The following is a 288,358-nucleotide window of genomic DNA, read 5'->3' on the forward strand; positions in this document are numbered from 1 at the left end:
TATTGATCGTCTGGATGATAGAATTATACATGCTACTTAAATCAATTTTTCTCCCCTTCCTACATTCTCAGCAACATATATAATTGAGTTTGTGTAAATGAAGTGGGCATATAATGAGACTCCATTGCGTTTTGCTCTAGACCTCAAGAAAGATAATTAGGATGAAATTAAGTTTTTGATAATCAACAGCATATGGGTGTTAGTTAATTCTATAAAATCAATGTATTGAAAAGGATCCTGGATGACAGAAACTAGACTTCGTTAAGTTATAGCAAGGTTGCCGTGGAGAGCTACTGCCATAATCATGTGACTATTAAGAGATTGGAAGGTCTGACCCTCATTGTGACCCTGGGAGACATTTTGCCCAGGTTCTTGAGGAAAAGAGAGTTGATATAAATAACACAAAATAAAACTGGTAACCCCTGAAATCACACACATAATATTTGTTATAGATAATAAAACACTAAAAGATTACATCTTAAAGGTGACATTGAAAGCTGCAAAAATTGACCGAGGATAAAAAAAAAATTTAAAAACTATCAACTCAAATAAATTTGACAAAATAAAATAAAATGCAGCAAACTTGTTTTATCAAAACAATATGAATCGATAAATACGATCTATATGCTCAATGGAATATTACTCAGTTTTAAAGAAGAGTGAAATTATGGCATTTGCCAGTAAATGGTTGGAGGTGGAGAATATCATGCTCAGCGAAATAAGCCAATCCCACAAACCAAAGGCCAAATGTTTTCTCTAATATGCAGATGCTAATTCACAATAAGGCGGGGAGCACTAGGGAAGAATAGTGTTACCTTAGATTAGGAAGAGGGAAGTGATGGGGGGGGGGTTGTGGGGATAGGAAACTTAATAGAATGAAACAGACATTATTACTGTATGTATATATGCAACTGCATGACCAATATGATTCTGCAACATGTACACTCAGAAAAATGAGAAATTATATCCCATCTATATATGACATATTAAAATGCATAAATGCATTCTACTGTCATATGTAACTAATTAAAACAAGTAAAAAATAAAAAAAAACAATATGATGCAAAATTCAAGTACTGTTTAATTAAAGTAGGAAACTGGGACAGTGGAAATAAGAGCTAAGAGCTGTACTCACAATAAAAGTTGATAAATTAACAAAAAATCAATATGGCAATACTGATGGCAAAATTTGGAACAAGTGAAATATTTATTGTGAAATTTATACAAAAAAAACTTAATTCTGAAAGTTTTTCTGGGTAGAAAAGAGACTGTATTGCTAAAAAAAAAAAATTGACTAAATGCAAAGATTTCCCAAGTTCTACTAACAATCAAGTATGCATACCAATTTTTCAAACATTAAATGGCTCTTTACAAAACAGTTATTTAAATCTATGCTTCCAAACAATGAAAAGAAGTCAAAAGAGGAAGATGCATGGGATCCAAGACATAGAATACTTAAGCCAACTACACAATAAAGCATTCCAGGGTGAATGCCCGTCGACAGAATGAAACAGTTGTCCAGGTTAGAATGAGAATTCAGACAACTCTGAGAAAAATGCTTCAGGTATAAAGAAAATTCTGTGCAACAAGGAATATGATGGAGAAACTGGTTTTTCAACTTTAAAAAGAAAAGTGATTAGAAATTCCATTAAAAATTTTTTTATAAAGCCCATGGTTTATACAGGAAGTCAAATAAATGATTTGAACAGCTGACAGAATATAAGAATAGGAAAAAAGAGAGTTCATTCAACCTTGATGCTTGGGACCTTTTCCTTTATGCAGCAGGTGCTATCAGAATCTATCTTCTTTACTATGGGTCAAAATAAAACTTTAGGTCTTGGAGAATATTAGCTGCAAAAATGTTATATAATAAAGTTTATCTATTAATTTTTCATTTAAACAATCATTCCAGGGATAAAGTTGAATTAATTGTAATTATAGCATAGAATGCAAATGTTATGAATGTTATCCTCTGACCTGTAGTTGGAAATAAAAAGTAGAAAGAAGCTCGAGGCCACCAGTTGCCTCAACTCAAACACTTGGAGGGTCAGGGCATTCTATGACAAGTCAATCTATTGAGGAACACAAACATATCTACCCCTTAAAATTATATAGGTAATCCAGTGCAAACCCACATTTAAAATATAAGTAACAAAAACTGAAAGAATCTTGATTCTAGAGCTGAATATGGCAGAATCTCCTTAAATGTCCACTGCATTTGCACAAGGGGAAGGCAGAGGGATTGCTGTCGGTAAGCTGAATCCCTCTTTCCCCCCAGGAATACTTCAGTCATTTCTATTCAAGCATGATAAATCAAGAAATGGCCCTATAAATGAATTTAGAGTTAGAATGACAATGACCAGAAGAATTAAAAACTAAAATGGTTAAAAGTGAGACTGGGTATAGAGATGAAAGGGGAAACATTTCATTTTTCACAGTATAATATTTTATATTATGTCCTTCTCAACATTTTCCCCTTCTGAGCTCTTTGAATTAGGAGCATGTCTTATTTTTATTGAATTGTAAAAGGATTGCAAAGATTCTTTCAGGGACTCAAAACTGTCTTCTCATTCAAAACAGAGAGTCAAATAGCAGATATAATCACCATGTTTAAATCCCCTTGATTCATAAAGGAAACAAGAATAACCTCAATTTGCAGTCCTAACCAGGAGGCCAACAACATGAACTATAACTCATCACGGGGACATCCCAGAGACTGAGAAACCCTGAGGAGGGTTTACCAGACCTTCATGAGGTAATGGGGCTAGACTTAAGGGAGACCCAAAGGGCTCTGCTCTAGCTTCTCTGAGGACCAGCCCCTGCCCAGCAGTCTCACAGACCCATTGCCCCAGAACAGACAGAAAACACTCACCTAGAAAAGGGCTTCAGTTCCCTAATATCTCAGTTCCTGAGATATTCCCTCCAGTTAAGACTTGGATGCTCCAGCTTTGCCTCAAATCCATAAGCTTCATAGAAGACTTTATTGTTCATTTATTTCTATGCTGGGTGCTGAGGATGCAGAGTGAATTAAAATGTCATCCCTCAAGGTTCTTACAGTCCTGTGAGAAACCAGGTGAGTAAATGATAGAGGACAAAATCCCAGGCTGCACGTGGCTGGGCCAGGGGGTAAGCACTGGGTGCTGTGGGAGCCCAGGGGAAGGTGTGGCTATGAAGAGCCGGAAGTCATTTGGCTGGAGGAGTAAGGAGGGTGTCTGAGACAATGGGAAACACAGCACAAGGGCACTGAGGGTTTGGGGTTCTTATTGATGAGTTTTATAGAAGTCACAAAAACCTCTTTGTGCTGGACGTCTTTGGTCACCTGCAGCTCACTCTCCAGTCTTCTCTGCCTCACTCAGTGCCCATGAGCTCACCCATGTGGAGTCCATCAGTGGGGTCCCTTGTATTCTGGCTTCTGATTGGGTTGACCAGTGTCTGGCACCCGCAGAAGAGTGAGGTCAGCCATTTCTCCCTCCTGTCTCTCCTGTGAGGTGTCCAACCACAGGGCTCTCTCCCCAGTCCTGCAGCACCTTCCTCCTCTAGCCTCTTCTGCTGCGGGATGGTGTGGCTCCCCACTCACCAGCCCCCAGACTGCACGTCACCTGTTTCTATCACTGAGATCTGCCCACACCTTTTTACAGAGTCCCTTTAATAAAATATTCTCAAAATGCTCCATTTGAATGTGTCATCTGTTTCCTGCCAAGGCCCTAGCTAATAGAGCCATCCATTAAATACAATTTAGAAAACCAAAAAGGAAATGATCACCCACAAGCCACAGCCACCTGATACATGCAAGTTTTGACATTTTGGTGTATTTCTTTTGAGTAGCCTTCTCGTGTGTGTACTTTATACTGCAGTCAGTGTTACATGTATATAAATTTTAGATGGCGATCTTCTTTCTCACTTAACCCTATATAACAAATATTTTCACAATGATAGCTGCCCCTCAGTGGCATCTAACTTATCCCAGGTAAAATTTCAGGTGTGTTAATATACATTATCTCATTTGATCCTTAAAACAATCTCACGAGATAAATATTATCCTTGGGGGTCTCTGAAAGAAATGTTCTTTTGGAAATAAGTTGTGGCCTCCTCTTAAAGATCTGGGATTTTAACCTTGTACCTCCCTTCCTAGACTAGTGGATTGCTCTAATTTCTTCTCTAAGCAACATATACTCTGACACTCATGCTTTACTCTAACCATAGGGAAGTCACTGGGGAAGTCACAAAAGGTTCATAACTGCTCACTCGGAACATTTCAGCATGGCTCTGGTCCGTATGATCAGGAGTATCAAAGATCTACATTGAGGAGCTGGGGTTGTGGCTTAGCGGTAAAGTGCTCGCCTAGCACATGCAAGGCCCTGGGTTCAATCCTCAGCACCACATATAAATAAATAAAATAAAGGTATTGTGTCCAATTACAACTAAAAAATGAATATTAAAAAAAAAAGATCTAGGGGGCTGGAGTTGTGGCTCAGTGGTAGAGCATTTGCCTCTCACGCACAAGGCACTGGGGTTCAATCCTCGGCACCACATAAAAGTAAACAAATAAGATAAAGATATTGTGTCCATCTACAACTAAATATATATATATATATTTTAAAAATCTACATTGAGATTTATGGGAACTATAAGCCAAAAATTATGTCATATGCTTTAAGTGGATTATTTCTTATAATTTCCCAAGAAACATACAAGATGGGCATTATTACATCATCCCAATTTTACAAAAGAAGACATCAGAGTTTAGAGACATTGAGAGACTTGCCTATGATCATACAAGTGTCAGAGAATCTCAAGCCCGAGCAATCGCTTGCTAGTCCTCACATTCTGAGCCACCATGCAATTCTACCTCTTGCCTCATTCTTCATACTTAAAACCAAGACATGAGCCAGGCACGGTGGTGCATGCCTATAATCCCAGCTGCTTGGGGGGCTGAGGCAGGAGGATCACAAGTTCAAAGCCAGCCTCAGCAATTTAGTGAGGCCCTAAGCAACTCAGTGAGACCCTGTCTGTAAATAGAATACAAAAAAAAGGGGGGGGGGCTAGGGATGTGGCTCAGTGGTTGAGTGCCCCTGAGTTCAATCCCCAGTACAAATAAAAAGCAAGCAAACAAACAATAACAAAAAACCCCAAGTCCTCAGCTATCCCCAAGGAAGCCAGAAGAAGAGAATCAGGAAGAGAAAGCCAAATAGCCCCAGCAGGACTGAGCTGGGTCTACGGCACCTTTACTGAGTGTGACATGCCTCCCAATACATCAGCCTCGCTGCCACCTTCCCATTCACACATCAGTCCCATAGGCACTCCATTGGCCCCACCAAGACACCCCTACTCTCCACCCAAGGCAGATAGCCTAATGATAAATGTGCCCTGGAGAGTGCCTGCTCACTCCTCACTTTGGGTGGTGGCCTGAGTAAGTTCTTAGCTTGTATGACATCACAACCTTCTTCATTAATGTGGGTTACCAAGAAATAACCTCTTTCCTCCATCGTAGATCCCATAAGAACATCAGAAAGCAAATAAATATGAACAGACCTTTGTACTGTTGATCTCAAACCAAAGCCAATCCCAGAATTAGCTTTCTAGCTCTCCAGTAAAGAAGTCATGCACATCTATTTCTGATGAATTAGCCACAGGGAATTCAGAAATATTTGGAGGATTGGCACCATCGCCTCAGATGAAGACAAGACTTAAGCACACCTTTTCTAGAAAAGTCCAATTGCTAACACAAATTCCAGGGTAGGAGCACATACCTGGCAGCCAGATATCTCTTACCCTGTGCCCCAGGCCATCTCAGGACAACTACCTGATTGGACCGTGCCACCTGAGCCTCATACCTGGTCCCACTGCCTCTGATTGGGGTAAGAAAGAGTTACAAAAGCCCTTTTCTTTGCCAAGTTCCAAAGTGGCAGGTTCCCGGCTTGAGAGAACAAAAGAGGAGCTTGCCCCTAGCCTGGAGGACTTACCTGACGTGTTGGTAGGGCGCCTCCAAACAGCAGCCCCAGGATTCCTCTCCAGGCCTTCCACAGAGCAAAGCTCTCCCGGAGTTGGAGCTCTGCTGCTGGCAGTCGACTAGAGTTCTGGGAGAGGCAGCTCCAAAGCTGGGTGGAGAGTGTAGAGGAAGGCAAACGGGAAGAGAGCCAAAGTGATTCTAAAGAATCGTGTAGGAAACCCTGTAACCGGAGAAGTGGCTGAGAGCGTTCTTACATTTATACTTTGGAAGCATCTGCCTTTAATCAGTGCTTAATCTAACTCTGTAGAAAGCATCATTAATAAAGAAACAGGTTGTTATTTTTTCTTTGGCTTCATACAAGTGGGTGAGGGAATACAGAAAATTCTATCGGAAAAGCCATGGTGTGTGTCTGCCTTTGGCTTATCCTGCAGGCCCCCTAACCTGGTGGACTGGGGCCTTGCCCTCAGGACCTACTAAGTTCCGTGCAACCGGAAATTGTTTGCAAGGCACCCATTGAGCATCTCCTCCTTCAACACTGGTGTCCAGACCTGGGAAAATTGCATGCTTAATTTTGGATACCAAGAAGACCCCTTGGCCACCAAAACAACTCTGCACCAAACCCAAACTCTTCCATGTAAGCTGCTGGGTATTTGTTATTATTGTTGTTGTTTTGATTACTAGGGAAAAAATTTTTTTTTAAATCTGCCTGGGAAGTGTCACACCAGAAACTTTTTTCAACCATTCGCATCTTCATGAGACTAGCTGACAACCAATTGACATAAGGGATACAGGATGATGTTTACCAGGAGGCAGGAGGTAGAAGTAAGTGCCAGAAGGAGTGTGGGAAAGACATCACAGGCAAACTTCAGTCCCACCAAAGAGGGGTTTTGAAGATTAATTTCAGCTCTACCACCAAGAAGTTTAAAAGTTGTGAGATATTGGACAAATCACTTGATTTCCCTGAACCTTTCTTTTCTTCATGTAAAAATGGAATGATTCTTTCAAAATTTCTTACAGTTAAGGAGAAAAGGGAATAATCATTGTAAAAATACTTGGCACACACTAAATAAAAATGCCTGTTGGTTTTTAAGAGGGAAAATGCCTGGTTTCTTTTCTTTTAACCCAACACCCAGATTCTATACAGAGGAACGAAGACTACAGGCATGGGATTGGCCCATGGCCAAGCACAGTGTATGTGGCTTGGCTTTTTAAAGTAGGGATCAGAATTCTGAGTCCTTGTCTGGTTTCAGGATAATTCTCAGAATGAGAGAAGACCAAAAAAACAAAACAAAAAACCGAGAGAAGTACTTAAAGTTAATAAGCACTTTTTTACATGAATAAAAACATGTGTGCATTTGAAAACACAGGAGGTCTCCAAATCCATTATCTTAAAAGGCTCTGGCATTTTTTAATATCAACTCTTTGCACTTATTATTTTTCTAAGCTATTAAGTTATAGTCAGTCTTCCTGAGCTTTCAGGGAATCTTTCTAGCTCCCTCTTCAAGGTAAATGCAAATGATTTCAAGTGTAAGAACTTAAGTGACAAAGAGTAATACACAAATACAGGCCACCAGAGCAGTAGGAGATTTGCATTTGGGACTTTTCCCCAGACCTCTTTGGTTCCTGGGAAATGCAAACACTCATTTGACAAATCAAGCAGAGCACCTGTGCTTAATCTACACAGTTGTCAACACACTTTCTAAAAAGTGTTCAGCATTCATGGATGAATCTTGATTGAGTCATTTATAAATACAATGGCAGTTTTCTAATTTTTACCTTCTACATGTATTAGTTGGCATTTTACTGTCTGGAAGTACTTTCCCTTTTTTTGATGCATCTACTAATGTATTTGTTTTCACCTGAACTCCTGGATTCCTCTATAATCTGATGCTAGCATTTATTTTGTAGAAGGTAAGAGTTAGAAAACTGCAATTGTATTTATAAATTATTCAATCAAGAATCACCCGTGAATGCTGAAATAAGTGGTTTAAAGTCAAAGGAGGAATGGGATTAATTCACAAGGTCTCAATATATCTCCCCACAAAATATTTATTAATTGCACAGGATAAGAGAGAAACTTTACAGTTTCTACCTTAAACAAATTATCAAAGTTAATTTCACAAGTAATAAGATCAACTGACATCATGGATGCAAAACAACAATGACAAGATATCACTTCTAAACTCACGCTGCCAAAAACACATTATTAGACTTTAACAATGAAGAAGCATCAGCCAAACTTAAATTAAGGGACATTGTACAAAACACCTGGCTTAGTCTCTTCAAAAATAGTAAGTGTGTGAAAGTACTGAGAAAATGTTCTAGGTGGAAGGAGCTTTAAAAAACATGATGAGAAAATGTCATGAATAATCCTGCATTGGATTATTTTGATCTGAAGGATAATACTGAGACCACTAATATGACCTGCATGGAATCTGTGAATTTGATGACTATACTGTACCCTAAGTGGATCATGACACTGAGGTGAGGGTTGTCCTTGTTTGTGGATAATATGCCCTAAAGCATTCAGGATAGTGAGTCTCACATTTCTAACTTACAAATATTTCAGTGATAAAAAGAGAAAGATAAAATTTATGGGGGAAAAAAAAAAGTGTTCAGGATGCTCTCACATCCACATCCCCAGAGCCACATAGCACATTCCCTCCTTTGGGTGCCAGCAGGCAGCAAGGTTCTGCCAGTGTCATTCCGGCCACCTGATAAGTTGGCCAGCTTCAGCATCTGCACCCAGGTAAGACACATCAGATTTAATAGCACCCTTGCCTCCCATCCATTTATTTGACAAAGATGACATAGATTCTCCCCCCTTGCAGAATACCTAGGTCCTGAAAAATACAAACCCTGCTTCCATGAGGAGCATGCAGTCTCTGTATGAGAATAAAAACTGAGCCATAAAACAAGCCAGAGACCATCAAGGGGTCTTGCAAGCAAGTACAAACACAGGACTTTTCACAGCAGGAACAGGAAGCAACTCCTTCCGAGAAGGCTTCCAGAAAGAGGTAGAATTTCAGCTGAGGCTTACAGGATGAATAAGAACTCAATTGCAGAGAAGTTAGGGATGGATTTTCCAGGAAAGGCAGGAGCAAGGACGCACAGGCCTGGAAGCTCAGGGCATGTGTAGACAATTTCAAGTGACTCTTTAAGAATGGATATTGGCTTGGGGAAGCCAATAAGAAGTAACTAATCTGAAGCAATGCTTTCCACGGCCTTGAGTCAAACAATAGACATGAATGGAACCAATATAGTCTTAAGCTTTTTTTTTAATTTATGCATAAGCACCGAGTCTTCTGTTTCCCTTATGTGCACCACTGCTAGGATCTCACTGCCAATGAACCATCCATGTCAACAAGTAGATGTACGCCACAGCAAAAGGGTGGGTGGCCAGAGTGAGCAGAGCATTTGGGGGAACCTCTGAGTGAACAAGCCAAGGAGAGCAGGCTTTGACTGATTCTGTGGACAACTTTCTAAAAAGTGCAGAATTTATTTCCCAGAAAGCATTTGCCTTTAGGGTTCTAAAAGAGACTTCTAGATAGATCTTTCCAAGGCTAAGGGTGTAGCTTAGAGGTGGAACACTTGCCTGGCATGCTGGAGGCCCTAGTCCCTAGCACTACAAAGAAAACAAAAAGGTTAGTCTACATAGATTTTTCTAGAACTGTCCTCGTTGAGGACAGAGTTCCATAGTCTTGCTCGTTACTATACCTCCAAGCTTAGAACAGTGCACATTACCTCACAAGTGCTTCATAATTGTTTGTGAATGGATAAAAGACCTGCTAACTTCCTCCTCCCTGAGACCCACCCCTGGGTCTTCAGTCCTATAGGTCTGGTCCTGGGAGAGAGGCCCTACCTGCTCCTCCTTTGTGGGGTCTTGCCCTTCACTCCCATCTTTCATATCCTGCCAGCTTTCCCCTTGTCTGACTCCTTCTCATCTCTCATCTGGACTGTTCCTACAGCCTTACAAATGGACAAGCCTGCTTCAGCCCCTCTCCAGTCCACACAGTGGCCAATCTGCCCCAGCCACATCATGCTTTTTTCTGCCCCCTGCCCTGCACATGCCCAGTGCCTGCTCTGAGCACTGCAAAAGCTTCAGTGTTCTCTTCTTGCATTTTTCTCACTGTTTTTCCCAATCCCTTAATCTCTCAATCCCTGGCTACTTCTTTTGAAGTCTTTCTTGATCATGCAATGAATCTTCAATATTCTAATTGCACAGTGCATGGTCTATTTTTTACAATCAGTTCCATACCATTTCAAAATTATCTGAGATACTATCTTTGAATTTTGGTTTGAGTTCCCCCAAAAGTATTAGATGAGCACTTTAGTGCCCTTTATTTGGAAGGGGATTCCAGAAATGGGAGTGGAGAAGCAAGGAAAAGAAGTCTAAGAAGGAGGAGAAGACAATAAAGGCATGTACTTGAGATGATCATGCATGTGGCCAATTGCGGATCAGCCTCTCTGCGTCCTTCTGGGGAACTATGTAGAATATACTTGAGTGTCAGGAGACTGGAGCATTTACATCCCCTATTATCAGGGGTGTCATGGTACTCAGCTTCCAAGGTTGTCCCCAAGTCTTATCTCTTGACAGTCTTGTTCTTGGGTAGTCCTATCTCAAACTGAACAGAGCTGACATGTATAACTAACAGGATGTTGGATGATCGTTTCCGAAATGATCATCCAAAATTTCTGTAGAAGGCATCACCGATTCTATCTGGCTCTCTTGGATTACCCTCCATAGAGGGACTAACCACCAGGCTGTAAGAAAACTCCTTCAGCCCCGTAGAGTTCCCACATTTGGAGGAACTAAGGCTCCTTGCCCACAGCCAGCAACCAACTTATCAGTCATGTTAGTATGTCATCCTGGAAGCAGATTTTCTGATCTCAGGGGTTATCGTCCCTCCTACTTCCAAATCTCTGGACTATGATTGCTCATGGGCTAAAAGAGCTTTGGAGAAAACACTGAGTTAAAAAAGACAAGAGAAACAAGGCAGACCCTTGAGGTGGGATGCTATTAGGATGCAAAGAAACTGTTCACCATAGCTTTAGCAGAAACTTCCTGGAAGGTAGTTTCTTGTATATTCTTTTCCCTCCAGAGGGCTTGTTAATGATCTGTGTATACATGTAGGTGCTTAGCAAAGGTATCAACCTCAAGTTCACGAGAGCTCTTGCAACATGACAGTAAAAATTACTTCATCTTCCAACTTCTGCTGTTCATTGTCCTTGGGCCTATTCTTCACATTTAATTCACTCTGCTTCCAATTGCACATATGTATATTTGAAGATTCTTTTGGTTTCAAGTAACAGAATCCTAACCCTGGCTAACATAAGCATAATAGACCCCACCTTGACAAGACACAGGGGTGTCCTACAAAATCCAAGAGAAGAGAATCCTCTCTGACCCTTATAAACTAAAACCAAAGAATATCTGCAGGAAGTGCAGGAGGTCCTGTCTCTCCTAGTGTGGCCTGGCTTTTTAAAGTAGGGATCAGAATTCTAAGTCCTTGTCTGGTTTCTGTAGAAGGCATCACTGATTCTATCTTGCTCTCTTGGATTATCCTCTATAGAGGGAGCTAACCACCAGGCTGTAAGAAAATTCCTTCAGCCCTGTAGAGTTCCCACGTTTGGAGGAACTAAGGCTTCTTGCCCACAGCCAGCACCAACTTATCAGTCATGTTAGTAAATCATCCTGGAAGCAGATTTTCTGATCTCAGGGGTTAACGTCCCTCCTATTTCCAAATAGGAGGAAACAGATTCTGTTGCTATTCTATGGCTTTATTGTTCTCCTTTCTCACTATATATTGCTTTTCTCTGTTCTTAGTAGATCTAATAGAAAAATGAACGTTCTCAACCATCATGTTTACATGTAAACTTCTTTTACTTCCAGATACCAAATACCTGGAGAAGGGACTGAGTGGGCCTACCTGGCTTGGGGCTCTGGCTCTGAACCAGTGAACAGAGGTCAGGGAGATGGGGGTCAGGCAGCTGTCACTGCCCACCTGTGGATGGATCAGCAAGAAGTCATTCCTGAAGAATTCCCAAATGAGAATAGCATCAACATCATCACGTTTGAAGAATTAGATGAGTTGATGCATCTAAACTTCCCTTTCTGCCCTGCGCCTGCCCTATGCCTGCTCTGAGTACTGCAAAAGCTTCGGTGTTCTCTTCTTGCATTTTCCTCATTGTTTTTCCCAATCCCTTAATCTCTCAATCCCTGGCTACCTCTTTTGAAACCTTTCTGGATCATGCAACCTTTCTGAGCAATGTACAACTTTACTATTTGGGGGGAACCAGAATAGCGTAGAGGCGAAACATACACACACGTGACTTAGGAGGAAAACAACTTGGCCTTCAATCCCACCTTGTTCAGCCACATCTGCTATGTCCTCTCTTTTTAAAAATTCCTGAGCCTCAGTTTTTTTCATCCAGAAAATGGCACTGATAACATGCAATGTACAAAGTATTCATGAGATTTAAATGATCTGGGGATCACCCTTTGTAAACTGTAAAGTCAGAAAATTATCTGTGGTTGGGGTAAGAGCTAGTAATGTTCACATATGTGGCCACCCACCAGCTACCATGTCCCTATCCTGTGCACAGATACAAATATACATTCTCTATGCCCACCACAACCCCTATCATGTTTAAGCTCCTGTACACTGTAATTGCAAGGAATTACTGACTTATCTGTGCAGGAGGAAGCAGGGAAGAGGTGGTTGGAGGAAAAGGAGGAAGAACAAGGCAGACAGGCATGCCGCCAGCCCCAGGCTGGGGATAGGTGGCCAAGTCTATATAGAAGCCCAGTAAAGGGACTGGCTGGGAGTCAAAAAGGATATAATTAACTTAGGAATCACAATAAACTTGTTGCCACGCTTAATAGGTTTCAAATATTTTCTCAATTTACCCTGGCTTAGTTCTTCTTGGTTGGCTGTTATGGGGAGGAAAGACAGAGTCTTAAAGGGGCAGCACCACCAAGTCTGTAAAAGGGAGGGACAAACAGGTCTAACCTTTGAAAGAGAACTCTGTGGTTGCCATAACATCTGGTATCTGCATGGCCACTCCTTAGGGAACACACAGAGCCAGGGAGCCATAGTGACAGGAAGAAACATGCCTGAGTGAACTGTGAGGCTAACATCTGACCCTGTGGGACCAGGGGCTGCAGGCCAGTGTCCCCTACAGAGTGGAGAAAGGTTTGCTTCATGATGCCCCACTTGATCCTTTCAACTTTCTTTCTCGATTTTCCCCTTAACTAGATAGAAAGTGGATGTTGGCACTCCTGGCGCAAATTCTAGAAATGAACCTGATGCTCCACGATGTGCGTAGGGGAGAGAAAATGGCTAATAAGTGAGGTTCAAGTTCAGAAGCAGAATGATTGGGCATCCCAGTGGGATGAAGCCCTTTCTCACCCAGGCTTGGGTTAATTGCTTCATGCCAAAGTCTGATATTGACAAGACTCAATTCTCTCTCCTCTAAAATTAAGAACACAAAATCTCCCACAAATGCCATGGAAAATGCTTCAACCCAAACCTCCAGGTATACTTGACCCTGCAGCCATCTGACACTATTTAAAGAATGTTTCCTTTCATCAGAGCACGGATGACAGCTGCCTCTCTCTCTGCTGTCACCTGTACTCACTCCTGCTGCCCCTCTTCCAGCCCTCCTAAAGAGCCTGCTCTCATAAAAAGCATTCTGAAGCAACCTGGATCTCACCAATGTCTCTGTGGGGGAGAGAAGGAGGGAGTTCCTACTGTACAATTTAGAACAAAAAAAGGGATGGCCTTCCCTAATCCCACAGGGCCTTCATTTCTTTCTATTTGTCTCAATTTCCCATCATATTTTCTCTCAGGAATGAAGCACATTTCTTTCAGCATCTGAGGTATAACAATTTCAAAGATGCCCCTCTCTATTTTTTTGCATGTATACCCTTGGGGTCTTACCCTCCATCTCAAACAATTTGTCTGAGTATTGCTTTCAAACAAATAAAATGCTTTCTCCAAGAGAAATTTCATTAAATAAGTGTACCTCCAGCTCATTAAGTCACCATGATTTGGAATTAAAGGTGACATTGTTTTATTTAGTTTGCTCTTGATTTTATATTTTGTTTTAGAAGTTAAAAATAGATACTGGAAATCATAGTTAATTTTTTTTTAATGAGGCCTGGTTTTAAAAACATTTTGCTCAGAAACCTGGAGGCAAACTGTGTGTCTTGCTCGTAGAGGCCTAGAGAACGAGTCCATGGCTCTCCCTCTGTAACCTCTCCCTCCTCAGCCTTCTCTCTGGTATTCTTTGTGATTTGTGCTCTGGGCAGTCCAGCCTGACCAGTCCAAGGAGCATCCTGGCCCCTCGGAAGGCCGGCGAGGCCCTTTCCCCCCTACAACACCCAGCATGGTGTCGTCTGAAAAGAGGGCAATAATGGACTATGGTCATCCCCCCAACATGGAGGCTTCAAAGCACCCACAGAGCCCTGGGATGTTGCTCAAGAGAAGCAGGCTATGTGGGTGCTCCCTCAGCCCCTCCAAAGGCCCAGGCTTCCTGCCCTCCCAATCTCAGAGCTTATCCTCTACCATCAGGGAACACGACAGGTCCTAAGATAGGGCAGAGCTGTTACTGGGGTCTCTGAGTTCACAGGATCTCATAAACCCATGACTCAAAGCTATAGCCCCTGCTGCCATGTCTTATTATTACCACCCCAGTCCCAGTTCAGAAACCCAAGTGTATGATGAGGGTCCTGAGAACACAGATAAGTGTTCACACACACACACATTTACACACATATGCACAACCCAGAAAAATAAAGACATGAAAGAAACAGACCCAGAAAATCTAAAACTTCACTGTGGCCACTATGTAGCTTCTTTTGGAAGGTCAGGTTTCCCCATTCACTAGAAACTAAGGTATTAAGAAAGAGAGGCTCACAGGTCAAGAGTCCCAAAGAGGAGATAAAATAGCAAACAGGCAGGGAAAGTGCTGTCCTCACTGGGAACTGGCTCACCTCCCTGTCCTCACCTCACCTGTCCTCATGCTAGATGCTCATTCTCAACCCACACCTGTGCTCCTGCCAGGCCCTTCCCAAATTCACACAAGCATTCGGCACTGGTACAAGTCCTCTTCTTCCAAGAGCTCTTCTCACAACAGGGTCTGACCGCTTTCGGGTCCCAAGCCTGCACTACATCATGTATATTGACAAATACAGTCCCCTTCCTTCCTCCCTGCCTGAGTCTTGTTGGGTGAGCCTCATGCCTCCAGTTGGTTGAAAGCCAATCCAGGGAAAAGACTGTATCCTCTTCCCTGTATCTCTCAACAACCAGCCTGGAGTTCATGCTTATAAATTATCGTCCAGTTCCTTATTAAATGGGACAAAAGATGCTAGGTGGGAGATGGCTCAGCTGCTTCCAGAAAGACACTGTGCCTTAAAGCTCAAGCAGACAGAGAGGGAGAGAGGGAGAGAGGGAGAGGAATCACTCACTAAAAGCTTATGGAATACACAGAAGAGCTGTGCATCAGAACAAAAACTCATTTAAAAGGGCAAAGGAAACACTAGATGGCTGTTAATGGTGAACTGAATATGATAAATTATTACTTAAATCACTTGGTTTCGCTCTTGGTTGTTATGCACAGTTAATTGGAGAGAAGAAAAAAAGCTGCTTCAGAGCTGCTGGGTGGGAGGTGAGAGCTTCCTGATCCTCCTTGCAGACTCGGTCTTGCAGCTTCTCCAGGACCACGGGGCCACCATGAAGGGCTGACAAGCATTGGGCCATTTTTCACTCTCCAACCTCCTGTAATGGCCAGGTCTCATTTACCAACACTCTGCTCCTGTAGTAGAGGACCATCAAGCCATTAGTAAGTTGGTGGCCTAAAGGAGAGGGAATCAAGAAGGTCAGGTGCACGGCTGGAGGTCACTTAAATTATGAGCTAGCCTCTGACCACCATCCACACCTGACCTGGGCTCCACTCTGATGTCTCTTACCCTAAAAATAAATAAATAAATAAATATTGGGTGGCCTCAATAGCAGATTCAAACTCTGTTCAAAAACTTGAATTGTGACTCTTGCTTTCTATATGTATGTATACTGAGGTTTCACTAAATTATGTAAAGCACCCAGTGGGGCAGGGGTCAAAAGAGATGTGCAGAAATGAGGACAATTTCTGCCTTCACTCACTTAGGAAGACAGATACAATCATATTGAACTCATTGTGGGCTGCATAGCAAAAAAAAAAAAAAAAATCTTTCTAACACTTAATTTAAGACATAGAATCTGTTAGTGGGGAATTTTATTATTAGTCCTGTGGCCAAAAGGATGGAGAGGCAGGCAGAGTGAGCATCACAGCATCAGCAACAGAGAAATTTAGAAGCACAAGGAGATGTGTTACAGAGAAGGATCTCACACACAGTATCTTCATCACAGTTAATTAACGAGGCTTGGAGAGTTTTAGCAACAACATCTAAGGCAACACATTAAAATGTTGAGATCACGCATCTACATGATAGTTTAACAAATACTATCAATAGGTGATTTTATAATTACAGAAATGGAAAAAGAAGATTATAAGATGAAACACGGGAGCAAGCTTGAAGACCACTTTTCCTAAGCACTCACTGAATTTATATTTTCCTAAGCACACACTAAATTTGTATTTAAACTCATATTTAAAGATTATTCTTAACTTTCTGTGTAATGGTTGCTATATTTTTTTGAATAAACCTTTTGACTACATGTTTTCTCAGGAGAAAAAACGTTTTTCACAAATCTGCTAATTAGAGACTCACAGTCTCTCCTTGCAATCAGAAAACAACACCAACGCCATATGTATATGATGTTGGTATACACACACACACATACATATATATAATTATTATGCACATATAACAAAATCAAAGTGCTAACAAAGAAAGGAATATGTGATAATGGTTTTATATTAAGAAACTGTGGTGCTTAAAGAAGAACCTGAAATGACATTTCCGTCAGTACAGAGAATTAGATACATTGAACAATTTTTGTAACCAAAACAACTAAAGAATGGATAAAATATTAAAAGAGAAAAATTTAAAACACTTAAAAAGCTCTGATGATTCCAAAGTTAAATAGAAACAGAAACCCTTAGATGGGAGAGAGCGTTGGAAAAAGCTTTTACCTGACAGACCTCTGCTAGGCCCTGGAGACCTTATGCTTCTGCTTGGATGACTGCAGAGGGGGAAGGGGAGGGCAAAAATCCCAGGACCCATCTAAAGAGGGGTGTGTAAGAGGAGTCCAGTGGTAAGCACCAAAGGGCTGCACCCAGAATGTAAGGTAAATGAGCAATAAAATCTGCCTCTAGAAGGCAACACACATCCTTTCTGGAGGAATTCACCTGATCCAGACCTCAAGCCATTCTCACATATAAGATTTTAATAAAAATTAGCAGCTCGCAATCAAAACCACAAGGTACACAAGGAAGTAAATTATCATGAGTAAGAACCAGTCAAAGCAATTGACAACACAATGACTATAGGTTCTGTAATTATCATACAGAAAATTTAAAAAAATAATAGAAAAGTTTAAAAATATGCATGTACAATAGACCATAAAGAATGCTCTCAGCAAACTTTTAAATGAAAAAATATGCGATTTTTAGAAATAAAAATTTAGTAATTGCTACCAGACATGTAACACAAGTTAAATGATAGATTAGACATATATGAAGAGAAAAATTAATACTGTAGAAGGTAAATATAAGAAAATTAAAATATAGCACAGATATACAAATTGATGCAAAATATGTAAGAGTGGTTAAGAAACATGAAGAATAAATTAGGAAGGTCTAATGGAAGCCTAATGGAATTTTCAAAAGGAAATAATAGAATAAAAAATGCAATATTTTATAATAATGTAAATTTCCAGAATTTTTAAAGAAACACCTATCTTCAAATCTAAGAAGTTCAATAAATCCAAAGCAAGATGAATGTTTAAGAAATTAATAACTATTTGCATAAGAGTGCAATTTCAGAACGTCAAAGGCAACTAGATTCTGAAAGCCACCATAGATAAAACATATCATGCTCTAAAGAATGACAGTTTAATTGATGGCTGACATCTCAATAGCAATAAAGGAATCCAGAGAATAATAGATTAAATGTCTAATGTATTGAGAGAGAGAGGGAAAAAAACCAAACTGTCAACCTAACATTCTGCACTGAGAAAACTATCTTTCAAGAACAACAGTAAAATATAGACAATTTCAGACAATAATCAAGAAAAGTTTAATCACCAACAGATCTTCACTAAAGAACATTCTAAAATAAATACTTCAAGCAGAAGAAAAATTTTCCATCTGGAAAGTCTGAGAGACATGGAGGGAAGATGAGTAAAAATAGAAGTTAATATGTAGATAGAGCTAAGCAAACATGGACTCTAAAGTTCATAGTAATACTAACAATAAGAATATCTTATCTGAGGGTGAGAAGGCAGGCTGGAAATAAAATAGTGGATAAAAGAGGCTAATAATTAAAGCATCCACAGATACTTGCATTGTGTGATACAGCAGGCAGATTAAGATGTTGATTGACTTCAGACTAGTATAAGCACTCTAAAGTAACTTGCTAAAAAAAAAAGACATAGTGTATAACTCTTTCCCAACCAAGAGGGAAATTATAATAAGAAAAAGAAAATAATACAGAAGATTGTTAAACATTATGCAAAATGAAATAAACCAATTACCAAAAGACAGATACTGTACATATCCACTTTTATAAGATAACTAGAAGAGTCAAACTCAATGGAAATAGAAAGTAGAATGGAGGTTGCCAGGGGCCACTAGGAGGGCGAATTGGGAGCTGCTTAATGGGTACAGAATTTCAGTTTTAGAAGACGAAAAATTTCTGGAGATTGGTCTTCCAACCACGTGCATGAACATAACACTCATAAAGGTAAATAGACTGAACTCTAGTTACAATGTTATCCTATAGGATTTAAAATAAAAATCCAGGCTCTGAGGGTGTAGTTCAGTGATAAAATGCTTGCCTAACATGCATGAGGCTCTGGATTTGATCTCCAGCACAACAAAAAAATAAATAAATAAAAATCCAATTATGTACTTGCTATAAGACACAATTAAAATACAATAAAATAGAAATGTTGAAAGTCAACGAGCAGAAATACATATATTGTCACAAAGTTTCCATATTTGTGAGGATTTCATCTCAGTTTTCACACACTGGAAACATCCCACAAGACACTTCTCAATGTGGCAGACTTAACTAAAGATTTGGGGAGGCAGGGGCCTGTCACCACAGAAATACAAACCATTTCAAATCCAAAATTGCACTCGGTGGCTCCTTCCTTCTTCCTTCCCCTACTCTCTCACTTGCATCCACCAGCTCTAATTCTTCCTGCTTCTAGGCCTAGCAATGTGGCTTTCTCCAGTCCCTCTACCCAAAACCCATCCCATGCCCAAACCCACACATGCATTCAGAATAATCAACAGGCCTTTTAATTAATGAAAGCCTTCCTCCCCGGAAGATAGTGATTTATTATTACACGTGGAACTAGATGTAGCCAGGAAACTATTTTAATATCTAATACTGCTCAGTGAGTGGATGATTTGAAAGCAGCGGTTTCTAACAACAGTTAGAATCAAACCTCCAGCAAACTTCTCTACAGACCCTCTTAATTAGACCTCCTATGTGGATTTGGATCCACATGCATCTTTCTTAAACAGAAGAGAAAACATAAAGGAAATGACTGCTGCTGAATATGTTGTGATCACTCCAAAAAAAAGTAGGTTTCCACTCCACTCTTAATTTGCACCAACCTCATCCAGCTCTCATAATTCTTCTCTGGTTACTTGCCTCCTGTCTGTCCTCCCTGTCCATCCACCCTGCACTCACCACTTCTGAGACCCAGGCTGCTCAGAAGACTTGGAGGTCCCCCATTAGCATGAAATAAGAATTACATAAACTCAATGTTATGTTTGGATATGAGGTGTTCCCCCAAGAGATCCTGTTAATGCAGGAATATTCCAAGGTGAAATGATTAGATTGTGAGGGTTGTAACCTAAGCAGCCCACCTTGGTTTATGGACTGACTGGGTGGTGACTATAGGCAAGGTAGACCACGGCTGGAGGAGGTGGTCACTGGGGGCATGCCCTGGAAGGTTGCATCTTCCCTGTGGCCCCATCCCCTCTGGCTCTCACTCTCTGCTTCCTGACATGAGGGGAGCAACTTTTCTCTACTGCCACCCACATTGGATTATCTCCATTACTCCCAAGAATGCTGATGAATTCCCACTTCTGCATTCTGCTCACTCTGTAACTTCTAGGTGGAATGCATGTTTTTTTCTTGATATTTCAATTAATAGACCATGTTTTTTGTTGCTGTTGTTGTTTTGTTTTATTTTGTTTTTATACTAGGGATTGAATCCAGGGGCATTTAGCCACTGAGCCATATCTCCAGTCCTTTTTTTATTTTTTGTTTAGAGAAAGAGTATCACTAAATTGCTTAGGGTCTCTCTAAGTTGCTAAGGCTGACTCTGACTCAAGGCAATCTTCCTGACTCAGCCTCCTAAGCTTCTGGGATTACAGGCATGGGCCACCACACTCAGCTAGATAGGCCATTTTTAGTGGCATAACTCAAGTTTACTTCCTCTACGGATTTTCCTCTTCTTGCCACAAACCATATTATGTCTGCCTCATGTCTCACAAGGAATATTTCAATAGTCGAACCACCCTTAGCTTCTCCCCACCAATATCACCATCTTCAATGCTTCCAGAAAATTCTTTCCCCTTAGAAAAGCAAGCATTCATTAATTGCCCATCATGTACCAAGCACAATTAGAACCTTCTACCATATTTCATTGCACATCACAACCCACATATTACCATCCCCATCATCCAGACAAGGAAACTGATACTCAGTGTGAAGACCACAGAAGTAGGTGGTGGTGCAGGGGCCAGGATTTCAAACCAGATCTGCCTCCTCTCATACCCACTCTATAGTCATCCACTATAGTCATCTTTCCACGGTGTTCAGAATTTTTTCCAGTTCTGCCTACCACCTTCGTATTAACTCACTATTTTTATTTATATAAAGTCCATTTTCATTTCAAATATAATTGTTTAAAAATCTATCACTACTACCCATTAAAAACTAAGTACTTGCCAGAAGTGTAATACTAAAAAATAATTCAGTGAATATAACATGATGTGATTCAATTTTAAATATAATAAGCAAAGATGAAAACAAACATCCTAACATGATTCACAAGCTTAGTGTGGTGTGGTCCTAGCCTCTTCAGCTTTATCCCCTCTACTCTTGCCTTGTCCTTTCTGATCTAGCCCACATAGCTTTCTTTTCTTGCTGTCTTTGCTGAAGCCACAGGGTATTTGCACATGTCATTCTCTCACCTAAAACCCTTTTCCCCATCACCTTTGCTAACTTAACTCCTTTCTACTCTTTGAACAACAATGTGAAGAGTCCCTTTCTTGCAAAAATCTTCACAGGTCCTCTGGCTGGGCAAATCCTTCCATTCCTCAGACCTCAGGGCACTATGGGTCTCTCTTTCATTGCCCTTATCCCAGAATCAGTTTTATATTTGTTTATGAGGTTCTGCAAGACTTATGACCATTCCTGATTTTGTTCACCATTGAACAAAATTTCCATAATTGAGCCGGCTGCCTTCATAGTGTTTGCTGAATGGATGAGTAAATGAGCAATTCCCAGATTTTTGAGATATAAAGCAGTGAAGACCTGCAATCCTTGAGGGTAGCTTTCCCCTTCCCTACCATAAGTTTTCTTTAGCAGGGCCAGAACTGGACGTTGTTCTCTGGTTTTGAGGGTCTGAGCTTTCTGACCCGTCTGAATCCTCTGCGACTGCCAATTCCATGGTCCATTCCCTGCAGACCTGGGCTATCTCATCCACACGAGATTGTAACCAACAGAGACTTCCACATGGAAAAACTGATTACACAACTAATGAAGTTTAAAATGGACTTCCATGAATTTTTTAAATTTCACCCTTCAAAAAAAAAAAAAAAAACAACACAAGAAATCTGGTCACTGCTCTGCCAAGTCTGAATAGCGTTTCCTCCAAAATCTCTCCAGACTTTTTTCCTCCATTCTCCACTGCCAATATTTAATTCTCAGTCTTGTCCTCTGGCATCCAGACCATCATCACAGACCCCTCCAGGCTTTGTCTACTTTGCTCAGTTCTGTACACAGTGAAAAATTCATAGAGAGCAGGTTGTCTCTTAGCAGGAGAAAAAATAGATTTCCTAGCTCCCTACAAACTTACATCAAAAATTTCTAGCCAATATTTAAGGTCCTTATCAGTGCAGGCTCTAGCTTACCCACTCAGCCTCTTGACTCAAAAGGGAGAAAGAGGCTCCCTGTTCCGTGGTCACACTGAGATTCAACCCAGGCTTACAGCTCCTCTGCATCACACCCACACCAGTCCTGGCCCCTGGTGACCGACAAGGCAGGAGTATTTGGGTGACACAGCAAATGTCCCCATACTTGACAAATACTCAGCGGAGCAGAGATCACTTGCCCCTCAGTGCACAAAAACAATGCTAGGGTGCGGGGAGACATCATTTTAGGCATGACTCTGTGAATGCAAATGAAAGGATCTCTTTCTCCTTTCTTTGAGAAAATAAAAATGCCAACTCACCTTGAAAGAATAGAATCATATACTTTACACAGATTCTGGCAGGAGGGGGAGGTGAGACATGGAAAACTGCACTCAGAGAGAAGAATGGAAGAAACAAGGGGCAATCACTCGCAGAGGCAAAGTGGTTTTAAAAACAGCTCTCCAGGAAGGGAAGTTAATGGGTGAGCAATTCAACAGAAGACCCAGAACCTCAGCAGGCAACTGTGAGCCAGTGATCTCGGTCATTAACGGGGAGTTTGAAGCCACAGCTCCTACACAGTGTCACAGCAGGAGCCCGGGCCCGTCACAGAACCTGTGTGAGTCTGTAATACAGACTGCAAATTGAACACCACTGAAGAGGGAGGAGGGAAAAGAGAGATATGTGAAAAGGTGTTGTAAACGTAGCCAGGCTCTAAGTGCATCTGAGCCTGAAAGTGAGATTTGGACACTGAAATCACCTGTCCTGTCAGGGAGGAGCTCATAAATGGGACAGGTTAGACTCAGAATCTTGTTCCCAGCTTGGGTGATTCAGAAACATTTCATTTAACAAAATCACTTTTAACAAACTGCTATCCAGGACAGCCTCTTCCCAGCATCAGGATACCAAGGAAATCAAATTCAAAACCATTTAGTAGGGGTGTAAGCTGAGTCCAAGGGACCCATCAGATAGTCATAGACATATTATTCTTTTAACCAAAACTTACACAGACCCTAAAAACTTCCAATGCGAGGAAGAAGTGGGCTAAACACGGGGATACTGGCCTTACCCCAGACACAGGACCTCACTCCGTTGGCAGTGGCTGAACCAACCCCGAAACTGGTTTTTGAAACCCTCTACACCTCCACTCTTCTGCCTGCACCCGTCACTAGTAGGTCACAGTTTCCTAGGTGATAGCTTATTTTACTTGGTTCTGGGTTTTCTTCCTAATCTCCCTAATTCAAAAAAAATGCTAATCTGATCACCATGTGTTTATGGGCCCTCTCTGAACTGCACTTCTCATATATTATGGAAATTCTTATTATCCAGGAATGTCACTTCCTGACCAGATGGACGAATTCAGTGTAACTGTCTCCCTTTGTATCTTAATTATGCTTCCAAGAAGTAGCTCAGAAGGCTGGAAAATACCACTCCTTTGTATTTGTTTTCATACTCTAGCAATATGTGCATACCCATGTTTATAGCAGCACAATTCACAATAGCCAAACTATAGAAAGAAAGTAGGTGTCCGTCAATGGATGAATGTATAAAAGAAATGTGATACATACGCACAATGGAGTTTCATTCAACCATAAGGAAAAATAAAATTATGTCATTTGCAGAAAAATGGATGGAACTTAAGAACATTATGTTGACCAAAGTAAGCCAAAACTCAGAAGGTCAAAGGTCATATGTTTTCTCTCCTATGTAGAAACTAAAGAGGAAAAAGAAAGGAAAAAAAGGTGTGGAGGGGATATATCTCATGAAAATTGAAGCAAGATGAATAGAGTAGAGAAAAGGGGCTGGGGGAGGGGAGAGGAGAAGGAAAGGGGAAATATTGAAGGACAATGTTGACCAAATTATGTTGTTCTATTGTATGTATTTATGAATAAGCAACAACAAATCCCACCTTTATGTAGAACTGTAATGCACCAATTTAAAATACACAGAAAAAAAGAAGGCTAGCTAAAGGCTTAAATTTGGCTCCAATATGAATATAACTGGGAAGGACTAAAAAAGTAGCCACATTGAAAACTGTGGCAGGCCAGTGCCTCCTGACCCACCCTAGGATGGTGGCTTTAGGGATCCATTTCCAGTTTAGTTTTTTTATACTCTTAGTTCATGGTCTCAGAAAAGGGCAGCAGGTAATATGATTTATGGCGAATGTTTGAGATAAAGTGCCACAGTGGTCACCCCAAGGCAAAACACAAGGCTAGCAATAGAGTCATCCACAGGGAGAATTCTAGATCAAAAAACACAGCAGAGCCAGGTGTGGTGGCATACACCTGTAATCCCAGCAGCTCAGGAAGCTGAGGCAGGAGGATTGTGAGTTCAAAGCCAGCCTCAGCAATGGCGAGGCACTTAGCGACTCAGTGAGACCCTGTCTCTAAATAAAATACAAAATAGGGCTGGGGATGTGGCTCAGTGGTTGAGCGCCCCTGAGTTCAATCCCCAGTACCCCCCCAAAAAAAAAAAAAAAAAAAAAAAACAGCAAAAGGAAGGGGATCCATTCACCTTTTCTAACTTTCCAATGGTACAATGAATCTCACAGGGAATAAAAGGGTGAGATAGCATTAACTTAGAAACAGGAGGAGAATAAGCAAAAGACAGAAGAACCAGCTGAGGCCAAGACTAGATCCTGATTGGAGCTGTGAGGGTCAAAGAGTCACTAAGGAGGAACTGGTAGCCCCGCTGCCTACTCTGTGGGACCACATCGGGACCACCACATGGTGCAGAATTCCGGGAGCTTTTAACGGTTGTACAGAGCCTTTGTTTCTGCAGAGCAAGAGGAAATTAGCTTCATTCCCAACAAAGTGCACAAGACTTCCTGACCCAGGGAGGCACCATTTTTCCTTAATGGTTTAATGGGCCCTGGGTAAACAGTAGGCCAGTCCCTGACTTGAGTGGAAAAGTCTGAAATTTATATAATCCAGGCCTGCAGAGCTAATAAGACAGGGAGTGAGAGCTTCTATAAAGCTGCTACTTCCATCTGAACCTAAAGGGAGATGAAAGAACCTTGTAGATTTTTCCACTGGGCTAAGTTTAAGAAAAGGTTTCATTCATTAAAGGAAGAAAATGTCTCCAAAAGAAATTCTTATAAATAGTGGGCTGGGGTAGAGCGCTTGCATAGCACGTGTGAGGCACTGGGTTTGATTCTCAGCACCACATCAAAAAATAAATAAGTAAAGAAAATAAAGTTATTGTGTCCATCTATAACTAAAAATATGTTTTAAAAAAAAACATACTGGACTGAGGTTGTGGCTCAGTGGTAGAGCACTTGTCTAGCATGCATGAGGCACTGGGTTCGATTCTCAGCACCAAATAAAAAATAAAATAAAGGTATTGTGTCCACTTACAACTAAAAAAGAAAAAGAAAAAAAAGATACAGTGGCAAAACATATGTAATTAGCTAAGATGTGTCATGCTACACAGTGACAGCAATGATGGCTTGGGAGTAGGGTAGGTCAGAAGGAAATCAAGAAGAAAGAGCCCTGGACCCAGGGCCAGGAGCCTGGGTAATGGTATGACCTCTACCACCAAATGTGATCTTAGGGTAATTCCTTCTGGATCTGGGTTTCCACATCTGTGAAGGGTTGTAATAGTAAAAACCAGCAAATGTTAAGAATTTCCTCCATATGTCAGTCACATAGTCAGGCACTTGATATGAGTTACTCCATTAACCTACCACAACAACCTCATGAAGTAGAAGAAAAAGAAATTCTGACTTCTCTTGGAAAATCAGAAAATTGGACTATGTTGGACATCAGTCCCACATGGCAGCAATAAGCCAGAACTGAAGGAAGCAGGCTGTTTTAGTTGACGCCATTAGCCACAGACCTCACCACACTTATTATCACTTATTTTGTGATTCCTGAGTGGTTCTTGCAGCATGTGAGTTTGTGGTCCCTACATTAGATGGTCTCAGTGGTTTCTTCTCCACCCAATGTTCTTTGCTCTGTGTCACCCTGGCCAAAGTGATCGGGCCAGATGTGATCTCAGGCAAAGAATGCTTGAATCCGGATGCCCCCAGTAAAGGACTCCCAAGGAATCAGGGGCCTTGGAGCTGGGGAATGGTGCTTACTGTGCCCTGTGAAATGGACTATTAGTAGACACCAGGCCTCCTGCAGCCTGTCCTCCCTTGCATCAAGAACTTGAATCTCACTTGAAATGGGAAAGGAAGTGATGGAGAAGGGAGCAAGGAAATTCTAAAGCCCTCAGTACAAACAAAATCCTCCTATTCTAGAAGCAAGACCAGGGGTGACCCAAAGGCAAATTATTTAACCTGTCTGTGCCTCAGTTTTCTCATCTATAAGTTAATAATAGCCCCTGCCTCATAGAGGGGTTGTGAGAGGCAAAGCAAGAATCTCTTTGGGTTCTAGTGACTATCAAGTTTCTGGTTCTAGTCCTTTGGCCATCGTGACAGTCCTGTGGGTTCCTGAAAGATCTCTTTTTAAAAAAGCAAAACCCATAAAACCTTTTTCCGCTTAAGCTAGCATGTGTGGTTTTCACCCACCAGGAAGTTAGAAACAGAAGTTACTTAGAGATAAACTTATACATTATAAACCCTCAGTTCTGTGTGCTTTCTGAAACGTTCTATTTCTAAATGGGCCTCTGGTGAAGATAATGATCAGTTCATTGATTTGTTCCCAGGAGGACAGGGTAAAGTGAAGTCCTGCTGATCACACTTCGGATTCTTTTTAGTCCCATTGCTTTGGAAAAGTTTCTACCCCATCATCCATCTCTAGCTCTCCTCCCACACATTCTCCAAGCTGGGATGACTCATTCTTCAATGGAGAACCCTCCAACAAGGCAGATGCCCTCTTCATTCAAAGATCAGCATGTTCAGAGGGGACTGTATCTGCATCTTCCTGGCTGTTCAACGTTGCTTTCCATCAAATGAACTCCCAGCCTTCCCATAGTTGCTATTTTAGCTTAAATAGGAAAAAGTTGGATTTTGTTGCTTGAAACTCAAGAACTCCAGTATGGAACTTCTGTGGTGATGGCAAGGTGGTAGATGATTTTTAAAAGGGGGGGCATTTATATTGGGCTTTCAAAAACGGCCTTTCTGAGGAGGTGAAATTGGTGATGAGTTTTCAGTAAAGGTAGGGAATCTGGGGGATGGAGCATTCAAAGAAAGTAGTGACAAATGCAAAGACCTTGAGTTGGGAACATAGTCAAGAAGTATCAGGAGGCCAGTGTGGCTAGAGGTGAGCAAATAAGAAAGAGAGTGGAAGGGCATGAAAGTAGTTGGGCAAGAGCCAGGCAGTGTAGAGTCTCCAGGCGACAGTGGGAGGTATGAGTTTTATAATGTGGCATGAGCCACCAGAGGGCTTTAACATAGGCATGACATTGTCTTATTTAAAAAAAAAAAATATTTTCCTGGCTGGCTGTTTTAAGAACCAACTGTTAGGAACAAGTATAGAAATAGAAAGGTCAGTGAGGATGCTATGCCAGCTGTCCCGGTGACCATGGCTTGTGTGTTAGTTATGACAACAGAAGATGGGAGAAGACAGATTTGTAATAGGGTTTGAAGGAAAAGCTGCCTTAAAAAAAGATCAAGGTTGAGTCTTGGATGTTGGACTAAATGACTGAGTAAGTGGTTTTGCCATTTTCCGGCATGGTAAAAGCTGGGAGAGAGAGATTTGTCAATTAACAGTCTGTGTGTCATCTGTTGTTAGATGAGAAATGACCTCAGAACAGTGGTGTAAAATCACAATAGGTGCTTATTGGCTTTCAGCTTTCTGGGGCCAGAAATTCCAGAACGGCTTAACTGGGTGCTTCTGGCTTGTGGTCTCTCATGAGGTTGCCGTCAAAATGATGACTGGATCTTGGTTGGGACCAGAGAATCTACTCTGCATGTGGCTCACTCCTGTGGCCAAGCTGTGCTGGCCATGGGTGGAAAACTACAAGTTCAATCAATCTAGACCTTTCCACAATTAGTTTAAGTATCCTACAAGTAATGTAAGACACTCAACTGGAATCTGCCTTACTCTAGTACAAGTGATATTAGAAATAATGCAGCCGACAGCTTGGGTTCCCTTCTCCAGTTAGACTCTGTCACACTGAGACAGCATGGGCCTTGGCTCCTCTAAAGAATTCTCATCCTCCTCCAACTAGTGACTTTGGCCTACTTGAGACCACTTTGTGTAAGCAAATCTCTCCCCTGGGGTGGAGCTTTGGGTTTCCGGCCAACACCCTCACATCTGTCACTCAAATGTCACTCCCCCACCCTGGCCAACTCCTCCATGGTAGATGAACAATTTGGTGGAGGGTGAGAATAGGGAGCTAGGAAGATGGGAGAGGTAGAGATCATTGGTATTGAAATATTTGTCATGGGAAAAATCAGATCCTTGATTTCCTGCCTTTATGATTAAAAGCAAAAAAAAAAAATGCAGCCAGGCATGGAGGCACACACCTGTAATCCCAGCAACTTGGGGGAAGGAGGCTGAGGCAGTAGCATCGTGAGTTCAAAGCCAGCCTCAGCAACTTAGCGAGGCCCTAAGCAACCCAGAGAGACCCTGTCTCTAATTAAATGTAAAAAAAGGGTTGGGGGATTCTAGGGTTGTGGCTCAGTGGTAGAGCGCTCACTTTGCATGTGTGAGGCCCTGAGTTTGATCCTCAGCACCACATAAAAAAATTAATTAATTAATAAAATAAAGGTATTGTGTCCAACTACAACTAAAAAATAAATATTTTTAAAAGGGGGGTTCTGGGGATGTGGCTCAATGGTTAATTGCCCCTGGGTTAAATTCTTGGTACCAAAAAAAGAAGAAAAAAAAAATAATGCAAAGGCCACAAGGTCACAGTGTCTTTTATGACCTAGCTCTGGAAGTCACACTTCTTTATGGCTACAAAGTCCTGTTGTTTACACAAGTCAGCCCTATTCCCTGTGGGAGGGGATTGCACAGGGACATGGATACTAGGAGGTGAGAATCACTAGAGGTGATTTAGGCTAGGGTTTCAACTCCAGTTCCATATTTAACCTCTCTGGACTTCAATTCCTCCTCTCTAAAATGGAAGTTAGGGAGTCATTTCCACTTCATGAAGCTGTGGGAAGATTCCAGGAAAGCAAAGGTATGAACATGCTCTGAGAACTTTACAACATACCATAAGGATGGTTGTGAAGGCCCCCTACCCTCTGTTCCCTGTGCCCCTCCCTTTGTCTTGGCACCTGGTAGACACACCCTGACTCTGTCCAAATAATTCTCCCAGCCCAAGCCATTAGCTCTCCAGAGCCTCACACAACTGCCTCCTCCTCCCCAGTTTGCACCTTTCCAATAAAAGCATTGCCTCTTGATTACAGGAGAATTCTCCACCCTAATTGACTTCCAGGCATTAAAGTTTTACTGAGATGATCTCAGAAGCTCCCTGGGGAGCAGGGAAAGTGCTGAGCATCACCGCCCTCAGGGCCTTGGTGCTTGTGAGAGTTTCCAAATCTGTTGGCTCTAAATTTCGGCAGAGCACCTTCTGGGGAGAGCATAAGGAGCAGCTTGAAGCAAGGGAAACACTCAATCTCCCTCCCAACCTAGGCACTGGAGGGGTGGAGCTGGCTCCCTGGCCTCTGCAACCGGGGCAGAGCAGGACAGAGGCATAGAAGCCCTCACACTTGCATTCTGGTTCCAAATCAGTCCACATAAAGCCTCTGTGGGCCACAAAGGAGTAAAAAGCACAGTGTCTGCCCTCAAGGGGTCAGCAATGCTTTCCTCTAAGGGAAACAACTGCTCAAAGGGGGAAACAGACCAAGGCAGAGCCTGAGCACCAGGATTATTTCAGAGGCAGCACACCTGGATTATTCCAGAGGCGGCTAGGGACCATCCTCATAGTAGCTCAGAAGGCTGTGCTTCAGGCCCAGGATGCCAAGGCTCACCTCTTCCCTTGAGCTTCCCTAACTTTCCACTCAATGCCTTGTGTTTGCAGAGATCACAAGAAGACCTAGACACGTATTTTTTGACACCATGACATATATATATATGGTTGTGGGTTTTTTTTTTTTTTTTTTGGAGGTGCTGAGGAGTGAACCCAGGGCTTTGTGTGTGTTTGGCAAGCATTCTACCACTGAGCTATACTCCTGCAATATATTTTGCAATTTTTAAAAATTACTTGAGGGTCTGGGGATATAGCTCAGTTACTAGAGTGCTTGCCTAGCATATACAAGATCCTGAGTTCAGTCCCTAGCACCACCAAAAATATTTTAAAAAATAAAAAATTAGTTGAGGTTTATAAAAAATGGACAAAATTTATACAAAAAACTGAATTGTGGATATCTTTCCATAAAACTGGAAGGCCTAGCAGTCCCAGGCCCGCATTTTCACCCAGCAACTTGGAGGCTGAGTCTAGGCTACCCCTTTCAACAGGACACGTGTCCTCAGTTTGCCTCTATCTTTACCACAATGTATATTCTCACAACACTAAGGTCAAATGTCATTTCTGTTGCACCTGCTCTACTGTCTGTTATGTAACAGTTGTGCTTCCTGGTTGTGTCACCTGCTGGTCCTGGTAAATAGTTGAATTTGCAGTCTATGGTTTAGATTCTAAATAATTTTTATTTGTTTCATAATTCTGTTCTCCCCAGGATCCTTGGGTGCAAGAACAAAGTCCAACATATCCTTTGCAAACCACACATCCTCTAATGGTGAAGCTTTTCATTGAAGGCCTGATGAATTTTTATCTTTCATGATTAAGTTACAGAGCAAAGACCAGGACTTCACTCTATCCAGAACTGGCTGTGGCCACATCTGTGCAGCTCAATACTCAATCCTCCCCAAGAATGCTCTGTGCTTTTATGCCTCAGAACATGATAAACAACAAGCTTCTCTCCTCTAGGCCTATAGTTACCCTAAATGTAATTGCAGATTTCTGTTATCTGCCTTTACAAACAACCTATATTCCTTTGGCTGATCTATTTTCCCCCGATTGACAGTCAACTTTCCATTATGTCTCTCTCCTGCTCATGAATATTATATAAATGACTCATGTATCATTGAAAGAAGGAATCCCTTTACCCTCTTCCTAATTTATTTTTTAATTGGTGCTAGAGATGGAACCCAGGGCTTTGCTCACTTACTCTACCACTGAGGACCCTTGTTAGTCTCTCCATGTGAAAATGAAACAAGGTTGACATATTGGACACCTCATAGGAAGGGTGGTCTCCACTCAGTCATTTAAAAACAACTTGTACAGAAATTAACTAACAGCAGCTACACTTACTTGTGAGCCAAGGTCAGTGCGGGGTAAGCTGGGGTAGGATGCATCTTTAACAACTGAAGATGAGGTTTAGATTGCAGTTAAGACCCATTCTAAGGCGAGGGTAGGCAGTAATGGATATCAGATGGTACAATATAAAGAGGGCACATTATGCCAAGATACAACTCTTGAGACACTGACAGTTAAATTAGTAAGATTCCACAGGTTGGGAGGAAACCCATTTGAAAAGGAACAGGAGTTCATTGCAGCCTCATTGATAATACTGCAATGGTCTGGATTATGATTCCAACTCAAAATTCATAAATCAAAGCCTGTGGTAGTCAATTGTATGTGTCAATTTGACTCCTCCATGAGATGCTCAGTGTTAAGGTTTGAATAGGAGATGTCCCCTGAAAAAACTCATGTGTTAATGCAGGTGTGTTCAGAGGTGAAATGATTACATTGAGATCTGTGACCTCATCCGTGAATTAATCCATTAAATGGAGCACTACTGTGAATGGACTACTGGGTGGTAACTATAGACAGATGGGGCGTGGCCTGAGGAAGTAGGTCACTGGGGGCATGCTCTTGGGGATTATATCTTGTTTCAGATTCCTCACTCTCTCTCTGCTTCTAAGCTGCCTTGAGTTGAGCGGTTTTCCTCTGCCACAGTTCTCCACCACTATGTTCTGCCTCACCTCGGATCCAGAGCGATGGAGTTAACCAACCATGACTGAGACCTCTGAAACCATGAGCTCAAAGTAAGTTTTTCCTCCTTTAAGTTGCTCTTGCCAGGTCTTTTGGTCACAAGGATGAAAAGCTGGCTAAGAAACCCAGGTTAAGCATTATTCTGGGATATGTCTGCGAACGGGTTTCTGGATGAGATTAGTATTTGGGTTTATAGATTGTCATCCCCCATGTGGGTGAGCATCATATAATCCATCCACAGCCCGAATAGAACAAGAAGGCAGAAGAAACAGAAATCTACCCCTTTTTCGTCTCACTTGCCTGCTTGAGTGTGTCTGGTTCTCAGGCCTTTAAACTCCTACTAGAACAATACCAGCAGGTTTTCTGGGTCTCCAGGTGCAGACCAAAGATCATGGGATGTCTCGGCCTCCATGATCATGTGAGCCAATTCCCCATAATGAATAAATCTTATTGGTTCTCTTTCTCTGGAGAACAGTGATTAATACAAAGCCCCAGTTCTCCTCTGTGACCATACATATAGGGCCAGTGAGGACATGATAAAGGTTAGATAAGGTTGTAAGGGAGGACTTCTAATCTGATACGGCTGGTGCCCTTACAAGAAGAGGAAAAGACACCAGTGTGCACACGCTCTCTCTCTTCTATCCTCCTCCCTGCTTCCAAAGTGAGGCTGCAATGAGAAGACAGTCACCTACAAGAAAAACCTCATCTCACCAGGAATTGAAATGGTTGGCACCTCGATTTTGGACTTCCCAATCTCCAGAACTATGAGAAATAAATTTCTGTTGCTTAAATCATCCAAACTGTGGTAACTTTGTTATAGCAGCCTGAACTGAGTACTACTTTTATATGTAATAAAGAGTAGATGGACAAATGGGATTTGTCCATAGAGAAAATATAATCAAAAAGCAGATTCTAAGGCTGGGATGTAGCTCAGTGGTAGAGTTCTTGCCAAGCATGTGGAAGGCCTGGGTTCAATCCCTAGCACTGAGAGAAAAAGAAAATAAGTAGAATCTAGCATAAAGCATTATCCATGGCAAGAGGTGCCTAGAAGATAGGGCATTTCAACCTACTTAGAAAATCTGTAGTAGCAAGGTGAGTGCATCTTGCTGTCAAGTTCCATAGCATCACCCATCAGTTATCTACTTTAGGCCCTTAACAGAGATCCCAGGTTTCAAGATTAGGTGGCTTCCAGGAAACACTCTCCTGAGGAGGCAACTAGGAAATTGCCATAAGGACCTGTTCTCTTGGCAGTTTTCTTGCTCATTATAAATGCATAAATGAACATCAGCCCAATGTAGGCTTGGAAGTTGAAACTTTATTCTCAAAAACAATTGAAGCACTCAGAAGAAAATTTCCCCAGAATCCCACGACCGCGTGGACCCACCTAAAAGCATCAACATCCATAATCATGGCCTGTGGCATATTACAAAGATGTTCACTAATTCTTCCCCTATCTGAATCCATATCCCATTGCAAGGTAACTTTGTAACTTCTCCCATAAAGAAATAGAATCTGTTACCTCATCCTTGAAACTTACCTTGACCATATGACTTGTTTTGGCTCCTACAACATTGTACTATTGATACAAAGAGAGGCTTGAAAAATATTTGTACATTGGCTCTTGCCTTCTCCTATTGTACTTGGAATCCTGAGACCACTATATGGAACAAGCTTGAGCTAGTCTCCCAGAGGACAAGAGGTCCCATGGATAAAAACTGAGGCAGCCCAGCTGATAGCCAGACAACCACCAGGTTTACCTGTGACATAGATAGTATGAGATCAACCAAATTCCAGCCTACCCAACAGTTGATCACAGCAAGCCCAGGAAAAATCAGCCAATTCAGACAAGAACCAGCTGGACTGCTAAACCACCATGTTTTGAGATACTATGTTATATTTATATAGCAAAAGCTAACCCTTATGCCTTCTTTGAACTCTCCATGGTCCTGCCTAAAGCCACTTCTACACATCTCACTCCCTATCCTAAATCTAGAGACAGTTTCATAATTGCTCTCTTCTCTCTTTTGCATCATAAATATTTCTTTGCCCAGGTGGATGGTTCAAGTGCCATCAATTCCCACCTCAGTTATTGCAATGTCCTCCTAACTGATCCTCCTGCATCCACCCATATTCCCAATGATCTATTCTCAACACGATCACCCAGTGACCCCTCAATAAAGTCAAGTCAAACCCTTCCTGGGCTCTCCATTTCATTCAACGTCCTCACAATGACCTACAAAGCCTTGCTCTGCTTTGCCCCCACTACATCAGACTTCACCTCTGATCACTCTTACCTGCACCCAGCCACACTGACCCCCTGATGTTCCTGGCACAAACCAGGCATGCTCTGACCTAGGGCCTTGTTGCTGCCCAGTCCCTCTGCTGGAACACTCTTCCCCAAATGTCACCATGACCAGCTTCCTCATCTTCTTCAAGTCTTTGCTCAATTGTTACCTACTCCACCATGTTTACTCCAATCACCCTATATAAAATTACAACACACAAAAAAGATCCTAACCCCCATAATGTGCTTTATTTTTATTATTCTTTTGTTTCCAAAGCATCTAGCTTCTTTTAACATCCTGTAAAACTTATTAGATATGAGACTTATTTCCTCCCCCCACTACAATATTAAAGGCAGACATCTTTGGTTCATTGACAATCCCAAGTGCCCAGATCAGTGCCTAGTGCAAAAATGAGGCACTTAGTAAATGTTTGTTGAATGAATAAATTAGTGCTTGGATAGTAGGGATGAACTACTTTATGTCCATCTCCAATTTCCCATCTCCAAAGATTCAGAAAGAAGTGAAAAGGAGGCTTCCTCTGACTGCAACATCACCTAGTATTGTATTTATCATGAACACTAATCAATGTCTGTTAAGATACACATTTATGAACTAAGGCTTTTAATTCAAACTATCCTCACTTGGGACAATGAAGGTGTGTGCTGATACAAAAGAACCCAATTTACAAAATAAATACCTTAAACATCTAACAATAGAGAGGAATAGATTTCCATAATCTCCTTCCAAATAAGAAGGGATTCTTTGGTTTAGCAACCCTCTCTCCTAAAGGGGCTCTGCTTTTTAAATTTCTCCTATGTTTAATTCCTCAAAAGAGCTGAATTAGTGCATCTAAAGCCACGTTTATAATTTCTGCTAACTGAACATACAACCTCTCTAAGGTACTTTCATGCCTCATAGACCCTAAAAGCTCTTAAAGAGTAGAATTAAGGAGCTGCTTAGACAGAGCCTATTTGAGAATAATAGGTGCTTGGAAAAGGTCGCTTACAGTGAATCCACTTAAATAGGAAGCAACATTTTATAAGTAATGGTAGTGAGGTGAATCAAGGTTTTATCTTAAAAAGCACTGAAAATTATGATAGTTCATTTTATTTGTATTTAACTCCATTTTCATTATAATTACAATTATGGACTAATTCTTAGGACTGGAAAATACATCAAAACTTGGTTTTGATGTGCTTTTTACTTTAAGGAAAAAAAGGTGTAAGAGAGTAAAACATGGCATTCATCGCCTCTCATTTGACCTTCACAGCAAGATTTTAAAGAAGGCAAATTTTGCAAAATGGTCCTTAAAATCAGCAAGATTTAAAAGAAGGCAAATTTTGCAAATTTTGCAAAAAGGTCTTTCTCCCCAGGACCTCTCCTAGCCCTTTGAATTCCCAATCATCCCCTTTTGAAGTCTCCATTCTGTCATTATCTTTGCTAATTTTCTCTTCTTCAGATGTAACCAGACAAACTCTGCCAGACCCTCATTTCTTGGAGGCTTCCTAATAATTATTGCAGCACTCCTGCCACATCACTTTCATTGTCTTGGTTAAATCCTGCAACTGTTGAAATAGGGCAATTTTACTTTGCAGTTGGTTGACATAGTAATCGCAGTGAAAGCATCTGATATTAACGTTGGGTAGGAGTACATGCCAGTGGTAAGCCATAGGGAGGTGCAGCGGGGACCAGTTTTATAAGGATCTGTTTGTTAGTGAACATTTTAGAGTGACCTTTGCTTCTCAACTTGCAATTACAGGTACTCCAGTAGTAAATACCAGGATAATGAGGTTCCCTTGCACTCGAAAACAAGAATTAGCATCGCAAGGTCTGAGTAAAAGGAATTGACGGAAGGTGGTCAGCCGTAACATATGTGATGCTGGCTGAGAGTGACCAAGGTCCCCTCAGTTCCTGAGTCCCAGATCCTGCAGGTTTAAACCCTAAAGCTGTGGTCAAAATTTAAAGCTAGATTACTGAAAAGATAAAGTAACACAAAAATCTGCTTTGTGGCTACTGCCACCTATTGAATGTAAGCTTAACTTACCATGTTATTGTTATCACTGTAACTCACTCTAGGGAGCAGTGCATTGCATGAGGTCTGGGAGATGAATAGGTTAGCTTAGCCCTAAGTAGGTCAGGGCTTCAAATCCCTTCCTCCACATTGTGCTCTATTGACAGGTCCTGGGTTTGGGTCTGATCTGGTTTGAACTGGGTGGAGTCTGACTCTGCACATCCTTGAAGCAGTGCACACTGATTGGGAAATTCTCTCTTGGAATATGGCTTGTTCTTTCCTATCTGATTTTGCACATGTTCTTTCCACGGCTGGCCCACTCTTCCTCTTTTCTTCCACTTGGCAAACTGGTCTCTTTCAGAATCAAGTTCAAATGTCCCTTCTGGAAGAATGTCCTCAACTCTCCCAAAGTTGTCCTCCACTTTTCTCTCTAGGATTTCAGATCAACTTTTTAAAAAATATTTTATTAGTTGTTGGATGGACCTTTATTTATTTATTTATATCGGTGCTGAGAATCAAACCCAGAGCCTCAAACATGCTAGGCAAATGCTCTGCCACTGAGCCACAACCCCAGCCCTCAGATCAAATTTTACTTAGTTCTGTCACAACACTGGCCAAACACATCTTAGTTATTCAATAGGCCATTTCATCCTCTAGACTAATGCTGTTTAGGTACAACTGCCATGATTTCATTTTATTACTATGTGTTCCACTACCTAGGACATTGAAGATGCTCACAAAACACTTATTACATGAGTGAATTAATACCATGATCGTGCCCAAGAGCCCTTGGTTTCATTGAATTTACACCAAACTCCGGAAGTCAGTTTTTGTTTTTTTTAATGAGGTAAAATCCACACAACATAAAGTTCACCATTTTGACTGCTTCAAATGTACAAATCAATATTTTATAATTACGTATTTTATTTTATTCAATTGAATCGTTTTTATTGAATAGGTTTTGAATATATTTGATTCAATTTTCTGAATAATATCTTGATATATTCAAAATATTGTGCAACCATCACCACTACATAATTCCAAAACATTTTCATCACTACAAAAAGAAACCACATACTTGAAGCAATTGATCGTCTTTCTCCCCAACCCTTGCTCTTGGCAACCACTAAACTACTTTCTGTCTCTATGGATATGCTTATTTTAGATGTTTCCTATAAATTGAATTATACATTATGTAGCCTTTTGCACCTGGCTTCTTTCACTTAGCATAATGTTTTCAAGGTTTATCTATGTTGCAGCATGTATCAGTTCTTTGTTTTTTGTATGTTTAAATAATATTCCATTTTAAAAATATTAGTACATTTTGTTTATCCATGTATCAGTGTACATTTGAGTTGTTTCTTCTTTCTGGCTAAAATTAATAATACTTCTATGAACATGTGTACAAGTGAACATATGTTTTCTTCTTTTAGACACAGCCTAGAAATGAAACAGATGTGTTGCTATGTTTAACTTTTGGAAGAACCACCAAGCTGTTTTCTACAGTGGCCACACCATTTCACATTCCCACCAACAAGGTTTGACAGTTTAAGTATCTCCATGCCTTTAGAAACAATTGTTATTTTCTTCTTTCAATGTTTTTTTTCTCGTTGTCAATGAACCTTTTTTTTATGGTGCGATTTTAGTAGATGTGTAGTGTTATCTCGTTTTGGTTTTGATTTGCATTTCTTTTTTCTTTTTAATGTTTTTTTTAGTTGTAAATAGACACAATACCTTTATTTTATTTGTTTGTTTTTATGTGGTGCCAGGGATCAAACCCAGTGTCTCACCACTGAGCCACAAACCCAGCCCCTGATTTGCATTTCTTTAAGAACTAATGATGTGAGCATCTTTTCCTGTGCTTACTGGCCATTTGTATGCTTTCTTTGGAGAAATATCTTTGAGGTTGTTTACAATTTTGTTGTTCAGTTGTAAGAGTTTTATTTTTCCCCCTATATTCTGGCTAATAGGACTTTATCAGATCCTATAATTTACAAATATTTTCTCCCATTCTGTGAGTTGTCTTTTCACTTTCTTGATAGTGTCTTTCTGGGTCTGGGAAGTTCGAGGGATATAATTCAGGAACACTTCATCACTGAGCTATATCCCTAGAAGTTTTGGGTTTTTATTTTTTAGACAGGGTCTTGCTACAATGCCCAGGCTGGTCTTGAATTTGCAATCCTCCTGCCTCAGCTCCCAAGTCTCTAAAATTACATGTGTGCATCACATCTAGCTTGACAGTGTCTTTTTTTTTTTTTTTTTTTTTTTTAGTTTTCGGCGGACACAACATCTTTGTTTGTATGTGGTGCTGAGGATCGAACCCGGGCCGCACGCATGCCAGGCAAGCGCGCTATCACTTGAGCCACATCCCCAGCCCCTTGACAGTGTTTTTTGATGAACAAAATTTATTCATTTTGATGAAGTCTAATTTATCTATTTCTTCTTCCATTCCTTGTGCTTTTTGGAATCCCGTTGCCAAAATCAAGGTCATAAAGATTTGCACTCAGTAGAGGGGGTAGAGAGAGAAGAGGGGAGGGAAGGGGAGGGGAGGGGGGATAGTAGAGGATAGGAAAGGCAGCAGAATACAACAGACACTAGTATGGCAATATGTAAATCAATGGATGTGTAACTGATGTGATTCTGCAATCTGTATACGGGGTTAAAATGGGAGTTCATAACCCACTTGAATCAAAGTGTGAAATATGATATATCAAGAACTATGTAATGTTTTGAACAACCAACAATAAAAATTTAAAAAAAAAAAAAAGATTTGCACTCATGTTTCCCTCAAAGAATTTTATAGTTTCACTTCTTATATGTGGGGTTATGATCCATTTTTTACCCATTTTGACTTAATTTTTTTATATTTATAAAAATGTGTTAATAAACAAAATGTGCGGGCTGGGGATATAACTCAGTTGGTAAAGTGCTTGCCTCGAATGCACAAGGTCCTGGGTTCAATCCCCAACACCACAAAAAAAAAAAAAAAACAAACACACAGATACACATGCACAAAATATGAGTTAGGTGTCCATCTTCCTTCTTTTGCATGTGGCTATCCACTTGTTCTAGCACTATTTGTTGAAAAGATTATTCTGTTCCCCATTGGATAATCTTGGCATTCTTGTTAAAAATCAATTGACCAGTTTTGTGGGACTGAGCCCTTAACCTAATGAATCTGCATTAACTCTATGTAGTTAATGTCAGAATTTAATGAAATTGGAAGACACCCAGTTGGTATCCCCAGAGAACAGGAGAATTGCCCACACAGTTGGTATCAGAAGTGTTCTGAATGAAGAAACAAGATTTTCTGTTAAGGAAAAGCAAGTTTCTTGAAGGTAAAGTAATAGGATCAGGAATCACAGTGGCTTTTGACTTTTTAACAACAACATAGAAAGCCAAATCACAATGAAGCAATGCATCCAAAATAACGAAGAAAAACTTTTTCCAAATTATTATTATGAATTCAGCCAAACTCTCCATCAGCTATGTGAATAAAGACATGCAAAGTCTAGAAAAATGTATTCCTGTCTATCATTTCACAGAAAGCTATAGCAGGATCTAGTCCATCAGAACAAGAAAGAGTCTTGGATTATAAGAAGCATACTATTTATTACAGGAGAGAAATTACGAGAATCTAGTGAATAGTAAATAGTAATGAAGGGAGATCCCAGGATTCACTATCGAGCATCAAACGTAGAGCTAAAGCAGGTGAGACTGAGGCAGTCAGAAGGATCTTCAATCAATTTCTTTTTAAAAGATTAAATTATTAAAACACCCAGTGCCTCAAAATGTATTTAGACCAATAATTCTCTAAGTAAGATTCAATGACCCTAAGGGTCCCTGAGACCCTATTAGGGAATTCTCAAGGTCAAAATTACATACTTAATACTAGATATTGTTTTCCTTTTAAAATCTTATTCTCTTACAAGAAAATGGTGGAATTTTCAAGAGGCTAAATGGCAAGTGATACAACAGATTGAACACTGAAGCAGATATGAGAAGCTAGCTGTCTTCTAATAAGCTCAACATACAAACACTTGAAAATGTATATAAAATTTTTTCTTACTAAATTTGTTTTATTTCAGAAAATAAAGTTATGCTTTATTGTAAACTGTTATTTATGTTAGCATGTGTATTAGCTCTTCGTTGCGGTGGTCAAAATACCTGACAAAAACCACTTAGAGGAAGAAAAGTTCATTTTAGGCTCACAGTTTCAGAAGTCTCAGTCCATGTTCTCCTACCAACTCCATTGCCCCGTGCCCAAGGTGAAGTTGAACATTATGGTGGAACTACATGTTGGAGGAAAGCTGCTCAGCTCGTGGCAGTCAAGAAACTGTGAGAGAAAAAGGCACCATGGACAGATACAATCCAAATGCACACTCCCAGGGACCTACTAACTACAGCCATGCCCCACCTGCCTATAGTTACCACCTGGTGGTCCATTGAACTGTCAATGAATCAATCCAGCAAGTGGATTAATCCATTGATTGGGTCAGAGTTTTCATCACTGCCTAAAATTTCCACCTCTGAACTTTGCTGCATGAGGGATCATGCTTCAACACAGGAGCTCTTTGGGAATCATTCCAGATCCAAACCATAATAGCATGAAATAGGTTCAGTATTTCTAATGTACTAATAGATAATTTTTTAAAATTCCTCAGTTTTAAATACTAATTGGGTAAACGAAGTAGATATGACTCACATACTCAAGAGTACTGTGGAATGCTCCAGAATATTAAGAGTGTAAAGTAGCCTTGAGACCCAAAAGTTTCAGAACTGCTGACTTAGACAACTAGTGAGGATTGGGTTGAACCAGTGTTGAGCAAACTGAAACAAATAGACAACTTAATTAAGAACTCCAAAGGAAATATACAGTTGAGCAGAAAAAGAAAAATAAACATAGAATATTTTACGGTTCTGCTGAGAAAAGCCATCTTAATGTAAATGGATATTGTCTAATCAAAAATATGACAGAAACCAGGCACAGTTGCACACGCCTATAATCCCAGCGGCTAGGGAGGATGAGGTGGGAGGCCAAGGTAGGAGGATCATAACTTCAAAGCCAGCCTCAGCAACTTAGTGAGCCCCTGAGCAACTTAGCAAGAACTTGTTTCAAAATAAAAAATAAAAAGGGATGGGGATGTGGCTCAGTGGTTAAGTGCCCCTGGGTTCAATCCCCAGTGCCCTACCCCCCCAAAAAAAAAATATACAAGAGATTGGAGACAGGACCAGGAATTAAAGAGAGCAAAATTCTTATCTTCTGGGGCTGGGATTGTAGCTCAGTGGAAGAGCGCTTGCCTAGCATGCGTGAGGCACTGGGTTCGGTTCTCAGCACCACATAAAAATAAAATAAAGATACTGTGTCCACCTACAACTAAAAAATAAATATTTTTCAAAAAGCTAAAAATAGAAAAAAATTAATACAAATGAAATTTGGGGCATTCTTTCTTGACCTCCACTAGGAAAACTTCTGCATTAACCAAAAGCTTCCTTGGATAAGATCCTGGGGCCCTGGACACATCACAGAGCCTGAGCGGCCATCTGTACATTGTGAACTTGTAAAGGGATGAATGAATGAAGAGGAACCAATAAAGAGGGTTTCCCCAAGCACAGGCTTTCAAACTATTTTTAGCCCCATCACAGAGGCATGATCTAACTTGTTTAGGATTGATACGTACATGGCCAAGTTATTTCTGTATTCTGCACATCTCTTGTTCCCCCCTGTGGAAAAGAGGAATATCTGGGAAATGGAGTAGATTCGTTTATAAGAGGTAGCTCCTTGATTTTTTGATTCAGAGACCATCCTCATAGTAAATCTCGGATTTTAGATTTTGGTTTGAGAAATGGAAGATGATAATCCATGTTTATCATCTGGGAGAGGGAACACAGGAGAACCACCAGGGTGGGATTGTTGTGGTGGGGGGAGAGTTGAAGGAAAAAAAAAAAAAAAAAACCACTGTTCATCTGAGAATCACTCATCTTGTTTATGGAAAAATGTGAAGATAGAGTCAAGAAGGTGATTTGTGGTCCCAGCTCTGCTACTTGTCCCCCTAACCATGTACTTTATCTCAATTTCCTGTTAGATGAAAGACTGTACTTGATAGTCACTAAGATTATAATTTAAGTCTAAAAGTTATTGTAATGTTCTACCAACAATATCTGAATAGCAAAGGCAGGTTAGACTGACCTAGACAAGGAAACCCTTTTATCCTTAAAATAGAAATAAAAAAAAACATTTTAGAGAGAAAAACCAATATTTAACTTGAGATTTGAAATTTGCAAATTAAATAATATGGAATTCTGTTGGCTGAATAAATTGGTATACTGGATCCATTTCATCATATGCAAACACCATGGTGTTTTTATTTAAGCTCCTTGCCAACAGCTTCCCTGCTCCATAAATTCCACTTGAGATGTTGTTTTCTCTTCCTGGTCTCTATGTAGGTAGCAGTGCTTAAGTAATAAGCAATGATGCTCGTCTCTCACTTTTTCTTAGATTCATTTCTATAGTTTCTACTGCAATTATGTTGCTTTACTGAGGATGGCTAAAAATGTACCTGCAGCTAGAACTTGTAAAGGCAAGATAAATGCTTGATTAGCTGCAATTAAGGGTTCCTGAAAATAAATACCAGGTGACAGTTCGCACTATTCATCAGAGAGCATTAACAGAGGTGAAAGGGGGCATACTTTTTTCTTTAAAAAAAAAAAAAAGCTAATGAAAAAAAGTCATCAATAATGCTACCATTTAGAGATAACTACCTTTAGTAGATTGCCTCATTAATAGTGTCTTGCAATCCTTTCTCTTGGCAGATTTAACAAATGAAGTAAGTGTCCAGAGACACATTTCAAAAGCTCAGCACACAAGTTTTCACATACATAAAATTTGTATTGCCATTAACTGAAGCTATGGAGGAGACCCAGCCCCTGAACTACAGCAGAGACCCAGTTCCTGCTGGAGATGGTGCCAGGACAGGGAGGAAGAGGAAGAAATTCCCTGGCTTCTTTCTTCTTTTATTCTCAGGTCACCCAGTAGTGCCTCCTATTGGCAAAACTCAGCCAGAAGCCAGCTAACATGAGAGCCTGGGTAAACCAAGAAAAGCAACCTGTAGTGGGCAAGCTCCAGACAACCAGAGCAGGAAGGAGAGACACAGACAGTTAGTTACAGGACCAGCACAGTCTGCCCCTTTGCTACTCAGCATTCATTCTTATCCTTCTACCCATACGTAACTCTTATAAAACAACCTGAAGCTTCTGCCTTTATTTGTACAACAAATAAAAATGTTCTCATCCTCTTCCCATCAAAGAAAAGCACAAAAACCCATCTTTCATATTATCCACATCAAATCTAGGATCTCTAAAAGATATGTAACCCATTAGGTCTGGTTTTATCTCCTGTACCCGGTTGTCACTGAATTAAAGTTGAGCACCACCGAAACTCTTTATGCAAAGCCACAAGGAAAGGGGGATAAAGCTAGGAATCACAGATTAAAATATGTTGAACAGCCTCATTCCTCAACCTTGAATCTGATCACAAAGCTATAGATAATTCTTACCACATCTTTCTTCTACTGTCTATTCTGTTACACTTGCCTTCAAGAAGAGCCTTGGCAGATTGCGATTTTTTTTTTTTTTTTACCCAGTGAGGTGTCCCAAATCCATTCTTAATGCATTTCATTCCTTCATCATCCTGATACTGGGGAAGGTGCTGTTTTCCTCTTCTCACACTGTGTACTCTTTCTTATTGAGCACGGAAGTATTAAAAGATACCCAGTGACTCCCTAATTCAAGATATGGTCTTCTCTGTCCTCTCTGAGGAGGAACGCCTCCACTTTCATGGAACCATTGCTGGTTGTCCTGATGGAAGCTTTTTACTCTTGTTAATTAAGACTTCTAGGCCAGAGGACCCAAGGTTACGAAACCAAGAACTCTTGCAAGTGGGTTTATTACTTGTGAGAAAGAGCTCTTCCTACTTCTACCCCTTGGTTCTCAGCCCATAGGTTCTTGCCACAAGCGAAAATACAACATATATTAATTGTTGGTTCAAACCACATCCTGTAAGATAATATCCCAACTTGGTAAGATGTTGTCTCCCAGCTGGTGCCATAACTGGGTCTTCATCCCACCATTTTATCTCACCAATTTCTTCTTTATAACGGGAAACATAGTAAGATGAGTTGAATTCCTTGTTGCACTTATTTACAGTACAATGAGTCCTTTATTTGGAAGCTTTATTGTGGGGGATACCTTGATGGCAACAAGGAACACCATAAGTTAATGGATAATGCTGGCTGAAGCAAGATGGGCAGAGGAAACTAATCCATATTCAGAAAGAAAGTCCAGTGAATATGAATAATAAAGACAGTAGAATGAGTCAGACATAACTCTCCTATATTCATATATAAATACTGACCAGTGAAATTCCACATCACGTACAACTACAAGAATGGGATCCTAATTAGAATAAGTTACACTCCGTGTATGTAGAATATATCAAAATACACTCTACAGTCATGTATATTAAAAAAGAACAAACAAGGGAGGAGGAAGCCCGGCACAGGCCAAGCCAAACCGGAGGAGGAAGACTGGCCCCGCCCCCTGTGCTAGTCCGGAGGAAGCCCATCAACCCTTAAAACCCATCAAAGGGGGAGTGGCTACCAGCACAGTTCTGCGGCTGATCCAGGTACCCGGTTTCCAACTCCCCCACCCTTAGCTGCGATAACTCAAAATATTTCCCACAAGCTTTTGGGGGTTGTAGCTATCAACGCAAAACAACAACTGTACAGGCATCTGGTTTCTACCTCAGAGACTAGAGTAGGGAAGATACAGGTGGAAGCTCATTTCCTTTCACACTGGCTATACCCACCACCGTGAATACAGAGGCTCAAGCTAGGAATAGACAACGGCACCTACTGGAAGCAAGGAAAACAGTGTTCTGAGAGACTTTTTTTTTTCTCTTTCTTTCTCTTTTCTTCTCTCTCTTCCACAACTTCAACATATGTGAAACCAAGAACTGTGCATGAACAACCGAATTACCAAAGTAATATAATATAGAGGAATTGCATATACCCCACCTTCCACCCATTTTTTTTCTTTATTTCTATCTTACTTTCCTTTTCCTTCTCTCTTATTTCTCTTTTCTTCCTTGTTTTTTTTTCTTTTTTTTTTCATTGATATTCTCTCTATCCCACTTTCAATCTCCTAACTTTTGCTATCTATACATAGGGTAACTATCTAAATACAGATAGGAGGTTGAGTCTATACATTCTTCCATAAATTACCAGTCTATTGGTTAGAGTTCTCCAAAGGTGATAAGTTAGTTTAACCTCATACCCTCACTCCTTTCCCTCTAAGTATAACATCCTTCGTCTGAAATTAAGTTTTCTATATGCCACCAGATATGGTATGCCTTTTATGAAACTAATGAATATATTCTTAAGTAATAATTAAAACCAATATCTATAGACTTAGAATCTAACTATAAATGTATTAATAATGAAAACTTGTGCTTAGATGATGTACTGTTGATATTGGGAACTGTTAACATTGTCTTTCTCCACAAAAGAGGGATTTTGTAGCTATACAAGAACAATACAAATATATAAGGGGAAAAACATTAACACAACAGTTTCACAAAGCTAGAAAGAATCATGAGCAGTATGAAAAGACAAGGAAAGAAAGGACCACAAACAATAGAGGTCAATTCAACATTAGATGAGGTAATATCTGCAGCTGATGGAATGTCAGACAAAGAGTTCAGGATATACATGCTTCAGATGATCTGGAGTCTCAAGGAAGACATTATACTGCAAATTCAGACAATGAAAGATCACTTTGACAATGAATTACATAAACAAATCCAAGAAGCAAAAGATCAACTCTATAGGGAGATAGAGGATATAATAAACAAACAAACAGAAATCCTGGAAATGCAGGAAACAATAAACCAAATCAAAAACTCAAATGAGAGTATTACCAGCACAGTAGAACACTTAGAAGATAGAACTTCAGACAACGAAGACAAAGTTTTTCAACTTGAAAAGAATATAGACAGCTCAGCAAGAATGTTAAGAAATCATGAGCAGAACATCCAAGAATTATGGGATAACATAAAGAAACCAAACCTAAGAGTTATTGGGATACAAGAGGGTATAGAGGTCCAAACTAAGGGAATGAGCAATCTATTCAATGAAATAATACTAGAAAACTTCCCAGACTTAAAGAATGAAAAAGAAATCCAAATACTAGAAGCCTACAGGACACCGAATGTACAAAATCATAAGAGATCCACACCAAGACACATAATAATGAAGATGCCCAACATACAGAATAAGGAGAGAATCTTAAAAGCCACAAGAGAGAGGAAGCAGATTACATTTAGGGGTAAACCAATCAGGATAACTGCTGATCTTTCAACACAAACTCTGAAAGCTAGAAGATCCCGGAACAACATATTTCAAACGCTGAAATAAAAAGGGTTCCAACCAAGAATCATGTATCCAGCGAAATTAAGCTTCAGGATTGAAGATAAAATAAAAATCTTCCACGATAAACAAAAGTTAAAAGAATTTGCAGCTAGAAAACCAGCTCTTCAAAACATCCTTGGCAAAACATTACAGGAAGAGGAAATGAAAAATAACAATGAAAACCAACAGCGGGAGGTAGGACACTAAAGGAAAAACTAATCATAGAGGAAAAACAAATCATGTTAAGTAACATACATAATCAAATATGGCTGGAAATACAAACCATATCTCAATAGTAACCCTAAATGTTAATGGCTTAAATGCACCAATCAAAAGGCATAGGCTAGTAGAATGGATTAAAAAAAAAGATCCAACAATATGCTGCCTACAGGAGACTCATCTGATAGGAAAAGACATAAACAGACTGAAGGTGAAAGGTTGGGAAAAATCATATCACTCATACGGACCCCGGAAGCAAGCAGGGGTGTTCATACTTGTATCAAATAAAATAGACTTCAAGCCAAAGTTAATCAAAAGGGATAAACAAGGACACTACATACTGCTCAAGGGAACCATACACCAACAAAACTTGACGATCATTAATATATATGCCCCAAACAATGGTGCAGCTATGTTCATCAAACAAACTTTTCTCAAGTTCAAGAGTCAAATAGACCACAACACAATAATCGTGGGAGATTTTAACACACCTCTCTCACCACTGGACAGATCTTCCAAACAAAAGTTGAATAAAGAAATCATAGAGCTCAATAATACAATTAATAATTTAGACTTAATTGATATATACAGAATATACCACCCAACATCAAGCGGATACACTTTCTTCTCAGCAGCACATGGATCCTTCTCAAAAATAGACCATATATTATATCACAGGGCAAATCTTAGCAATTATAAAGGAGTAGAGATAATACCATGCATCTTATCTGATCATAAAGGAATGAAATTGGAAATCAATAATAAAATGAGAAAGGAAAAATCCTACATCACATGGAGATTAAACAATATGCTACTGAATGAACAAAGGGTTACAGAAGACATCAAAGAGGAAATTTAAAAATTCTTAGAGGTAAATGAAAACTCAGACACAACATATTGAAATCTCTGGGACACTATGAAAGCAGTACTAAGAGGAAAATTCATTTCATGGAGTTCATTCCTTAAAAGAAGGAAAAGCCAACAAATAAATGACCTCACACTACACCTCGAAGCCTTGGAAAAAGAAGAACAAATCAGCAGCAAATACAGTAGAAGGCAAGAAATAATTAAAATTAGAGCTGAAATCAATGAAATCGAAACAAAAGAAACAATCGAAAAACTTGACAAAACTAAAAGTTGGTTCTTACCCACTTGAATCAAAGTGTGGAATATGATATGTCAAGAAATTTGTAATGTTTTGAACAACCAACAATAAAAAATTTAAAAAAATAATAATAGAATAAAAAATAAAAGTTGGTTCTTTGAAAAAATAAATAAGATTGATAGACCACTAGCCACGCTAACAAAGAGAAGAAGAGAGAGAACCCAAATTACTAGCTTACGGGATGAAAAAGGCAACATCACAACAGACAATTCAGAAATACAGAAGATAATTAGAAATTATTTTGAGACCCTATACTCTAATAAAATAGAAGATAGTGAAGGCATCGATAAATTCCTTAAGACATATGAACTACCCAGATTGAGTCAGGATGATATAAACAACCTAAACAGACCAATATCAAGTGAGGAAATAGAAGAAGCCGTCAAAAGACTACCAACCAAGAAAAGCCCAGGACCGGATGGATATACAGCAGAGTTTTACAAGAACTTTAAACAATACTCTACAATCTATTTCAGGAGATAGAAAAAGAGGGAGAACTTCCAAATTCATTCTATGAGGCCAATATCACCCTGATTCCCAAACCAGATAAAGACACCTCAGAAAGAAAACTACAGACCAATATCCCTAATGAATTTAGATGCAAAAATCCTCAATAAAATTCTGGCAAATGGCATACAAAAACATGCAATAGTAACAAAAACAGCATGGTACTGGTACCAAAACAGGCAGGTGGACCAATGGTACAGAATAGAGGACACAGAAACCAATCCACAAAAGTACAACTTTCTTATATTCGATAAAGGGGCTAAAAGCATGCAATGGAGGAAGGATAGCATCTTCAACAAATGGTGCTGGGAAAACTGGAAATCCATATACAACAAAATGAAACTGAATCCCCTCCTCTCGCCATGCACAAAAGTTAACTCAAAATGGATCAAGGAGCTTGATATCAAATCAGAGACTCTGCGCCTGATAGAAGAAATGTTGGCTCCGATCTACATATTGTGGGGTCGGGCTCCAAATTCCTTAATAGGACACCCATAGCACAAGAGTTAAAAACAAAAATCAACAAATGGGACTTACTCAAACTAAAAAGTTTTTTCTCAGCAAGAGAAACAATAAGAGAGGTAAATAGGGAGCCTACATCCTGGGAACAAATTTTTACTCCTCACACTTCAGATAGAGCCCTAATATCCAGAGTATACAAAGAACTCAAAAAATTAGACAATAAGAAAACAAACAACCCAATCAACAAATGGGCCAAGGACCTGAACAGACACTTCTCAGAGGAGGATATACAATCAATCAACAAGTACATGAAAAAATGCTCACCATCTCTAGCTGTCAGAGAAATGCAAATCAAAACCACCCTAAGATACCATCTCACTCCAGTAAGATTGGCAGCCATTCTGAAGTCAAACAACAACAAGTGCTGGCGAGGATGTGGGGAAAAGGGTACACTTGTACATTGCTGGTGGGACTGCAAATTGGTGTGGCCAATTTGGAAAGCAGTATGGAGATTCCTGGGAAAGCTGGGAATGGAACCACCATTTGACCCAGCTATTGCCCTTCTTGGACTATTCCCTAAAGACCTTAAAAGAGCGTACTACAGGGATACTGCCACATCGATGTTCATAGCAGCACAATTCACAATAGCTAGACTGTGGAACCAACCCAGATGCCCTTCAATAGATGAATGGATAAAAAAAAATGTGGCATTTATACACCATGGAGTATTATGCAGCACTAAAAAATGACAAAAATCATGGAATTTGCAGGGAAATGGATGGCACTAGAGCAGATTATGCTAAGTGAAGCTAGCCAATCCCTAAAAAACAAATGCCAAATGTCTTCTTTGATATAATGAGAGCAACTAAGAACAGAGCAGGGAGGAAAAGCAGGAGGAAAAGATTAACATTTAACAGAGACATGAGGTGGGAGGGAAAGGGAGAGAAAAGGGAAATTGCATGGAAATGGAAGGAGACCCTCATTGTTATACAAAATTACATATAAGAGGCTGTGAGGGGAATGGGAAAAAAAACAAGGAAAGAAATGAATTACAGTAGATTGGGTAGAGAGAAAACATGGGAGGGGAGGGGAGGGGGTATAGTAGAGGATAGGAAAGGTAGCAGAATACAACAGTTACTAATATGGCATTATGTAAAAATGTGGATGTGTAACCGATGTGATTCTGCAATCTATATACGGGGTAAAAATGGGAGTTCATAACCCACTTGAATCTAATGTATGAAATATGATATGTCAAGAGCTTTGTAATGTTTTGAACAACCAATAAAAAAAATAGAAGGAAATTAAGAAAAAAAAGAGCGTACTACAGGGATACTGCTACATCGATGTTCATAGCAGCACAATTCACAATAGCTAGACTGTGGAACCAACTTAGATGCCCTTCAATAGATGAATGGATTAAAAAATGTGGCATTTATACACAATGGAGTATTACTCAGCACTAAAAAATGACAAAATCATAGAATTTGCAGGGAAATGGATGGCATTAGAGCAGATTATGCTAAGTGAAGCTAGCCAATCCCTAAAAAACAAATGCCAAATGTCTTCTTTGATATAAAGAACAGAGTAGGGAGGAAGAGCATGAGAAGAAGATTAACATTAAACAGGGATGAGAGATGGGAGGGAAAGGGAGAGAGAAGGGAAATTGCATGGAAATGGAAGGAGACTCTCATGGTTATACAAAATTACATACAAGAGGAAGTGAGGGGAAAGGGAAAAAAAACAAGGGGGAGAAATGAATTACAGTAGATGGGGTAGAGAGAGAAGATGGGAGGGGAGGGGAGGGGGGATAGTAGAGGATAGGAAAGGCAGCAGAATACAACAGACACTAGTATGGCAATATGTAAAAACATGGATGTCTAACCGATGTGATTCTGCAATCTGTATACGGGGTAAAAATGGGAGTTCATAACCCACTTGAATCAAATGTATGAAATATGATATGTCAAGAGATTTGTAATGTTTTGAACAACCAATAAAAAAATGGAAAAAATAAAGAACAAACAAAACTTTAAAAAAGAAAAAAAGCCAGTGAGGACTTGACAGAATAACTTTAACACAATTGACCTACCACCAAATGGCTGGCTGGTTCCCCAAGGGAATGATGACCTAAGAGTGGCTCAGCACTGGCCTTTGCTGTTGGGCTATTGTGCACTCAACAGCTGCAGTAGTCAGTCCTAGTGTGGGAAAGTCCATGTAGCTAAACTCAAGCCTGTCCACATTCATGGTGAACATTATATACGTGAAGCCATTGAGAAAGTAACAGGGTAGATGAGAAAAAGGAGACAGACGCACACCCACAGGATAGCACATTATTTGCCTGATTATTATGAGGCTCCACTAACTTGGACTCCTTCTGGTGAAGATTTACTTTGGACATACATGTCCTTGTTATGGGTTGGATATGAGTTATTTCCCAGAAGTTCATGTTAGATAATGCAGGAATGATCAGAGGTGAAATTTTAGATTATGAGAGCTGTAACCTTATCAGTGGATTAATCCATTTGATGAGTTAATTATTTGAAGACTACTGCACTGGGCTGTAACTGTGCACAGGAAGTGGAAGAAGTTTATGGGGGGCGGGGGGCATGCCCTTGTCCCTGGCCTCTTGCTCTCTGAAAGGAAATGAAAGACAACACAAAAAAGAAAAAGAAACAGAGATAGAAAAGCTCAATGGATCAGCAACGCTTTATTAAGCAGCAGAGGGGCACATTTTCAAGAGGAAAAAATGGGGACTGGCTGCAAAGAGGGTCTGAGCTGTATAAGGTTAGCAGGGCCGCATCATGAGAGGAGTTTGTCAGTTTCTTTTTGACAGCCTTACTTTTGGTGGGCAGGGGAATTTTGGCCGGAAGAGAAATTGCAAAAGGTCAGAGTGCTTAGTTTCCTTTTTCCCTGAGGGATTTTAAGTTTCCACCTCCTTTACTCTCTACTTTCTGACTTCCATGAGCTGAGCATCTTTCCTCTGCTTGTGCCCTTCTGCCATAATGTTCTGCCACCTTGGGCCCAGAGCAATGGAGTTGGTCGACCATGGATGGAGACCTCTGAAACTGTGAGCTCAAAATAAACTTTTCCTCCCCTAAGTAGTTCTTGGATATTATGGTCACAGTAATGCAAAGCTGACTAACATGGTCCTGATACTCTGCAACCCTCTTAGGTTCAATATACACATTTGTTTGTTGTTTGTTTGTTTTTGGTACTGGGGATTGAACCCAGGGGCTTTATCATGGAGCTGCATCCCTAGTCCTTTTCATTTTTTATTTTGAGTCAGGATCTAACTAAGTGGCTTGGGGCCTAGCTAGGCTGCTGAGACTGGCTCAGGCTCCCATCGTCCTCCTCAGAGTTGCTGGGACTACAGGTATATGCCACAGTGCCCAGCTCAAGGTTTACTTTTAAAGCACTCTCAGGAGAAATTGGTAAAGGAGTGAGGGAAACAGGGTAGAGAAGAGAAAGGAGCTAAGCAAGAATGTGGTTTCAGGTAAAATCTAGCTTCATCCAGCTCCCACTGGGAGCTCTAAAGTGTTCTTTGTGATGCAGAACCTGTCCCTGTTGAGTCAAGGGCCTTTGTGTCCCCATTATAATCAGTCATTGGCCATGGGCTACCAGGGTAGGGAAAGCGGCATAATTCTCAGGTACCTGTAAGCAAAACAGCATCCGTTGTTCAGGGATAATCCCCTGGAGTAAGTCACAAGTCTGAGGCATTGCCTGGAGCACAGGAATCAGCTCAGAGACATATACAGACAGAAGCTTCAGAAAGGATCTCATTTCTGGTCATCTTTACTCTTTGTGTAAATCCAGATTCTGTCTGATATCATTTTCCTTCCGCCTGAAGAGCACCCTTTTCTATTCCTTGTAGTGTGCATTGTATGATGAATTCTCTTCAGACTTTGTTAAGTCTGAAATGTCATTATTTTTGCCATCCTTTTTGAAAGGTACTTTTCCTGTGTATAAAATTCTAGGTTCACAGTATTTTTTTTTTCTTTCAGTTCTTTAAAGATGTTGTTCCACTAATGCTGTGGACTGAATGTCTATGTTCCCACATCCAAATTTATATGTTGAATTCCTAACACCCAATGTGATGGTATTCAGAAGTGGGACTTTGGGGGGGAGGGGGTGACTAGACCATGAGGGCAGAGCCCTCCTACATGGGATTAGTGATTTTAAAATTACAAGAGAGGTAATCCCAGTGATTTGGGAAGCTGAGGCAGGAGGATTACAAATTCAAAGCCAGCCTCAGCAATTTAGTGAGGCCCTGAGCAACTCAGTGAGACCCTGTCTCAAAATAAAAAGGTCTGGGATGTGGCTTGGTGGTAAAGCCCCTGGGTTCACTCCTTCATACCGAAACTGAGAGAGAGAGAGAGAGAGAGAGAGAGAGAGAGAGAGAGAGAGGGAGAAGGGAGGGGGAGGGGAGAGGGAGGGGGAAGGGAGGAGAGGAGAGGGAGAGAGAGCATGCTGAGCGCTTGCTGCTTCTCTCTCTGCTAAGTATGGGTACAAGGAGAATATGGCCATTTGCAAACCAGAAAGCAGGTTCTTATCAGACACCACATCTTCCTGGGTTTTGAACTTCCCAACCTCCAGAACTATGAGAACTGAATTGTCATTAAAGATTATAGGGAAGCCTACCCCACAGGGGTTAATAGTTTGAAATCTTAAGTAAGAAAGTTGAGCTTTATATCCCTGTTCTGTCTTTTCCTAGCTATAGGATCTTGGACAGTGTATTTAACCTCAGTTCAATTTCTTCATCTGTAAAACTGAGATAATAAACACCTTCCTCAGATGGTTGCCCTGAGAGTTTAATGAAGATGATATATGTAAAGCCTTCAGCATAGAGTAAACATGCAACAAATTTTAGTTAGATTTTTTTTTCTATTTGAGGGAAATCATGAGATTTCTCTATGGTCAACTTTTGCTTTTCAATTAGCATTTGAAAGAAAGAAAAGGATATTCTCAGTAAGTGAAAAGTTTGGCCAGGCATGCTGGCAAACCACCTGTAATCCCAGCAACTCCAGAGGCTGAGGCAGGAGAATGGCAAGTTAGAGGTCAGCCTTGGCAGTTTAGTGAGACCTTTTTTCCAAATAAAATTTTAGAAGGGCTGATGGTATAGCTCAGTGGTAGAGTAACCCTGGGTTAAATCCCCAATACCTCAAAATAAATAAATAGGTGCAAGTTTCAGTGTTGCAGCAGGTGCTACATGCTGTGCTTTGGATCTTAAATGTCCCCAAAGACCCACGTGTTAAAAGCTTGGTTGCCACTCCTAGGAGATGGTAGAACCTTTAGGAGGTGGGGCTTGATAGAAGTTAGGTCATTGGGGGTGTGCCCTTGAAGGGGACATTGGGACCCCCAGTACTTCCTCCCTCCCTCCTTGTGCTTCCCAGCCATAATGAGATAAACAGCTTCCTCTGCTGCTCACATCTCTTCCTTCCCAGACCTGAAGGAAATGGGAGCAAGCAACCCTCAACAGAAACCTTCAAAGTCCATGAAGTTTTCATGAAACTGTGAGCCAAATAAATCTTTCCTCATTTTAAGCTGGTTTTCTTGGGTATCTTATCACAGTGACAGAAACCTGACTTGCACACTTTTGATCCCAAACTCCACGTCCCTGTGACCCACTGGCACGTCTTCTGTAGCCTCTGTGCATCTTTCTGTTTCTCTGCCTGAAAGCGCCCTGAGGAGCGACCAGTAGTGTTTGGGATTCAAGACCATCAGAAATAATTCTCAACCAGTGAGGCAGGAAATAAAGGTTACATAACCCAGCTTGGCTATCTCTTAAGAAATCAACTCTAAGGTGCATTCTGCAGGTTGCTCAGAAAATCCCCTGGGAGGACTGAGTTTCAGTCACACCCAGGAGGAATCCCCTCTGTGCATCCCAGACGGGCTTTTCCCTCTTCCTGTCTTATTCCTGTTGCTCTTCCTCTTGAGCTTCCTGACATTCCCTCCTAAATAAACCACCATGATCTCATCTCAGAATCCGCTTTCTGGAGAAACACAAACGAACACATATATAAGTGTATTAGATTACTCTAGTAATTATATTGTTCACATCCTCTAAGCCATGGTTCTCAAATCTCATTTCATATTATAATCAGCTGGAGAAGAATACATCACATTTCCTGGAAATTGTGAAATTTAAAAAAAAAAAAAACCCTCCAGATTTAATAGAGAGAAACTATTCAAAAGGATTATTGTAAGGGGTGTGGAGAGGGACAACTGAAATAGTGAGAATAGGGCTATGACAACAGGAAGAACCCTCTGACCATAAGATCTGCTAAAAGATGAACTTAGGCTCCCTTTGGAATGCAACAAGATAAGTGGAGATTTAAGGCCACAGAGCAGGGTGAGGGTCAGTGACCAGGAGAAAACATCTGGGATAAGGGAGATTCTAAACTGCCCCAGAAGGACTTTTATTAAGGCTTCCAGTGTGATAAGATATTGAAGGTGGGGATGAGGAACTTGATCAGATATCCAGGGTGGTCAGATACCAAGGGTGTGGCGAAACTGACTTGGTAGGATTCTTGCTAAAAAGGAAACAAAGCAACAGAGAATGAGCAGGTCAAAGACAGAGTCCAAGGTGAGGGCCATGTAGACTTACAAGAGCCTGAATACAGTTAGGTCAAGGAGAGAGTTTTTCACACCCAGATACCCCTCTAATCTCCAGAAGTAAGACAGCTGATTTTTCTAGACAATACTCGAGAACTGGCATCCCAAATCTAGATTGCCCAATATCATCTACTGCCATGAACGTCACTTCTGGGGGTGGTCCAAGCCACGAGGACAGAAATGAAGAACAGAAGCCCTGGCCCTAGCAACACCTCTCCACAGGAAGATGGGAAGATGGGGAACATTGACAATCTCTGTCTTGCTTACCCTGGCCTGGGCTCAATTAGGTCTATTCCTCAATCAATGCTTGCAACATGGCAGCAACCAAAAGGGAACCCATCTGGCAGGACAGAATCTCCTTTAACTTTATTAACCACCAGGTTTGCCAAAGGATTGTTATTTGGTCTTTTGGGGCCATTTGCTTTCCAAAGTTGACACCAACTTTTCAAAAAAATCCCTGTTTTTTGCCCAGGGGTTAGTGCACTTGAGATTCAGAACATGTCTTCTTTCATAAAGTTTTTGGAAGAAAATTGAGCTTTAAAGGGTGGACGGGAAAGAGAAAACAGCACTGGCAATCTGCTGCAGACTGTTTTCATCAGCTTTTTCACCACTGTGACTTAAGGACCTGACCAGAAAAACTGTAGAGGAGGAAAAGTTTATTTGAGGGCTCATAGTTTCAGAGGTCTCAGTCCGTAATAGGCTGGTTCCATTCCTTGGGGGTCAAGATGAGGCAGGACTTCATGGCAGAAGAGTGTAGCAGAGGGAAGCAGCTCACATAACATCAGGAAACAGAGAGAGAGAGAGAGAGAGAGAGGTCTCCACTTGCCAGATATATTATGTACCCCAAAGCCATGCCCCCAATGCCCACCTCTTCCAGCCACACTCTACTGCTTCAGTTAGGGATTAATTACTCAGTTAATCGCTATCAGGGAATTAATTCAAGGATTGTGTTAAGATTCTCACAACCTACTCATTTCTCCTCTGAACCTTCTTGCACCATCTCACCCATGAGCTTTTGGAAGACACCTCACATCCAAACCATAACACAGACCCATATCTCAGGCATATATATTTGGGGGTGGGGGGATTGGTCTCTTAAAATTTAGTCCTGATGGGCACTGTGGCATATGCTTGTAATCCCAGTGGCTCAGGAGGCTGAGGCAGGAGGATCGTGAGTTCAAAGCCTGCCTCAGCAAAAGCTAGACACTAAGCAACTCAGTGAGACCCTGTCTCTAAATAAAACACAAAATAGGGCTGGGAGTGTGGCTCAGTGGTCAAGTGCCCCTGAGTTCAATCCCTGGTACCCCCTCTCCCAAGAAAATTTAGTCCCTTGAAACTACTCTGAAATATCTCATTAAAAACAAAACAATTCAACTTGAATCCCTGAAATATCTCATTAAAAACAAAACAACTCAACCCCAACCAGGGCTCCCCTACTGCCAGCAGCGGCTTCAGATCCTACTAAGGTTGGAAAAGTAAGGACATAGAGCAGTTTTTCCTTGTCTGGTGGCTTTGCACCCTCTGGAGCTGGCGGGTGAATGAACCTAGCATTTATCTTCTAGGTTTTTCTTGGGTTCTTTTGGAAGTGCCATGTCTCTGTAATTCTTCTGAAGAACATGATGCTTTCTGCTCCTTGGCCCAATTGCATCCCTCTCAGCTCTAGGTCATGATGTTGCATCAAAACAGTCTGATAATTGAGGATCCTTCACCCTCCCAGGAGGTTCTCTTGAATGGCACTTAATACAGATCCAGTCTGGATCTTTCCCCCATGTGCTTCATATCCATCTGGTCTACAGAAGAGCTTCACCAAACCCTTATTTGTCCCCCCTAAAAAAAAAAAACAAAAAACTGTAGGAGTACAGTCTGTTCCCAGTACTTTCACGGTTCCACCACCAAAGCAATTATTGTGGTTAGGCATTTCCCACCCTCTAGATTTGCAATCCACCCAACTGTTCATTTATTCAGCTCTCAGAATGGTCTCACTAAAAACCTTCCTCATTATGTTTGGATAAGAGGACAAAATCCCTTCGAGGGAGAAGAGATGGGGGCTCATGGCACAAATTATTTCCAGAGAAATCATTTTATCTTTCAACCCACGCTTTGATGTTGTTAATGTTCCTGAGTCTGCTAGATGAGCTGGAATCAGTCCTCAGGAATATTCCCTTTTTTGATCTGTCCATGGGATCTTCTTATACTTATTTATTTCTTACACTTATTTGGGATTGTGTATTAATCCTATTTCTACCTCAGATCAAACTAAGACAGGAAAAGCTCCCTTTCATGCAACTCCTTTAACCACATATTTATGTATGCATCTCTGTGGATCTCTTAGTAACTTCTTTAATTTGTCCTAGTTATTTACTTTAACAGTATGTCAATAGAATAGTCTTTCCCTGTTTGTTTGTTTTGCAGTGCTGGGGTTTGAACCCAGGGCCTCAAGCATATTAGACAAACGTTCTAGCACTGAGCTATTTTCCCAGTCCTGTGGATTTTTTTTTTTTTTTTTTTTTTGGTGGGGAGTGGGGGTTACTGAGAATTGAATCCAGGAGCACTTTACTATAGAGTTACATCCCCAGACCTTTTTATTTTTTTATTTTGAGACAGGGTCTTACTAAGTTGCTCAGGCTCTTGCCAAATTGCTGAGGCTAACCTGGAACTTGTGATCCTCCCTTCTCAACTTCCCAATGTGCTGGGATTACAGGTGTATGCCACCACACCCAGATTCCTGTGTTTTTAAGTCAACTCTAAGTACACCTGTAAGATGAATTTCTAGAAAAGGAACTGCTCAGTCACTCTACAAAGAGTTTACATTAATTTACCATCCTACTTAGTATATAAAATGATTTTTCCATATCATCTGAGCATAGAACTTTACTAAATTTTCAGATCTTTTCCAATCTGTAGATGAAAATTATATTCATTTAAGCACATTTTCTTTGTTATGAACGAAGTTAAGCATAATTTTGTATAATTCAAGCTTTTTATCTTCTTTTCTAGTAAGATGCCTGTTCATGATTTAGCTTAATTTTTCAATTATGTTTTCTGGTATTTTTCATATGAGCTTGCAAGCACTTTTTGTATTATGAAGGAAAATGGCCCTTTGTCGTGTCTGTTGCAAACATATTTTCCCCTAGTGGGAAGGGGCAACCAGGAAGAGGGGGTTCAAGAAGAGACAGTGCAGTACAACTCAGTGGGTTCAGCGTGTAGCTGCCTTTAGAACCACAACTCACATCTCCTCCTGCCTTCCAGATGTGATTGAGTCCTTACCTTCTCATTCATAGCAACTCACCAATGAAGATCTAATTGAAGTGCAGGAAAAAGGGTGCATTGGACAGTCACCATGGAAACTGCCCCTCCCACCGCATTTATCATTCAAAGGCTTCTGCGGGCATTCATGTACAACAAATTAGCGAAGAAAGATTTCCAGACTCCTTTGAAGGTGTTTAAAGACATAAAGAATGCCTGTGGTTTCTAGCGGGAGATGACTAGGAAAAGAATTGTCTTCAGTTCCAGTTTCTGTGGCAGAATAATCTGTTGAGACATTATAGTGTATTTTGTTTTTGCTGTAATTTTCCTTCCTTCCCCCATCTTCTGCTAATGATTGCCAGTTCACAGTGCTTGCTAGTCACAGAAGTGACTATATTGCTGGGCATAAAGTGGAATCTTCTCAAAGATCATCGCCCCTCTCATTTTTTAGTGAAAGCTCAAGTTTACTGAAAAAATAAAATAAAAATTAAGCTACAAATCTGGGTGGGATGGGGAAGCAGGAAACCAATTCTTTAGAGGTCAGATAGATCAGTGAAAGCTGGAAAGTTTCCGTAAAGGAGTCAAGACCTGTGGCTACCACTGAAAGAATTCATGTTAAAAACTGATCAGTAGTAGCTGGTGCTCTTAGGAATTCAGGGCCTGAGACACTGGGATTTCTAGCACTAATAAATAACTTCACTTCCAATGGAAGAAAAGGCTAGTGGCCTGTCACTTCCAAGAGACCATATTTCAGAGACACTGGTATCTCTGCCTTAACCACTGTGGCCTAAGGATTGTCAGTGCCTTCTGATATATGATCCTGGAATCAATGAGTGACTGTATAGAAGGTTAGGATGACTAGGGGAACATTGACAATTTTCCATCATTTTCATTAGCTAGAAATTCAAGATATATTTAATTGTAATCATCTAATATGACATTTAATTTTATTCATCAAAGTTTGTGAAGTAAAATTCATACCCACTGCACTTTTTTTGAAACAGGTATTTTACGAAGCCTCAGTCAGTTGAACTAAAAATCCCACCACAAAAAAAAAAGGGTACATTTGTGACATATTTTTTTATATTGTTCTTATTTTGTTCACGTAATAAACATGATTGTCCCTCAGTATCTGTGGGGGATTAGTTCCAGGACTCCCTCAGATAACAAAATCTTTGGATGTTCCAGTCCTTTATATAAAATGGCGTAGCAGGGGGCTTGGGTAGTGGCTCAGTGGTAGAGCCTAGGATGTGTGAGGCACTGGGTTCTATTCTCAGCACAGCATACATAAATAAATAAAATAAAGGTCCATTGAAAACTAAAAACCATTTATAAACAAATAAATAAGATAAAATGGCATAGTATCTGCTTATAATCTATGCACAACCTTTCATATACTTTAAATCATCTCTGTTACTCATACCTAATAAACTGTGATATGTAAATAGTAGTTATACTGAAGTTGTGCAAGAAATACTGACCAAAAAGAGTCTGTATATATTTAGTACAGGTGCAATTTTTTAAAAATATTTTTGATCTGAGATTGGCTGATTCCACTGATGTGTAACCCATTGATACAGATGGCTATACTTAAAAATGCAAGAATTTCACTTATTTTGTGATAAATAAGTGTCGTAAATCTGACTTGTCACATTAAAGCCTATGCATTCCAAAATCAGGGGTGGCCTGAATGGTTCTGTACTGCCCTCCAGTGGGAAAACTAGACAGAAGCATTTCTAGAATGGAAAATGGACTGGTTTGTTTCTAATGTTGGCATGTAAAAAATAGAGATAAAAGAACTGAAGGCTATTTTCCTCCCAGTGTGTTCAGAAATAAGTGTACTGTTGAATGATGAGTCATTCGGCACCATGACTTCTTATTACTTGGAAAGGAAATTTTATGAAATACTATTTAAAACAGATTTTTCTGACAAGTCAAAAAAAGACATCCAACTTTTGACATAAACATCTTCAGCATTCTGAGTCTCTACATTTCCTTCTACAATCTTGCTTTTCTTCTACATAATTATTTAATGATGATCTTATAGTCTGTGTCATAATACCACATTTATTACCAGAAGATCATTAAAAATCTATAAGGAAATTATGCAGATTATCAATCTTTCCAAGAATCTGATTGATATCCATGATAAGCTTACATTAAAAGGTTTACTTGGTTCTTATTTACTATCTAAATAAGTATTTAAATGCTGTTTTCTATAAAATTTAATTTTAGAGCTGGGATTGTAGCTCAGCCGTAGAGCACTGGCCTAGCACGTGTGAGACACTGGGTCTGATTTTCACAACCACATATAAAAAAAATAAATTAAAGGTCCATTGACAACTAAAAAAAAAATTTTTTTAAATAAAAATATAGGGCTGGAGATATAGCTCAGTTGGTAGGGTGCCCGCACAAGGCCCTGAGTTCAATCCCCAGCACCACCACCACACACACACACACACACACACACACACACAAATATATATGTATATTTTATAATAAATGCATATTTAAAATAAATATATATTAAAATATAATGTATATTAAAATCCAATTTTAAAATATCCAAATTAACATATTACCAGCAGACAGTTGTGATTACAAATTAAGGCGCTACATGATTTCATGTTTTTAAACAAATTTCAAAATATATTAATTCTCTTTAAAAAATAAAAGCAAACAAAATTATGAAAATATTCATGTTTCCTCTTTGGTGAACCAAAAGATAAGCCTATAGTATGGTACTTAAATATAGCGGACTTTTCCACTTTGTTCAACAAATCAATAGGTACTAAAATATCAAAATTGTCTATGAAAAAAGGCTTTTCCACTTCATGAATCTTCTTCCAGGCTCTAAAAGCAAGAGAGGTAAAACATAATAGGAAGTTTAGCCTGATGCAGTGGCACATGCATGTAATCCCAGTGGCTAAGGAAGCTGGGGCAGGAAGATTGCAAGTTTGAGGCCAGCCTCAGCTAAAATTTATTCAGGCCCTGAGCAACTTAGTGAGAACCTGACTCAAAGTTAAAAATAAAAAAAGAGCTGGGAATATGGCTCAGTGGTTAAACACCCCTGGGTTCAATTGCCCTTGAACACAACCACTACAAGAAGGAGATGCCTGCTGAAGATCTGGAAAGTGAATGTCTCTCAAATTAACTAACAGATCCTAACAAGCTATCAGGGTGCACTGGGGCCTCCTACCGGAGCACACCTGGAATGTAAAGCTGGAAGTTCCTTTAACCCCCCCCACCCCCCAATCTGGCAAGTCACAGCCTTTGGGACAGGAGTTTGTTTCCTGTGTTTCTCCTTTTATAGTAAAGCAATAAACCTTTTTCCTTTTTCTCAAAACCATGTCCTCATTATTAAATTGGTATCGATTGGCAATGGGGACAGGGACCGAGCTTTTGGTTACACCAGGAGGAAGAAGGGGGTCATAGCTGGTATCCTGGCATCCCAAGAAGTGAGGGTGTTTTGCCTTTTTATAGGTCCTAGGTTTCCTTTGTTCTCCTGCTCTCTTCCCCTTATCTCTCTCCTTCCTGTATAAATGAGTAGGCCCAGAAGATGCTCAGTGGGATGGCCAAAAGGTGAGAAGCAGATGGGCTGGAGGGGCCAAGTTGGAGTGCTCTGGGCAGGAATGGGGCATGACTAACAACTTCCAGTAGGGAGGGACAATCCCTGAGGCAGGTTACCTTAGCAACAGGTTGGAGCAGGGGCAGGTTATCTCGATAGGGTGGAAGAAGGGTTCTGAAGGTATTAATATTCAGATCCTCCATTCTCTGGATCTGACCTTGCCCATCTGCCTAATTCTGGTTTCAATAGAGTCTATCCTAGTAAATTACAACACTTTGGTCATATTTCAAAATAATACCTAAAATATAGCAAACATTTCCTGCATACCAGATACAGCACACACTATCTCACTTAACTTCCTAAGACCCATGTGAGACAGGTACCATTTTTATTCTCATTTTACAGGTAAAGAAACTGAAGAGTTCATTAACTTGCCTAAGAAATATGGACTCTGGTGCAAGATTTAACAATGACATGGTTTATTTGAAAGGAAAAGCCTTCTAGAATTCCTACTTATTTTTTAAATTTTCTATTTAATATGCACGTGGGTTGTTTTTTTTCCCCCCCCCCAAAGATGTCAAAACTTTACATTTTGCTCAGAAATCCCTAAGTTTCTGAGCTACCATGTGTTCCTGTTTTGTAAGAAAAGCATTGTTATTTCTGTCTTACAGAAATCAACTTAGTGAGTTGGGGTGTCAGAGAAATGATGTGATTTACCAAGGGCAAAGGCTGACCTAGGACTTCAACCCTTTGCACGTTTTTTGTTTTTGTGTTGCTGGGATTGAACCCAGGGCCTTATGCATGCAAGGAAAGCACTCTACCAATTGAGCCGTATCCCCAACCTTTTCATGTGAACAACTTCAGGTATGGGAGGTTGACTGGAGAGTATTCTAAAGATCATGGCTCATTACCACCACAGGACACTGACAAGGAGCCAGAAATTTTATTTTACAACAGATATGCAAATGAGAACAGGAATCAGCATCAAAGATGTCACGCTTTTCATGTTGCCTAGGAGTTCTGGCGTAGGCCTCAAAAGCTGAAGAAGTGTTACCCATTCTTTCGGTGCTGTCCCTCAGCCCACTGGGGCCTCTGGGAGAGGAACTAGAAAAATGGCGCAAAGCAAGGCCAGGTTTAGGCACACCCACATGAAGCCAGTTTAGAACTGCTCCCTCTGCTCTAACGAGTGGCTCTACCTCCATCTGCATATTCCCGCTCTACCGTTTTGTTCTCAGGCGCATCTAGAGCACCAAAGGGCCATAGGCCACACCAACGCCCAGTACCCGGGAAGCCTACCACTAGCACACCTTCGGCCCCACCAACCGCCCTTGGCCAAAGGGAAAGGGGTGGGACATCCGCCCGGTCCGAGCCTCTTCCGGAAGTTACGTAGGAGTGTCAACATGCAAGATGGCGGCTCATCACCGGCAGAACACGGCCGGGCGGAGGAAAGTGCAGGTATGGGAGCCCGGCTCCTCGGCCTTCTGAACGCGGCCAGCCGGTCCGGACCCACCTCCAGCGGGCAGATACCCCACGCCGCGGCCAGCTGGGGTGGTGGCTTGGGATGAGCGGGGCGGGACGCGGCCCGCGACGAGGGGTGGGGCCGTGGCGCTAACGGCTAAAGGAAGGGGAGGGGGGCTGCCGTTTGGCCGCGAGGCCAGTTCCCAGATCCTCGCTGCAAGGGTTCTGAGCCCGGGATTGCTGGTGTCGTCTGCCCTATAGGAGTGTGTGTGCGGGGTCGGGAGGTGCTAGTTCCCCGCCCACCTGCCTGCCGGTCCCCTGCTTTTCTCCGAAGCGTCTGCTTTCGCGGGCAGGTCCCCTGGAGGAGGTCCCCTGGCGCTTCTCGGCAGGTGGGCGGCAGAGGAATTAGAGTTACCCGGTCAGTGCGGGGGCGTGGCGAGGTAGCGGATGGCCTTGCGGGGTTTCTGCGGAGGATTCCGCACGTGGGAGCTTTCCCCAGGGGTGAGGTGGGAACGCCGTGCGAGTCTGCTAGTGCTCTTGAGGAAATTACAACATTCGTTGTTTTGGAATTGAATTTCTTACTTAGCATCTTCCTGTCAGTATGCATCCTCGAATCGTTTTTTCTTGTTTCTATAATTTATTAGTGAAGAGTGCGCATTGTGTCCTCACGAATTCACTTTTGTTTGAACTATGTTTAGGAGTTTTTGTTACCTTGCATTTTCAGCAATACAGGCAGTAAAAGCCCTGTTACAGATGAATGCCTGTAGGTATATTGTATATAATGGCGATAAGGTGCATTTATGTACTAAACACTTATAGGGCACTTAGATTGGCCCCAAAGAGGGAAAAGAATTGAGAGGGTATAGGAATCAGTAGCACCCAAGCTTTCTGTATAAAACAGAGCAGTATGTGTTGTTCTACAAGTTGAAATCAGTGAGTCTTTAGTAGATAGTGAGGACTAAAGGATCCTTCAATAAAATAATCCGAGCAAAATGTTATAGGCCATAAAGTCTTCTGAATAGGTGATGTGTCTTATTGATCCTATTGCTTAGTACAGTGTCCTAAGCACTCAGATTTTGTTTGGGTGAAATTAACAATCGAATATAGCTTACCCTGTTAGTTGAATTTTATGTGCATTAATGACAGGATTTAAGTAATCCAACATCCAAGCCAAGTGGTGAAATTGTCTCATCCCAACTACAATGTAACTCAAAATTGTAGTTTGATAGTATTCAGAGCCTAGGGGAGTATGCTCTGAGAAAGAAGGATAATCAGGTCTATCAGTTTCTTGCGTTGAGATTTGCAAAAAGACAACTGTAATAGAGCAGCATGGGGAAGATGAAAAGTAACTGCAGCAGGTGTGGAAAAACAGTGTTTTAATAACCTGAATGTGAGCCAGTGCATGTATAATGAGGGCGGTGACAATTCTACTCTTCACTGATCAGAGTGTTCATCGCTTTGTTCTTAAGTAGCAACAGCAATTAAATTGGTGAAGTGACTTGAAACCATTTCCTATCAAGAGCATTTAAAGAGCTAAGATTAGCCTACTTAAAAGATTCAGGGAGCTTTCAGAATTTGTCCCCAAAGTATAAAAGCAGTGTTAGAAGCCACAGAGATTGATTTCATCTCAAACTTCATTTTGCATGGAAGTGTTTTTTGAACTAGTGCATGTTCATTGCAATAAAAACCCACAAACAGTTCAAAAGTATAAATTGTAGTTGGCCTCCACTCATCAAAGAAAGCTACTGTGGGCTGTGTAATCTATAATCTTAGACCAGTTTCTGAACCTGTGCCCTATTGACTTTTTAGGCTGGCTCTTTCTTTTTTGTATAGGGGTAAGGGGAGCTGTTCTATTCACTGTAAGTTGTTTAGTATCACCTCTGGCTTCTACCCACTAGATGTAGCAGCACCTCACCAGTTATGGCAGTCAGAAATGTCTCATTTTCGAACATCCCTTTGCAGACAAAATTGCTGCTAATTGAGAATCACTGTCTATTACCTCTTCCTGTTTATGTACCTGGCTTTTGTGGTTTTTTACTATAAATGGACCCATAGTGTTTACTGCTATCTTGCTTTGTCAAGATTTTAAATAAACATTTCCTTTGACCCACAATTTCTTATTTAAAAATTCTTTTATTCTACATTAGTACATATGTTTAATCTGTCTGTAATTAGGCAAGAGTGTGTATTGTAGAACATTGTCATTGTGAAAAACAAAACTAAATATCCATCATTGGAAGCTAAATGTCTGCAGTTGTCAAATTATGACATGAATATAGAGAATTGATTTGCAATTGTTAAAAAGATCAGCCAGAGCTATATAATTAAAATATGTCCAGAAGTCAAATGAGCAAGTCAACATAGTATGATCCCATTTCCACAAAGGAAATAATGGCATTTTTAGAATCAGGAAGGTTATCAACAGTGATTATTTCTTTGGGGTTAGCCTATGTTATTATGAATAAGACAGGACATGGGATAGCTTTTATTTTATGCATCTTTACGTATTTTTCAACTTAAGAGATCTTTGTTTTGTGAAAAGTATATGGGTACTTGGAAATGTAAATTTATTTTGCCCCTTCGCTATCTGTGTCTTGGACCAAGAGAGAGTAGCCCAGAACTCCATTGTTGAGTTACAGGCCAAAAAGAACCCTTGAGACTTATAGTATTGCTAAAGAATCAGTGGAGAGGAATCCAAACATACTGCTTATTAATTATAGACAAAATTAAAAATGAGTACATGCCCTGCCATCTTCAACTGCTAAAGAAATTGAAGGTATTTGAGAGGAGGGATGGAAATGTGATTGCTAGAAACATGATCAATCAAATATGTGAATTCAGATATCTGATGGAAGATACCAAAAGCAGGTCTCCCTCTAGTGCCTTACTGTTATGGTTTTCCAGCAATCCAGTCTGTTGATTAGCCCTCTTTGTCTCCATTTTTCCTCCTATTATGGCCTCTTCCTTCACTTGCTTCAGAATTCTTGGGGAAAAAATTAGACTGGATCACTAATATTCCTGAGTTAGGAGCAACAACCATACCCTAGCACTCCAAGATGATTCAAGAATATGAGTACTTAGCCTTTTGTAACAGAAGGATTCTTTTGGTTGGAAATGACTCCAAATCTATCTTAACTGAGCTCACATAATAAAGGATATGTATTAAGAGGTAGTGCTAGTTTCATGCAAACCCTGATCCAGTAGGCCAACTGTGACTGTACCCTAAGAAGTGATGTAAAGTCGTCACCATTGGGCTCTATGCAAGTTTTCCTCTCCTATTCTCAAACTCTTTAGCTTTAGCCCTTCCCTCTTGTGGCATGGTGGGTGCAACCATTTCAGATCTCACGTCCTTTCACATTATCCAGTATAACAAGAGTCTCTTAGATAGACCCTATACAAGATCTTTCAGGATTTGCTTGCTTTGAGGGAAATACTGGAGGCAGAAGTGTGTAATGGATAAGTGTGTAATGGATAAGCAGTGAACAAATGTCTGTTCCATCAGTATTTGTTTAGAGCTCAGTGTGGCCTTCACTCCTCATTCTCAGTCCCAGCTCTGGGCTGGTTGTTTAGTCTTGGAGACTTTTTTTTCAAGGAAGTAGAATGATGCCAAATCCTGGCTTTTCGAGGAGAAGCCCTTCCAAATATCTAAAGTGAAATGCTTTTTTGGCACTGGGAATTGTAAAAGGGGGGGGGGGGTACTTTACCACTGAGCTACATCCCCAGGCCTTTATGTTTTGAGATAGAGGTTCACTAAGTTATTAAGGCTGGCCTGGAATTTGTGATCCTCCTGCCTCAGCCTTCCTAGTCACTGGGATTACAGGTGTGTGCCACCTCACTGGACTGAAGTTGAATTACTTTTTATTTAGGATGGTTAATAAAAATTTGATAGTGATATGACGCCTTAGAACAGGAATCCACAAACTTTCTGAAAGGATCCAGATGGTAAATGATTTGTTTTCGTTATTTTGGTACTAGGGGTTGAACCCTAGGGTGCTTTACAACTGAACTACATTCCCCCATCCCCCCCACCCCTGTCCCTGCGTTTTATTTGTTAATTTGAGACTGGGTCTTACTTAGTAGTTAGGGCCTCACTAAGTTGCTGAGGCTGGCCTTGAACTTGCAATCTTTCTGCCTCAGGCTCCAAAATCACTGGCAGAAAGTAAATGTTTTAGGCCTTGCAGGCTAATCATATTTTAACGAGTCAACTCTATGTCATAAATGTTCAACTATGCCATTATAATTTGAAACCAGCGTAGATGGTACCAAAATGAATAGGCATAGCTGTGTTCCAATAAGGCTAGTTTACAAAAATAGGACTTGGGCTGGGTTTGTCCAACAGGCAGGTTTTACCTAACCCCTGGTTTAGAAGAAATCATGTTAGAAGGTGTCCTATTATATTTGCAAGATTACTTTTTTAAATACTTTTAAAAAATCAACTGAAATATAGGTACAAGCAGAAGGTCATGGCCCATAAGATTGGACAGGAAAAACACATATGGGAATTATTTATATTTGGCCAGTTTTTCTTGGAATGGGCTAAATAAACCTGATAGCCAGAAGTAGCCTTAAATGAGAGCTGTGCAATTCCATTAATAAGACATTGTAAGAACAGGCAAAACTAGTCTGTGATGAAAATAGATCTAGATTGCCTGGGAATGGAGTATGCAGATTGGGAAGAAAATGAAGGAACTTTTTTTCGTGATAATGTTGTATGTGTCTTTGAAAGGGCTTATATAGGTGTGTTCATTTGTCATAACTATCTATGGCACATTTCACTCTGTGTAATTTTACCTTAAAAATGATAAGCAATGCTGGGCGTGGTGGCACACACCTGTAATCCCAGCAGCTGGGGAGACTGAAGCAGTAGGATTTCGAGTTCAAGGCCAGTCTCAGCAAAAGCAAGGCACAGGGCAACTCAGTCAGACCCTGTCTCTAAATAATCGGCTGGGGATGTGGCTTAGTGGTCAAGTGCCCCTTAACCGCCCTCAAAAAATGATTTGCATGTGCTAGAGTCTTAAGTGTTGTTGATGATGTACAGCTTATTTTCAAAGCCATCAAAAATATGATGAATCAAATGGATGAATGTGTTAAAACAAATGTAGACTGTTAATTGAAGAATATGTGTGGTGGATATATATGCTAAATTTAATTGTGTGATTCTTTCTATTTTTGTGTTTTAAATTTTTCACAATAAAATACTGGAAGGAAGTTGGCTTTAAAGATTTGAAAATGGTTAGATAGTGATTAGCAGTGGAAGAGGGGGAAATGAAATTTTTATTTATGGTGGGGAGAAAAGGCCTTGCTTGAGAAGCCAACTTTTCAGTAAGGGTCTGAAGGAAAGGAGAAAAGTGAGAGAATGATATAGCAACACCACCTTCTGGGAGAAAAGCATTCCAGTGAGATTATCAAATGCAAAAGTCCTGAGGTGAATGCTGGCCTGTTTCTGATCAGTAGAGACACGTTGTGGTTGGCCTGGGGCAAGTGAAACAAGAGAAGCAGAAAATGAAATTCCGAGAGGTGGTTGGAGGTCAGATCTTGTAGGGCCCTACACTTTGCAGTGAGCCCTGAGTGAGATGAGAAGCAGTTGTTGGATTTTGAGCAAATGAATAATGTGATATATGGTAATGCCCGCCTCCCATATCTGCAGTTCATTTTCCACTGTTAGCTGTGCTAAAGTGCAGTCTGAAAATACTAAATGGAAAATACCAGGAATAAACAATTGTAAGTTTTTAATTATCTGCTATTTCAGGTAGCATGATGAAATCTCATGCCAGCCCAGCCACCCAAGAGGTGGCTTTGTTCAAGGTATTCATGCCATTAGTAACTACCCATTAGTCATTTGTTAGTCATCTAGGTTATCAGTATCTTGGTCATCAAATCTCCTCTCATGTTATTGTAATACTTATGTTCAAATAACCCTTATTTTGTGTTAGTTAAATAATCCATTATTTTATAATGACCCCAGAGGACCAGAGTAGTGATGCTGCATAGTGCTTCCTTTAAGTGAAAAATTGAAAGTACAACCTTATAGATACATATAGGGAAAAACAACATGGTATGTATAGGATTTAATACCACTTGTGGTTTTAGGTATCCACTGGTGGTCTTGGAATGTATCTGCCATGGATAAAGGGGACTACTGTAATGTGTTTTAATAGGCTTAGCAGGACTTTTTAAAAATCCAGATGCCATGAGATAGTGATTCCAGCCAGTGATGAGAAGGAATTGAACTCTGGATAAGTCTCAAAGGTAGAGCTAGCAAGTCTTGCTGACAGGTTTTGAGATAAAAGAGAAGTGAGGATGACATCAAGGTGTTTTGAACTTGAGCAACTTGTTGGAGTAATCATGAACTGAGATGGAGGAGACTTCAGGAATGGTAGTTTGGAGAGAACTCTCAGGAACTTGATTTGGGGCAAATTCCAATTAAGGTATCATTAGAGATCCAAGTGAAGTAAAGTACACCCTAGAGGAGCCTAGGGGAATCACCCAGAGCATCTCATTTCCGAGCCTGAAATGGTTTTAAGTCTCTCCCTTTTTAAAAATGAACTTTTTTGTTTATTCCATAGTATATGAAGCGTGTTTGTTTTTGTATTGTTTAGTTGCTATGGTAGAAAGAATGGGCTCCTAATCCCTGGAATTTATACATACGTTAGTTACATGATCAAAAGGACTTTGCATGTGTAATAAGGTTCCAAACCTTAAAATAGAAGGATTATCCTGTGAGCCCTTAAAAGCAGAGGACTTCCTCCAGCTGGAGGCAGAAGGCAGTGAGATGTGGCATAAGATAGCTTTGAGGTGTGAGTTGGATTCCACCCTCCACCGTGAGAGGGCCACGTGGAAAGGATGAGAAGGAATGCGGACAATTGCTAGGAGCAAAGATGAACAGATCCTTAAATGACAGCAAGGAAACAAAACAGGGACCTTAGGCCTGCAGTCCTAAGGAACTGATTTCAACCAACCAGGATGAGCTTGGAAGCAGGCTCTTTACTAGAGCCTCTAGTCAAAAGCATAGATTGCTGGCCCTGATCAGTTTGGGCCTCTGAGACCCTTGACAGAGGACCCACTTATGCTCAGCCTTTTTTGACCCTCAGAACTGAAATAATAAATGGGTATGTGTAAAGTCACTGCATTTGTGGTGATTTGTTACAATAATGATAGAAAATCAGTCTGATTACCTCTAAGTAAAATGGTGAGGAAAGAGATATGTTTTTTCTCATGACTGTTTCTACCCTCTGGCAGGTTGCCAATAACTCTAGGGTATTTAAGTTTGAGATGCTTAGACAGATCACATGAAGTTCAATGGATCACCCATCTGATTTCTTTGTTTTAGGTCCTAGATAATTGTTGAAGAAATTAGTCAAAGAGTGCTTACCCAGGCTGGGGTAGTAGCTCAGTGGTAGAGTACTTGCCTAGCATGGGTGAGGCACTGGATTCAATCCTCAGCACCACATAAAAAGCAAATAAATAAAAAATAAAGGTTAAAAAAATTTGCTTACTGAGCCAGATACAAATATTTACATTTTTGTAACTTAACTGGATACTTGTTACCTGGGGGCTAATCAATTATTTTTTTCCCTGTCAGTCCCTTTAACTGGTTCTTCCAAATGTATATTTCCTACTGATGACCTGGCTTCCCATCCCATTGCAAAGCTCACTTAGTACACTTCCCCATTTTTTTAAGTAAATCATGATGGTTGGATATAAGTTCTTATCTCTGCTTTAAGCTGTGCCCTTGGGGCAGGGGTGGGGCAGTGCCTCCCAGCTATCAATATTTGTTTATTTGCTACTTTGTTTAAAGTATTAAAGTGCACTATTAAAATGTACTCTTTTTAAAAAGAAATTAGAGTTTTATAGTTACATGTGATAGTTGGGTTCATCCCAACAAACTCATACATGCATGGAAATTGATTTCAGTTAATGACCCCCCACACACTTTTTCTTCCTGTCCTCCCTCTCATCTCCCATTCTTCTGCTCTACTAGACTTCTTTTGCTTGTCTATTAATTTATATTCAATTGCTAACCTACACTCTTGACTTTGTCTAAATGAAGCTTTTCTATGACCTTGTTCACCAAGTTATTGTTTCTCAGACCGATTCTACTTTTGTTTTATTTATTTACTTACTTACTTACTTACTTACTTATTTATTTATTGCTTTCATCCCTTCTGCTTGCAAAAGCTTGCCTGTATCTGGGGAGAAAAATTTCACTTGACTTGCTGTCATTTCTAGTTCGATCTTTCCCTCATTAGAACACACTGTAGGGCTGGGGATGTGGCTCAAGCGGTAGCGCGCTTGCCTGGCATGCGTGCGGCCCGGGTTCGATCCTCAGCACCACATACAAACAAAGATTTTGTGTCCGCCGAAAACTAAAAAATAAATATTAAAATTCTCTCTCTTAAAAAAAAAAAAAGAATTGTTTAAAAAAAAAAAAAAAGAACACACTGTATTCTCAGCTTTTAAAATAGTGCCTGACAACTAGGGAGCACTTAATCAATATTAGTTGAAAAAATTAAATTATGTTTTTCCTCTTTCTATATCCAGACTTTTTAAATGAGTTTTTAATGTGAAATGTCTTGGAATATATCAGTGTATATAATTTGTCTTCATTCTTTAATAACCACATGAGGTAATTTATATAACTATTTCCTTATCAGATATATTGTTTCTATTTTTACCATACTACATTAAAAATAGTAGTTATAAAATGATAGAGAAAGTCTTATAAAAGTAAATAAAGGACAAAGATAGATAATATAGAATGCATAAAAGATGGAGGATCAGTTTGAAAGTTTTAGCATACAACTGATGGGATTTCAAGAAAGAACAAAGAAAGCAGACCGGACATGAAGTACTACAAGCTTCCACGTTGAAAGGGCTTTCTAATTACATAGCAAAATTAGTGATAAAAAGACTAAATGAAGAAATATAACAGGAATAAAAGGGAAGAGCCTAAAAGTTTAGGGAGAGGGTATCCAGAAGAGCCTGAAAATGAGGTCATATTAAAGTTGAATGAAACAAAATGGCATTGAATTCATTGGCAGTAGTGGATGCTAGAGGAAGTTAGAGCAACATCTTCAAAATCTGAGGGAATGTTTTGTTTTGTTGGCAATGCTAAGGATTAAATCCAGGACCTCACACAGGGTAGGAGAGCATTCTACCACTGAGCTACAGCCCCAGTTCTTTTTATCTTATTTGTTTGTTTTTCAAGAATAAAATGTTTTATTACATAAAAAATTTTGTTTTATCATCTAAACAGAAACATTCTCAAATTATAATGGAGAACTCTTAAACCAACAAAAATATAAATGTCTTCATTTTAAGAGGCAATGATATTAACAAGATCTTTTTTTCTTAATTTTTAAATTTGTTTTAATTAGTTATATATGACAGTAGAATGCATTTATGCACTTTGAAATATCATACATAGATGGGATATAATTTCTCATTTTTCTAAGTGTACATGTTGTTTTATTTTGAGACAGAATCTCAGGTTGCCCAGGCTGACCTCAAACTTGGATCCTCCTGCCATAGCTTCCCAAACAGCTGTTCTTATAGGCCTGAGCCACTGTGCCTGACCTTTCATGTTATTTTCGTAAGATCCTAAGGAAGTACTTCAGCAAAACTGGGGAATGAACAAGATAAATCAAAATTCTGGAAATTGTGACTATACCCCAGAAAAGCAGTATAAGAAAGCAGCAAAGGTGGCACATACTGTGCCAGCAACCCGCAGGGTAACCACCCCAGAGTACATTGAGGAGACGGAGGACTGAGGGAGCCTTATGAGAACAAAGGGGTAGGTGAGTTCCATGGTGCAGCAGTTGAAGAAAATCGAATTTAAAGTAGAAGAAAACATTGAAGGAGGAAAATAAAGAACTTTAGGGAAAACAAAAGGATCTTTGAGGAAGGAAGTTATTCATAATGTAGTACTTGGTTATAACTGACAGCCTGATGAAGTTACAACAATGTAGTACTGATTATTCAACCAATAATAATGTATCTATATAAGAAGAATAGACAAGAAATATCAAAGGTGGTTTTATATCCTAATCTATAATAAAATGAGTAAACTGGGAATGTCTAAAATGAATGTGCTGGAGTTGTAGCATAATATTTAGGGAAATGCTGTAACCCTCTAGTAGAAACAACCAAGAGTTAAAATTGGTTCCATTTAGGGATGAAGACTGGGTACTCTCAGGCAGTAGAGAGATTATTTTTCATTGCAATGTTTTGATAGTGTTTGACTTTCTAAATACAGGCAAGAATTACTTTGATAATAGATTATAAATTTTTAAAATAAAGTAATGTGTGTCCATTATAAAACATTTAAGCCACATAAATAGTCATGACTGAGTGGGGGAAAAAATCACCATAATCCTATCACTCAGGAATAACTGCTAGTATTTATTTCAAAATATATTATGTGTTTAATATTTTGAAACACTTTTACAATAATGATTATTATACACGATGTGTTGAATCATGCATAATTCACTTAAAATATACTATCTTCCTGTGTCAGTCTAGATCTTATCAACATTTTAAACAATTGAATAACACTATTTTATAGGTATGTGTGCCAAAATTTTTTCAACTAGGATACTTCTAATTTGTTTACATTTTTAATAACACTCCCATTGTAGATACATGAAGATGTCATCCCAGACTTTGCTTTGCTAAGAATTACTCTCCACCTGAAATGACAGCCCCAATAATTATGTTATCCTCCAACCCTTGCCTACTGGTTCAGTCAGATAATCTCCTAGAAATCAGAAAATTAAGATTCATATATACTACATAGTCTCAGTTAAAGGAAATGTGCTCCAGACAAGAGGGCTTCGTGTTCCAGAGAAAGAGAGTCAGAGGGACTGAATTTGACATGGTGTGCAGAGAAGGATTAAGAGGCAGAACTTGACATTGAAGTCACCTTGGTTCCTAGTGGCTTTCCAACAGATTTCCAGTATATTTGCCTATTGTATGCCAGGCACAGTGGAGATAGAGTGGTAGGAGGAGCAAGGCAGACAAGGTCCTTGCCACTCACAGCTTATTCTAATATAGGAAGAGATAATAAAAAGATAAATAACCGGAGTGTGCTAAAAACTGTGAAATAAGTAGGATATTGGTGTCAAGGGAAATGAGATCAGGGAAGGCTTTTCAGAGGTGATCTAAGACAGAAAGGGTGAAGGCAAGCCAGAGGAGATAAAAACTGGGTATCCCAGTGGGGTTGGAAAGTTGAGGAATCTTCAGTAAATGAGAAGGTCCTGAGGAGGATGAGTTCAGAGCTGATGTGTTTGAGGAACATAAAAGAGTTTAGGGTCACTAATGTGAAAGAAACTGAGAGGTTAGTCTGAGGTGAGTATAAGGGATGCAGGGTTAGAACCAAAGCATTGAAGGAGTTTGGACTTTAAATCTGTGGAAAATTGTTAAAAGGTTTCAACAGAGAAGTGCTACGATTTTATTTTAAAAATGCCTCCAGTGATGGCTGTATTTTCTGCCTTTCAGTTCTGTTAGATATCCTTGTATTCTTATGTTAAATTTTCTAAAAAATGAGAAAATAATGACTTACATTTGTGTCTTTTTGTTGTTGTTGATGTTAAATTATCAAGAATTTGAGTAGATTTCAGTTGCAGTTGCTTGTTTCCAAAAGACCAAGTTAAGAAAATATCTTAGTAATTATTTGGGTATGCAATCTTAGCCCTTCCGAAGGATGAATTCCATTTTGTTTATCCATTTGTCAATTAATGGTCACTTGGGTTGTTTTCACTTTTTGGCCATTGTGAATACTGCTTTAAACATTCTTATACTTACAAAAGGTTTGACTTGTATTTAGTCAAATAATTAACATCTTTTCATGTTGGAAGAGCCTTCTATATCTACAGACTATGTAAATATTCACCTGCCTTTAAAATTACTTGAATGACTATGTTATTAAATTTCAACTTTTTGTTTAATATAAAAAAATGTATTTTAGTGAAAATGGTAAATTCAAAAAAATGAATTTTTGGTTTAAGATATGGAAAAGGAATACATAATTTTCCCCCAAAAGACTCATGCACTCTTAAAATAAATTGTTAAATTAATTATGTCCTCCTTGATTTGAAACACTATGTTTATATCAAAATAGAAAATTTATGATAGAAAATTATTCCAAATTTTTTTATTCATTTATCCTGTTATATATTCCAATTATGGTACACTATTGTAATTCCAGTAGCTTTATAATACCTTTTAAGATCTTTAAAGTAAGAACTGGTGTTGTGGCTCAGTGTTAGAGCACTTCTAGAAAGAATTTAATACTATTCTAACCAACGTTGGGTTAAATTTACAAATTTAGGCATGAATTGCCAATTTTGAATCTTTCTGTTCTGTAGTATTACATGTTTTCTCTATTTGATTTTTCTCTTTTGTACCATTTCCTATCAGTTATGTGTTTTCTTGTAAAATGTATTTCTAGGGGGCTGGGGTTGTGGCTGAGCAGTAGAGCGCTTGCCTCGCACATGCGAGACCCTGGGTTCGATACTCAGCACCACATAAAAAATAAATAAGTGAAATAAAGGTATTGTGTCCAACTATGACTAAAAAATAAATATTTTTTAAAAAATGTATTTATAGGTATTTATCTTGTTGCTTTTATAATTAGGTCTCTCCCTCCCCCTGCCTTTGTATTTTGAAATAGTTATCTTATTACATTGGAAGAGTTTTGCTTTGGACTACCAGTCAGTGTATTGACTTTTTCTTAGTTATAATTCTTTTGGGTTGATTCTCACATGTTTTCCCAAGAAATAGAGGTCATCAAGGGAAAATGAAGTAGAAAAAAGTATCCTGAAGGAAAAGTTGAGTTTATTATAGGAACTCAGAACTTGAGATGGCATTCTGCTTGTCAAATTATGAAAGGCTTTTTTGAGGAAGCATGTCATTTAAAGAGAAACCCGAAGACTGTAATAGGAGATAGCCTGACAAGTAGGAGGGAGAACTTCCAAATGGGGCCAGCATGTGCAGTAGTCTGGAGGCCTTGTGTGCACAAGGACCTAGAACAAAAATGAGAGCAGGAAAGGCGAACAAGGCTCTTGAGGCTATGGTAAGGATTTACATCAAATCACGAGTTCAGCAGTAAGCAGCTGGATGGTTTTTGAACTGAGATGGGTTGCATTCCAATTTACATTTCCAAAAGATTACCCTATCTGCTTTGTGAAAATGAATTAAAGGCAAAGGAGTAGAAGGAGAGTCCAATTAGGAAGCAGTAGTTTAGGGCAAACTTAATCATCTTGGTCTAGGTTAACTTCTCTTTTTAGCCCTTTAATCTTTGGAGTAAAATAAAAATAAAAATTTTATTGGCTTGAAAAAAAGTTTTATTATTAATTGACTACTTGTAGACTACATCTTTTTATTGCATGGCTTATAACATCATAAAAAGCATCTGTTGATGTATTTATCAGGTTTCCTATGTTATTCGGGATGAAGTAGAGAAGTACAATCGGAATGGAGTCAATGCCCTACAGTTGGATCCAGCACTAAATAGACTTTTCACAGCTGGGCGAGACTCCATCATAAGAATATGGAGTGTCAATCAGCACAAGGTAAGGCAAAGATTAAGTTTACATTTAAAAATCTATAAATTTGTAAATTTTGGTTGCTTTTCCCTGTCTTATGTGATGCCTTTTTCAGTTTCTGATTTAATCTCTAAGCACTGAGTTTTTTAGTATACTCTATATTAAGACATTGAAACCAGAATTCTGTAAGCCTCTGAGAAAAATTACCCCCACAAGAATTTCACAAGTGTTTTAGCTAAGGCAAGGACTCCATAAACCAGGTTTTCTTTAAGAGCTCTTTACCACAAAGGACCAGTGATATTGACTGATAGGGAGTGATTACTTTCAGCGGTTTTTCTGCTTTAGAATATGACCCCCAAAAGTCTCCTTGCAACCATACTTTTTAAAAAAATTAAAAAGAAAGGATTAGGTATGCTTTCACATTATTTATAAGCAATTTTGAACAAATATTTGATTTTCTTCATTTGAAGTGAACAGGGTTCCCACAAAACCTGCAGCGCCCTATTACATTATATAAGGTTGGTATGAAACTATGAGGACAGCATAGTTTAAAACTCCTTCAGGAGTTTTAAAGTCTGCTTTCTTAAACAGGGAACAGAATTTAAATATATGGAAAAATAAATCCCACATCAAACAGGATGGAACTCTTTTGGTATTTTATTTAAATATCCGTATTGTGAATGACATACAAAAGAAGATCAAGGAAGGAAAAGGAACATTTCCTGAGTTCTTAACTATGTGCCAGACACTCTTGGCACTTATATCTACCATGATTTTAATTCTCACAGCAATCTCTCATGTCAGCTCTTAGGATTCATCTTTATAGGTGAGAAAACAGTGTCAGAAAAAGCCATGGTTAAATGGCTAGTAAGTGGCAGAGAATGAGAACCCAGCCTTACTTCAAAACCCTGATTCTAGACCTCGTATTTTTAAAAGTCTGTATCTTTCGCAAGCTCTACAAGTCTGATATTCAGTGTTGAAAAAGATCTACTACTTAGTAGAGTTGCTAGATGAGGTCTCTCTAAATGGACTTCAGTCCAGCAGGCTCTGAATTCTTTAGCCAGTGGAAGCAGTGGTGACCCTGTGTCAAAAGTCAGAAAACTATTTATGTTTAGCTTTTAAATGCACTTATATTTAAATTGAGATGTCTCCTTTCTGGGAATTCACAGTATTTCAAACAAAGTAAGGAAAACTAATGTGGAATAATCTGGAAATCCTCTTGACTTGCCCTCAAACATCTTTTTCTAGTCATCCTTTTATGACATTTTTTCATATATGAAGAGAGTGGGGTTTTTGTTGTTGTTGTTTTGTTTTGGTTTTGCCCATGAAATGTCTCAAAGTTGCCTGTTTTGGGTATAGGATGTAACTAAATACTGGTCTTTAGAAGTCCTCTCCTGGTAATTAAACCAGATGAGGGGAACAAGAGAGTCTCCAGTTACTGAACTGGAATGGTGACATGAACTTGCTCAGTCTTTCTTCTGTGAAGGACTGTAGAAAACATTTAAAACTCAAAAGATAAAAACAGCAGGAGGAGAAAGCAGAAAGCAGAAGTGTTTGTCTCCCGTTGCCAGAAGACCAGACTCCTCACCATGCTCCTCACACTCATTCTGTCCCTGCTGACTGCTGTGAGCCTTCACCACCAGAGTTAAGATTTCCCCAGCCTGCAGAAGCAAACCCCTTCCTGCAACACTTTGCATCACGCACAGTGCCTAGCCCAGAGCATGGCCTTCACCATCATAAGGCATAACAATTAAGTATTTATGCTGGAAATGTACCTTTTGTTACTGGTTAATGTCCTAAAACAAAAGTGTTTTCATCTGTTTCTGAAAGCATCGCCTGTTTGTAAAATTTTATTCTGAATTCAGTTGTCAGTTTGAAGACCTTAGAGCAGTGTTACATTAATTGAAAAATCTGAACAGATCTAGAATTTTTAATTATTTCATTCTCTAATATAAACTCTTACAATTTTTCTTTTAATTCAGCAAGATCCATATATAGCATCTATGGAACACCATACTGATTGGGTAAACGACATTGTACTCTGTTGTAATGGGAAAACATGTAAGTATTTCTTTGGATTATTGAGCTTTCAAAAGTTTTTAATTCAATTTGATATATTTTTATATAAACTATTTTATTAAAGTCTAAAATACATACAAAAAAGTATACATACCTTGAGATTACAACTTAATATAATTCAAGAAACAGAAAATTGCCAGGAAGCCTGTTTGTGTCACCCTTTCAGTCATTGTGTCTTGCCCCAAGGTAAACTCTCTCCTGTCTTCTGAACACCATACATTAGTATTACTTGCATCTGAGCTGTATAGCAGTAGATTCATACAATACACACGTTTTTTTTTTTCCCTTTTAGTCTTTTTGATACTTCTTTTGGTTTTTATTTTGGTAGGATCCATTTCTTGGTTTTGCAGTCTGAGAGAAATTTTTCTCTGTCGAATTAGTTGGGTGTTCACCTGGAACATTAGGAAAGTTTGCCCTATTAAAAATTTGGATGTGTATGTAACAATATCTAATAGGTTCTAGAGAGATCTTTGAAGAGTATATGAGTGTGAACATTAGTTTGAAATAATGTTACTTTGTTTTAAGATAAGTTTTAAAGTTATTATAAATCATACTACTAAGGGTTTTGCTAATTCTTTGGCTCTTCTAGTAATATCTGCGTCTTCTGACACGACAGTAAAAGTATGGAACGCACATAAGGGATTTTGCATGTCAACATTAAGAACGCATAAGGTAAAACAGCTAACAGTTCTCAGTATCTTCAGTGTAATATTGAAATCTTAGCACTTTGGCTCATTTTTTAATTGATCTACAGAGTAGATCATAGTATGTCTGTTCTGTTACAGGATTATGTAAAGGCATTAGCATATGCCAAGGATAAGGAACTGGTAGCATCAGCTGGGTTGGACAGACAAATATTCCTTTGGGATGTGAATACTCTAACAGCATTGACTGCCTCAAATAACACTGTCACAAGTAAGGTGTTTGAAAAAAATTTCTTTGAAAGTGATCTGAGTTGACATAAATAAAGAATGGTTTATAAAACATCTTTGATAGGTTTGCATCGAGACAGTGGTTCATATTTTGAGAGTGCTTCTACCTACAGCGTTCTAGCCCCCAAGAGTATGATTGAGCAACAAGGAGATAGTTCCTCACTGCAATCTAAACATGGTAACTTCTCCAGGTGTAACCTGGTTATTTTTTGTACATGTGCATGTCTTAGCTCCCTAGCTAAAGTATAAGTCCCTGCGGGGTAGAAAAATCTGTCTTATCACTACTTTGTATCCCACAGGATTGCCTGGCTTAGACCCACAGGTATTTTTGAAGGAGATGGTGATTTCCTGACAAAATAGTCAGTTTTCTGATTTAAAAGTATTACCATATATTAAGAGCTTTTGAGTTAATGGCCAAAATGGAAAGTACAGGGGGAAAGAAACAGAAAAAAAAAAAAAATGTTTCCAGTGCCAGTCGAGAAGACCAAGTAGCCCTAAAGAATCTAGCCTATTTCAAAAGAGCCCAGGGAGGATAGGATTGTTTTAGAGGTAATTCAGAGATATTCACAACAGTTTAATAGTGCCGCAATTTAATCAAATAATAGATCTCAGGCTGTCACCTTAGACTTATGCAAATCTGGATTTGAAATTCAACATCACACTTGACCCAACCTCCTAGAGTCCTCTAGGGCAGATGTCAGAGGGGACTTGTAGGAGCACATTTTTAACATAGCTTGGACTGGAAGAACTATGTTCAAGACATGGACTTGGACTATCCGGAACTCCATATTACAGGTCCAACTTGTCATGAATCAGTGGAGTGCTCACAGTGACTTAGCCAAAATTGTTCTAATGTAACCTAGTATGTGCCAAGAAGGGCAAGTTGGGAGATTGGTACATATAATTCCTTGAATATCGTTTTACCAACCAGGAAATATATAAACTCTATGTTTCTCTTATTACCCTTGATTTTTTTCATCTGTATACCTTCTGTGATTGAGCAGCTAGTCCCTGCTGGGGGCTGTCCTGTCATTGGGCTTTGTCCGTATGTGAGGCCTTCCTCAAAGAGACACTAAAGAGGAGGGAACAAAGCAATAGAAAGAAGATTGTTACTAGGTCAGAGACTAGGCTTAGTGGATACAGCTTCTGCTATTGTTGATATGTCTTGCTTAGAACTCTATAGAGATGATATCACAAGTTTTTTTAAGATTATAGAAATAATACTAACACTAGTTAACATTTATTGAATACTTACAAGTAGGCATTTTTCTAAACACTTCACATGTACTAACTCCATTACTGATCACTTCTCAGTATGTTTATTTATTGAAGGATTATGATCATACTGTATAGATAATTTTATATGCAGCTGTTTTCACTTTGGTATTATTGAGTTCTGGATCAAAGGGCATTTAACATGATTCTTGCCATTAAGCACTACCTTTGTTTTTTGTCTGAATTGGTATATGAAAATGGTATTTTGTTTTGATTTGCATTTCCTTGAATAATAGTGAGTTTGGGCATTTTTTCCATATACTGGCACGTGTATATCTTTGAAAATGCATTATCTATGTGGATGGTTTTTAAATAATAGTGCAATTCAATTTAGCCAATATTTATTGAGCTAAATATTTATTGAGTGCTAATTGAGCACTTATGTACATTCAAATCTGGGAAAGATATGAACTTTGATAATAATACTATATGGTTTAGAATTATCTCCATTGTTGGTAGATTTCTTTTCCTTAAAGTACTCATAAAGATAAGATTCTCTAAACTGAATAATCAGACTTATAATTTTGCTGACTAATAACTAAACAGCTGATGATTTTTTGTTAACATTTAATTCCATTTGTCCTCAATAGCTTCTTCTTTAAGTGGGAACAAAGATTCCATTTATAGCCTTGCCATGAATCAACTGGGAACAATCATTGTATCGGGGTCCACAGAGAAGGTAAGGGGAGCTTAAAGAGTATGTTTGAACATAAGAAAACAAATCAAAATATTTTGATCTATGTAATTATTAAATATTTGGTTAGTGGTTTTTGCCTTGAGGATACTAAAAGAAAGGTGTTATTTGAATAAATGAGTATATAACTGTATGACTACTATGTACGTGGTAAAGTGGGTGGGGAGGTTGTGTAATTTCTGACATAAGAAAGTCTTTCCTAAGGTTAAGAGCCTTAGCAATTATTGGCTAAAGCAGTATTTCCTTCTCAGAATGTAAAGGTCATATTTAAAAAGTCATCAATTATTTAAATTTGATTATGTATATACTCAATTTGTGTAATATTCTCTTAAAATTCACAGGTTTTAAGGGTATGGGATCCAAGAACATGTGCAAAACTAATGAAGCTTAAAGGGCACACAGACAATGTAAAAGCATTGCTGTTGAACAGAGATGGCACACAGGTATGTAGTTTCTCCTTACTAATGACCTTGTTAGAAATTTCCCTGCTTTCTATACTATTGCATAGGTTGATTTGAACCAAAATCCACACATAAATTGTGGCCTAATTTTTAAAGTTCTTTATTGCACATATAATAATCTTCATTTAAAACTCTTCTATTTGGAATCACTTTTAATAAAGGCAAAACAAGAATTTCTTTAGAAAAGATCTACTGCCGACAAGTGTATATAATTATGGTGCATACAAGCTAAAATAGCTAAAAAATGTTACCTGCATAAAGCAGAAGGAAGGTTTGGTATTGAATGTTTTATACCATTATATAAAGTAGGAAACCTCACAATAGTCTGACTCTGGCAGATTTCATCAATTGACTATGTAGTCTGTAAATTTAATTTTCTAACAATGTTTAGAGTTAACATTTTAAAGAAAAACACATTAGTAATGGAACATTAGCTCTGTTGGCTACATACTTTGCAAATTAGAAATCTGAATTAAAGATTAGAGATGAAACTAATGAAACAGAGAGTAAAAAAAAATAATACAAAGGATCAATATATTGACAAGTTGGTTCTTGAAAAGATAAAGATTGATAAATACTTAACCAAGCAAACCAAAAGAAAGAAAGAAGACCCAAATTAATAAAATCAGAGATGACTTCCAGATATACTGAAATCCAGATCATCATTAGGGACTACTTTGAAAATTTACACTCCAATAAATTAGAAAATCCAACAGTGGACAAATTTCTAGACAAAAGTGACCTACCAAAATAGAACCACAGGATATAGAAAACCTAAACAGACAAGTGACAAGCATTGACACTGAAACAGTAATAGAAAGCTTTCCAACCAGTAATGGACTCTAAGCTGAATTCTCCCAGACTTTTAAAGAAGTTCTATTGCCATTGCTCCTCAAATTATTCCATGAAATAGAAAGGAGTGGGGAACACTTCCAAATGCATTCTATGAAGCCAGTATCATCTTGAGACCTAAATCAGATAAAGACATATCAAGGAAAGAAAACTACAGACCAATATTCTTTTGGGGGTTATGGGTAACTGGGGATAAACCTGGGCACTCTACATTGAGCCACATCCCCAGCCCTATTTTGCATTTTATTTAGAGACACGGTCTCATTCAGTTGCTTAGTGCCTTGCTTTTGCTGAGACTGGCTTTGAACTCACAGTCCTCTTGTCTCAGCCTCCCAAGCTTCTGGGATTACAAGCATGTGCCACCATGCTCAGCCAGACCAATATTCTTGATGAATATAAATGCAGAAATCCTTAATAAAATGTTAGCAAATGCTATTCAACAACACATTAAGAAGCTTGTACATCATGAAGTTGGTTTTATTTCAGGGATGCAAAGATGGTTCGATATAGCAAATCAATAAATGTAACATCACATAAGTAGAATCAAAGATAAATATCACATGATTATCTCAATAGATGAACAAAAAAGACAGAATTCAGTACCTGTTCATGATAAAAACAGTGAAGAAACTAGGGATAGAAGTAACTTACCTCTACATTGTAAAGGGTGTATATGACAAACTCAACATCAAAGTGAATGGGGAAAACTAAAAGCATTTCCTCTTCAGGAACTGGACAAAGATGTCCAGTCTCCTCACTCCTATTTAACATAGTACTTGAAATTTTAGCCAGAGCAATTAGGCAAGGTACGAGGATAATGGATACAAATAAAAGAAGAAGTCATATTATCTCTGCCTGTTGATGACAGTCTTATATCTAGAAGATCCGAAAAGCTTCACCAGAGACTCCTAAAATTAATTAATAAGTTCAGCAAAGTAGCAGGACATAAAATTAGCATACAAAAATCAGTAGCTTTTCTGTATACCAGTAGTGAGTCTGCTGAAAAAGAAATTAGGAAAACAAATCATATAGAGAATAAAATACCCAGAATGGCCAAAGCAATTCCAAGGATAAAACAATGCTAGAGACATCATGATACCTAGTTTTAAGTTATAATATATACCACGGAGCCATGTAACTAAAACAGCATGGTTCTGGATTAAAAGTTGTTTTTTGTAATCCTGGTCGCTCGCTCTGGGAGGCTGAGGTAGGAGGATTGCGAGTTCAAGACCTGCCAGGGCAACCCAATGAGACCCTATCTCAAAATAAAATGAAAAGTGCTGGAGATGCATCTCAGTGGTTGTGCATCCATGGGTTCAATCTCCAGTACTCCCCACCCTGCCCCCAATAAAAAAGAAGAAAAAGTGGTTGCTCTCAGGGAGCCTTCTCTTTTTTGTCTTAGAATACTTATGACCATCAGAAATTATTTTGTGTTTTCTACCAGGATTGATAGAACTCTTGTGTTTTCTCTTCTGCTTCCAGCTGCACACTCAGGGTTTGGACCATATCACTTTTCTGTTTCAAATTGCTGAGGCACCAGGACTTTAAGCCATCTCGTTTGTCTTTCTTTGCCTCTCTGAGTTGTTAGACTTTACTTTCTGTAGATGTGTAGTCTAGGATCAAAGGTCTGAGGGATCAAAGCTTTACTGATTGCATTGCTGCCTCAGAGCAGCACTTTCTCCTGGAATGGGGAGCCCCTCTTTGGCTCCCATCCCATAGAATGCCACAGTTCTCCCACACACAGGTTGAAGGTCTGCTCGTAAACTTTCCCCTGACAGTTTGTTGGTTAGTTTCTCAGTTCCCTTGTAAAGTAGTTAAAGTAGGAGAGAACTCTGATACTCCTTAGCAATTTGTGGATTCTCCTAGTATATTCATTTAATTAAGCTTGCCCAGAGTGCTAAAGTTACAAGTCAGGCCAGTAAATCTTTAACATTCCCTAAAACCTCATCTATTCAAGCACCTTCTAAATCATGAAGGCCCTAATTATCTTTTCTTTGAAGCTCTTTTCTTACTTAATTTCATACTCCAGCAACAGGAGTTGCTTGCTCCTTAGGGCCATTCTTTTTCCCAAGGAAATGAAGTTTTTATCCTCTTTGCAAGTCTCCACGGTAACTGGTCCAGAACACTAAGCATGCTGAATGTGAATGTGGGGTGGCTAATTCTGCCTGTTTCTGTTAGACTCACAGTGTGCTTGGCCCTAATTTGTGTGCTACCAACCTCTATGTCGTTGACTCTTCTGAACTTTCAGAAATTGTTAGAATTACTAATGTTAATTCACTTGGCTCATATGGAAAGTGTCCAAGGTCACAGAGAGTGAGTGATAAGCCTGGAACTAGATCTTGCTTCTACTGGATGTTAAGAATCTGGAGCCATGAGAGAAGGAATAAGATGTGGCTCCAGGACTCCAAAAGGCATGCTGGCCTAATGCAGTGTTTGTCAAGCTTAGGGTACATTGGAATTACCTGTATAGTCTGTTAAACCCTACTGTTCCTCATTAGGTCTGGATGGGACTCAAGAATTTACTTTTTTTTTTTTTTTTGCATTCAAAGCTCAAGGCTAGAGAAGGAACTTAAAAGATTGTACAGAACTCTTAAGAGATCTGTTCAATCTTTTTTCTTCTTTTTTAAAAATATTTATTTTTTAGTTATAGGTGGACACAATATCTTTATTTTTTATGTGGTGCTGAGGGTTGAACCCAGTGCCTCACACATGCTAGGTAAGCACTCCACCTCTGAGCCACAATCCCAGCTGCACCCCTTTTTTATTGTTCTTTTTATATATTAGTGAAGTAGATAAAGTGGAATGAAGGAAAGGGAGGAGGTATGGGTTAGGGAAAGACAGTGGGATGAATCTGACCTAACTTCCCTATGTACATACATGAGTATTTCACAGCGAATCTCACTATTATCACCATCCACAAGACCCTAATTTAAAAAAAATAATAATAACTATAAGTAAATAGCAGAAAGATCAATAGGGTAGAGGGAAGGGAACAGACAGGGTGGGAGAAAGGGAGAGAAGAGGAATGTACTGAGGACTGAATTAGAACAAATTATATTGCATGCTTTTATATAATTATGTCAAAATAAAGAATTTACATTTTTAACAAGTTGCCAGGGAGACTGATGCTGCTCAGACCACTGCCATTTATCTTCAGCTGTTTTTAAAATCCATCTCCCTGCTGGATGTGGTGTTGTACACCTATAACCCATGCTATTTAGGAGACTGGGGCAGGGGTTTGGCAAGTTCAAGTCCAGCCTGGGCAACTTAGCAAAACCTTATCTCAAAACAAACAAACAAAAACCATCTTCCTCCCTTAGTAATAGAGCTTCAGAACAGGACTCACCTGTAGGATTTACAGGTAATCAACAGATGGCCAGGTAGAGAGAACAAAGGCAGTTTTGCTGAGAATATCCCTTCCTTGATCATGCACTGTTGGCCTTTGGTCATTTCAGACTAGTAGATGCCTGTCAGAAGCCTTTATCAGAGAGAAATGCAAGTTACTAAATATGTGCACTTGACTATGTAGAGTCAGTAGAAAACCATACACAAGGTACAGGAAAGCAAGAGCTTCTTAGTTATGTCTCACCTTTCTTTTATTTGTTTGCAGTGCCTCTCTGGTAGTTCTGATGGAACAATTCGTCTTTGGTCTCTTGGCCAACAGAGATGTATAGCAACATACCGAGTCCATGATGAAGGTGTTTGGGCTCTGCAGGTCAATGATGCCTTCACACATGTATATTCTGGAGGAAGGGACAGGAAGATTTATTGTACTGACTTAAGAAACCCTGATATTCGAGTGCTAATTTGTGAAGAAAAAGCACCAGTACTCAAGGTATGTCATATATTATAGTTTTACAATTAAGGTTGTTGAACTTATCAGCCAAATATACCAAAGTCTGTGTTAAAACATGAATCAACTGTGGGATTGAACAAAAGATCTTTTATCATAGGTAGAACTTGACAGGGCAAAGAAGAGTAGGCACCTGTTTGGATGGAAGAGTGTTGTATAGATACCTGGGCGGGTGGCATGTTAGTGCTGGAACAGTTTTGTAAGTTACCTGTGACTTCTCAGGTTTGTCAGTGATGCACAGCCCTCCCACTGGTGAATTCTAGTGTGGTTATCCCTTACTTCCTGACTGTTCTGACTGTCTGACCTGTCCTTAGGTGGAGTGTGAGCAGTTAAGGTTACTGTGAGCAGACAATAAAATAGGGGAGGTCTGGGAAATGTGTCCACAGTCTTAGGAGTAAGGAGGTAGACAAAGTATTCCTGAAGAAGAAGAGAGAGCAGGCTTCTTCGTACTCCACAGAGCAGTTCTGATAATCAGGATCTGTGATATGAGCAAAAGGGGACCCAAAGTAGATGGTAACTGTAATGGACCAGTAATCCTTTATAGAAGCAAAGAGTTGAGTCTGAACTGGTAATAATACATAGCATGCGGACAGGCAGCAGATTGATGGATAGAGACAAGCCTGGAAGAGAAATACTCTGCCAGAATCTCTTGACCATGAAGAAGAGACTAAAAGAATTTGGGACAAACATAACCATATATTTTAAAGAGCATTACTTTGAACTAAGATGGATTCCTGGCTACCAGCCCTGTTTCCACTGCTCCCGACCTATACTTTCTAGTATTGGAAGAATAGTGGATAAATGTAAAGTGATTGCACTTATGTAATATACATACATGCATATAAGGTTATTTATATGTGTGCAGCATTTTAAAAATACAGAAGTATATATGGTAATCTATTCCTGATGTTCCATTCTTAAGTGAGGGTACTCTTCACTTTTGCTGTGTTCTTACTATGTTTTTTTTAATTATATTTTCAAAGAAAAAAGAAATATATTTCCTTGTTATTAAGAAAGAGCATAAGGGCTGGGGATAAAGCTCAATCGGTAGAGTGCTTACCTTGTATGCACAAGACCCTGGGTTCAATCCCCAGTACCAGTACCACAAAAAAAAAAAAAAAAAAAAAGGAAGAACGTAAAAACTAAAGTAGCAAAAACAAAATTATAAAACATCTTCATTCTTTCGACTATATCCATTTAGGTCCCTCAAATTAACCACACTTAAAACTTTCATTCCTAATTAGAATAAATTATATTCTATATATATATGATTTTTCAGAATATATTATACTGTCATGTATAACCAAAATAAATAAATTGAAAAAAAAAGAGATGATAGGCATCTATATTAGAAAGGGAGAAGTAAAATTATCTCTCTTCACAGATGATAGCATCTAATATGTTGAAAACCCTAAAGATTCTATCACCAAAACAAAAAGAAAAAATCATTAGGACTAATAAGGGAGCAAAGTCACAGGATATAAAATCAATGCATAAGCTGGGCATGGTGGCGCATGCCTGTAATCCCAGTGGCTTGGGACCTGAGACAGGAGGATCACAAGTTCAAAGTCAGCCTCAGCAATGGCAAGGCACTAAGCAACTCAGTGAGACCCTGTCTCTCAATAAAAAATACAAAGTAGGGCTGGGGATGTGGCTCAGTAGTCAAATGCCCCTGAGTTCAATCCCTGTTACCCACCACCACCCCCAGGAAAAAAATCAATGCAAAAAAATCAGTTGAGTATCTATACAGTAACAGTGAACAATCTGAAAAGGAAATTCTGAAAACAAATCCATTTACAATTGTGCCAAAAGAATAAAATACTTAGAAATAAACCTAAAAAAAAAAATTCTTTCAGCCACTGTTTTCCTGAGAAGTTCATCCTACTACACTTTTATAGGACTATGAATTCCTTTAGCAAAGAGACTCCTTATTCTGGTCATCTGAGCTTTTAATATGTCCCGTATGTAGTGAACTTCCAATTGTTAGAACAAATGAGTTGATATTTAATAATGTGTTAGCTGAGCCTGGCAGTTCATGACAGTCGACTTTCCTTGAAGCAATATTTTTGTGCCTTGTTTTCAGATGGAGCTTGATAGATCAGCTGATCCCCCTCCTGCAATCTGGGTTGCAACAACTAAGTCTACAGTAAATAAATGGGTAAGTGAGCCACTGAATTCCTAGCAAAGGTTTGCAAATATCTGGTTTATTAACATGGACCTTCTAGATACCAGTAGCAAGTGCTTAGTATGAACCTGACTTTTAGTATGTCTCTGAGTAGCGGCAAAAACCTGAAAGCCCTTATGAATGTAGGTGTGATCCTGAGGGTCATTCTAAAGTTAGTAGTCTAATCAAAACCATGATACCCTTGTCATGAGCCAGCATAAATGTCTGATGTGCTTAGAACAGGCTCTGTTGCCTGATAAAGCCAGCTTCCAGCCTCATAAAGCTTCATTGGAAAATAGGCCATCCAGGTACCAGCAAGGCAGATCCTCATCAAGATTCTTATCTTTCTACATCTTAAGAGAAAGCATAAAATTGTGCTTTCACATTTATGTCCTTTTTCTTCTTAGCATGAAGAACAGGTATAAAAATAGAATAACAGGGATAGAAGTCATCTAAAGTACTGTTATTTTGAAATCTTAAAGAAGGTTTAAGTTTTCTTACATACCAGACTATTTGGAGATTACAAAGGAAAGGTTGTTTGTGTTTATTCCTGTTTATATTCAGGTCAAATTCCCTTTCAGAATACTTATAAAAATTGTTATTTATCTTGTCTAACTTTCCTTGTACCAATTTGTAATCAACATAATTTTACCTGGAAGAGTATTCCTGCTTTCATGCCTAGTTTTTTCTCCGATAAGATGATATTCCCTCTTTAATATTTATTTTTTAATAATGGTACTGTGACTAAATATTTTTTGGTAGCTGTTCTAGTTGTTGAAGTTTTCTAATTTGATTGTTCTTTAGATTTATTTTTCTTAGACTGGCAAAGCATGTAAAACAGAAAATGATTAAACAACAAATTTTGTTCCTTTAGACGTTGAAGGGAATTCATAATTTTAGAGCCTCAGGAGATTATGACAACGACTGTACAAATCCTATAACTCCCCTTTGTACACAGCCTGACCAGGTTATTAAAGGTGAGTAGGAAACTGAAAGGTATTATACTTCTTATTGAAGTTAATGATAGTTACTAAAAGTTGACAAGAACAAAGGTAATGATCTTTCTTTTTTTTTTTTTTTTTAAATGAGCCAAGAATTTATACAGACATTTCTCCAAAGAAGAAACATATGGCCAATAAGCACATGAAAAGATGCTCAACATCATTAGGGAAATGCAAATCCAATCCACAGTGAAATATTATTTCATATCTCCTAGAATAGATATAATAAAAAAAGACATATGTGGGGCATAGTGGCACATGCTTGTAATCTCAGTTACTTGGAAAGCTGAGGCAGGAGGATCTCAAGTTTTTTTTTGTTTTTTTTTTTTTTTAATTGGTTGTTCAAAACATTACAACCATACCACCCTGAATGCACCCGATCTCATCTGGTAATGATCTTTCTATAAATTTAATTTTGATGAACACAAAAGACTATTAATGTATGGGTTTATTTTTGAGTTATTTTTAAAAATGCTACTTAGTGACTAAAAATGGGTGTTTTGAATTTATTAACATGTATTAATAGTACATATTAATGGGGCTTAGTGTGGTAATACATGAATACAGCAAGCACTAATCAAATCCAGCTTCCCTTTATCCACTATCATTTGCCCCTTCCCAGCCTCTAGTAATCACTATTTTATATTTGGGGTCACCTTTTTTTTTTTTTTTTTAACTTCCATATGTAAGAGAGAACATGAAATACTTGTACCTGTGTCTGAATTACTTCATTTACCCTAACGTCCTCCAGTTCCATTAATTTTGCTGCAAATAATAGAATTTCATTCTTTATGACTGAATGATATTCCATTGTATATGTGTGTGTGTGTGTGTGTGTGTGTGTACATCTACAGTATACCAGAGAGATAACCTGAATGCCCATGTTTATGGCAGCACTATTCTTGAGTTAATTTTTAGGTCCAGCAGCAGAATAGCTCGGGTAAAACAGAAGCCTCTTTGTAAAGTGTATAGGGTTTAATGTTTTCTTTTGGCACAAGTCAGAAAAGACATGTAGCCCTCAAATTCTACATACTTCATCTAGTTGTGGCAAAAAGCAAAATATGTTTAATGTGTTAGAGCTTGGGATTAGAATCCTAGGCAACACATTTCTCTTTTGTTTCTAGATGTTTGAGCTTCTGCCTTTAGAGTAGGGTATCCCTGCAGGAAGTGAAAGAGAGAAGGAGATGGGGACCAATTCAGAGATGACCTCTCATTATTTGAACTTTACTTGTGAATAAAACTGTTGGCTCTCAAAATTCTACACTGGTAGTAAATAGCCCCGTGAAGTGAAGAGCTCTTTAATCTGTATTCTATTATTAAATCAGACAATTTTTTTCTTTGTTTATAAATTCAAATAATGAAACATAAGTAATTGATTGACCTTAAAGTACCTTGGGTATATTATATAATCTTCAGACTTGACTTCTCCTTTTTGATAGCTCATACGGTTAATGTTTCTATTATATGCCAATTAATAATTAGTGCCATAGTGTGAATTTAAATATGAAAGGATTGTCTCGCTAATTGTGTTTTTTTTCCCCTTTAGGGGGTGCAAGTATTATTCAGTGCCACATTCTTAATGATAAGAGACATATATTAACCAAAGATACCAATAATAATGTGGCATATTGGGATGTATTGAAGGTAAGTATCTTTTTTGGATTAAATATAGCTTGTTGTTTCATGTTCCCCCTTTATATTTCCTTTTACATACATGATAATTAAGATAAAATTATTTAGGATTGGATTCTTAATATGTTTGTATTAGATAAGGTGATAATTTATCTTTTTAAGCACCTAAATTATTTGAAAAGAACCATTTTCTCTGATTAGTGTGTTAGTATTCATGCTGTCTTACCTAAAAATGAACACATGTGAAGTTTTTCATTGTTTACACTGTTGATTTGTTTGGCTGGACAGTTCCTTGGTGTGAGAGAAAGCTGTCCTGTGAACTGCAGAAGGTTTAGCAGTATCCCTAGCCTCTGCCCACTAAATGCCAGTATTTCTACCCCATTCAAGTTGTGACAGCCAAACTTATCTCCAGATATTACCAAATGTTTGGAGAGATGTTTGGAGAGAAGGAGGAAGAAGGATACAAAATAACCTCAGGTTAACACCCACTGGGGTGCACAAAGTAAGTTTGACTCTTTCTTTAGATTTATAACCATTATTGTGGGTGGCAGTTGCAATCCTGGGTCACATTGTCCTCATCCTTTGGGATAGTTGAAGTGCATTAAGCTGTTCACCCACATTCTAAACAGCACTGAAGAATTGGTAGACAGATTGAAATTGATTTCCTTTGAAAATTCTGCCAAGTGTCCCTTCTTAGGGTTCTTGGTATATTTGTTCAACAGATATTTCCTGGATTGAGTGAATACAGTGGGTAAACAATTATGTTTGAGGGACATAAATGATGGAAAAGGGTAGGAGGGACTAAAGAAATGAAATGTGAACACCTTAAAGAATAAACAGATTATACAATAGCCTATGAACAAGGCAGTTACAGCTGGATAAGTCAGCAGAGCATCATGGTGGGGAAAGCATTTGAACAAGGGCTTAAAGATGTCCTGAAGATGGCTTATGGAGGTAGGGAATTTCAAGAAGTGGAGGAAATGACAGAGGTATTGGTTAGGGAAGGCACATGCTTTATTTAAATCAAGATAAACAGTTTTGTTTATAAGGGAGTGGTGGAGGTATAAGGATAAAATGTGACACTTAAGTCATTTCCCAAAGAGTCTTAAGTTGCAGGTCCTGGAGTTGACCTTTCTCTGGTACTCCCTAAAGAATCTAGATAATTTTAGAGCAAGAAAATACCAAGTTCAGAGTAGTAGTTGTGTATGTAATAGGAAACTGTCAGCCAGAAGATGGTTGTCTTAAGCATATGATTTTAGAATCTAAGGGGAGACAGGTTTTGTGTATATTGTAAAGGAAGAATTGAAAAGACCTAATGTTTTGGTTAAGCTCTTTGTCAATAAGGATGAATGAGAGATTCAGTCAAGTTAACTTCATAATCTAAAGAATAAGATAAGCAGGTTTCTCTATGGGAAAAAGTAACTTGCCTCTGAATAGAATAGAATCTTTGGCCTGACCATTGCTTTTCCTTCCTGTGGGGCAGCTATGTGGGAGTCCATTATGAAACAGTTGCTGGGTGAAATGCCTTCTGAACAAGAGGCCTTAGTTACTTGACTGGAAAGTTTAATTGAGGCAGGCACTAAAGGTCTGATCTGGTTTTCTCTATGGTAGAGAGATGCTTTTCAGAAAGATAGAGCTGTATCTTTATTTCAAAGGGGTCCCATGGTGATTAGGAGGATCCAAGGCTTCCCTAAGAAACTCATCAGCTGAATTTCTTGATTCCTCTCTTTGTTAGTCCACATGGCCTGAGTTCTGTCTTATGGCTGGACTTTGCCTCATGCTGCCCAGCACCTAATTGTTTTCCAAACACCCAAGAGAATCTGATCAGACAAGCTGCTCTTTGAGAGGACCCATCCATTTTCTGCCTATGGGTGTATTACCAACTCTTGGTCTTGTTAGCTGATGCCTGAGTAGGGTCTTGCTATGTGAGTAGGAGAAAGTTATACTTAGATGGGTACCTGAGCTAGCATGCACCATGGTGGCATTTCTGTGTGCCTTATGGTTTCCTACGTCCAGATACTACACCTTGGAGTTTTGATGTCAAATGATTGGGTATAGTAAGCTTGACATTAAACAGTGAAGGGAAGTTAAGAGTGTTTAGGAACAATAGAGCTGCCTTCTACTCTTGACTCTGCCAGCTACTAGCCAAGCGATCTATAGAATATGCTGAACTTCTCTAAACCTAGGTCTCCATTCCTAAATTGTGGAGGTTACCTATTTCTTGATGATGTCAAGGGGATGTTCAGGAATTTTTTTATTTATTACGGTGCCTTGCATATACTACTTTAGGAGACTGTTGCACTAATACAGGTGAAAGGTGGTATTTGTTGGAAATAAGGGGGATGCAAAGAATGAGGCAGTTTGGAGGAAAGGGGGAAGCAGGATGAGTCGGATTGAACAGTTTGAGTGAGTGGAAGTGATATTGGGAATATAAGATGGAAAATGGATTGGGGAGAGAGAGTGACATGCTGAGAAAGAGGGTGGATTTGAGTGTATATGAGAGCTGGGTGGAAGTGTCTGGTGGGCAGACAGCTGTACGATCTAATGTGTAGGTTAAACAACTGAGCTGGATTAGCAGTTCAGCAGTTAGCAGCTTGTAGATTGCAACTGCTGTCATAGGAAATGCAGGAGTTTCCAAGAGCTATGACTAGACTGAGAAGAGAATAATTCAGTTATCACTCTTGTCAGGAATGTTGGGAAAAGGAAGCACAGAGATGTGTGATGAAAGGGGATAAGAAGACCCAATAGCAGCTTGAGAACATGGAATATTTCAGAAAGGAACTTGTAACCACAAGTTGCATCAGCCAGCTGAGAGTTCATTTAAGATAAGGACACTAACATGCATGTTAATTTAACTAATAAAAGGGTAGTCTTGGGGAAGTCCTGCAAGCCCAAGCCAGATGGAATGGGTTCAGTAATAATTGGTAGATAAAGAAAGGGGAATCTGAGGAGAGATAATCTTCGAAGAAATTTTGAGTTTGCAGGGAATGGGGATATAAGAAGAGGCAATAGCTAGAGGATTAGGAATAAGAGGGCCAAGGGAATGTTTTGTTTGTTTAGGGTTTTTGGTGTTTGGGAATTTTTAAGATGGAACAATTAATGCATGTTTCACTACTCATGGGGAGAAGCCAGTAGACACATAAGGTCCCAAGAAGCGAGAGGTGAAGAAAATCAGAGCACACCCAGAATGGACACAGTTTTCTTTGCACCAACAAGAATGGTACCAGAAAGTAAAGGCAATTCTGTCAAGATTCTTCTTCTTTTTTTGAGAAGAAGTTAGAGGCATTTGGGCTTAGAGATGTGGGGGAAGTGGAAAGGTCTGAGATAGGGTGATAGTAGAGATTTGATAAACTTATATGGAGAACTGACTTTGGAAACAGAACAAAAATCCCAGGTAGTAATAACGATCCAGTTAAGGTTGGCTACTGTGGATTTATAATGGCAATATGATCAGGGAATTGAGAGGCCAACATGTCATATGCACTATCCATGTAGATGTTGATATTGCCAAGATGAAGGCAAGAACTTGAGATGGCCTGGAGAACAGCAAGCCAGGGCTCGAGTCTCCAGTGAATGAGACTGGCCGTGGTGGTGCTAGATGAAGCAAGGGAAAGTTTCAGTTGACTACAACTAAATGTCATAGGCATCAGAGAAATAGTAGTGTTTTACATGACGATGGTGAAGTAAGGATCTCCGTGTGGCCCTGGGGAGCAGTGGAATGCGGAGAGTAAGTAGAGTCTCCCTCTGAGAAGATGATTGATGAAGTGGGAAAAACAAGTTATTGCTGAGTGGCAGAGATGAAGGGAACATTCCAACATGGTTCAGAATTGAAGTGAGCTATATCTGGAAATGCCTCTTGGCAACAGAGGAAGTTAAGGGGATGCTTTGGGGAGCATACCTATTTAAGAAATTAGAGAAGGAATAGGGAAGGACTGTAATGGTCAAGAAAGAGAAACTTCAGAATTACTGCCTCTGTTAGCTGTTTTCTGAAGGTAACTTCAAAGTTCTTTTAAAGCACTTTTAGTAACTTATTTTGGATTTCTTTTCTTTACTTTCATTTGATATTGCTTCCAGATAAGTGGTGGTATGTTATATTAGTGTCAGAAAAATTAAAGTACCTCCCCCACCATGACAAAAGAATATTTTCAGGATCTTTTTTTGGAGAGGAGGTTGTGCCAGGGATTGAACTCAGGGGCACTCAAGTTCACATCCTCAGTCCTATTTTGTATTTTACTTAGAAACAGGGTCTCACTGAGTCGCTTAGTGCCTTGCTTTTTGCTGTGGCTGGCTTTGAACTCATGATCCTTCTGCCTCAACCTCCTAAGCCATTGAGATGACAGGTGTGCGCCACTGCACCTGGCTTATTTTGTGGGGTTTTTTTTTTAAATATATATATATTTATTTATTTTTATGTGGTGCTGAGGATCGAACTCAGTGTTCTACCACTGAACCACAGCCCAAGCCCTACTTTATGGGTTTTTAAATTAAAAATTTTAATAGCAGCAGATAGTTATTTAAAGGAAATTGCCTTGAGATTCAAAAACAACTGATGCATTCTTTTCAAATTATATTTTGGAGTCTATTTCATTTAAATAAATGTGAAAAATTGTAAATTTTTGAGTAGTAATGTAAGAATCAAATCAATTCATCACTTAACATTTTTTAATGTATAGGCATGCAAAGTTGAAGATCTGGGAAAAGTGGATTTTGAAGATGAAATTAAGAAAAGATTTAAAATGGTATATGTGCCAAATTGGTTCTCTGTAGACTTAAAAACAGGGGTAAGTTAATTATGGCTCTTTGTGTAATTTGAGACAGTTGGAGATTTCTAAATAACTCATAATTATTCTTAGGGTTTTGTATTTTTAAATGTGAGAAAAGAATTTTTCATATTAATACTTACAAATTGCATTTGGTATCTCAGTAAACTAAATTGTAGTGTTGTTGAAGCACAAACACATTGTGATTCTTGAATCTATGGCTTAGCACTTTAGTCAACTAGTACAAATAAATAAAGGTTTAGAGACTTATTTGAAGAATATATTCAAGTGGAATGGGATGATCAGTTTTTTCTTTTGACAGATGCTGACTATTACTTTGGATGAGAGTGACTGTTTTGCTGCTTGGGTTTCTGCAAAAGATGCTGGTTTCAGCAGCCCTGATGGGTCAGATCCAAAATGTGAGTTAAGTGCCTTTCCTTCTCTTTCTCCTTCCACAGGAGAAAGTACATCTGTGTTGTTTTTGCTGTCTATTTGTCTTTGTACAGAGTCCCTTATGTTTTATCAGTTATGTCACTAATATGGTATGTAGAAACAGAGGTAGAAATATAGACATAGATGCTTAATGTGTGTAGATACAGTTTTAGCAGCTTCATATGGAATTAGCCCTTTAAAGAATGTGATTCTTATTTTCATTTGTTTTTGAAGAGTGGCTACTTAGAATAACCATGTAAAGTATTTGTCCTATGTCATTATTACTTTAAACTTTTTTTTTTTTTTTTTTTTTTTTTTTTTGGTATCAGGGATTGAACTCAGGGGCACTCGGCCACTGAGCCACATCCCCAACCCTATTTTGTATTTTATTTAGAGACAGGTCTCACTGAGTTGCTAAGCACCTCGCCATTGCTGAGGCTGGCTTTGAACTCGTGATCCTCCTGTCTCAGCCTCCCGAGCTGCTGGGATTATAGGCGTGCACCACCATGCCTGCTATAAACATTTTAAGATAAAATTTTAACAGGTTTGACAAATACTTAAGTCTCGATTTTAAATATCATGGGTATTGGTTTAAGAATTTAACATCAGAATATTTTTATTTCTTCTATTTCTAGGTTATAACTAATTCTCTTAACTTTTTTGCAGTGAACTTGGGAGGACTTTTACTCCAGGCACTCCTAGAATATTGGCCTAGAACACATGTGAATCCAATGGATGAAGAAGAAAATGAAGTAAACCATGGTTAGTGTTTTTATATTTAGAAAATTGATTAAGAGTTACTCAGGACCAAAGGTACTTAAACTATTTGCTAAAATGTAACATAATAAATATTTGTGGTATGCCCAATTAATTGTCTTCCCTTCTGCATCTTAAAGTGGGAGTGTCCATCCAGTCTTAGCTGAGACTGAGATTACAAGAGAGCAGACCACTGTTTGGTGTGGCTTTTTATGAGTGAGACTGCTCAAGATAGGTAAAATTTTAATACCCACTACACATGCAAGTGAAATTTGCCTTAAAACTACCCACCTTAGCAAGCTTATTCCACAAATATTCCTCAGAGTGTATGTGACCTGAATCTACCACCCAGATAGCGAATTAACTATACCAGAAAGCCAGGGTTGTTATTGCATAGTCATACTTCACATTGGTGTGAAATGTTGGTACCTAGCCTGATGATCTACCTGATTTTGACTCAGATAGCATTCTAATTCAGAAGCAGTAAGGTAAGTGTGTATGTGTGAAGAATTGGTGTCATGAAGTACATTCAAAAGGCATGTGTGCCACAGACAATGGCAATAACTTTTTGTGGGCAACAGAGGAGAATGTATTTTGAAGGTATGCAATTTGGTTAAAGGAAGGGGAAAGAAAGAACAAACTTAGAATTTCACATGTCACGTGTAACTGCAGCTGTTTGAGGAGTCTCTGAGTCCCAGCTCCTGAGGGTGACTCTGCTGATGCCTCTCACCAACCACCAGGAATAAGCAGCAATGGCAATGGCAAGCATCACTTTTCATGAACTTCATTCTGGCCTACAGATTGATCCATAGTGATTTGTGCAATTTAAATTTCTCAGGGTGATGACATGCTTCATCTTCTCTCAAAACCAGTCTGCAACCAGCAGCTCAGGAGGCCAAGACAGAAGGATCGTGAGTTCAAAGCCAGCCTCAGCAAAAGCTAGACACTAAGCAACTCAGTGAGACCCTCTCTCTAAATAAAATTCAAAATAGGGCTGGGGATGTGGCTCAGTGGCCGAGTGCCCCTGAGTTCAATCCCTGGTACCAAAAACAAAACAAAACAACAAAAAACAGACTACCAATCTGCAGGTGTCTCTTTCAGAGAGCTCACTAACCCATCGTGGAGTCTTTTTTTTTTTAACTTCACTTGGCCCACTTCTCTCCCTGTCATAATTGTACCATGAACTGGAAGCCAGACAAACTCATGGAAGATCTTTTCTACAGAGGGTCAAGAAAACTAGGTTCTGGTGTGAGCTCTGCCACTTGTCAACTATGCAGCTCTGAGCAGGTTATTTCTAGTTAGGATTATCTCAGAGGCTCAAATAAACAGTGAGGATTAAGCAATCAAAAAACAGTACTTCTTGGATCCAGGCTGTAGGTGGAGCAGTAAGGAAGAAATCACCAAAACACCCTACACCATTCTTAGGATCAAGCTGTCATGTTAAAGGCAGGGCAAAGCCTGTCCACCTCCTCTTCCAGAGCTCAGGGCACTACACACTCCACCTGTCTTGGAGTCTCCTGTGACACTTGCATCCTGCTCAGTGGATATGTTGGCATTATTTGGAAATTGCATTGTGAACAGCTTGAGTATTCAGAGGCCGTTAGCAAGTTGCAGGGGGCTTAATAAAGATAAATGGGTATAGTGGACTCTGTCCTTCCAGGGCTGATGTTCTGATAGGATGGAGAGCTACATAATAGAGCATTTTGTGATAAGAGAGAAGTGTGGGTGCTGTGAGAGAAGTTGCAGAATGCTATAGGATTTCAGAAGGTGAGATTGCTTCCAATTTTATTCAGAGTCATGTTCATGAAAGAGAGACTTCTGCCATTAACTAGGGCTACCATTAAACATATTGTTTTTCCTTGTAGAAATTTTTCTGAGGTTGGTTTTCTACCAAATGCCAAAAAAACAAATACAGATCATTTATAAACAGAAGTCCTAGACTTCCTTGTGGCTGAAGTAGCTGGTTATGTTCAAAACAGAATCTCAAACATTAATCTCCGCTTTTATTAAAATCTTGCAGTATAGTCATTTCTCATGAGGTACAACACAAATTGTTTCTTATTTTCAGGAATTCAACTTTTGTTTTTGACCTTTATTTGTAATTCTGACTGGGTTATAGGACTTTTGACTCTAAAAATCTTACTGTGTTTGAAGCCCGTGGAAGTAAAAGACTTTGAGTCTGTGTTTCTAGCATTGCTAACTCTGGATAATGACACAATCTGCATCTTTTCCTAGTAAATGGGGAGCAGGAGAACCGAGTGCAGAAGGGAAATGGATATTTTCAAGTACCACCACACACACCTGTGATCTTTGGTGAAGCTGGAGGCCGCACATTGTTCAGGTATGGGTAAAGAAGGACCAGAGGCCTTGCCTGAGAGAGCATCCCTTTTGCTAAGACATATTGACTTAGACGGATGTTAGAAGTTACTTATTACTAACTTCTAGGAATGTCAGGAATTTAGAAATTTTTCAACTTTCATGAGATAGTTAACCATCTGATGCCATCAGACTACATTCTATCTGAGGTGGCCTCTGGTGTTGGGACCAGGTAGATATCCTGCCCCCAGGCAGCACCTCTGGTGGTTTCTGCAGGAAATTCTTACTTTACCAGTATGACTGCCAGGGTTAGGGAACCTATGGCATCACCACATGTCACTGCCCATAGGAGAGCATCAGAGTAGACCAGGCAAGGAATGCTGGGCGGCTCTAGAACTGATGTGCCCAGCACTGGCCTACCCTGGGGTGCCAAGCAGTCCTTTGTGAGGCCCTTCAGGTTACCAGCAGGACTGTGGTGGACCCAAATGCAAGAGTTCACTAGTCCTCTCTGGGTCCCAGAAGTAAGAATGCTAATCTTGCCCTTGAGCCTAGCATTCTCTCCCTTTATGGTTGGTTTCTTGAAAGTGATCACCAAAAATATCCTGCCTATGAAGACCTGTGGCACTGGCACAGGCCCTTTCTTGAGTGCTTTGCTTACACTGTTTTCTTATTGTGCCCCAAGGACTTAGAGACGCAGCTATAGTGTATGCCTGGCCTCAGGCGCAGAGGGCCTGAGGTTCAAGCCAGTGCCCAGGTTCACTGAGTCCTGTGCCTGCTGCGCTTCATTTCCTCAGCTGTCAAGTAGGGATCATCCTCAATGAGATCTAGGCAGGTTCCTCCCTCTAATGTTGATTAGTATTGATCATGTCATCTGTGCTTGTTGTGTTACTCACTACCTAATGGGTTATGTTTAGGCTGCTCTGCCGAGATTCTGGGGGTGAGACTGAGTCGATGCTTCTCAATGAGACAGTGCCACAATGGGTAATTGACATCACTGTGGATGTAAGTGTCCTCTGCTTGCACTTTGCCCTTTTATTTTTTTCCAATTCATAAAAATAAGGACTGCTTTAGACAATGTGATCTTAAATTTAATAAAAGCTAGATTTCCAAGTGGAATTCCATCTGCTTCCTTACCGTTCCAAAGTTGCAGAAGTAGTATTGATAATTATTTATTTCTGTTTTTATTGGATTTTAATTATAACAATATATGCTTATTTAACAAAATATTAAATGAATGAAGTGAAATGCCTGTCTCTTCTCCCCTCACTCCTCGCCATTCACTTCCTATTTTTTCCCCCCAAAGGTAACAAGTGTTAATAGGTTAATGTAGAGCTTTCAGTACTTTTGTTTCATTGCATACACAAGTATATATTATTTGTGTGCATATATGTGTGTATAGTTCATTTTATTTTGCACAAAATATCTTTTAAAACTGTTCTGCAACTTTTTTCACTTAAAAATGTATCATGAACATATTTTCATGTCTGTACTTACGGATCGTCCCCTTTTGATGACTGCATAGTATTCCATTGTGTAAATGTACCATAATTTACTTAATCAGTCCCCTATTAATGGACATTTGGGTTGTTTCCAATGTTTTCTATTACAAACAGTGCTGCAGTGAACATCCTTGTACATATATCTTTGTGTACTTTTTAGGATAAATTCCTAGAAGTGGAATTGCTGGATCAAAGGGTATGCACATTTTAAATTTTGATAGATATTGCCAAATTGCCCTCCACAAAGGCTGTACCAGTTTACACTCTCACAAACAGCATATAAACATCTGTTTCTCCACACCGATACCAACACTGGATATTTTTAATCTTTGCTATAAGATAGGCAAATACCTTATTTTTTTAAGGCAGTTTTTTGTTTTGTTTTGTTTTTTAATTTCATAGTGAGGTTAAGCATCTTTTCATATTGGCCATTTGTATTTCTTCTGTGAATTGGCTGTTGTATTCTTTACTCATTTTTCTGTTGGGTTGTTTGTCTTTCTTATTGATCTTTATATTGACTATTAACCCTTTGACTATTCTTTATGTTTCAGCTAAACTTTCACTTTGTTCATGGTGTCTTTTGTTAGGTGAAAAGTTCTAATTTTTATAAAATCAGTCCCTCATGGCTAAGTATTGTGTCTTGTTTAAGTATTTCCCACTCCAGAATAGCAAAAAAAATTCTCCTGTATTCTTTTAGTACCTTTATGATAATTTCTTTTATGTCTAGATCTTTAATCTGTTAAAATTTATTCTTCTGTTTAGTGTGTGGTAAGATTCTTTTTGCACAGGTATAGCCAGTGTGCTAGCACAATTTATTGAATAATCTATCCTTTTCCTACTAATTTGAAATGCTATCTTTATTGTGCACTAAATTTCTATATACACCTGGGTCTGTTTCTGAGACTCTCTGATGTACTGTTAACCTATTTTGTACATTCCTAAGCCATATGAAAAGGAATTTAATCTCTAGAACCTTTAGAAATTTGCTTTGTCCCAGATACACCCCAAGAACTTAAAGCCACTGTGACACCTGATGGCTATGCTGTGGTCTTCTTTATGTCCGAGCTGTCCATACACCACTCCTTCCTTTGAATGTAAAACTCAGCCGGTTTGCATTACTGCCTGTAGGCCTGTGGCGCAAATCTGAGAGGACACATCCAGACACTATGACAGAGAAGCTCGGAGGGGATTAATACCCCAAGAAAAGATGACCAGGTGGTTTTATCCTTCATTTACCATGAGGTTTATTTTACGGTAGATGCCCAGGTTGTTGGCCGCGTTTCCACTCTTTCCCAGCCCTCACCGTGATGTCGAGGGAGAGGCAGCAGGAGGGCCTTATTGCCATTTCAGTTGGGTGATGGGCCCCCACCCGCATAAGTCTGGCTTGGCTCAGAGGTGAATGTTGTGGGGTTTTATTAAGACACTTAAGTTTCTTTAGGTATTAGCCCAGTATTTTAATGTAGAGTTAAGGTTTTAGTTTATATGTTTAAAAAATTAAAGTTTGTTTTCCTTTAATACCTGTACTGTTATTTAAGATGAGCCATGCTACAAGTTCATATTGCCACTAATATTCCATATAATTTGCCTTCACGTATCTTTTATTACAAAACTAAATGTAATTTTTTCTGATAAATTTTCTGTAAGGCTGACATAGTTTAATATAAGTTAGACAGTCACTTTTAATTATAAAATAATTATTTGTAAATCATGTTTTCCTATTGACAGCATTTTAGTTTATCAGCTAATGGAAACTATTATACCTTTTTTAATTTTACTATTTCAGAAAAATATGCCCAAATTCAACAAAATTCCTTTCTACCTCCAACCTCATGCATCTTCAGGAGCAAAAACCTTAAAAAAGTAAGTAAATGTAGGTCTATGTGGTTCCTTGATCATTAGATAACTGATGGAGAGAATTCCTTTTTCTGATGATTGCTTTATAGCACAGGAAGCAAGGACTAGGTCTAAGGCTCGTTTATCATGTTGATGGATTTTGTTTTGCCAAAATCCAGTTTAGTACCCAACCTGTGTATATTAACTGCTGTTGTAAATACCAAAGGAATAATGAGAGTGGGGGAAAGAAATGAGTTTTTGACTAGAGCTTTCCAGAAAGGCTTCTTAAAGAACCTGGGATTTGAGCTGGACTTGTAAGGGTGGGTAGAACTTCAAAAGACAGTGCAGGGCACAGCTTATTCAGACATGTGGGAGCAAGAGCATGCTCAAGATTTTGGAAAGTGGTGTTTGAGAACTCATGTACTCTGGGTACATGAGCATAGGCTGGAGTGGCAGCAGGAGGTTCTAGGAGGTAAATTAGAAAGGTGAGGTTTCCTCAGCAGTGAATTTGAATGCCAAGCCATAGAGCGTATAGTGACCAAACACCAGAAATATCTGAGAAGACATGAAAGGTAACTTAGGGAGAAGCTCAAAGCAAGATGACCCAAGAGAAGAATTTTAGTAGTCCAAGAATGAGACACTGAACTTGGAACACTGTGTATACCCTAGGAAGTAAAATCAATTAGATTACTAAAAACTGTTTTATTACAAAGATTTTTTTAAAACTTCCACAAAGAGAATAGAATAATGAGTATCCAGTGACCCATCAGACAGCTTCAGTAATTATCAATATTTGGCTAAACATCTTGCTCACCTATACTTCTACCTACCTTTCCAGCCATCTCCCTCCACACAAACATACTGGATTATTTTAAAGCATGTCCTGGACATCACTTCAAATAGATTGAATGACTGAAGTTCCAGATGGCTTTTACAATTGAAACCTTAGCTACTTGGTTTAATGCCTGTTGACTTATATCAAAGATAGAAAGTAGGTTTGGGGATGAAGGCACTGATGAGTCTGTTTTGGGATAGCCAACTGGAGATGCCCAGTCTCGAGGCTTGTGGTCTAGACTGAGGCATCATCTCCCTCAGGTGCTAGTTGAAGATGTGGCAGTGGGAAAGAGCCCAAGGAAAATTGAGCCCCAAGAGCACTGGGCTTTTCTGATTCTTTAATTTGCTTGTGCTTAGGGAGAGAATTTAAGGAAATAAAATCCAGAAGGTTGTTCTCATGTTAAGTTTCAAGAACGTGCTTAATCTCATTTACCTACACATAATCTGTACCTTTGGGACACTACAGAAAGTCTTTGACATTTCTAAAAATAGTATAAGACAATGATAAAAAATTATTGATTTATGTTTCTGTGGTATGTTTGAACAAAATCTCATGTTTTTTCTTGGTGTCACAATAGTCCATTACCTTTTACAGAGATAGATTGTCTGCTAGTGACATGCTCCAAGTCCGGAAAGTAATGGAACATGTTTATGAGAAAATCATCAACCTGGATAATGAGTCTCAAACCACTAGTTCTTCTAATAATGAAAAACCAGGAGAACAGGAAAAAGAAGAGGATATTGCTGTGTTGGCAGAGGAAAAAATTGAACTTTTATGCCAGGACCAGGTAAGCAAACTTGAGGACCATAGCCCTATTTCTTTTCTAGTGCTGGTGCTCAGAAAGTTACATAATTGTGGTGTGATTGTAGTCCTCAAATCTCTTGGGGAGTTCTGCTTATACAGAAGCTCTAAGCTCTGGGTCTCCCCTACCTGTGTGTGTGTCTCTTCCAGAGGGGTTCTTCAGCCCAACCTAAAGCTCCTGTTTCCCCTGATGGTTTTCAGTAAAGGGACACAGATTTAAACACACATGTAGACAAATGTGAATATGCGAATAGCTTTTTTTCTTATGAGCAAAAAACAAAGTTGTCTTGATTTGCAGAGCAACATCTGTTGTGTTAGTTAAGATGTGCAGTGGAGGTGGATGGAGAAATGGTGGTACTGTTTTAAATCGAGATGCACTGAAGGTACTTCTTCAGGGGAAGGGCTGAGTTACAAAAGATACACATCTGTGCCTAGGTTCCCAGCTGCATGCATGAAAGCTGTACCAACAGGCGAGGCCACTAGGCATGGGGTAGGAGTAAACAAGCTGTGCCCTCTGGTAGCAAGTCCTCAGTAAAGGATGAAGGTTTTAGATATTAGAGACTTTTAATATATTTTTTGCTATTCAGGTTTTGGATCCAAATATGGACCTTCGAACAGTGAAACACTTCATATGGAAAAGTGGTGGTGATCTCACCCTCCATTACCGTCAGAAGTCCACGTGAAGGGTGGGCCTATGCTCCTGGGTATTCATTTACTACCTTCCTCTATGGCCCCAAGAGTAGTCCTAGGAAGCCCACTGATCCCCAATGGGAGCAAGACTTCTAATGGCCAATTTGGTATGGACCGAGATTATCTTTCAATTGAAGTGACTAATTGAGATGTAATATAGAAACCAGTCTCTACGTGTAGATTAAGCTGCCCCCAGGGAAGCAGAGTGCGAGAGCAGAAGAGCCCCAGGCAGACTCTGTCCTGAGAACTGATGACAGGCCAGTGCAGACTTTGCTTCCTCTTTTTCTTTCAAGGGACCTTATCTTTGTCTGTTAGCACTTGTTATAGAACATCCGTAGGGCCACATCTGTTAACTGTGTTTCAATTTCAAACCCACAAGCTCTGTAGCTTTTCTAAGAGTACATTCCATTCATGCAGTACCTATGAAGGCTTTTTCCAAGTTTGTCATAGAAAGAAAATCTAATTGTTTTCACCGTTTGAAAGTTATTTTTAATGGGAATTTGCTGTTGCACAATTCGAGAGCCAGCCCACTTCATAATAAATAACTGATGTTGGGCTCATTTTTAATATTGCATCTCAGATGTGTTCTTGTAGTAGAGCTGTTGAAGTTCCAGGTGCTGGAATTAACGCAGCCCAAGGATGCCCTGGCTGGCAGCAGCCCCTGGGAGGCGCGACTGTTCGCACCTTCCTCCAGCGTGCAGCTTTATTCATGGGCAAAGCAACTGAGACCATAGCTTCCTGCTCTGGGTGAACAGCTTGACACCATCAAAACAAGACCGTGATGAAATTTTAATTTCATTCAGATGCTACCTAAAATTTATGATGTCACAGTAAAGGGATATCATAGTGAGTTAGTTTGATATTCATATCTGGAAAGTATACATATTTGTTTTTCCAAAGTTTTATATGCAGGTTTTGTTGTTGTACCTGTATCCAGATCTTCTTTTCACTGTTCTTTCTAACAATCTAAAGCTTTCATAGAATCATTTGGATCTTGTACAGAATATAACTTATTGGGGATAAACACTTCAACTTTTGGCAGAAAATACTTTGGATTCTTCCCAAGGTCATTTGTATTCAGCATAGATCAATGGTCCACCCCCATAAAACTACATAAGACTAGCCTCCTTGTATGAAGCCAGAAGCACAAGTGCCTTCAGAGGGCAGTTTATTCCAGTCCAGTTGCCTCCCCAGCTTGTGTGTGGCCTGACCCCACAGTAGCAGGGACTGGGGAGGAGGCTGAGGAAGGGTTTTTCTTTTCTACATCTTCACAGGTTTAGTTAGGGGCAGATTATGGACCCAGGTCCATACCTTACAATTTGAGATATTCTGATCCGCACAACTGCAGAGACAGGGTTCCCTCACTGCTGGTCAGCTAACTCTGGAAAGTGTACCTCTTGCACCTTGAAGAAGTGAGCAGAGACACAGCCACATTTCCAAGGAGCTGAGGTGGTCTTTATCCTTTCCTCAGAGCAACCAGATTCTTTTTTTTAAAATCCTTTCTATCTGTTGGATACAATAGTGCGCTTTTGGTGCACATTTTTTAGCAATAGTTGTGAACTAATAGCAAAAAAAAAAAAAAAATTTATTTACCAGCCCTCAGCTGTGTTTGCACAAGGGGCCTTTGAGCTAAAGGACTGTGTTTTGCTGGGTCATTTTGCCCCGTGTGCTGAGCCTTGGGTGGCTGTGTCCCCTCTGTTGTAGATCTGACCCCCAGCATGGTTATATTTTTGTTTTTCCCCTCCAGTCTTACCAGTAATACAGTTTCCAGAAAATCTGACAGTCTGCAATGCCAAAAGGGTAAAAAATCTGTATTTCACAGTTGTATAGAATAAAAGCTTTAGTTAAAATATTTCAAGGTGTAGTACATATTTATTTTTTTCACTTGCGTTTTCCTTCATAGCAAATTACAGAGAAGGAAACTTCTGGTTTCATGTTCACCCTGGAAATCATTAGCACTGATACCATTTTATCCCCCAGTTTAGACGGGAAGAGAAAGGAGAGGGGAGGAGGAGCTATAACCTTCCAGTGAGAGCAACTGTGGGTCAGACTGCCAGGCTACAGAGCTAAGGAAAGCTGGCCCCGAGACAGTCCTGTGGCGGTTCTGTTCTACTTCCTGCATTCCTACAGACTGACACTGGGCTCCCAGACAGTCCAGGACACAATGCCTCACTGTTCTGAAGACTTATCAGCTGCTCTGGTAGGCTTGACAAGGGTTGGCTTTAAATGTAGTCACAGTGCTTGAAACTTTTGCTAATTTGGGGCCCTAGTTCCTCCATATAATTTGGTCTATGCTCCCCAGTCCTTGTCCCGTAGGCCTGACAGAACTGAATTTCCTGTGTTCACCATCCTACACACATTATACAAATGGAACTGCAATAGCGAAACTCTAGAAACGAGATAAAGGCTAGAAGACAAGGCCATAGGCAGCTTTCACGGTAATTGTCAAGGAAGTAATTAGCGTCGGGAGTGAGGGCCTTGGGTCAGAGCATCAGAGGATTTCAGTTGATGAGAGGCTATCCCTGGATAGAGCCATCCCCTTCTGCAGGAGCTGAGCAGGGTAGACCTAACCTAGTCTTAGCCTACAAAGGCACCAGGGGGTGGAGAAAACTGTTCCCACATACTACAGAAAAGGACAGAAGGGCCTTTCTAGGCCCCTGATTGACTCTTGGGATGGAGCTTTAGGTGTTGAAGAGACCTAGTGAGGTGGACTGACTGAGAGTTTACATAGGACAGTGAGCTTAATTTGCAACTTTTATTCATCATTAGGGCTGGATGCTTTGAATATCAGAGATCATTGCGTAAGTCTGGGAGCCGACAGGAGTTGCCACTAGAATACTAGATGTGTGGCATGCAGGCCCTGGGGAAGAACAAATGTGGTGCAGGTATAGCTGGGTCTCTGCGGAAGAGCCTAGAATATTCAAACCCTCACTAAAAGAGAGGCAAGTGCACTGCCTCTCTCCTCCAGCGGTGGGGCACACCAGCCAGCCTGAGCCAAATGTTGCACTGTAGTGCATGAGGGCACATGAGGGAGTCATCAGTGATTGTGACTGGCAGGGTGGAGTCCTGGGCTTGGGTCCCTTTCAGTACAGATGGGCTAGCCGGGCTGTGCAGGCAGGATCAAGGCAAGCCCTACAAAGCATCAGGCAACAACTGAAACAACCCCTTCCTCCCTCACCTGACCTCATACTGGAACATGTCTAGACCCTGCTGCCTCCTGGGTAACCCGAGTGACCAGAACAGGCACTGGTCCTGAGGGTGCATGGCGTTCTCTCACTACCAAGTCAGCTTTCATGTCCCTCCAAAGCAGCAAAGAATCCCCTCCTTTACCATCACAGCTCCTGGAAAACATTAAGCTGGAGTGTTGCTCCCAGCCCTCTAACACCCCAAAAGTATTTGCTTGAAAGTTTCCAAGCCAGGACCATCACACAGTGTAAGTGCTTCAAGGTCATCTCCTAAAGACCCCAAGGAGGCTCAAAGAAGACACAAAACCCTGCCAACAGAGGTCCCTGCACATCACTTGGAACTGCAGCCTAGAAAGTGGAACACACAAGGCTAGGGTCAGGCATGGAGCTGGGCTGCTTGCCCACATCTGGACCTCATGAAATATCATCAGAGACCTTATCACAGCCCTGGTTGTAATTCTGGGGAAGATATCTGGGCCTGGCTGGCTGGCTTCTCAGCCTCTGCCCTGAAGTCTGCGCTCTCTGTGACTGCAGGCTCCTCCTCAGCCTGAGCTTCTAGCAGCTCAGCAGACAGCCCATCTTCTGGCGAGGCTGCAGAGGTGAGGCTGTCGGGAAGAGTCAGCTGAGGCAGGTGGTCTGGCTGGGCCTGGACACCCGGACTATCCAGGAAGGAGACTTCAAACTCTGACCCAGACCATGTGGCCTCACCTGAAACACAAGGATTGGGCTGAGGAGAAGCCAGGACCTACGACCACGGTACTGGGGCCAGTAACTATGATGCCCAATCCCCCACCTCTTTAGGCTTTAATGGGGGATAGGAGATAAAGTTTATGAATTCCCATATGGCTGTACTCAACCCAAGGGGCAGCCTCTAACTAACCCAGCTGAGGAATTTAGGGCAGACTACCAGCAACCTGGGGTCCTTCCCAGAGGGCTTCAGAAGGGAAAGTTACTTACCACCCTGCTCATGAGAATTGCTGCTGGAACCAACATCCTCTGGTCCTACATTTGAGTTGGCTATGGTAGTCGGCGCTGTGGAGGAGGACAGGCTGGGCCACACACTGGCATTGCTACCATCCAGGAGGGAAATGCCTGACACATCCAGGAAACCTGAGGAGGGAACACAACACAAAACCCTGACTGCTGGAAAGCCAGTACCCTGGGCTCACCCTGCCCAGTGCCTGGGATATCTATCCCTGGCCTAGCTGGAGACTATAACGTCCTCATTCCCTGGTGGTGCCATCCAATCAACCCCAAGAAGGTTCCACTGGGTTTTTCTGAGGGAAAGGGCTTAGGGGCTGTGTATCATGGGGTTAGCTCAGTGTTAGCTCAGACCATGGGGGCAGCCCAGACCCTGCCCTGTCTCCAATTTTCTGTGTGACCTGAAGTAGGCCATCTCTCTTCTCTGAACTAGACTCCACCCATGCAATGGATTAGATGGCCTGCAACAGTCTTGGCACTTGTGAGGTATGAAGGGGCAACAGGCCCTAGGGAATGTTTTTGGCACTGCTGCAAGCCGGGGCCCACTTCGCACCAGGAGTTGCAGGTTCCTTAGCCTCCCCTCCGGGCCTGCCCAGTACCTGGATCCATGACTCGCTGCACTGGAGGTGGAGGCTGAAGAGAAATCTCCATGGAATGTGGAAGTCCCCCAAAGTCTGGAGCACTGTGGCTGGGACTTCCAGACCTGGGGAGCTGTCCATCCATGAGGGAGCCAGGTACTTGTAGCATGGCCTAGGGGCACCAAGGAAGAAGGAACAGGAAGGGGGCCATCAGGACAGTGACCTGAGGTGGATTTCACAATCCAGCCTAGATACCAGCCCACCCTTGCTGTGTGCAAACTGTTGTGCCTTAAGGAAGGAAATGGTCTTGGTCATCTGCCCTTTCCCCTACAAGTAATGTGAAGTCAGGCCAGAGGGCCATGGCCTGGCCTCCCCTGCCATATCCACATAGACGGAGCACTCTATCCACATCCTTGAGCCCCAGGTATCTACCTGGCTCTAACATATTCCCCCTGCTACTTGGGGGCACCCTCGGTGACCAGAGGGAGTGAGGGTCTTCCTTGAATTCAGGTACAACTGAAGGAACATCCCAGCATACCCCCTGGCACAAACCCCATTGCCCAAGGTGCCCTCAACCCACTCTTTAACCACGACGGCAGGGCTAACACTGCCCTGCAGACTCAGCCTGACACCCAGAAAACCTCCCAGAATGCCACAGTCTCACTGGGGCACAGAGCAAGGCTCTGCCCATCTCTTAATTCCCAGTTTCCACCTATGAATGTAAACAACAACCAGTGCCTCACCTGAAGGGACAGGAGGGCCAAAAGTGGTTTGACTGTCCCAGACAGGGCCCATCTGCTCCACTGTGTCCCAGAAATAGGTGGGCCTCCCTTTAAAGGCACAAGGGCCTCACAAGGGTGACGTTGCTGGGGCACCCCAAGGGTAGCTTCCAGAGTCTTTTTCCAGCTGGCAGGCCCCTCTGCCCATATAAGCTCCCCTCTTCCCTTGGCTGACACATACCTCCATGTAGTCATTCTGCCTGGAACCTAGGTCCAGGCCAGAAGAATCCTGAGGGGTGGGCCCAGGTGATGGGGCACCAGGTTGTGAGGCATCAGGTAGCGGGGCACCAGGTGGCAGGACAATAGGTGGTGGGGCATCAGGTAGCGGGGCTTCAGGTGACAGGGCACCGGGTGGTGGGGCACCAGGTGGTGGGGCGCCAGGTGGTGGGGTGCCAGGCATCGAGGCGCGAGGAAGTGGGGCACCAGGTGGTGGGGTGCCGGGCAGTGGGGTGCCAGGTGTTGGAACAACAGGTGGCGTCTTGTGGCTGGAGGGCTGGGTGGGGATCCGGTGTAGATACCCATAGCCGATGCCACACCCTAGACTACCAAAGGCCAGAAATATTCATTCATGGGGTTGTCCACAGTCACAGCCCTCCCTGCTTTTACCATCCCATCCCTGAGGGGCTGGAAAGGGTACTTCCAGGCTAGAAGTCAGCCTCAGAGGTCCTGGGCCGAGGGCCCAGTACTCTACCTCCTCCAGGGGATTCTGGAAGTCCATGCCCACTAGGCAGGCCCCGCCAACCTAACCCTGCAGCCCTCAGACCCCAGGAAGTACCTGCCCTCTCCACCCCAGGCTGCGTTGGGAGTTACAGTCACCTCCCGGCAGGAGTCAGACTCGGAGTTATAAACCATCAGCTTCAAGGGCTTCCCCTCATGGGACTCGATGAGAGAAAAGAAGTCTTCGGACTATGAGAAACACACAGCAGCTGAGGCCTGTTCCTGGCACTGGACTGGAAGCCTCGAAACGAGACGCTTCTTAGGAACACCACCCATCTCTGCACACCCCATCCATCTCTCTGGGAGGGGCAGGCCATGGGCTTCTCACCTCCTGGAGGATCTGGTCTGAGCCAACCACATAGTCTGTGTAGGGGCGCAGGCCAGCAAGAGCAGCAGGTGAAGAGGGTTCCACATCCTGGAGAAAGAATCACAAACCAGCAGCCTCGCCACTGAGCTGGGAGAAGAGGCAGGAGGTGGAACCTCTTCAGGTAGTGAGTAGGATACTTGTCCTCTTTTGTCAAGCAGGACCTCAAGCCCAGACTCCTTCACCCCAATTCCCTACCTCCCCAGGCCTACAGCCTGCCCAGCAGAGGGCAGCACCATGGCATGATTCAGCACTGGGCTCTAGAATCTGACCTGGGCCTCAACTCCTGGCTCCAACTACTAGCTGTGTGACTGTGGAATTACTAAACCATTCTCAGCATTTCTCCACAATTCAAAACAGGTTTCATAAGGTCGGGGAGAAGAGTAAAGAAATACCTTAAAGAAAGAAAACCACATCTTGGCCAGAGGAAGTGCCAACTGCATTGCTGTGACTGCTGAGGCACATGAGACCCCTGGCTGAGGGCAGGAGGCGAGGACAGTGAGCAAAGCTGGGCACAGGATTGCTTTCTCCCTTAAAAAGCTCTACCACTCCCTCCCAGCCTCCCAGTCATCCTGAGAAATGCAAAGACATCTGTATCAGTCACATTTTACTCATGAGCAAACCTCTGTAGGCTGGCTGCAAAGATAGGCTGAAAACCTTGGTTAGTCTCCTCCAAGGAGCTGGTAAGCTATAGAGGAGAACACAAGTGAGCCAGCTTCTAGCTCAGGGAACTCTCCTTCCACCACACCACAGGACTATGCACTTGAGAACCTGGACGACCACCTATGAGCACAGGTGTCAGGTGCACAGTAGCTGTAATCAGACACTATTCCAGCTCAGTCACTGTGGCCTGTTTATGTATCGATTAGCTATATAACAATATACCAGAAAAATCACTATCTATGCTATCTTGAGAGACAGATTGATAACAGTAGCAGCATTCTGGCAGTACAACTACCACGCCAGTAGATGGTATCCCCACCTTTCAAAAGAAGATACTAAAATGCAGAAGGTAAGAAAGTGCCCAAAGTCACATGGCTAGCAGGAAGCAGGGTACACAGTCCAGGTGGTAACACAAGCTGCCCTCTCAGGAACTGGCACACCACCAGATCTCACACCGAGTCCCCTAATAAGCCACTGCTGTTGGCCTCTGCCCCGTGCCCCACCCATTCAATCCTGACACACCTGCCCCCACCCGGGTCCCACCTCCTTCTGAGCACCCCACCCTGTACTCACCAGCACATGCCACACGTGCTCACTGGCCCTGCGAAAGCTGCAGAAGCGAACGCTGGCGCCCAGCAGGCCCTGTCCGCCCCACATGTTGCTGGGCACCACTTCTACCTCGCGCACCTTCATGGTCTTCATGTTGAACACCTCCAACTTCACGGGCTTTTCCACATTGGCTTTCAACAGCGCCTTCAGCGTGTCATTCTCCTTGTTCTGCAGGGGCAGCAGGGCTGACACCAAGGCCCCAGCCCTCATCCCCCAGCCCCAGGTCAGTCCCTTCAGACAAGTCAGGGCCTAAGATGGCACAAGGGCCTTGGTGGCCAGCAGAGCCAGGTGCCAGAGTGAGCTGTAGCCACTGTGACCCCCACCACCTAGCACTTCCCAATCCTCCTCCCTCCCTAGGCCAAAAAACACAACCAAGCAAGCACAAAGCCTCCTGGGTCCAGAGCACTCCATACTGCCCTTGGCCAGTCCCCTCCACACCCTCAAGCCCACCTTCAAGAGTCCCTCTGCCCTCAGTGACCCTGGGTAAAAAACACAAGCAGAAGCAGGCTGGGCCTCCTGAGGGACAGAGGGATGCAAGTACACAAACAAAGCAGAGGCAGTGGGGGGAGCCTCACCAGCCGCGAGTGCCCAATGGTGATGATGAAGTCAAAGTAAGGCTCCAGGCCCGCCTGCTGGGCTGGCGAGTTCTCCTGCACCTGTCCCACGACAGAGGCCAGTCACTGCACCAACCCCAGGCTCAAGAAGCCCCCACCGCTGTTCCCAGAACCACTGCCAACCCTGGCGTATCACCACTCCCAGTGCCCTCAAGAGCACAGCTTCTTGGCATTGTCCAGGTCTACTCCTTCCTTTTCTCTACCTTCCTGGTCACAAGCTTTCCTCTTAGGAAAATGGGTCTTTTCCTGATCATCCACAAATGCTTCCAGAGATGCCTCACAGCCCAAGGCTGCCTTTGGGGGTTACCAGGAGGTACATGAAGATAAGCTGGCCCAGGCCTATGGGAAATGCTGCCCCAGAGGGCTGGGTTGGACTGGCCGGAAAGCCAGAGTGTGTCATTAGAAAAGTTCAGACATGGACAAGGGACCCCAATGCTCAAGGAAAGCAGGCAGGAGAAATACATCCAGGGCTGTGCCCAGAAAGGGGGAGTGGGAAAGGCAGCCTGTGACCAGATCTTGAAAGGCCTGGCCTTGACTCAATCCAGCAGGTAACTGAGGGCCACTGAAGAATGCTGGGAAGGAAAGCACACCACAGGGGCAGGACTGGGCCTGATGAGCCTCCCCAGTAGCCTCACAGACCATTTATGCAGGAAACCTCCTTCATGAGCCATTGCCAGGCCAGGTTGCTCCGAATTCCTCTCTGGACTCTCCAGCTCAATATATTTCTAAAATACAACCAGGCCTTGCAGGTCCAAGTTCACACAACATGGCCTTTGTCCCCAGGTCCTGGACCCTAATGGTAGGCCCATACTTAGGCCTTCGTGGACACTGATGACCTCTTAGGGTCAGATAACAGCCAGGCCTCTGTGTCCTGAGAGGCACAGGACTCTTGTGGTCTTGGGTTCTTGAGGCCTTCTGCTGCTCGCCAACCCCTCCAGTCTTGGATTCCCCAAGTTGAAAGAGAGGTCTCAGACAGCCTGCTGAGAACAAACTGCTGAGCCTCTGGGATAAGGCCAGTTTGCCCCTGGAATCAGGACTGTCTTCTGGCAGCAACAACTGCATCTCTACTTATTACCTCCAGAAGCTGCCATCGCTTCCAACATGGGCCCGGCAACCTTAGCTGCCCCAACCCAGAGGGCAATCTGTTCCTAGGCCCTGCTTCAGGAGAGCTGAGCCTGCCCTCTATCCCTTCAGGGGCTTCTGAAAACCAAAGGACAGGGCTACTTTGGAGGGTGCTTCTCCCTGAGCAGGGTCACTTGCAAAACACCCCACCTCCGCTCAGGAAAGGCCATACCCAAGGCCATTCTACCCCTCCTCAACACTATGTCAGCCACCCTAGATGAGGGCTGACACTCAGGCCCCCAGTCCCCAGGGCTGGTGCTCCCCTAGCCCACCCAGTACATCCACCCATCCTCTCCTGTGGGCCTGCCCTCTGTCTGCTAAACTCCATTTCCCTCACCCCAGGCTTTGTCATTGTTCACTGGGCTCCACAGCTGAAATCATCTCTACCGCCATCCACTGCACCCTCTTCCTGCAAAACCCACCACCCCTCCATCCAGTTCTCCCTGGAGACTCCCAGCATGCCCCACACCATTTAGCCCCACAATGTGTGCTGCTTTTCATAACACCCCATCCTCTTTTTCCCCACCAGTGAACCTCATGGAACAAACAGTGATGTCAGCCTACAAAGTCACCCAGCGCTGGCTGGCCAGTGGCAAGGACAGTACCACTTCACCTGCTTTATCCATTCAACTCTTTTACTAAACCCAAGTTAAAATGAGAAAAGGGGCTCAGTCCCTAGGAAATCCAACCCACAGTCCTCCCCTAACCACTGCCATATAACAGCCATTTCCTTGTGAATCCTTCCTTACCATATGCTTACTGAGGGCAAGGGACATTGCCAACAGGCCTGGCACGTGGTGGGAATGCCAGTATTTATAGAATGGAGCACACTTGTTCTTTTAAGTTTTAAAAATATAAGCAGATCATGTTACCTCCCCACATAAAACCTACCAAAGGCCCCACATCTCAGAATAAAATCCTGAACCTTCAGGACAGTAGCAGGGTCCTACACAGCCTGACTTCCTCCTGATACTGGCCACACTTTCCAAAATGCTGTCTTTGCCTCCTCACACTTCCTCAGACACACAAGCACGACCCACCTTTGCTGGGCCTTCTAACTGGAATACTCTCTCCTCCATGTGTATACTGTCTGCCCTTCTGGCTGAGACATCTGTCCAAAAATCACTTGATCAGAGGCCTTTCCTGACCACTCTAGAAAATGGCACCAACCCATTTTTTCTTTTTCCCTTAACCTGCTTTAGCAGGTTACCACCTACCATATTTGTTTCCTATGATCTTCCTTCTCTCCCAACTGACATCCAAATGCAAGCACACAAGAATGGATTACAGACATTGTCTATTCTGTTCACAGCTTTATCTCTGCTGCCTAGAACTCTGCCTGCCAGATTAAGTGCTCACAAATATGTGGAGGATGACTTCTAATCCTTTAGCCTCTTAATCTTGTCCCTCTCCACTAGGTCCTCCTGTCTGCACTCCTACCATCACCCCATGGCTTCCCTGGTTGCCTACATCCTGAATTCCTTTTTATTCATCAAACCTGTTCCAAGACTATCCTGGCTGGATGAATTCCACTGTCTGCCTCTGTGCCTCCCCATAAGAAAGGCCATCCCCAAGCACAAATCCCATCAATGCTGGGTAGTCAAAAAAGGCCTGGCTTTCCTGTTAGAAAACCCCTCCCATGTGACACCTGCTTACAGAGCCTTCCTTCAAAGCAGAGACCACTCAACAGCCAGGCACCAAAGGAGCAAACTTGTCTGTCTACACCCATCTCTACATCCATCGCTTCACACAAGGTTAAGTGTGCAGGGGTGGGAATCTGAACCCGGGCAGGGGATCTTAACTAGGTGCACTCCAGGGCCAAATGCTCTCTTGCTTCTCTCACCTACATTAGAGCCCATTTGGCTGCAGGCTCTTCTCCCCACCTCCACAGTCAGGCTAGGAACTCCTCTCCATCTCCACTGTCCTGCAGCCTGCTCGTCCGGACTTTCTTGCAGGGGCACGTAAAGCCCATTCGTCCAAATTTCCTTGCAGGGGCACCTAAAGCCCATTCGTCCAGACTTCCTGGCACCTAAAGCCCATCCTCAGTCCCTGCCTCACCGACCCGCCTTTCCACAGGGTTTCACCACTGGGGCGCTTCCCCAAGCTGCAAACGCTCTCCCGGGCTTCGGCGGCATTCTCCTGGCCTCCAGCACCCCACTTCCCTGGCTAGTTCCACTGGTCCTCGCCCCGCCCCCATACCCCTCCTGACAATGCGACAGGCAAGTCTTAACGGCAAGATCGATGCAGGGGACCACTCGGTCCTTGGAGCTGCTGGCTGTCCCCAACTCCGCACGGAGCACGGCACACAGAGGTCATCACCAATGTGCCCTGAGGGCACCAGAGAGTTCTGCGAGGAGCCGGCGCGTTCTTCACCCGGAAGAACGCCACTCCGGGTAGCGCCACACGGAACGCCCCCATTTCCTGCACAGCTGGCATTTGGGGCGGGCGCCGAGCCCATGGCGATGGCAGAAGCGTCGAGGCCTGGAGTCCGGCGATGCCACTTCTCTCAAGAGGCTGGCAGCCCACAGCTGCCACGCTCGGGCGGGGACCCAGCGGTAGCCGCCAACCGAAAGGTGACCAAACGCGCGGACGCGTCGCTACAGGCGCGCTTCCAAGATCACCAGCGCCCCGGGACCGACTCACCCCGTGCAGGTGGAAGCCCTCGGCGCCGCCAGCAGGCTGCTGGGCGCTGGAGCCCAGGCCCATGACCGCTGCCCCGCTCGGCGCCCACGTCCACCACCAACGCTGACCCGCAGGCAGCCGGGGAGCCCCAGCGCGGATTCACTTTCTCGAAGCTCAACTACCAGTGCCTTGTCACGTGGTGCGCCGTGCTCCGTCCACTCCCTACGCCGACGCTCTTAGCAACCGGCTGGCTGCCCGGTTTCCAAGGACGCTCGTGCCTTCGACTTCCAGCCAGGAGAGGCGTGCCCAGGACCCTGACCCTGGAATCCAGCTCTGCACCGCCCTACCAGAGCCGGACTCGCCGCCGCGAGCGGCCGGAGATGAGCAGCAATGATTCTTCTCTTATGGTGCGTGGCCCGACTGCTGCCCGACAATTCCGGCCGGGTGACCCCGGCCCTCTACTCGCTAGCCACCTCTTTGGCCTCCCTTCTCTGTCCCTAGCCTCCTCAGGAGTCCCTGCCCTATCTTGCCTCACTGTCCCTGGAGAGTGCCTTGACACTAGTGCCCTCTATGCACCCTGAGCCCCAAGTTAGCACTCACCATCAGGGTCCTGTCCCTTTAGCACCCCAAACCAAATCATTCCATCTCCACTGTTTTGTCATCTCTTCTACTTAACCCTCTCCACCCCCTACCCTTGCCTGCACCTCTTCTGCATCTCTCATCTCAGTAGATGCCACCACCATTTGATCGCCAGCGTTAATTAATACATATTCCCTATACCTGTCTCTTAATACTTTCATCAATAAGAAATGTCAACTCCTAAATGTGCCCAGGGTTCACCCACTTTTTTTTATTCATCTCTTAGCCCAGGGCCACCACGGTCTCTCATCTGAACAACTGCAACAGGCTCCCTCCTGCTTTAGTTGTCTTCACAAGCAGTGTGCACTACCACCACACACAGCAGCTAGTGTAGTTTTTACAAAAACATACATCTTAATACATCTCTCTCCTACTTAAAACCATTCCAACTGCTTCCTATTTATTACCCTTAGGATGATGTCTGGGTTCTTTCATATGGCCCCCCAGGCTCTTACAATCCAGCCACACTTGGACCCAACCCCAGCACACATAGACCTTAGGGGAAGTGAGACTTAGCTCTTAACTGTGGAAGATATAGATAGGATTATGCGTAAGATAATGGCTACAAAGCCCTTGAACTTGTAACTATAACTATTGGTATAGTTTTTCCTTAATATTGGTCCTCATTCTTTCTCCTTTATTACTCTCTCAAAAAAAAAAAAAAGCCTGAATTGAGTTACACATCATATTTTAACAAGAATCTATTGGTAATATCCGAACACTGGAAAACTCCTTCCTAGGCGAACTGCATGGAGCTACGCTCAGGGACTGAAGGAGGCCTGCATGTTCCCTCTCTCTTCCCTATGTAGACTAAGAGAAAGTAGGGGATAGGGAAGGGAACCAGTCTCATCACATATGGGTCAGAACAGAGAAAAGGAGCCGGAGCTAGTGCAACTGTGTCTTCCTCCTCACAGGCTGGTATCATTTACTATAGCCAGGAAAAGTACTTCCACCATGTGCAGCAGGCTGCAGTTGCGGGCCTGGAGAAATTCAGCAATGACCCCGTGTTGCATTTCTTTAAAGCCTATGGAGTCCTCAGAGAAGGTAAGGTCTTAGCAATGTTGGCATTCTGATGCCAGGCACTAGCCCAGCTCCATCACTATGGCCAACACCTGGATGCCTACTTATATCCTAGTTATGTTTCCATGGAAACAGTCTTTCACTGACTGTAAGACTGAGTTTTCCAGGTTAATCCACAAAAGCATATATAATCCATATCTAGTTGACCCTTGAGACCTCAAAGGGCTCACTATCCTGCTGTGCATCCCAGTTTCCCTATCTGCAAAATGCGTGGTTGGAGAGACAAGTGTATGACTATTGATCTAATTCTAGGCTTGGAAACTGAGAGCCAGTTGTGCAGGAAAAGAAGGAGGAAGTGGCAGGTGTGGGTGAGCACAGGCAGGAGCAGTGCTGACTTTGCTGACACTCTGCACTTAGCCAAAAGGCCTAGAAGCAATTCACCGATATTCTGGAGGTGGTCTGGCTGAGGCCTGGTAGAGCTGCCAGTGTCAGGAAACATAAGGGATAAATGTAATTGGTAGTCTTGAGCAGCTAGCGGAGAATGCCCTGCTTGAGGTCCTTCCTTAGAACTGACCCCCAGCCAATAGTCCCAGCCTTGCAGGTATCCTGCACAAGTGCTTGCAGGCCACCTTTCAGCTCCAAGACCTTCCTGCCCCTGGCAGCCTGGACCAGTCACCAGGGAACTCAGGCCACCAGGGACCTTTCAGACCAGTTAGTCTTCAAATTCCAAGTAAAGGCAGGTGGTGCTAAGCCATGGGTCGGTCAGCCCTGATAGGGATTCTAGGCATCTGCCAGAGTCTCCTGCCTCTCAGGCATAATAATCATGTGGTCTCTCTTTGTAGAGCGCATCCAGGACGCCATCAGTGACCTGGAGAGCATCCGGAATCACCCAGACACATCCCTTTGCTCCATTATGGCCCTCCTTTATGCTCACAAAAGCTGTGAAACCATTGGTGAGTGCAGCCACACTCAGCAGGGCTTGGCCTGGCAGGGAAGGAAGCCCACTCCAGAGACCCCACCCCTCAAGGGTGCCTGTGCAGCTAGCTGCTGCTGGTCAGCAAGGAGAGGATGCTGCAGTCTACCCTTGGAAGCCTCAGAGAAGATGCCAGGCCTGGGCACCATTGAGTGGGAAGAGGCAGAGAACATGACAGTGGGAAGGGTCCTCCCTCTAGGTCCCAAGAGTTGAAGAAGCACCCTTCTTTCCTTTGCTCTGTGAGATCCTGTCGGAAAAATCAAGCCAATAGGGATAGGGATGTAACTCAGCCAGTAGAGCACTTGCCTAGCATGAGCAAGGCCTTGGGTTCAATTCCCAGTACCACCAAAAAAAAAAAAAAAAAAAAACTAGTCTCCACCACTCTGGAGTCAGGAAGAGATTCCTGGAGGGGCTACAAATTGCCATTTTCCCACCCAAAATGGTTTGTAGGCCTGAGGCCAAAGATTCAGGTTTGGTCTGTCTACTCAACACACTGTGCTGGGTCCAGAGCAGAAAAGATAAATGTCAGAGAGCAAAATCTGAGTCCTGGGCTGGGCATTTTCAGTGGCTGGCATGGCTAGTTCCCAGGCCCTAGGTTGGCCCATAATCAGCTGCATACATGGAGGCAGATCCAGAATGTCCAGGGGCAGCTCCCTGGGCCCCTGGTGACCCCTGCAAAACAGGTATGCCTCCTCATCCTAACTCAGCCTCTTCCTCCACTTTGGATTTATAGATCGAGAAGCAATTCAGGAGCTGGAGAGCAGCCTGAAGGAAATACGCAGGACAGCCCCTGAGACAGCCCTGTACTATGCTAGCCTCTTCCTCTGGCTCATGGGCTACCACGACAAGGCCAAGGAGTATATCGACCACTTTCTGAAGGTCTCCCACAGCTCCAGAGAGGTACCTACCCTGAGCATCATCGAGCAACAGCAAAGAGCAAGCATCGAAACACATCACAGCAGGCTGGCCCTTTATTCCCTTCAAGGGCCCTGGAGCTGGGGAAGGGCCAACCCAGGCACTGACAAGACCCCAATAACCATCCACGTTACTGATATTTAGAAATCAAGTCCAGATTTCTTGAAAATCCCAATGAACTGGCTACAGTTATTCCCTGCCTGCATCTATTCACTAGATACAAGTGGTGGCACCTACACATAGCACGTGGCTTATGCAGCATATCTGTGCTAATGGTGGATTTCAAAGTCTCGGTCTAGGCCTCTCATTCTGAGGGGGTTGATATGAGTTTTCAAGGATGTGAACATTGGTCCTTAGGGGAGAGAATGAAAAAAACCTTACTCTATGTATAAAACAAATATCTTATAGAACACAAAACACAGATATGATGTATTTGTGATACTAATATTTCTTAGAGGATGAGGGGTCACCCAAAAAAAGGCTGCTGATGGGAGAGAAAATGGAAAAAGAGAAACATGAGGCTAGTCCATCGAGGGATGCTTCAAGGCAGGGTTCTTCCAAGTGCCCCTCCAATTCTGCTTCCCCTGCCTGACCCTCCCCATCTACCAGGAGAGGCTGAGTGAAGGCTGATGGGAACAAAGAAGGTCCCCCGAGGTCAGTATGGCTCTTACTCATCCATGCTGTGGGCACTCCCAGGCTTTATATGCATGGCCAGGCCCTGGCTGGTCTAAGGAGTAGAAGGACCAAGAATTGGCCCTGCCCCTGCCCCTGTGATGGGCCTGACCCCAGTGTAAAGTAACCAGATGATGGCAAGACAGGCAAGAGGACTGCAGGAAGGGGTGGCAGAGAGCTGTGAGGGTGCAAGGGGGTCAGCCCTCCTACAGGAGCAGTCTCCTAAGCTGAGGTAAAAGTAGTAGTCAATCAGGTGAGTGGACTTGGTTTGGAAGCAGGTCTGGCAGGGCACTGCAGGCAGCAGGGACAATGTGAGACCTGGGAGAAAGGGGGTTGGCCTGCTCTGGGGTTTATCCCAGGACATCAGCATGCAGGACAGGAGCAGGCTAGGTCGAGGCTCCAGGGGACCAAGGACTTCATCTTTCCTCTTGTTCTCTCCCCAGGGCTATGTGCTCAAAGGCTGGGTGGAACTCACCTCAGATAAACCTCACATTGTGAAGAAATCCATCAAGTACCTGGAGCAAGGAATTCAGGACACCAAAGATGTGCTGGGGCTGATGGGAAAGGTAGGCAGAGGGAGGGCAGTATGCGTGGCTGGTCCCCTGGAACCAGAGACCTACCAGGTAACCTCAGGCCAGACCCTCAGTCTCTAGATGCCTCATCTGGTGACTGAGGAGCAGAGACCCAGAGAGGGCTGGTGACCAATCTAGGGTCACACAGCAGCCCTGGGCTCACTCCAGGTCTCATACTCCTTCCTGCTCCATGTGAGCTTCAGTCATTCTGCATGGGTGTCTTCTCAGGGTCACTTTCCAGGTCACTTTCCGGGTCACTTTCCCTGGGCTCACTCAGCCTTGCTTCCTCTACTTCTTTTTTGGTTTCACTCACTGCCTCTTTTCTCCACCTGCTTCTTTCACTCTTCTTATTTCACCTGTTAGTCACCTAGTAGTTTTATATCGAGAGTATATATTTTATATGTTTGCTTTTTCTGGTCTTAATTCAAATTGTTTCTTTTTTTCTCTCTTTCTTTTTTTAAGAGAGGGAGGAGAGAGAGAGAGAGAGAAAGAGAGAATTTTTTAATATTTATTTATTTATTTATTTTAGTTTTTGGCGGACACAACATCTTTGTGGTGCTGAGGACCGAACCCGGGCCACACGCATGCCAGGAGAGCGCACTACTGCTTGAGCCACATCCCCAGCCCCCTCTTTTTTTCTCTTTTATGACCTTTTTTTGACTCAATCTTTGAGGGAAAAAAAAAAAACTGTCATCTTATTCTCTTCTGTTTGTACACATTGTCCTTATGAAATGAATAATTACTCAATTAAAAAAAAACAGAAGTCTAAACCTGGGCTCAGTGGCTCACGCCTGTAATTTCAGCTACTCCGGAAGCTGAGGCAGGAGAATCTTAATGTTGAGGCCATCCTCGGCAACTCAGAGAGATGTTGTCTCAAAAATTAAAATAAAAAGGCTTGGGGGTGTGGCTCAGGAGTAGAGTGGCCCTGGCTTCCATCCCTAGCACCAGAAAACAAAACCCACAAAAAACAAACCCGGAACCCTGACATGAGATGACAAGAGGACACGCTTTGCACTACCACTGCAAGGCCTCCTTCTGTGCTTGGATTAGAGTGTGCCCCAGGTTGTGTCCTGGGCAGCAGGAACAGCGAGGCTTATCAGGGAGTACCCTAGAGGCCACCCCCTGGGGTGGGGGGACAGGGGTGGGGGGGTGGGGCAGCGACAGCCAAGACCTCAGCCAACCCCTGCCCTGCTAATCCTAGGGCATATGATCATTAGTTTCTTTTTCTTCCTGTTAATATTCTGTCATAAGCAAATGTCATTTTGAGCTTCTATGTCAAGCCACTCCCCCTTGTATGAGCATAATGTAATTTACCAACCCTGTTCCCTTTTGTTTGTATATTGAGGTGGTTTCCAGTCCTCCACATAGAAGCACTGCAGTGAGCACATGAACACGCTTCCTTATTCAAAATAATCCTCTCTTGGTTTTAGTGAGAAGTTTCTTAAGGGAGAGGTGCTGTGGGTCTCAATTAAGCCAAACTTTCAGAGTCCAATTTCAAGTCTTTCAGAAGCTTTGCCCTGTGGCCCTCAGGACACCTGCCATGAGTCTTCCAGGAGAACCTGATAGCTGGTGCTGGCCTGCAGAGGCCCTGACCCCAATCCAACAGGACTTAATTCCCTCCACAGCCTTGCCACTGAGGGAGATGCCCACGAACCTTAACTGACTCCAAGTTGCGAACTGGGCCTCAGTGAGCACATCCCAATGATGAAATTCAGGACAGCAAATTCAGGAATGAATGGGCAATTTGTAGAACTGCAAAATGCTCATGACCTTAGCTCTTGGGGTGAACCTCCCACAGCTGTGCCCTCTGCCAGGCCTGTGGAGTTTCTCAAGCTCAGGGCTTAGCTGGCTCCTGGGAGCCCCTCTGCCTTGCCTGTCCTGGAACCTAGGACCATTGTCACTGCTCTGAGTGACAACTTCTTTCCCAAGATGCTCTTAGCGGCTGTTCCCCTGGGCCAGGCCTGAGGACTCACTGGCCCAACAGAGAGGACCTGTAGGTCCCTCAGGCTCCATCCTATCTCGGTGGAGTCACTGACACCTGCCTCACTGACCGAGGCTCTTCTCTCTGGCCTCCCACAGGCAACATACTTAATGATGCAGCAGAACTACTCGGGGGCCCTGGAAGTGGTGAACCAGATCACTCTGGCCTCTGGGAACTTTCTGCCCGCCCTCATCCTGAAGATGCGCCTGTTCTTGGCTCGGCAGGACTGGGAACAGGCAATAGAAACCGGACACAGGTGAGAGGAAGAGCTCACTTTCACAACTTCCTTTGCAAGCCTAAGATATGCTCCCATCTTATAAGATGGTGAGGCAGGAAGGTAAATACCACCCACAGTAGAGCTGGGAATAGTGTTGGGATCATATTGGAAGGCGAAGGACAGGGAAGACTGGGGTAAGCAAACTAAATACACAGCCATCAAGCATAAGGCCAGGGGCTATGGCCTGAGGTGAATAATTCAAGGAATCAAGGTGCAAGCTTATCATTTAGAAGAGATGTGGAGGGATCCACCCAAAGGACCCAAGGCAACATGAGTTACAGGGTGGAAAATAGTGGCTATGAGGCATGGCTGAAGAGTGGGATGTGAGACTATTGGATTATTTAATTTTTTAAAACTATGGGCATGCTGTACTTCAATAAAAAAAAAAATTTAAGGAGGAATGGTCACTGGTATCTTTGAGAGAAGATTTAAAGGTGGGCACAGTCCCTACACCGGAGAGCAGGGTTCCAGGGCTATAGGAACTTGTGGGAGTCAGATTCCCAGTATGGCGACCTTGAAGCACTGCAAATAGAAATGGAGGTGAATTAAGGGGGAGGGTGAGTGATGGGAGGCTTATTGAGGGTGAGCTTTCCTAGATCACGTAAGATTGTCTCTTTAAACTCTAGCACTTTTAACTATTTTTATCACTGTCATTCTTACATGTATGATCCTAATTTTCCTCCCTAAAAAGAGTCAATGAACCATGACGCATCACTGTGAATTGCTATTGGATTATGTGGTGATATAAAGCACAGTTCTAGAAGAAAAAAAAAAAGGCCAACAAGCCTCCTCCTGCCCTTTGGAGGGTGCTGACCCTGATGATGACTAGAATTTGAGCTATAGAATTTGCCAATCAAAAAGTGGCACAGGTGCCACAGTTCAATGCCTGTGTGATCCCTCAGCTCTCTCATGGTGTAGACCTGGCCAGTATCTTGGCAAGAATTTGCTTTGGTGGCTTGGCCTTGGGCCAACAGCTTATCTGGAAGCACCTGGCTAAAGGCCAGACTAGGGGAGGGAGTAGGTGTGGACTCCCCCACCCTGGCCTTGTGTGCTCAAGAGTGGGAGACAGAGTTTGATACCACTGGTTGAGTCCAATACCCAGGCGCCATCCCCCATAGCTTTCCCAGCTAGTGATATTCAGAGAATTCTCTCATTTTTTAATATATATATATATATATATATATATATATATATATATATATTTTTTTTTTTTAATTGTAGTTGGAAACAATACTTTTATTTTATTTTATTTATTTTTATGTGGTGGTGATGATCAAACCCAGTGCCTCGCACGTGCTAGGCAAGCTAAGCCACAACCCCAGCCCCGTCTCTCATTGTTTGTTTTTTTTTTTTTGGTTTTGGTTTTTTTGGTACCAGGATTGAACTTAGGGCACTCAAGCACTGAGTCACATCCCCAGATGTTTTTGTATTTTATTTAGAGTCAAGGTCTCACTGAATCGCTTAGGGCCTCGCTAAATTGCTCAGACTGGCTTTGAACTCGTGATCCTCCTGCCTCAGGCTCCCTAGCTGCTGGGATTACAGGTGTGTGCCACCGCACCTGGCTTTCATTGTTTTTTAAAACTCTACTTCATCTAGGTGTGTTTCCTGTCATCCTTATAGTATTTATTTTTCTTTGATTCTTTTTTTTCTTCATCAACCTTAAAATAGTTTGTCTCTTTTATTAGTCTTTTTTTTTTTTTAAGAGAGAGAGTGGGGAGGGGGCGGGGGAGAGAGAGCAGGGGGTGGAGAGAGAGAGAGAGAATTTTTTTAATATTCATTTTTTTTTTTTAGTTTTCGGTGGACACAACATCTTTGTTTGTATGTGGTGCTGAGGATCGAACCCGGGCCGCACGCATGCCAGGCGAGCACGCTACTTACTGCTTGAGCCACATCCCCAGCCCTATTAGTCTTGTTAAAGAACCATCTAGATCCTGTTATATCTTTGTTTTTTAATTTATTTTTTTTTCTGTTCATTATTATTTCCTGCCAACAGTGTCCTTTAGAGTTACTCTGTTGTTACTTCTAACTTCAAGATGCCTAACTCATCCGTTTTTAGTCATACCTTAGAATTCATAAATTAGGTCTATGGATGTCTCTCAAAGTACCATTTTAGAATGTCTATACAGCCGGACGTGGTGGGGCATGCCTGTAATCCCAGCAGCTCCGGAGGCTGAGGCAGGAGGATCACAAATTCAAAGCCAGCCTCAGCAACTTAGTAAGGCCCTAAGCAACTCAGCAAGACCCTGTCTCTAAATAAAATACAAAGATGGTCTGGGGATGTGGCTCAGTGGTTAAGTGCCCCTGGGTTAAATCCCTAACACACAAAAAAAAATAAAGAAATGTCTTCACATTTGGATGTGTAGAATTTTCAGTATCATTTGCTTCTAACAATCATCTGATTCTCCTTCTGTTCATAAGTTATTTAAAAGTGTGTTGTTTTCTTTTTATTTCCAAATGCATACAGTTTGCATGCATTCAGAATCATCAGTTGGTCAGAACTCTCTGAATGTTGGTTATGCCCAATCATATTGGAATTTTGTATAATTTGGGTAACCCTCAATTAAACAGAAGGTCATTCCTTGACTAGGCTGAAAAATATGAAGTTTTCTATAAAGAAACAGCATATCAAAGTCCCCACAGTATGATCAGAAGCTGCACCTTCACAAGGACGCATGACCGAATCCAAGGTTCCCTTTCCATCTTAACCACGGGCTGCCCCCACACTTCAGAACGTGGTACCAAGGTCAAGTCTAGTTAGTCAGGAATGAGTAGGTTTCTATAACAAACACACCCTCAAATACACACATACCATAACAGGTGATTTCTCTCTCTCGAGTGAAAGCTTGGGTGAGGGTTCATGGCTGGGATGGAGCGACTTTGTTGGACACCAGGCCCTCCTCTCTGGCTGCCCTACCATTCCTAGGGTGGTGTCCACATGGTCCTCATTCCAGACAGCAGGGAGGGGAAAGAGCAGAAAGGGAAGGCCTGCTGCCATAGCACACCTAGGTACCACACACATCACTTTCACTTATATCCTGTTGGCCAAAAATTAGTCACATGGCCACACATCTCAGCTGCATAGGAACCCTGGGAAGTGTAGTCTTTATTCTGTAGCCATGTGCCTGGCTAGTTTGGGAGTTCTGTTATGAATAAAGAAGCCGGGGATGTAGCTCAGTGGTAGAGCACTTGCCTAGCATGTAGGAGGCTGTGAGCTCCATCCCCAGTACTTCCAAAATAGACAAAAGAAATTTGCCAGGCACAGCAATTAACGCCTGTAATCCCAGCAAGTCCGGAGGCTGAGGCAGGAGGAATTCAAGTTCAAGGCCAGTCTCAGCCACTTTCTGAGACCCAGTCTCAAAACAAAAATAATAAGGACTAGGGATGTAGCTTGGTGGTAAGGTGCCTGTTTAATACCCAGTACTGAAAAAAAAAAAAAAAAAACAAGAGAGAATGAATACTAGAAGACGATCAGAAGTTGCCAATACTCTCAATTCATGTGGGTTTTCCTCCTATTTCAGAATCCTTGAAAAAGATGAAAGCAATATTGATGCCTGTCAGTTACTAGCTGTGCATGAGCTTGCAAGAGAAGGAAACATGACCATAGTAAGTTGTTTCAAGACTCAGAAGTTGATCCTTGAGAAAGACAAGGAGGAACCCCTTATAACCTACCCCATCACCACCCCACAGCCCCGAAGGATGCCCCTTGTGTCTCAGCAGCCTTCTCCCCAACCTATTCCCATAATTCCTGCCAAGAGGGTCTGCTCTGGTTTGGCTCTTTGGGCTGGACAGCTTAAGAGTAAGGCAGCTTTGGGCAGTGAGGTTGACACTGTCCTGCCACCTGCTACCTATGGGAGGTTGGGAAGGTATCTCCACCTTGGGAAAGCTTCAACCACTCATTTATAAAATGACATAATTCTGCAGAGCTGAGAAGTTATTCAAAGGACTGAGATGAGAAGTGAGAAAGTTCAGAACAGTGCCTGGTATACAGGAATAATTTGATTCATGTTAACTGCTAGTACAAGTCATGGTATTGTTTCAGAGTTTAGGAAATGCTACATTTTTAGGGACTGGTTGGAACTACTCAAACAATGGTTAGGACCCAACCTGCTCCTAAGCCTTATATTTTCCCCCAGAAACCTAAATTTGCCCTTAAATGCAGTCAAAAATGACTAGAATATGAATAAAAATACAATGTTCAAACAGGGTATTAATTTCAAAAAGAGTTTGAGTATTTAGAGACAGGGTCTCACTGAGTTGCTTAGCACTTCACTTTTGCTGAGGCTGGCTTTGAACTTGCGATCCTCCTGCCTCCGCCTCCAGAGCCACTGGTATTACAGGTGTGCACTCTCTCTGGGGGGAAGCAGGAGGAAATGCCACCTGGGCAGGAACAGGACTCTACTTTGCTTCCTTCGGGTTGATCCCAAGGGCAGAGTTAGCACCTAGTGTCCCTTCTTTACCCCCACCTCAAACCCTGGGATCTGCCCCTCTCCCCCACCAGCTGCCCAGTTCTAGTCCTGCCATGTTCACCCACCAGAGTGAACTCATGCCATCTCAGGTTTCTCTTTCAGCACATCTTTGCAGTTGAGAACTCCTGGGTGGGGAGTGAGCAGAGAACTCAATGGAAAAGCTTTAGATTAAGTCAGTCCCTTGGCTGGCTGGGTGGCCTCAGACCAATTTCCCAACCTTTCTGACCTTTCATCTGCTGTACTGGAAAGTTTGGAGAGTAGTGGCTGTCACTTACAGGGTTGTTGGGAGGGTTCACTGGACAGGCACCAATGTGGTGACTCATGTCAAAATGGAGAAGGTCTGGGCCTACCCAGGTGGTTTGCTGTGGGCCTGGCATGCTGTGAAGTGGCCACAGCAGGGTGGCCCTGCTTGTTTCTCTGTGGGGCTAACAGGGCAGCTTCTCTTCACAAACTCAGGGCAGAGGAGCAAGCAGCTCTTGGGGCAGTAATGTCCCCCAAGTCTCCATCTGTGGGGCTTTGAAATAATTCTGTGCCTGGGCCATCCCAGTCCAGTTACATCTGAATCTCTGGGGTGGTGCCAGGACATGGGTATTGAGTCTCCCAGTTGACGTGAATGTGCAGCCAGGTTCAAGAATCACTGCTCTAGTTTTACATGTTGTCTTCAACATTGTCTGTTTTGTCCCCACAGGCTGCTGATCGCGTCAGAAATCTGATTAAAGTGTTAGAAATGAGAGAGCCCCAAAATCCAAGCCTCCACCTTAAAAAAATTATTGTGATTAACAGACTGGTAAGAAGGTTGTCTCCTGGTTTGTAAAATGGTGCTCGTCTCTGCTTTTCCTGGAAATCCAGGCTTCCACTGAAACTCTCTGGGCACCCTACCACTCGCCCTCCAGCTCAAACTTGGCCTTTCAGGCTAGTGGACTCTTGACTGCTAACCTGACATGTAGGCTCTGTCTGTCCCCTTGGTCCAGGTGCCCCAGCGATGCTATGAAGATCAGGGAGACGGGGTCCGAAGTGATTTTTTGAGTGGCAGCATCCTTCTGGGAACAGAGGGTTGCATTGCAGCTACTGTGCAGAGCTACACCACCTCTGGCCCAGTACCCATACTCCTTCTATGGAAGGGACCTAGGAAGGCTGGCCTGCCTAGGCCTCTCTGATATCAGAGAAGTTCCAAATAGACCAAGTCACCAAAGAATCTGTGTCTTTTATCAGCAGCTACAGAATGAGAAGAAATTGTAACTACAAGGGCAGCTCTGAGGCCTCGGGAACCAGAACTGAGTTGCTGAATGCCTCTGGGTCACCATTTTCCCCTCTACCTGTACATCTGATTCTCTCGGGCTTATTCTCCTCCACACATGATAGGGAACATGGCAAATTGTAGCCTTTGAGACCAATTTCCACCACTGGACACAAAGAGCCTCTTCTCCCCCAGCTTCAATTTTTTTAAAAACCTCTTGGTGACTCCTTGGACCAATTAACTGCAGACAGGGAATGGATCCCCTGGGAAACCCTGTGGTGGAGGCAGGTCCTGCAGAGGTGGCCCATGGAAGGTCTTTTGGGAGATGGATGGCTCCATTAACTCAGCTGCCTAGACCCAGAGCACCTCTTGAGCTCTCTTGAGCCTACCCAGCCCTGCCAAAGTGTCCCCCATACTTCACATGGCCTTGCTCAGGCAGGCTGGACTGAGTGCTCTCCCCATTCCCATACGCCTCTTCCTTGCAGTGTGGGAACCACCAGGTGATTCTGCAGCTAGTGAGTAGCTTCATTGAACGCATCTTCATGGCCTCTCCCTCCTGTGCCCCTGTGGCCACAGAGCTGGGCTACCTCTTCATCCTGCAGAACCAAGTGAAGGAGGCATTTCTGTGGTACTCGGAGGCCATGAAACTGGATGAGAACAGCATGGCTGCCTTGACAGGTCTCTGCAGGCTGGGCGGGGAGTGGGGTGGGAGAGGGGGTAGGAGAGTGGGCGATCCAAACAGGGTGGCCTCCATGGGCCCAGAAAAGAGGTGCTGGGAAGCATTCACCCAGGAGATGTGTGAGTATTTGTCCTTTCCATGGACATACAGTGTTGATGTAAGAGGCAGGGGAAGGCTCAGGAGTGTCATCAGAGCCACTCTGATCCATGCCAGACTCCAATACCCATACCCTGGCTCTCCTGGAGGACTGGTGGCCTGAACCTCCTTCTTGATGGCTCTGCCTCTTTTCAGGGCCCATAGCCCAGTGTTGAGACGTTCTGCTTACGGAGGTCCCTGAGCTGGAAGGCCACCAGCGAGATAGTTTTAAGGATTTTACTTCCCCGTCTGCCCAGATGCTTTTTTCATTTTACACATTTTTTAAAAATATTTATCTTTTTAATTGTAGCTGGACATAAAACCTTTATTTTACTTATTTTTTTTTAGTTGTAGATGAGCACAATACATTTATTATTTTTATGTGGTGCTGAAGATTGAACCCAGGGCCTCACATTTGCTAGTGAGTGCTCTACCTCTGAGCCACAACCCCAGCCCTCATTTTACACATTTTTTAAAAAGCCCCAACTCCATGGTCTCTATGAATTCTGAAGCAGTAGTGTTCGGTGTAGGTGAGGAAGCTTGGTGGTCCCCTGCTCAAGGTGGCTGGTTCTCATTTTGGCCCTGAGGAGCTGTGTGTTTGAGGGCAAGTCATTTCTCTCTCAACTGCAAGTTTCTCATCTGCACAGCACAGTTGTCAGAGTAATTGATCTTGACTTCTGGTTTAATGTGTCAGGCTAGCCCCTCAAATCCATGCCTCTCCTCCATCCCCCCAAAAATGAGACATTTAGAAAGATAATGAGACTATTACAGCCCTAGAAATAGGGGGAGATGCCTCTAGGGGACCAGGAATTTGAAGATCATCATATTTCTATATGATATAAGGCAAATGGCATCAAATATGCGGATTCCAAGCAGGTCTACAAACCTGTATGTGAGTGTAAGCAGAGCTAAGTCAGCTAAAGAAATTAGTAGACCAGCTTTCCCCAGAGAGTTCCAGGAAAAACACCACCACCAAAATAGCTCAAGCTCAGGGCCACCAGAGGCTGAGTGCCAAAGCATCCCATGGGGCACTCAGGGAGGTAAAGGGAGGATCATTGGAACCATTCTCCATCCAGAGCCTGGAATCAAAGAGGCTCTTGTTGGGTGTTGGGGCAGAAGGGAGAAGAGTGGTGCTCCAGAGGCCTTCCAATTATCACCAGGGCCATGAAGGACGAAAAGACTTGGCTGCTGGGCACTAACAGTCCCCCAGCAGCCTGAGTACCTCCCCAGTTCTTCAATCAAGGGAGCGCCCCAGCAGGCAGCCAGAGGGAAGTGCGTGGTCAGAAGGTCCCGCTCACTCAACTCACAGGTGTTCTAGAATCTCTGACTTTCCTGGCCTGTCTGGAAAAATCAGTGACCTTAACAATTTGGAAGTCTGCCCAGCAGCTAATCCTCCTCAGTCTAGTCCTGTGTATAAATCTGCTAGTCTGAAAGAGGCCTGAAGTGGAACATGCAAAGTGGGGGCCATTTGAGGAGCCAAGTTAGGGCTTGGATACAGAAGGGCCTATCTCCCCAAAATGCCTTCAGTGTTTGGAGAGGTGGTGGTTGTCAATAAATAAAGAACACACTACTCTGAGAAGGGTACAGAGAACCAAAAGAGAGTTACCAAAAATTAACATCGTAGGGGCTGGGGTTGTGGCTCAGCGGTAGAGTGCTCGCCTAGCACGTGCGAGGCACTGGATTCAACCCTCAGCACCACATAAAAATAAACAAATAAAATAAAGGTATATTGTGCCCAACTATAACTAAAAAATATTTTTAAAAAATTAACATCGTGGCAAAATGAAAAATTCCTCAAACATGCCAAGTAGTGAGCTGACTAGAATTGAAAACCGGGAGGGTGTTTAGGAAAGCCATCATGAACAAATACACCAGAATGTCCAGGAAATATTTGGAAAAAAAGAATAGCAGGGAAAGAGAAGTTTGTCCTTCTAACATCAAATATATCACAAGCCAAGCATGGTAGTGAAGGCCTGTAATCTCAGCTGAGGCAGGAGGATTGCCAAGTTGGAAACCTCCCTGGGCAATTTAGTGAGACTCTGTCTCAAAATAAAATGAAAAAGGCTGTGGGATGTAGCATCGTGGTGGAGTGCTTACCTAGCATGCGTGAGACTCTGTATTCTAGCCCTATCCCTGAAAAAAAAAAAAATACCCCATATCACAAGACTACAGTAGTGAAGTGAGGCCAGCACTGACTAGAATAGAAAAACCGACAAATGGGACACACAGGCCTGATTTCAAACTGGTAAGTTGTCCAGTAATTTCTGGTTGGGCATCTGGCTTTCCATTATGAAAGACATAAAGGTAGTCACCATCATATACTACACTCAACAATAAATTCAATTTTTTGGATTTTTTTTTTCTTTGTTTGATTTTGCAAGGCTAGAGATCAAACCCAGGGCCTCCTGCATTCTAGGCAAGTGCTGTATCACTGAGCTATACCCTGAGCCCCCAAAATGCATATGTTTGAGTTGTGCATATATGTATACATTAATAATAAATATTTAGAAAAATACTTTAAAGAATACATCCCAGGGCTGGGGTTGTGGCTCAGTGGCACAGCGCTTACTTAGCATGTGTGAGGCACTGGGTTCGAGTCTCAGCACCATGTATCAATAAATAAAATAAAGGTCCATTGACAACTAAAAAATATATATATTAAAAAAAAGAATACATCCCAAATTGCTAATTGTGGTTATCATTAGAGAGAGTCTTAAAGGCAGAGCTGGGGATGTTTTTCTATTATTGCCTTATCATTTCAATTCTTTCCCATGAGGACGTGTTGCTCTTAAACTTGTGAGGGTGTTGGAAAAGATCCCCTGCCCCAAAGAGCCCCCCTTCCACTGTCTCTTCCAAGCCTTCTGACCAGATGTTCTGCTGGCTCTGCTTCCGAGCTGGCTGCTCATCCTTGTTCTTTCCTATTAACAGGAATCATCTGGTGCCAGATCTTAAAAGGCCACCTGGAAGAGGCTGAGCACCAGCTGGAATTCCTGAAGGAGGTGCAGCAGTCCCTCGGGAAGTCTGAGGTCAGAGCTCCCCAGAGGCATGGCATGCTCCAGGGCTGCCTCTCTGGCTCTCCTTCCATCCCCAGTTCACAAGAGAGGGCAGCCAGAATGGCCTGGACCTCTGCTTTGCCCTCCCCAAGAACTCTGCCCAGGCTGGCATTGGCTGAGACTCAGGCTCTCTCTCCCACAGTTGCTGGTTTTCCTCCAAGCCCTTTTGGCATCCAAGAAGCATAAGGGGGAGCAGGAGGCCACAGCGCTTCTGAAGGAGGCAGTGGAGCTGCACTTCTCCAGCATGCAGGGCCTCCCCCTGGGCCCCGAGTACCTCGAACAGCTAGACCCCCTCTTCCTGGTCTGCATCGCCAAGGAATACTTGCACTTCTGCCCCAAGCAGGTTAGGGGAAGGCCCATCTTCACCGTGGGGGCCACAGTACAAGTGTGGGTGGTGCCCACCTGAAGGACAGGGGAGGGACCTTATCTGTCCAGTCATCAGGACAGTCTGAGCCTTGGGCAATCAGAATTTTTCAAATGTGGACATGTGGCTCCCAACTCACCCAGGAGGTTGTTCCAGTGCAGATTCTGATGTTACAGGTGAGGCCCAAAGTCCTGCATCTCTAACAAGCTCTGAGGGATACTGAGGCAGCTGGTTCAGGCTAACACTCCTGGAGGAGCAGGACACAGGCCATGCACCTGCTGTGTCCTAGACAGCACTTGGCTCCCCTCTCCCCAGAAGGCTTCTAAGAACAATGTTAGTGTGTGCTCATTCAACCTGCTTTCCCTACCACACAGGATTCCTTGTGGGCAAGGACCACATTTTCACAAGTCTTAATACCCCCTCCCCAGTACATTGTAATGAGTCAGTCAACAAAAATTCATTGGGTGCAATGCCTTGAACCAGACACCATTCTAGGTATTGGGGACACAGCAGTGAGCAGAACCAAGTCCCCATTCTCTGGTGTGTGCTCTAACACTAGGTGGTACAGGGGGATAATAAGCAAGTAAATTCCTCTACTGAGAGCGTTTCTCAGGGCTCCAGGAGTCTCTTAGAATGGGGCAGATGACACAGCTAGCCACTCATGTTCTTGTAGCCCCGGGCACCAGGCCAGATCCTGTCTCCACTTCTTAAACAAGTCACTGTGATCTTGAGTCCTGTCGTGAAAGCAGTCCCAGCTATGATGGAACCCCTCTTTGTGATGGCTCAGGTCAAGTATCTTTCAGGTAGGTCCTGGAAGCTGGGGGGGTGGGGCGCTGTGTCTTCTCACATCTCTATCTGCTCGGACACCTGACAGGGCTTCTGTACCCCCCGCCCCGGCTGTGTCCACATGCACACTCATGCTGTATGCACACATGCAGACACACAAGCCTGCCCTCCTGGCCTGCCCACTCAGTCCAGCCTCGTCTGCCAGTAACCTTCCTGGCCTCCCTCACCAGCAGAGGTCTCTCCCACCCAGGCCTTTTGCAGATTACTTACTTGATCTATGCGGGTAGTACTGAAGAACTTCTGGGATACAGTAATACTCCAAGTAGACAAAAGTTTCCTTATAGAGCTTGCATTCTAGTAAGAGGAAGTAGATGAACAACTGAGCACCTGGTGTTGTTTGTTAGAATGTGACATGCGACAGAGAAAAGTAAAATAAGGAAGCAAGGAAGAGGATGTTAATGGGAATCAGTGTGAAAAGAGTTGTCAGGAAAGCCCCATGCAGAGGTGGGGCCCTGTACCGTGAGGCTTTCAGAGCTCCTGGGTACACAGATCAGCACCCTGCCAGCTTCCCCCAGCTCGAGGGCCAGCCACTAGAGTGAGAAGGAAAGAGAGGGAGACAATTTATATAGGTGTCCTCTCTGGGCACACAGCCATCTCCAGAAGTTATTATGTGGCCTTTCATCCCATCCTGTCTGCCTGAAAGCCAGGACAATCTAGTCTGGGGAGTTCTACAGGATCCAAAACACAGTACTACCGTGCATCTGTCCTCCAGTACTACATTATGTGGGGTGCACTCTGCTGAGAGCTCCCCATTGTCATCCTTGTTCCCTCCATGATCATCTGGGAGCCAGGTTTACCCACAGCTTCAAGGTCTCCTGGGTTCAAGTCCAGGGCAGGAGCACTCCCCCAGGAGTGCTAGCAGCCACCAGCTGGCCCCAGCTGGTTTGGGGCCCAAGCAAAGTCTCCAGGTGCTTAGGTTGCCATGGTGACCTCTTTCCATTTCCACAGCACACAAGAGAGTAGGGAGCTTGGAATCCAGAAGCAGGTACACCCTACCTACCCATGCAGGTTAGGGACTGCAGGTGGGAGACTGCTGAGGGACCTGGCTGCAGAGGGAGGAAGCTCCCTACCAACTCATTATACCTCAGCCCCAGGCTGGCACCAGCACCCCATAAGCACCAGCCTGGCTGCAAGGAGATCCCTTGGCCCCTTAGTGCCAGGGAATTCAGAGATCTGGTTCAGGAGACTGGTGGGTTTGCCCTTCAATGTGGTCTTTGTCCCTTTGAGCTGAGTGGCTAACATCACTGGAGCCCTAGTTCCTATACCTGAAAGACAAAGATCAGGGCTGGGGATGTAGCTCAGTGGCAGAGCACCTGCTTAGCATGTTTGAAGCCCTGGGTCCTATCTCTAGCAGCAACCTTGCAGGTAATACCAACCTTACAGGGCCACACAGATGTTAGATCAGACTTTCCAAGGTGATTTGCACATGTTGCACATTCGTAAGCTGAGACTATCATAGTTGCTGCTGTTATAGCTTTTGTTCTGCTCTTAGTTATGGGAATTGAGATTTCCATTTTCCCCTGAGCTTCTGGATGGAGCAGCAAAGTGACTTAGCTGTCTCCTTGGGGTCAAAGAGGCAAGGAGAATGTTGGACCTAGATTTAATTGTCCTGGCTTTTGTCCAGATCAAGGCAAAACTGTAGTTTTAATTTTAGGAAGAGACCCCCTAAAGCAGAGCAGAACTGGGTAAAATGCCCAGTGTAGGTGCACAATCCATCCTGCCTCCACCTGTTGGACAACAGGTCCCCGGGGACCCCTGTTTTGCAGAGCTTTGTTTCTGGTTTCTAGGGGAGCTGGAGAATGCCCAGAGCGTCCTGCAGCGTTGCCTGGAGCTGGACCCCACGTCTGCGGATACCCACCTCCTCATGTCCCAGATCCACCTGGCTCAGGGCAACTTTGCCATGTGCTCCCACAGCTTAGAGCTGGGTGTCAGCCACAACTTTCAGGTGAGGGTCCCCTGCACTCTGCTGCCCACTCAGCATCCCAAAGCCAAGCTACCTATAGCTCCCACTTTCCTCGAGAGTGAGGCAACCCCAGGAGCCACCTGCATCCCTCAGACCCTCTGCTGCCCTCAGGTGGTTCCCTGGCTCTGGCTCCCGTGGTTTTCTCCAGTGGCTGCTGTGAGCAGCAGCAGTGTCGAGCTGGAGCCCCACACTCTGTTGTGTTCCTCCTAGGTCCGAGACCACCCCCTCTACCACTTCATCAAGGCCAGGGCCCTCAACAAATCTGGAGACCATCCAGAGGCCATCAAGACACTGAAAATGATCATGAAACTGCCAACTGTGAAGGTGGAGGAAGGCAAGAAGTTTCGTGGGTCTCCCTTGCCGCCCAGAGAGCGAGTGTCCATCCTGCTGGAACTGGCAGATGCCCTCCGGCTGAATGGGGAGCTGGTGAGCAACGCTGTGCTCTCTTCCCTTGGGACTGGGGCAAGTTGGAGGCTCCAGGTCAACCTGAGAACCAGCTCTCTGATTCTTTGATGTTTGCTGGTGCCAGCATTTGGTCCCTTATTCAGCTGGGAGCATACCTCTCCCATTGCCTAAAAGGCTTTAGTGGCTCCCATTGCCCTTGAGGTAAGTCCAGACCCTACTAGGTCCTGCATGACCTGGTCCCTGTCTACCCTAATGTCCCCATGAGAATCTCAGAGAGGCAGAGCACACAGGCTCAACAGGGTCACCAACAATGGTTGTGCAGATTGGGTATTGCACAGATTCAGTGGATGCCAGTCACACCATAATCTTTTATGTGCTGTGTCTTCTTTGTTTGGAGTTTTGCAGTACCCAACCTGCTGAACATATAAAGCAGCCCCAAGGCCTTGGAGGGTCTGGCTGGACAGAGGCAGAAAGCACCTGGGTTATCTTCAGCTGGTCCATGGGAGCGATGGGGAACACAGAGGCAGGAACAGGCCTTGGGGGGAGCTGGACTCTGCAAGTTCATTTGACCTCACAGGCCTCTGGCCTCACCAGCTCACAGGAAGAGGTCTGTCCAGGGCCATGTCTGTGATCCATGTATACTGGAGCCTCTAGCCTTCTCCTGCAATGATTCTGATGTAGAGAGGGATCTAGGCCTTTTTTCCTTACAGATAAAAATACCACTGGGCTAGGGTAGAGTGCTCACCTTCCATGCACAAGGCCCTGGGTTCCATCCCTGGAATCACAGGGAGAAAAGGAAAAAGTTAAAAACTGCCTTCTTCCAAATGTGCCAAGAGGAACAAAAGAATTAAAAGTAGAGGAGTTTGGGGGTGATCACAAGAATAATTATTAATTTAGTCACTCATTCAGCTGACAATGTGTCCAGTGGCACTGATAGAAAGACAAGCCACCCAGGCCCTTGTCTTTCCAATTCTCAGGGGCGGGTGGGGCGGGTGGGGTTGGGGGTCATGGCCAGGGAGAGACTGGAGATGCCTCCATTACTTGAACCTTGATAAACTGGGGTTGTGCACAGTCCTCGGGGAGAAGCTGGGACATTCCTGGAAGAACCCAGTTCTAGCCCCTGCAAGAGGGAACGATAGATCAGACAGGCAACAGCCAACACAGGCATCATTGTATTCCTATAGAAGGCAGAACAAGCTGGACGTGGAGTCACCTGCCTGTAATATCCCAGAGGCTGAGGCAGGAGGATCAGAAGTTCAAAGCCAGCCTCAGCAACTTAGCGAGACCCTGTCTCAAAATAAAAGAATAAAAAGGGCTGGGGATGTTGCTCAGTGGTTATTGCCCCTAGGTTCAATTCCTGATACCAAAAAAAAAAAAAAAAAAAAAAAATCGAACTGGAAAAGCAGCAAAGATGTAATAAGAGACAAAAGAGACAAGTTCTTTTAGGGAAGATGTGAACCAGCAAATTGGGCTCTTTATGTTAGAGAAATTATAGCAAAATCAAGACAAAGAAATGTCTTCAGAGTAACACCCTAAGGAAGTGGCGGAATCAAAGGTTCACGGTGTGAGTGGAGCTTCCTGTGAGCATCTAGGCAGAGAGCAGTTCACCCCTGTGAAAAAAGAAGTTCCCCTCAGACTCTTAGCCATTCTAGATTCAGGAAAACAATAAGACAACATTAATAAATGCATGGAAAGGTGTCCCTCAGGATGTCTTTCGTGTATAAATGCAATAAAGGACACTAGAAAATGGAATAACTCAAGCAATGTAGTGTTAGCTACATGTTTCTGAAAAATCTACTTGTAGATATAATCAAACCAATCAAAATATGAAATAAAATGAAATTTTATTTTATTTTATGATCGGGGAAAATTTTTGAGGTATAATAGGATAAAAATTCAATCCAATTAAACATAGAACTAAACTAAATAAATCTAATTACACTTAAACAACAGGTAATTTTGACACTAATCCAGTATAATGGCTAAATTCTTGACATAAAAGCTATTAAAATAGCAATAGTTTCACTATGACATCACATGAAAAGGTTCAGGGAGAGAGGGTAGGAAGGGAAGGTAGGGAATAATAGGAGCATACAAATTTCCTTTTTTAGCTGTACTGGGAATTGAACCCAGGGATGCTCTGTCACTGAGCCACACACCCCAACCCTTTTTATTTTGTAACTTTGAAACAGGGTCTCACCAAGTTGCCCAGACTGGCCTCAAACTTGCGATCCTCCTGCCTCAGCCTCTCAAGTCTCAAAGTAAAAAAAATAAATAAGACTCAGGATGTGGCTCAGTAGTACAGCACCCCTGGTTTCTAGCCTCAGTATTCCCCCCCCAAAAAAAGTGGAAACAAAATAAATTGACAAAAAGCCCAAGAACATATATCTATGACAATGAAATGAAGTAAATATACCTACAAAATAAAAAAGAGATTTCATAGTGGGGTTTAAGCAAGCAAGCAGTGGAAGCCACTCCAAAAACTAAAATGAATTAAAAGGGAAAAGATGGTACAAACATACAGGCTAACAGAAAGCAGAGCTTGAGACGTAAATGTCTGGGAAGGTTGAATTCCAAGCAAAAAGCACCAAAAATGGGCAGAGAGAAAGTAACTCAGTTGACCTTTATGTGCTGATTACCAGAACATTCAAATATCCTTGGCCAAGAGCAAGAAAATACAACAAACCATGCCCATAGTTCTCACATAGGAGGGAATTGGAACTTGATTTTGAGGTAACAGGCAGGTTTTTACAGTTAGGAGTTCCTGTACCCGCAAGCTAAGCAGGCTCCTCTCTCACCATCTCACCAAGAACAGTGGCCATGGACCTTTGGAGGTCTCTCTCCTCCTGCCTCCAAAGCTGCTCCAAGGGTATCTGCTCCTTGACTTTCCAGTAGCAGGTCTGCTCCTGGCTGAACCCAGCTCAGACTCATGTTTCATTCCTCTCCCAGGACAAGAATGGGAATGGTGATTGCTTTAAGTTTCCCAGAAGATTTCAAGTGTTGTCAGGCCACCTGTAGTGGATGACACCAAATGGAGGCTCTGTCTATTTTGGTTCCCATGTTTTAGCATGAGGCCACCAAAGTCATGCAAGATGCCATTAATGAATTCAGTGGTACATCAGAGGAGATCCGCATCACCATTGCCAACGTGGACTTGGCCCTAAGCAAGGGCAATGTGGACATGGCATTGAGTATGCTGAGGAACGTCACGCCCAAGCAGCCCTGCTACATGGAAGCCAAGGAGAAGATGGCCAGCATCTACCTGCATACCCGCAAAGACATCCGCCTCTACATTGGATGCTACCGGTGAGTCCCAGCAGCAGCATAGTGACAGATTCTCCTCTGATGGTATCTCGGGGTGTTTCCTTCAACCTGGATCTCCAGAGTGTGTTCTTGGAGTGCATTGGCCAAAATATGGAATTTCCCTCAGGTCAGTAAGCCCTGACTGTGGATGAGTTCTAGGACACAGAACTGATAGGCCCTTAGCCCTGCTTGCCTCCCCACCCCCTGCACCCTTGCATGGTTCACATTCTGGTGGGAAACTGTGGGCCTGGATGCTAGAGCAGACACAGAAGGAACCATGGGAGCATACTTCCTCCCTGACCCCTGGTTCTGCCTGTCCCTGAGAATATATACAGTGACTTGGATGTGACTAGTGTGGAGTGGTTGAGGATAGAGAGCCCCAAACCTCTGTCTCTTTATGACTTGATGGCAGGACCTCAGAGGTACCTTCCTTCCCAGTACTTTCCTTCAGAAAAAAAAAAAAATTACTCTAGGCAATTTCAGGAGTGTGGGGTGGGTGGTGGGTGAGAGGAATGCTGAGGGGTTGGAGGGAGACATCCAGCAGTTGGGGGTTCTTGTACCCCCAAGCTAAGCAGGCTCCTTTCTCACCATCCCAGCAGTGGGAAATGAATCAACAAGAGGCTGTCTGGTCAGATGAGAGTCTTATTTTATTTATTTATTTATTTTGGCGGTGCTGGGGATCAAACCCAGGGCCTTGTGCCTGTAAGGAAAGCACTCTACCAACTGAGCTACCTCCCCAGCCCCAGATGAGAGTTTTAGAAAGAGCATTGTGGGGCTGGAGATGTAGTTCAGTGATAGAGTGCTTGCCAAGCATGTGCTAGGCCCTGGGTTCTATCCCCAGCACAGAGAGAGAGACAAACAGACCACAGGCACACAAAGATAGAGACAGAGAGAGATTGGGAGACAGAAAGGAGAGAGAGACAAGACTAAAAACTTCTACAAGGCAAGGAGAGCCTGACTAAGGTAGCTAGCGCAGTGCCTCGTGCACAGGTGGATTCTCAGTAACTATTGGCTGATGAATGAGCATCAGCCGGAATCAGTAGCAAAGAATAGGAGATGGCTTCAGGACTGTGAGGGATGCACAGACCTGAGAGAAGCTTTTGGTTATTCCTGCAGGGAGCTCTGTGAACATCTGCCCGGCCCCCACACCAGCCTGCTTCTTGGTGATGCTTTCATGAATATTCAGGAAGTGAGTGAGGGACCCCACAGCCTTGCCAAATAGCCCCCCAGTCTCACTTCTCCAGTTGGAGAGAAGAGATAAGACTCCCGGTTACTTCCCCCACCAGCCTGAAAAGGCCCTAGAGGTCTATGACGAGGCCTATAGGAAGAACCCGCACGACGCCTCGCTGGTCAGCAGGATTGGGCAAGCTTATGTGAAGACCCACCAGTATGCCAAGGTCAGACTGGTCTGGGGTGGCGCAGGATGGGCCTCCCAACAGCGAGGGGAGGGGAGGATGCATGAGTGGAGGGCTCTGGATTGGAGGAGGATGGTTGAGCCCCCATCCCAGCTCCCTGCTCCCACAGTGTCCCTTTGGGATAAGATACATAAGGGGAGATGTCAGTGACACCCACCACAGCCCATGCCTGCTCCAGCTGAGGCCTGAGCCCTGTGCCAGCTGGGAGGCCCTTTGCCTCTTAGGCTTCTGCATTCTGGAGGGGCACACGAATGGGATGTGGTGGCCACCAAGCGGTATGTAGTGTCAGGCACTCCAGTGCAGAATGAGGCCTGAGGCCTTCATTTCCTGTTTGCTCTAAGGCAATTAATTATTATGAGGCTGCCCAGAAGATTAGTGGGCAGGACTTTCTGTGCTGTGATCTGGCTGAACTGCTCATGAAGCTAAAGAAGTTCAACAAAGCAGAAAAAGTTTTGAAACAGGCACTGGGACGTGACTTTGGTGAGGCGGCATTCTAACCCACCCTAAATATGTGGAGCAGGCATACTGCCCCCTGGTCCTTCCCCACATTGCCTGGGCTTCCAACCACCAATCCAGCTTCCCAGGGACCGCTGAGCACTCATTTGAGTTTTCTTTTCACAGCCAAAGACTTCCCATCCATGATGAATGATGTTAAGTGCTTGCTTCTGCTGGCAAAAGTTTACAAGAACTATAAAAAAGAAGATGTGGTAGATACTTTGAACAAGGTAATTAACCCTGAACACTCAAGCTCTTTCTCTGCCATTTCCCAATAGTTGCTACAGAAGGAGGAAGGATAGGGCTGCAGATCTGGGAGGCCTCAGGCCTCTTTCTCAAGAGAGGCTGGGCTTCACCTCTGACCTTCACCTTCCATTTATTTCCCCAGTGATCATGCTCTGGGCTGGGCTAGGGAAGGCCAAAGGTAAGGTGGTAACTGTTTCCAAGAATAATGGCAATTTTTAACTTTTTTTCACATTTTTAATTTGTGTGCTATAGCTGTGCATAATGATGGGATTTTTATTACATATTCATACATGTACACATTATATCATATATTTTATTACATATTCATACACGTACACAACATATCCTATATGTTGGAGTATTGACTCTACATTTTCTTCTAGAAGAAAATTAAATTATAATATAATTTAGCCAATATCACTCCTTAGGATTTCCCCCCCTCCCTTCCCATCTCCCACCCTTTGGTCCCTTTCCTTTACTGGTCTCTCTGATTTCCATGAGCTCTGACCCCACCTTTCTTTTCCTTTTTATTCTCTAGCTTCTGCATAGGAGAGAAAACATACAACTGTTGACCTTCTGAGGTTTACTTATTTCACTTCACCTAATGGTCTCTAGTTCCACCCATTGTCCTGCAAATGATATAATTTTATTTTTCTTTATGACTGAATAAAACTCCATTATGTATATATACCACATTCTCTTTATCCATTTATCCATTGATGGACACCTAGTCTGTTGCAATAGTTCAGCTATTTTGAATTGTGCTGCTATAAACATGGGTCTGCATGTGTCACTGTAGTAAGATGACTTTAATTCTTCAGGATAAATACCGAGGAGTGGGATAGCTGAGTCATATGGTGATTCCATGCCTAGTCTTTTTGGGACCCTACATACTGATTTCCTTAATGGTTGTACTAATTTAAAATCCCTCCAGCAGTGTAAAAGTGTTCCATTTTCTCCACATCTTCTCCAGCATTTATTATTATTTGTATTTTTGATGACCGCCATTCTGACTGATGTGTGATGAAATCTCAGTGTAGTTTTGATTTTCATTTCCCTAATTGCTAATGATATTGAATGTTTTTTTCATGTATTTGATGGTCATTTGTATTTCTTCTTTTGAGAATCATCTGTTTAATTCATTTGCCCATTTATTAATTGGATTGATTTTTGGTGTAAAGTTTTTTGAGTTATTTTTATATTCTAAATATTAATCTTCTGTCAGAGGGTAACTAGCAAAGATTTTCTCCCATCTCGTAAGTTCCCTCTTCACATTCCTGATTGTTTTCCTTTGCTGTGCAGAAGCTTTTAATTTGATGCCATTCCCATTTATTAACTCTTGGCATTATTTCCTGAGTTTTAGGGGTGATATTGAGAAAGTTATTGCCTGGGCCTATATGTTGGAGTATTGACCCTATATTTTCTTTTAGAAGTTGAATAGTTTCTGGTCTAATTTCAAGGTCTTTCCTCCATTTGGAGTTGATTTTTGTGCTAGATAAGAGATAAGGGTCTAGTTTTATTCTTCTACATATGGATAACCAGTTTTCCCTGCACCATTTGTTTAAAAGACTGCTTTTTCTCCAATGTGTTTTTGACACCTCTGTCAAGGATCAGATAGCTGCAGATGTGTGGATTTGTCTGTGTGTCTTCTATTCTGTACCATTGGTCTATGTGTCTGTTTTTGTACCAGTACCATGCAGTTTTTGTTACTATAGCTCTGTAGTCAGGTATTGTGATACCTCCAGCATTGCTTTTTTTGGCTTAGAATTGCTTTGATTATTCTGCATTTTTTATTTTAGGACTGGTTTTTGTAGTTCTGTGAAGAATGTCATTGGTATTTTGATGGAGATTACATTGAATATTAGATTGCTTTTGGTAATATGGCCATTTTAACAATATTAATTAATTCTGCCTATCCATGAACATAGGAAGTCTTTCCATCTTCTAAGGTCTTCTTCAATTTTTTCTTTAGTGCTGTACCATTTTATTATGGGTCTTCCACTTCCTTGGTAAGGCTTATTCCTAGTTTTTTCTTTTTCTTTCTTTCTTTTTGGAATTGTTTTCTTGATTTCTTTGTCAGCAGATTCATTATTATAGGAAAGCTATTTATTTTTGTATGTTTATTTTGTAACCTGCTACTTCGCTGAATTTATTAGCTCTAACAGTCTAAGCATATTTGAGATGCCCTACCTAACATTGCTAGCTCTGAAATAAGGACTTGGGACTTTCTGTGAACTGGCACACTGGGGCTCTGAGTTTCTGATCCTGACTATTGGTTTCCCAAGGCCTTGGACCTCCAGTCTCGGATACTGAAGCGGATTCCACTGGAGCAACCAGAAATGATCCCCTCCCAGAAGCAAATGGCAGCCTTCATCTGTATCCAGTTTGGGGAGCACTACTTGGCAGAGAAGGAATATGCCAAGGCAGTGCGTTCTTATAAGGATGCCCTCTCCTACTCACCCATTGACAATAAAGTGAGTGGCCCCAAAACAAGACCTTGCTTCTTCTGTCAGGGCAGCATGCCACGCTGAGATCATTGACCAGGTGCAGAGGCTGGTTTCTTCTCTGAAGAGCTGCCGTGCAAAGGGAATGAGAGCCCAGCCAGCCACAGCCTCTGGGATGAGGCAACTGCTCCAGTCAACCTGGGCCCTCCCCAGCTGCAACTCTTGGAGCAAAGCTGGACTGGGGAAGCTATTACTAAAAGTCATGTTAGAGTGACATTTTCCAGCCTCTGTTGGAGACAGGGAGATGATGAGAGTTGTGGATGCCAGTGTTGCTTCGGCATGAAGCCCAGGCTAAACTTCCAATTGGTTTTAGGGTCATGAGAGGGTTTAGTTCTAGATGAAGTCACAGTGGCTGGAGTTCACACTAAGAATAGATACAAACCAGGTATAGTGCATGACTACAATACCTGCAACTCAGAAGGCTGAGGCAGGAGGATCATAAGTGTGAGACCAGCCTGAGCAACTTAGCAAGGTCCTAAGCAATTTAGCAAGACCCGTCTCAAAATAAAAAAATAAGACTAGGGATGTAGCCCAGTGGTAGAACACCCCTGGTTCCATCCCCAGTATCAAAAAAAAAAAAAAAAAGAAAAGAAAAAAGCTAAGAATAGATACAGAGCTTAGTAAGAGATCCATTCATTCAGTTAATATTCGCTCAGTTAACAGGTACCTAATATATGCCAGGTGCTGTCCTAGGCTTGGAGAAGGTGGATCAAGATGTGGTCACTACCCACAGATTACCGTCAGGAAATGGGAACAGATGATGAGACAGCTGTAATATGCACCTGCATGTGGATGCAGACACTATGGGGATGCAGAGGAAGGGTACCTAGGGCACAGAGGGCTCCCCAGATGGATGAGTTTGGAGCTGAAGCTGACAGATGAGTAGCCAGGCCCCAACTCTTACAGTGTAGTGAGTAAAACCAATGCCATGGCTGGAGTGCTGGGTGGGAGAAGGAGAGGGCCAGAGACATCACCCCAGAGGATTTGGGACATGCTCAGAAGACAGAGCTGATAGAAAGGGTGGGGGAAAGAGCTTTCAAAGACGACCTCAGGGTTTCCCACAGTGTTCCTTGTTATTTTATATATATATAAAATATATATAGTATACAGTTTATTGTACCCAACCTTGTTGCAGGTACTGTTGGAGCTGGCACACCTCTACCTGCTCCAGGGACACCTGGACCTGTGTGAGCAGCACTGCACCACCCTCCTGCAGACGGAGAAGACCCAGGAGAGCGCCTCTGTGGTAGGAGGCCCTGGGGACCCTTCCCCACCCTCCCAGGGACCCTGCGAGGAGATGTGGGTGGCTGTTTCCTTGCTCCATAAGCTCAGATGCCTCTCTGGCCCACCTCTGAGGGGCTTTGGGGCAAGAGAAAACTCGTGCTGCACTCTACCTTTCCATGGGAGAGTGGGGCTGGCCGGCAGGGGGCAGCAGCCTCCTAGCCAGTCTAAGGGGAAGGGGTGAGGCTCTCTCAAGGCCAGGAAACCACACCCTCTGTAGGTGAAGGCAAGGGTGGGACAGAGTCTGGGGGCTTCAGGAAGTGTGTGGAATAGCTCTCCCAGTTCTGCCTCTCTCCTCCCTATCACCTGGACCTCCTCCAGAACCCCAGGGGCAGAGGCCAAACCCCTGCAGAGCAGAGGAAGGAACCTTCTGCAATCCTCACCTTCCGGTCCGGGCCTGAGGGCTGTAGGCAGTGGCTGCTTCTCCCAGGGCCTAAGAGGCTGCCTTGGAAGTCTCTCTCTACCTTCCCTCCTTACCACTCCCAACATTCCCCAATATCCCTGCCTCCCCCCATAGAGAAGCTCTCAGGAATTTCAGAGCCTTGAATGTTTTCTGATAGATGATGGCTGACCTGATGTTTAGAAAACAGAAATATGAAGAGGCCATCAATCTATACCAACAAGTCCTGGAGAAAGCGCCAGGTAATCCCTTCCACTGAGAAAGCCTGCATCAGTTCCCACCTAGCAAGTGCTGCCCTCCCAAACAGGGCGGCTGCTCCCCTCCTTCCTGCCCAGGCAGAGGAAGCCCCTTCCTCTCTGATTGTTCCCAGAGAGGCAGGAAACTGATAAAGACCCAGTGGAACGTGCTGGCCCTTCCCGAGTCCAAGGGGCCAGTTCCTGGTCCCAGGCACTTGGCACTGAACCCAGGACAGCCTGTGTATCCCCAAGTCACAGCCATTGGTGTTCAACACAGTCCCTTTCTGAGTTCACAACCACTTAGTGGGGACTAAAAATCCTCCCATTCCCACTCACTACAACATAAAATCCCCTTCTCTCTGGGGAAGAGCCCAAACCTGAGGTGTAAGCCAGACTCTGAGCAGGCCCAGCAAGTCCAAGTGGACAGGAGTCTGAATCCTGGTCCAACACTTACTAGCATGTAACTTTTTGCAAATTACCTCTCTGTGCTCAGTGTCCTCATCTATAAAATAAGGACAATAAGAGTACTGACTATATCCTGTAGGTAATATATGGGTAAATATAGTGTCAGGTACTGTTAGCTGCTGTGTGTGTGTGTGTGTGTGTGTGTGTGTGTTACTGGAGATTGAACCCAGGGGCACTATACCACTGAGCTACTCCCCTTGCCTTTTTTATTTTTATTTTAAGACAGGGTCTTGCCAAGTTACCCAGGTTAGCCTCAAACCTGCAATCCTTCTGCCTTAGCCTCTCCATTAGCTGGGATTACAGGTATGCACCACTGTACCTGATTTTTATTACACTATTTATTTATTTATTTATTTTAGTACTGAGGATTGAACCCAGGAACACTTTACCAGAGGTATATCCACAAGGTCTCACTAAATAGCTAAGGGTCTCACTAAATTGCCGCGGCTGGCCTCAAACTTGTTATCCTCCTGCCTCAGCCTCCTGAGTCACTGGGATTACAGGTGTACACCACCACACCCAGCTATATTTTATTACCATTATTAAGCATAATTATTATTATTATTCACTCAATACTGTAAACCAGATGGGCAGTGTCTACTGGCTCCTCTTAGAGGCCCTGCACCTCAGCCTGCTTGCCCTCCCAGGCCAAAGCACTCCTGCCTGATACAGCTGTTGGCCACCACAGCCTAGAATTTTCTGCTCTCTTATTTTAGACAATTTTTCGGTATTGAATAAATTAATTGATCTGCTACGAAGAAGTGGCAAACTTGAAGAGGCACCTGCCTTCTTTGAATCATCCAAGAAGATATCCAGTCGGGTACCTTTGGAACCAGGGTTCAACTACTGCAAAGGCATCTACTCTTGGTTAGTTGGTGGGGCGTGTTGAGGTGGGGCTGTATGCTAGAGACCTTCCCTGTATGCTAGCAGACACCAGAGATCTTGCTCAGTTTCAGGGGAGCAGGAATTCAGCCTCCAGGACAGAGAGCCAGAGACACAGCCCCTGCTATGCAAGCTCTGTGGCTCCGGTGTATTAGTGCACTCTCTGGGTCTCAGTCTCCCAGATTCTCAGTTTCCCTGATTCTGCCACTACAGGCACGTAGGGCAGCCCAACGAAGCCTTGAAGTTCCTAAACAAAGCTCGGAAGGACAGCACTTGGGGCCCGTATGCCACTTACTATATGGTGCAGATCTGTCTGAACCCAGACAACGAGCTTGTGGGTGGAGAGGCTTTTGAGAACCTGATGACTGAAAGCAAGTAAGGATGGGGGTGGGGGTGGTGGGGGCTGGGGTGAGAGGCTGGAGAAGGCGGAGGGAGCCAATGGGCACAAGGTAGGCCGCCCGCCTGAGTCCCATTGCCTGCAGCTCCACCAACAGGAAGGAATTGGAGCAGCACGGGGTGCGCACGGCAGAGAAGCTGCTGCGCGAGTTCTACCCTCACTCTGCCTTTGACCAGACCCAGCTGAGGCTCCTACAGAGCCTTTGCCTGATGGCCACCAGGAAGAAGGCGAACGTGGAGGTGGCACTTGGTACCTTCATCGAGATGGCACAGGCGGAGGTGCGCAAGCTTGGGGGAACCAGCGGGCTGCGGGGCAGAGGACAAGGGCCAAGGTGCGCTGATGGCCACTTCCCACCCCATGTGCAGAAGGACAACACCCCTGCCCTGCTGGCCATGTCGCAAGCCTACATGCTACTGAAGCAGATTCCCAAGGCACGTACCCAGCTGAAGCGCCTGGCCAAGGTCGCTTGGTCGCTGGCCGAGGCCGAGGACCTGGAGAAGAGCTGGCTCCTGCTGGCGGACATCTACTGCCAAGGCGGCAAATACGACCTGGCCTCGGAGCTACTGCGGCGCTGCATACAGTACAACAAGGCGAGGAGGCGCTCTGAGCAGGGAGGCCGGGCGGGGAAGCAGGGGTCCAGGAACTGCAAGGAGCGCTGTGAGCCATGCCCAGGCTTCAGGGACAGAGGAGATGCTGAGAAGGAACTGGATGGGAAAAAACAGGTGGAGAGGGGCATGTGGGCAACAAACCAGGATTGGAATTAGCAACACCAGTGACAAGGCCAGGCAGGAGGTGCAGGGGGTCAGACTATTCCCAGAGGAGGAAAAAACATGAAATGAGAGAGAGAGAAAGAGAGAGAGAAGCTGTTGGTGGGGTCAAGGGGGTGCAGAAGTGCAGTCAGGGCTGGAGAGGTTTGCTGGATCCGAGCACATCACTAACCCATGGACACAGTGGTGCATGCCTGTCCCCAACTAATAATGGGACAAGAGGGCTTCTCCAGCGTTGGAGAGGCAGTGAGGAGGGCATACAGCTAACCCCTTGCAAAGCTGAGGATACCCTTGGGGTCCCTGTGCAGGCTGGAGTTAATGCAGCTCACCTCCCTCCATCGCCCCCTTCTGGTCCCACACCCACACTACACTTGGGCGCTGGTTTCCCTTCACAGAGGCGCTGACCTACTTTCCCTGCAGTCCTGCTGCAAGGCCTATGAGTATATGGGCTTCATCATGGAGAAGGAACAGTCCTACAAGGACGCAGCCACCAACTACGAGCTGGCCTGGAAGTATAGTCATCATGCCAACCCCACCATTGGTAAGGCAGTAGCCAGGATGCACATGAGCTGGTGTGGGAGGGAGGGCATCACAGGACCCCCAACCTGACCCCAGAACTCAAGGCCTGTTCCCTCGATATTGGGGGAAGGGGTCCTGGGGTCATGAGGTTGCCACCCTCTGTGTTCTCCTTGGTGTCCTGTGCAGGTTTCAAACTTGCTTTCAACTACTTGAAGGACAAGAAATTTGTGGAAGCCATTGAAGTCTGCCACAGTGTAAGCCACCGACATTGGCAGGGAGGGGTAGTGGCCAGGACCCCTGCCTGATGCTGCATACCCATTCTCTCTTGGTACAGGTACTCATGGAGCACCCCAACTACCCCAAGATCAGAGAGGAGATTTTGGGAAAAGCCCAAGGGTCGCTGAGGATCTAGCTGTGGTCGGAGGGACTCTGGGCCAATGGAAACTGTAAACCTTGAGCAGTTTCCTGGAGGGGGTGGGAAGTGGGTTATTGGAGAAGAAATTCAGAAAATAACATATTCTTCCCTATTTCTATTATGAATGTGGTTTATTTGGAATCATGTCTCAATGGACCTGAAAGGCAACCCAAAGCTTTACCTTTTTTTTTTTTTTGTACTAGAGATTGAACCCAGAGGTAATTAACCACTGAGTCACATCCTTTGTCCTTATTTTTTATTTTGAGACAGGGTCTCACAGAGCTTCACTAAGTTGCTGAGGCTGGCTTTGAACTTGTGATCCTCCTTCCTCAGCCTCCCAATCCACTGGGATTACAGGCATGCGCCAAGACATCCAACTCAAAGCTTTTCATTTTTAAGGTCCAAAGAGTAATTTTGCTATAGGGAAGAAAGACATCAATTGGCTTAGCTTTTGTTCACTGGGCACTTTATAATAAGCCCTACTTTAATACTAGACTCTTGAGAGGGCAGATATCCACTCCCTCACCGCATTTTTTGTAATGGGGATGGAATTCAGAAGCACTTTACCATTGAGCTACATCACCAACCCTTTTCAATTTTTGAGACAGGGTCTTGCTAAGTTGCTGAGACTGACCTGGAACTTATGATCCTCCTGCCTCAGCCTCCTGAGTTACTGGGATTACAGGCATGCACCAGTGTCCAGCTCCTGTAGCTATTTTTAAATGCCTCCCCACTTCTGTCTGGTTCCCAGCATCCTGGAGCTAAAGAAGCACTGTTCCTCCCTGTCATGCTACCCAGTGAGTCTCCACTGGGAATGGGCCCAGGATACTCTGGGCAATGGACCCAGACAGGAGACTCAGGTACAGAAGTCCTCCTCCAGAGTTGAAACCTGGGTGAGAGGGTCTGCAGGTCTGCAAGGGCTATTGTCCTACCCTGTCACATGCATTCTGTCCCTACCCCCTCCCCAAGTCTTCAGCGAGCATCTGCTGATCCTCACCAATTTGGGACAAATCTGATTATTCTTGCCTGAAATAGGAAAATACATTCCAAGAAAAAAATAATACCCACTTTAGCATTTGTAAAAGATGTTACCATCTAATGCATCCCCCAGGAACCCTTTTAATGCCCAAGAGGGCAAATGCAGTGGCCCCTATTCAGATGAATAATGGAATTGTAACTAGCAAGAGGGTGACGGAGGTCACCTTTGCTGGGCTCCCGATACCACTCTTCCTGTTTTTCAGGATGGCAATAATGGGACAGTCCAGCCTCAGGGGAAGGAACTCTGAACTGGAATTCGGGAGGCCTAAGGTCTCCCATGTGACCTCCCCAAACCCCTCCCCTCTCTGGTTCTCAGTGTCCCCCTTTAGTGCAAGAAATTAGACTAGATGTTTCCCAAATCTTAGTACAACTCTCTGCCAATGATGTATGTAGCCAATATTGAAGTTTAATGAATGAGTGTATTTATTTCTGTAGTGCTGGGATGGAACCCAGGGCCTCACTCATGACAGGCAAGTGGTCTAGCACTGAGCTACACACCAGCCCTCAGTTTAATAACTTTGTGTTTATATAACAGAAGAGTCACTAGCACAACGAACTCAAGAATTCATGAAAATTGTTGCATAGGATGGGTCTAACTATTAAGCATATCAATATATTTTGTTTTAGAAAAGTATAAAGGGTTTATTTAGTGAAATGAAAGTAATGCTCCAGACACGTGGAGTAGACCACCTCCAAGAGAGGAAAACAGCCCATATAATTGATTTAAAGAAACATCCAGGAAGCAGAGGGGTAGAATTTTCAAGAGAAGTTGTCTAATGACTAAGGTTGGGAACAGTGAGCAGATAAGGGTCCCTTTTAGGAAAGTGTCAGTTGTCCTTGATGGCTGTCAAACCTTCTTTTTCTAATGTAGTACTGATCACGTGCAGGACCTCTTGGTGAGTTGGTGCTCTGGAATGCCCTCCCCAGGTTACTGCCATCTTTCCTTTAGGAAAACCCCCCTGTCCCTTTTCCTGTGACCTGCTTTACAACCCAGTTTTGTTGGGACAAGTCTGAGAGGCAGGTCTGTCTGGAGAATTATTTATGAAAGGAGTGTGCATTAACCATACTTTTTTGTGGCTGTAAAACACAAGTTATCTTCATTTATCTCAAAAATAAACAAATAAAAAAACCTCAAGATCTAACACTGTGGCCCTAGAAGGGAATGGGCAAGCCTCAATCCAGCATGAGTTGAATCTGTGGAGCAGGGCTTCTAGGCAGGAGATGCTGAGGGCTGCCACCAGAACCCTGGATAGTCAGAAATGCTTCAGAGCTCATGGAAAGACCAGGATTTAGGATCATGCATGCTGAAGCAATCTGCAAAAGCATCTGCAGACAACACTGAAGGGTGAGGAAGCAGAACAACTGAATGTACCATGGTGCTGTATCCTGGGAAGCCTAAGGGCTGGGCTGTCTCTGGCTAAACTGGTTACAAGGACATGCTGCCCCACGACAGGCCAGACTCCAAGCCACGATTCTTCTAATGGCCATTATTATGTGGTCATGCCCATGCATGTCCAGAAGAGACAGACACCCAAGGGATGATGGGACTGGCAAAAAAAGAGGGGAACATATAAAGACAAAAACATAAAAACAAAATGAAATTGCAAACACAGGCTTGCATGCTGCAGGCACTCCTCCAAGTGTTTTGCATATATGAACTTAACAAGCTAATGAAAGGAGCAATGTTATTTGCACAGTACTGAGGACACCCAGGTACAGAGCACCTAATTTGCATAAGTCACCTCACTAGGTAATAGAAAAGCTGGGATTCAAACCTGTCATATTGGGTCATGCTCATGAGTGCACCCAGCGCAGACCAAGAGGCAGAGGGTTAGACCACAAAAAGGGTCTTTTGGTGGGTCCCCCTCCCAGCACCTGTACAAATCATTACCATCTGTAAGGGAGAGGGTGAAATGCCTCCAAAGGCTCCCTGGGGCAGGGTGCAGCCTGCTCCTTTGGCCCACAGCCTACTTCAGCTGCTGGGGACAGGTCAGACAGGTCTGGTTGGTGCAGATGGATGAAGCTCTGCAGCTTCTGGTGCCACAGCTGCTGAGCCCATCTCCAGGCCAGGCCTCCACCAGCCACATCTCAATGCCTGTTCCAACCTGGTGGTGGGTGACTTAACCTTCTGGGCCAGGCCCTAGCTCAGTGCTTTCACTTACCCAAAGTAGACAGCCCCATTCCAGAAGAGTATCCTGCTGCTGCTCCCCACTGCTACCCCAAATGACCACTGGGGAGGAGTGGGTTAATTCAAAAGGAAAAGTGCACCATCTGCCCAGCCAGCCTCTCAGCTGGCTTCCTGCCTCCAAGCCCGACTGTCCTGCCTGGAAGGAGGCCCAGTGTGCTATGTGCACCCCACCTACCCAACACGGCCCCAATGTCCACACTGCCCTCCAAGGCCACCCACTCCCTCTCCACTGCCTCCTGGAGGTATACCCCAGCTCCCCATCCCAATAATGCAGACCACACTGTTAAAAATAGAGCCTCTTTATTGGTACCTGTCAGCTCAGGTACAATGTGTTCCCACAGCACAGGCTGGCAAGGCTGCCTAGGCAAAGGGGCAGGCCCAGAGCCTAGCTTTCTTGGCACAGACACACAGAGAAATGAATAAATTATAGTTCTGACACTGAGGGACAATATAAAAGTTAATGTAAAATTCAAAATTCATAATTCAACATCAGCAAACAAAGGGCATAAAAGCCCTAAGGAGCCACCCCTTAGCAACTGGCCTTGGGGTACATGGTGGGCTGGGATGGAGTGCAGTGCCCCAAAGCCCTGCAGGGTGGTGTTCATACCAAGGCAAGTCCTTTGCCCTTTCCGGGCATCTAGTCTCCCCCTCCTACATTACGGGCTGGGAACAGAGGGGAGAAAGTTGATCGGAGGGCAGGAAGCAAAGGGGCTGGGTAGGGCAGGCATAAAGGGGTTTTGGTCACAGCTGGCCAGCCCAGCACCTGCTTACACAGCCATCCCGAACCAGGCAACTAACAGGAGATCACAGGGCTTGCATCCACACCTGGTATACACCAAAGCCCAGGCAGGACAGGATGCAGGACAAAAGGGACCCTGCCCCCAGCACTACCTACCAGCCAAAGAGGCACAGCTAAAGCTGCTTCAGTCTCCAAATAAATTATGGAAATAAATTACAGTCTTCACAGTCCAGAGGATCTAGCCACCCCATAGGTCTAGGGCTCAGAGTGGCGTGAGAAGCCTGAAGAGGCTGATTAGCCCCATTCCACTGTCCTTGGGCTAAGGAATATCATACAGAGACTGAAAAGAGGTCTGCGAAGCTCCAGGAGAGCCATGTCTTCTCTTCCTGGCACACGCTGTGGAGGTGGAAGAGCACTGTGTGGGTGTGGGGGGCCAGGCCGCTGAAAGGGGGAAGCCCCTCCCCCTCTCTTCAGCATACAAAAGTTAATAAATAAATAAATTCAGAGTGTTTCGTGGAAACCAGGAGTGCCCACATACCTGTGGCTGAGCCAGCCAATAGGAAACTTGTTACATACAGACCTTGGGGAGCCCCCAAATCACCAAAAAGCAGCAACAGGGCTCTTGGGGCAGGGGAAAGGTACCCTAGTACCTCAAACCTGCACAGGCTCTACCAGAGAGGCCGGGGCAGTGTCCTCAAACTGGCTGTCGATGAAGGGGGCCAAGGCGTCGGCAACTGGTTCAGACAAGCCCATGAGGGACTCCAAGAAGCAAGTGCTGCCATCCCCCGGTGGAGAGAGGCCAGGCAAGGGGCCGTGGGATGCCTCGAGGTTGTCCAGGCTGCCAGGCGCCTTCTGGGAGGTATAGTGAGGCCCCAGACTGTAATCTGGCAGAGACTGGAGTAGCTCGAAGGAGTCGCAGGAAGACAGGCTGAGGTCCACTGAGTTGCTCTGGTGAATGTCCACACTGGGCGGCACCGAGGTGCCAGGGAGGCTACTTTCTCTCAACCCTTCAAAGCCACCATTTAGGAAGCAGCTAGCATCCAGGTTGGCATTCTCATCCAGGATACCCGGCACAAAGCTAGTGCCAGAGTAGTTGTGGGTCCAGCTGGCCAGGCCACCAGGGTCACCAGTAAAGATGTCAGTTGGGTAAAAGCAGCTGAGGTTGTCCAGGTTCCCCACACCCCCTTCCTCTTCCTCCTCCTCCCCACCAAGGTCAGAGTCACTGAAACTCAGGATCCGCGCCAGGCTGTCATCATCCATGCTTGGCTGGAAGCCAGGACCAGGCAGGCCTGGATGGGTGGGGTGGTCTGGGGCCTCACTAGCGCCTGATGAGGAAGATGTCGTGGAAGAATCGGTCATGTCACTGCTGCAGCTATTGTCTCCCAGCTCACTGCTTGCTGGGGGGTTGGCCAACGGGAAAGAGGACACCATGTCCTGCTCGCCAGGGTTGGCTGGGCTGCCCTGTGCAGGGGCCTCCAGCTCTCCAAGGCTCTCAGCCCCCTGCTCCAGCTGCAGGCGTGTGAGCGTGTGGATGAAATGGGTCTGCACACGCGCCTGATTAAATTCCACACGGCCGTTGGGGTTCTCACAGCCCTCCTTACAGCAGCCACAGGGGAACCCTGTGTGGTCCATCTGCAAAGAAAGTGGAGGCACAAGTGAGAATTCTGTGGAGTGCAAGAACCCCCAGGCTCAACCTCCCCAGCCCAGCCCTATCCAGCAACCATACCTGGCACTTGATACCCGCCAAGCTGCAGCTGCAGGTCTCAGGGTCACAGACCCTATCGCAGCGACAGCCACAGTCCTCACGGGATTGGCGCAGCGCCTTCAGTTCCCGCTTCTCCTCGCGGTCGATCCTTCGCACACCCGAAGCCCGCAGCAGAGCACGCCGCCGCCGAGCTGGGTGGGGTTGTAGGAAGTTCACTTCTTCCAACCGGCCGCCTGCCACAGCCACTGCCAAGTCTTCTTCCACAGAGGCATCATTGATGGCATCCACTGTAAGTGGCAGGCCTGCCTCCCCCTCAGGTACTCCAGAGGCCGAAAGCTGCATCCATGAGAGAGGAAATGTGAGAGGCACGAACACTTAACAAACGTTGAATGAACATTTAACAAATGCCCAAAGCGCTTACTGTGTGCTAGGCACTGTGGGTATGGTGTTGAGAACAAGAACACTGCCCTTAGGGCATCTTGCAGAGATGTCCTACCAATCCCCAGATCAGGGACAAAATTCCCTCTCCTATTACACATACACCACCACCACTCCCCAACAACATAAACTCCACATCCTCCTCCCTGTTAAGGTCAGACACCAGGCCCTCAGTCCACCTGGACCCGCTATCCTTTCCCTGTGTCTGCAGATAATCTGGTCTGATTAGGCCAATCACAGAGCCCACAGACCTATTTGCCTACATATGACATGCAAACTGGCACCCAGCGCTAGGATTCCAGGAGCAGCTGGAGTGCACGGGCCATGAGGACAGGTCTCCCTACCTTCCAACGTAGCATCTCTAGCTTCTCCTCTTTCAAACGCTGGCGGAGTTTCTCACGCCGGGCCCGGGCTTGTTCCTGTGTAAACTCACACAAGGAGAAGTGGCGGCAGGCGCTGTGGCGAGGGGCCATGCCCAGAGTACAGCCACCACGGCTGGGCACACTGGTGAAGCCCTGGCACCGTGGGAAGTAGAAGACAGTGATGCCAGTGAAGGCGACACGGCATGGGCGCTCCCGAGGAGCCCGCTTCAAAATGGACCGAGCTGGAAGACAGGCAGGGAAAGGGGTGGGGGATTAGTTCACTGAAGCGCAGTATCACCTCGAGGAAGAGTGCAAAGAACTGTCTCTCCCCACGCATCCCCTCTCTCCCTCCTTAAAAAAAAAAAGAGGACCTGAATTTAGGAGCCAGCCTGGCTGGGATTGGAGCTGGTAAAACTGAACAAACACCCCTGTCAACATTGGCTCAAAGTCATTTACCAGTCCAAGTGACAGTATTCATAGGGTTGAATGTCTTTCCATTACTATCAGTCATCTACCTGTCCCTTTTACAATTTTATATTGATTTGTAGGAACTCTTTATGTATGAAATTGGAGATAATGATCATCTATTCAACTTCTCTGTGCAAATATTTTAGTCATCCCTTTGGTATGGCACTTCATGTAATTTTGTTGTTGTTGTTTTGGCAGTGCAGGGATTGAATAACCCAGACTTGTGCATGCTAGGCAGGTGCTCTACCACTAAACTACAGCTCCAGTCCACACAAACCAATTTTTTAAGGTTTATTTAGTCAAAAATACATATTGATTTTTTTTAATATTTATTTATTTTTTTTTTAGTTATTGGCAGACACAACATCTTTGTTTGTATGTGGTGCTGAGGATCGAACCCGGGCTGTACGCATGCCAGGCGAGCTCGCTACCGCTTGAGCCACATCCCCAGCCCCACATATTGATTTTTTTCCTTCAAAGTGTCTGTTTTGCAACAGGCTTAGAAAGTCCTTCCCTTTTTAAGTTACTGATTGTATATTGATCCCTAAGCTACATATTGATACATTCAATACATATATTGGTCTATTATTTTCATAAACCAAATATTGGCAATTCCATATTTCAAGCTAATACATTAATTTTAAAAGACTTTGTACTGTTAGAGACTATGTGCTAAAAATCACAGTGTACAATGCACACACACACACACGCAGCATATATCTGTGCTATTAAAATTTCATGAGGCGGTGATTAGGAAAAAAATTGTCTTAAAAGATTCCTTGGAGGTAGAAGGAGCAATAGTGAAAAACAAGCTTGAGAAACAATGCTCTAAGATAATCAGTTAGAAAGCTGGATTCGTTTTTTGTTTTTTTTAATTCAGTGCCAGGGACTGAACCCAGAGCTTGTGCACAGTAGGCAAATGTTCTTACCACTGAGCTACATCCCCAGTCCTCTTTATCAATTTGGAATCAGAATTACACAACTTGGAAAATAACCTGGAAAAAACCCTCTTGCAGTGTGTTCAGGCAAAGGCAAACAGCATTTTGACAAGAGAGGGACTGGCCTGACAGGCCCTGCGGCAGAGATGTGTGGGGTGTGGAACTCCAGCAGCTGGGTTTGTAGGAAGGGCAGGCAGGGTGCACGCTGGAGAAACGAAACTGGAACAGAAGGGAGGGGCTCAGTGGGAAGGCCCCAGGGCCACTCCAAGGAGCTGCATCCTGGATGTCACTACTCCCAAGGTCAAAGGTGAATCAAGCTAGCCCCTGAAGTGGATGCCATAGGAAGCCAAAGTGAGGGAGCTACAGCCCTGGAAACCTGACCTCCCAATTCACCTTTCAGGAAGGAAGAAAAAGTAGAGTGGGGTTCCCAGGGAAGAGAGGACTCACGGGTAAAACTTTGGGAGCCACAGAAGTCCCTTTCAGGTAGGGGCATCTGACCCCAGGGGCTCTCTTCATCTGAGACCGAAGAGCTTGGGGAGCAGGAACGAGAGACGCAGTCAGAGGAGGTGGAGGAGCAGAACGAGGAGGAGTCCTCCTCCAGCTGGTCAAACTTCCTCTTCTTCAGCAGCCCAGTCATGGTTGCAGAGGTGCTCTAGGGGCTGGCGACAAACGGCCTGGAATGGGAATGAGAAAGTTAAGTGTCAGGCAGGTGGTAACAGCAAGCCCTGGCAGAGGGTTCCAGAAGGCAGGCTCTCAGACACGATCACTATTCCTCCTACTGCTGCTCCAAGTGTCCCAGAGCTAGGTCTTGGCCCTCCTGTCCAAGCCAGAAGCTCTAGGTACAGGAGCAGTCTCCAGGAGGCCCCCCTACCCCCAGCACAAGACACAGCACTTCTTCCTCCAAACAAATCCATATCCTGATGCCTTTGAACTCCCACAACCTTTGCCCAAAGCCTTCTGGGGAAACCGCCTGGCATCTTCCCCACCACCTTCTACAACCCACCTACACACAACATCCACACCAGCAAGGGCAACCAGCAGACAGACCAACAGATGGACTGATGGACTTCGGCTGTACCATTCCTGGACAGGAGTCACGGGGGCTGACTCATTGCAGGGGTGACTCATGGGGGCTCCCGTCTGTGCACCTTTGTGTGTGAAACCCAGCCACACGCCACAGCCCACAGGGCCCTCAGAAGGTGGTACTGCTTCCTCTTCTCCAGCACACCCTCACTCCCACCAGCCTGCACACAGGCAGCCCCAGGCCCTCCTTCCAGGGTCAGGCACTCTGGGAAAAGCTGGCTTTGATGGCCCCCATTCCCACACGGAGGACTTTCCTGAGCCCCTCCCTTCCAGTGATGGAACTTCTCAGACTTTCCCTCAGAAACCCCCATCCCGCAGGAGAGAAGTCCCCTGCCTGCAGGCTTAATGTGACAGGGAACCTTCATTTGATCTTAAACTTCACCTATGTCTTGCCTTCTACTCCAATATTTTAAACTGTCTGAATGACCCTCCCATGGAAACTACTATTCCCCTTTAGCTTCTGAGGTGCAGCACCCCAGGACACACTGTGCTTCCCCACTGAGACCTCAACCCTCGGTGGAATGCAACCAGAGACGCCACAGCCAGCCTGGCCTCAGAGTGGAGAGGGCTGGGGCTCTCTGCCCTAAATGCCAAGTGTAGCCCCTCTGCCTGAGGAACCCCCAGAGGGTTCAATTCCAGGGCTGCTCACGGCTACCTTGTATCTGTGGCCAGGTCCTATGGCACTCAGGGCTGGGTCCCCAGGAGGCGGCCAGGAGGAAGGGGAAACAAAGCTGAGGCCCTAGGGCTAGGGAACCCCACCCCCACAGCCATCACAGGAAACGAAAGAACAGGAAAAACCAACCAAAAAGCTGTCTTGGTCTCTTCTACTCAGGTGTCCTTTCCAAACACCACTTTCCTTATCCCAAGCCTCTCCCGAGTCCCTGAACCTAGGGAATGTGCTGTGAACCAATTAACTGGATAAAATCCATCCCAGGGACAGCCTCTGTCAACCAGGCATGAGAGAAGCAAGAAAATTTCTCTCCCTGGCTAGCCCCCCACCCTGGGCCTGGGGGAAGAGGATACACAGGTGTTTCCGGGGGTAGTTTCTTAGGCTTGGCACCCCCCTTCCCAGGGTCAAACCACAAACAAAAACAACCCAGCTCCCAGCTGACCTGCAGGCTCTCCCAGGAGATGGGGGAACTCATAATCCAGAGCCAGGCACACACATGCACACACACAGAGACCACAGATATTCAGACACAGAAGCACACACATGAACAAACAGCACCCACACCTCCTGCCCCTGTGGGGAGACACCATCCTTTCCCCCAAATTCCAGGTGCCATCTATAGGGTGCTGAATGCCTCCTTAATCACGTGCCTGGTCTGAGGACGGCGTCCCCCTCCTCACCACCACCAATTGCCCACTCTCTATGCCTGGCCTTCCCCAAGAAACATACAATTCCAGAGGCCCCAAATTGAACCCTGGTCTCTGTCCCCCACCCCCAACACCATCTGTTCCTCTTCCTGTGTTCCCTATCTTAGTAACAGCACTGCCACCCACCCAGTTGCTCAAGCCAGAAACCTGCAGCCATCCTCAACTCCTTCCTCCCTCTCCCTTCATCTACGTCCAGGCCCTGGGTCCTGAAGTTCACATACACATTCACGTACTCCACACAAAGTCAGGCACAGACTCAGTAGGCATCCTGGAGGCCACCCAGCATTGTATTAAAAACCCTGGCTCCAGAACCAGACTGCCTGCCTTTGAACCCTACCTTGGATATTAATTGGCTGGGTGATCCTGGACAAGTTCCTTAACATTTCTGGGCCTCCAACTCTTTTGTCTTAAAACCTCATAGGGTTAGAAGGTTTACAGGAATCGATACAAGTCATGTTCTTGGACAATGATAAGTGTTTCAGTAAATGTGTGGAAGAAAGAATGAGCTCCTGGATACACACAACACAGATGAATCTCAGATATTACACTGAGACGAAGAAACCAGAAACAAAATCCTGATCATGAAGTTCAAGAAAAGGCAAAACTCATCGGTGATTACACAAGTCAGAATAGTGGTTCCAGGGGGAGGGAGGGGCACACACTGGGGAGAGTCATGAGGGGATTTCCTGTGAGGTCTAGAAATGTTCTCTGTTGTGCTCTGGTTGGTGGTGATAGGGGTGCCTAAAAACTAAAAATTCATCTAGCTGTACATGTGGAATGTGTACACTGCATGCATTCTATGTAGGTCACCATCAATTTTAAAAAGTCTGGGCTGAGGGTGTAGCTCAGCTGTACAGCACTTGCCTAGGATGCTCAAGCCTTGGGTTCAATTCCTAGCACTTAAAATAAATAAAGTTTATTACCCTTATCACCTCCCAGTCCCCATTACTACTACACATGTCCCCTGCTTCTGCTCCTGCTCTCTCCACCAACCATTACTCTGCAGCCAGAATGACCCTGTAAAACCAAAGATCCACCTGCCATTCCATTGCATAGCACCACTCTGTCTGTAGCTCCCCCTGGGGAAGCTTGACCTTAGGATCAGTTAAGAGGCTGAAGCAGAGCTGGCCACTGCTTGGCCTCCAGCCTCATCCCGCAGTCTCCCTATGGCTCTTCTCTGTACTCCAGCTGAACCTGCATTTCCCCTACCGACCATACCCTTGCCCATCTCCCGGCCTTTGCACAAACTGGAACAACCCAACCTCATTCTCTTTCAGAAGTTATCTCCAAAGGGACCTCCAGAGTCCCCTACTCTTTCCTCCTGCCTCTCTAAGTCATGCTGTAGACAAAATATTTGTGTCCTAACAAAATTCCTGTGTTGGAAGTCAAATCCCAAGTGATGGTGCTTAAAGGCCTTTGGGAGATAAGGTCATGAATGGAAATAATGCCTTTATAAGAAACACAGAGATGACCTCTTTCTCTACCATGTGAGGACACAGTAAGACACAGTGCATCTGCATATCAGAAAAGGAACCCTCCTCATCAGATTGACACCCTGAACTTGCACCCACCCACTTTCAGAAACAGAAGAAGTAACTTCTTTTGTCTAAGCCACCCAGCCTATGCCATTTTTGTTATAGCAGTCCAAACTGACCAAGATAGCTCCCATGGTATCAGGAATCGACCTAGAAACAGATTATAAGTACACAAATTTTCAATGTGACCTTTGGCTCCTGGCAGTTAATTTAGGAGAGGGCCACATGTTCCTCCTCTGGCCAGTGCCAGAGGATTCAAGCAAGAATGACACTTAAAGGTGGCCCTAAAGACTGAAGAGGGAAGGTCTAACTGCAGGTGGTGCCAACACAGGCATAACAGGAGGCCCCCTGTTCCCCAAGAGTAAACAGATGAAGAGATGTCAAGGAAGCAGCTCAGGCCAGATACCAGGGCTCTGCCATCAGGAATGTCCATAGAAGGATTTAAGGTGAGGGGGTTCTAGCCTCCAAGGCTGCAGATAGGAAAAGAGTCATAGGGAGGTTACAATCACACTGCAGGCAAGAGTGATGAGCCCCTTGCAGGATCTGCAGACCTGGAATGAAATGAGAATCATCTCCTCCCTGATATTCCCTTGGGGAGGTGGGGAAGAGCTCCTGGATCTCAGTTCCTCCGTCCCACCTGGGGATTCAGAGGCTGAGAGAGGCAGAGGCAGGAGATGAGATGGAAAGACTGAGCCAGAAACAAGGAGAAGCCAAGTCAGAAAAAGGAATGAAAGATAGTGAAAGAGTCCAAGAAAAGTGTCAGACAGTGAGTCAGAGGGTGGGGGAGGGGCCCTCTGCAGCTCCCCAGGAATCAAGATCCTGACCGTGGCACTGTTCCCAGGGTGAGCACAACCCCCTCCTGGGGTCCTGGAGGAAGGAAAAGAAATTCCCAGGGAGCTGGCTCAGACAGAAATACCACACCCCCAAGGAGCCCCGGGAGACAGGCCCTGAATCAAAGAGAACCAGGCTTCTTCCGGGATCTGACTGGGCCCTGAGAATCAGGCAGCCCTCCAGCCACCACACACAGGCACTGGCAGCCTAGGAGAATGTCTCCCAAGCCTACAGGCCACAACTACACACTCAGGTTGCACTATGTGAATCCAAGGAAGGCCACCTCACTCTTGGCACCAAGCAACCCAGGACTGTTTGGGGAAGGACATTTCAAGACCTCTAAAAAGTCCCATCAACTCCTCTGTCCACCTCAGCAGTCCCATCAGTGCCCCAGCTCCGAGCCAGAGCTGGTATTAGGGAGGGGGCACCTTTAGTCGCCTCCAAACCCCTCCAGGAATCTGAAGAATGTGTCCTTTAACCTCAGAACTGAAGGCCTTGGCCAGCTACCCCCACCCCCAAACACCTGGGGTCACATGACTCCAACCCCCAAGAATTACTTCCTAGGACAGGGGAAAAGCACCTAAGAGCACCTCTGGTCCCTAGTGAAACAAACTGCCTGGACAGCCCAGAGACAGCAGACAGGAAGCATGGGCACACCCCTCCCCCACCCATCCCTCTGAAAGTCATCTGGGGGAGGGGACAGTTCCTAGGCCTAGCCTCTAGGGCTTGGCACTGGGTAGGTGCCAAACGTTCGCTGGCTACTTAAGGCACTTGCTTCTGCAGGAGGGAAATTACACCTGACAGTGACAGCTCCCTCCACCTAAGCCAAGGCCTCCTTAACTCCATTCATTCATTCATTCATTCATTCCACAAATATTTACTGAGCTCCCATAATGAGTCAAGTACTGGGGTAGGTGTTTGGTCATACAGGGGGCAAGATTTACAACAAATGTTGTCCTCTAGAAGTGTGAGCTGGAGGATGGGGACAATCAGTGTGGGGTGATGGAATGGAGAGGGTGAAAGGGCCATGCAGGAAAAGAATCACAGGGAAAAGAGGGGGTGAAGGCAAATTTCTCTGGAAAATGGATGTAGGGAGAGTTCTTCAAGAGAGTGGGTATAATACGGGTGAGGATCTGGAGCAGGAACAGCCAAAAAGGTGAGTGGAGGAGGGGCAGTTTAAGAGACAGCAGAGCCAGGGCTACAGGGCAGGCTTTAGCCTGAGGGCACAGGAAGCCACTGAAGGGTTTAAGTAGGGAGTGACAATACCAGATTTGCATTCTTAAAAGATGGCTCAGCACCGGGACTAGAGGGGGTGTGACCTGTTGGACAGAGAAGCCAGGGCCAGGTGAGGTGACAGTACAAGAACAGAGGAGAAAGGGGGGTGGGCCTGATGACTTTGGGATGCGGAGATATAAGAGGGCAGGGCTATGGAGGATTTGGGGGCGTGGGGTGATGAGTTACGCTTCAGAGGACTGTGCGACTTCTGAGTGGAGGTGTTGGGTGGGCAGTGAGAGAGCTGGGGAGGACGCTCTGGTGTCAGGAATGTGGGCTATGGCTGTGTGACTGTGCCGGGAACAGGAGTGACTAAGTGTACGGCTGTTGCTGTGGTGTGGGCATCTCAACAGTGCGTGACGGGGAAAAGGCCCCCCGGGGAGGGGAAACTGAGGACGGAGAGGAAGTACGTGCAGAGGAGGGAGTAGAAGTGCGTGGGAGAGGACCTACGTGTGCCCGCGGGTGGCCGGTATAGCTGCGCCCCGTGACTCACGGCGGTGGCCTCTGAGTGTGACGGTGACTGACAAACAGGTGAGCGTACGACACAATCCCTCCTCCTCCCTCCCGGGGTCCGTGACTCACCAAGCCTCACTCCTCGCTCATCCCTCCACTCCCTCCCTGACCCCCGCCTGCCGGGATCACCCGGCACACGCCGCAGCTCCCGCACCCTCCCCCGGGGGGAGCCCGATGAGAAAGGCGACAAATGTCACCTGCTCCGGCCACGCGAGAAACTTCTGAAAAGTTCTCAGGCAGCAGGGTCAAAAGGAAACTCACCCGCGGACGCGCGCGCCTGGCCACTCTGCCACCTGCACCCGGTTCTGGGAGCCGGGACATCTCGGGGCAACTGCGGCGGGGCGGGGGAGGGGAGCGAAAAACCTACGACTCCAGCCTCCCCGGCTCCAAGCCGTGGACTCGGGCCGGGTTGGGCAGCCCCCAGCCCCGGAGCCCACTAGGGTTGCCCAAAAGCGAATGGCAAGGGCCGGAGCAGCACTGCCACTAGCGCCGGATGCCCCCTCCCCAAAGTCCCGTCCAGTCGGTCTCGGGTCCCCTTAGCACTCGCCTGAGAGCCGGTCGCTCGCCAAGAACACCGACGCGACCCTCGCCCCAGCCCGGCACGCTCCCCGCGCAGCGACTCTCTGCGCTCCGCCGGGCAGCCGTCGGTCAAGCCGCCCCTCGCTCTGCGCGTCCGGCGGCTGCGGCGGCGGCGGGAGACTGGCTGCGCCCGGCCCCGCCCGCCGCTCCGCCCTCCTCGTCAGTGGAAAACTCCGGGGCTCACTGCGCTGACGCACGCCGGGCCTCCCGCCAGGCCGCCCGGCGGCCCCGCCCCGGAGGCGCCGCTCCTCCCCGCCCGGAGCCGGCGCAGCGGCCGTGGGGCCTCCCGGCGGACTCTGACCCCACGGCGGCGCCTTGCAGCTCTCCGCCCAACCCTCCCCCAGTCCGCGCCGCCCTCCTGCACTGGTCCTCAAGGCGCCGACCGTCCTGGCTGGGAGAGCCCTCTCGTAAAGATGCCCACCTCACCCCACCGCGCCATTGCAGAAGGGTAGACTGAGGCCAGGAGTCTCGCGAAACTTCGCAAGACCCTGGGACAAGACAGCAGAAGGGAGGCCTCCTACACGCCCTCTACCCTCACTCCACCGGAGGCAGTCTATTATAATCCAATCTAAGCGTTAACTCTTCTGCCCCCACACTACCACCCACCCCCAGATCCGCCAGAAAAGTAAACTGATTGGAGATGAACCCATCTCCGGGATGTAAGAGGAGTAGGGAGGGAGAGTAAAGGAGATTGTCTAGGGCCGGACTTTCACCTCTGCCCCCGGGCCAGAAACCCTACCCCTGCTGGAGCCCAGGACTAGAGGTTCTCAGAACCAACTTCCCCACCCCCACCCATTCCCCCCCTTTTAAAAAAGTGGAGAGAAGCTGGTTTCTTCCGGGCCAGACCTTGGCCACTTAAAATGGCCTGTTGCCTTTTCTGCTCCCGCCAAGACCTCCCTTGACTCAGGGCCAACTCTCCCCAGTACCTCTGCGCAGAGGAAAATGTGTGTGTCCAGCAACCAACTACTGGTCCAGGGGCCCACTCCCTGCTCCTTTTCCCAATCACCAGTCCTGATATTATCCAGCACCTGGAGGTTCCCACCTTCACACCCTTGCTGCAGCAGCTGCTTATCACCTGAACTGCCTTTTGGCCCTCTCTCTGCTTACCTGAATCCCAGCGCCTTTAAGGGCTCTCTGCTTGCACTGCCTCCTCCAGGGAGCCTTCGTGGGAGCCTGACCCTCCCCCTTCCAGCTCTGCTCCCGCTGCATTCTGGGTTCTTCTGACTGTCCTAGATGAATACTGTCAGCGACTAGCCCAGCCCTCAGGATTCCATTCCACCCTCCTCCAGGTGGGGGTGGGGGGGGGACCTTCTGTCCTCCTGGACGGCATCTGGAGTGGAGATGATTGTGAGGGCCCCACTTCTGCCATCGGTGTGTAAAAAAAAAGGAGGGCTAGGACCTATCGATGGCCCTTTACTTTCCAGAGAGAACAAGAGGAAAACAGGTTAGGGACCGACATAGCTCCTGTCCTTCTAGATGCATTTCTTAGGGGGAGGTGTCTGGGCAGCTGGAGTCAAGCTTCCAGTGACTTCTTGAGGACAGGGCTGGAGATGGCAATTGAGGAATTCTCAACACACACACAGTGGTGTATGAAATCTATGGTGTGGCTGAGACTGCTCAGGAAGGAGTTTAATGTCTACAGAGTTGAGTGTCACTTGCTAAAGGTGACTCAGCTGTCAGAGCAGTTACCCCCACCCCCACCCCAGATATTCAGCTGTGTTCTCCCTGGCTACAGGCTGCAGAATTTGCTGGTCCCAAGGAATCCTTTCCACTGCTTGCCTTCCTACTTGCCTCCAATCCTCAGTGCAAGCATCCTGCGGAAAAGTAGTATCTGAAATACCTAGAAGTGGCATTCTGGTCTGGTTTCTGTCCCTGACTCCCTCTTTCCAATCTGTAAAATGGAAGCATTGAACCAGAGAACCCAAGAGCTGCAACATTCCTTGACTCCGTTTCTGGAAGGGACTGCTTGCTGATCAGGGAACGGGCAGGATTGAGCACTAGAGTTAATGAGGGTCTCTCCAGCTGCCTAGGTTTGCACTGGGAAAACCAGGGCAGGGAGTTGGCAAAGAATGGAGTGAGGATTTAAGATTGGGGAGTAGGAAGAAGAAAAGAGATTAAGGGAAAATACAATCAAATAAGTGATGTGTTTTCTCCATAAAAGCATCTCCCTGTCCTGGGATAGGCTCACCAGATGTTCCCCAGATGTTGCTGGTGATGGAAACATCTCCCCTGGGATCCCAACTAAACTCTTCCTGTTCATGGGGAAAGGAAGGGTCTGTTTTGAGGCCAGGAGGGTGGGGTCTGTGGCATTCATTTGTGACTGGGGCACATATATAGGCAAAAGCACACCCACACATCCTCAGGGAATTTCTGAATACTTAGAAGAGTCCTACACATTTCTCAAACATTCAGCATCCACGGACCACCCATTTTAGGTAAATAAAAATTAATATAAGTCAAATAAAAATTATAAGAAGTTAAAAATTAATGATATAGTCCTATTAGTAAGGTTAAACTTGAAAGGACTAACAGTACCAAATATGGCAAGGTGGAGAATTCACCAGATCTGCCAGACATTTTTGTTGGGAAGGTGAATTGACACAATGGCTTAGAAAACAATTTGCAGTCATTTACTAAGGTTAAGCACAGGTAACTCTATGATCCTGTAATAAACTCCTTGATATACTGTATAGCCAAGAGAAGCAAGGTCCTTATATGTTCCAAAAGACATTTCCAGGGATATTATAGCAATTTTATGTGTAATAAAAACTGGAAACAACCCCAATGTTCACTAATAAGTGAGTAGAAACAAATTGTGACTTAGCATATAATGTTGTGGTACTCAGCAATGAAAAACAACAAAGTATTGCCTCCTACAATAACATGCATGAATCTTTAAAAAGTCGTATTAAATAGAAGAAACCAGGCATGAAGGAATATTAATTACAATTCCATGTATTTATAGGAACAAATGAAAACATAGTGAGGTTTAAAAACTGGGGAAGGGGTCCAAGAGAGCTTTGTGGGATGCTGGAGATGTTCTATGTATTGATCTAGGTAGTGGTCAGATGGGTGTACATGTAAAAAGTCAAGTTTAAGATTTGTTCACTTTACTGTTTTAACTTGCAAAAAAAAAAGTGGGGGAAGAGTCTGGGAGTGAGTGTGGAGTGTGTGTGTGTGTGTGACAATATTAGTGCCATTATTATGAATAGGAAACCAGTGCTTTCCATCCATAAGTCTACCTCCAGGTCAGAAGAGTGTGCAGATCAGGTCCGACTGTTTGAATTTCTTTCCATCTAAATGAAACTATTGGTTTGGAGAGTTTTCCCACACCAACAACCAGTTCTCTGTTTCTCTGGACACTTTCTCAGACACTAACTTTTCGGAAGTATGCAGAGCTCTCAGCTTCTGACACCAGTCACAAGTTCCTGGCCTACTCTGACAGACATAGACATAAATCTGGGTTTCCCATGATCTCCTCCTAAGATTTGGCAATTTGCTAGAATGGGCTCTCAGAACTTAAGAAAATGCTTTACTAACTAGTTTGTTGAAAAGAATACAATTGATCCCTCAGAGGCAGAGGTGCATAGAGCAAGATTTGGAAGTGTCCTGAGCACAGGGGTTTCTGTCCCTGTGGAGTTGGGTTGTGCCACACTCCTGGTATGGAGATCTGAATGTGTCCACCAGTCCAGAAGCTTATCAAATCTTGCTGTTTGAGAATTTTTATAGACCTTAATCTCCAACCCCTTACTGAGAGGGTAGAGTTAAGACTTCGCTCTAAATCACTTTTGGTCCTTCTGGTGACCAGCCCCATCCTGAAATTATCTAGGAAACCTAGCCTAAATCACCTCATTAGCACAAGCCCAGGTGTGATCAAAAGGGGCTCCTTATAAATTACAAGATATTTCTATCACTGAGGAAATTCCACAGGTTTTCAGGAACTCTGTCAGAAATTGGGCACAGAGACCAAATATTCGTATTTTACCCCAAATGAGTAAGAATTTATTCCACCATGGCTCTCAAGTACAAGGAACTTCATGTTACTTTTCACCTAAGGATTTTATAGTTTTAGCTCTTATGTTAAACATAAGAGGTTGTTGGGTGAGGTTGAAGTTTTGATTTGATTTGGGGGATCAAACAAAAAAACGCTTTTTCAACATATCCACATGCAAATTTTTAACCTTACCTTATGCCATACACAATTTATGGTTAAAGTGTTTTTCCTTGGTTCCTCTTGCTCTACTCAATCAGGAATTCTGGAAGTGAAGGCCCAGCAACCTGTGATTTAACAAGTCCTCTACTTGATTCTTTTTGTGTGTGTGTGTGGTGCTGGGGATTGCACCCAAGGCCTTGTGCATGCAAGGCAGAGGCAAGTTATCTCCCCAGCCCCTCTACTTGATTCTTATGTGCATGATTTTTTATTTGTTTATTTTTATGTGGTGCTGAGGATTGAACCCAGGGCCTCACTCATGTGAGGCGAGTACTCTACCACTGAGCTACAACCCCAGCCCCTGTGCATCAATTTTTAGGCCCACTAAGCTAAGACGCTAGAAAACAGAAACCAGGAAAGGAGGCGTCTTCAAGCACATTTTTTTTTCTTGGTACCAGGAATTGAACCCAGGGGTGCTTAGCCACTGAGCCGCATCCCCAGCCCTTTTTATTTTCTATTTTGTATTTTGAGACAGGGTCTCGCTAAGTTGCTTAGGACCTTGCTAGTTGCTGGGGCTGGCTTTGAACTTGTGATCATCCTGTCTCAGGCTCCCCAGCTGCTGGGACCACAGGCGTGTGCCACCATGCCCACCCAGCTCAAGCACATATCTTGAACAGCTTTTGGGTGGTGGTGTTTGTTTTGCTGGGCTGAGGATTGGACCCAGGACCTTGCACATGCTAGGCAAGCATTCTACCACTGTGCTACATCCCTACCCCTTTATTTTATTTTGAGATAGGCTCCAACTAGGTTGCCCAGACTGGCCTCTAACTCGTGATCCTCTTGCCTCAACATCCCAAGTTGTTGGTGGCTTGCTTTTGTTTTGTTTTGTTGTTTTGAGATGGTATCACTATGTATTGCAAGTTGGTCTTAAATTCCTGAGCTTAAATGATCCTCCCACCTCAGCCTACTGAGTAGCTGAGACTTCAGGTCTGCCACTGCATCTGGTTTTAAATTGGAAAACTTTTTAGTTATGTGAATTAAAGATCCAAGAAGTTGAATTCTGGGTAAAAGATTTTGGACAACTATTGCCAAATCATCCTCCCTAAAACTGTATTGACTTCACTCTTAACCGTTGTCTCTGGGGAAACTATTTCTCAGCATCTTCAGTGACACTTGGTGTTATCAAATATACTGATCTTTGAAAATCTGATAGGAGAAACAGGAATCTTACTGTTTTAATTGGCATCTTTTCTCTTATGATAAGTCAATCTGAGCCTTTGTTTGTTTCTTTGTTTTTGCAGTGCTGGGTCCCATGCATGCCAGGCAAGCACTCTACCACTGAGCCACACCCCTAGTCCTTTTTATTTTTTATTTTGAGACAGGGTTTCTTTAAGTTGCTTAGGCCTCCCTAAATTGCTGAGGCTGGGCTTAAACTTGCAATCCTCCTGCCTCAGCCTCCTGAATTGCTGGAATTACAGGCATGCACCACTATGCCTGGCTTTAGAAAGCGTAGTTCTGCTTTCTTGTTCCCATATCTTTTTAAAATTTTTTAAAAATTTTTTTTAGTTGCCAATGGATATTTTATTTATTTATTTGTATGCAGTGCTGAGGATTGAAACCAGGACCTTATACATGCCAGGCAAGTGCTCCAACGCTAAGCCACAATCCCAGCCCCATCTTGTTCCCCTATTTACACCTCTTATTTCTCTTTTTTGTTTACATTGGTCTGAACTGCCAGAGGCATAGTAAATGATAGTGATGTTGGTGGCTGCTATCACCCAGTACTTGCCTTCAGTGGGGATGAATTCTCGGTTTCACTCTTATGTGTGATGCTGGTTTTGGTTCATGCATAAGTATGTATGAAACTATGGTGAGGAACTACATCAATCTATTCCTATTTTTTTTCTTTGTTTCTGGTACTGGGGATTGAACGCAGGGCTTCTTTACCACTGAGCTATACCTGCAGCCCTTTTTAGTTTGTATTTTGAGACAGGGACTCACACTAAATTATGAGGCTAAGATCCTCCTGCCTCAGCCTCCTAAATTGCTGAAATTACAGGCATACCACCATGCCTTGTTTTGTTTGTTTTTAAACAAGGAGTGGATGTGAACCTTGGGTCTTTCCCCCAACTTCGCCCCCTTTCAACAGGAAATAGCTTGGAGATGTCATTGCCCACTTTCCATAGAAATGGAAGCTAGAAACTGACAGTGGGGAGATGTAACAGAGGTTCACTTGATGCTTTGACTATATCCTTGCGGCTTTAAAACTTACATGTTTTTCTTTTTCCCAATCTTCTTCTCTCTGACCTTCTCCTCTCTGATCTTTTCCCTAACCTTCTCCTTCTTGATCTTATCCTCCCTAATCTTCTCTATCTTCTTTTTCCTAACTTTCTCCTCCCTGATCTTTTCCCTGATCCTCTCATTCCTGATCTCTCCTCCCTAATCTCATTTTCTCTGAATCACCTCTTTTAAAACCCCCAGTTCCTGCTAATGGGCAGAATCATAGCCTTTGGGACAGAAGTCCCCTGTGTTTCTCCTTTGCTAGCAGAGCAATAAATCACCTTTTAGCTTTTTCTAAAAAAAAAAAAAGTATATGTGAGATTTTTGTCAAATTTATTTCTCACATCTGTTGAGAAGATGTTATGTAGTTCTCCTTATATCTGTTAATATAATCAATTTTATTAGAGAGTTCCTAATTGTACAATTAGGATGAACTTCTTTAAATACGAGGAATAATTCCTTTGAGATAGTGTTTATTTATGTTTGCTAATATTTTGAGATTCTTATCTCAGTATTAATGATATTTAATTACTATTTAGATTCTCTGTATTCCTACCTATCTTTTGTTTTCTTGATATATTATGAGCTGATGGGGTTGATTAATACCTATTCTCATGTTTCAGCTCATTCTGATTTCATTTCTGTATAGAGTTATTCTAAATTATCATAGCTTATTTTTTATTTTGAAACGGTTATTGGAGAAGAGAGATTTTTGGAAATTAGATTCTTAACATGGATAATGCTCCTTTTTCTGTTTAACTTCCATTTGCCTCATTTAACATTTTTTAACATTTTAAATTTAACGTTGGCTGATAGTTACACTGAAGTCTCAGCTCAGTATTTTCTGGTATATATACTTTGGTTCATATTTTATTTTTAGTCTTTCTGAGTTATTTTGGTGAAGATGTGTCACATATAACATACAATAGGACACTATTTTATTATTCAATGTATCTTTTTTCTGTTATAAGGGTGGGTTTATCCCATTTATATTTGTTGATATAGATGATATATTCACATTAATTTTTCTTTTTCTTTTCTTTTTTTTTTTTTGGTATCAGGAATTGAACCCAGGAGCACTTAAACACTGAGCCACATCCCCAGCCCTTTTTTATTTTGTATTTTGAGACACCAGTCTTACTTGAGTGGCTTAGAGCCTCTCTAAGTTGTCGAGGCTGACTTTGAACTTGGGATCCTCCTGCCTCAGCTTCCCGAGCTGCTAGGATGACAGGTGTGTACCACCACGCCCAGCAATTCTGTCATCTTATCTTCTGCGGTGTTTCCTATTTCATTGCATCTTCTGTTTTGTTTTACCACAAGCATTTTTGTGTTTTCTTTGATACGCATGTGTGTGCACATGTTTGTATTTGTGTCTGATGGAATATTTTTATTTTTCTAGTGGTGCTTTTATATAGATTTCTCTGCCAAGAGAAGAAAACCTTCAAACAGAAGGAAAAAATTATATTCTCAAAGGCTAAGCTTTGGCACCGCCATTCTGTCTTCCAAATCTTGATGTCTTTTCCTCAGCATTAAAAAAAAAAAAAAAAAAATGGCGATAGTCTCACTCTGAAGCTGAAAGTTCAGGGTAATCAAGAGACTGAGTGTGCAACTGAGCTGCTGCTTGGGCCAGCCACCCACATCAAAGGGCCACCGTGCCAGGAAGGGATGCTGTATCTCATCTCTTATTTCAAAACCTCATGTGAATATCTTTCCCTCAACAGCCAGCATACTTTATTCAACAGTGTCTTTTACTTGTCCATTTCTCTACACAGTATCTGAAAATAGTCAGAGAGGCCATGAATGGAAAGCATTGACTCTTCTTGCTATTTGTTTCTATATATATCAAGATCAGGAGCCAGATTGTTGCCTGACAGCTGGTCTTTGTGAATACAGTGGTGGTGTGGTTTGATGCACAGATGCAAGTTTTGTTTTGTTTTGAATCTGTGAATTGATGCTGCTTGATGGGTCAGCATACAAAAAGATAATGATGCACTCAAAACTGGTTTATTTGGGGAAGGCTTATTTACACACATGTGGATGTAGGAGCACCCCACGGGACAGTATGCAACCTGTGTGAGCAGCAGCAGAGTTGTTTCTACCATTTGATCTGAAGCAAGAGGGGAGAGAACTGGGGACATGATCAGAAGGGAGAAAACTGGTAGAAGGGGCTGCCTTTGGAGGAACAATGGCCTCTTGAAGCATGCACACAACCCATGGGGACTCACAGGCAGGTCACCAGGCGATCAGGTGCCTCATCTCACTCTCTTCCTTCTCCATTTCCTGCTGGGGTTCCTCAAGGCTGAAGCCAGCTGGACCCGAGAGCTCATCTCTAATCTTGCAAAGGAATTCAGGAATAAACAGAACAAAAAGTCATCAAGCACATTTCTCTCATGCCTTTTGAAAAGATGTAGACAGCTAACATATATTCCACATGCCAGTGGTACGCCCATCAGAGATGCTCTCAACTACTAGTAGTAGAAACCTTGATTTACAATGGCTTTCAGCAGAAGGATAGATTGACTTCTGGGCTGTGAACAAGCAGGCAAACACTCACATGCATTCAGTGGCTCAATAATTCTCTCAACCTTTACTTTGCTTTGTTCTGGTTATGTCATATTTACAAGATGGCTGTCCAGCACCAGGCACCATGACTGTGTTCAAGTTAGGAAGACAGGGGAAGAGGAGGGCTGGCGTGTACAACTAATTTATTGAGAAAACAGAAGTTCTCAGAGAAGGATCCTCAGCAGATATTCCATCAGTGGTTTGTTTGTTTGGTTGGTTTTTGGCAGTACTAAGTATTGAATCCAGGATCACTCTACCACTGAGCTACATCCCCAGCCCTTTTTATTTTTTATTTTGATACAGAATCTCATTAAAGTGCAGAGTCTGACTTTGTCAACTTGAAATCCTCCTGCTTCAGCCTCCTGGCTAGCTGGGATTACAAGTGTACACCACAGCACCCAACTGTCCCATCACATTTAATTGGCCAGAACTGGGTCTCGTGGTCTCCGGTAGCACAAAGGGAACGGACTGGAGAAGTGGGAAGTGGATTGGTCATGACTGATTTGGATCACTTATAATTGATTGCCTGAGCTGGAGACTTTGGTGCATGGACCAAAATCAAGGATCTATTATTAAGAAAGAAGGAAAGGAATGAATTCTGGATGGACAACGAACAAGACTTGCCACAAGTGGTTTTATTCAACAATAAAGCCAATTGTCTGCTAGTACTTGCTGGGGACAACAATCGCTCTTTCACATTGTGTGTCATTGATTTTATGCGTCATCTGAAAGTGGGGTTTGATCAAGTAATTTTGCCAAGAGCATGCTGTGCTTTTTTTTCTGATCAAAATATTCCTTAGTAGCCTCTCTGACTCCATTTGGATTTGCAATTGTGTTGGTCCTCACTGTAAGTTGGACAACTTTAATGATCCCTCTAGGGGTTTTATCTTTTCTTTCTTTGTTGAGAAAATGCATGACTATCATGCTGGAGCCTCTTTTACTCCATGCTAGAAAAACAATTTTCTAATAGCTTACAGGGCCTGATGCAAAGATGGTGCAAATAGACAATGCCTCAGGGACTGCAGGAAATGCAGATCAACTAACAAAATCCCATTTCTCAGCGGTAGAGTGCTTGCCTAGCACAGGCGAGGCCCTGGGTTCAATCCTCAGCACCACATTAAAAAAAAAAAATACAACTAAAAAATAACTATTTTTTAAAAATCCCATTTCTGGATGTTGAGTCACATAACTTTCTTTCTGATTCACGCTTCTCTTTTCTTTTTTGTTTGTTTAACTCAGCTCCTTCTTCATACTCATTGGCTCTAGTATATCTAATCACATTTTATTTTACAATATTTAAAACTAATTTTTTTTTTTTTTTGTGGTGCTAGGGTTTGAACCCAGGGCCTTGTACATGTGAGGCAAGCACTCTACCAACTGAGCAATATCCCCAGCCCTATAACTATTTTTCAATGCTATTTTTATGCATTGATGATCCATCTTTAGGGCTTGGAGTTATACCACCATGTAATACTACTAATACAATGAAAACAAAACAAACATAGGCAATAATATGAAACTGGTGTGGGAATATTTTAGCCAGTTGGTCTACAACTAGTGGTGTTCTCTTTACTAGATATAAGCTAAGCTGAACCGGACAACTCAGTTTTGGTGGCCCAGGTGCACTTTGAAGACCATGATAATTACCATAAAGGTAACAGTATTTCTATGGAAACTATCATTGATCTCTCACGTATGAAGAGTAGTGAACAAAATCCTTGTCCCTGTAGCAACTCCTGCCTGTGCCTCGATCATATCCCCTTAGTCCTCACAATTCTCACACGTGCTGAGGACTTCTCACTGCAAGCACAGATGACTCTCACCCTTGGAGGTTTCTGGCTGCAGGCGCACAGGACAGGCTGGCAGTGCCCTGAATACAGGCCCTTAACTTGCCATAGGTAAGATAGTATCCCAGAGGTACCAGGGGGATGAGTCACAGTTGCTCACCATAGTAATCTACTCGGCACACCCTATGTTAGTGTCCTTCTCCATCTACCTTCCTCTCTTTCCACGAGTGCTTCCTGGACCACCCTCCCAAGTGAAACACTTTCACTCAAAGCTTTATCTCGGGGTCTGCTTCTGGGGAAATGAGCTCAAGCCCATTTTTTTTCTCCTAAATATCCCTACTGACCATAGGATTCATGAGCCACACTTTGGGAAAAACTGTTCAAGACAACTGTGCTATGCACAAGTGAGCAGACCGTGGCTCAGAGTGGAGGCCCCAGTGTGCCTAGGGTTATTCCATAGTTGGAGACAGGCCCAGAGGGCCTTGATATTCCCTGTGATGAACTAGCACAGGCCAAAGTCCTGATGCCCTTGGAAAGTCCTGCCTTGGAAGGAAGGACTGACCCTAATTTCTCCACCCAGGCAGGCACACAGGGCCTCAACCCATCTTAGACTTACTAGGGAGATCACTGAGCAAGGACAAGAACCTGTTGGCATAAGCTGGGCAGGAGGGGAAACAGAGAGAGACAGCTGAGGCTGAAAGGAGCCTCCGGCCAGTTGAAGGGCTGGGCCTGACGCTCTATACCTTACTCCCCTGAACCTCTCCAACTCTTCCTAACTCCTCCTACTGAAGAGTTTTCTGGGGCATTCCTTCCTGGGTTTTTCCCCAAGAAGTCCCTAAGTCCCTACCCAAACATCCCATACACACCACACACAAACACACACACACACACACACTTCTCCCTGGAGTTAGATCCCAGCTCTATGGATCTCAAAGTGTGAGATAGATTCATGTCCCATAGTAGGCAAGGCATTTCTCTCCACTTTGCCCTTTTTTTATTTTTTTGTACCAGGGATTAAACTCAAGGGTACTTGACCACTGAGCCACACCCCCAGCCCTATTTTGTATTTTACTTAGAGACAGGGTCTCACTGAGTTGCTTAGTGCCTCGCCCTTTCTGAGGTTGGCTTTGAACTTGTGATCCTTCTGTCTCAGCCTCCTTCCCGAGCTGCAGGGGTTACAGGCATGTGCCACTGTGCCTGGCTCCACTTTGGATTTTTCTATTCTTTTTTCCTATTAGAGAGACTGTGACCCCCATCAGTCACAATCCAGAAGAAATTGGCTTCCAACCTGGCTTTCTAGAGATTAGGGTGATCTGTTCCAAATGAACAATCCATGAAGCTTTTCTTATCTCAATTTGACAGGAAATAAGACCAAAGAAAGAAGTTATATACTGAACCCCTGATCTGACTCCCAGACAGTGATCGCGACATTCCAACTTCAAAGCAGCCTTTGGAGAGAGTTTCTTTAAGCCATAAACTTGCTATCACAATCACCACCACTCCAAGATGAGTAGGGCCTGTTGGAGTCACAGCTCTGCTGGTAAAGTCTCCTGCCCTCCTGGACTGTGTCCTGCCCAGGTCTCTCACCTCAGTTTTTATGTGGCCAACTGGGATGTCATCCAAGGAAATTGGAACATAAATTTTCAGGGCCAGCTCCTGCAAGAAGAGAATTCACTTCTATAACATTCACTGAGTTCTGCAGTTGGCAGGGCTCTGGGTTCACTTGGAGAGTGATAAGGGGGAAGGACCTTAACAAATCCAATGGACCCTACCCTCCCACAGGGAGCCCAGAAGTAAGAAGTGGGATAATTCACTTACAGAAGCTAGAGTATACTGAAAGCAACGATACTAATAATAGCTGTGATGGTTTAGAAACAAGTCCACAAATTCTTTCCTGCTCTTCTTATCAAAAGGAGGAATCTAATTCTCCTCTCTAGATTTAGAATCTTGTTTTTAAGAAATAGAAAGTGATACTGTGTGTTTTCCAAGGCTAAATTACAAATGGTGAGACACCTAACGTCTAGCTTTTTTCTGGAAAACCAGGAAAACCAGACACCATATTGAAAGGAGGCTGGGGCTACCCAGAGAAGCCTGTATAGGTATATGCTTGGCATTCCCAGCTGAGAGCCAGCATCAATTGCCAGAGGCATGAATTAACATGGTTCCAAACTCCAGCTTTTGTATCTCTCTGGTTATGAGTTATCTTCACCACGTTATGACCAAATTATAGATTCATGAGCAAATCAAATGTGTGTTAAGCTCCTAAAATTTGAGGTTGGTTGGTTATGCAGCAATGGATGACTAGAACCATACTAAAGTATATTAATTATTTACTAATAACCAAACATTATGCTAATTATGTTACAGGATTATAATCATATTTAATCCTCCCAGCAATCCAATTAGGTAGATATTATGAGATTTCCATCTGATAGAAAACTGAAGCTCAGAAGGACTGAGTGACTTCCCTGAATCACAGAGTTTGTTGATGGCAGAAACAGAATAGGGGCAGTTGTGTGCTAGTAAATAGTTAACAACTAGTTTTCTGGAAGCAAGCCCCCTGCTCTGTTGCAGTTTCTTTTGTGTGTGTGTGTGTGTGGGGGGGGGTGGGCACGGTGCAGGGGATTGAATCCAGGGCCTTGTGCATGTGAGGCAAACACTCTAACAACTGAGAAATATCCCCAGCCCCTTGTAGTTTCTCTTTTATCAGGACTGAGGCAGGAAGACTCAAAGCATAGGTCATATTGAAAAATTGACTTGGGAGTGGGTGATAGAGAGGGAAGTGGAGCCCAGTCTGACCTTAGCATGTTGGGCTCCAAGAAGGGAGGTGGGCTGATGGCTCCTTTTCCTCATCTGGTCCTTCCCTTTTGGGAAACCCCTGTGTTAGAAAAATATCAAGTCTGTTAGATTGGGAGTCCCCCACCCACCCCAAGGAGGCAGCTCCAGGAGAGGAACAGTTTCCTAAAGCTATCTCCTACACGTCTCCTTCACACATCCTACCCTTCTTTCTCTTGGTAAGGAGCCTCCTGAAGTTGGCTTGTGGCTCCTGAGAGGCTAATTCCCCTGGGGACCTTACCAGAGTCCCCATCCTTTAGACATGCAATGAGAATAAAAATTAGTGCACATTCCCTAATTTCCACAAATTTCAAGCTGATTCTCTCCCCTACTCCCTTCTTTCTTTCTTTTTAAAGTACCAGGGATTGAACCCAGGGACAATCTACCACTGAGCTACATCACCAGCCCTTTTTCTTTTTCTTTTTCTTTTTTTTTCGGGGGGAGAGGGGATCAGTTACCAGGGATTGAACTTAGGGGAACTCGACCACTAGGCCACCTCCCCAGCCCTATTTTGTATTTTATTTAGAGACAGGGTCTCACTGAATTGCTTAGCACCTTGTTTTTTTGCTGAGGTTGGCTTTGAACTCGTGATCCTCTTGCTTCAGCCTCCGGAGCTGAGATTATAGTCATGGGCACCACGCCCGGCTGACCTTGAATTTATGATCCTCTTAAACAGATGGGATTACAGACATGCACCACCATGCCTGGATTGCAGCTGATTCTTAACTAAAAAACAAACAACAACAAAAAATTTCAAAGGATTCTAGAGTGCTCTGTAGGGAAAAAATACTTTGTCCAAGGTACAGCTTTATCAGAAAGAGAATTATGATGAATCACTCTTTCAAGATAATATCATCCAAACTCATAAATTCTTTAAGGAAGAGAATTCTTTTTCTTTTTTTTGGGGGGGGGTGGTATCAGGGATTGATCTCAGGGGCACTTGCCCACTGAGCCACATCCCCAGCTCTATTTTGTATTTATTTAGAGACAGGGTCTGACGGAGTTGCTTAGTGCCTCACTTTTTGCTGAGGCTGGCTTTGAACTCACAATCCTACTGCTTCAGCCTCCCAAACTATTGAAATTTCCAATTTCTCAATTCAAGCATGCCAGCTGTTTCTTTCTGGGACCCTCTCTGCTATAATGTCCAAACAACTCATATTTCTATCACCCAGGAACTCCTGGGTGTGTGCCACTGTGCCCAGCAGGGGATTCATTTTTGATATACAAGATTAGGAATACTAAAAGCATGCCATGTAAAATTATCAAAAAGATACTACAATGAGAAGACTTAAGCTTTCCTGAAGTCTTGGGCTGAATGGAGTAGGGGATTATGAGTAATTGAAGGGGATTTCAGCACACAGCAGGACATAGTTTAAATTGGACCTCTGAGGTCACTGCTCCTCAAGCCTTTGGCTGGAGTGACACAGGGAGGTCATCCTTACAGCATCTGTCTTCTCAGGCCTGCACCTCCCAGACTCCATTAACTCTCCTCTTTAAGTCTCAGGGTTAGAGAAAACTGCAGATCTGCTCTTGGGGCTGGGGAGTATTACTCAGTGATAAAGTACATGCTTAACGGGCATGAGGTCCTAGGTTCAAGCCCCAGCATCAAAAAATTATATCTCAGGGCTAAGCTGTAGCCCACTGGCAGAGCTCTTGCCTAGCATGCATGAGGCACTGGGTTCCATCCTCAGCACCACATAAAAATAAACAAATAAAATAAAGGCATTCTGTTCATCCACAACTACAAAAATTCTTTTAGAAAATATTATATCTCTCTTGTTATGACAGAACTTTTTTTTTTTTTTTCCTTACAGCACTGGAGATTGATCCCAGGGGCGCTTCACCACTGAGCCACATCCCCTGCCCTTTTTATTTTTTATTTTGAGATAGCACCTTGCTAAGTTGCCTAGGCTGGCCTGTGATCCTTCCTGAGTTGTTGATACTATTGGCATGTACCACTTATACCCCAGTAGGAGTGCGGGGGTGGGGGTGGGTTAAAACTGTATTTTCTTCCTTTGAAAAATTCATACAAGAATTTGATTAAATACATCCGAAATGGAAGAAAATGAGAAGCTGGGTCTCCCTCCTTCTGTTCACCCCTAGATCCCTCTGCTAGAAGCCCTCACTATAAATTGTTATTGTCACTTTCCAGAAATATTCTATGTACATTATTGCCCCCACACACACACATGCAAACTCCCACACATGCAAACTCACACACACGAGTACATGCACACATCCACAACCTTCAGACTACTTGACCTACCTGAAGTGGTTATCCCAGTCCTCCCCTCCCCCTCCCCCTTCTCTTCCTCCATTCTACTGGACAGCTTGCTTGGCTACAGGCATGAGTGGCTCTCTTTGTTCTCCTGTCTCACTGCTCCTTTGAAGAAGCCTTTTCTGATTCTGTTTTATCTCTCAATCTCTAATTGGAGGTCCCCAGGGCAGTGACCTCCTCCCCTTGTCTATCTGCACTCACTCCCTAAGACATCCCTCCTTTGGCCTATGGCTTTGTGTGGCCTCTTCACTGCTGGCCCCTGCATATCAACGCTGATGCTCCACACTTCCTGGCTTGCTCCATGCTGGGAACTGACGTGTACTGGCTGCATCAATGGGCTTCCTTGGCCTTTGGCTTCCCTGGGCTTTGGAGGAGACTGAGGTCAGGATATATGTTCTGCCTGTGGGATTGCGGTGGACTGGCTGTATTCCTCTACCTAAGCCACCTGGCTTCCACCAAAGGCCTCAGCTCCTATTAGTGGGCCACATCCAAATGTATATATCAAAGAAACTAATAATTCCCTTCCCTGGATGAGGTCACACAAGTTTGAATGTTGTCCTCTCCACTTAACTTTTTTTCTGTCCTCAAGTTTCCAGCAACATCCTCTTCTCCCTTCTTCAGAAATATGGATGTCTAAGTCCCACATCTTAGTAGCCCTGGGATCTCAGAGTGTCCTCATAGCTTCTCATTTTGTTTGTGTTTTCAGTACTGGGGATTGAACCCAGGGATACTCTACTACTGAGCTACATCATCAGCTCTATTTTTTTTTTTTTTTTAATTTTGAGAAAAGTTGCCTGGGCTGGCTTTGAACTCTTGCCTCAGCCTTCCAAATTGCTCCTCTATACTCTACTATGCTTTGTAAAGATTAAAGACTCCTTCTATTATGCCGGGTGCTGTGGTGCATGCCTGTAATCCCAGCTGCTGGGGAGGCTGAGGCAGGAGGATCACAAGTTCAAAGCCCACCTCAGCAAAAGCGAGGCACTAAGCAATTCAGTGAGACCCAGTCTCTAAATAAAAAATATAAAATGGCCTGGGGATGTGACTCAGCAGTTGAGTGCCCCCTGAATTCAATCCCTGGTACCAAAAACAAACAAACAAAAACTCTCCTTTTATTAAACTCTCTTCAAATTTCTCAATTTAAGCATGCTAGCTGTTTCTTTCTGGGACCCTCTCTGCTATAATTTCCAAACAGCTCATATTTCTATCACCCAGAAACTCCTGACCCACATAAGCAGCTCCCAGTCAATAAAAATCTTGCACATTCTCCCCTATCCTGATAAAAGCTAACTCCATGTTTACAGTTACATAGTCACTAGACTTCTTTCACACCTACATCTGGTCACTTAGCAAATTCTACCAGCTCCCTTATCAAAATGCATCCAGGAGCAGAACACTGCTTGATGTCTCCTCCCACTTTGGTTCAGTCACCATGATCTCTCTGAGGGATTACTGCAGTAGCCTGCTCCCTGGCCCCCCCTCTTCTTCCCTTGGAGTGTGTCTCCACTCAGTAGCCAGAGGGATCTTTTGCAACCTGTCAGATCATGTCACTTCTTTGCTCTACATCCTTCAAAGTCTTCCCATCTACAGAAGCCCCTACAGGGGTATACCTGCCCCCAACCTCCCATGCCCCTCCAACCTTCCCACACTTCCTTTTACCACTCTGCTCATTACTCCTTGGCTTCAGCTACTCTGGTTCTCTGCTCTCCACATGCCAAGTAAAAATCTGTCTTGCATTCACTATGCTGTCTGCCTGGCAGGTTTATGAAGTCTTCTAACCTTGTTCTGTCAACTTGGAGAGGCCTCCTTTCTCCATAAGAATTTACCACCTTGGTGCACTCCCCATGAGCCCATACCCTTTCTTTTTCAGGGCCTGTTTTCTTCACTGCTGTATCTCCAGTGTCTGCAATGTGCATTTTGTAATAGGTCAATATATATTGGGGTTGAACACATATACATCTTTAAAAATTGACCATAATGAAGAGCACAGGAATTGGGAGGGGGGCTCCTGGGTTTTGTTCCCCACTATGTATCTTGGGCATTTGGCTCATGAATAACTTAACTTTTCATAACACATAGTATTCCAAAGTCTGGATGTACCATGTCTTTCTTTTTTTTTTGTACCAGGGATTGAACTCAGAGGCACTTGACTACTGAGTCACATCCCCAGCCCTATTTTGTATTTTATTTAGAGGCAGGGTCTCACTGGGTTGTGTGGTGCCTCGCCCTTGCTGAGGCTGGCTCTGAATTTGTGATCCTCCTGTCTCAGCCTCCCAAGCCATTGGGATTACAGGTGTGTGCCACGGTGCCTGGTCTCCCATGTCATTTTTTAAAACAGTTTCCTACAGATAGTCAATCTTTGGCATTTCAAACAACGCCTCTAAAAACCACTGTATGCATTTATCTTCTTTTTTTCCCCTGTGTACTGGGGATAGAACCCACGGCCTTGCTCTTTTTCATAGTAGATAAGTGCACTATCACCGAGCAACGCCCACGGCCTTTTTAATTTTTTTTCTTTGAGGCAGGGTCTCACAAAGTTTTCCAGGCTGCCCTGCAATTTGTGATCCTCCTGCCTCTGTCTATCCTGAGGAGCTGGGATTACAAGAGTACATAACCACACCCGGCTTATCCTCATATTTGTGTCCATGGGCTAACTCTTGAGATGTGAAGTTGTGAGGTCAAAGGGCATGTTCATTTAAAATTCTGATCATATTTGCAAATTGTTTTCCAAACAGGCAGACGCAGGCAGTTCTCCCTTCTTGTCAACAGCGAAAAAAATACTCCTATTGCCCCATCTGCTCCAGCATCATACTCTTTGATCTTGGTTAATAGGGATCGGTATCTCTGGGTTCCATCGGCATTCCTCTAACACGGGAGAGGGCGGCATCCTTTCCAAGGAAATCTTTTCTGAGGTCAGGCCCGCCAAGGCCTGGTTGGAGAGGAGCCTGGGACGCAGCTGAGCTAGCCGTCATTCACCCCCTCCCTCGCTCGCCAGCACCCACGACTTCACTTGCTTTCCCTCGTTTTCCGTGCATTCTTTCCTCCCCCACAAGCTTGTGATTCCTGGAACCAAGCTCGGTGACCTCACGCCAGTGACTTCACATCCGGGACCTTCTGGGAATTCTCAGTTGCACTTTTTCGTAAGAAATCTCACAGGGGAGGTGGGTGGGGCGGGGCGGAGCCTTGGGGGAAATAAGGAGAGAACCGCAAGGGGCGGGCTTCCTTCGGGTGCTGCGGCCAGGAGGCGCCTGCAGGGGCCAGTGGCCGAGGGGCAGCCTGCCAGGCCCGACGACCCGCCCCGTCACCCTCAGCCCTGAACCGTGCGCCCCTCCCCGGGGGATTCGGGTGGCCGCCTGCCCCCGCCACTCTGGCTTCCCACCTGGGCGGTGGATCCTGAGGGTCCCCAGGCCCAGCCTCTGCCAGTTTGCTTCCGAAGTTAGCTGGGCAACTAACTGGGCAGCTCCTGCCCTCGGGGGAGAGGGTACCAAGACCCGAGCTAAAACGGCTATGGACTTGGCGGGAGCAACAGTAATGGGGGAAGGGGAGAGAGATGCACAAAACCAAAAAAATTGCCAAAGCTTTTACAAACTACAAGACTCATAAGGTTGGGGTGCGACGGGGCATTGAAGAGGAAGGGACAGGGACCAAAGCCACTGGGACATTCCCAATGGCTTTACCTCAGCGCTGTCTTTGGAACCTAGCTTTCCAGAAGTGACAGGTGGAAAATTGGGGGAGGGTGGGGTCCAGCCTAAGCAAAAACAAGGTCCTGTTAGGACTCTGTGGGTCCTAGGCACTTTGCCTTCATGGACTCCTTTTCCATTAAAAAAAAAAAAAGTATATTTTATGACTGTGGTGGTATAAGCTTTAATAGAGTAATGTTATATGGTAAACATTTTCTTTTATCTAAAAGTTCCTTTCTCCTCCTACTGATTTTAAAAGAAGTTAAAACATTTTCAAAGCCATTCTTGAAATGAGCAAACGCCGGTAATCCCAGGGATTTGGGAGGCTGAGGCAGGAGGATTGCAAATTCGAGCCACCCTCTGCAGTTTAGCAAGGCTCTAAGCAATTTAGGGAGACCCTGTCTCAAAATTAAAACATTAAGCGGGGATGGGTTAGGAATGTGGTTCAGTGGTTAAGCTCCCTTGGGTTCAATCACCAGTACCCAAAACAAAAAGAAAACAAAACACATTTTCATGGTTCCCTAAAAGTATGAGGGACCCTAGTCACTATGACCAATGTACTTAATGGATAAGTTGGCCCTGGGCAAAATCAGGGTGGATAGAACATTAAAGGCCCAAGGAGGGGTGATTTAGGGGAGGTAATAAACAGAGAGCAGCTGCCTACAGGAAGGGCCTTAAATGGCCTAACGATTATGGAGATTAAGATGGAGGTGGTGAGCCACTGCAGGGCTGGATTGGAGAAGTGACAGTTTGGGGTGGCACTGGAGGTTGCAGGCTATTGCTGAAATATAGGAACACACACAACAACAGTGAAGATTGAAGGAGGGGTAGGGGAAGAGATATTTGGAAAACCCAAAGAACCAGTGAGCCCATTTAAAAAATATATATTTTATTTTTTAGTTGTAATTGGACACAATTCCTTTATTTTATTTATTTATTTAATTTTTACGTGGTGCTGAGGATCAAACCCAGGGCCTCCCACGTGCTAGGTACCGCTGAGATACAACCCCAGCCGGCCGCCCCCCTACTGATATGAGAGGGCTGGGCCTGGAGAAGCTTTGGGTTGTCTTCTCTGGCTTGGGGTGAATGGCAGATGCTGCTGCCCCTCAGGGAAAAAAGGAAGAGGGGAGGAGAAACTATTAAGTGCTCAAGGACTTTGAGATGATCCAATGGAACACCCTTCATAAGAAACAAAGCAGGGAGAATTTGAGAATCTTAGGCTTATGGGCAGCTTCAGGCTGCCTTTTGCCTAGGTCACTGCAGTTGCTTCTAATAGGCATCTCGTCCCTCCCTACTGCCTGGTGCACCTCCCCAAAGCTCCATTACCTTGGGCCACTCACTTTCCTGCTCTCACAGCCTAGAGGACAAACTGCCTCATTTGGGCATTTCCAGAGTTCAGAATGGGAAAAAGCGGACTGGGTTTTCAACATCCCTTTGAGTAGAAAACCACCTCCAAGTCTCATTTGGCCACATATTTCTCAATCCCCAATAACTGTAGACCTATATCTCCCCCACAAAACCCCTATACTTGACTCCTACCTTATAATACAAATGCCAGGCTTCCTCCAGAGCGGACTAGGCCAAAGTTAAAGGCTGGTGCAGGAAACACAGGGAGAAGAGCTGGGTTCAAATGCTTCCTTGAAAGACAAACCTTTATTCACTCTAAAATTAAATACTCACAATGTGCTTTGGCAGCATTTTAGGCAAAGGGAATATGATGGTGCTTCATGGAGATGATATTCCAGTGGGGGAAGATTGTGGAGATGATATTTTACAAAGACAGCTAGCTGCATGTTCTAGGTTTTGCCTCATTCCCAGCAAAAGCTGGTATCTAATGCCCCTTTCTTTCAATCTGGGAAGTCTTGGGTCTTACTTGTAAACCAGCAGTGCAGCAGATGTGATTCTTCATGCCTTCTGAGGCTAGGTAACAAAAGGTGATGAGGTCTCTGTCTTGTTAAGACATGTCTCTGGAAGTCCAAGTACCTGGAGACTGCACCCTGTAAGGAAGCCCAGGTCATATAGACAGGTGTATGTGTCTAGCTGAAGTCCCAGACATTACAGCACAGAGATAAGGCATCCCCATCATGTTCAGTCCAAATTCCTGGGTAATCAGATTCATAAGTATCAGCTCTATAAACCACTAAGCTTGGGATGTTTTGCTATGCAGAAAGTTATCTACAACATTAACTATAAAAAAGAAAACTGAGCAAGATAATTTCCTGTTGGGATGGGTCCTAGGGAAAACGTGAAATAGCATGGAAACTTATGAGGAAGCCCTCTCCAGATAAGAGGAAGAGAGAAGGATGGATCAGGAAAGGACTTTCTGGAGAGACATTTGAATTGAGATCTGAGTGAGAAGCTCAGCCACTAAAGATTTAGAAGAGGGGGGCTGGGGTTGTGGCTCAGCGGTACAGCACTTGCCTAGCAAGGCGCTGGGTTCGATCCTCAGCACCACATAAAAATAAATAAGTAAAATAAAGGTTAAAAAAAAAAAAAAAAAGATCTAGCAGAGACCTCCAGGAGGAGGATAAAGCAAGTGCAAAGTCCCTGAGGCAGAAATTATCTTGTGTGTTCTGTGAAGCTTAAGAAAGTCAGTGTGACTAGGAGGAGACAGGTGAGGAGGAGAGCACAGGTACCCAAGTTGGAGAGGTAAGCCATTCTGGCTTCACAGGCCACTGAGAGTTTAGATTCCAGACTAAGTGAACTGGGAAGCCGTTGAAGGTTATTATGCAGGAGTGACCTGATCTGAAATAAGAATTCTGGCTGCTTGTTAGTGGACAAACTGTAAGGACAGACCGGCAAAGGAAAGAGGACCACTCGGAAGGCGAAAGCAGTGCCTGCCCCTCTGCCCGCCCAGGAAAGGGAAAGGTGGATGGTGACCTGAAGCAGGGTGATGGCGATGACGATGGGGCTGCTGGACAAATTCCCGACAGAGGCCAGGACACTGTACCAAGGAGGGAGGCGGAGCCCTGCCCAGCAGGTCGGTCCTGGGCGGGGCCGAGGCGTGGGTGAGGAGCGGAACCCGGCATCCTTCTGGAATCCAGGAGGGAGGCTCGGAGCACGGGCCGGCCGGGACGGCGCGTCCTGGCGTCCGGCGTCTGCGCGCGGAGCCAGACCCTGGCGGTGCGCCTGCCGGGCGTTTCCTGGCAACCGCCGCCGCCGCCGCAGCCGCCGGAACGTTCCGAACTCTGCGGGCCGCGTGACGTCACCGTCACCATGGCGACGGCCGGTGGGAACAAGCCTCACGGGCTCCGGGGGCGGGTCTGGACACGGCGTACTCCGCCTTCCGACCCGCCCCTTCCCGGGCGGGAGAGAGGCGGAGCCTCAGCCTGGGCGGCAGGTGTGGAGGCAGGTGTGCTGGGCCCTGGGCGAGGCCCCGCTGAGCGGCTGCTGCTCGGCTGCTGCCGCCGGTGCATTCATCATCCACCACCTACCTCTCTTCCTGCCTGACCGCCACATCCTGCGAATCAGGCGGACTCCTCTGTCATTCAGATGACCTCTGAAAAGATGCCTTCCAGACCACCCACGTTAAAATAACTACCATCCGTTGCCCTGTGGGCTGATCTTGTTTATTTATTTTTTTTATTCACAGTATTTCTCCCTTGCAAATCTATCTAATCTGTTTATATGTTGTCTTCTCTCTTTAAACCAAAGTTCCATGAGGTCAAGGATAAATTCTGTCTTGTTCTCCACTATTTTTAGCACTGAGCAGAATCTGGCATGAAATGCTAATAAATGTTAGTGGGACGAATCTGCAGACGTACTCGATCATTTCATTCACTTATGCATTCATTTATTTGACATGTATGGAGTGCCTTCTAGGAACTTGTGATAAACATTAGAGACACTAAGATGAACAAGGCAAGGGACCCCCCTGGAGGTGAGAAAGGAGATTATTAAATAATAATTACTATAATACTAAAAATGAATGTCTTTGTCCAGACGTCAGGTATATCTTCATGTACTTTACACCTATTAATTCTCTTAATCCTCAGCGTGGTAGGTACTATGGTATTGCACCTATTATACACATGAGAACACTGAGGAGAACACTCATTCTTTCAGCTGCTGGATTCTGTAATCAGATCCTATGAAACGCAGGGGAGAGAGATGTGGTAAGGGACTCAGCAATATGGGGATACCAGGTCCAGGTAGGTAGATTTGATATTGATTGTTCCTTATACATCAGTCTCTCACAGGGGATGGGTTCCTTCCAGATTGGAGTTCTCTTGCTCCAGGGAAGCCCACCCATAGTAGCTGAGCAGGCACTGAGGGACCAGTAACAGGTATGGAGGGCTGAGCCCTGGACTGGAGGTAAGGTGGGAACCTGCATATTCAGCTGAAGCACAGTATGTGCAAATTCTTGCTCAAGCTTGTGAGGAGCAACTCTAGTTGTTAACACCCCTTTCTATGGAAGAGGATCCAGAAAACCCACCTTATCCCACCTCTGGGTCTTTGCAAGCTCTTTTCTCTGTGTCTAGTGTGCTTTCCCCTCTGGTTTTCACTAGCTGGCTCTTTGTATTCAGATCTGAAATGAGATGTTTTTCCTTAGGAGGGTCTGCATGGGCCACTCGCTCTAAGGAAATTCCTGGTCATCATCACATCACCATGTATTAAGATTGTTTCCCCAGAGTGGGAAGGCAGCACAGTCAGGCACATCACTCTGTTTCTGGTCTGATTTTTCTTGTCTGTCCATCTCCTCATTCTCAAAAGTTGGTTTCCTGAGAGGAGGACCCTATTGGACCTTGCTTCTGTGTTCCTACTACCTACAACAGACCTGGCATATGGAAGATGCTCAGTGCTTTTTGAAGGACAGAGTGAAAAGTGGCCTTCACCAAATCATTCCAGTTTTCCAGGTCAGAATCTGAACACCCCTTTCCTCACTGCTTGGCATACTGTACCTGGCATGAATAGGCAGTGGCCTAGCCAACTTGGGCCTGGGAATTCTCCTGATGTGAGGTCTTCCTACCTTCCTGTACCTGGAGGGGTGACAGGGCTGCTCTCCCATTTTGGAGCAGGATTGTAGGACCCCCTCCCCTGTGCCCCAATGATGTCCAAGAACATCTAGGAGGGGAAGCCAGAGGTAGAGAGGGCAAATGTGTGTGTTGGGGGCAAGAACAAGGGATAGGGTAGAGCCTTCAATGCAGCTGCTACTAGAAAAACTGGACATCTGGAGGTTGGGGCTGTTTTTCCCTTAGTGTGAACACAGAGTCTTGAACAGATGCACACAAACAGACACACACTGAGTAGAGAATCAAGCTTTGGTTTATTCAGACAGAATCTTTCCCATTTGGGATGAAGAGGGGCAGTGGGCAGGAGGGGGCAGAGAAAGACAGTGCATTTGGCTCCTAAGGGCCCTGTTGATTTCGAACTCTTTTCACGTGACCTTTGGGTCACGAGGATGACCAGATGAATGATGAAGGTGGTGAAGGAGGGACTGGAGGCCAGGTGCTTTTGGGTCTCTCAGACCAATTCCTAACAGAGACCAGTGCTGTGACCAGTTAGGTTTTCTCCAGGGATTAAGGAGCAGAAGGCTAAGAACATTCAGAATCCTAATAAAAGAAATAAAGGCTGGGGGTTCCAACTCTGTAGACAATGACGTGCAGATGACCACAGGTCAAAGCTTGGGCCGGGTCTGTGTGAGCAGCATGTGTACATGCTACATCTTCTACAAGTGGGGCTGGCGGTCTTCACCCCGTGCCTCTGTTACTTAGTGGGCCTCTTTTTAACCTTTCTTCCCCTTTATTTGCAAGAATTGAGCATACTGATGGAACTGACAAAAGAGAAATAGTCCTCAACAATCCTTAGAGATGCCCTTTCTTCTTGGTCCTCTCCCTATGTGTGCAGGAGGGAGGGACCCATCTTACTCCTGGGGCCCTGGAAGAAGGCACCCAAGTGATGGGTGGGAGGTGAAGGTGCTCAGTGAGCAGCTGGCTAGGAGTGGCCGTAGGGCATCCACGCCATCTCAGCTTCTTCTAGGCCACTGTTGAACCCAGCTGGGCTGTGCAGGAACTGCCTCAGCAAGGGGGAGGCATGGACCCCCAGGTGGGGACAGCTGAGCGGTTCTGCCTGCTCAGTGACTACAGTGGAGGATGCAAGGACTGTGTTCCCAAACTGGTCTACCTCCTCATACTGTTCCGTCACGGTTCTTGTGGCTCCATAGCACTGGGAACCGCCCGGCACAGTCTGCAACTCCAGGACACTCTTTTGCCGCTCTGTGGGCAGGGAGCGCTCTGAGGTGGGCGTAGGCTTGGGCTGCTCAGAGCACTGTGTGACCACTTCCTTTTTCCTAGCCAGGTCCTGGGCACTTTCCTGGTGAAGTTGGGTCTGTCCTATGTCCTGAGCCAAGTGTATGCTTTTCCCTGAGACATCATGGCTGCCTTTAGGGCTGGAAGCCTCTGGAAGCTTCCGTGTGGCTGACTGGATGGAAATGAAGGTTGGGGAGGAGGGTGAATCTCTGCTGAAAGGTAAGACTCGAGGGAGGCCTGAATCTTCTCTCAATGTCTCCAGCCTCCTGGTAGGAGAAGCAGCTGAAGCAACCTGACCTCTGGCCTCTGTGTGATTTGTGATATTGGCTTGACCCTGGTCCTCAGTATGGCATTCAACCTTGGCTTGGCTCTTGACTTCAATTGGATCTTTGACCTCCTGGTCTAAGTCACTGGGCCTGGCTCTACTACTGGCTAAGACACTGACCTTTTGGGTACTGGGATCTTTGTGGGGTCCTTGGGAATGGTTCCTGGTGTTCACCTCTGGCTGCAGGCTAGACATAGAGCTGAGGGCCTTGTGTACAGCTTCTTCAATGTCCAGCAGCCTGGCCAGGGTCTGTTCCTTCAGGCGAGCAACCTCTGTGCTGACCCGTGTCAGTTCCCCAAAGGCCTGCTCCACCGAGACCTCTGGTTTGCAGGGAGCATCAGGGACCTGAGAGGCAGCCTCTCCAAGCTGGGGCATAGTCTCAAAGAGCCTCTTCAGGGCATGCACATCCACGCTGCTTGCTGCTTCCTTCTCCAGAGCTTGCACCTGGCTCAGGAGGCCCTGGAGCTCTTGCTGGCTTCCCTGCAGAATCTGAGGGTTCTCAGGGGCTCCTTGCTTGGAACATTCCATGGGCTGCTCTCTTGGGGGACTGGAGTCCTGCTGCGGTGAGGTGCAGTCATTATTGAGAGCATTGAACTTATGGGGCTCAGGGCTCTGGACATTGCTGCCAGCAGCATGATCCTTGGTGGGTCTGGAGGCCACAGTGCTGAGGCTGTGTTGGGGGTCAGGATGGCTCTGTCCACTGGAGCATACAACCAGAGGCATGCAGCCCTGGCCTGAGGTGGTGGGAATTTTGGCCTGCTGAGGAATGGCTGCTTCTGTCTCACCTGGTTTGTATTTTTGGTGTCCCGTCTGCAAGGAGAAGTTGGGAGAGAGAGCTGAAGGCTTGGGCAGCCTCTGAGGAGGGTGGGTCTGGGCTAGGTGTGCAGGTTTGGGGGGCACTGGGGGTTTCTTCCTTGGAGTAATGGCAGGCTCCAATTTGGGGGCCTTTGTCTGTGACCCCCCAGAGGTTTTCTGGCCAGCAGGGCTGCTGTGGATGTGAAGGGAGTCCTGCAAGGGCTTGGAGGTCTGTTGGGTGGAGTCTTCATCATGGCGGGCTTGGGCTGAGAAGTCAGGTCCCGTCACAGCAGCTGGGAGAGTAGGAGGAGGAGGAACAGAGGCATTATGGGAGTGCCGGTTGGCACCTGCAGCATGAACCCCAGAGGGCAGAGTGTTGTGGGCTAAAGGGGCAGTCTTTAGGGTGGTCTTTGCAGCTTGGAGGCCCCCTGAGCAGAATTGGAGATTCCCAGGAGATTCCCAGGTTCTCTGTGTGTGGCTTCCAGGCTCCTTCTGCCCTGGCCCAGGACTCTGACCTGGGCCTCCCTGGAGTGGGCTGGGAGCTTGGGCTGAGAGGACAGTCTGCCTGTCCCTTGGTTGGGGTTCCTTCTCAGAAGGTTGGACACCCCTGGGTGGTTCAAAAGTCCTCACAGGGTGAGCAGTGTAGACGCCATCCTGAATCGTCACCCACCCCTCAGGCAGCCCTCTAGGTAGTGCTTTCTCTTCCCCACTGACCTTTCTGGGAGTTGCCGGGTTCCTGGAGTCACCTCTGGCCACGGGCCTGCTGTTGCTCTGGGTGGCCCCAGTGGCAGTGGCTGGTGCTTTCAGGAGACCATCTTGGACGGGTGCGGAGGTGGCTGCAGGGGCGGAGGCCTGTTTGTGCTTGTTCAGAACTTGCTGGTGCAGACTCTGGGCCTCGGCTGTTGCCATCCGCAAACTCTGCATGGCTGCCTGTAGGTCTGGGGTCCCAGGCCCTGGTGGGCTAGCCATGGCTCCTCCTGACTTTCCCATGGCTGCCATTCCTTTCTGCCCAGTGTGATGGCTGTCTTCTTGTTTCTTTGCATCCTGCAATGGGGTTGGGGTGGCAGTTTCCCCAGCCAGAGGGATTGCCTTTCCAATGGCCTGAGGCAGGCCTCTGGGATGCCCCACCCCCATGCTGGGGTCCAGTGGAGGAACACGAATGATGTTGTCAGTTGGGGGAAGCTTCTGGGCCCCCTCGCTGGCTGGCACTGGACTTGGGTCAGCCGGTGGCTCCCACCGAAGGTCGTGCAGGCCACTCAGGTCTCCTTTGTCTATGCAGCTGGCCAGCAACTGCACACTTCTCCTTTCGGGGGCCCTGCTGGGTAGCTGGGGCTGTAGGGAGTAGGCGGTCAGAGAGACTAGGCCCTGCTCTGTCTCCTGCATCACCAGCCCAGTCCTTGTCACAGAGGCCCCGAGGCTACAAGCCAGCAGTTGCTGGAGCTCGGGATCCAGGTCTTCAATATTCCCACCGTTGCCAGGAGCTGGCAGCCTCAGTGGCTGGAGCCGAAGCTGGCCAGTTGGGTCCTGCTGTACCAACAGTCCTTGCTGGTCAATGTCTGGCCGGCGCAACACTTGGCGGACAATCCTGGGAAGCTCGCCAGACACCAGCTCCTCCTTCCGTATGTGAGGATGACCCTGCCCTGGGCTGGGGAGCATGTACTTAGCAAGGCAGAGGTCCCCTGGCCCTCGGGTCTCCATGAGGATGCCCCCATGGTGCAGGATGCCAGGTGTGGCATGCAGCGTCCTCAGGGTCAACTCGGCTGCAGTCTCTTGCTTCTCTAGCATCCCATTTTCTGAGGGTCTCCCGGGCTGCTCCTCCTGGAGATTGCCCCCTCGGATGCTCTCAGCTGCCAGGGAGCCCATGGGGCAATTCTCGAAGAGCCAGGTGAACTTGTGTACAGAACCTTCGGCGATGGGGCCCGGGGTTATCTTGACCCCCTGATCTTCTCTCTTCCCTGACTCCAGGGCCTGGAAAACCTCCTTCTGACGAGACACCTGTCCTGAAGGGATCTCCACCCGGCTGCAGTATCGCACAGGTCCTCTTCCACAGGGACGGCCTGCAGAGGCTTGTAGAGGTTCAGTCTCAAAGACATGTCCATCTGTCTGTCTTTCCCCAGCCTGGACCTGACTGACCTGCAGGTGCTGCTCCCTGGAGCCCTCTGCCTGGTCCAGGGGTGGAGGCTTGAACATCCAGGTGCAGGACCGGGCCTCAGCCTTGGTTGTGGGATCTGTGACCTCTGACCCCTGCTTCTCTGCCAGCTCACTCATTGGGCATGTCTCAAACAACCACCGGATGGTCTGCACATCGCCCTTTGGGGGAGTCTCAGACTTGGGGCCTTCTTGATTCTTTCTCTCCTCTTCCAGTCGTTCTTGCTGTTCCCGCTGGTGGATCATCTCCAGGGGCTGGGTCTCAAAAAGCCACCGAGCAGTGCCAACGTCCCCAGCCACCACTTCCTGCCGGGTGATGCCCCGTACCACATCAATGGTACTAGGGCTTCGACCCAGCTGATCTAGAGGCTGTGTCTCAAACATCCATCGGTAGCCCTTCACATCACCTCCCACTACCTGCTCTCTGCTGACAGAGGTCAGGGCATGGAGGTGACCCTTGCTGTCCTGCATGGCATATACTGGGGATCCTACACCCTGGGACTGTCTAGCAGAATCAGTTGTTTCTGATCCGTTTGCACTATCTGGGACCAAAGGCTCACCCTGTCCAATACTATCTAGGGGAAGGGTCTCAAAAAGGTTTTTGAAGGTCTTCACATCCCCCTTCACCCCATCTCTCTGGGGCACACCCTGAGACAGAGACAGTGCTGAGGAGCCATCATTGGGTAGATGCTCACACATGAGTCCTTCCCCCTCCTGGTGGCCCACCCGCTGCAGGTGACCCACTTGGACCTTGTCTCTGAGAGTGTCCAGAGGTTTTGTCTCAAATAGCCACAGGGTGGAGCGAACATCACCAGGGACCACCTCTTCCTTAGGTGGAGCCTCTGCTCCAGCCTCCTCTTCCCCCTTCAGAGTGTCCAGGGCTCGTGTCTCAAACAGATGCCGCTGCTGCTGAACATCTGGGCCAGGAGGAATAAGGTCTGGGGATGGCTGGAAGTCCTTCTCATCCACCAAGATCTCCCGGATGGCATCCAGGGGCTGCGTCTCAAAGATCCAACGTGTTGCACTGACATCGGGCCGTGCCCCCTCCTCTAGGGAGATCCCCCGGATTACCCGCACCTGGCTGGGGTCTTGGTTGAAGGCATCCAGAGGTCGTGTCTCAAAGAGCCAGCGGGCAGATCTCACTGCGTTGCTTTGGATCTCTTCTCGACATGCGGCCTTGACCTCATGGATGGCCCCTTCTGCATCCTGGATAGCACACAGTGGCTCTGTTTGGAACAGCTTCACGGTTTTCTTCACATCGCCCTTCAGCTCCTGGATCTCTGAGCGCAGCTCCAAGGGGCTCTGCTCTTGGATGGAGGGGCGGGAGCCCAGGCGGTCCAGCGGCCGCGTCTCAAAGAGCATCTTAGTACCCTTCACATCTCCACTGGCCGCAGGTTCCCTCACAGTAGGCTCTGTTGTCTCCTCTTGGCCCCCCAGCTCATCTAGTGGCTTGGTCTCAAAGAGCCACCGGGCTGCACGAACATCACCTCCTGATGGCCGGGGTCCTGCTGGCTCCCGCTCTGTGCTGTTGGCAAAGGATCCTTCCTCAAACTTTCGGGAAGTGGCCTGGACGTCTCCGCCTGGCACAGGCTCTTTGGCAGCTGGCTTCTCATGATCGCCAATGGCATCCAGCCGCCAGTTCTCAAAGATCCAGCGCATGCACTGGACATCACCCTCCGTGGGCTCCTCAGAGCCCAGGACCTCAGCCAGGTCCTCGGCCACGGCCTCGGCCAAGTTTTTGCGGAGCTCAGGGTGGATGTGCCTGTAGAGGCGGCGGAGCTCGCCAGCTTGCCGCTGCTGGTGGAACTTAGAGAAGGACTCCTTGGGTGGCGGTGGTGGCAGATCCTCCAGGACTGGGGGTGGAGGGAGGGATAGGTCCTCTGTAGTCGCCATTGGGATGGTTGGTGTGGGGGCCGCCTGTGTCTGCGCGTTGGCCATTCTTCTGAGGAGAAGGGGCAGAGATGAAGATGTGGTTGGGGGATTCACTTGGGGTGGGGTCCAGTTGCTGGGACAAACGGCAGGGAGGAAGGCCCAGGGTCTGAGTAGCTCTGGGTGACATTTACTTAGAGACTCTCTCCCTCTCTATGTCATCCTGGCACGGGGTCCACTTTGGCTGGTGTGTGAAAAGTCATGAACTTAGGACCTTTGGACCCGTCCATCAAGGTTGGTCCCTGATTCCCTGACTTGCTAGGGGGACCGAGGGTCTTTCCTTTGGCCCCACAAGGGATGCCCACCCACATCTCCAGCGGAAAAACTGGACGTGCCCATTCTTGCCTTCCTTTGTCCAAATTAGTTTGTTTTGGTTTTTTTTTTTTTTTGCTAGACTTTCAAGTGAGTGACCTGGGGTAATCTTGACTGAGGAGTCTCAAGAGGTAGGTCCCTAAAAGGGTGACCGATTTCTCATCGAGAGGAAATTCGTACAAAGAACACTAGAGGGCGTGCTGAGCACTTTGATTAGAACCTGCCCAACCTTTACCTCTGGGGTCTCAATTCCAAACTTTCTCAGGCCCAGGGAGATGAAGACCAACCCTTTATAATTAAAGATGAGGAAACTGGGGCCCAGAGTCAGATCTTGGCAAACAAGTGGCAGGCAGTGCCGGCATGAGGTCCCTAAGACTTGATTCCCAATTTAGGACTTGATTCCCAAGAAATAAGAGGGTAGGGGATGTGAAGCTTTCTTATCGGCCATAGTCCCCCCTCTATTCCTCAGCAGGCCACTTAGGAGAATATGAAGGTGACATCTCCAGGGAGGGAAGACTGTGGATCAGGGTCCTTTCTGCAGAAACAGCCTGCCCCGTGCTCATGGAGACCCCTCCCCAATCATGTGTAAGCAAGCACAGCTTCAGGTCTGCTGGGGTGCAGGGTCTCAGGTTAAGATCAACCCCTGAAGGCCCTCAACCCACTTCGACCCCAAAGCTGGCTCCTCTTCTCCCTCCCTCTTCATGTCAGTCAACTTCTATCAAGGTGTGACCTTTCTCCACTCTATCCCCGCCCCTCAAGCCCTTCTGGTCTGTCTCATGTATGTCTTATCTGTCTCGTGACAGGTGTTATGACAGTCCCCAGAGGCCAGTAGGCCAAGAATGAGAAGCATGTACCCCCGTCTGCTGCCTCTGATCCACTACTGTGCTCCACACTTGGTACTAAATATAGTTGAGGTCCTGGCCTTGGAATAGGAGCCTTGTGCTTGGAGGGACGTTTGGGCTCCACCACTGGGGATCCTGGGTGCCTGTGGCCCACGTCATCTCCTGCACTACCCGTGGTTCCTAGAGGACCCTGCCTCCTGCCTTCTGAGTTGGTGCCAGGACTCTGGTCTGCAGGCCAACCAGGTGCTAGAGCCTAGAGACCTCCCCCTGGCCAAAGGGGCCTGGGGTGTGGGTAGGTACAAGGACACTGGCAGCAGGTAGGAGACAGGACTTCTTCCTATGGCTACCTCAGAAGGAGGAGATGGAAAACTGAGACCTACTTGCCCCACCTCACCCACACCTGGCCTTTTCACTAAAGGCATGAGAGCCCTAGGGAGTATAAGGTCTGAAACCTGTGGTGTGAGTCTCATCAGTCCTCTGCATGGTTTCCTTCTGTATCTGAGCTGTGATAAGGATTTCCTGCCAAAACCAAATTCATGCCTGTCCCCACCTCTGCTCTAGACTGTCACCACCAGATGTCAGATGAGCAGATGTCATCTACAGGCCACCAACTCTACCCCACCCCCACTCCCAGGAATCTCCAGAATCCCTGCTAGGATCGCAAGCTGATAGCACAGAGTCCAGGAATCCTCAGAGCTAATCCTCCGAGGTCATTGAATCTAACCTCTAATGAAGAAGTTCAAAGGGGGAAAATTGAGGCCCAAAGAGGGGAAAGGAGCTGTCCAGGGAGGCTCATCAAGGCAGTGGCAAAGTCTGACACAGATTTCCTGACTCTGGGCCTGCCCACCTCCACTCCTGTCTGGCCTGATGCCTGGGAGGGCAGAATTCAGAACTGGGACCAGGCTTAGGGAAGAGTGAGCCCCAAGAACTGTCCCAGAGTTTGGGCTCCTGGGGCTGGGTCAGCCTCTCTGGATGACTCACCTCTGTCTCCATCTCATCCTTGGCCCATACTGGCCTGCTCTATACCTTTGGGCAGACTCAGATTCGGTCTCCTTGCCCCGATGCCTACCATCTCTGGCCTGAGGACTTTCCCACAAGTCAAGATGATGGCCTGGGTTACAGGCATCCCGCCCGGGTTCAAGGACATTATATGTGGGGAGCTGAACTCAGGCCAGCCCTAGGGAGATATCGCTGGTACCAGATATGCCAAGACTTTCACCCACAACAGCTGGGCATGGGGACCATCCTAGGCTACATCCTAGGCCTAATCTACTGTCCCTACTCTGCCTGGCTCCTTCCCAGGTCTCTTCTGTCACTTTTTCCTCCAGATTTTGGGACTTCCAGAGGCTTCCCTGAGAGGAATCCTTGAAATCCGAGGAGCTCCATACCTGTATTTTAAAAACCGAAATTCCAGGCCTGGGGATATGGCTCAGTTGGTAGAGAGCTTGGCTCACATGCACAAGGCCCTGGGTTCAATCCCCAGCACCATACACACAACCCACCCCCCCCAAAAAAAAAAATTCCAGGCCATCTCCTGGAAGCCTTTCTGAATTGCACCAGGCAAACGCCTGTCCCCTTGGCCAGCCTAGGCCTGTGGCAGCCACTCTGAGCTCTCCTGTGGGACTCCTACAAACTCATGTTACATTCTTTGTGGATTCTTTATCTCAGAAACTCTTCCACTCACCAACACCTGTTCTTACCATTCAACCTCCTTCTCTCCTGGGTTCCACCCCGATACACACATCGCACAGGGTGCAGAGGGCCCCAGCCTCAAGAACCAGCATGGCTGGTTCTTGACAAGAAGGGAGATTACTTACCGAGGGTCCGGCTTGGCTGGTGGGGTGTTTGGGGTCTGTAGCAGGTGTGGCCTAAGCGTCTGTCGTCCTGCTGGAGATTCTCGGGTGGGGTTGGTTCTGTTCTGTGGCTTGGTCAGCTACCTTCTCACTGCCTGTCTCTGGGTCTCTGTTCTCTGCCAGCCCCAGCAGCTGCCTTTATTTTGCTGGTTAGGGGGTGGGCCGGAGAGGGGGCGGGCGAGGGAGGCTATGTTCAGACTATTAAGTGGTGCCGCTATTTTTAGGGCTTGTGGAAGTCACTCTGCCATCCCGGGGAATCAGTTACATGTCTTTTGGGTTGGGGAGGGGCAACAGAGGGAATGGAGAGAGCTCCATTCATCTAAAGTCCTCTCTGAGAATTGGGGACAGTCAGTGACTCAACTGTGGTGTGGGATGGGGGTGTCCAGACTATTTTGAAGGAATGAATAAGGAGGAGCATTTGATACTGGGGTGGCCCTGCTCCTTCATCCTCTGAGCCTCCTGTCTCTATGCTGGACTGGTCTCTGACTCTTGCTGTGTGCCACCATGCCAGGAGACTGGAGGCTCCCCATGGGCAGGGCCGGGCTTCTCTGTCCCCAGCAGGAACCCCTCTGAGAATAAGGCCCAGCTCTTTTTCTCCTGGGTTCCCCAAAACTTTCCCCTCTCTTGTCCATTCCTCCTCATGCCCCACAGCCTTGACTGAAGCAGACTGAGGGAACCGTCTGAATGACCAGGCCTCAGCTCTTTGCTAGGCCTGATTTTCCAAAGAATCCTACCAAAGAGTTCTGTGGTCTCCATACCCCATCATCCGGGTCCTTGTCTACTTCGGAACTCTTCCCTCTGACTCAGGGCCCAGACTTCCCGGGAATGGAGGGGAGGGGAGGGGAGGGGAGGGGAGGCGAGGCGTGTGGGAGCTGACTGTGGGGTTATTTCTGACCCTGGAGTCATCAGCTTCCCAGTCTCAGACAGGATGGGGGTGGGGAGAATCACACCTGCCTCCTCTTGGCTGCCTGGAGCCCCAGGGACCTGGCAGCCTTCAGGATCCTGCACAGGGGCCAGTGTGGAGGGACATCAAGGTATTATCCACAGCAAATAGGAAAGAGGGTTTTGTCTCAGGTGGGAGGCTTGGCTGGCTCCTGTCTAAGGGTGTGCTGGTCTGGTGTGTTGTGTTACCTTGCAGACGTGGTCTTCCTTCTGACGACCCAAATGCCCTCTGGGGCCAGTGGATGATGCCAGATGTGGCTCACTTTTTCCATGGAGTCGACATTAGTCATGCACCGTCACCTGGGGGGTGGTAGTGGGGGCATCTGGAACCCCTTCTCTCTTCCCCTGTTCTTTTCTGTCCCTCCACCTGCCAGGCTCCTGTCTCTCCCAGGGCATAGGGGAATGCTATATGCCCTTCTTTCAGGCCAGGAAAGGAGGGGGGTCCTAGGAGGAGCCTTCTCCCTGCCGACAGTGAAAGTGCCTATCTTCTAGGGTAGTTTTGAGAATTGAAGAGATTTAACATATGAAAGTGGTTTTTTTTTTTTTTTGTCTGTTTGTTTTGGTACTGAGGATTGAACCCAGGAGTTCTTTGACACTGAGCTATATACCCCCACAGCTCTTTACATTTTTACTTTTGAGCTAGAGTCTCTCTAAGGTGCTAAGGGTCTCACTAAAGTCATTGAGGCTGCCCTCAAATTCACTGATCCTCCTGTCTCAGCCTCCCAAGTCACTGGGATTACAGATATGCACCATGGTGGTCTGCATGCAAAGGGTTTTGACCGTGCTCAGCACATAGTTAAGTACACCCAAGTGCTGAGAAGTGCCAGCTTTTATAAACATGAGGAAAGAAAAGCACTCAGGGAAGCTCCTTTTATAGTCTCTTGAAGGGTGATAAGTCATGGGAGAAATTCCTTAGGCTTCAATATTAAGAAAGAGGCTCTTCCTGGACATCTAGTTTGTTTTTTTTTTCGAATACAGCTGTGCTGTTCCATGCAGTCACCATTAGTCGTGTGGAGCTATTGACATTTAAATATAAGTAAAATAAAATAGGGGCTGGGGTTGTGGCTCAGTGGTAGTGTATTGCTGGCATATGACCCTGGTTTCGATCCCCAGAACCACACACACACCACACCATACCATAGACACACACAGAAAAAAAAAAAAAAAGAAAAGGAAAGAAAAGAAAAATTTGGTTCTTCTTCAGTAGCCTTATTTTAGGTGTTCTTGAGACTTGTGACTAGAAAGTGCCATATTGGACAGTACGGCACATTTCTATCATTGGGTTGTGCTGTTACACACACTAAACTTTTATAACATATGATATTTCCCTCTTTGGCTTGCTTGGCTGCTAGGAAGCTCCAAGCCAAATTTTTAGGCTTCTCCAAGGAAGGAGAATTTGTGGCTTACATTCTGTGTAATGAGGATGATCAGCTCTCCCAGTTGTCTGTCTCTGAGGAGTTTCCCAAGACAAGGGAATTTCACTTTTAAAACTGGGGAAAGTATCTGGACATGCGGTGCACACCTTCATTCCCAACTACTTAACAGGCTGAGGCAGGAGAATTGGAAGTTTGAGGCCAGCCCAGGGACCTTAGCAAGACCTTGTCTAAAAAAAAGAGAAAAAGAAAAAGAAAAAAAAAAAAAAGCTCAAGTGAAGTAGTAAAGCCTCCCTTGAGTCTGTAAATCAGGCACAGGCCAGGTCACCCATGAGCCCTGGCTGGCTGTGTTTGCTTGGGATTCTTCAGGCCTGCTCTCCATCCGTCATCTTTAAGGCAGAGATACATTGCATCTGTCTTCTGGAGCCCTCTCAAATCATTCTGGGAATGAGGCTGGGAATACAAACATACACTGAGGCTGAGTGACTATGTGGATTACACCATCCTTGTCCAAAGGCAGAGAGGTGCAGGGAGGGGAGGTTGTTTTCAGGCTATTACAGTCCGTCTTCTGGAGCCTACTGTTTCTCAGTCTCCAAGGGCCTTTTCCTGCCAGTCCTTCCCTCCAAGGGGGATCTGTGGAGGACTGGCAGAAGTTCATGCCGGAGGCTCCCTCCAATCTAAGGAGGAGCCCAGAGTGAATAGCTGGCAGTTGATTCAGGAATGATCCGGAGCCAGACTGCTTGGGTTTGAATTGTACACGTGACACTTAGGAGCTGTGTGACTTTGGCAAGTTTCTTAATCCTAAATAAATGAATAAGTAAAGTGTGTGTGTGTGTGTGTGTAGTTATAAGTATAGATACACAATATGCATTTAGAACAGTGTTTGGCACACAGTGAACTCATTAAATGAATAAGGTAAGTAAGTTTTTTCCCTGGACCTTAGCCACCTGTGGCCTCTCCAGGTCTCAAATGCTATGTCCTCTTGGTCCAAAGACGAGTGCCCTTCAAGGCACTGGCTGGCAGTCCTGGCTTCCCTCTGGCTGAGGGAATTGCTTGGGCAGGCCAGGTGGGTTCTGTTCTAGGCCTTTAGGGGATGGTTCTGCTCAGCCTCTTGGTATCAGAGAATCATGTGAATCCAGAGAAGGGATTTTCTGCTCTGGGGTCAGCTCCAAGGGTGGGCAGATTTGAGATGAGTGTCCAGCCTCCTGCGTGGGGAACTTTGTGACTACTTCATGAGAGGCAGCTTTTGAGAGTAGGATATGATGTCAGAGGCCTGGGATCAAATTGCCAGTCTGTCTCTTACTATTTATTTGACCTCTGAATGTCTTTCACTCTCTGCACATTCATGCTTTCCTGTGTGATCTTCCAAGAGCAGAATCTGAGACAAGCATTTGAATGCAAGTGATTTAACCGGAAGGGGATCCCAGGTTCGTAATGAGGGGGTAGAGGAGTGAGTAATGGGAAGGAGGAACATAATTACCTCTAAGCAACTGGGGCTTCATATCCTAATTTCCTTTACAGATAGTTCACTGTTAGTATGGGGAAGCACAGTGGATTTTTTTTTTTTTTTTTTGACATGGGTTTGAAGCCATAGGGAGCTTTAGAAACACAGTGGATTACACACGCACACACACACACACACATAGTAATTTACACTTGATTTTTTAAGGTTGATTTTGTATCCTGCAATTTTACAGAATCATTTATTAATTTTAACAGCTTTCTTTTTAAAATGGAGACTTACAAGTTTCCTATACAGAAGAAATCACATCATTAGCAAACAGGGACAATTTAACTTCTATGATTTGGATCTTTTATTCTTTTTCTTGCCTAATTGCTCTGGCTAGGACTTCCATTGCTAAGTCTGTCCAACACAGAAGTGTTGAGAGTGGGCATCTTTGCCGTGTTCCTGATTTTAGAGGAAGCTTTCATTAAAAAACAAAACAAAACAAAAAAAAAAACATTGATTATGATGTTAGCTGGGAACTTTTCATATATGTTGGTGTGTTTTCCTTCTAATATATTGATGTATTTTTCTTCTAAGTCTACGGAGAAATTTTATCATGAAAGAGTGTTGATTTTTTCCCTTTCTTCCTTCCTTCCTTCCCTCCTTCCTTCCTTTCTTTTTTTGTACTGAGGATTGAGCCTACAGGCATTTACCACTAGGCCATATTCCCAGGCCTTTTAATTTTTTTATTTTGAGATAGGTTCTCACTAAGTTGCTTAGAGCCTTGCCGAGTTGCCGAGGCTGGCGTCAAACTTGCAATCTTTCTGCCTCAGCCTCCCTAGTTGCTGGGATTACAGGTGTGCACCACCATGCCCAGCTAAAAGGGTGTTGAATTTTGTCAAGTACTTCTTCTTCATCTATTCAGATGATCATATGATTTTGTCCTTATTAATGTAGTGTATCACACTAATTGATTTTTTATATGCCATCCATGCATCCCAGTGATAAACTTCATGGACCTGGAGTTTAATCTTACTGGAGACCCTCTGAGAGATAATGCAGAGCAAGCTTCACCTGGGGTGAAGAATGTGGGGCATTTGCCCAACAATCCTTACACTCCCATTGGTTGGGTGTTGTTACTGGAAGCACTAACTCAACACCCCCCCACACTCTTGAGGTAAAAGGATGCAAGTTTTTGAGGTAGGAAGCTCTCAGTATGTATTCTGTTCACCCAAACTACAGCAGACCCTGAGAAGGAGTGAGATGATATCATGGGGTTGGACACAGGTGGCATCTGCTGTATTAGGTCCCTCCATCTGTGAGATTAGGGTAACAAATAATAGTCCTGCACCACTGAGTTGCTTTGAAGATTTAGACCAGTGTTGTACAATAGAAAAAGAACATGAACCATATAAATGAGAGCCCAATAATTTGATAAAGAGCCACAATAAGTCATTTAAAATCTTCTAGTAGCTATATCTAAAATTAAAAAAAAAGTGAAATGAATTTTAATAATATTGTTTTGACCCTGTATTTGTCAGCTTTCTATCACTAAAACAAAATACTTGAGATAAATAACTAAAGAAAAGGTTTATTGTGGCTCATAGCTTTGAAGACTTCAGTTCATGATCTATTGACCCCGTTGTTTTGGGTGCATTATGGTGGAAGTGCACAGCAGAGCAAGTTCAATTGTAACATGAGTCAGGAGGAAAAGATGAAAGAAGGGGCTTACAAAACTCTTTGGGGGCATGTCCCCAATGACCTACAGACTTCCCCTTAGTCCCCACCTCTGAAATGTTCCAGCACTTTTCAATTGCACTGCCTTGGGGACCAAGCCTTTAACATATGGGCCTTCAGGAAACATTTACTATCCAAACTATAGAAGACCTAAATTTCCAAAATATTATTTGTCTATGACTCAGTGTTGAAACGAGATATTTTGAACTGAATCCTCAAAATCCAGTGAATATTTTACATTTACAACATACATCTCAATCCAGACGCTAATTTTTCATCAGCAACATTTGATCTGTATTTAACTTCAATAAAATTTACAATTGAAAAAGTAGATACCCACATTGCCCAAACCTACTTAAAAGTTTTTCAATAATGGATTTGAGTGTCAGTTTTTAAAAATTTGAGTGAACTAAAGCTAAATAAAACTAATAAAGCAGTTCTGGCATTTTTCACCCTGGTCCCCATGTTGCAAGTGCTCAGTAGCCAGCTATGGCTTCACTGCAAAGTCCAGATGTAGAGGACTGATTTCAGAAAGGCATGTAGGGCAGGTGGGCAGCTCTTGGTGGCTGTTGCTGTGACTCTGCTCATCAACAGAGGACGAAGGGTGCTGGGCCAGGTGCTGGCCTGGAGTCAGGGGTCCTCGTCCCTCATCCTAGCTCAGCCCCGACAACTCCCCTCTCTGTGCTTGATTGTCCCCGTTTCTGAAATGTGTAAGGTAACAATCAATGACATTTAAAGGCCTCTCCAGGTTCTAAAATCTAAGTGACAGGGAGAGATGAGTCCAAATGTTTGTTTTATAGTAGGAAAAAAAAAAAAAAAAAAAAAAGAACTGTCAAGAAAGGAAAGCAATTTGGCCGTGGTCCACAGCCAAAGGGAGGGTAAAGGTGTTAACATGGGATTGACTTTTCTTGGCCTCTGAACACTTTCCCCAGATCTGCTGATTTTCAAATCTCTCAGCCCCAATGCTCTCTGAGCTCCTACAATGTATATTTGATCTCTCGGAATCTTCACAGAAGCCTTATGAGAAAGGTATTTGCATGTTCTTTTTGTAGGTGGGGAAACAAAGGCTTGGAGAAGTTAGGTTGAAGGGTTCCAAGTGACATGGTGGGTGAGAGACGGTGCTAGGGCTGGAACTCAGGTTTCCTAGCCCCTAGGTCAGGATCAGTGTTGTTCTAATTCTAGCTCCTGGGATACCTTGTGTGGAGGGATGTGATGGGGATGAGATGGACCTGGGTTGGTCTCAGGACCTTGTTATCATGACAATGTTTCAGTTCTGCCCAGGTGGGAGCAAAAGAAAACTCGGATTTGGCGGTCCTTGGGATAAGGTTGGAGATTTGATGACAGCCCTGTAGTACCCAGTCTAGGGCTCCAGAGCACTTGTGGCTAAGGAGGTGACCTTGATCAGTTCCGGGGCTGGGGGCCATGGCTTTGATCATGTTAGCCTCCCCTGCTCCCCTGCCCACTGGGAACCAGGCTCTGTGCTAGATGATTCCCAGGACACCCTAGTTCATCAGTGTGAGTCACTATGGAGCTCATAGTCCAGTAGGAAACTGACCCAGTGGGGACAAAGGTACCAGCTTGGTGTTGGAAGGGCCAGTGATGGAGACAAACTGGGAGCATCTAGGGTATTTTTTTTTCTTTTCCTTTTTTTTTTTTTTTTACTTTGTTTTAATTAGTTATACATGACAGTATAACTATATACTTTGATGTATCACACATAGATGGGATATAATTTCTCATTTTTCTGAGTATACATATTGTAGAATCACGTTGGTCATACAGTCCCATACATACATACAGTAATAATGTCTGTTTCATTCTACTATTTTTCTTATCCTCACATCCCCTGCCTTCCCCTCCTTTCACTTCCCTCTACCTAATCTAAGGTAACATTATTATTATTTTTTTGCATTACAATTCTTAATACACATAAATACCATGTTTTTCTGTATTTCTGTTTGTATATAAAATATGTTGACATCCAATTCAAGTCTTCATACATGTACTTTGTATAATGACAACCATCACATTCCACCATCCTTGTTACTCCCCTGCCCCCTCCCTTTCCCTCCCACCCCTCTTCCCTTTCTTGAATTCATCTATTCCTCCCATGCTCTCCCTCCCTATCCCACTATGAGTCAACCTCCCTATATCAGAGAAAACATTCAGTATTTGTTTTTTTGGGATTGGCTGACTTCACTTAGCGTTATCTTCTCCAACACCATCCATTTACCTGCAAATGCCATGGATTTGTTCTTTTTTAATGCTGAGTAAAATTCCGTTGTGTATATATGCCACATTTTTTTTAATCTATTCATCCACTGAAGGACATCTAGGTTGGCTCCACGGTTTAGCTATTGTGAATTGTGCTGCTATAAACATTGATGTGGCTGTGTCCCTGTAGTATGCTGTTTTTTTAAGTCCTTTGGGTTTGGTCCAAGGAGAGCATCTAGGGTGTTTTTATGTAATAGGTATCTTATGAACTGAACTTCCTACATGAAATATATAATGGGAATATATTCCCATTATATATAGTTTTTTAAAAAAAATTTATATACCAAAGGCCCAGTCCCTCAGAATGTGAGTATGTTTGGAGATGGAACCTTTAAATGGTAACTAAGGTCAAATGAAGATCAAAGGGTGGGATCCAAAGCTGATAGGACTGGTGTCCTTATGAGAAGAAGCAGTCACCAGGGACGTGAGTGTGCAGAGGAAAGGCCCACATGAGGATCCAGCAAAATAGTGGCTGTGTGCAAGCCAGGAACAGAAGTCTCACTCGAAACCAACCCTGCCCACACCTTGGTCTTGGACTTCCAGCCTCCAGCACTGGGAGAATAGAAAGCTTTTTAGTCTATGGTATTTTTTTTCTTGGCAGCCTTAGAAGACGAGTACATTGGGGGACAGCATTTAGATGGAAGGAAGGGTCCATGTGTAGACAAGGAAGTGGGAAAATCTCACTGAGTGCAAGGTAGATAGAGGGATGTCGAGATAGAGCCCCAGAGGTCTGGGTCAAGTCTTGTTCATTTCCGCTCTCCCAGCACTGTGGAGTACAGATTAGGTGTGGAGCAGATCTTAACAACTGTCTGATGAGTGAGGATGTGGTCAGCAGAATTCTAAAGATAGTCCCTGCTGCAATTAGGATCTTGAGTATCCCCTCATTCAAGGGTTGGACCCCAGGGTGATGCTACTGAGAGGTGGGGAATCATTGAGAGATGGGGCCTAGTTGGAAGCCTTTAGGTTGTTAGGAGTGTGTCTCTGAAAGAGACTGTGGGGCCCCAGTCCTTTCATCTTTTGCTTCCTGGGTTGTGATGTAAGAGTTTGCTGTACTTCATACTCCTGCTGTGATGTGCTGTCTCACTACAGGCCCAAAGCAAAGTGCCTCATTGATGATAGACTAGAAGCTTCAAAACTATGAGCCCAAAACAAACCGTTTCTTTGTATAAGTTAAGTTAGACCTTTTATATGTTATTTCAGGTATTTTGTGATAGTAACAGAAAGCTGACAAACACAACTCCCTAAGATTCCTAACCCTTGGTTATTCAATCAAACATGAATCTGGTATTTCTGTGAAAGAAGTTTGCATGTGTAATTAAAGCCCCAAGTTAGTTATCTTAGGATTGGAGGTTATCTGGTAGACCTGACCAGGTACTTCCCTCAAAAATAAAAAGATTTCCAAGCTGATGGAAGAAGCAGAAATCAAGAGATTTGAGATTTGCTACATCATCACAGAGTTGAAGATGGAAGGGCCACGTGAGAAGGAATGTGGGTGGCCTCAGGAGCCCAGAGAGCCCTGATTGACAGCCAACATAGAAATTGGTACCTTAGTTCTACAGCCTCGAGAAATTGAATCCTGTTCCCAACCTAAATGAGCTTGAAAGAGAAGTTTTCTTCAGTTTCCAAATAAGAAACTTGGCCCTGTTTCAGCCTTGTGAGACCCTGGCAGAGAAGCCAGACATGCACGCTGGACTTCTGAGCTATGGAACTGCCAGCTAATCCCGGGGTACCTGGCTACACAGCAATAGAAAACGCACACAGAATGGAAACTGCAGACGTCAAGGGCAGGGAGCAGGTCATCTGTCCGCTTCTAATGGTGTTCTCAAGAGGGGCAAGCACAGGCCCCCCTGCCCCCAGCCAGATCTGGAGGCCACAGGAAGGTTGGCCTGAGCATTCTCTACCAACTGGCAGGCTAGGGGATCCTGGAAAGTTGTGATAAATCCCTCCAGAACCAAGAAATTCTGCTTAGGGAAACTCAGAGCAGAAAGAACCCACAGTCTCTGATTACCCTATTTCACACTCTGGGGAAACTGAGACTTGGAATAGGTCATGCTGAAGAATAGTAAAAGGAGCTGTCTTCCTTTGGAATCCCAGCTTTATTTCTTCCCAGCTCTACAAGCTAGACACATTGGGTCAGCTCCCAGAATTTCAGTTTCCCCATCTGTACAAAGGGGATGGGATACTTTGGCCATGAACAGATGAGGGAGGAGTGTTCCAGGGAGAGGAAAGAGAATGGGCAAAGGCAAAGAGGCTTGTGATTTGGGCAGTGTGATTTGAGCACAGTGTGGATGGGCAGAGGGTGAAGAGTGGTCTGGGGTGGCAGGCTGGGGGCCATGCTGTAGAGATGGATGCCAAGCAAGAGATTTGGGGCCCACCCTGGAGGGGTTTAATCAGGGGCCAGTAGGAGCATAGTGCTATTGGAGAGTCAGCCCACAGGAGGCAGGAGCCGAGAGCCGACACGGAATCCATATGATGACATGGAATCCAGGTTCCATATGATGAGGGTCTCGGTGGTGACTGGGGTCGGGCTGGGCGGGCAGGCATCTGAAGGCTGAGGAGGAGGTGGAATCTACTGAACTTAAAAGAGCTGAAGTGCTGGTTCACTGTTTGGTGTAGCCAACTGAAAAGTATTTAGTGACTTCGGCTGTGAGGAGAGAAAACTCTCAGAGCCACCTCTCAGTCATCTGGCTTGTGGAAGGGAGTGAGAGGGAGTAGGGAAGGAGCAGGGTGGTTGACAGAGCAGGGAGATGATAGGCTGACCCTGGACCAAGGAGCTAGAGTGCTGCAGTCCTGCTGGCTGCAGCAGAATAATCAGGGGGGTGACGAACAACTTGTGTACGTTGATACAGCAGGAGTGGGAGCCGTTTATTGCAGGACAGGAGCAGTATTTATACATTCCACACAGCTTATCTAATTAGCATAAACTAGATACATCAGTCAACCAATAAGGAATCTCCACACTTAATGGCTCACTTTTGTTACTTCTCAAACCACTCCCTCTGGCATTTTGCCAGGCACCATCCAGACTTGTTTACGAACTTTAACATTCCCCTGGCAAAATGCCAGGTGTTATTTTGACTTGTTTACAGACTCTAACACTAGAGGTGCCCAGGTCTCCCACCAGAGCTGCTCTTCTGGGGGACAAATGATTGAACACGGAGCTCAGGAGACTGAGCCCAGGAGCTGAGTCTGTTGGTGTGCAGATGGGAATTGAGCCCTGGGGGAGGAGATGATCTCCCTTGAAGAACGTGGGCTTCATTCTGGGCTGGAAGAAGGACTGTGGAGAAATGGTAGAAGAAATAGCAGCCAGAGAGAAAGGAAGAAATGCCGCACAAATTTTGGGTAAGGCCAGCAATCAGCAGGGGCTGAGTTCAACAGGCACATCCTTAAAGATTTTATGCAGAGAAGTCAGAGAAGTGTGAGAAGAAAAGCTGGGCTGTGGAGGGCTGGGGAGGGTTTGGGTGAGCATGTAGGCACCAGGGAAATGATTCTGTTAAATTCCTCTTGTCCTTGGAGTTCTCATTGGTCAAAGGGGAATCAATACAAATAATCAGCCACTAAGGAAGTGCCTTGTAAACTGAGAGTGGCCTAGGGCAAGAGAAATACTTAGTTCCAAGAGAGGAACGGTGCCTAGTTGGAAATGGCTGGCAATACTACGAGTTCCCAGAAGGTGGCAGCACCACACTATCGTGCAGAACCAAGTAGGCATTTCATTAATCTTTTCTACAAGAATGTTTTGTACAGCAAAACTCTGGGCTAAGCCCTGGAGATAATAAATGTACGTGATATATTTTGTACTTATATTTGCACGTTTAAAGTCCTCTTATTGAGCCCACATTTTAGTTGAAAAGATAAACAACACAAATAAGTGGATTATCCTCGTGACTGTCAATTAACTCTCCACACTCCAGTTTTATCTTCTCCAGGTTGGACAGGAGTCTTTCTAGAATGTGTGACACATACATACCCCTTCCTCCTTGAACAAAATGTGTGGAAAAGAACTTGAGTCTAAATACTGGGCCCAAGTGACCATGTTTGCTCATCCACGGGACAGATTTGATACATTTTCCAAATATGCCCATTCCAATATCTCCCATCCCATATGTTCTCCTTATAATGTGACTTTGATACTTCTCCAATTGAGAGAAAGAGTTCTCTGGGCCAAGACCTGGAATCCAGGCACTCTTATGAATGCAGGGGAAGGATATTTTGTGGTTTCTCAGGCTGGATCATAAAAGGCAACATAGCTCCCAGCTCTGGAGAATCTGGAATTCAGCTACCATGCTGTGGGAGGCCCAAGTCTCCTGTGCAGAGGTTACATGGAGGTGAACTGAGGCTCCCAGCCCAGAGCTAAGCTGCCAGCCAACAGCTAGCATCAACTAGCCGGCCATGGAAGGGACCATCCCAGAAGCAGATTCTCCAGTCTCAAGTGGAGCTGTCCCAGCTGATTCCACATTGAGTAGCGAGGAACTGTCCTTGATTGCAGAGTTGTGAGCAAAATAAATGACTGTCATTATTTTAGTCCACTTAAATATTGGGGTACTTTGTTACTCAGAATAATCATTAAATTATCCTCAGTGGGGTTGATTCTGTGCTGGGTTCTTTGCTAGGATCTGGGAATACAGGATCACCAGGCTAGACACACGTATTCAATCATCATGGAATTTACTATCCATCAGGGGAAATAGGCTGTAATCAAAGGACAGTAACCCATGGCTAACCTAAACTCAAGGCTGTGAAAAGATTACCAGGCTCCAGGTACTTTTGGGTGTCATCTCCAAATACATTGCCTGTACTAATTCCCTCTGCTTCTTCAGTGTCATCTAAATCTCCAGTGGGTGCATGGCTATTAAGAACCCAGCAACAACAGAGGGTAAATTGTGACCTGCACACCATCTCCAGAGACATTGCCCTTGCCAGGTCACCATTTCTTTCCTTTTTTAAAATTGATTTAAAAAAAAATAAATAACAGTGGAATGCATTACAATTCTTATTACACATATAGAGCACAATTTTTCATACCTCTGGTTGTATATAAAGTACGTTCACACCAATTCATGTCTTCATACATGCACTTTGGATAATAATGTCCATCAAATTCCACCATCATTGCTAACCCCCTGTCCCTGCCCTTCCCCTCTCACCCCTCTGCCCTATCTAGAGTTCGTCTATTCCTCCCATGCTCCCCCTCCCTACCCCTATCAGAAAAAACACTCGGCATTTGTTTTCTTGGTATTGGCTAACTTCACTTAGCATAATATTCTCAGATCCATTCATTTACCTGCAAATGCCATGATTTCATTCTCTTTTACTGCTGAGTAATATTCCATTGTGTATATACACCACACTTTTTCATCCATTCATCTACCGAAGGGCGTTTAGGTTGGTTGCATAATTTAGCTATTGTGAATTGTGCTGCTATGAACATTGATGTGGCCGTGTCCCTGTAGTATGCTGTTTTTAAGTCCTATGGGTATAGACTGAGGAGAGGGATAGGTGGGTCAAATGGTGATTCCATTCCCAGTTTTCCAAGGAATCTCCTTACTGCTTTCCATATTTGCCAGATCACCATTTCTCGTCTCGCATCACCACATCAGCACCCCAACTCTTCCTTAAGCTTTTACTCTTGGTGCCTCCTACTGCCAGTCATGGAGCAGCCGGAAGGGTCTCTTTCTTTTTTTTTTTAATTTTTTTGTATTGGTTGTTAAAAACATTATAAAGCTCTTGACATATCATATTTCATACATTAGATTCAAGTTGGTTATGAACTCCCAATTTTACCCCAAATACAGATTGCAGAATCACATCGGTTACACATCCACATTTTTACATAATACCCTATTAGTAACTGTTGTATTCTGCTACCTTTCCTATCCTCTACCATCCCCCCTCCCTCCCCTCCCATCTTCTCTCTCTACCCCATCCACTGTAATTCATATCTCTCCTTGTTTATTTTCCCATTCCCCTCACAACCTCTTATATGTAATTTTGTATAACAATGAGGGTCTCCCTCCATTACCATGCAATTTCCCTTTTCTCTCCCTTTCCATCCCACCTCATCTATCTGTTTAATGTTAATCTTTTCTTCCTGCTCTTCCTCCCTGCTCTGTTCTTAGTTGCTCTCATTATATCAAAGAAGACATTTGGTATTTGTTTTTTAGGGATTGGCTAGCTTCACTAAGCATAATCTGCTCTAGTGCCATCCATTTCCCTGCAAATTCTATGATTTTGTCATTTTTTAGTGCTGCGTAATACTCCATGGTGTATAAATGCCACATTTTTTTTATCCATTCATCTATTGAAGGGCATCTGGGTTGGTTCCACAGTCTAGCAATTGTGAATTGTGCTGCTATGAACATCGATGTAGCAGTATCCGGAAGGGTCTCTTTCAAAGGCGAGTCTTCACACTGCCCTTCTGCTTAAGCCACTGCAAACCTTCCAGCTCCCCTCAGAATCTTTACCAGGGCTCCGAAGGTTCTGTGCAACCTGTCCCACCTGCTTTGCTCTGTCCCCAACTCAGTCTTACAGCCCTCTCTTCTTCCTTTCCTCCTTTCCCTGTCCCCAGAAAAGCACAGCACTGTCTTCCACTGCCAAGTCTCACCACCTGCTGCTCCCTCTGCCAAGCTGCTGGAGACATCTCGGCCCCCTCCCTTTTCTTGCCTGCCAGGAACATTTATAGACAGATGCAAGAAAATAAAATGGGTGCTACGTCTGTTTTTCTTTCTTTCCTGTCACTGGTTCTGTCCTGCACCATGAAGGGACTGTGTACACGTGTGAACGCTCCAGACTGTAGGTCCGAGCTGCATCCCCTCTTCTTGGCCACCTACCCCAGCCTAAAAGAATATGTCTTAGCAGAATGGTTTCCCCTAGGGTGGATGGACCCAGAAAGAGACCTGCACAGCCCTGGAAGTGAGCTGGGATATTTGAGTAGAGGATACTGGGTCCTGGGTGCCTTTAGATGCAGACAGACATGAAAAGATCGTGCTCATGGGGACTGCCTGGAGGGTAGCCCAAAAGATAGTTGGAGGTGATGGACCAGGGGCTAAGCAGGATTGTCAGGAGTAGGCTGCAAAGTGCCTGTGTCAGTAACTGCAGGGGGTGTGGCATGTTGGAATCCCCAAAGAACCTTCAAAACTTCCCCTGATAGAATTAGCCTTGAACACATGCTAAGCTCTGAGAGCAATGCTTTAGGGAAGTGCCAGGCGTGCCATGTTTCCTGTTTCTTACCTTGAGCCCTGCCTCATTCCTTGAGCTTTGACCTCTGGAGGAGTCATGAACTTGGAGGACAAGCAGCATAGGCAGAAGAAGTGGACCAGCTGGAGACACAGAAGCCTGCCTTGGCTTGGCTTGGAAATGATGGGTGTCAGTCTATTTTCTGTTTCTATAACAGAATGCCTGAGACTGGGTGATTTATAAAGAATAGAGGTTTATTTTGGTTCGTGGTTCTGTAGTCTAGGAGTCCAAGATCGGGTGGGTGCATCTGGCTACATCATAACATAATGGAAAACAGAAGGGGAACAGATGTGTTTTGAAGAGAAAAAAGGGGACTGAACTTCCTTCAATCAGAAAGGCTTTAATCCATTCATGAGGCTCTGTCACCCATGACCAAACCACCTCCCAAGAGCCCACCTCCCATCACTGCCACATTGAAGAATTAAGGTTCCAACACATGAGCTCTTGGGGGACACCTTTAAGCAATAGTAATGTCACTGGCTTCTTCATTATTTCATCTTCCCAGTCCTTATTCCTCTTTACCTGTTCATGATGTCACTTCCGACTTGTCTACCTCTGTAGGATAAAGAGAAAAGGTCAAGGGGCAGGAGAATGTCGCTGGTGCCCTTTGGGTGGGTCAAATGCTCAAGTTGGCTCTTTTTCTTGGTGGATGCTGGGGACACCAATCCCATGGGTGCACTATTCCCTGACAAGGGTCACAGAACCTCAAACCAACTGTTCACCATGGTGCCCACCTGCACAGGTGCTTGCAGGAGACCTTGGCCACGCTCTTCACTTTTCCATCCAGGTAGCTTCAGGGGACTCAGGTCACTCTCCCCCAGTAGTATCTTAAAGGCTCCTAAGACTTGTGGATAGAGAAAAGCAACTCTTTCCTTCAAGAAAGTCTCTTGCCAGGGCTGGGGTTGTGGTTCAGTGGTAGAACACTTGCCTAGCATGTGTGAGGCACTGGGTTCGATCCCTGGCACCACATAAAAATAAATAAATAAAGGTATTGTGTCCACCTACAACTAAAAAAAAAAAAAAGAAGAAAAAAGAAAATAAAAGAAAGTCTCTTTCCAGCTTCATTCCTGGTCCCATACTTCTCCTGCAGGTGCCTGGTGGCAGGTGAAGGGCTAAAGGGCAGAAACCAGTTGGACTTCCATCTCTGCAAGTCAGCACTTCACTGCATAGATGGGGCACGTGGATGCAGTTTCCCGGTCTCTGGACCAAAATCTCGGAGACAGGAGGAGCCCCCTTGAAAAATCACGTTACACGAAAAATGATTTTGCATCTGTAGGGATCCAAAATGCACTTTGTGGCATAAAGATCATTTCAAGCTAAAAACAAAACAAATAAATGAACAAACAAACAAAGAAAAAACCCCAACAAACAGTAGGTCTGGGATGGGGGATGCTGCTCTAATTTTTTTTTTTTCTTGCTGACATCCTGACAAATCCAGCTGCCACCAGATGCATGCTTGTAATCCCAGCAGCTAAGGAAGGAGGATCACAGGTTCAAGGCCAGCCTCAGTAATTTACTAAGGCTCTCAGCAACTTTGCAAAACTCTGTCTCAAAATAAAACGTTAAAAAAAAAAAAAGGGTTGGGAGCCAGGCACAATGGTGCACACCTGTAATCCCAGCGGTTTAGGAGGCTGAGGCAGGAGGATTGTGAGTTCAAAGCCAGCCTCAGCAATTTAGCAAGCTGCGAAGCAACTCGGTGAGACCCTGTCTCTAAATGAAATACAAAATAGGGCTGGGGAGGTGGCTTAGTGGTCAAGTACCCTTGGGTTCAGTCCCTGGTATGGGAAACAAAATGACAACAACAACAAAAACCCCAAAAACAAATCTGGCTGCCATAAATCCCTCTGCCGGAAATCTACAGGCAGAGAGGGGACTAGCCGTTATCCTTGGAGCTAGTGATTGCTGACACACTCCGTCTGACATTGCCATGCCTCCCATGTTTGTTCTTCCATAGAAGCCCTCTCTGCCCTCCCTTGCTCTTACCAGTGGACATTCAGACTCTGACGTGGGCTATTTAGGAAGTCAATCTTCTGAAGGTTCCTTTCCATCCATAAACTTGGTCTTTCCCCTATTACTCTATTTATTGTTAATTAATTCACAAGCCCAGAACCTAAACTGGTTGGGGAAAAGGCTTCCTCTTGACATGAGGAGTCCCCCAAGATTTCCCATCTGAGGCTGAATTTTATCTTCCTGTCCTGCCAATGTCACTGCATAACAAAGGTGATCCACTCTCTTTCCCTGTCTTACACATGCTAATTGGATTAGAAGAAGAGATGGCACAGGGGAGACTCTACATCTGCATTGATTACTGAAGGGGAACAAGAATGTGCCACCCCAAGATGAGCCCCTTTGGCATCAGGTATTTTGAGCTAAAGGCAATTGAGAAGACGTGGATATAAGAAAAGTTTTCTGCTCTCTCCATTTGCCTAAAAGCAAGACATGAGTTTATCAACTGTCCATTCTTCTCTCTTAATGGGAAAAACAAAGTCTGAAGACAACTTCAGGCCCTTATCAGGCTGCAGCGGAATCCGTGTAATGGATTGCACTGATCAACCTTTATCTACCAGGAATGTCCCACATATTTATCTGCCCAAGGTGGTTGTCTTTGGAGGCTCAAGGTTTTTCCCCCTCGTCTTATCACTTCTCTAAAAATGTATGGATCTTTATTTAAAGATGGCAACAGAGTTCTAAGCCACATTTTTGGGAGCTACTTTTTCCGCTGAGTTTTCTCCCATGTATATGTGAATATACATGTTTATAAATTTCTGTGTTTTTTTTTCTTGTTAATCTTTTTTTGTTACAGAGATTGGGTGTAAGGGTGGGGTCCCAGCCCAGAATTTAGAAGGTAGAGGAGCAATTTTTCCTTTACTTACCTACATCATGGTACCTCCAGTTTAGCTACAAACAATGCAAGGGCCCGCGGGTGCTGAGAAATGGTTGCTGGAAAGGAATGCTTTCTTGTCCTCACAGTGATCCTGGCCAGCAGGGTAGATGAGTCACACTTGCTTTCATTCCATCTATCCTGATGGCATTTGAGTGGAATGTGAAAGTCACCAGGTGACTGATTATACCGTGACTGGAAAAAAACCAAAACTAAACAAAACACCCCAACAGAGAGCTTCTGTACTGGTCTGCTAGGGCTACTGTAACAAAACACCACAGACTGGGTGTCTTAGATAGCTGATAATCATTTCTCACCGTCCTGGAAGCTAGAAGGTCCTACTGATGTGGCCACTAGGTCACTGTGTGATCATTTGACTCAGGGAGAGAGTGAGTTCTCTTCATGGGGTCCCACCTCATCTAAATCCAATTCACTCCCAAAAGGATCCATCTCCCCAGACCACTGCACTGTGGCTAAGGCTTCGATTTATGAGCTTAGGGTGGGGATTGGGGGACACAAACGTTGAGTCCAGAACAGCTTCCCAATAAAGACTAACCAGAAAATCATTATAATGAACAAGACACCAAATGCTCATGTTAAGATTTGTGTGTGTATTATCTGTGGTGCTGGGGATCAAACCAGGGCTTTGTGAATGCTAGCCCAACATTCTACCACTGAACTACATTCCCCAGGCCAAAAATGTGTTATTTTTGTGTGTTTTTCTTTTTTTGTTCTGCCTGCCTGTCCTTTGTTGGATCTTTTAGTAGACATCAGACTCACTTTCTCATTACTCTTCTGCCAGAAACGCCATCTGCCCTGCTTGGGACTTACATGTTGAATATTTCTTTTTTCGTTTGTTTGTTCCTCCTTTCCCTCCCTCCCTCCCTCTTTCCCTTCCTCTTTCCCTTCCTTTCAAGGATTGAACTCAGGGGCACTTTACCACCGAGAACATCCCAGTCCTTTTTGCCTTGCTAAGTTGCTGAGGTCTATTTTGGCTCCCAGTTCTGGACATACAAGGTCCAGGGGTCTCATCTGGAGGTGGCCTTCTTATTGGCCGAGTCCCCAGGCAGCACATAGCGTGGCGCGACAGGAGAGAGGGAGAATTTAACTGTGTTCTTTCCTCCTTGTCTCATAAAGCGAGTAGGATCCAATCATGGGGCTCCACCCTAACGACATTATCCAATCCCAATCACTTCCAAAAAGGCTCTATCTCTCAACACCATAGTTGGGTTAAGTTTCGATTCCCTTAATTCATTAACATAGGACCGTGGGGATTAAACTGCTGCAGGAGTGTAGGGACACAAACCATATTTAAATTGTGGTGGTCTATTTACTGGTCTTGGTCTGTCTTGGCCCCCCATCCTTTTCTTCCCTCCAGAGTCTCTTTCTTTGTATATTGCCAGGGAGACCCTCTGACTTTCATCTTGCACTGTTTATTAATTTATTTTTGCAGTACTGGGGAGTCAACCCACGGATGCTCTACCACTGAGCTACATCCCCAGCTTTTTTGATTTTTTTATTTAGAGATAGGGTCTCACTAAGTTGCTTAGGGCCTTGCTAAGCAACTAAGTAAGATTGCACTTCAACTTGCAATCCTCCCGCCTCAGCCTCGGCTGGGATTATAGATGTGTGGCAGCATGCCTGGCTATTACAGTCATCTTTTACAGAGGTCATATCAGATATTATCACCACCCTACTTAAATTTCTCCAAAGGCTGAAAATAAAATCCATGAGTAACAGGACCTATGTTCTCTGGCCACTGATTGCCTCCCTCTTTATCATACCGCGATCATCCTGGCTTTCCACACTACAGCTGTATCAGCCTGCTTTCTGTTCTTCAATATTATTGAAATTTACTATGGACTGAACAGTGTTCTAGATCAGGGGTTCACAAACTGGCCTGTAGGCCCAATCGTGTGGCTGCTTGTTTTAGTAAATAAAGTTTAACAAACTTTAATTTTATTTATTTATTTACTGCTAAATATGGTTGTCTTTATTTTCTTTTTCCTTGCCCAGCCCTATCTAAACATAAAATAAAACTTCAGGACTGAAATTAACAACCCATTAAAATCAGCAATAAGTTATAAAAATCACGAAAAAAATTTTTTAAGCCATTAAGCATAGTTAAATTATTTAAAGTATACAAAGTTCAAACAGCTGGGGGTAAGATCTCCAAGAAAGCTTCCCAGGAGAAGAGAGAGAACCAGAGGGAAACCTTGGAGTCTAAAAGACAAAGGGAACATACGACATCAAAGTTCAGGCTAGAAATTTCACTTAGAAGAAAACAACATTTCTGATAATGTATGTAAGAACAACAGCACCTGCACTATGGGACTGTGAAGAAGAAGAAAATGTAGAAAATCTGTAGGAAATGGAAGCAAATCTTTATATTAAAATGAAAAGGGCTGAATTCCACCATGTAAACTATGATAGCGTGTCTGGTATGGATATCAGATGGATAAAAGCTGGTAAAAGGCAATTCTAAAAGAAAACAAAACCAGCATTGACCTTTTCTCCTGCCTAGCCCAGAACTCCTTTATTTTGTGCACTATGAAGAATGACGTGTAAGGTATTTTATCATTATTAAATGGGTTGCATCAAAATAGGTGATTTTTTTCCCATGTATTTTTCCACTATAAAAGACATTTATGTTTACTTATTGGACAAGTTTGAAAAAGATGTCATTTTTGGTTTTCAACACATATTAAGAGTTATCAAAATCTCAAAAATTCTGTCATAGCTCAGACTTTGTGCTGCTAATCTGCGTACACAACTATTCTGACCCATGCAGACAGAGGCACGTGGAATTTTTACCTTCTGGCTCCCCTGTCCATATTCCCGGGGCTTTTGTGATAGAGGCTGTCATGCATGGACTGCCCCCGTGTGGCCTGTGGGTGGGTGGCTAACGAGATGGCAGCTGAGTGCTCTGGTGCTGGAGAAGGTGAGCTTGTATAACACGGAATCCAACAGAAAGCTAAGCCTTTCAAAAGGCTTAATGGGAGTTTCTCCTTTGGTAGAGCATGGGTTAAATCTGGGTTTGTTTTATATTTGTTTATTTTAAAGAATTGATCATCCACAGGCTTCATGATAAGCTGCCCCAGGCTGAGTTTTAATAGTTCCTTAGCTATCCAAGATTAATGACCGATTATCTTATCTTTCTTTACTATAAGTTTGATTTTGTTTCTAGGGCCATAAAGCTCAGGAAGTCCTCATAACCCCACCTTTAAATGTGTCTATTCAATGCAGTGTGAACAAACTAGAAAAAGAGGACAGAATCTACAATGTCCTCTTTGAAATCAACTAAATCAAATCAAGATAATTTAATGCAAGTTTTCGGCTGCCATTAGAAATTGTGATTTTTTTTCTAATATGAATATTCTGAATATATTTTTTCTTCTGGGGAGGCTCTAAGTATTTGCTAAGTATTTTTTGCTATGTATTTGCTTAAATACAAGTCTTTTGATCTTTTGTTTGAGTATAGTTTTGTTTAGCTTTAAAGAGGAGACTGCATCATGAGCCCGGTTTAAGAGATTGTACACGATGGGTGTGATTCTACATCATGTACAACCAGAAGAATGAGAGATTATACTCCTTTTATGTATGATGTGTCAAAGTACATTCTACTGTCATGCATAACTAATTAGAACAAATAAAAAGATAAGAACAAAATTTAACCCCTAGGAATTAGAAATGAATGTTCAGCCAGTATGAAAAACAGGAGCAAAATCAGGTTTTTGATCATGATTCTATAATATTAGTATTTGACATATAGCTAGACTAGTTTACATTATCATTTCAGAACATATAATATTTGATAATGATGCAAATAGGGGCCATTTTTTCCCAGTTCTCACACTTTCCCCTAGTTTCTTACATCACCATATGTATGATATGTGCATATAGCTCTTTTAGCCCAAAGGAGCATTTAAAAAATTATTTTATATTTTGTGGCATTGACGCTCAAGGGTCTTTCATGCTAATTAGTTCAATCCTTTGAAACACCTAAACTTTTAGTATAATCAACATCAAATATCCTTCTTCTATGTTTACACAACTTCTGTTGAAAGCATGTCTCTTACTATAGGTGTTTCTAAGATTATACATAGAAAATTTAAGAGAAAAACAATGATTTAAGTCTGAAATAATGGATGTCAATATCAGAGCCACACAACACTGGGGGTCCCAGAGACAGTTTTAGAAGGTCCATGATATAAAAGCTATTTTCATAATAATATATTTTTCTTTTCTTTTCCTTTCTTTTTTCCCTCCCCCCTCCCCTCCCCCTCCCCCTCTTCTTCTTCTTCTTCTCCTCCTCCTCCTCCTCCTTCTTCTAAGAGATTGTATTGAATTGGCCCAGTGGATATTTTATTGTGCACTGTTGTGTTATGCTAAAGATTGACCATCGCCCCACATGTGCTAGGCAAGTGCTCTACTGCTGAGCCACAACCCCAGCCCTCTAAATACTTTTGATAATGTGAAAAAGGAAGAGCTTTGATGAAAATAATTTGAAGGAATTAAGCATATGAAATTTTCCAACATGTCAAGCCACACAGCAGAAGAAAGGCTCTAGAGTTCTAAATTTTGACGATCTGAGAGGTAAATAGTAAACAGTTGTTTAAATGAAGTTGGTGGTGAACATGATGAACACAGAAGGTAATGTGTACAATTAAGAAGAATTAAAAGGAAGCCAGGTGTGGTGGTGCACACCTGTAATCCTGTATGCTTGGAAGTCCAAGGTAGGAGGATTGTAAACTTGAGGCCACCCTTAGCAACTTAGTAAGATCCTGTCTCAAAGAATAAAAAGTACTGAGGATGTAGCTCAGTGGTAAAGTACCCTTGGGTTTTATCCATAGTGCCAATAAATAAATAAATTAAAAAAATAATAAAGGAAACCACCAATCTGGACTTCCCCTTTGTTCCTTTCCTGAGATGGATTCACCATTCCTACCCTTGTCTTCCTTTGTTTATTTCTTTTATTTTGCTGGTATACATCATGAATAGATGGCAGTCACGTTTATTCTACCATTGTGCTGTAGTAGTGATGGCAGTGGTCTGGAGTTCTAGAACTCTGAAGGCTTGCATTTTATCTTCTACCTGCAGGGTTGCTAATGGCATTCAGATACTCTTTCCTGAGTATCGTGACAACTTTTATGCTGTCATCCTTTATTAAGCTTTTAAGATTGCCTCTTCTTGCTTGTCATTTTGAAACTTGAACACGGAGTGTCTAGTTATGGTGTTTTTCCATTCCGTCTATTCCTTTCCACTTGGGGGGTGGAGTGGGGGTTTTCCATCTGAGGACTGTGTCCTCAGTCACCCACAGAAATGAACCCAGTGGCCACAGACCACCAGACATTTCTGCAAAATCAACAGCAAAATTGAGAAGGACCAAGATGAACAGACAGAAAAAATAAAAACCCAGAAAGAATTCAGGGAACCGAAAGTTCAAAAATGCTGACGGGTGTCTCTTTCAATCCACGACCTTGGAAACCGTCAGTTGGCTCAGACTGCTGGTCAGCGGTCACCCTTCTGTTTCCCAGTGCCTATCTATACTCCCTCGTTCCCACACAGCAATTTCATATCATTGCTCTCTGTTCAGACCTCCAGTGAAACCTCCCCCATCTCACCCCAGCTAATTACCTCAATTTCTACTTCCTTTAGGAGAGTCAGGAAAGAATTTTCATGAGCTCCTACTACCAGATTTACCCAATCCCAGTCCCCCCATATCTCCTCCAATTATGGAGCACTTGCATCCACTCTTAGTGATGGCTGTGCCTTCTCCTAGGCCCCAGGTCCCATCCCCTCTTGCCCATTCACACCTTCAAATACAACACAAATTTCCCTGCTTCCTCCTCCAGCCACTGCCTTCCCAAATTCTCTCCTTTGCAGGTTCATTTCCTGACATTTGTCTGTATTGTTGTCTCTGATTTCTGATTTCCCATTCTCTCAAGCTTTTGCCCCGACCGTTCTACCAAAACAAATCTTGTCAAGATCAAGGAAGGCCTCCTTGGAACTGAATCCAGGGCTCAGTTTTCAGGTCTCAGTTTGCACAGGACACAAGGAATTATTCCTCCTCCCCTGAAGCACTGTCTTTACCGGGTGCCCAGTGCTCCTCTCTGACCTCACTGGCACCTCATTTTCTCTATTGCTGATGGTCCCTCCACTGCCTGCCCCCCTAATATTGAAATCTCTGCCACTCAGCTCTTCAATACCTTCTCCTCCTTCTTTTTGTGGCACTAGGGATCAAACCTGAGGCCAGTACTCTTCCACTAAGCTGTGTCCCCAGCGTGTCTCTTGTTTATTCATACCTCTGAATTTCTTTTTAAAGAATATATATATATAGCCAGGTGCAGAGGCTCAGGCCTGTAATCCCAGCGGCTTGGAGGCTGAGATAGGAGGATGAAAAGTGTCTGTAACTTAGCTAGATCCTGTCTCAAAAAAAAAAAAAAAAAAAAAAAAAAGCTGGAGATGTAGCTCAGTGGTAAAGCAACTCTGGTTCGATTCCCATGATTGAAAAAAAAAAAAAAAAAGACACATCCTGTTTGTAAATTGAGAACAGAGGCTATGAGAAAAGTTGGGAGAAAGAATTTTAAGAAATTAGAAATATTTGTTCAATTGAGATAAATCAACAGTAGGATTAAAAGGTAAAATTATAGAATCCATTTGGGGTGCCTGATAATAAGTAATATACATATAATGAATATGATCTAAAATTTAAAATATACAGATATATGCATTTGCAACAGGATGCCTCGAACTCTCGAAATCTTCAGTGTGCATCTTCCCAAACCAAGGACAGCCTTTTACATAAACGGCATACAATTCTCCAAATCAGGAAATCAGAAATCAGCACTGAGGGAACACTCACATCTGACCAAAAGACCATGTCCAGATGTTAGCAGCTGTCCCAATCATGTGTTTTCCCTGTGTGGGGGTCCATGATCACACAGAAGTCGAGTCTCCAGTCTACCACAATCTGGACAGTTCCTTTGTCACTCCTGGTCTTTTATGACTCAAATAGTTCTAGATGCATGCCTTTCAGGCAGCCTGGTTCCATTGATAGTCCCATCAGTGTGAACAAACTCAGACATGTGTTCCTGGGAGGGAAATGCAGAAGGCATGATGCTCCCTTCTCCTCCTTCACAGGGGGAGGCACGTGACAGGTACTTGTCCCGCCATGGGTGATGGGTCACTTTGGTGTCTTCCAGGTTTCTTCACAGTAACTCATTATTTTTCTACTTGTAGTTAATAAGTATTTTGTTCTATTCAAATTGGATTCAACTCATTATTATAATTATTTATTTTGATAGCAAATCATTCCAGATTGGGCCAGCAAGATCACACTCAAAATTGGCTCCTGATTCCTTTAGACCTATCCTCATTGTTCTCAGAGCAATTCTTTTACTTTTTGGCACAAGACAGTGTTCCAGCCTCATCTAGTAATATCCATCTCAGCCCTGGAATTAACTATTTCTCCAAAAAGTCCTACAGTGGAGAACCATATTTGGAAACTAGAATCTGGGTACTTGGTGGTGCGTTGTTCCTGTGGTTTTATGGATTCTAGGCCTTTGCAGGATTCAGGGCATGTATGCATGTGCCTGTGTGGATACCTGTGTATCTTACATAAAATTATAACTATTTCTATGTCTATCTATATTTATATTTTATATTTGTATCAGTACCGGTGCTTTCAATTCAATTCCACAGGATTATTTCCGGGCTTTCCTCTTACACATAAATCCCTTAATCCCTTCTTGGTTGGTGAGAGAACTGTCGAATTACCTTCATTGTGGTTATCTATGTACTCTATTTTCCTGGCCGTAAGGAATTTGCATAAAGTGTTTGTCACTTCCTTGGCTCTTTAACCCCTCTGCTGTTACCTTGGTAGCCACCACCACCTCCAAGAGTAGGGGAGGAGAGGAATAGGAAGGAAAGAAAGATGAGAAACAGGAGGAGGACAGATTTTTTTCAGGAAGTGAGAAAGGAAGAAAAATATGTACTCCATTTTCTTTTTAAAATCTTATTTTAGGGCTGGGGTTGTAGCTCAGTGATAGAGCACTTGCCTAGTTGTGTGAGGCCCTGAGTTAGATCCTCAGCACCACATAAAGAGAAATAAAATAAAGTCATTGTATCCATCTACAACTACCAAAAAAACCAAAAAACTTATTTTAGCTGGGCATGGTGGCACACACACACCTATAATCCTAGTGGCTCTGGAAGCTGAGGCTAGAGGATCAAGAGTTCAAAGCAAACCTCAGCAACTTAGCGACATACTGAACAACTCAGGGAGAACCTGTCTCTAGATAAAAAAAATTAGAAAAGGGCGGGGGATGTGGTTCAGTGATTAAGTACCCCTGGGTTCAATCCCAGTGCCAAAACAAACAAACAAAAAAAAAACAACAACAATAAAACAACCTTATTTTAAAATCCTTTTTGATCTCTTTTTCTTTATGGTGTGAGGCAAAATCTCTCAATCTGTTTCCAGGTACAACGATAAGGAATGTTCTTGAATGTTCTTTTTTTCTGCTTGAGTTATAACCTCTTTGGCTGTAGTTTGTGTAAGGACACAATTCAATAATGCAAGGTCAGGGCTGGGGCTGGGGCTCAATGATAGAGCGCTTGCCTATTATGTGTGAGGCACTGGGTTTGATTCTTAGCACCATGTAAAAAAAATAAATAAAATAAAGATATTATATCCATCAACAGCTAAAAAGGTTAAAAAAAAATGCAAGGACAGTCCACACCTCATGCTGACACCAGAGGAAAGCCAGGAGCTGAGGACACCTCTCAAGAACCAAGTGGTTGGCTCACCCATCACCATCTCCCTGCCTCTGCCTTCTTTGACTAGCTTCTTCTGCTTGCTTGTGGACCTCTGTGGCCATAAGCTCAAATCTTTGCAATGGCCAGACTTTGAGAAAGATAATCTGCTGTATTCTAGAGTCCTACTTAAGTCCTCTTACAACAGTGTTTTTTGATGTGAAGAAGTGAAGACATTTGGTAAAGGTTTTCTGAATCTGAAAATTAAGGATGGTTTTGGGTTTGTGGACAAGTTACTGGGGCACACTGATCTAAGTCTACCACTATAGTTTCTCACGTGAGCAAACTGAGACCCAGAGAGAACTATGGATTTGTTCCCATATGCGTGGTCTGTCAGTGACGGGACTGGGATTAGAACCAGGGTTGACAGGAGGGTGAAGGGAGTGGGGCGCCAAAAATGCAAAATTTAGGGAGACCCTTGCTCTCAGGGTCATGCAGTTGCCGCAGGTTCCTTTTTGACTCACCCTCCACCCAGTTCAGATTGAGAACTTTAGCATCCTGCCCATCAGGAGGGAGAGATCACATGTGGATTGGAGGTTTTGGGTGTTTTGGGTGAGGGGGACATAGGAGGGGTTTTCTAGTGTTGCTACCTTCAGGGAGAAGCAAGTTCCCGAGGAAGGCTGGTTAAGCTCCTTTCCCCAACGTGAGGAATCTGGCAGCCCCAGGGATGATTGCTCCCTGGAGAATTGTCCTGTGTGCTTAGAGCTTTGGGGTCCCTCTAGTCTGGATGCAGAGCTGCTTGCCTGGTTATCTTTAGATATTTGCTGAGAGTTGCAGCATTTTTGAGTCCTGGCAATGAGTACTTCTCTTTTCCCTCTCATAAAAATAGTTCTCCCCTTCAGCCAGACCTGTCTCATAGGATCTGTTCTTGCAGGCGGGTCATGCAACATTAGGCTTCTCTTGCTTCCAGCCTGGTGTCTGCTTCCTTTGTGTAGAACTGCTTTCTAAGGATTTTGCCACAGGAGAGTTTTAAGAAACTTAGTGCTGGCTTTATTGTTGGTCGAGGTTCAAAACAAACAAACAAACAAAAAATACCAAGATGGTCAGTGAGACGTAGAAGAAATAGAGGAGTGAACAAAAGAAAAATATCCTGAGCCTTGTGATCCTTCTTCAGTTACTACCTTGGTCCAAGGTAGTTTGGTAGTAACTTGCAGTTCTCTTTAACCTTTTTATTCGACACTCACCCTGAGTTGGTATGTTTTCAACAATGCACCCAGAGGTATTTGCTGAAACAAATTAGGCAAAAAAAATAAAATGAAATAAAAGGCATTCGGAATGCAAAGGAAGAAACAACACTGTCTCTCACAGGTGATATGATCTTGTGCAATGTGTACAAAATTCTGAACAACAACAATAACAACAAAAACCCACCACTAAAAGACTATTAGAACTAGTGAATGAGTTCAGCAAGGTGGTGGGATATGTGGTCAATATAAAAAAATCAACTCTATTTCTATGTGCTTGCAATGAACGATCCACAAATGAAATCAGGAAAACAGTGTAATTTTTAATACATCAATAAGAATCAAACACTTAGGAATAAAGTTCACAAAAGAAGTACAGAATTTATAGTATGGAAACTTCAAAATATTGTTGAACAAAGTTAAAGAAGATCTAAATAAATGGAAAGACATTTCTTGTTTGTAGATCAGAAGACTTAATGTAGTTAGAATAGCAATAATCCCTAAAGTGATCTATAGATTCAATATAGTCCCTAGTAGAATCCCAGCTGGCTTCTTTGTAGAAATTGACAAATGAATCCTAAGTTTTATATGAAAACTCAAGGGAGACCCAAATAGCAAGGAAACCTTGAAAAAGAAAGTACTGGAGAACTCACATGTTCTAATTTCAAAACTGCTACAAAGTAACAACAATCAGGATAATATGGTACTGACCCAAGGACAGAAACAAGTCAATGCAACAGAATTGAGAGTCCAGAAGTAAGCCCATGTGTTTATGGTTAATTGGCTTCTGATAAGGATGCAAAGATTCCTCAAAAGAGAAAAATAAGGTTTTTTCCAACAAATGGTGTTGGGACAATTGGATAGTCACATACTGGTGAATGTGAATGTCCTCACACTGTATAGAAAGAGTAAATCAGACCTAGATGTTAGAGCCCAACCTACAGATGCTTAAAGGAAAATACAGGTGAAAATAATGAGCTTGGAATAAGCAGTGAATTATAATTTTTTTCTTTTTTAGTGCTGAAGATTGAACCCAAGGCCTTGTCCATGCAAGGCAAGCACTCTCCCAACTGAGCTAAATCCCCAGCCCTAGCAGTGGATTCTTAAACATGATACCAAAAGCACAAGCAATGAAAGAAAAACATTAGATAAATTGGATTTTATCTACATTAAAAACTTTTATGTTTCAAAGGACACTGTCAAAAAAAAAACACAAAAAACAAAAAAAAAAAAAAAAAAAAAAAAGACAACCCAAAGAATGGGAAAAAATATTTACAAATCTAGAATATATTGAGTGCTCACAACTCAATAATATAAAAAAATCCCCCAATTTTAAAAGTGAGCAAAGGATTTAAATAGACATTTTTTCAAAGAAGATATACACATGGCTACTGAACACACGAAAAGATGCTCAACATCAGTAGTCATCAGGGAAATGCAAATCAGCATCACGCCAAGGTATTACTCTATGCTCACCCATAACAAATAGGAGTTTAAAGCTCAAATAAGTATTAGCAAGATTGTGAGGAAAGAACTCTCATGCACTGCTGGTAAGAATGTAAAATGGTGTAGCCACTTTGGAAAAGAGTCTGAAAGTTCCACAAAAGTTAAACATATAGTTACCATTTGACCCAGCAATTCCACTCCTATTTACATATCCCCAAATGAAAACACATGTCAACTCAAAGATTTGTATGTGACTATCCAAGCAGTATTATTCATAACATCCCAAAGGTTGTTATGAATAAACATAACTGACTGATGTATGAATAAACAAAATAGAGTATATTTATACATAGAATATTATTTGGCCATAAAAGCATTGGACTATGGATACATGGTACAATATGGGCAAATCATGGAGACATTATGCAAAATGAAGAAAGATAATCACAAAAGACTACATATTATATGACTTAATTTATAGGAAATGTCTGGAATAGAAGGTGGGTGAGTAGTTACTTAGATCTGGCAGCGGGAGGGGATTAATAGTTAATGAGTAGGGTGTTTGTTTTTGAAGTGATGAAAATGTTTGAAATTTAACTCTGGTGGTAGTTGTACCACTCTAAGAATACACCATAAATAATTTAATGCAATTTAAGAAAATTTTGGCAGTGCTGGAGATTAAACCCAGGACCTCATGCCTGGTGGGCAAGTTCTCTTCCACTGAGCTACACCCTCACCTGAATTGTACATTTTGTTATTTATTTTTTAGTTTTCGGCGGACACAACATCTTTGTTTGTATGTGGTGCTGAGTATCGAACCCGGGTCTCACGCATGCCAGGCGAGCGCGTTACCGCTTGAGCCACATCCCCAGCCCCTGAACTGTACATTTTAAATGAGTGAATTATATAGTATAAAAATTATGTCTTTAATAATCTGTAAAAATAAAATAATGTTCTTCCCCTATATCTCTCTCTGTTGAGCAACCTCCAAGGGCTACCAGTTTATTCAGAAGAGAAATTTCAAAGTCTCTATAATGGCCTATGAGGCCAACAGACTATATATAGAGCCCCATTCCTTCTCTGAGCTCATCTCCTACTCTGAGCTCTTCTTTGCTGTCCTTCTGACCGGACTATTTTCCTTCCATATTGCTGCATGGCTCGGTCTTTTCCTTCTTTCAGGTCTCTATTCAAAAGTTGCTTCCTCAATGAATTGCCTCTGAACATTCTATTTAAAATTGCCGATCTACATGCGGATATCCAGTTTTCCCAGCACCACTTGTTAAAGTTGTGTTTTCTCCAGCGCATTTTTTTTTTTTTTTTTTTTTTGGGTCACCTTTGTTAAGACTGGTAACTGTAGCTGTGTGGGTTTTTCTATACATCTTCTATTTGGTTCTGTGGTCTAGTATCTGTTTTTCACCGTGCTCTTTTAGTTATGATGGTGTGTTAGGTTTTCATCAGTATTACCAAAATGGTCTCCACTAACACCGCAGAGAGTAGGGGGTGGAGAAGAGGCTTCTTAGAGCTGGAGACAGCTCCAAGAATGGCGTCTCCATGCTGCATGTCCAGGCATGAATGCAGATGGGGCCACGGTGTATTCTATGGTGTTCGACTAGAGTAGGGCAGTTTTTGTCTAAAAGCTTTCTGTCTCACCTGGGTGCCCCTTTCCTGGTCCTTTGGCTGGAGACAGCCACCTTTTCTTGGCTCCTCACCCATTTTTTTTGTGTGTATCTATTGGTGTTTGGGGATTTTTTTGGTCCCATTCAGGATATATGAGGCAAAACGAAAGCCTAGAGGACTCCCTGCTATGTGCTTCCTTGGGTTCTGAGATTTCTAGCTGGTTTGCCTGATTCTCTTCACCTTTCAGTTCCTTATGGTGACTTTATCTATAATGTCCTATTTATACTTAGGACAAATAGGGAAATGGATGTTCAATTATCTTCTTGGACATGAGAGACTCTCACGGAGCTTAAAAAAACAATCCTTCCTTTGCCACTCCTCGTTTCCCCCTGACTTGAGAGGCCAAGGGTTGCACCCCATACAGCTGTCCCCTTGGACTCTAGTCCTCTCTTTGCTTTCCTTCTCAACTTCTGCTCAGTCTTTGCAATTGAGCTCCTGAAGACAGACACCCCTTGGCCTCTTCTAGGCAGGCGAGAGGGCTTGTTGTCCCCTGTGCCGTGCTTAATCCAATGGAGCACACGCCACACCAGATCTAAGGGCCATTTTTCATGTCTGCTTCCCCAGGAATGATGAACTCCCTAAAGGTAGTGTTTGGCTAGCTCTTCCTCAAAATTTCTGGTAAATAACATGGAATCCCCATGAATAGTTATGTAAAAATAAATGCTAATCCCTCCATCACATCCATTCCATTGGAAGAGAATAAGGCAGGGAACTCTGGTCTAGGATTGGGAGAAGGAACAGACCACTCTCCACGAAGAAGGGTCCTGAGGAGAGGAAGGTGGAACCACTTGTTTTCTGAGTTTTCCTTTCTCTCTGGGCAGGAGGAATTCTCTGGTAGGAGGGGGATGGCAGATGAGCACCACAGAACTCATGCTGGAAAAAAAATGAATGCAAAATAAATGGGAAAACTGTTCCCTCTTAGTCCTGAGGGATGACTCAGTGATACTATTGGGTGGTGGCCTCTGTCTTGAAGTTTCTGGGTTTGTTATTTCCTCAAAAAAGTGGTAAGAGAGGGAGTGGTTCTATTTCCTGACAAGACCTGTAGACCTACTGAGACCCCAGCAGCAGAAGGTGTCATTTCCAGTTGAGAGGTGAGAAGAACACACCCTGATGGGGACACTCCAGGGACTGCCGCTCACCCCTCCCCTCCTGCAGCAGCACGGTGAGCTGGAGAGGCAGCCTCCCCTCTGCAGACTCCTAGTGGTGGCCACAGATATGCCTCCCTGGAGGATGGGGCTTCCCCAGCTAGGCAAAAGAACATCTATCATAAGTGCCAGATCAGAGGACGGTGACATTTAGGGATGATCTCCTTACCTGACTTCAGAGAGTAAACTTGGGGCATTAAAAAACTCTCTTACCGTAGAGAGGATATTAAGAAGAGAGAGCTGGGGTCACACTGGGCACCAAATGGTGATGGAATTAACGCACCTGTAGATAGAAACGTGGCCCTCAGTGGAGAAGGTGGGGCCAACACCTTGGGAATGGAGAGGAAGTCGCTGAAATGTTCACAGATCCTGGGAGGGAAGAGGGGCTGTTTATGAAACTCCATGACCATCTTCAGGGCTTAAGGAAGAGTATGAGGAGGACTTACCCATTTGTACCTTGTCTTTAGATGGGAACCAGCTAAGAGGTATCTTCTTCACAAAAAAAGGAGAAGACACTAACAGAATGAGTGGCTGTTATGTCATTACAATATACTTTGATGATGGTAGATTATTAGGTGTTTTTACTGTTTCACCGAGAAAAGGTTCAAAAACTTGAATGTTACTTCTATTAAAAAAATCCTTCCATTCCCCTATATTTTAACTTGAGCGAGGAATTTAAAAAGTAGAAATAGAATAGATGTCAAATTTGGTCTTATTCTGGCAATAAATTATATTCATCCATGGAAATGTGAACTGATCAGGAAAAATACCCCAACTTTCATCTCACTGAGATTTTGCATTTCCATTCAAATTTTATTTTTAAGTATGTTTTATTTTTTGCGATGCTGGGGATGAAACCTAGGGCCTTGCTCCTGCTAGGCAAGTGCTCTCCCGCCGAGGTACATCCCCAACCATAAAATTTTATTTTTACAATTGTTTAGCACAATATATAAGTATGTTATTTCAATTAAATCTTTACTAATAAACAATTATAATCATAGTCATTTGGAAGAAACTTTGACACTTAGAGTCTGATGGCTGTAGGAAATCTTAAAAATACACTACAAATAAACATACAATTCGCTTAATTTCTCTCTCTCTCTCTCTCTCTCTCTCTCTCTCTCTCTCTCTCTCTTTCAGTGCTGGGGAAATTTACTTCTTTATTTAAGAGGAGATATTCATGATAAATAATTCAAAGAATTCAAAAGAACCTTGGCTGAAAATAAATTTCCCTTTATTATCTGTTTCCAGCTATTCCACACTCTTGCTAGAAGTACTCCTGAAACCAGTTTCTTGGTCATCCTGTCATAGATTTTATCTGACCTCTGCTGGGAACAGGAAACAGGTTCCCATTTCCTCTGGCTCTGAATCTCCCAAAGAATATCCTTCTCATATCTTGCACTCAAGAAATAGGCAAATTAGTAATTCTTGTTTTTCTCACTAATGTGCCAAGGATAATATATGTGTCAAGCTAGTCATGGCTGGGCATCTACTGGAATTTACTGGAATTCAGGTTTGTGGACCTTACTTTGGTGAAGTAAGGCAAAAGGACCTCTTGGTGGGAAGGAATCTAAGTTTTGGGGGGCTTGGGGGCCACCTGGACCATTTCAAGGGCTCTAAGAGCAAAGAGCTGATGAAAATCAATATTTGGCAGGAAATTTTAAGCAAAGAGGTTTCTTTAGATGTGGAGTAATTGTTTGCAAGTCCAAAGGACAAAAGGAATAAAGAGAACTAGATAAATACTAAGCATCCAAACTTTTGCACCCAAACCCAAATTAGCAAAACAAGACCAGGGGAGGGGGTGGTGCTATACTCCCCTGGGGCCACCTCTGCCGGCATCCTTGCCACAGAGATGTGTCAGTGTATATGGGTTTGCCTCTAACCACACCTCATAGTTTTCATCTGTGAAGCTAATAATTCTTCCTGCCCTACCCCAGGGTCTCAGACTTCTGGGAAGTGACACCTTAGAAAGAGCTCTATAAACTGTTTAGTATATAGAAAGCCTGTAGAAAAAAGCTCTGTAAACTGTAAAGTGCTGTGTTGTTAATTACTGTATATATACTAAGATACTAAGGATACTAAGCTAGATTTCTAAGCAAACTTTAGGACGGCTACAGAGTTTCCTGGGGTAAACTGAATTCGCTGGCAGTTAATAAAACTGTGTCAGGTCCTGTGATGGGTAACTTTGTCAACTTGGCTAGTTTATGGTTACTCAGTTGTTTGGTTGAACACCAACCTAGTTGTTGCTATGAAGGTATTTTTTTTAAAAAAGGTGTGATCAACATGTAAATTAGACCTTAAGACAATCACTCTTCATAATATTGGTTGGGACTCGTCTAATCAGTTGAAGACCTCAAGAGAAAATATTGAAGATGCCTGAGGAAGAAGGGATTTTTCGGTCTCTAGTTGCCTTTGGCCTCAAGACTGCAATATCAATTCTTTTCGGGGTCTTTAGCCTGCTGTGCAGATTTCAAACTTTGCCAGTTCCCATAATTTCATGAGCTCATTCCTTAAAATCTCTCTCTCTCTCTCTCTCTCTCTCTCTGTTATATATGTATGTCACCAATGGAATATATCTTATTGGTTCTCTGGAGAACTCTAATACACAGCTAAAACATGTGTTCACAAAACATAGTTTTTATCATTTAATGTTGACAACATTCTTCTAGAAGTAGGTATTGTTGGCTCTCCTGTGCATTCGCTTTGGACAATACTGAAGGGACAGAGAATGATTCAGAAATTTGTCAGGTAATAGGAAAAACTATATAGGTTGGTGTATCTGGAGAGCCAGGCTGTTGAATCAGAAGCTGAGACAAGACCAACATGTGAGCAGGAGAAATGGATCTCTGATGCTTCAGGTCCTTCTGTCCTGCTGTCCTTCTTGAACTCATTCCAAGTAACAGCCATCAGAGACCATCAGAGAGCCAAGCTGAACTAGAAATGGCAATGCCCCAGGAGGGCCAGGTCCCTTGAGGTGGGGCATGTGCAATTGAGACAGACACTTGGAGGAAGAGCTGCTTGGGAAAGCTCTAGTCTCTAAATGAGATCTTTGGGTGAGATCGTTTCATGGCCTGCATTTCCCAATTCTTTATGTTGAGAGGGACAAAAACCCAAATTACAATGAAAGTAAATAAAAACGGGACTTTCCTGGATTATGTAATGAAAAAGACAAAAAACTTTGGGTGTGATGGGATCCAGGTCTGTCAGCTGGGTCCTCAGTACTGCCTCTCTTTCATCATCTTTTGGTTCTTCTTTTCTCTGTGCTGATCTCATTCTTCATCAGATATTTCCCTAGAGGCAACAAGATAGTTATGATGAGCATGTCTAGATTTCCATTCTCTCAGGAGCCATAGTAGGGAGAGAGGTGGTTGGGGAGAGAACCTGCTTCCCTACAGTTTCAGCACATGCCCTGGTTTGGTTCTTTTTTTTTTTTTTTTAAAGAATGTATTTTGACACATCATACATACATGGAGTGTAACTTCCCATTCTTGTGGTTGTACATGATGTGGTTACACTGGTTGTGTATTTATATACAAACCTAGGAAAGTTATGTCCAATTCATTCTACTATCTTTCCTATTCCTATCCTCCCTCCTTTCCCTTCCTTCCCCTTTGTCTAATCCCTATCTATTACCCCCTACCCCTGCCCTCCACCCCCTTATTGTGTGTTAGCATCCAATATCAGAGAGATCATATGGCCTTTGGTTTTTTGGAATTGGCTTATTTCACTTAGCATGGTGGTCTCCAGTTGTGTCCCTTTGCCAGTAAATGTTGTAATTTCATTCTTCTTTAAGGCGGAGTCATTTTCCATTGCATATATATATATATATATATATATATATATATATATATATATCACATTTTCTTTATCCATTCATCTGTTAAGTTGCACCTAGGTCAGTTCCATAGCTTAGCTATTGTCTCACTGGATCACCCTGAACACATGCTTACCCATGACTGCTTAGTGTGGTATGGAATACAAAGAGTTCCTCACTGGGGTTCGCTCAAACTTAGAGTATGTTAAAGTCTATCCTTGTTCTGAGATAAAATGATTACAAAGGAAACAACTAGTAGAATTATCGAACTGAAAATAATAGCATTTAGATGCTGACATCCATCATAAACAAAAAAAAAACAGAAAATTGTACAAAAATGTTGGTCACATTTATGGTTGGTAGTCTCTCTATATAAAGGGCACTTTGATAACAAACGTTGATGCTATAACTTGGAAAAATGGGCAATCAGCAGCACCAGAGGTATCCTACAGCTATCAGAAAATCAGCTTGCAAAATGGGTAGAATGTGCTCAGAAGTAAAATCTGACTCATATCAGCTTAAACTAGAAAGGCTAGAGGTTTGTTGGTTTCAGATATGATTTGATCAGAGCTCTGGTTCTGTTTCTTTGAAATTTCTTTTCTTTTCTTTTTTTTTCTCCCCATGTCTAACTTCCTCCTTGGGCTGGCAGCACTCATTCAGAAAAATATTTCTGAAAATATTTTTAATTCTACCTATAGTGTTTTAAAAGCCATTTGAATTGCTTGTCAAGTGAAACCAGGAGAGTTCAGTTTTAAAAAGAAGCTATCACAACCCTGGACGTCATAGATTCACACCATTCTGTCCAGGATGTGTGTTCCAGAATCCCAAATAAGACACTTGATTTTCACATTGATTGGGTTATCCTTGAAGCAAGCCATCCATAGGTGACATAGGCTGATTGGCTTAGACCTGGCTTTTCTTTTTAAAATTTTTTTTTTTTGTAGTTCTAGGTAGACAGTATGTCTTTATTTTTATGTGGTGCTAAGGATTGAACCCAGTGCCTCACATACACTAGGCCAGTGCTCTGCCACTGAGCTCTGCCCCCACCCAACCTGGCTCTTTTTGTTGTTTTTTTTTCAACCTTGTATTTGAATCAGTTACTTTTTTTTTTTTTTTTTTTTGGTACTAGGGATTAAACTCAGGGGCACTTAACCACTTAACCACTTTTAACCACTCCCCAGTCTTTTTAATATTTTATTTAGAGACAGGATCTCACTGAGTGCTTAGGGTGTCACACAGATGCTGAGGCTGCCTTTGAACTTGTGATCCTCTTGCCTCATCCTCCTGAGTTGTTGAGATTACAGGTGTGTGCCACCACACCCTGATGGAAAGAGAGATTATCTTGTTTCATCTAAGTCCATCAGAACCTATCTCAGGAGCTGAGTGGGCTCAAATCTTCCAACTTCATGGCTTCTAGAGAATGAAACAGGAGAAGAATGACAGCTGCAGAAATAGCCACAAACTCCATAATGTCACTGCTGTCCCCAAACATGTGTCTCCTATCATCCCTGTGCATTGCATCCAGAGTTGACTTTCTAAATCTTGCACAATCACCTGGCTTAACATTTGCTACAGGCAACACAATGCCTGAATCCTTCACTATGACTTACAAAGCTCTCCAAGTACTGGCTTCTAGGCCTCAAGACATTTTTCCCAGGTCTGTCTAGGCTCATGCCTTGCCCCTGACATTCCCCATCTCCCACTCCTGCCTTCAGCTTTCCAAGTGCACTGATTTTCTTCTGTTTCTTCTTTGTTTTCATTTTCCTCCAGAACTTCCTCCACACTGTTTCAATTGCCTACAGGACTCTTCCACCATATCTTCAGCCTAAGCTTGTTTCTCCATATTTCTTGATTTTCCAATTAAGTATCCCTCTCCTCGAGGAGACTTTGCTGACCTTTCTCCACTCAGAGGCTAAGCTAAAGGTCTCTGATCTCACATGTCACCTCTCTGAACCTCTAGCTTATCTACTCGATGATGACAGAAATGAGTTTGTCTTTTCAATATTGTATCTCTGATGTCTCCTACTATTCCTTGACATATAAATGTATCCAATGAAAATTTGTTGAATCAATGAATAAGTTAACATAGGGAATATAATAATTAATAAAATTGTAAAATATAAATTTTTACTTTATTTTACAAGGCTGACTTTTGAATAGCTTTCTATATGGAGGAAGGTAGCTTCTTTCTAACACAGATTAGAGATTTGTTTTCTGGTGACCTCCTTCATGGATACTGGTCTCTGTGCATTTGGGTCTTTCTTAAGTTCTATCCCATTTTTTGTCTTTATTTTGCTGCATCTATTCTACTACTAAATCTGTCTTCTAAGTGTCTTTAATGTTATTATCATTTTTATTTCTAGGAATTATCTCCCCCCCCAAATCTGATTTCTTTTCACTCATCTTTTCAAGATTCAATTTTTGGAGGGTGTGTAATGGGGATTGAACCCCAAAACTCTCTACTACTGAGATATTTCCAGCCCCACTCCCCCCTTTTTAGTTGTAGATGAACACAATACCTTTATTTATTTATTTTATGAGGATCAAACCCAGTGCCTCACGCATGCAAGGCAAACACTCTACCACTGAGCCACAACCCCAGCCCATTTCCAGCCCTTTTTATTTTTGATTTTGAGACAGGGTCTTGCTAAGTCTCCCGGGCTGGCCTCTAACCTTGCCATCCTCTTGCCTCAGCCTCCTGAATAGCTGAGATTACTGTGTGTGCCTCTGCCCTGGCTCAACCATCTCTTTCTATTCCCACAGAGGAAGAGAACAGGATGCTTTCAGCCTGTGTGAGCCTCAGGCAACACCAATCAGCAGGACCCATCAGCCAGCTGAAGGGAAGACCACAAAGACTCAAAAATACTTGGTAACAGGAGAGAGAAGATGGACTTCTTCTTTCACTTCCTAATGTTAAGTTTGGACCTTAAGGAATGGCAGTTTCCAAATTAAAAACAGCTTCCTGGAGTGAGTATGGCTGAGTAGTATCTTGGTGCTGCATTCCAATCCCAGCCTGGGCCACTTCCCAGGAGCAGGCCCTATGCAGGAATGATCACCACCAGAGCTACTTTGTGCATAGGATGTGTTCTGTGCCAGACCTAGGTCTGACAACTTCACAAATATCACTTTGTTCTGAATTCTTCCACAACACCGTGAGGTGAGGGGTTATCAGTCTCATTTTGCAGAGGAAGAAACTGAGTTCAAAAGCATGAAGAGCTAGCCCAAAGTCTCAAGCTGGCAGGAGGAAAAATGCTTAGAATTTGTCCTCTGGAGCTCATACCTGTCACCACTACAAGGTCCTTCAGATGGACATAGATTGACCTTCTAGAATGGAAGTCTGGGAATTTGACTTCTGCCCGGATCCTGCATGCACCCAACTTTGCCATTGCAGCTGTGCCTTTGGTTGTGGCTTTTGAAGAGAAGAATCATGGTAAAAAGTAACCACTGGCGGCTGGGGTTTCAGGAGGGGCTGGCACTGCATAGGCTGATCTTTAATACCCCCAAGTAGAAGGGTCATAAGATTTAATCAGAATATTTATATGATTGAGCCATTCCAGGGACAACTTTTTCATCCAGGTTTTAAAAATAACTTTCATTTTTCAGAAGTGAATATGTGCATTACAGGAAACAGAAAAACACAAGCAAAGAACAAAGGTCATAAGCAGCTTAGTTGGATGTGTCCCTTGAGGTTGTGCACATATATACACAACATCCCATTTTGTGGGATTGAGATCATAGTGCGTAGCATGCTTTTTCACACATCGTGAATATTCATCAATTCAAAATCCCAGAGCTACATGAGTATTTTCGATAACCAAGAACACACTACACCAACTCAGTCTGTTAGAGAAAATTGTAATCCTTTCTTGGGGACAAAATTTTCACTGAAGACAGAATGGAAACAGGCCTCTAGATGGGCATATTGGCAGAGTTACAACTAAAATAATGTGTTCCCTTAATGTTCAATTTTAAAATGAGACAAAGCAGCAGAACACATCAAATATTTTTCTAACAGGGTTCATTATCAGATTTCTAGTACTAGAATATTAGCAAGAATGCATGTTCCCATTTGCCGGGGTCCTGCCCCGGCAGGGTCCAGGGGGTCCTGAAGGATGAGTGGCGTCGGCACAAGGAATGAGACAAGGAGTTGTTCTGTTGGAGCAATCTCCAGAGAGAGAGAGAGAGAGAGAGAGAGAGAGAGAGAGAGAGAGAGAGAGAGCTTTAATGCAGCTTTCTCTGGGTCATATTTTATTACAATTTTCTCATCATTATGGATTCAGAATCATTAATAGAATACATTATTGATTTTACAATTTCCAGATTTTCTCAAGATGTGATATTCCCTTTGCAATAATTATAGGTATAGAAAAATGCATCATCAATTTACATTTTCCCAGCATGTGACATTTTCTTAACAATCATTAGGGGTACAAAATCATTAATAAAATACGTCACTTATTTGCATTTTTCTGATTTTCCCAAGATGTACTATTTTCTTATTAACAGATGCCAAACTACGTAACCAGACTCTAAGTCTCCCAACCTATCATTAACCTTTAAGTTTAAAGTACACCTGTACTTTATTCCTAATTGAAGATCCCCATCTAAAGAAGTCCCCTTAAATCTTCTACTTAAAATATCCTAAAGTCTATAAACCATTCTTAAAGCATCTCAAGGACCCATACAACTAAAAATTTAAGAATTCTAAACTTAAGAATCTAAATAAAATAATATTTCTAACATTATTCTAAAAAATGTGTCTTATAAAGCTACTTTAATTAATTCCTACATTTATTCTCATAAACTGCTTGAGCTGCTTTCTCAAAGAGTTTCTTTGTTTCTTAGTCAAGGTACACTAGTTCTTACATCTTCGTAATCTCCCTCACTGAAAGGCAAGTTTTGAACACCAGTCCACTTACCGCCAATATTAACTATGCTCATCAAAAGTCCCTATTTGAGGTAAAAGAAGATTTATAGAAAAAGGGGGAATGTATCTTTATTTGCCTTAATTTTCCTAAGTGTATAACATAACTTTCCCTTGATCAAATAAAACTACATATGGTGAGCTTTGTGCAATAAGCATACTAATTAGGCTTTCTAAGAGGCCAGAGATATGGGCTTGGGTTCTTAGTTGATATAATCAACGTGGTGCCTAAAGTTCTCATGACCTTTTGGGGAATGAATGTTGGTTATTATCAGTTTTGTCCTCAGTGTACTGAGATAGTAGAACAGCCTTCTATTTTGTCCTCGATATGCTGAGAAGTAGTAGAACAGCCTTCAAGGCATGAACTACCAGTTATGTTCTAGCCATCTGAAATTTAATTTGGTTTAGCAATAAGCATACTCATGCTTCCTGTCAGGAATAGGAGCATGAAAATAAAAAGTCCCAATGACATCAAAAAGGATCTCATTGTTTTGGTTTCTCACCTGTGCGGCTTTGCCAGCGCTTATCCTCACTGTGACCTTGACAAGACAGTGGGAGGTGGAGCGCCTTCACCACTCAGTGAATTGAAGTTTTGCTGTAGTATAGCCAGCAGATGCACACACACCAATGGCTCACATCAAAATGTAAACCCTTGAACACTTGCTTTCTTCTTTCCCTGTGTGCTTCCATCTGCCCCTCTGTTGCAGCCTGACGAACAAGTCCTGATGCACGCTGCCCAGAGATAAAACAATTCCATGTCCAAGATGCATCTTTTCAATTATAACAAAAGATATTTACAAGCTGGCTAATCCATTAGCTCAACTTTTTATGATGCACTTTTACCTCAGGACATCTAGAAACTTAGGTGTTATGGAATAAAGCATGAACTTTGTGCACAATAGACACAAGTATTTTACCAAAAATGCACATGTAGATATGTTGTTATAACCTAAAACTGTCCTCCAGATACAGAGATACTAGCAAAGAGCCCTTCCCCTCACCTTTTCTCTTCTCCCTCTTCACCATTCCAATGACTAAATTCAAGACTAACCCTAGATCCAAAAGGTTGGATTAACAAATGTCATTCCCAGAAGATAGTTCTTCCTACAAACTAACAAAAGTATATTTGTATAGGGATTATTTTACTACTTCTAACAAACTTTGGGCATTAGGACTTATCCTTTATTACCCAGCAATATTAACTAAAATGCACATGTAACAATGGGTAGACGATATGAACTAATCTAAGGGGCACAGAATGCTTCTCTGCATATTACATCCCCACCCTACTCCCACAGCGAATCTTTAACATTCTCTCCAAGATGTCAAGTTTAACAATTCCATGCCCCTAGGTGGCAACCTCCAGTGTAGTAACAACAACAAAAACACTTAAAGGGCATTACGTTAGCCTTCTACTTTAACCATATGTTGTGCACTTTTAAACATCTAGAAAGACTAGATGTTGCCAGCAAGGACTTAAGTTTCCCAGTGTACATACAAAGTAGCATTGAATAAACTGCAACGCTTACTTAACAAAGGCTACACTTTGAAGTGCAAAAACAAACAAAACCTTCTTTAAAGGCTAGACTTTGAAAGCATCTTCCAAACAGGAATATTCTGGCCTAGAACCCTTCCCCTTCTCATCTCTTATCAACCCTGGGGGTCAGATATATGCATCTGCGATGCTTAGAGATGACTAACAATTTCACTTCCTAAGTGGTTTTAAGAACAGTCTTTCCTATGAATTTTAGCACAAAGTATACTCAGTGTGTTAGTTTACAAACTCTACTTTTGCCATACACTGGCAACCTCTTGAACACATAGACTTGCTGTGAATTAGGACTCTTGTCCTTCATATATATTATTTACACACATAGTAAAACACAACTCACAAACATAAGGGACAATGGTCAATCTTGTTTCATAGAAAACACATTGATATAAAGCTATTTGCATTTTCTTTTCCTTATTCCTCCCTGAACCTGCACAAATATAATATGTATTGCTCAGAGAAGTGTTCTGATCATTCCATTCCCCAAAGACAGTATTTAATTATGAATTTAAAATAGTGATTTATAAAATGTTTTATTCACTACCTCTACTTTTAACATACTTTGTGAACTTCTAAACATCTAGGAAGACTAGATGTTTCAAATAAGGATCTAAGGTTGTCTGCTCTGTACCTAGTAGTTGTAGAACAAACTACACACATGTATACTATATACGCACGTAGTAGTTGAATAAACAACACACATGTAACAATGGTTATAACTGAAAGCATCTTCTAAGTAGGATCATTCTAGCCTAGAATCATTCATTTCTTCCATTTCCTTCTCTCCCATGTGATATAGGCACATGTGCCACTCAGATGTTACAATTTCACTTCCAAAAGTCCTTGTCAGAAGACTGCCTTTCTATGAATTTTAACACAAAGTGTACAAAATGTATTAGTTTACTAACTCTACTTTTGTCATGCAATGGCAACTTCTTAAATATCTAGAGACTACATATTATAAAATCAGGACTCCTTTGTCCAGTATAAACACAATATATGTAGTACAGCAAAGTTAAATGAACTGCACCTTACAGGGCAATAGGTATGTTGAAATTTGCTAGCATACTCTAACAAAACCCCTTTTTGCAACTTCTTCCATCCCACTTCCCTCAGCCCAATGAATGAGTACAGGTAGTGTTCTATTCAGATATGGTTTAACAATTCCAAACACAGTAGTTCCCATCAGTTTTTTGTTTTTTTGTTTTAGAGAGAGGGAGAGAGATAGGCAGAGAGAGAGAATTTTAATATTTATTTTTTAGTTTTCGGCAGACACAACATCTTCGTTTGTATGTGGTGCTGAGGATCGAACCCGGGCCGCACGCATGCCAAGCGAGCGCGCTACCGCTTGAGCCACATCCCCAGCTCCTCCCATCAGTTTTTAAAAGCTATTTACAAAAAGTTTTATTCTACTACTTCTGCTTTTGAATATATCAAGCACTTCTAAATATCTAGAAGGACTAGATATTTTCCCATAAGAACTTGTTCACTATGCACACAGCACTGGGAATTGAAATTGCATATGCAGCAATGATTACAATCTGTGGTGTCTTCTAATATGACTATTTTGTCCTTGAACTTATCCTTCCTCACTTCCCTCTATTTCCAGGCCAGTGGACAAGCACAGGCATATGTAATGTTTAGAGATGGTTGAGCAAATTCATATCCAAAAGTCATTTACAGAGGACAAGCTTTCCTGTGAATGTTAACGCAAAATGTGATAATTTTACTATTTGGTCATACACTGGAAACCTCTTTAACATTTAGAAACTAGATATTGCAAAACTGGGACTAATTTGTTCATAATATACACTATATACACAGCAAAACAAAATGCATAAAATATGCAGAAAACTGGTGTCTGAAAATGTCCAAGTATGAAGAAACTAACATATTACTTCATATTGCTTTTTTTTTTGTGTGTGTGTGTGTGGTTCTGGGGATGGAACCCAGGGCCTTGTACATGCGAGACAAGCACTCTACCAACTGAGCTATATCCCCAGCCCTAAAATATTACTTTTCATAATTGCTTCCCTTCCACCTCCTCCACATCAGTGAGCAAGTACAGACCATACTATACTCTTCACAGAAGGGGTTTAACAGTTCTAGTCCTTAGAGACAATATTTCATATGACTTGTAGTAAAAAAGATATTTACAAAGTGATATTTTACTATCTCTACATTTATCATACGTTGGACACTTCTAAACACTCAGACTAGATGTTTCAAGTAAGGACTGACTTTGTCTACTACATATATGACAGTCTTGAATAAACTGCACACATATAACAATAGTTCTCATTTAAAAATGTCTTCGAAGTATGAGCATTCTGGCCCCAGTGGGCTATAATGTTCAAGTTTTCAGAAGACAAACTTTCCTAGAAATTTAACTCAAAACATACAAAATATGTTTACTAATTCTACTTTTGTGATATTCTAGCAACCTCTTTAACATGTAGAGACACTAGGTGTAGATTAGGATTCATTCGTTCTTTTTAAAAATTTGTTCTTTTTAGATATATCTGACAATATAGTATTTTGACATACATACATGGAATATAACTTTGTTCTTTTTATATAATGTACACAGCAAAATAAAATAAAATGCATAGGTATGAGGAAGAATGGTTACTCTTGCCTTATAAGCACACTGGCATGGTGCTCTGGAGGACAGCGCACAACTCTGTACTACTCAACAGGGGGTTTGGCTATTGCCCCCCAAACATTTCATAAGAACTTTAACAAAAATAAATTTACATAATGTGTTATATTTTACTGCTTCTTCATTTAACATATAGTAGGTACTTTAGAACATCCAGAAAGACTAGATATTTCGAGAAAAGTACTTAGCATTGTCAACTTTTTATATAGTAATGAGGAATAAAATGCGCACACAAAATAATGTTTTTAATGTGGAAAAAAAAATGTCTTTGATATATGACCAATCAGGCACAGGATCTCCTTCTCATGGTTAAAGTCTTCTCCGTCCTCTAACCCATTAAACAAATGTGGATGACTGTCACTCCTAGAGGAAATCTAGCAACTCCATTTCAAAGTCCCTTTTGGAAGACATTTCTGATTTTTTAAAAACAAATGGGCATTTACAAAATGTTATTTTCTAACTCTATCATAGGTTGGCAACCTCTTTACATCTAGAATGTGCATATGTAGCAAAAGTTTTCTTTTAAAGCGTTGAGGGGAAAGTTGAGAGCAGTTTTTTCATGTAATACACATAGGTCTTCTACAAACTGTCAGTAAGCCTTCCTGAAGGCTGGTGGGCATTTCAAACTGGTCAAATGTGGTATGTTACTCTGTTGCAGAGCTGGGGCCTTCTGGGAAACTGAGGCAGTGCAAAGACACCCCTCCTTCAAACCCCGATTCCTGTGATCAAGTCAGAAAGATTTCAGACATGTTGCTCAGAGTAACATTTCCTATTGAAAGAATAAGGAAAGGGAAAGGAGACATTTTGAAGGGAGGGAGTGGGTCCTCTTAGAAGGAGAGGGACAGGGGGCTGGGGTTGTGGCTCAGTGGTAGAGTGCTTGCCTAGCATGCACGGGACACTGGGTTCGATCCTCAGCATCACATAAATGTAAAAACGAAGATATTGTGTCCACCTAAAACTAAAAAAATAAATATTGAAAAAAAAGGAGGGCTGGGGATGTGGCTCAAGCGGTAGCGCGCTCGCCTGGCATGCGTGCGGCCCGGGTTCGATCCTCAGCACCACATACAAAAAACAAAGATGTTGTGTCCGCCGAAAACTAAAAAATAAATATTGAATAATTCTCTCTCTCTCAAAAAAAAAAAAAAAAAAAAGAAAGAAAGGAGAGGGACAGTGTGCCTCTCCTACACTTCAGTTTTAGTGGGGATCCCAGAGAAGTTTCCAGAGTATCCCTCCTGGATCTACCTCTTGACTTTTCATGACATCACACTTTGAAGTCCCCTCTGCCATGACAACCCTAGGTTACCTTGGCCCATGCTGACCACTTCTGGTTGGACTCTTAACCACTCTTAACCATAAATTCTTACAGGTTTTACCGTTAGGTGGAATAATCCTTATCTCCCTGAGTTTTGGGATCTGGTTTGTGAAAAGTGTCACAAAATTCTTCCCTTTCAGGGTAATTTGGGTTCCTCTTACCTACATTATTTTGGGCCTGCATTTCTCCTGCAGATAACAGGTAGTTTGCTGACGAATGTGACATATCCTATCTACTTAGGCCAGGCAGGGCTGCAGGTAAATTTCTTCTTGGAAAAGAAAACATGTGGGGGTCAGCACAGTGGGCCCATCTTATGGAATTATTCCCTTAACCTCGTGTTTCTACCACTGGCATCTGTCTGTCCCTTATCAACTCTATCATTTATTTCCCTGTTTGGTAGAAGGAAGGCCAACTGCCAAGGGAACTGACTGTTCCACTCCTGTTGCTCACTTTCCAGGAGGTTAAGGCCCTTCTTTGTCCTTGTTGGATGAGGTGAGGTCTCATGGAACCTGCCACTGGGAATGGTCATCCAGGGTCCTGATCTGTTGGCTCCTCTATCTAAAGTGTGGCCAAGATTTTGCGAATCTACTCACCTTCTGGGGCCCATGCCACACCCACCGCCACTCAAAGGTACCAAGTCCTCAGCGACAGATTTGCCTGGCCTTGACAGGACTCAGCCTGGCAATTAGGCAGCCCCAGGGGTCCAGGCTCTGATAGGTCACCACCACCATCATGTCATCCAGGCCCGGGGGGAAAGGTTCATGGTCCTTCACAGCCTGGGTCTGAACTGCTGGAGTTCCGGTATCTGCAGGGTGGTGGCTGTGGCCTTTCCTGAGGTCCCCACACTCAACAGCCAGCCTGGGTCCAGGGGACCCAGAGGACCCTGGCGTAGCAGGCCAGTGCTTTGTTTCTCATCATGTTCTCCACAGGATCTCAGGGACAACTTTTGAGAAAACCCATCCCAACTCACAAAATGAGAGACTTTTTTATAAGAAATGAAATAAAATTTCATCAAATTCAGGTCTGAGTGGCAGATGGATCAGTGAGCAAGATCCTGGACATTAGCCATTTTCTTTGAGGTTATGTCCCTGAAACTTCACAGAAAATCTGATATCCCCTCATCTCTTTGATGGGCAAGTCCACCCTCCTCCATTGAGAAGGAAGAGCACCAGAGTGGATACTATGGCAGCTCAGCCCAGAGGACACCTGATGGAAGGCTGGGGTAGGAGCCCATCACATAGATACTCTCAGGGGATGAATTTGAAAGATCATGCACCTTGTCAACCTGGAGTCATACCCCAGAACCTCGTCATTAGGCTCTTGCAGGTAGTAGCCACCACAATGGTGTGACCCTTACTTAGAAGGACACTGTGACTTTTTTCTTAGGCTTTGTGGATTGCCCTGTGGTTGGGTAATGATCAGACCAAATGTTGGCGAAGACTGCAGACAGCCTCGCTAAGGTTACTTTTGTACCATGTTACTATGCAGCATGCACACATAAGTCATTTTTGGACTCCGTTTGTACTGAGATCCTGGCATTACCCCGGATAAGGCCACCTTTTGGGGTCTGCATAATTTCCTAGGTGGTGTCACCCTGAGCCAGGTTTCTTTTTCTTTAAAAAAAATTTTTTTTGTAGTTGTGGATGGACAGTGTGCCTTTATTTTATTTTATTTTTGTTTATTTTTATGTGGTGCTAGGGATCAAACCCAGGGCCTCACACATGCTAGGCAAGTGCTCTGCCACTGAGCTACAGCCCCATCCCTGGGCCAGGTTTCTTAAATTAGAAATACAGTGGAGGGAATTAGCTGTTCTTCTTGGCACCTGGCTTCTCTCTTGTCCCACCAAGCTTAGAGGCACCCCTGTTGGAATAGATGCTCTTGCTCTCGTTCTAGTACCTAGAAACTCTTTTCTGGAAATGTCATGGCTTTCTCTGTCCATTTTTAGAAAGTCACTGTTTGGATTTTGCATATAGCTGTGAAAGTAAAAACAGGATATATATAATGCTGGGGATTAAGGAAGAGTTTTGCAACTCAAACCCCAAAGGAGAAGTGCAGACTTCCTCAGCTTCCCCCTGACAAGGGAGATTAATGTCACTTCACCACAGTAATGACTAGTAGGCAGTGGGAATTAAAATAGGTCTTTGTCATGCCAGGGGAGGCATGAGAATAGAGAAGTTTCCCAGTGCCTCTCCCTTCTTGGTGGAAGGGTTGACAGGTGATGGCTGGGTACTGATGGACAACCGTGGCCTCCTGTAGGAAAGAAACCAGTCCAGAGGCCCAGGTGCAGGTCCCCGGAGCTGGGCATGTGGAAGGAAGACTCCTGTGTGGACCATATGGTGCTGAGGGTCCAGTGTGGGAGACAAGGAGGCACATGGGCCATCAGTCCCGGATCTTCCCATACTCCTCTTTGGGGCTGTCCAAGCCCTCCCACCATTCCTCCCCCACCTCCCCTCTGCAGCTTTTCTTTCCTCCTTCTAGACTTTCTGGGCTGGAGGGCAGATCTAGAAAGGAGCTAGGGAAAGTGGATAAAAGGCTGGTGGTTTCAGAGGGCTGGAAGTTGGGGGAAACATCATAGACGCTGAATGTAAGTCCAGCTCTATTCTAAGAAGTTCTGTCAGAATCAAGTCAATCCTTAAATTCTTATGACAGCCCCATGGCTACCCTATGAGGGAAGTGTTAGGTCTCTTGACTGTGGGAGATAAATTGACCTTGGGCTCTCCCTTGCTTCCCCCTAATGACTGAGCACATTGGGACCACCAAGGCAGGTCCACAACAGGGAAAGGTCAATTAGGCTCCATGACATCTTGGTAGCCTTGCCACAGCATTCCTTCCCTCTCTCCAACACTAGGGCTGGGCCTTTGTCATGGTCTGAAGATTGCCCTGCCTTCCTTGGGCTGCCCCTATTTCATCTCTCATACATTTAGTTCTTCCTGTCTCAGTGTCTGCTCCTTGGAGGACCTGACATGGTGGACATACTGACAGTAGCTACCACTGTTATATTTATAGAGAAAATCAAGGCACGGAGAGATCCAGTGAATTGCTTCAGGTTTTGAAGTGAGGAAAATGCAGAGGGGACCTGAACACCCATACTTTATCACCATGCCGCTCTTACTATGATTTTGCATGTGGGAAAACCAAGTTAAAAAATGAAGGGTATCATCCCTTGACTATTATGGTCCAGATGCCCCAAGGTACAGATGAGGCCTAATGAATAATTAAGCCTCTGTCATCAGGGGTCTCTGGTCTCCACTGGGCAAGGATGGCATCCCCCCAATTCTTTCCAGAGTTTCAGGACAGCTCACAGGTGTGCAGGGACAAATCCAAGTTCTCTGATGGCACCTTCCACATCTTCGACGGGAGCCATCTCCTGTCTGACATTCATGGCTCCTCCCAGATCCCCGGTGGATCTGTGTGTGGTACAATCTGGAGACTCCAGATTCCCTGAAACTCCAAAACAGCTGCAGCCGGGCTGGCTCCCACGTAAATCTGGGGAGAAGTTCTTGGTGTGGCTCCCTTAGCTCATGCAATTATCCCAAGAAGACCACATCCTGCCGACCGGAAACCAGCCGTGTCTGGTTTCCGGAGGGAAGGGGAGCTCAGATGGCGCACCCAGCACAGCTGGGAAGGGTCTGCCTCCATGTAGGAAATCCATCAAAGACAGATTAACTGGAAGGGAGAGAAATCAGTAGCCAGGACCAAAATGATGAGTGGGTATGGGGACAGTGGGCTTCTGGGATGAGAAGAGAGAAGGAGACAGGAAAGAGGGTATATCTCCAAAGATATTAGAGTCCCACCAGGAGGAGACTTGTAGGTGGCAATAGGCCAGAAGAAGGACCTTTGCTTGGCTTGTCTGACTGTGAGGGCTACATGGGGGAGGGTCTGCCTGAGAGCTGAGAGGTTTTGTCCACATGCCAGCAGGACCTTTCTGAGTCCCCAGGATTGCTGCTCTTTCAAGCAGTCACCAAATTTATCAGCCAAGTCTTACCTACCCAGTGACTGTGGCTTGTCCCTACAGCTCTATGGGTTCTCATGGGGGCTGCCTTATTTTCTGAGACAGGGAATCCACTCTTCGAGGTTGTTTGGTCCAATTGCCACTGTCCTACACAAGGCTTGGCCCTTTACTTATTCCTAGGAAGATGTGTAAATGTGTGTATGTGCACGCGTGTGTGTGCGTGTGTGCATACATTGTGCACATACCTAGGCATCCTTTCTCTGCCCCTGACTGAGCAGCCCCTAGTATAAGAACAGTGACCACATTGCCATGGTGATAGTGGGGTGGCAGGCCCTTTGAGGAGGTGACAAAGAGGGAAAGAAGCCCCAGTAAAGGAGATCCCCATTTTCTCTCTCAGTCTGTGGCCTTGGACAGGGAAGTCATGGGGAGGAGTGGACGTGAGGTCCAGTCTGGGTCTTGAGAAGCAGAGCAGGAGATTTGGTTTACAGGAGGTCACCAGGCAGTGTCGGGAGGGTGAGCTTGGCCTTGGTGCTGGCAATGGGCTTAGTGGAGACAGTGGATGAAGCTTTGTGGAATGAGGGCTGGGAGGAGCCATTTTCCATAGGGCCTGGGAGGACAATGGGGGGAGGGCAACTCCGAGGATTGACTGTGCCAAGTGGAGGAACAGAGGAGGCTTACAGGGCCACCGTGCCTCTTTGATTGCTGCTTCCTTGTCCCATCCACAGTGATCCAGCATACTCATGAAATTCTCCAGACCTGCACTGCTTAACTCTTCCACTGACAACCTTCTTCCTTTACCTTGAGTGGCCCTGAGACTTTGCCATTCCCCAAGGCACACTGTCCCTCTCTAATTCCTTCTTTCCAAACCCATTCACATGTGTCTGACACCTATTCTGTATCCATGAGACCAAAAAAGGCCTGGAGGCTTTTAAACCAATTTTCCTTTGGTTCTATTTTTCAAACATCTAAATTCTTTAGGCAATGGTGAAGCGGAGGGTTATCCCTTTCCTTTCCTTCTAGACTCTAAAATGAATCCTTGGGCAAGAGGGGAAGTGGGTGGGCAGAGCAACTAGGAATGCATAGCCTTTGGTGGTTCTCAGGGAGCAGAGACCTGGCCCTGAGATACTGCAGCCCTGTGGACGAGGTGAGGTCCACTGGTAGTGGGGATTGGTGCCCTGCTTCCCAGAATCCTGGCAAGGAACAAGACCCAGAGAATGAATGGATCTAAGCAGGTAGCCACAGCAGTGTTGTGGAGAGGCCCTTAGCGTGACATAGATGCGACAGAGTGAATTCTGGCCAGTGTTATGGTGTGGGGAAGGGAGTAGAGCAGCTGGACCTGAGGGCTGGGCAGATGGGAACGCGACCAGGCCACTCACATGGCCCTCGAAGAGTCAAATGTTCATGGGCAGGAGGGGAAGTGGGTGGGCAGAACAGCTAGGAACGCATAGTCTTTGGTGGGAAGGTGGCTGTCTTGTGGGCACAGCATGGAGAGACTGCATGCTGGGGAGGGAGTTACCAGGTGATTTCAGGAGTAATAGAAAACCCAGCTGATGGTGCTGTGAGCCTCTTGTGCTGGGAAGTCCTTGAGTGGAGAGCCCAAAGAGGGTATAGCATGATGACAGTGTCACTTGGAACTCAGACACCTTGTGCCTTCCTTCTTTACCATTTACTAGAGTTTGAACATGTCCCCTCCAAGTTTCGGGTGCTGGCAGTGTGACAGGGCTTTAAGGCAGGGCCTTAAGTGGTGCTGGGGGCTCCTCCCTGGTTCTGGGATTCAGGACCTCATCAAAGAGGCCCCATGAAGCATTTGGCCAGCTTGCTGGCCTGCTTTTGCCTTTCTGTCTTCTGCTGTTTGAAGATGCATTGAGGAGGTCCTCACCAGGAACCTCGCTCTTGGACTTCCCTCCCTGCAGCATGGTGAGAAAGAGGTTTCTCTTCTTTTTAAATGACCTAGTCCAACCTGTGGTGTTCTGCTCAACTATTCCTTTATTAATTTATTTTTTTAAAATAATTATTTTTAATTGAAGATACTTGTAAATTCATACGCTGTTAATTGTTTAAAAAATAGAGATCTCAGTACTCTTCACTCAGTTACTTTGTGTGGTAAACTCTTATGAATCATGGAACTATCAGAAGATCCTAGTCATGTTGCAGTCAAAATATAGAACATTGCCATGAAACATTGTCCAAATATTTACTGTTGTGGTATATATAGAGAATTGATTTTTGTGAAGACACCATTCCTTTATTAGGCAAGAAATCCCAGCAACTGTGGTTTTTGTATTTAAGAAATAAACTTACTTCACACAAATGATACATCCTCCAAAAAATGAGTCATAAATCATGGAAGTAGTGTGTTCTTTTTTAGTCATGTTTAAATATAGCTAAAAAATATCAGTGCACCACTGACTAGAGTCCTTCCTGCAATTTCCATCTGTGTTCCACTTGGCCACATGTCAAGATTTTATTGGTGGAAACTTAATCACTATTTTTTTTCCTGCATTAATTTTAACCCAATAAAGTACCTTGGGTACTAATTAAAGATTTGCACAGTGTGAGTAACAGCAGCTGAATTTACCCAGCACATGTCACTGAACACAGAAGTCAACTATTTCCAAGGACTGAAGTTGGCCATGGCAGAATGACACCTCTTGCCTCCTCACACTCACCTCCTTCACATTCTGGTCAACAGTACTGTGTTCGTGCAAATGCATATACAGCCAGGCCTCCTTGACAACATTTCTGAATATGTGATGCTGGTCTCATACGATTCCACAGCTTGGTGATGCTCCAGCGTCCCAGTTTGTGTATGTATATACTGTGATATTTGCACAATGACAATGCATACATTTCTCATTAGGCAATTTCCTGAGATTAAGCAATGCACGACTGTCAAATATCAAATCCCAGGCCCCCAGTGGGTCAGGTCTGCATGTGTGACTTCGACACTCGCTGGGATACTGTGCACAGAGGTCTCAGGCTCCAAATCCTCACCCCATCCCACTCTGAAGAGGAAGCGAAGGCACCATGATTGTTTTGTGAAAGAAAGGGAGAAGGAGGCTCTGGGGGAGCACCAGCAAGCTCACCTTGTGGTGGGAAAGAGGGACCACAGGAGGTGTGAAGGGCTTTGGGTGGGTTACAAACAGAAAAAAACTCCATAGGAAATTGCCAAGAGCAAGGCCAACATTGGAGGGTGATCTAGAAGAAATGTAAATAAGCTAGTCCCTTGAACTCTGACTGAGGGAGCAGTAGGGCTTATCTTGGGGGACAGTGGACTGTGCAGTCAGGGACAAGGGAAGGGAGCTGTGTTGAGTCCCTGCCACGGTACAGACAATCTTCCAGGTGCTCACACTGCCATCTCTTGTCTCCTCCTCAGCCCTGAAGGACGATGCCATCACTTTACTTTTCTGATGAATAAACTAAGGTCCAAGACAGTTAAGTCATTTCCAAAGACTAACAGGCTCAGAGCAAGGATGTCAACCCCCAAGTCCAGCTTCATCAGTATCAGGGGCAAGGGTCTGAGGACAGCAAGGGCAAATACTCCTGGACAAGAGGGTGACAAAGTGGACTTGGGAACCTGCGGCCTCATTGAGGACTCTGAAGTCAAAGAGGCTGCATGCAATGGAGGTCACATCTGTAATTCGTGGAGGAGGGTCTTTGGGGTATGTATCCACTTATTTAAAGAGTGGTCTCTAAGTGGTCAGAGTTAATGCAATAGGACTTCTCAAAAGACCAAGGTGGAAAAGGTCACCCTAACATGATCTTTAGGGTCAATACCATCCTCTGTTCTCTTTTGTCACTAAAGGCAGAAGTGACTGCAGAGATGCACTCATCCCTTAATGACTGCAACAGCACCTTCCATAGACTGAGCATTTTTTGAAATCCTTCCTGGTATAAGGTTTTGGTACCATCTCCCTGGTTCACGCCTTTTATGTAAAATACCTGGGTACCTGTAGGAATCAATCAATTTAGGCTCAATTAAAACTCCCAAGGATTGGCATTGGCAGCAACTGCTTGCCATTCCCCCGGCCTGTGTCTGCCTGTATTTGGGGTTGTGGGTTGAACCCATGCGGTATCATTTCTGCCAACTTGGATCAACTTAAATTAATGACCGTGATAAGTATGTTGTTCGCAAGTGTCATAACATCTGGCCAGCAGCCTCTGGGCAGCCCTTATAGTGTTTCATTAAAATGCAAAAAAATTAACATGTAGGCAAAGGTGGAATTCTCAGTAATGCCACTAACTAAAATAAAGCTAAGAAAAGGGAGAGGGTGTGAGGCTGGTGGTGGCATCTATATTCCAGATGGGGTGACTTGTGAAGGCCTATCTGTAGAGGTGACATTGGACAGAAACAGAATGAAGTTAGGGGCTAAGCCATGCACAGTTGTAATGGAAGAGGCTCCCAGGCAGGCAAAGATAAAAGCAAGTGCAGAAGGCCTGGGGTGGAAAAGGGCTCAGCCTGTTTCAGAAACAGCCAAGAAACCAGTGTGGCTAAATGGAGCGTAGGAGGAAAGTCTTGGAAATGAGGTTGGGAATTAGTGACCAGATATAGGGCCCGTAGATCCTAGTAGACGGTTTGGGATCTTTGGAAGGGAGGAAACCACTAGTTGGTTTTGAGTGGAGAAGTGCATGAGCTGACTGTAGCACTGTGGGCCCGGTACAGTGAATGGCCAGTGGGGTGGAAGCAGGGAGCTGTCTAGGGGAAAGATGGTGATGGAGAGGATGGAGCAATTGCCATGGAAGGGGCAAGAAACAATTCGTTTTTCACCAAGTGCTGGCTGAGCCATTGTGTGCTGGAAAATGAAACACCAGGGGAAAAGGGGCCTCAGGATGACTCTAAGTGTGTTGCCCAGAGCAACGGAGAATGAGGTTGTTATTTGCTGAGATAGGGCTGACCTCAGGGGCACAGGTTTTGTGATGAGTGCTGGGAGATGGTCATTGTATATCCAATGGAAGGTGCTAAGACATTGAACATGCACATCCAGGCTTCAGAGAAGTCTGCGCTGGAGAAAAACGTTTGGACGTTGTTAGTGTAGACAGATGGCATCTGAAGCTTTGCTATTGACTTTCATCTCCTGAGGAGTGAGAATAGATAGAGATGGGAAGAGGCCTCGGGACTGAGATCTGGGGTTTGTGACATGTAGAGGTCAGCAAGAGAGGAAGGAAGGAATCAGAAAAGGAGACTAAGAAAGGGCAGCCTGCAGGGCAATGGGATAACAGAGAGGGCGGGCGGGATCTGCAGTGCTGGGTGGAAGAGGTGCTTCAAGAAGGAGGGAGTGGCCTGGCGTGGTGGCACATGCTTGTAGTCTCAGGGTTCTGGAAGCTGAGAAGGAGGATTGTGAGTTCAAAGCCAGCCTCAGCAATTTATCGAGGCGCTAAGCAATTCAGTAAGATCCCGTCTCTAAATAAAATACAAAATAGGACTGGGGATGTGGCTCAGTGGTCGAGGACCCTGAGTTCAATCCCTAGTGATCCACTCCATTCAGTTCTGCTGATGGGTCAAGCAAGGCGAGCCTGATTATGGACCAATGGACTTAGTAACAAGGAGAACACTGGTGTCCTGGACTAGAGCATGGGTCGTGCCAAGGAGAGAGGAAAGCTTAAGAATGGGAGAAGGGGAACTGGAATAGCTCTGTTGAGACATTGGACAGGAGCTGTTGGAGATGCGAAGTCCAGAGGAATTTCCTAAAAATGGGAAGCCTTCTGCCTGCTTGCACGCTAAGTCAGAGTTATTCAGAGTGGGCAGATTGCTGATGCAGGGAAGAGGGGTTGAATGCAGGAGTCTAATCCTGGGGGAGGACCTAGTGTTCAGAAGGAAGATTTGTCTTAAGATAAGAGCAGGGACAATTCTTCCATGTCTGAGGATGGAAGGCAGGGGGCATGGGCAGAGCTGTGAGGGGTGTGTGCGTGTGCGTGTGCGTGTGTGTGTGTGTGTGTGTGTGTGTCTGTCTGTCTGTGGAACATCTTTTCTGGTTTTTTCCTCAGGGAATTCATGTGCCTGGAAGAACGCACTCCTACATTACAAATGGAAGCGTAAGTGAGCCTTTATTAGGCTTTTTGGCCTGACAGCTGGACATCTTCCTGTCCCAAAGCAGGGCCACTGTATATAGCAAAGATTTGGAATCCAGGCACTTCCCTGACTGGGGCATCATCATTTCTATCAGTAAAGTCTGAGGGATAGGATGTCCACACAGTCATTGTGGTTTGAATTTTTCCACATAAGGTAAAAATAATTTGTGAAATGCAATACAAGGAGAAAACACAAGATACTTAAATTAAGCTTATAATGCTTTTTTCCCCCTTGTTCTCTTTTATTCTACAGGTAATGAGCTCTACATTATGTTGATATGGCTACCCCCCAAAGTATCCAAAATGACAGTGGATACATTGACAATCAACATTTCTGCAATCAACTGTGCCAAATCTTGAATAAGTTCTCTCTTTGGTATCTTTTGCAGGTTGTTTATATTTTGTATAGGAGTGATTTTTTTTAAAGCATTCAACCTGCAAATGGGCTTTATGGCTGCCCTACTCCTCTCTCCTTTTCCTCCTTCTAAAACACTCCAGATAGCTACTTCCTTCTCTGCCCCAATTTTGTATGGCTCTGATGGCCTCTCCTTTGTGCCCCTAACCCAGGTGCTAAATCCTGTCTGTTTCCTTAAAATCTCTTTCTCTCTCTCTCTTTTGTGATGTCATTGGTCACTTCAAAAAGAATGTCCTTATCTTTTTTTTTCTGTCTGTGAAAGCAAGCCCTGCTACTTTCTTTCAGTCTTTCTCTGTACCTCTTGAAGTCAACAGGTGATATGCTAATAAAATCACAAAAGCCCAGGATATCTTGACCAAAAAGACTGAGAAAGTGAGGGGTGCTTATGACCATATGACTCAGCTACACCACTCCTTGGTATTTATCTTGAAGAATTAAAGTCATCACACTGTGGTATGCATACCCATGTTTACAGCAGCACAATTCACAATAGCCAAACTGTGGAACCAGATTAGGTGTCCATCAATGGATGAATGGATAAAGAAAATGTGTTATATAGACATAATGGAGTTTTATTCAGTCATAAAGAAAAACAACATTGTGTCATTTTTAGGAAAATGGATGGAACTTGAGAACATTGTGTTAAGCAGAAATAAGCCAAACTCAGAAGGTCAGGGGCCATATATTTCCTCTCATATGTGGGTAGCAAGAGAGGGAAAAGGAAAAAAAAGGTGGTGATGCTGGGGGGTATATTGTGAAAATTAAAGGGAGATTAGTAGAGGAAAGAGACCCAGGAAAAGGAAGAGGAGAGAGAAGGGGAAATTGTTGGGGAGTGATATTGGTCATATTATATTGTTACATTGTGTGCACGTACAAATATGTAACAACAAATCCCATCATTATGTACAACTAAATGCACCAATACAAAATGTGGAAATTAAAAAAAAATAATCGGTATTGCTACCTGCAATGGCAGTGACACACACATATAATCTCAGGGCTCCAGAGGCTGAGGTTGGAGGATCACAAGTTCAAGGTCAGCCTGGGAAATTTAGTGAGTCCCTTTATTAGAATAAAATACAAAAAGGGATGGGGATATAGCTCAGTGGTAAAGTTCCCTGGGGTTCAATCCTCAGTGCTGCAAAAATAAAATAATAATGATTAAAAACAAAGTAATAATACTTGCCACTGTTTATTTAAGCTTGTTTGGCCAGGTGAGCCCTGAGAGCTTTGTGGAGGTAATCTAGCAAATCCTCATAACCCTGGGAGCTGGTCAGTACTTTTATTTTTCTGCAGAGACCTCTAAACCTGAGATGTTAAGTAACTTGCTGGAGTTCAGAGTTAATGGATTGGGACTTATCGAAGTTCTGTGGGTTCATTTTTCTCTGCTTTTGCGAAGCCCAGGGCTCAGGCAGCCAGATCCAATTGTACTGAGGGCAAACTCTCCTCTTCGAATGTGCCCTCCTTTATTTAGACACCAATACCCTTGCTGTTCTGGGTTCTTCCTATTCAGCAAAATGAATGAGAAAAAGTAGGATCCCTACTTTTTAAATTTTTACTCAAGTTTAATATTCTTTTAGAAATAAAAGTGTTTGTTTCCCTACTTTTATTTCTCAAGCCAAAAGAATTAAAAGAATTATAATTTATTTCCCAAGCCAATTATTATTATTATTAATTATTCTTCCCTATTTGGAAGTCCAGAAATAGGTTGAACTTTAATTAAAAGCCGCATGATTTGAGCTGGGGATGTGGCTCAGCGGTGGAGCATTTGCCTAGCAATCGTGAGGCCCTTTGTTCAACTCCCAGTACTACAAAAAGCAAAACAAAAGTTTCATGATTCAATATTGGAATGTGGATCAGACAATAATGAAGCAACCTAATGAACACCCTGAGGGGAACCACCCTACTCCATTGGTTGGTTGAGCCAAATCCTCAGCTAACGAAGTCAGTTCCAGAGATTCCTTCCATCCATCTTGTTCTCAATCAGTGCCTTTCAATATTTGCACAAAATTTGCCCACATCTAAAGAGCCGCACACTCTCACACACTTTATTTCCACATGCTGTTCCCTCAGCCTCACTTACCAACCCCTTCTTTGCCTGGGAAGTTCCTTACCCCTCAAGTCTCAGGTCAGTGTCACCATCCCTTATAATGCAAAGTGTGCTCATTTGTTCACATCTCTCCCCTTCATTTCAATGTTAAATCATTGCAGGCAGAGACCTAGTCTCATCACCTTTGGAATAACTCTAGACCTGAGCTCCCATGTTGTGCCTAATATGCATCTAATAAAGGTTTTGCAGTAAACTACTTTTGTATCTATGCATCAAAAGCTAAAAGGTCCTCATGCCCTTTGACCTAGCAATCCTGATGGCAAGGAACTTATTTAATGGAAATAATTGAACAGGAGAAAGAAAATAACACAGATGAAAATGATGTAAAACATATATTTGCTGCATATTGGAAAGGAGTGAAATGTTTATCAACAGAGTAATGGTGAGTTAATGATGGCAGATGATCCTGAAGGAACATGACTCATTCTCTCATTTGTCAAACACATATACAGACAGCCAAGGAGAGACCAGGCACACAGCAATGAATCAGTACGTCTGCCTCAATGAGCATGCAATCTGCTAGAGTCTTCTAAAAGGACTGTTATAAAACTACACAGATACAGAGCTATTGGGGATCTAATATTGTAGAAAGCAGGTTACATAACTGTGCTTTATGATTGCAACTCTAAACAGATGAGAATGTGAACGAGGTCTGATGGGCAAACCAGGAATGAAAAGACTCGTGTGGTTAGAGCACAGATGATGTTTTCTTTAGCATTATTACTTTAAATTTTTAGACCGTCTCAAATGTTTACTGAAAGAAGAAAACTGCTCTCATGGCTTGGCTCTCCAGGTTGGCCGTGGCAAGAGTGAAGGAGATTGACTTGGGCAGGAGCTTGTGGCAAAGGGATTAGGAGGCTTGGGTCAGGAGGCTGTCCACCTTCAGATCTAGCTGTTTATTGAGGGCTGCAGAAGAAATCAGCCTCCTCTCTGTTGGGGCTATGTCCTACTTGGGCATGATGCAACCTCCTCATTGCCAGGTGTGCCAGGGTACACCTGAAGTCTGGGAAACAGGAGAGATGATGGGGGCTTGCAAGAGTTGGTGGCTGTTCCTCATGATAGAGAGAATGCTCCTTATACAAAAGATACCATCAGCCCCCTTCTATAGTTGCAGGAACTGAATTTCAGTTGGCCCCAGGTTACCAAGTTGGCAAATGACAGAGCTGGGATTGGAATTCATGCCTTCACTTTGGGGCAAGGTTCTTTTTGTTTCTCCCCATGGGCCTGGGAGCAAGTGGAGGGGGATGTGTGAGGTCTTATTGCAGACACAGGGCTGGATATGGCTGACATAGGAGATGACTGCCAGGGTGGATGGGGTCCTTTGGAAAGGTAAGTAGCGGGGAGTCTGTCGGTTGAACTGCATGGTGGAGGGTCTGAGGTCAGGCATTGGAGTTTGGACTTGATGCAGTGGGCAGTGGAGAGCCCTTGTAGGTTTGAGGACATGATCAAAGGAAGTTTAATGAAGAGGTGTGTGCTGGTTGGTGTGACAAGGAGGAGCTAGCTCAGGTACAGGGGAAGTTTTGTGGCTCTTGCTCTGTCTGATCAGAGCAGTAGGGACTCCTCTAACTTGTTGGAAACATCTAACCTCAACCTCTAACCATGGATCAAGGTTATCCCTTTCTTGTGGATGCCACCATCTGGTCCCCACCTGATACAAACTTGGCCAATCAGAAGACCTCTCTGGGATATTTTGACCTGGGGACCAGAGAGGAATGGATCCTATACCCTTTCTGGTGATAAATCTGTGTTACGTGAGCTTTGGAGATCTATCACTGCTAAAAGTCTTGAGAGTCAGAGAGAGCAAATTCTAGCTAGATTCAAGTCCTGTTTTCCACTCACCCTGAGGGCTCAGTCGCCCCCTGTCAGTGCCACAATGAGAACAACACTCACAGATCTCTTTTCAACCAAGTTAGTCTGGATTGCAATTTTTCCATTTGTAAGCAAAAAACATCCTGGCATTCAAATTTTGAGCACATTTCTTGAATACACTGTAGGCTGGTTTTGTTAGTATTGGGTCCGAATTTTCTTTTGCATGTATGAAACAACAACAACAACAACAAAAATCTGTTCTCATTACTGAGTGTCCGATTCAGGAACTCTGGGTTCTCTGCGGAGAGAAGGCTTTGTGGATCCCTTCAGAGAAGGAGGGACGCATCCCCATCACTTGTGTAGTGAGTAAAACTGCTGCTCAGAATGCTCCCCTGCCTACTTCTTTGCGATTCGGATGGGGAGAAACTGTCGTGGACCGAACGACCACAGAGGACAGCCAGGTACTTCCTGTACAGGTAGCAGAGGTATCTTCTGAACTTCTCCCCAGCGAATGCATAGATGAGGGGATTGAGGCAACAGTGGCTAAACGCCACCGTCTCAGTCACGTTGAGGGCCAACTTCAGATTCCTCTTCATGTTGCAGCTGGGAAAGAAGTCATAGAGTTTGAGAGTCTCTAGGAAAATCATAATGTTGTAGGGTGTCCAGAAGAGGAAAAACACGATGACCACCAGTAAGATGAGCTTGATGGCTTTAGCTTTCTTTTGGTTCTTGCAGGAAAACAGGGTCTGGAGGATTCTGAAGTAGCAGAAGCTCATGATGAGCAGGGGCAGCAGGAAGCCAAGAAAGTTCACTTCCACGTTGCGGAGCACTGGCCAGATTTCCTGGAGGACCTCGGGGTAGTCACCCAGGCACTCGTTTTCTTTTTGCTTTGTGAACATGAACTGGGGTGCCGCAACGAGGATGGCCGCCGCCCAGACGCCCAGGCTGATGGTAACGCCGTGTTGCACAGTCCGGTTGTTCATGGAGTTGGCGGCCAGAACAATGGCCAGGTACCTGTCGATGCTGATCACGGTGATAAAAAATATGCCTCCGAAGAAGCCGATGAAGAAGAGGGCGGTGGTGAGTTTGCACACGGCGTTGTGGAAGCCTTGTTCGCTGACCACATAGTGAGTCCAAAAGGGCAAAGTGGCTACGAAGAGCAGATCGCTCAAGGCCAGGTTCAGCAGGTAGATGTCGGTGATGCTCTTGCGCTTCCGGCTGTTGTTGAGGGCCATCACCACCAGCAGATTGCCCACCAGGCCAAAGGCAAAGACAACAGAATAGAATATGGACAGGAACACGGTCCCAAAGTCCACGATGTCCCCCACGTAACAGGCTTCAGCAGATGCGTCATACTCAAATTCCTCAGTTGATTTAGGGAAGGAGGTGGGCATGGTGAGGACCTGGATCAGAAGGGAAAACAAAGCGGCAGTGTTAGTCCTCACAGGAACAAATCTGGAATTCTGACTGGTCCATGGTGGAGGCGGGAAGGAAGAAACAAATACCAGTCGCTTCCTGCCTTCACACCCGCCATCTTGTTCATCTCCACCACAATCTGGTGGTGGAAGTTGCAACAGAAACCTTTGGCAAGGGAGGCAGCCAGGCCCCCCGACAAGGTCAAAGAGAGGTCCCTAAGAGGACTTGCTCAGCAAGCATTTGGATCTAGGTCTTTGGGGACTTGGGACAGATCTCTTTCATCAATTTTCAAAAGTTTCTCCAAAAGGTGTTGAGTTTGACTAGTGTATAGATAGGGGAAGGAGGATCAAGGACAGAGGTGAAGGGCAGGATAAGGAGAGGTGACAGGGGAAGCTTCTTTTAGCCTAACCTTTCCCCAAGCTATTTTCTATGCTCTTTTTTTATTTCCACCTTCACCAACTTCTGGCCTCTCATTTTTCCTCCATGAAGCTAAGCCTGGAGACAGAGGTCTCAGAGACTCCCCTGTTTGGTTTTGGAGAGCCCTTTCTCCTCCTCTTCCTCTTGGAACTAACAAGTCCTTCTTGTCCTCAGCAGGGAATAGGCAGAGTCGTGCTCTCTCATGAATCATCTGTTTCGTGTTGCCCAGGACTTTCATCATTCCCACCTGTGGGAAACCCCTCAAACCCAAGCAAACTGGGACTAATGGCCATCCTCCAGCCTCAGCTGAAGAGGAGCACTGTCATGATCCAGGGTTCTGTGGTCACAGAAGGATTGACAGGTGCAAGACCAGATGAGCCCACGGTTGGACCCGAGAGACTACTTCTCCTAGTTATTACCAGCCCTGGCTTCCCCCCACTAACCTTATCTCCTGGTTTCTTTTGAGCAAAAATTGAAAAAGAAGACATTTCTTCACAGGTTGGGCAATCAAGCTTGCCCTCTTCCCACTCTTTTCCCATCCAGTACTTGCTGGACATTTACTCCAGAGGCAACAGACAGGCCACCCTCTCCCTTTGCTCCTCTGGCACCTCCTCTTCCTTGTGAGACCACAGGCAGGCTCAGAAACCCCGAGTGTCTCCAAGCAGGCCTCCTGGTTGTCAGCACCTCCTTCTTCATCAAAACTGAAAGCAGAGCTCATGGTTCTCTAACCAAGGGAGTTTCCACACCCTACTGCATCCTGGCCATGATGGTTTCACCCAGGCGGTATCTCCCACAGCCCACCCAGCTGAGGTATTGCTTCTCCCTGCCCTGCCTCCGGCATGTCCTGCATCTCACCCAGTCTCTTCTGCCATGAAATAGGCCGAGGCTGCCAGTCCTGGACCTTCTCAGTCTGTGATGGAGTGTTTGACCCCAGGAAAAATGTGTGAGTTCCCTGCTTCAGGCTGCAAGGCCCTTTTCCTTGAAAAGGTGTCTAGCTGTGACCATTTAAGTTAATAAGAATTAATTGCTGACCTGATCCTGTTTTGAGTTCTACAAAGCAAGCTTCATCTGTCTAAAGCTGATGATGGGGAAACAGGAATTGGTACTTAGTGTGTGGGATACTGCTGTGTAAGAGAGGAAATAGTCAAGTCCTTGACGGTTGTAAGGTAGGGACCCTAGGCTAGACAGTCTCTCTCCCCTTCTGCCCAGTGAAAAGAGATGGCAAAGCTGACTTCAAAAGGTTAAAACCAATAAACATTGTTCTGCATTTCTTTGTGCCTGTGATCTGTCCATCAGCCCCCAAACTTCTATGGACTTGAGTTCTCTGAGGTTGAACCCCAGGTCTGCCCTTTCTTTCTTTCTTTCTTTTTTTTTTTCCTTTTAACCATACGATTTATTTAAATTTTTTAAAATTTATTTTAAAATTTAAATAAATTATTTATTTATTTTTTAAAATTTATTTAAATTTTTTAGTTATACATGACAGCAGAATGTATTTTGACATATAATACATACATGGAATGTACATACATCAATCATAATGTCTATTCTATTCTGCTCAGGTCTGCCCTTTCTGGCTAACTGATGGGTGAGTTTGGAATCTCTGGGCCTGATGTTCCTCATCTGCAAGGTTGAGATGCAGTCTCACACCTGCCCACAGAGCTTCTCTAAAGAGAGAAACTGTCCTAAGTGTGTCGCATACAGCAGGAACTTAGTAAATGCTACTTCCTTCCTGCATTAGGTGAGGCTGCAGAGGTTCTTTGAGCGTTTGGACTCACCCAGGTTGCCTGTAGTCAATCCCACTCTGGGCATCGTGGGAATTTGGTATTTAAAGGTTCTAAAATTTCCCCCTGAAATAATAATCAAAAAATGGTTTTTTTTTAGATTGCTATTTATTTATTTAATTGGTAGATGGACACAATACCTTTATTTTATTTTTTTAAATGTGGTCCTGAGGACCGAACCCAGTGCCTCACACATGCAAGTGTTCTACCACTGAGCCACAACCCCAGCCCTTTTTAAAAATTATTTTAAAGGTGGGGGGAGTAAGCCAGTTTTTGCTAAGCTTTTACTAAACAGCTAGGCTTATTGCCAGACATTCCATGTGCATTGTTATCCATTGAATCCTCTCTGCAATTCTGAAAGTCCTGTGTTTAGTTCACTGTACTGGATGGCTCCAGGGCTATTTGAAGACTGGGGCAGGACCCTGCGTGGAGAAGGCAGGGACAGTTAAAACTAAGCAACTATTCCGCTAGCTAAGGGGAAGGGGTCCCAATCCAGCATCCTGCCTTGCTATGTGACTGGGCTGCCAACACACAAGCACACCTTCTCTAATTTGTTCCAAGACTCCAAATAAGCCGGAGGAGGTCCTGATTAGAGGGGCCCAATATCCATGCAAATGTATAAATTGTGGCCTGGGGCTCAGCATGGCTGGGCTCCTGGAGGGATTAGTTAGGCCCCACCTCAGCCACAAAGGGGCCTGTTGTCTCGTCTCAATGGGAAATTCACACAGACAAAGTCTTGAGATAAAGACAGAGTTGGGAGGTGGGTCAATATATCCCTGCAGATGGGACACAATTTCAGGAGATGCTGTGGAAGGGATGATCTTGCCCAACTGGTGAACATTTTACTTACTGAGATCCAAATGGCAGATCTAGCTCAGGATAATCCCTGCCATCCTGAGGGTCTGCCCATCAAGGCCACAGAAACCCTCAGCCACCTTTATCCTGGCTCCTTGATGGTCAGATTCAGGCCCAGCTCCTACAGGGGTTCCTCTGAGCACCTGGCACAGTGCTATGCATATAGTAGATGCATGCTAGGCGTACTGTGATCCCTGCTGGGAGCCATGCTACGGAGGGAGGAGCAGGAGGTGTGTTTCTTTTGACAGCCCCTTTGTGATTCCAAGGGACTGGAGACCTTAGTGCTCTTCACGTCCACAAGAGGCACATCAAGGTCAAGGCCCCAGCTCATTGCACAACTAGAAGTGGGGGAGTGGGACTGAAGCCCAGGCCATACTCTTCCCATCCCTTGATGCCCACTCCACCCCGACTCAAGATGGAGGATGGCCAGGGAAAAAAGATGGGGACACAGTGACTATCAAACAAAGTGGAGTCCTTGGAGGTAAAAAGTCAGCAGGGCCACTGTCTCAGCTTCTTCCCCTCTAAAGAGCAACATTGGGGTTTGTGGAGAGCCAAAGAATGCAATGACACCCAATTGCTTGTTGGGGTTTATCCAGAGATATGCTCACACACAAGCTCAAGGAAGTGTGCACTCAGACCCTCACCACAGTGAGCCTTAAATAGACATGAAGAGGAACCACTTCAGTACCCATAGGTAGGGACAGACCACACAAAACCACGATAAATCCAAAGAACAGAACATCAAGCAATTGCTTAAAAAAAAAAAAAAAAAAAAAGCAAAGCCAGGCAGATCGGCAGATCTATGTTCTGTCATGGAACCATCTCTAAGATACACTGGTAAATGAGGTACCAGGCACGCACTGTGCTGTTCTCTGTGGAAATAATGCTGTGTGTATGTTTTGTGTGAGGTCTGAATACCTCTGGAGGGTGGACCAGTGGTGGTAACCGTAGTTCCTGCTGGAGGGCATGTATGGAGACTAGAAGATGATGGGGGGTGGTGGGGGGATTTTAATTTTTACTGTAAACTTTTGGAATTTTTTTTGGTACTGGGGATTGAACCCAGGGCCTTGCACACGCTAGGCAAGCACCTTACTTCTAAGCTAACAACCCCAGCCCCCAAATCTCAGGATTACTTTATCATGTACACACATTACCTATTTTGGAAGTGATTTTAAATGTTTCTTTTGGAATTTTCAAGATAAAAATAAACAAAAATATGAAGTATAGGAAAAATTAAAGTAAGTAACCTGGTACAAATACCAGGCACATGGTATGTTTGATAAATGGTATTCGACATATAAAAGGATTATCTATACTTTATGGGCAAGTAGGTGTACTCAGAGAGGGTGAATAACTTGCTTAAGGCCACGCAGCTTGTTCATGGCAGGCTTACAGTTTGGGCCCAAATGTGTGTGCCTTCAGCATTTTTTTTTTAACTTTGCATTATACCCCTTCCCATATCCCTCCCTCAAGACTGGGAGATCCCAAAAGAAGAATCACATTTTTTTTTTTTTTTTTAGCTCTGTAGATCAGGGTTTAGCAAAGAGAGAGGCCTGATATAGAACAAATGCTGTATAAATGTTTATGGGAGGATATATAGTTTATCTTAGACTTTCATTCCTAACGACCTTGGTGAAGGTGCCCCCCCCCCACTGTTTTGACAAGGTCACAGTGAGGATAAGTGCTGGCAAAGCCACACAGATGGGCTTTGAAACTCATGAAACCATGAGACCCTTTTTGATGTCATTGGGACTTTTTATTTTCATGCTCCTATTCCTGACAGGAAGCATGAGTATGCTTATTGCTAAACCAAATTAAATTTCAGATGGCTAGAACATAACAGGTAGTTCATGCCTTGAAGGCTGTTCTACTACTTTTCAGCATATCGAGGACAAAATAGAAGGCTGTTCTACTATCTCAGTACATTGAGGACAAAACTGATAATAAAAATATAAGATATAAGATATAAGAACTAGTGTACCTTGACTAAGAAACAAAGAAACTTTTTGAGAAAGCAGCTCAACCCATTTTAAGAGAATAAATGTTGGAATTAATTAAATTAGCTTTATAAGACACAGTTTTAGAATAATGTTAGAAATATTATTTTATTTAGATTCTTAAGTTTAGAATTCTTAAGTTTTTAGCTGTATGGGTCCTTAAGATGCTTTAAGAATAGTTTATAGACTTTAGGATATTTTAAGTAGAAGATTTAAGGGGACTTCCTTTAGATGGGGATCTTCGATTAGAAATAAAGTACAGGTGTACTTTAAACTTAAAGGTTAATGATAGGTTGGGAGACTTAGAGTCTGGTTACGTAGTTTGGCATCTGTTAATAAGAAAATAGTACATCTTGGGAAAATCAGAAAAATGCAAATTAGTGACGCATTTTATTAATGATCTTGTACCCCTAATGATTGCTAAGGAAATGTCACATCCTGGGAAAATGTAAATTGATGATGCATTTTTCTATACCCATAATGATTGCAAAGGGAATGTCACATCTTAGGAAAAATCTGGAAGTTGTAAAATCAATGACGTATTTTATTAATGATTCTGAATTCATAATGATGAGAAAAATTGTAATAAAAGATAACCCAGAGAAAGCTGCATTAGAGCTCTCTCTCTCTGGAGATTGCTCCAACGGAACGACTCCTTGTCTCATTCCTTGTGCCGACACCACTCAACCTTCAAGACCCCCTGGATCCGTCTGGGACAGGACCCCGGTATTTGGTGCCTGAAACAGGGACCTGTAGGTAAGCCCCCTTGGCTTTAGCCCCCATTCTCAGAGTGGATAGGTCATTACCCGTGGGTTTCTCGAGCCCCCTGCTAATAAACCAGGTGAGAGTGGGAAATTAGGTAAGAGAAAAATGGGTAACACAGAATCTAAGAAGCAAGGATTGTTCATTGATATTGTTAAACATATGCTTACAAAAAAGGGAATTCAGGTCTCTGCTTCACAACTAACGAGGTTTTTTCATTTTATTCAGGAATCTTGCCCTTGGTTCTCTGAAGAAGGGACCTTAGATTTAAAAACTCTGGCAAAGATAGGAGAAGGTTTAAGAGCTTATTATTCTTATCATGGTCCAGAAAATATGCCTGTAGATACTATAGCGTTATGGCCCTTATTAAGAGAGATGTTAGATCCGGCTCATGAGACTGAAACTTTAAAAACTAAAATTAGTTCCACTAAGCTTTCAGCTCCGACTGAGGAAACTCCTTTAAAACAAAAACCAAAAGACAATGTTTATGTTATAAACGATGATGACGATAAGAAGCAACTCAGCCCACAAGATGAAGATGATATAGAAAAGGCAACTGCTAAATATTATAATGAAGAATTCCCTGCCTTTCTAGGCACAGGGCCTTATAAACCTTTTTTAAAATCTCCTACCAAAGATAAACCAGGTTCTAAAATAAAAAATACCCTGCCTCCTCCCTCGCAAAATGGAGGATTTGAAGGAGCCAAGAAAGAGGCTCTACAATCTGGAGACTTCGGTTTTACTTTCCCTTTCCCTTTTATTGATAGAGACGAGGAACAGTATCTGCCTCAATGGGAACCCCTGCCTTTAAAAACTTTAAAAGAATTAAAACAATCTGTTCATGATTACGGGCCAGCTTCTCCTTATTCTTTACAATTAGTAGATACCATTGCCAGTAGATGGATGACCCCATATGACCGGTTTGCTACTACAAAATCTTGTCTCCCCGGAGGGACATTCCTGTTATGGAAAACAGACTGTAAAGATAGAGCTAAAGAGCGCTCTCGATATAATAAATCTGTAAACAGTGAAGTCACTCTTGATATGTTATTGGGAGAAAATGATTGGGCTCTGCCAAGTGATCAGTTACACTTGCCTCGTCCTGCCTTGGTCCAATGTTCAGATTTAGCAGTTAATGCTTGGAGACAGTTAGAAAATACGGAAATTAAAGCTTCTGGCTTAAGTACCATAAAACAGAAGCCTGAAGAACCTTTTGAAGCATTTTTATCCCGATTAAAAGATTTGGTGGGAAAAATTACAACTAATAATGAAGCTGCACAAATCATAATTAAACAATTGGCTTTCGAGAATGCAAACACTGCATGTCAGACTCTTCTGAGACCTATTAGAACGACAGGAAGTTTATCTGACTTCATTAAGGTTTGTGCTGACATGTCACCCTCGTATTTACAAGGTGTAGCCATAGCAGCAGCATTACAGGGACCAACAAATGCTCAGTTTCTTAAAGGGCTTCGAAACAGAGGGCAAAGAAAAGGAAATCGGGGTTGTTTTTCTTGTGGACAGATGGGTCATTTTCGTAAAGTTTGCCCCAATAGAAATTTTCAAACTAGAGAAATCGCACTTCCCAATCAGATGTCTAGACCCCAAACTCCATGCCCGCGTTGTAATAAGGGATTCCACTGGGCAAAGGAGTGTCGCTCTAAATTTCATAAAAATGGGAGACCTTTAGAAGGTGGCCCAATGCCAACTGTTCCTCAGAATTCCCCAGTTAATTCTAATAATTTACAGATAACTCCCAACCTACAAAACCGGGAAACTGGTAATAGGGCCAGCCTCGGGCCCTTCCAGTAATAGAGACCATCACCAATCCTTTTCAACAGGATATACTATAAGGGCTTTATTGAGAGCCACCCCGGATTCAGCAGGGTTAGATTTGGCATCTTCAGAATCAGTAGTTATTCCTTTAGATTCTCCTGTTTTAGCTATACCTACTAAAATACATGGGCCTTTACCTAAAGGGTCTCTTGGCCTTATTATAGGAAGCCGCTCTACTTCTTTACAAGGGATTAAGGTTATTCCTGGAGTTATTGATTCTGATTATACTGGAGAAATTAAGATTTTAGTAGAGCCTTCATTTCAAAAAACTTTGATTATTCATAAAGGGCAAAAGATTGCTCAGATCTTGTTACTTCCCTGTTTATCAATAGGAAATCGAGCTATTTCAGAAGATCAAAGACAAACTAGAGGTTTTGGTTCTAATGATATGGCATTTTGGGTTCAAAAAATTCAAAACTCTTGTCCTATGAAAAAACTAGAGATTCAAGGAAAAACAATTGGAGGTTTCTTGGTCACAGGAGCAGATGTTACTTGTATAGCAGGAAAAGATTGGCCCTCAACCTGGCCTACAACAGTGATTCCCTCAGTACTTAGGGGACTTGGAACTGCTACTAATATAGCAAAAAGCACTCAAATACTTAAATGGACTGATAATAAGAATTCAGGAACTTTTCAGCCATATGTGATTTCTTCTCTTCCTTTTACTCTATGGGGTCAAGATATAATGTTTAAAATGGGAGTGTGTCTCTGTACTGTCCTTGTAGAAGAGGCTCAACAGGATTTTTAATTGGGGCCATTGTTGAAACAGCAGATTAAATGATTTGGAAAAATGATGAGCCTGTATGGGTAGAACAATGGCTCCTAACAATAGAAAAATCACAGGGCATATTTGTTCATTCAAGAACAACTTGAATTAAAACACACAGAGCCATCCAATTGTCCATGGAATACTCCTATATTCGTTATTAAAAAGAAATCAGGTAAATGGAAATTATTACAAGATCTAAGAGCTATAAATGCTACAGGGGAAGAAGATATGGGTTCTCTACAACCAGAATTCCCTTCTCCACTAGCTGTCCCTAAAGGATTTCATGTTATGGTAATAGACTTACAAGACTGATTTTTTTACTATTCCATTACATCCTGATGATTGTAAAAGATTTGCTTTTAGCCTTCCCTCTGTCAATTTGAAACAATCATTCCAACGGTTTCAGTGGAAGGTATTGCCTCAAGGTACGAAAAATAGCCCCACTCTCTGTCATAAATATGTTGCATTTGGAAGTACAACCAACAAGAGATAAATATAAAGATGCCTATATTATCCATCATATGGATGACATATTAATTGTTCATGAAAACGTCCAATTGCTTCATCATATTTTATTGAGGTTGACACAATCTTTACAAAATTTTGGTCTAATAATTGCCCCAGATAAAATTCAGCAATCCCCTCCTTTTAATTATTTGGATAGAATTATAAGTACTCAAGCTATTACCCATCAAAGTTTAAAATTATGGATTGATCATTTACAGACTTTAAATGATTTTCAAAAACTTTTGGGAGATATTAATTGGATTCATCCTTTTCTGAAACTCACTACTGCAGAACTTAAATCATTATTTGATATTTTGAGAGGAGACTCAAACCCACGTTCTCCTCGTGTTTTGACAGAAGAGGCTGAACTGGCCTTATGCAAGGTAGAAGAAGCTATTAATAGACAACAATTGCAAAGAGTTGATTATACTCAGATTTGGGATTTTCTTATTTTACCTACTCCTCATATACCCACAGGAGTTTTGTGTCAGTCAGGTCCTTTAGAATGGATGCATATGCCAGTTACCTCTAAGAAGGTTATCTGCTCATATCCTATTGTGGTTGCATTATTAATAATAATGGGAAGGCATACAAGTAGAGAGTTATTTGGGAAAGAAATGCATAATTTGGTGGTTCCTTACTCTAGAGATCAACTAAATATGCTTATGGAACATTCTGAAGACTAGCAAATAGCCCTACAGGGATATTATGGTCACATTAAATTTCATCTGCCATCTCATCCTTTGTTATACCTGGTTAAGAACCATCCTATCATTTTTCCAAAATTGTTCTCTTCTGAGCCCTTATCTCAACTGCAGCCTTAGTTTTCACTGATGGTTCCTCAAATGGACGAGCATCTTTAGTTATTAATGATAAAACTTATGTTCAACAGACAGAGGAAACCTCTGCTCAGAGGGCAGAAATGGTAACTGTAATTATGGCTTTTACCCAGTTAAAAGATCAAATGTTTAATTTGTATACTAATTCTCAGCATATTGTGAATTTTTTCCTCATCTAGAAACAGCTTCTCTTCCTCAGCACAAGACTACAATTTTTCATTATCTTAATTCTTTACAAAAGTTGATCCTAGAAGGACAACATCCTTATTTTATAGGACATATTCGAGGACATTCTAACTTGCCAGGAGAACTGTTACAAGGTAATGCTTTGACAAATTCATTAACTAAACCCCACATTCTTACTCCTCAAGAAACTACAGCTGGTCATGCTTTACATCATCAAAATCCCTCTGCCCTTCGACAGCAATTTCATATCCTAGGGAATCAGCTAGAACTATTGTTAGAAATTGTCAAACCTGCCCAACATTATTCCCAACTCTATCCATGGGGGTTAATCCTCAGGGTTTAAGACCTAATGATTTATGGCAAATGGATGTTACTCATATTCCTTCATTTGGAAAATTGGATAACGTTCATGTCATTGTTGATACCTTTTCCCATGTGATTATTGCCTCAGCAAGAACTGGGAAGCATATAAAGATGTGGTCCCACATCTGCTTATTTGTTTCTCATATTTGGGGACGCCTAGCACTAAAAACAGATAATGCACCAGCTTGTACTTCAAATGCTTTTAAAAATTTTTGTGACATGTTCAAAAATCTCTCATTTTATGGGAATTCCCTATAACCCTCAAGGACAAGCTCCAGTTGAGAGAGCTCATCAAACACTAAAGGCTCCAATTACTAAACTTCAAGAAGGAGAATATGAATATAGTTCTCCTCGTCATGTTCTACAACATGCCTTGTTTGTGATTAAACCGCCTTAATTGTGACTATAAAGTCACAATAACTCCCATGCTAAGACATTGGGAAAGTGAAAAAAATATCAGCAAAACCCTTAGTGAAATGGAAAGATCTCTTGACGGGTAAATGGAAAGGACTTGATGTATTATTAACTTGGGGGCGAGGGTATGCTTGTGTCTTCCCACAGGACGCGGATTCTCCTATTTGGATTCCTGATAGACTGATTCGACCCAATGTCCAGCCTTCGGAACAGGAAACAGAAGAGATCGTGCCCTCCTGATCTCCAATACTTCCCACAATTGACCATGGTGCCTGAGGAGGATCTGACAACTACTTTGACTCTATCCTTTTCTCAGTTGAACTTCAACAGTTCTCAACCCTCACCTAGACAAGCATCTTCTACAAGACTCGCAAAACCACCGACTTGGGGACAGATAAAACAACAGACTTATCAAGCTCAAGTGCTTATTTCTTCTTAGTCAAATTCCTATATGCCAGAAAATATGTATATTGCTATGTTAGCCATTCTTGCCTGTCAAGTAGCAAATGTATCTTCTGAATATTTTGGGGCATATTATCCTGACCCACCTATGTACCTGGGGAAAAGAAAATATTAGGGTATTTACCAATGATACTGATCTCTTGGGCGGTGAATCTAATTCTTTTATTACTCCTATATCAACCTATAATTTCAGTTTTAAGGGTCACAGTCATTTACCTCCTCTTTGTTTTAGTATATATAGTGTTACTGAAACTGTAGTCTGTTTACAACTTCATTTTAGAACTTTTTAAAAACAAATTCCCCAAATGAGGAAAGAGGTGTGAAGGATCTTTGAGTACTTTCTATTTTAGCTTTAGGTTTTCCTGATTTTAAAGATCTTTTACCCTCAGAAAGGCCTCCTCCTATGATCCAAGACTGTTTAAAAGCTGAGTCCCATCTTGATTATTCATGGGTAGGGGTAGATAGACAATTTGGATTTCCATCTTGGCATAAATGTATGTTTACTGAAACATACATTCTTTCCAAAATTCTTCCAAAAAATTCTTCCTTGCCAATATATGATTTTCCTATTTTTAAACCTGACTATGATCATCGTAGATTTTTGTCATCAAATCCTTGGAATATTCCTCAAGGACAAACTGCTATGAGGTCTGCAGTGGAGCCTATGAATAGATGGTACTCAGCTGGATGGGTCACTCCTCTATATTTTACTAAAATCAAATAACATTATCAGGTCTATACAGAACTTTATAAGTTATTGGCTTCTTTAGGTATAATACATATCTATAGATGTATAGCTTCTATAGATATGTATATGAGTATATGAGCATCATTTTGTTACGGCTTGTGTGGGATCTCCCAATGCAATATTATTTAGAGACCAAGGAATTTTACAGATCTCAAAATTAGAAGAGGAAACTTATGATGTTGTTTGTGAAGGCTGTACATTAACAAATTGTACTGATCCTAGTATATCAGCACCCAATCATATTTTAATTGTACATCAACCTTCTTATATTATGTTGCCTGTTAAATTAGATTCTTCTTGGCATGATGATCCTGGGTTACGAGTATCAGATTTAGTTAATCAAGCTCTAATTAGACCTAAATGTTTTGTAGCTGCCTTAATTTTAGGAATCTCAGCATTAATTGGTATAATAGGGTCCATAGTTGCTTCCACTGCCGCACTAGTTAAAGAAGTTCATACTGCTCATCCTGTAAATGAGTTGTCACAAAATATTTCTACTGCACTTATGATCCAAGAACATATAGATAGAAAGTTAGAAGCAAGAGTTAATGCTTTAGAAGAAGCTATCCTTTATATTGGCAATCAAATTCAAAACATAAAAACTCGAATGACAACTAGATATCATTCTCAGTTTAAATGGATTTGTGTTACTCCCCACACATACAACTATTCTGAAGAAACATGGTTTCAAATACAATGTCATTTATGAGGATTATGGAGAGATACTAATTTAACCCTAGGTATAGAGGAATTACAAGAAAAGATAAAAGACAGTAGTCAAGCACATATTTCAGAAACATCCGTTCCAGAGTTAGCTGATACTTTTGTTTCCAAATTGAATTCTTCAGTCTCCAGCAAAACCTTATTTTCTATTTTAATCAATAGTGGTGTAAGTGTTTTAATTATTCTTGTCCTTATTCTTGCCCTTCCAGTCCTCTTCAAGTTGCTGAGCCACGGAATTCGTTCAGCCCATCTGGAACTACAGTTACTTAATTTAAAAAATAAAAAAAGGGAGAATTGGTGAAGGTGCTCCCCCTCCCACTGTCTTGACAAGGTCACAGTGAGGATAAGTGCTGGCAAAGCCTCACAGGTGGGAAACCGAAACCATGAGACCCTTTTTGATGTCATTGGGACTTTTTATTTTCATGCTCCTATTCCTGACAGGAAGCATGAGTATGCTTATTGCTAAACCTAATTAAATTTCAGATGGGTAGTCCATGCCTTGAAGGCTGTTCTACTACTTCTCAGCATATCGAGGACAAAATAGAAGGCTGTTCTACTATCTCAGTACATTGAGGATAAAACTGATAATGAACAACATTCATTCCCCGAAAGGTCATGAGAACTTTAGGCACCACGTTGATTATATCAACTAAGAACCCAAGCCCATATCTCCGGCCTCTTAGAAAGCCTAATTAGTATGTTTATTGCACAAAGCTCACCATATGTAGTTTTATTTGATTAAGGGAAAGTTATGTTATACACTTAGGAAACTTAAGGCTAATAAAGATACATTCCCCCCCTTTTATATAAATCCTCTTTTACCTCACATAGGGACTTATGATGAGCATAGTTAATATTGGCAGTAAGTGGACTGATGTTCAAAACTTGCCTTTCAGTGAGGGAGATTACAAAGATGTAAGAACTAGTGTACCTTGACTAAGAAACAAAGAAACTCTTTGAGAAAGCAGCTCAACCCATTTTATGAGAATAAATATAGGAATTAATTAAAGTAGCATTATAAGACACAGTTTTAGAATAATGTTAGAAATATTATTTTATTTAGTTTCTTAAGTTTAGAATTCTTAAGTTTTTAGTTGTGTGGGTCCTTAAGATGCTTTAAGAATGGTTTATAGACTTTAGGATATTTTAAGTAGAAGATTTAAGGGGACTTCTTTAGATGGGGCTCTTCGATTAGAAATAAACTTAAAACTTAAAGGTTAATGATAGGTTGGGAGACTTAGAGTCTGGTTACGTAGTTTGGCATCTGTTAATAAGAAAATAGTACATCTTGGAAAAATCTGAAAAATGCAAATTAGTGACGCTTTTATTAATGATTTTGTACTCCTAATGATTGCTAAGGAAATGTTGCATCCTGGGAAAATGTAAATTAATAACGCATTTTTCTATACCCATAATGATTGCAAAGGGAATGTCACATGTTGGGAAAATCTGGAAATTGTAACATCAATGATGTATTCTATTAATGATTCTGAATCCATAATGATGAGAAAAATTGTAATAAAAGATGACCCAGAGAAAGCTGCTCTCTCTCTGGAGATTGCTCCAACGGAACGACTCCTTGTCTCATTCCTTGCGCCGATGCCACTCATCCTTCAGGACCTCCAGAATCCCGCTGGGGCAGGACCAGGGCAGGACCAGGGCAGGACCTAATGGTGACAGCATCTCCTGTTCCTGGCGGAGCTTACAGGGCACACAGTTGTCTTTTATGGTCACAGGCCAGGGGCCCTTGAATCCAGAGAGGTCTATGGGTGCCTGCTGTGTTGAATGAATGAATGAATGGGTAAGTGATTGGAAGACCTAGTGAAGCAAGATAAGAGACCCATCAACCTCTCATTGTGGAGCCCCAAGAGAGGAACACAGGCCCCGAAGCACAGCACAATCTGAAGGTGGTGTGGGGAACACAGGTTCCTCAATACACTCCTCTTGTGTGTGCTGCTGGGCATACCTGCTTCTTACACAACTTCAGCTCTCTCCAGGTAAGTATTGGGAAATAGTGCTGCCTCGGTGGCATGTGTCAGAGGTGACACAGGGTTTTATCTGCCTGGAAAGGCAGAGTAGTCTTTGTGCTGGAGCCAGATCCAACCCAGTCTCAGGCTGGGAATGGAGCTCAGAGGTAGAGCACTTGCCTAGCTTGTACAAGGCCCTGGGTTTAATGCAAAACCAGGGAGAGCCCAGCAAGAGTTCTGTTTACACCAGAAACTCAAAGTCTGGGAAGACAGCCGCTCTGCTGAATGGTCCCCGAACTTGATAGCTTTAGCAAGGTCGCTCTTTAGGAACAGTGGTCCTGAGCTGTGTGGACCTTCTATTTCTGGATTCTCTGAGATGTTCAGGGATTGAGAGATGAACTTAAAGAGAGGGTATTGGCAGCAGGTGGCAGTGTGGCCAGCCCTTGGGATGGCCCTCAAGGGAGGCCTGCCCAGACAGTGGCTTTCCTTTGTCTCTCAGGACACTAGAACCGGAATGTAAGGATCCAACAGGATGAGCCTTTGCAGCATCTTCTCAGCTAGGTTTCATACCCACAAGTGCTGCAAGCAGCAGGCAGGCACGGGGCACAGGAAAGGCACCCCCACCTGAGGCTGTGCACGACAGCTCAGGGCAACAGCCAGCAAGAACGAAACGCGTGTCTGTTCCCTAGCCAAGCAGAGACAACTTCTGCACAACTTCTGCTCTCTAAAACTCCCTGCTCTTGTGAATTGTGCTGCAGTAAACATTGATGTGACTGTGTCCCTGACATCAATGTTTATTGCAGCACAATTCACAATAGCTAAACTGTGGAACCAACCTAGATGAGTAGATAAAAAAGAAAATGTGGTGTATATATACACACAATAGAATATTACTCAGCAATTTTAAAAGAGAATAAAAATCATAGCAATTTTAAATAAATGGATGGAGCTGGAGAATATAATGCTCAGTGAAGTTAGCTAATCCCAAACCAAACTGAATGTTTTCTCTGATATAAAGAGGGTGATTCATAGTGGGGTTGGGAGGGGGAGTATGTGGGGAATAGAGGAACTATAAGGAGGGGAAGGGGGGGTGGGGGGTAGGAAAGACGGTGAAATAAGATGGACATCATTACCCTAAGTCCATGTATGAAGACACGAATGGTGTGACTCTACTTTGTGTGCAACCAGAGATATGAAAAATTGTGCTCTATATGTGTAATGTGAACTATAATGCATTCTGCTGTCATATATAACAAATTAGAATAAAAAAAATCCTGCTCTACTCTGCTGCTCGTCCCCTCACTTCCTCTGGCCACTTCCTTTTCTCAGGCCTGCTCATTTATTTTTTGACTTTTCTTATGGGTGGGTGGAGGTCATCGTCACCCCTCGTTCCTCCTGAGCTTCCTGTTTCCACACTTGCCTTCTCTCTGACATGCTTTTTGTGTTGCTCACCCCCTCACCCCCTGCCCCCCGACCCTCTTTTGGTTGTACATTCTGCTTACCATTTTCCAAATCCAGGGTATCTTCTGTTATCTATCTATCTATCTATCTATCTATCTATCTATCTATCTATCTATTTTTACCTTTCCTGGTCCCTGTTTAGTAAAATTTTGTGTGAAGGCTGGGTTTGAGCTCCAGCCTAGAGACAAGAAAATTGTGAGGCTTTATTTTTTCTCCCCTTTGGACCAACTGAAGTCAGAGAGTTGCTCCATCCAAACGTACTGCACGGAATGCCCTGGTTCTTTCAGTGTTCCAGAACTGCATGTTAACCCCAGAAAACCTCAGTTAAGAAGGAGCACATGTTGCCATGCCAGGAGCCTGCCAAGATCATGCCTCATACGCACCATCTCACTGAATTCTGTCTACAATCCTCCATGAGAAATGATTGTCCTCACAAATGGACCGACAGAGGTTCACAGAGATTTGGTTAACTGCCCCATAATGCCATACAGCCAGGATTTCAATCCCAAATGCACCTCTGCACAAACCTCTGTGTTTCCTGCACTGCGTGATGCTTTTCTGCTTGGAGGGGAAGTCTGTAGAATATCACAGGCCACTTCCCTAGAACTAAGACTCAGAAATAGTAGACACAAGTCCTCTGAAAGAAGCTGGTCCATGATACAACCCTGAAGTGCTTAGGTTTCTCCTTTCTAGATTCAAAGCCCAGCAGGCTGACTCTCAGGGAATGGCAAGTGGAAAATGGGCAGGGCGGGATATTACTTGTGCCTCTGGCCACCACTAGGGGTGTTCACATCAGACCTCCAGAATCTAGCTCTCATCAGCAGAGGTGAAGAAATTGGGATCATTTTCTCTGGAGAAGAAAAGGATGAAGGTTGAAGGATCAGCCTATTTCCTACCTTCGGATATATCATGGTGCTTATTTATTTATTTATGACAGTGGAATGCATTACAATTCTTATTACATATATAGAGCACAATTTTTCATATCTCTAGTTGTATACAAAGTGTATTCACACCAATTCATGTCTTCATACCTGTACTTTGGATAATAATGATCATCACATTCCACCATCATTAATAACCCCATGCCCCCTCCCACCCCTCTGCCCTATCTAGAGTCTATTCCTCCCATGCTCCCTCTCCAGAGCCACAACCTTCCTAGGCGGCCTGTGCACTTTATGCCTGAATTCTGGGAGACCCTGGGCAGGTTGCTCTAGCCCTGCCTCAGTTTCCTGATGTGTTAAATGAAACCATGGGCCAGATCACCTCCAGAGGTCTTGCCAGCTCTGACACACTCAATTTTTCAACAAAAATTCAACACAAGGAATCAACCTTAAAGACAAATGTGAGTTCTAGGTCAGTGAAAGCATGTGTCTGCTGCCATCAGCCTGTTCAGGGTGTGTGACATGCTTGGGTCACAGCCTAGGAGTGTTCAGATGAAGTTCTAGTCGGAAGCAGAGCTGGATCTGTTGATTTCCAGCATGACCCCCCTCCCCCCAAAAAAGTTCTTGAGCTTAACCTTGCACTAAAAAGGAATAGTCTTAGCCTGTCACCACATCTATAGTCCTGGCTGCTGGGCAATCTGGTTTTACTAGATTCGGATGAGTTTCCCATGTAGGGTACAGCTATTTTTACAACACGCACCCCTCAGAATACAGAGAAAGCTGAGGCTGTGGCAGATGGAGGGGGCTTCAAATCCATGGAAGGGAACTATAAAGAAAAAATTTTGCAATTTGTACCCTATCCCCTGTGCAAGTAAATTGAGTGACTGTCTATCCCCAAAGAACCGTGAACTTCATGGTGTTGTCCAACCACCGTGGTTTTATGCAGCACAGATGCACACACCCAAACCAAAAAGTACCTACAAGAGAAAACCACACGTGAGGCACCCTGGACCCACACTGGGTTTGTGAGTTGCCCCTTTCCAAAGCTTGCTATTGCTTGGGGTTTGACACTCTTTCCTCTCTTTTCCTCTTCAAAATACTTTATATTGCTTGGGGTTTGACACTCTTTCCTCTTCAAAGTACTTTATGGTATTTATTTATTTCTGTCAAAATGAACTGTAAAATTTTGAAAGAAAATACTTGATATAAAATTAAAAAAAATAATCGAGACAGAGACAGACTTGTTAGTTACTTAATTATTAATTAAACCAATATTTATTGAGCATCCTTACCCTTCGGTAGTATAAGAGCAAATAAATATTAAAAACAAGAGATTAATTTTCCTTGCTGAATATCAGGGAAGAGATTCTCTTTGCTTCTTTTTTTCCCCCTTAGGGCATTTACTTTAGAAAAATTGTAATTGTAAGTATTTCCTCCTCTCTTTGAATGTGTATCTGTCCTTTCTTGAAGCTTGGTAGGCTTTTTTATCTGTTTCACGACTGGGACTAGGCCTTTCTCAAGGACCTGCCCATCATCTCTTTGAAATGTAAGAAGCAAAGGGCCTGACTTCAGGGCCTTGCTCCAAGATGCAAACCAACTTTGTTACCAAGGAAAGAGAAGGATGCTTCCTCCTAGAAGGAGCCAGTCAGTTAACTCAATGGCCACCCTGACTACCAGGTAAGGTTAGGCTGTAGTCTGCATGAGAGATGGTGCTGTCAAGGCCTCTCACTTGGTGACTAGCTGTTCTTTATCTGAGAAACATGGGCAATAATGGGGTGTGCCTGCTGGCTATAGAAGAGGATAAGTCTATTGATTATTTATGATATCACATAAATATAAATAAAAATATGTTATATCTTGCAATCTCTCAGTGGATCACCTGTGATGTGTATCACATGCTAATTTTCTGTGTGATAAATTCTGAATATAAATGTTTAAGATATAGTTCTTGTAAATGTTTGTTATTGTGTAACATATCCAGGGGTTGGTCTCTACATGTGTCCCCATTAGGACTGGAGATCATGATGAAGGGTCACAAAAAAATGTTGCCATTTAGGCTGAGACTTAAAGGTAGGAGAAGCCTTATGAGTGACAAAGAGGGAGCTGGCAATGAATGGAGGTGGGCTTTGAAGTCAAAGGCTCAGAGGGGCTAGCTCAGGGTGGTTTCTTGGGCAGAGAGAAGGAAGTGAGGCTGGGTTGGGCTCACATGTCCTGGGAACATTCTGGAAAGCCCAGTTTAGCCTGAGTGGAGGCTCAGGTAAGGATGCAGAGAGCCAAGGTGGGAAGCAGAAGAGGGGTGAAAGAGGAGCTGCAAACTTTACCCTAGGAACCTAAGGAAAAAATATTAAAGACTTTGAAACAGTCCCACACGAGAGATTGCTAGATGTCCTCTCTCGCTCACTGTTTGGTGATATCACCTTCTTTCATTGTCTGAGCTAATTTGTAATGCTGTAAGTAATAGAAAATTGATAGGAGTTATGATTGACAGTTGCAAAGCAAGCACCCATTCTTGTTCATAGACATAAAAATTGTGTGTGATGGAGATGCACTGGGAAGTGCCCCATGGAACTGTACCAATTTTGCATTTATCTGTAAGTTCATCTCAGCCTCTCTGGAAGCATCCCATCCCATCCCATTACTGTGGCTGTCATCTATTCATTCTCACAGCTGTATAGGAATGCACTGGGTGAATGTTCCACAGTTTATTGTTATTTCTATTGCTGATGCACGTGAGTGTGACTTTCCGTTTGGATCCAGTTTGGACATTATTGCCATGCACATTTCTTATAACATGGATGCATTTGAAAAACCCAATGGTGAAAATAGTAATAAATGCTGGAGAGGATATGGAGAAAAAGGAACACTTTTCCACTGTTGGTGGGATTGTAAATTAGTACAATCAGTTTGGGGGTTTCAAAAGACAAGGCATGGAACCACCATATGACCAGTTTGTCCTAGAGAATTTAAATCATCTGACTACAGTGATACATGCATATGCATATTTATAATAGGAGCACCATTTACAAAAGCCAAATACGGAACCAGCCCAGGTGTCCATCAATGGATGAATGGATAAAAAAAATATGATATGTATACACACTGGAGACTTATTCAGCCATAAAGAAAAATTAAATTGTGTCATTTGCAGGAAAATGGATGGAAGTTGAGAACATTGTGTTAAATGGAGATAAGCCAAACTCAGAAAGTCAGGGGTCCTTTATTTTCTCTCATATGTGTAAGCTAAAGAAGAAAAAGGAAAAGAAAGTGGGTGGGTGGGTGGATGGGGGGGATCTCATGAAAATTGAAGGGAGATCAGTAGAGGAAAGGAACCAGCCAGAGGGAGGAGGGAAGAGAAAAGGGAAATACTAGGGAATGATATTAGTCAAATTATATTGTTATATTCTGTGTATGAACGGATACGTAAAAATAAGCCCCACCATTATGTACAACTGTAATATACCAACTGAAAAATGGAAAAAATAAAACATTTTAAATATTTAAAAAAAATCCAGCACAATGTTGAGTCAAAGAAACCAAACTCAGAAATAGACCTCTGAATGAGCCCACGCATATGAAGATCAAAACCAGACAACGCTAAACCATGTTGTTTGGGGGCGCAGAGGTAGATCTGGTGAAGCTACTAGGAAAAGCAAGAAAACAACTGCCCTGAAGTCAGGGTTGTGGTTATTTGTGTGGCAGGAGGGGTTGTGGTTAGGTGGGGGCGTGAGGAAGACTTTTGGGAGCAGGCCAGGTTCTTTACATTGGCCTGGGTGGTGGTTACATGGCAGATGGGTTTTAATAAGTTGTTAACCTGGGTACTGTTCTTTCAGGGTGTTATATTCCACAATAAACATCAATTTAAGGAAAAGGACAAAGGTAGTCTCAAAAGATATTTAAGGAGATGTAATGGAGATTTTTTTTTCTTGACCCAGACTTACAACTCCAAATAGTTGAACTTTGGTCAAATAATAAGATGAGGTTGTTGAAGCACCCACTGTGGCCAGAGGCCACAAAAATTCCACTGCAGGGCTGGGGATGTGGCTCAAGCGGTAGCGCGCTCGCCTATTAAAAAATTCTCTCTCTCTCTCTTTAAAAAAAAAAAAATTCCACTGCACATCCCTTCTGGTGTATTCCGAGTCCTTGAAGAGGGAAGGCTGGACCAAGGTTCAGGTGGCAATCTCAGTCTCCTTTGGTTCTTCCGGGCAGATTGAGTGACAGGAGACAGCCTGCCTCTTGGAACTCCCAGAGTGCTCCCTGGGAATCAAAACAATTCCTCAGAAGAGCCAGCTGAGACTTGGACTTCATCATCCTGCTTCAAATGCCTGTGAGCTGCTGAGGGGCATTGTGAGCTGCTTTCCCCATTAGCTCATCTGCTACAAGAGTTGAATCTGAACGTCTCTGGGCTCTTGACTCCAGGGCAGAGGGTGGGCTGGGGAGGGGTAAGTTGATGCCCCAAGTCTCAGAAATGATGCCAGGGTCTCTGGTTTGGGAAGACCATACCTGACATAGCTGCCCTTCCACATTTGACTGGGGTGGGGAAGGGCTGCCTCCCGGAGTGGGTAGAGAAGAGAACAGAAGTTGGTTCTGAATTGAGTCAGCTCTGACACATTCTCTCCTCTCCTGACCCTACAACTCTGGATCTCTTACAATCTCCCTTGAAAGTAGTCTGTGTTCATGCTGGGTATGGTGGCACTCGCCTATATCTCAGTGGCTCAGGAGGCTGAGGCAGGAGGATCACGAGTTCAAAGCCAGCCTCAGCGACTGCAAAGCCCTAAGCAACTTAGTGAGACCCAGTCTCTAAATAAAATACAAAATAGGGCTGGGGGATGTGGCTCAGTGGTCTAGTGCCCCTGAGTTCAAGCCCAAGTACACCCTGCCCCCCCTAAAAAAAAAAAGAAAGTAGTGGGTGGTCTCAAGATACCCAAGCTTTCTAAGCCTCAGTTTTCCCATGATAGTAACATATATTTTATTTTTGAACATGAAACATGGGCCAAGCAGTGTGCTGGGACTTTATATACCATGCCCCTCATCATCACAAAAAATCAACACCTATTGAATCCTGGCTTCAAGGACTCATGGACAATGTCCTCTGTGACAGTAGGAAGTGGACCTAGCAAGGCCAAGTTATGAGCACAGTTTCTAAGGGCAGAGGAGCCAGGACTTCTCTCCAAAGCCAAGCAGTGTCTGCAGCCCACTCTGTGAAATGGGGACAATTGAGGAGAGGGTTGGGGAGGTAGATTGTAAGGAGACAAATGTGCAGCTGGCAGAGTAATTGCTCCTTCCCAGGGGACGGTAAGCACCATGCAGTCTGAGAGCCAAGAGGGGTCAAATTGAATTTGGATTGAGACATTTCCTGCCCTAATCTCTTTGTGAAAATAAAGCCAAGTGAAGAAGGTGAAAGGGAAGAATCTACCCTGGCCTTCTTTAGGCCATTTCTGCTTTCCAGAGGTCCCAAGTCCTAGTCACTGCCCCCTCCCTTGACCCAGAGTGGCCCCCAAGGCTCAGCAGCCCATGTGCCCTTCCCATCTGCCTCCTCCCTGGAAGCCTAGGCCCCTTGGATGACCCGTGCAGGGAAGTTTTCTTGACTATTTCACATGGTTTGCTATTCTTTACTTTTGATTTAATTTCTTTTCGCCTCAAGTATGCTATATCTAGTATTTAAATCAATAACAATAAGAACTTTTTTTTTTTTTTTTTTGAGCAGGAGGAAGAATCTTAAATTCCCTCATCCTTCTCTGGACTCAGATGTAAATTCTGTGCGGTTATGATTGACAGATGCAAGACAAGCACCCAGAAAAAGATAGCCACAGCTGGTCCTCAGCTGTGGCCTCTGAGAAAGGGCGGCTGTGGTCAAGCCGGACATATTTCCTCTGTTGCTTTCATAATTTCTTTGCAAAGATCACATTTTCCAATGGCACAAACCTTTCTGAGCCCAAGTGTTCTCACAGTGGGTTATATAAGCACATATCAAAATTGAACAGTAAATTTGTGTCAGAGGTCTATTAATTAAAAACATTTTAATTAAAATGCAATATAGGATCATTATAAAAAATTGCAGATGGTGCCAGACTCGGTGGTGCGCACTTGTAACCCCAGTGGCTTGGGAGGCTGAGGCAGGAGGATCATGAGTTCAAAGCCAGCTTCAACAACTTATCAAGACTCTGTCTCAAAATAAAAAATAAAATGGGCTGGGGACTGTTGCTCAGTGGTTAAGCACCCCTGGGTTCGATCTCTGATACCAAAGGGGGGAAAAATTGTAGATGGTGCAAAAAAAAGTTTGGGAAAAAAAAAATCCATAGAACTATCCATAATTCTACTCTCTAGAATCAAGCACAATTATCTTTCAGTTTTTTTTTACATTTAATCTTTATATGTTTCTATTAAATACATTTATATTTATTGTAAGTATTCAGATGTCATTTAAAAATACTCTTTAGCATTAAAAATTCACACATATACAAAAGCAGAGAGAACCTCCTGGCACCCATTACCCAGTTTCAACAATTAACAACTCATAGTTAATATTTTTTAAATATTTTTTTAGTTGTAGATGGTCACAATTCCTTTATTTTATTTATTTATTTTTTTATGTGGTTCTGTATCGAACCCAGTGTCTCACACGTGCGAGGCAAGCGCTCTGCCACTGAGCCACAACCCCAGCCTCATGGTTAATAGTTTATCTGTTTCCCACTTCATAGCACCACTGGATTATTGAATTTTACCCATAAAACTTACATGTGGGTCTCTAAAGGATATGAGCTCTTTTAAAAAGCCAGTACTATATCTTCTCTTTAAAAAAATAGCAGTAAGACCTCATTATCATCCAGACTCAATTTCGTATCTGCTTTTTTCCGTTAAAGTCAAACCACAAGTTTTTCTCCATATCCCTAAAATGTCATTGTTAACGCTTCTAATTGTGTCCCACTATGTTATGTGTATTGTAGAGGATCTAGCCCACCCCACCCCCCACCCACAAACACTCCCACTTTCCACTTTTCCACTCCATTGAACATATTTAGACTGCAACATCCTCGGGAAAAGGCTGGCTCATGAGTACACCAGCATCACTACTCTGATCTCTTCCCTTGTGCCCCGCCCACCCCAACCCGGCCACTAAGGTGCACTTACCTTGACCCACTGGGAAAGAGAACCTCAGGATGTGCCAGTCAGCTACCCTGTCCTATGTAGACTCTGCCAGGGGCCAATATTTCCCTTTCCCTCTCTCTGAGGGCATCTTTATTTGCAAAGTTAGCCAATAGTGTCTGGTTTCCTGTGAGGTAGACTATCTTTAGATGCTGCAGCAAGCAAGCTCAGAAGCTCCAGCCTGGAGACCAGCCAATCTCAGGAGGCTCTGAATCTATAAGCCTGGAGGGCTGGAACCCGGGGCAGACCTGGAGAAAGGGGGATGACTGGGACCAGGCCATTTACTCCCACAGGGAGGAGGGCAGGAAACAGGACCTTGCAGTCAGCCCAGTTCAGCTCTCCTTAATGGGGCTCTTCAGGGAAGCTTCAGGAACTCATGGAGCCTCGGCTTTCCTGCCCATAAAGAGAGCCCATGGTACTCCCTGGGCAGCGTTAGGGTGCAGATCGAATGAGCTTTAACCTTTCTTCTTATTGTGGTCCAGATTCTTCTTGCACCACCCTATATCTCCTGAATCAACACCTATATCTTGATGAGATTCTCAGGGGACTGGTGAGCACCCGGAGCTTGGGGAGCCTCCAAAGTATCTAGCAGCTCACTACCTGCTCATGTTGAGGGAGTCCACTGCATTTTC

At 43.6% G+C, this 288,358-nt stretch overlaps 6 protein-coding genes and 1 long non-coding RNA gene across 16 annotated transcripts; 2 read left to right on the plus strand and 5 right to left on the minus strand.

The window, feature by feature from the left end:
- The first annotated feature begins 64,099 nt into the window (after window positions 1-64,099).
- On the plus strand, window positions 64,100-108,430 carry Wdr48 (WD repeat domain 48). Of its 4 annotated transcripts, none has more exons than XM_071599907.1 (20): window positions 64,100-64,163; window positions 77,600-77,740; window positions 79,696-79,774; window positions 80,382-80,464; window positions 80,578-80,707; window positions 80,789-80,902; window positions 82,590-82,678; window positions 83,035-83,136; window positions 87,617-87,841; window positions 89,943-90,017; window positions 90,898-91,000; window positions 92,571-92,668; window positions 97,330-97,437; window positions 97,739-97,835; window positions 98,515-98,610; window positions 100,840-100,945; window positions 101,835-101,922; window positions 104,203-104,279; window positions 105,682-105,874; window positions 106,476-108,430. In XM_071599907.1, exons 1-20 carry the CDS (start codon window positions 64,116-64,118, stop codon window positions 106,569-106,571), a joined length of 2,148 nt encoding a protein of 715 aa, XP_071456008.1. In that variant the 5' UTR covers window positions 64,100-64,115; the 3' UTR covers window positions 106,572-108,430. The 4 variants fall into 4 exon arrangements, with proteins under 4 accessions (XP_071456008.1, XP_071455997.1, XP_027788284.1 ...); XM_071599896.1 differs by lacking the exon at window positions 80,789-80,902 and adding an exon at window positions 102,580-102,615; XM_027932483.3 differs by lacking the exon at window positions 80,789-80,902.
- On the minus strand, window positions 108,431-118,995 carry Gorasp1 (golgi reassembly stacking protein 1). Of its 7 annotated transcripts, none has more exons than XM_027932485.3 (9): window positions 118,834-118,995; window positions 115,030-115,110; window positions 114,419-114,622; window positions 113,147-113,233; window positions 112,877-113,007; window positions 112,283-112,643; window positions 111,344-111,494; window positions 110,721-110,873; window positions 108,431-110,471 (listed from the first exon to the last, which is right to left on the minus strand). In XM_027932485.3, the coding sequence occupies exons 1-9, from the start codon at window positions 118,894-118,896 to the stop codon at window positions 110,203-110,205; spliced, it is 1,500 nt and encodes a 499-aa protein (XP_027788286.2). In that variant the 5' UTR covers window positions 118,897-118,995; the 3' UTR covers window positions 108,431-110,202. The 7 variants fall into 7 exon arrangements, with proteins under 7 accessions (XP_027788286.2, XP_071456019.1, XP_027788287.2 ...); XM_071599918.1 differs by lacking the exon at window positions 118,834-118,995 and adding an exon at window positions 118,422-118,675 and having other exon boundaries at window positions 114,419-114,659; XM_027932486.3 differs by lacking the exon at window positions 118,834-118,995 and adding an exon at window positions 118,390-118,461.
- Window positions 118,703-152,452, plus strand: Ttc21a (tetratricopeptide repeat domain 21A). The gene is made up of 29 exons (XM_027932482.2): window positions 118,703-119,219; window positions 120,366-120,495; window positions 121,314-121,424; window positions 122,178-122,344; window positions 123,475-123,597; window positions 125,683-125,840; window positions 129,380-129,464; window positions 131,016-131,114; window positions 132,050-132,242; window positions 135,307-135,404; window positions 135,574-135,774; window positions 136,469-136,598; window positions 138,429-138,586; window positions 138,815-139,030; window positions 142,077-142,315; window positions 143,429-143,501; window positions 143,599-143,709; window positions 144,069-144,207; window positions 144,349-144,452; window positions 146,754-146,942; window positions 148,108-148,218; window positions 148,814-148,895; window positions 150,071-150,221; window positions 150,450-150,611; window positions 150,719-150,911; window positions 150,999-151,223; window positions 151,821-151,941; window positions 152,106-152,173; window positions 152,254-152,452. The coding sequence occupies exons 1-29, from the start codon at window positions 119,193-119,195 to the stop codon at window positions 152,329-152,331; spliced, it is 3,942 nt and encodes a 1,313-aa protein (XP_027788283.1). The 5' UTR covers window positions 118,703-119,192; the 3' UTR covers window positions 152,332-152,452.
- Window positions 152,453-155,843: 3,391 nt separating this feature from the next.
- On the minus strand, window positions 155,844-167,517 carry Csrnp1 (cysteine and serine rich nuclear protein 1). The gene is made up of 5 exons (XM_027932315.2): window positions 167,369-167,517; window positions 160,658-160,884; window positions 158,787-159,046; window positions 158,026-158,340; window positions 155,844-157,931 (listed from the first exon to the last, which is right to left on the minus strand). The coding sequence occupies exons 2-5, from the start codon at window positions 160,845-160,847 to the stop codon at window positions 156,951-156,953; spliced, it is 1,746 nt and encodes a 581-aa protein (XP_027788116.2). The 5' UTR covers window positions 160,848-160,884; window positions 167,369-167,517; the 3' UTR covers window positions 155,844-156,950.
- Window positions 167,518-188,603: 21,086 nt separating this feature from the next.
- Window positions 188,604-190,050, minus strand: LOC114090308 (uncharacterized). Its single transcript, XR_003582320.1, has 2 exons — window positions 189,850-190,050; window positions 188,604-188,966 (listed from the first exon to the last, which is right to left on the minus strand). It is a non-coding gene; the product is annotated as an uncharacterized lncRNA (long non-coding RNA).
- A 2,853-nt stretch (window positions 190,051-192,903) lies between these two features.
- Window positions 192,904-198,423, minus strand: Xirp1 (xin actin binding repeat containing 1). Its single transcript, XM_027932089.2, has one exon. The coding sequence runs from the start codon at window positions 198,421-198,423 to the stop codon at window positions 192,904-192,906; it is 5,520 nt and encodes a 1,839-aa protein (XP_027787890.2).
- Window positions 198,424-260,697: 62,274 nt separating this feature from the next.
- Window positions 260,698-287,921, minus strand: Cx3cr1 (C-X3-C motif chemokine receptor 1). The gene is made up of 2 exons (XM_027932072.3): window positions 287,712-287,921; window positions 260,698-263,596 (listed from the first exon to the last, which is right to left on the minus strand). Exon 2 carries the CDS (start codon window positions 263,585-263,587, stop codon window positions 262,520-262,522), a length of 1,068 nt encoding a protein of 355 aa, XP_027787873.1. The 5' UTR covers window positions 263,588-263,596; window positions 287,712-287,921; the 3' UTR covers window positions 260,698-262,519.
- Between the last annotated feature and the right edge of the window lie 437 nt (window positions 287,922-288,358).

Source organism: Marmota flaviventris, chromosome 1 (assembly GCF_047511675.1).
Source record: "Marmota flaviventris isolate mMarFla1 chromosome 1, mMarFla1.hap1, whole genome shotgun sequence".
In the NCBI taxonomy this organism is placed as follows: Eukaryota; Metazoa; Chordata; class Mammalia; order Rodentia; family Sciuridae; genus Marmota; species Marmota flaviventris.

Bases quoted from the DNA above. Each gene is read 5' to 3' on its own strand.
- Xirp1 (XM_027932089.2), bottom strand. From the start codon at position 198,423: ATGGCCAACGCGCAGACACAGGCGGCCCCCACACCAACCATCCCAATG.
- Ttc21a (XM_027932482.2), top strand. From the start codon at position 119,193: ATGAGCAGCAATGATTCTTCTCTTATG. The intron at 135,405-135,573 runs GTCAGAGCTCCC...TCTCTCCCACAG, and splicing joins AGTCCCTCGGGAAGTCTGAG to TTGCTGGTTTTCCTCCAAGC. The intron at 138,587-138,814 runs GTGAGGGTCCCC...TGTTCCTCCTAG, and splicing joins GTGTCAGCCACAACTTTCAG to GTCCGAGACCACCCCCTCTA.
- Csrnp1 (XM_027932315.2), bottom strand. From the start codon at position 160,847: ATGACTGGGCTGCTGAAGAAGAGGAAGTTTGACCAGCTGGAGGAGGAC. The intron at 158,341-158,786 runs GTAGGGAGACCT...TCATGGATGCAG, and splicing joins TAGAGATGCTACGTTGGAAG to CTTTCGGCCTCTGGAGTACC. The intron at 157,932-158,025 runs GTATGGTTGCTG...CTTTCTTTGCAG, and splicing joins TGGCGGGTATCAAGTGCCAG to ATGGACCACACAGGGTTCCC.
- Wdr48 (XM_071599907.1), top strand. From the start codon at position 64,116: ATGGCGGCTCATCACCGGCAGAACACGGCCGGGCGGAGGAAAGTGCAG. The intron at 77,741-79,695 runs GTAAGGCAAAGA...CTTTTAATTCAG, and splicing joins GGAGTGTCAATCAGCACAAG to CAAGATCCATATATAGCATC. The intron at 101,923-104,202 runs GTAAGTGTCCTC...TTACTATTTCAG, and splicing joins TAATTGACATCACTGTGGAT to AAAAATATGCCCAAATTCAA.
- Cx3cr1 (XM_027932072.3), bottom strand. From the start codon at position 263,587: ATGCCCACCTCCTTCCCTAAATCAACTGAGGAATTTGAGTATGACGCA.
- Gorasp1 (XM_071599918.1), bottom strand. From the start codon at position 118,648: ATGGGCTCGGCGCCCGCCCCAAATGCCAGCTGTGCAGGAAATGGGGGC. The intron at 113,008-113,146 runs GTGAGAAGCCCA...TGTTTCTCATAG, and splicing joins CAGACCAGATCCTCCAGGAG to TCCGAAGACTTCTTTTCTCT. The intron at 110,472-110,720 runs GTAAGTAACTTT...CTTGTGTTTCAG, and splicing joins CAATTCTCATGAGCAGGGTG to GTGAGGCCACATGGTCTGGG.